Source organism: Chiloscyllium punctatum, chromosome 20 (genome assembly GCF_047496795.1).
Source record: "Chiloscyllium punctatum isolate Juve2018m chromosome 20, sChiPun1.3, whole genome shotgun sequence".
Lineage (NCBI taxonomy): Eukaryota > Metazoa > Chordata > Chondrichthyes > Orectolobiformes > Hemiscylliidae > Chiloscyllium > Chiloscyllium punctatum.
Genome location: NC_092758.1, coordinates 59,882,258 through 60,170,615, shown reverse-complemented (window position 1 = coordinate 60,170,615; position 288,358 = coordinate 59,882,258).

The window sequence follows — 288,358 nt, the reverse complement described above, 5'->3', positions numbered from 1 at the left end:
GCTATTTTCCCCAGAAATACTTGTAGCGTTACTGAGCCTGCAGATAAGCGACACAATCATCTTCAAGGATGAATCTATAAGAGTGATTGGGCTTGTCAAGGAAAGTGAGTCTGGAGGAGACATTTCAATGTTCCAGTTGCATTTGTGAAAGAAAATATGAAAAAGAAATGCAGTGGGATTTTGTGTAGATTCAAAAGGTGATCTCATTTCACAGAAGGAAAAGCGTTTTTTGAAACTGAAGCATTTTTCAATTATATGGAATTGTACATTAAAACATTTCTGCTTCTGATTTATCAAAACTTTTATGAACCATACAAAGAAAACAATTAATAACAAATGAAAATTATTGACAGAGATCTGGAAACATATGCAGTTAAAATATGTCAGGTGAAAAGTTCTATTAAAAGGATGACAGAAGTTCATTTTAACAATTTTAAAGTCTCTCGACAAATGTTCAATGAATACAATAGACTGAGGGGGTTAGTTAGCTGGACAGCAGGTTTGTGATGCAAAGTGACACCAACAGTGTGGGTTCAATACCCACACCACCTGAGGTTCCCATGCAGGATTCTATTTCTCAACCTTTCCCCTTGTCTGGGGCCATTGGATCTGTAACAGGCTCAGCTAACATCAGTTATCTCTCTCTAATGAGCCAGCAGTTCTGTGGTCTGTTTAGACTATGGTGATTTTACTCTTACAATGGAATAAAACTTCAAGTGCTTCATCACATATTGCAAAGCTAAAAGCTTGTGGTTGCGATTATAAACATTCATTGATGTACAACAAATGCGTCAAACATTTCAAAACTGGCATTAATCTGAACCATATTTCATTGACTGTACATACTTGACTGGTAAAGGATAAAGTACAATCATGCATGTGATTCTTAATCCTGTGCTTTCCATTGAAAATTGGAGACAATTCACAAGAGAGTGATGAAGGTGATAGTGTGATTTGTGGTTTACATTTTGAAAACAAGCTCAAAGAGGAGCTTAGGTTTGGAATTCACACAGAAGATACCAAGCTCGTTCAAAAAAAGTCAAATAAAATGCAGGATTGTGTGCATATTAATTAGCAGAAGCAGAAGCAGAATGCTATTGACAGAGCTTAGAGATTCCAGATCCACTATATTGTATCAAAGTTCTGCACTCCTGTCACACCCAGTTATGAATGATGGTGGACCATTATACAGATAACAAGACTCTACAGACATTGATTTCCTCAATGATGGGGGAGTGAACAATGCTGTGCAAAAGACAAGGCTGAATCAATTGTAGCCATCTTCAATCACCCATGCTAACAGAATAATGCATCATGACTTCCCTGATTCCCCACCATCATAGATGCCAGCCTTCTACTCGCTTGATTCACTTCACAGAGAACCAAGAAATGGCTGAGTGCACAGCAACAGCTACGGACCACAATAAACATTCTGTCTGTAGTACTGAAGGTTGTTTTCCAGAACGAACAACATCTTTTGTCAAATTTCTCCAGCATAATTACAAAAATGCTCCAGACAGGAACAATTGTCCATTACATCCTGGCAGTGCAAGCTTGCTGTCTGTGAAAGAACTAGAATTGTATGCGTGGGGAGGTGCTGAAGTGTGGCCTCAGGAATCAAATACAATGCAGTTTTTGGGGATAAGACTGAACTGCAAGCTCGTGATTTTTATTGAGGCACTCTATGCTGGAACAGCTTTTGAGACAGTTTCAGGGCTAGATCTTTGAAAATGAAGAATTGGAATCCCCTGTGAAGGAGACAAAGTTTTAATGAGATTATTTACTCTCATCTGGATGAATTGCTGAGAAATCTGTGAAAAATACCTTGACTGTACATGCTATTCAGTGTGCTCTGTAAGGCATTTAACATCAGTTTGGGTCTCCACCCATATTTACTCCATGCTAATTCTGGATGTTTAAGAATGAATCACATATACAGTAGCTTGTTTTACTTTCCTAACATTGTACAGTAAGTTTATTTTACTTGTTGAAAATTGTGGAACATTGAGGTAATATTAAGCAAAGTAATATTTTGAATTTTCTTAACTGGTCATTGTTGGCAAGACATGACTCAAACAGTTATATAAACAAAATGGCTACAAATTCACGTCACAGGTAAGGAATTCTGTGGCCTGTATCTCACCTTTGCGCTCCGCAAAGTCTGACAACATCAAGTCAAAAAAAGGTCAGAATTACGATAGAACACACCCTGCTTGTTGCAAGAGTTCCACTCCCATTGATAATTGAATGACTTGATACCATCCAGGACAATGCAATTCACTTCATTGGCTTGCCACTCACTACATCTCAAGGTAAGAACCCATCCCATTTTTCAGTATGTGTGTGTGTGTTTGTGTGTGTGTGTGAAAGAGAACAGTGAACAGTGGCCCTCTTGTTTTTATTCTGTTCCTTGTGAAAAGCTGTTTCTGTGTAATATCAGTTATTAAGAATGGTTTTATACCTGAAATGCCGACTAGTTTGTATTTCATGACACATGTAGGTTGACCTAAGTCACATCAGTCCCCGTTATTTTTGTTTAAAATCTACCACTCTGCTGATTCTCATGATTCCTTCCCCCGTCATTTCCTTTAGATATTCACTTCAAAGACAGAATGATCCTGGCAAAACCATTTCCCGTGTTAAATCACCTTCTGCTCCAATAAATTTGTGGAACAAAATTTTTTCCACCCTCTCATTGCATGGTCTGATATTTTAAATTGAACTCATCATTCCTTAACCAGAGGAAATAACCTTTTCATATTCACTTTATCAAAGTTCTTTCTCTCTTCCAGAGGAAGTCCTAGAATCTAAAGTTGTTCCTCATATTTCTGATTTCCTGTCATTATCATTCTCATGAAGAAGGCACAAAGGACCAAATGGCCGATTTCTGCTCCTATTTTCTAAGCACATAACCTCTATTCTTGAATTTTTCTAGGGTTTTTATTTCAATTTATACTAGGGGTCCAAAACTTTAGGTAGCTCTCCAACTAGTGCCTCACTCATCTTTTATAAAGGTATATGACTTCATGATGTCATATGTTAATGGCCTCTCAAGGGTTATTCTACCTGAAAGTACACTTTCAGAAAATTGTAGACCATCTAGCAGTTACTTTTCTTCATTCTCTGTTACGACTGAGATCGGAGGAGTGGATTTCCTTTTCATTCCCACTGCTTCACTTATCTTAACGTAAATTTAAATATTTTGTCCCATTACTGATATGGCCAGTTATCTCTCCAGATTTGCAGATGACACTAAGCTGGGTGGCAGGGTGTGCTGTGAGGAGGATGCTAAGAGGTTATAGGATGACTTGGACAGACTGGCTAAGTGGGCAAATACTTAGCAAATGCAATATAATGTGGATAAATGTGAGGTTATCCACTTTGGTGGAAAAAAAACAGGAAGACAGATTATTCTCTGAATGGTGGCAGTTTAGGAAAAGATGAGGTGCAATGAGAACTGTGTGTTAATTGGAACAGTCATTGAAGCTTGGCATGCAGTTGCAGCAGGCAGTGAGGAAAGTTAATGGCATGCTGGCCTTCATAGCGAGAGGATTTGAGTATTGGAATAATGATGTTGTGCTTCAGTTACACAGGGCCTTGATAAGGCCACACATTAAGCACTGAGTCTCTTAGTCTGTGGAAGGACATTCTTGCTTGAGGGAGTCCAGCGATGGGTCACCAGACTGATTCCCAGAATGGCAGAACTAGCATATGAAGAAAGACTGGATCAATTGGGCTTGTACATGCTGGAATTTAGAAGAATGATGGGGGTCTCATAGAAACATATAAAATCCTGATGGGACTGGACAGGCTAGATATGGGAAGTCCAGAACTAAGGGTCACAGTCTAAGAATAAACAGTAAGCCATTCGGGACTGAGATGAGGAAGAATTTCTTCACTTGTGAACCTGCAGAATTCTCTTGCACAGGAAGTTGTTGGGGTCAGCTCATTAGATATATTCAAGAGGGAGCTGGATGTATCCTTGCAGCTAAAGGGATCGCGGGAATGGAGAAAAGAAGGAATAGGATAGCCATGATCGTATTGAATGGTAGTGCAGGTTCGAAGGGCCAAATGGCCTACTCCTGTTCCTGGTTTCCATATTTCTGTGTACCTTCTCTTTACTAGGTTTAGAATAAAAAAGGTTAATCAATCAGGTTTCTTCAATCAACAACAAAATTATTAATTACTTTTGAAAATAGGCATTAGTAAACAAGGATGCAAAGCTGATAACGCAGTTTAAACAGAGGAAAGTATAAATGTTTACCTTTTTAAGGAATCCCATTCCACACATAAACACATGCCAATATAAACAAAAAAAAAAATTCTCTGCAATGATTTATTTTGAAAAATAACACTGAGCTATTAATTATTCGTTCTCAAAGGAAAAATAAGGTATAGCATTCTCAAGATGGCTTTCAACCTGCATTCTGGAGCACTTGGAGGGGTATCACTAACATAGGCAATTATTACTATGACCATCAAATAATCTTCCTTCAAGAACATCAAAAATTGCTTTTTCTTTGGTTTTTCAGGCTGTTTAGTTAGCTGAAACTCTGTGATTTCCATCAAGAAGTTTTGAACAAAAAATCTGTCCTACTTCCATTTTTAAAGAAACAGCAGACTCAATTATCCAAATTACCACCAGCCACAATTTTTAATGCGAATTCTCAAAGTAAAAGAATGTTTTCATAACACACAGCAGCTCAACATTGAAAAAAATATTTTGTCCCCTCTTAAAATGCAGCACTTCACAATTATCCACAATAAAGTATGTTTTATTTCAGTTGTTCATGGGACATGGACAGCACTGATAGTTCAGCATTTGTTGTCCATGCCTATTGCCCAGAGATTAATTTCTATTCATTATTATTATGTGACAAATCTAACCACTTTACTGTGGATCTGGAGGTGTATGTAGACCAGACAGGTAAGAATGGCGGGTTTCATTTTCAAAAGGATATTACTGAGCAAGCTTTTTTTACCAAGAATCATAAGTGGTTACATGGTCACCATTAAACTAGCTTTTATTTCCAGATTTTTCATTCAATTTAAGTTTTGCCTTCTGCTCTGGTGGTATTCAAACACATATCCTTAGAATATTAGCTTGGGTTCTGTGAAATAACTCCACAATGGCCGGTATACAGTCACGCAGTCACCCTTTATTTGCACAGTATGGATAGCTCAGAGTACGCTCCTCAAGTGTACAAAACCCCTGATATTCCTGTTTATATCGGTCAGCCAGGTTAACAGCCCCAATCAGGGACTCATATTCTATGAGATCCACCTAGTTGACCTCATTCCAATCACTACATTCTGTGTTATGTGTTCGGTAACATTACCATGATACCACCATCACCTCCCCTGTCCTACCTGGCTGCTTATTCCTCTTATGGGTTATCTTGTTGTCAGCCAGAGTTGTGCTGTATGCCCTGAATTTTCAGATAACTCATCGGTTATCTAATTGAAAATGTATATGTAATGAATCTTACTGCATTTACAATTTAACTGATCAATCACATCCTCAAAAAAACTTTAATTTGTTAGAGCAACTTGACTTTAATAAATTAAAACTAGCTGTTCTTGATTATTCTATGCATTTGCAAGCACTCATTAATTTGATTTTAAGAATTTGCTGTACTCACATCTGACATTAGGCTAACTGGTCTACAACTACCAATTTATGTTTTTCTTTGCTGTTTGAATAAAGATGCTACACTGGTCATGTTCCATTTTTGATGAAAAGAAAAGCTTTTGACAAAATCTCTGCTATTTCACTTCTGAAATCTTTCAACAGCTTGGGTGCATACAAAGTGGACAGGCTTGTAAGCAGAAATTTTAGGAGGCTATCATTATGCATGCTTACAGTAATCAATTGGAAGCCCTGGAGTCAGATGCTAATGCAGCAGCAGGATTAAACCACTAGTGATGAATCCACTACTAAAATGTATATGCTTCCCATGAGCAACCCCAGGCTCCCATACACTGGCAGTGACAAACAGTTAAAAATCTGCAAATACTGATTCATATTGCTAAGTACTGGTTAGCAATTCTGACCTTTGCTATTATTTTTCAAAAGCAAATATGTTTATGCAGCTGGATGACAACATTTCTCACATTGGGAATATCAACATTCTTAATTCAAAATGACACCTGAACCGAGATGTTCTAACCCACTGACTAATATCAAGTTATATATGTGAGAAGTTGTAAACAGAATATATTCCACGAGAGTACAAATTATACAACACAGATCATGGTTTTGCTTCTTTGCAGGATGTATAGATTAATATTTGACACATTGTAAGGTAAAGCCACCATAGTCCCAAAGGGCTGTTCTTTCATTTGAGAGAGAGAGAGAGAGAGAGATGACTGGTGGTGTTTTAGCCTGAATGTCACCATGCTTCAGGCAAGCGATGAGTTTAAGAAAGCGGGACCTTCATGGTAATCTCATGCAATGGAAATTTAACCCGTGCTGTTGATACCACTCGGCATTGCAAACCAGCTGTTCTAGCCAACTGAGCTAAACAACCCCCAATATTGATATGTCATGTGCTTGGACGCTGACTAAAGATTCTTTTGCTTTGTCACAACAAACGACCTTGATATTCTGATGGCAAAATATTCATGAGAGAGCACAGATTGACATTACACATCAGGACCGTATGGAATCCCAGATGTAGCTAATTTCATGGGAATTTCCCTGGAAATTGAAGATTCTAATGGTCAATTTCTCTGCATCTGGAACTCCCCGAAAGTACTCTTTAATATCAGAGCATTTGAAAAGATTCCATTCCATTAAGTTAGTAGTTTCCTTGGAAAAGGCAGACAGTTTAATAGTGAGCGTAACTCCTGGAGAACTATTAAACTGACTCATCAAATTATCATCATCTACCTCACACCTCCATTTTACACTTTCTCCTTATGTTCCTTAGACCCTGATGAGACTTTCCCCAAATCAGACATCCTCATGATTCCAGTCCCCCGAGGCCCAACACACAATTACCCAGCTGCCATCCTGATCTGACATAGTCTCATGCCCCAAGACCTGACATGAAGCAATGCCCAATCTTGCTAGCTCCAACACACTCCTATTCAGGCACCAGTAACCACTCGCTTATCCACCAGTCCCAAAGTCCACTCATCCCAGTCTTACTGCCACTGGCCCTTTTTAGCCAGCCCTCGACCAATTCTTAGCACTCCATCACTCAATGAGCATCCTATCCAACTTCAACCCTGCACATCTGGCATCTTATCCATCTGACACCTGGTGTCATTTTTACCAACCTATATGGAACCCTTACACACTGCCCACTGGGCAAGCTGGCCATTTTTTACCCTACCTATCTGGTACCCTATCATCTGGCACCCTATTTATGAAGCACGTTAATACCCTCCCCGTCTGGCACTCTAACCACTTGGCACCCTTGTTACTTGGTCCTGGTACCAATGCATCTGACCAGCCTGGCACCCCAAACCCCTAATGAACAGTCACTCTCACTCCACTTACCTCCCATACTTACCTTTTTGCAACAACTGTTAAAACATCTGACTGTGCTGCTTGACAGTTAAACCTCAGAACATGGCAAATGACAGCTGTGAAAGGGGGCTTGTTTGATATACTGAATATTCTGTAGTACAAAGGATCTGCATTGATTTCAGCTGCATTCTATATTTCTGAAGAAGCAAAAGCTGGAATTCTCAGCTAGCAATGTGGACCTCAGTAGTAATGGATAGCAAATGAGCAGAGTAGAAATCCAACTGTGATAGCCATTCTTCAGAATATCTGGGCAATCCTTTATCATTCTAACCTCAGAAAAATAACTCAGTGAATCAGAACATTTTGCCTTAAATCACTCATAAATCCATACAAATCATATATCTAATGCAGAGGCAATTAGGACAGAATGTGAATAGTTCTGTACTATTAATTAGTACCCAAAACTGTGTCAGTTGTCTAAATTAAGTAAAAATCAAAATCTCTCACATTTGTGAGGAGCCTGGACTAGATTCAATCAGGGTGTCAGAGATGAAAATAATATCCTCACCCATTGTGCTACCTAACACATGCCTTTTATTAAATCTTCTTTAATTATTTTATAGATGATGCTTTGAGTAAGTACCATTATATGAACTTTTGATTTGTGAAAGGAAAATAATTGAATAAACACTGTAATAAACAGATACAACAGTAAATCTAGGTGTATGGCTATACGTTATATTTGTCAATTTCTTGAACACAAACGGTATGCGGTCAATTAGAATCCTGATGTGGCTAATTACAATTCTGATTAGTAAATGCAAAATGAGTAATAGATACCATTATTACAAATGTAATCTCAATGCTCATACTCTGTATATGTGCATTCGAATTTTTCTGTGTATTTAGTGCAAAATTGGAAGACAAGTATTTTTGACAATGGGTCTGCTTTACTTTGTTGGTCACTAAACAATGGTAAGTTCATGTCAGTCAATAATGTTGAGTACAATGTACATGCATTTACGTTATACTTCTCAGAATTGGCTACATTTGTTGACTGTTATCTTTCTGCCAAAATGGTGATTTATGTTGACCTTTGTTTTACATGCCAATGCTTTTTTTCAAAACTCAAACAAGAAAATCCTTTCACTGCAATAAATGTTGTAGATTTGATTTAAATGTCAATCTCTACCAGTGTAATTACCTGGAGTTATCATACTTAGCTCAAGATTTTCAAATTTTTGATAATACCTTTCATTAAGGTTTTTTTTAGCAAATGTTCACGAGCCAATTGAAATGAATCGAAATTCAGAGTAGTATTATGTACTTTGGTGCGTAATGTTTCCTTTGAACCAAACCATTACTTCATACTCTGCTTAATTCATCACTACCCTTTCACTTCTGCATCAACAAGGATTCTCACTTCACATTATTTGGAGATGCCGGTGTTGGACTGGGGTGTACAAAGTTAGAAATCACACACCACCAGGTTATAGTCCAACAGGTTTAATTGGAAGCACACTAACTTTCTGAGTGATGCTCTTTTATCAGGTGGTACTACCACCTGATGAAGGAGCGACGCTCCGAAAGCTAGTGTGCTTCTAATTAAACCTGTTGGACTATAACCTGGCGTTGTGTGATTTTTAACTCACTTCACATTGATAGCTTCACCTCACCCTCATATAAGAGTACTGCTGCAAGCTTGTATCCACCTTTGACAGCATGCACACACTACAACTATTCATTTATGATAGGCATACCATCCAAAGCATGACACTCATTGACAATCATGCCTTTTTTGTGCAGAAAATGTTGATATACAATCACAGGTTCTAATGCATTTATCTGATGAGGGCCAGTTACAATTGCCTGTCCCTGCCAGATAATACAGAGGTGGTGATGCTTTCTACTATTGGAGTGGATGTAACCAAGGCTGTGGTTATCCTCCAATGTGATTTTCATCTCATAGTCCACTTATTCCTCTCATCTGGCAATCTCTTTCCATTTACGTTGCAGATAGTGCAAGTATTCACCTCTTGCTTCTCAGTCCGCCCTGCCCCCAACCATTTCTCCAACTGCAACCCTTCACAGCTGTCATTTGCCATGTTCTGAGGTTTAAATGCCAAACTTGTCTTCATTCACTTATTGGATCTAAACACTACTGGAAAGGCCAAAATGTTCTAACCATCCCTAACTGATCTCAAGGAGGTAATGATGATCAACCCTGTTGAAATATTGTCATCATTTGGTGTAACTATATCTCAAGTATTGTTATGAAGGAATTCCAGGATTTTGATTCAGCAACAGTAAAGAAGCAATCATGTATTTCTAGGTCAGATTAATTGAGAATTAGAAGGAAACTTGCAAATCATGATGTTCCAGTGCCTATGTATCATCGTTCTTCATGGGTTTGTGAAATAAGTGAAATGCTAGATATGGATTATGGGATTAAATGCTATCAAATTATATTACTAAAGTGCATCTTGCAAAACATGTGTACTGCAACCAGTATGCACATGGTCATTGAGGACGTGAAGATGTAAAGTGGTGAATACGTTTCAGATCAAACAGTTTTGTTAAACTTTTCAGTACTGTAGGGACTGCGGTCAACCAGTGAAGCAAGGAACATTCTTCACCCTACCAACTGATTCATGATAGATAGTGAACAGGCTTTGGGCAAGCAATGGTCAAGTTACTTACTGCAGAATATCCAGCTTTTGATCTGCTCTTGTTACTCAAGTAGAAGTGTGGCTGATCCAATAGAGTTACTGGTCAGTATTAATCCCTAGTGTATTGATAGTGAGGAATTCAACAATGATAATACCGTGGAAGGTTAAGGACAAATTGTCCCAGAGGGCCATTGCCAGGCACTTGTTTGGCAGCCATTTTAGATTATATTCCTTCAGTATGGAAACAGACCCTTCAGTCCAACATGTCCACACCGACCCTCCAAAGAGTTACCCACCCAGATTCATTTCCCTCTGAATAATGCACCTAACACTATGGCCAATTTAGTAGGGCCAATTCAACTGACCTACACATCTTTTGGAATGTGGGAGGAAACCCATGCAGACACTGGGAGAACGTGCAAACTCAACACAGGCAGTCACTCAAGGTGGGAATCAAAGCCGGGTCCCTGGAGCTGTGAGGCAGCAGTATTAACTGCTGAGCCACCGTGGCACCCACTTGTTTATCAGCTTAATGTGAATGTACAAAAGGTCTTGCACATATCAACATGGACCTATGAATGGAATTGAACACTGTGCAATCATTACTGTACACTCCTATTTCTAATCTTATGATGGAGATGACTCAGTCTCAAACACTGCCCTGAGGAGCTCCTGAGGTGATAACCTGGGTTTGACATAGTGAGAATTCAACAATTGTAACCATCTTCCTTTATGCTACAAGTCTCAGCCAGCAAAGTGGCTTTCATATAAATACACATTGACATCAATTTTCCCTGGATTCCTTTATCCCACACTTTTCTTATCCTCTCCACTCCTTGTTTGACTGCAAAAAAATTTAAAATTTTACAATAAGATGCTGTATTACTTGTTCAGTATTCTGAGTTAAACATGATGAAAATTAATGTAATTGTTAAAACCCAGTCAGGGAAAAGTATAAAAATTATTAAGAATGTCTAAATACTTCCTACTTGCCACCAGTGCATGCAAATAATCATATTCACTAAAGATGGAAAAATATACTATGTTACAATGTATCAGATAAAAACCTTTGCGAAGCTAAAAATACAGATTTAAAAGGAAAAAGTGAGAACTGTAGATGGTGGAGATCAGAGTTGAGAGTGTGGTGCTGGAAAAGCAGGTCAGGCAGCATCTGAGGAGCAGGAGAATTTTAGGCAAGAGCCCTTCAGAAGGAAAGTCATTGAAAAAGGAAAGACAGCTGAAATTCACTGGTTACATCTACAGGCACTTTTTCTTCCAGCTGAAGTAGTTGGTTTGAAGTAATGGTTGGCATTTCTCTTTCCTGCTGGAAGACACTCTGGTAGTTCTCCAGTGGCTTTCAGTAGAGGCTCTGTCAACCACAATACTTTATTACAGGACCTCTCTTCATGTTGGTTGTACATTCTATAGACCATAAAGGACTAGGACGACATAAAGAGACTCAGCAGCAAGTTGCTGCAGGTGCAGACGCAACTTAAAAAACAGATATGTATTGAGTCAGCAGACTATAGTCAAGCCAAGGGAAAAAGGTGGCTCAGGTACCAACTCCCTGGAAGGCACTTTCAAATTCTTCTGCAGTAGGAATGCTGGCCCAGCCATTCCTGATGAAGGGTTTATGCCCGAAACTTCAATTCTCCTGCTCCTCAAATGCTGCCTGACCTGCTGTGCTTTTCCCGCACCACACTCGTCTCTGATCTCCAGCACCTGAAGTCCTCACATTCTTCCAAGCAGCATTGAACTACCTCTTTCAGTTGTTGACCAAACAAGAAAATTACCCAGGTTGTTATGGTGAATTGAGTGATAGAGGATGCTGCAAATCTTCTTCAGTATTCGAATCCTCAGACAGAGCAGTGCAGAGAATCAATGTAGAAGCCATGCCCCATTTTCATAGCTACTATATTCTGATGACAGTTAAAATATCTTAGAATTTCTCAGTGTGTTCAAGTGAACAGTGTATATGTAATTGGATAGAGTGGATGATGCAAGTGGTTAAGAGTATAGGGTGAATGAAGAAAATGGGTAAGTGGTAGGATGTCAGATAGGTGAGGTGGTAGCTGGGTAGAATGGTACTTGGGTAGGGTGGTTGGCTGGTAAGAAGGTGAGAAGACAACTTGGTAGGATGAGAGGATGGTAGGTAGGTAGGGTGGCACATGGGTATGGTAGGAGGTAAGTGTGACAAAGTCATAGCCATAGAATCATATAACATAGAAGAGGCCCTTTGGCCCATTGAGTCTGTGCTGACTATCTATACCAATTCCACTTTTCATACATAGCATATAGCCTTGAATGTTTTGTCACTTTAAAGGTTTATCCATACTCTTCTTAAAAGCTGTATGGTTTCTTGCCTCTATTCTCTACCTGGCCAGTGCATTCCAGAACCCACCAACCTCTGGATGAGCATATATTTTCTCAAATCCCCTCTAACCATCCTGCCCTTCACCTTATAACTACACCTCCTGGTTTTTGACCATTCAGTTAATGGGAACAGCTGCTTCTTATCCACCCTGTCCATGCCCTTCATAATCTTATACACATCAATCGGGCTTCTCCTCAACCTTTTCTACTCTAATGAAAACAACCCGAGTGCTTCCAGAGTCTCTTCATAGCTAAAATGCTCCAATCCAAGCAACATCCTGATGAATCTTCTCCACACTACCTTTGGTGCAATCACATCCTTCCTATACTGTTGCAACCAGAACTGCATACAGTACTCCAGCTGTGGCCAAACCAAATTTCTGTTCAGCTTCAACATAACCTCCTGGCTCTTATAATCGCTGCCATAACTAATAAGTGCAAGCATCCCATATGCCGTCTTAACTAACCTATTAACCTATCCGATCACCTTCAGGGATCTGTGAACCAGCAACCCAAGATCCCACAGTTCCTTTGAGATTACTAATATCCTGTCATTTATTGAGAACTATCTTCCTACTTCCTCCAAAGTGCATCAACTCACACTTTTCAAGGTCAAATTTCATCAGCCAATGATCAGTCCATCTGACTAATCCATCTACACCATCCTGTAACCTAAGACTTTCTTACTCGCTATTAATCACATGGCCAATTTCTGAGTCAGCTGCAAACTTGCTTATTAGTCCCCCTGTCATTCCCATCTAGATTGTATATCAGAAACAAAAAGGGACCCAGCACTGATACCTGTGGTAGGTCAGTGGATAGGTGTCTCCAGCCACACAATCTTCTATCACCACTCTTTATCTCCGACAAGTAAGCCATTTGGACCTACCTTGCCAAGTTATCTTACACCCCAAGTATTTTTACCATCTTTGTCAGTTTCCCATATTGGACCTTGTCAAAGGCTTTGCTGAAATCCATATGAACTATCTCACCTCGACACCTGATCACTCCCTTCAAAAATTCAATCCAGTGTTTTAGGTAGAATCTCCATCTAGCAAAGTGATGCTGACCATCCCTGAGCAAACCTTGCCCGTCCAAGTGGAAGTTAATTATCTTTTTCAAACTTTTCTCCAATAGCTTCCATACAACTGATGTGAGACTCACGGATCTCTATACTTCCCTGGTCTATTTCTGTCAACCTTCTTACAAAATGGAATTACATTAGTTGTTCTCCAGTCCACCTCCCCTATGGCCAGAGTGGAATTAAAAATTTGGATATGAACTCCTCTAATTTCCTCTATTGTCTGCCACAGTAATCAGGACAGAACTCATCTGGACCTAGAGATTTGTCCTCTTTTAAAACCCAACAAAACACTCAGTCTCAATCTGCTCAAGAGTTTTACTGTCACTCTCCCCAAATTCTGTATCTATCTTCTCCTCCTCCTAAGTGAAGACAGAGGTTTAATATCCCATCAATTTCTCTGGCTCCACACACTGTTTTCCCCTTGGTCCCTACCCCTTACCTTATTGTACTAATACTCTGAGTCCCCTTCTCCACTGAACTAGCTTAAACTCCTCCAAGCACCACATGCAAGCTAACCCACAAGGATGTTGGTCCCCCATTTTGGTTCAGGTTCAGACTGTCCCATGTGTAGAGATTTCAACATCTCCAGAAAACGGTTTCAGCGATCTCAAAATGTGAAACCCTCTCTCCTGAGCCAACCCTTGAGCCGTGCATTCATCTCCCTGGCCTCCTATTTCTGTATTTGCTAGCAATACTAGTAATCCAAAGATTACAATCCTTGAGGTCCTGCTTTTTTCATCTACTGCCTAGCTCCCTGAATTCATGATGCAAACCTCATCCCTCATTCTATCTACCTCATTGATACCAACATGTACCACAACCTCTAACTTATTTCCTTTCCCCTTCGCATTGTCCTGCAAAGAATCAGTGACACCCCTGCCCCTTGCCGGAGAGGGGTGGGGGCATCACACTATCCTGGATTCACCTGACGAAGTTTGTAATTACAAATAAACCTGTTGGGCTATAACCTGGTGTCATGTGACATCTGATTATGTCCACCACAGTCCAATGGCAACACTTCCACATCAGGTTTGGTAGTATTCAGATCAGCTTGGGTAGAAGGAGATAGCATTTCAGGGTGGAAGTGGTATGGTGGAATCTAGTCAGGTCAGGACTGGGGGGAGTGAATGTTTGTGGATGTGAAGCAAATCAAATGTACAGTGTCATCTTTGTTGTTTTTGGAGGCAGGATATATTCTATTACTCTAATGATTTGTGCTTTATAGTTGGTGGACAGGCCTTGGGGAGCTAGGAAGTGAGTTACTCATTGCAGTATTCACAGCTTCTGATCTGCTTTTGTAAATACAGTATTTTTATGGCTAGTTTAGTTCAGTTTCTAATCAATGTCAATCTCTATGATGTTGGGTTTCAGTGATGGTAATGACATTGAATATTGAGGAGCAAAGATTTGGTTGCCACTTTTTGGGACAGTCATTGCCTGCCTTTTTTGATCAAAAAGAGCAATTAGCACTTGTAACACCAAACCTGGATATTGTTCAGGTATTGCTGCATTTGGACATGACCTGCTTCAGTATCTGATAAATCATTAATGGTACGGAACATTTTGCAATCATCAGCAAACATCCTCAATTCTGACTTTTATGATGGCAAGAAGATGGTTGGACATAGGACACTCACTGAGGAACTCCTGCAGAGGTGTCCTGGAGTTGAGATGACTGATCTCCAACAACCATGATCATCTTCCTATGTGCAAGATATGACTACAACCAGCAGAAGTTTTTCACCCTGATTCTCATTGATTTAGAAGAGTCTAGACCACAAGCTTCCTGCAATAGTGTTTGTAGTTGTTGTAGGAAGAAAATTTATAATAAAGCAAGTAGATAAATTGAAAATAATAGTAGCAAAATTGTAGCATTAGAAGTAAAATTGCCGATAATGGAACATAATACATTCACGTTTAGAATGCCATGCCTCTGGTCTCTTGCGTTTATACAACACATGGCCTCAGTAATGATGTTGTAGATGTTTGAGGTGGATTGATAGTCATGGTAGAAGGATTATTTATGATGTAACCATATAATGCATTTCAGAATCCTTTAAAATATTAAGTTTTTTCTGCTAAATGATGTATATTGACCCCAATTATACGCTCTGAAATTACTTATAAATTAATTCGTAAAATACTTCTGCTGTAATTAATTTGAAGCACTTTTTCTAATAAAAACATAAGCAATCCAAATCATTGTAATTGCTTGGAGTTATCCCATTTAGTTCAGGATTTTCTGTAATTTCTGAAATATCTATCCACTTCTGACCTTTGTCAATAATGCAGACAAACCAGCAAATCTACCATGCAAAGTAAGATTACATTCTTTGTAATCAGGCTTAAAGTCATGATCATCCGACTCGACCATGAGACTATTATTACTGAGCTAAAACAGACACAATAAGGGTTTTGGATCCTGTGCAGTGTGACTTTCAAACAATAGTCAGTGTAAGCACGAGTCTGACATATATTGATTGGATGCCCAGTATTGATCTAAAAATAACAGCTCAAGCCATATATAAACTTATGGTTCAACTGACAAGCCTGGACATCAATGTTATTCCAAGAACAAATTGTACCTGTCACTTTGCTGACAAGGTTAGACTGGAAGACACCTTCACCAGGGAGAATATTATTATGAGTTTAGGTTTTGTTTTTGGAGAAAAATAATGGCTTGTATTTATGGTGGGCATTGTCTTGAGCCAATGTGGTCTCCCAGCCTCGAAAACCTCAAGATGATGCCCGGTGTGGACTGGACGTGTGGTCCGGCACAGACTGGTGGCAAGGCTGGGTTGCTCCATCTTCCCAGCATTGAAAGAATTTAATTCTGAACTTTTTAATTCCTTTATTCTTCTAATTTATTCCTAAGGCTTTGAACCCCAATACCTTTTGTACCTAAGATGGCACAAAGGTCTGACATGCTGAACTTTTTATCTCTTTATTTTTCTAATTTATTTCTAAGAATCTGTACCTAGGTACATTTGTTCCCTAGATAGCACCATAAACAGTGACTTTGTAAATTTTTCATTGTACTCATATGAGTACATGTGACAATAACCTAATTCTAACTTTAATTTTAATGACAGTGAATTTGATTGTATGCCAACATTACTTCATTGAAGCTAACAGTGAATTTAAGAATCACCACATTCACAGTAAAACATGGAAATTTCTGTCCAGAGAGTGCACTATTAAGGTGTACCAAAAGTGCATCCTACATGTTAAACCTATTGAAAAATGTAGATCTGGGTTTTTAATCCGGCTCATTCATTCACCAGAAAGTAGATCCTTTGCTTATTCCTGATTAATCTTTCACTTTGAGCCATTTCTCTTGGCAGCTTTTCGTCAGTGCTGGTTTCATATTACCTTCCATTCTCATGGATAGAGCAAGAAAGTAGGACTCAAATCTATCTCACCTAGAAAAGAGATCAATCTCTTATTATTGGTATTGTTCTGGATCATCTGAACTAGTCATCTGAACTAACTTTGATAGTCAATTAATTTCATAATTACTCATAAACTGACCTTGAAAAGCAAGCTTTACACTTGTGGAATGGTATATTTCACCACAATAGTAACATATTTTAGTTTTTACTTGAATCCAGTCATAAACATTAAGATTAAAAGTGAAAAATAAACTGCTTTAAACTTCCTTGTTTGCTGCATGTGAAATATTCCAGTGTTATTGGCTCTTTGCCCTGCTTACTCAAATCACTGTTGTTGGGCTGCAAGAGATAACTTCAGAAAAAAAGGATATCAATAGTACAGAGATCATTAAATACGAATGGGAAGAATGTTTCACATTTAGTTGCATACTTGTTTTGACAATACTACAAATCCAATCCAATGCATCCTTCAGGCAGTATCCACAGCACCTTGTTTCCAGGTACTAAAGGATAATGTATGTTATACATTGAGTTCAAAAGCTTTAATAACTCTTCCTAGAGTAAGAAAAATTAATTATTTTCTGTAATCAACAGAATTGCTTGTCCAGTTGAAATGAAAAGAAAATCACATTCCAGATACTGAGATAAATATTTCCAGTTTTTCCCTTAAAGTTTGATTTGGCTAGATGAGAACCTTGATTAGAGTGGTGCTGGAAAAGCACAGCAGTCAGGCAGCATCCGAGGTGCAGGAAAATCAATGTTTCAGGCAAAAGCCCTTCATCAGGAATGAGGAATCTTGTTCATAGGAGGCAAGGACCTTATTTCCATACATTTGCATCTTATCACAAGCAAATCTCGTTTAATGTATGTGCTGTCCACAATTCTCTCAGAAACTGGGAGAAACCAAATGATGCCAAATTCTGATGAGTAGTTGTCTGGAAGGTGCAACATACCAGCATCATCTCTGAGCCTCCATGTTGGGTATCATTCCCCAGCACCTCACGACATGCTCCATGGACAGCAACCACTTGCAAACTCTGTCCACCAACATCCATAGTAGCAAAACTCCAGCCTCATTTCAACATCACGGCTGACCTCAGGTATACTCAGAAGACCCTTCAATACTTCACGATTGAATGTTGGAGCTCATTAACAACATACATTGCAGTGCTTTTCCCAGATCGCTCTGTGAGCACCTCTGCATCTGCACAAAATCTATCTAAAAGCATTTCGATTGTTTTCTTAGCACTCATTCACTATATGCCTATTTAGGTAGTGACAGAATCTCTGACTTGCCTTGCCTTTTGTGAATTTTCACTTCACTCAGAACCTAAAAGCCCACAGTATTTCTGCCTTGTCCTGTATTTTAAAACAGATAAAAAGACATCTTGTCAGCACCGAACCAAGAGGTGCAGAACAGCAAGCACACTGCATATGTTTCAACCAAATGGCCACCAGAAGGTCGAAAGGAAGTGATCCTTACTTGAGTGAAGGGGATTACAGTTAGTCTGGTGCAGTCACAGTCAGTCAGGGGCATCATTCGATCCCCCTCCAGATGTTGGGCACAGCCAGCTGGGTGCTTGGTGTGATCAGAGTCCCCGTGTCCTTGCACTTTAGGATTTGGGCCAACTTCAATACTGGAGGTCATGTCTGACCAGTACAGATGCATCACTGTGGAGATTTAGAAGGATCAGTTTGGGGACTGGGCTGTGCTCAGACAGGATTGTCCTCACTGGTCAGTCCTGGCCATGGGCCATGGTCAGTCTGTGGATTTGAATAGTAAACATTGAAGGGATTTATCAGAGGGGAAAACCATGGTATGTTGAGGAATTTAAGCATTGTAGGCATTATACTGGGATACACAGTGGATAATGACAGTAAAGGGGGTAACTCCACATGTAGTGGTGGGTTCTCATATAGCAAGGGAGAGCACAGCGGACTTGCAGTGTTTTCACAAGTCACCACCACTCTGAAGGACACTGCCTAATGATAGTGGGCTGGGGGCTGATGGGGAATATGGTGATGTTGACAGGTAAAGATGGTGGTGGAAAAATGAGGAGCCTCAAATCTGATGGGATTGACAGAGATAGCTACACAAATAAGTGCAATAAGAATTAGTGTGAATCATGACTTACAGATGATGAAGGGCTTTTGCCCGAAATGTCGATTTCGAAGCTCCTTGGATGCTGCCTGAACTGCTGTGCTCTTCCAGCACCACTAATCCAGAATCATGACTGACAGGCTGAGTGAAAAACTCATAGTATTAATCATGTTCTGGATACTATTCCATCTGGTACCAAATGTGCAATAAGGATGAATAGTAATTGCTAACACATTCAAAGCAGGTGGAATACCTTTCTCATTTTTGTCGATGGTGACAGGATGGACATGTTTGCATTATGTGTCAGAGAATGAATGCTAATAGGGCATGTGACATCATCCATCCTTAGGTGAATGTATTGTCCACTGAAATTCATAAAGGTAGAATGAACCTTTTCCCACAGAGAAGGTTGCACTCATGAACGATCATGCAAACAAAAGTGGTCGTAAGTGTGGAACACGAGTGGAGGCAAGGCCCTTTGACAAGCTTATCCCCATTTCATTACCACTTTAATAAGAAGATCACTGAGTGAAACTCAGGAATGTAAGCCTTGAAGAATGCCAGAAATCTGTTGTTATCCAGAATGCTTCTCAGAGATGAGCAGCACCTTGCCAACATAACTGCGATCCTCCTTAGGATGTATGAAAACTCTACTTAATATTGACATGGTAGCCATATCACCCAGCCCAAAAGCTAAAATAATGTTTGATCAGACATGCCATGACTTAATGTGCATATATATTTACAGATTTGAGAGCACAGCTACGTGGTGTATCTACCTAAGTCACTTATGTGTCCTTGGAGAATTTTTTGTTCCGTTGCCCTCCCAATATGATTAGGTGCAGTCCAAGGGTCTGTAGCTGGGATGAAAGGAGCCAAAGCCCTAGTGGAACGTGTTGGCCTGGAAAATTTAAGCAAATGATCCCATGGGTATTTGCAGTTAGAGGGGCCTGGCATGCTGGCTGTGTCCTGACCAGATGCAGGCTTAATGCAACTTGCCTGCAACTTTCACAGAGTTGAGGATCGCCAGCAGGGTGGAGGTGGAGGAGCTCAATATCTCTGGAGTGTCCTGAAAGGGAGTCTTTTTCTGCTGTTTCTCCTCCATCTAGGTGCCTACTGGCATCACCATGATCTTTGAGAGGAAAGGGAAGATCTCTTTGGAATGAGGTTGAGGACCATATTACTCTTGTAACAATGCTGCTGATACATTAGCTAAAGCAGTGGAGTGCAGGTCTATGTGCAATTGGGCAACCACTAAGTTTTCCTCTGACCCTGGCAAGCATGGTGGCCAGCAATCTGTCTCAGGAGTCAGGTAATGTAAAAGCAGAAAGAGCTGATTGTAACTAATCAAGGAACAATGCAACCGATTTAAGAGTAACAAAGAGGATTTGCATAATTGCAGTTGTTCTGACAAGGGTGACCTTTTGAGGTTTTGAGGCTTTTGAGGGACATGAATAGGATAAAGAGACAAGGTTTTTTTTCCCTGGGGTGGGGGAGTTCAGAGCTAGAGGACATAAGTTTAGGGTGAAAGGGTTCATATTTAAAAGGGACCTAAGGAGCAACTTTTTGAGGTAGAGGGTGATGCGTGTATGGAATGAGCTGCTAGAGGAAATGGTGAAGGCTGGTACAATTACAACATTTGAAAGACATCTGGATGGGTATATGAATAGGAAGGGTTGAGAAGGATATGGGCCAAGTGCTGGCAAATGGGACCAGATTAGGTTAGGATATGTGGTCGGCATGGACAAGTTGGACCGAAGAGTCTGTTTCCGTGCTGTACATCTCTATGACTCCATGACTCTAACTATGAACATGCAAGATGATATAAAATGTCAGTCATTTGTTGACTCTTTTACCCCTTTTTTAGATATATTGGTTTCTGTGAGCATCGAGAAAAAATTACATTCTACTTCAGAGAAAAGTTTATTATGTGTAAATATTTATATAACAAATCTGATGCAGTCTGAAATCTTACCATCATGTGAAACATTTAGTTTTTGTTTGTATTAATGTGTTAATCTATGCCATTTCTATATATTCCTTGGTGATTGAACAGGGTTTGGATTTATGAGCAACAATAGAAGATAATGTGAGATTTCAGATTGTATGTGTAGAGGGAGCTATTTGATTACATTTTCAAAGTTTAGTTCGCAGCATTTATCATTAAGGCCAGCCTCCACCGAAATACATCATAACATTTTAATGCATTTTTTAACAATAAATTAATAAGGTAGAAGTCAGTTAACTAATCACATTGCTTTGCTTCATATAGTCAAATGGTTTAAGAAACCTGCAATTCTCATTCATTCAATTTTTTAAAAACTTCATTCACAGGATATAGACACTGCTGGCTGGGCCAACATTTGTTGCTCATCCCTAGTTACCCACGAGAAAGCGGTGGTTAGCTACCTTGTCACTTAGAGTTAACCATTGTTTGATATTGTTGTAAGCTGAACTTATATATAATATATATTTTAAGTTTTGTTTTACTCTTTAAAATGTATTTATATAGTTTTTATTTTTAGTTGATATTGATTCATGAACTTTTACAGCAAGAAATGAGGCCAGTTAGTCTCCCATCATATCTACACCAGTCAATAAGGGTCGAGAGTGTGGTGCTGGAAAAGCAAAGCAGGTCAGGCAGCATCAGAGGAGCAGGACAATTGACCGTTTCTGGCATAAGCTCTTCATCAGGTATGATAAATGGCTTATGCATGAAATATCAATTCTCCAGATCCTTGGATACCACCTGACCTGCTGTGCTTTTCCAGCTCCTGCTGTGCCAGTCCACACTTTCTCCATTAGTCAATAAAGTCCTGACTTCACTCATTCCCTGTTCCAGCTCTTCACCCATGGTCCTAGAAGCCATGTAAATTCAAGAGAATACTGACCTGTTGCATAAGGATTCCAAGAGTTTCTGGTTCTGTAACCTTTTCAGGCAGTGGGTTCTGCCAACCTCTGTGTGAACAAAAATTCTCATCAACATTTCTCGCAGACTTCTACCTTTTACCTTAATCCATGACCCCTGGATATCAACCCATCCTTGAGTAGAAAAAGTGCTTCCTATCTACCTTATCAATGCCCCTCAAATTCTTAAACATCTCTATTAGGTCCCCCAACCTTCGCTGCTCCAAGGAAAGTAACCTCAGACTATCTAATTTTTTTTTCACATAGCTCAGACCTCCCAGCCTTGGCAGTATCCTCTCTAATATGACCATCCTCTCCTTATAAAGTGATGACGATAATTGTATGCAGTACTCCATGTGGTCTAATCAGCATTTTATGCAGTTCCAGCACAACTTCCCTGCCGTTGTATTCTTTGCCTCAGCTAAAAAAAAGCCAGGAATCCTGCATGCTTTCTTAACCACTTTACTACCTACCGTGTACCTTTAAGGATCTATTGCACAGCCTGATCACTTTGGTTTTTAGTCCTTTCCATCCATGGAAAGTGCCCTATCAGCTATGGTGTAATCCCATGCCTTATTAGCCCTCCCTATAAAGCTGTTAATATAAAGCTGAATAAATGACATGCTTGGGTAATGTTGCAGTTAAAAGCTCCACATTTTCTACTCAATAAATCTAAACAGAAATTGTACTCGACAGAATTGTAGGTGCACCTCAGTGGGCGGCAGAGGCAATTTTAGCGATTTTTTTTCTGAACAAGAAATTCATGTCGAGATGATGTCAAGAATAATGACATGTAGTTATATATTATTGCAGACAATGCATCTCAAGAGGTAAAAACATGTTTCAGACAAGATCAGCAGTTGCATACTTTTCTCAAATCAAAGTGCAGGGAGGAACATGTATAGACAGGGGACAGTGGTAAAAGTCAATTCCTAAGTAAATGAATATAATAACTGATCCATCAGGAAATGGGTGAAATTAATTTCTCTTTTAGATTTAGGTGTTTAGAATAATGCTATTGATATGATAGTCAAAGAAATAGCATTGTGGTTAAAAGGGGCAGGGCGGAACGTAGCTGGGAAAAATTGGGTAGGGACTGAGGGAGAAAACCAGCCAGAAAGAAAAAGTAAGAAAAATATCAAATATAAGATTTTTTTTAAAAATCTGTAATATTTTAAGATTGAAGTGGTAAAATAATGAAAGTTCACATATATATGTGTTCACTTTTTGGGAACGAGGTTGAGCAGCTGTCATAAAAATTATCCGATGGATTTTTACTTTTGAAGCTGTAACTCGAGTTGAGAAAATTTCCAGTTTCATACATATCTCTCAGGAAACAGTGACCCAAGTGCATGATTCTTACCTTGGGATGGCAGGTGAGTGTTGGAGTTGGGCTGCTGCCACCTGGATAAGACCAGAGGTGGCCACTTGAGACCCATCTTGGTCCTCTGTAACTTTGTTTAAATTGTTTTATTAAATGATCCTCTCCTTTTAAGAGGTTAAGAGGTGAGGAGATGAATATAAGGCACCACACCCCTCTATTGACTGCTTATGCCCTACTGTGAACTGTTCTCCTGCTGGAGAACTGGTCTAGGGATGCAACAGCCTTTTATAGATGGCACGGGTGTGAGGAATGCCAGTTAATTCCAGCACATCTGGCAGGTAGTGAGTTGTTCCAGAATGGTACATGGTGAATGATCTGTTGAGTTTTGTGGTACATGGCATGAAAGCACTTAAGGCCTTGTGGAAATATAAACCTTCCAAAATACAACTCACATCTAGCCAAAACAATCATAAGATTCAGTCCGAAGAAATATTACATTGCTAAAAAAAAAGAGACCACCTTTTGTTCAAGGTGCATTGTTCCTGATATGTATTAACAGCCAGAATTTATACATCAAAATATTCCTTCTGAGACAAGCCACAATTATAAGATAATGATTCTTGCCACAGAAGGAACAATATCAGAAACATCTGAGAACATTGAGAAAAAAAAGATTCTCTTTCTTTGACATTAGTGTGCCTAGTTCAGCAAAAGTGATCAAACCTGAAGAAAAGCTGAATCCAAACTAAAGTCTTTGAAAATGTGGAGGGCAGCTCAAAATAACTGCATCCAGGAAAAACAAAACTGAACCAGCTCAGCTGCAAAACATCACTGAAATCCTAAGATCAACATTGCAAAGTATTATTTCCTCAGCTGAGAAGATACTTGTTTTCAATTTTACCTTCCTTCAATGTATATCTTAATCTGTTTGTTTGTTTGTTAGTGTGTGCGTGAAACACTGAATTCAGCATTTGGCTTTACATTTTAAGTAATCTTTTGCTGAAAGACTTCTTTGTAAAACTAACTTCTTAATTATGATTACAATAAGATGAATGTACACTTTGTTTCTTCATGGTTTTAATGCACATTCAAATATAGATAGAATTGAGGATCAGACAGATCTTTTAAAACCTCAATAGCTCTGCTTAAGCAATCTCATGATGAACAAGAGAATTTATTCACTCCTCCAGACTTGGTTTTAACACATCTGGATAGTGATTGATCAAAAAAATGCATCAGAAAGCCAGGGCATCCTTGCTTCAGTGGCCTTAGCCCTCTGTAAATAAAATAACAACATTATTCACAGAGAAATGTTTGAGTTCAGAACATTTATATTGTATTTCTTCCAGTGTTTCAATAGTTTACATTTCAATCAGAATAAGAAAGAACAACCTTTAAATAAAATCTGATCTTATAACAACTTTTAGATTTTCTTGGAATGTTACTACTGTGTAAATACAAGACAGTTTGAATTTAAAAATAAAATCAAAACTCCTTAATTCTGATTACCTTAAGAGGCTTGCACTTTTTTTCTTCATGGCTTCTTCAGTCACTGTGGTTCCTTTTAACTACTCCACACAAAGAAGTTGATTCTTTAATTTGTATTTCAAACATGGCAATACAATACAATTCCACTGTCTTCTATCAGTGGGAAACCAATGATCATTACTGCCACCACACTCCATGTAACACAAAGCCTTTCTAAGGACACTAGAGTATGTTAATTGTACATCTCAGGGATGACCTGAAGCTCTGCCCTGCTGCAAACCTAGCAAAATGAGGAGAATCCAGCCCCTCCTGCAGGAATAACTAAAAGAAGCATGTCTGTGAATTCAGTACGTCCACAGATAATATGCTTTCTGAAATATGCAGATTGTTACATAAATAAAGAAAATAGATACTATTGTAAAATATCTTAAAGGTTACATATGCAATTTATGATTCTGATATTCAAAGTCCTAACTAAGTGTAATATTATTTGGAAGCAATGACAGTTAAATTCAAACTGTCTTAACATTAATACAGTGATGATATTCTAAGAAAATCTAAAAGCTATTCTAAGAACAGATTCTTTTTAAAGATTCTTCTTCCTTATTCTGATTGAATTGTAAGCTATTGAAATACTGAAAAATGTACAAAATAGATGTTCTGAACTCAGACAGTCCTCTGTGAATAATTCTCGTGAATGCAAGTTCTGAATACTTACTTCAACATTTGCAATGACTGCAGGCTGCCTTTGAACAGTGAATCAAAGTGCAAGCATACTTACATGCCAAGATATCTATAAAGCAATGTAGCAAACTTAACTCAGCTCCAATATTACTCTTTTGAATTGAAGTGGGACTAACTGACATTTAACTTTGAGAATCTTTATTTTGCAGATTTTAACCAACATCAATTGACATTTTTCTGGGGATGAGGTAAGTGAAAGGCTAAGTGTTTGATCAGCTATGATCGTCTTGAATGGCAGCACAGGCTCAATGGTCTAATCCTGTTATGATGCTCCTAAATATTTGCAGTACGCAATTCTCTTGTGGGTCAAATTTAAAGAGTAAGGTCAGGGCTTAATGCCTCGCAGAGGAGCTTGCTGGGGGGAGTGGGGGAAGATGAGAGTAGATTTATTTGCCATGCCGGTGGTGCCACCTTATACCTAATCACCCATGCCCACTGCTGTTGTATTTTAACCAGGAGTTTAGAGATTTCAGGTGACCCCTAGTTCAGACTTCAGGCCTTTTAACAGCTAGTTTAATTGATACTTAAAGACCTGCTTCTGCCACTCTGGTATTTCACCCACAGTGGAGGGGGCGAGGGGTACGGGAGGAACCTGTGCCACCTATTAAGCCCATCAGGGGAAACAAGACAGACTGATTGCTGGTCAAATAGCAGGCGCCTCCTTTCTGGGCACACTGTATACATTGCAACCCCCTCCCCCAGAACCAAAGTATTTCCTCCACCTATCCTAGTCATCCTAACTCCTGCCTTAACAAAATGCAAGTGCTCCCTTACTACAGGCAGGCTCCTCTGAGCTTAACCCCATTTGGCTCCATTGCAGTTTGCCTTCCTCTAGAACTACCTTGTGGTGACCACTGCTGTCAGCTGCATTGCTGGGACAAGAGAGCCTTTGGCCCTTTGTTTGGCCACCAGCTCACAAAGGCAGGACATCTTCCTCAACGGAGGCAGAAGATCTGCCTGAAGCCAATTAATGCTCTGAGCTTATTCCTGATTTTCATGGTAGAGTGATGGTGAGGTGCAAGAGCCCTGTCTTCTGTATACAATTCAGTTCAAAGAAAACCCACCAAACATAGGACACAATCATTTACGGAAATGGCTCCAGGAAAAATTCCATTTTAAATACAAGTGAACCTTCCTAAAATGGTCAATTTCAGTTTCATATACCTCATAGCTCACACACAACTATAATGGTATAATTACAGAGACTGGAAAAGCACAGTGAGCTGAAAACAGTGTGCTTTATTAACTGAGTGCTAAATTTGGACATTGGTGTAGAAAGGAAGGAGGCACTGCCTTTTGTAATTTTTTTTAATCACCAGTAGTTGATGAGTGCTGTCTTATGTCAACAAGCTAGGAGGTTGTGATACAATTAATTTAAGAAGTTTAATTAATTATCCATCGACTGACCGACTATATAAGGCATACATAATAGGGCGGATTGTCATGTTGCTACTGAAACGTCTACAAATCTTTATAATGCATTATGCTTGAGTAAAATTTATACAGAACTGCTGAGCTGGATACTGAGCTGCAGGTATTTCAGGGCAAACGTAAGGCAGAGGGTTACCTAGATATATTGTTCTGAGAGATAAAAACAAGGACTGCAGATGCTGGAAACCAGAGACTAGATGAAGTCAGCCCTCTCTCACAACCCTTCTCAGGTCTGTTAAAATTTTAGAATTGGTCAATACTCAAGAGCAGGAATCTATGACTGTGAATGAGGCTGGTCCAGATATCCAGTATGCAGTGACAGAGAAGCCTCTGCCCTTGACTTTGACCAGCAGCTACAAGCAGACCAGCAGCTCTCCATGTAGATGTTAAGAAAGACCACAATGTGGACAGCATATTGACCCTGGCATCATGGTGCAGGAATCCATTCAAGTGGAGAGAACAAAATGGAATGTGGTGATGATAGAGTACCAGAGGAAATAGATGTTGTACCCCAGCTATGACCAAGAACTCTGAACCTATATCATTCCAGGGTTGACGACAACTAACAACTGAAGACAGCCTTGTACTGGGAAGGGGAAGAAGTTGCCATGGTCCTTTAAGGAACCAATGGCATAGGTACATCTAAGAAATATTTTCTGTTGAGAGAGTTTGAGGAGCTAGGGTCCATATTGAAATATAGAGCATTGAAAGTACTCTCTCTATTTTATTAGCTGAGGAAGAACCGAATCAGCATAAGGTCAGGTAGGTTAGAGAGTTAATTGTGTCGCTCAGAGTGTTATGGGAAGCTGTTTGTATTCCTACAACACTGGCACTATACTCAGGAAAAGAACGTTTTGGTCTGCTGGGACATAAACCAGGCAATGATCTGTGCAATGGTCAGTCGTAACCTAGTTCTGCATATAAGGCATTAAACTCGCAGAAATGAGAGGATAGTTTGAATGAAAGGAGGAATAGAAACTCAAAGAAAAATGTTGAGGCAAGAAAGCTGTGTAAAAATACGGATAAAGGCAGATAACATGGAACAGGAAGGAATCAAGAGTTTAAATATGACAGTGCATCAGTGAATAATGTCCATTTAGGGAATACCAGGAAAAAGAAATGAAAGTCTCATAATCTGAATGCACAAAGCATCTGCAATAATGTAGATGAATCTAAGATTTAATTGTCATTGCAAAGATATGAAACAGGATTATGTGAGGTGCTGAATTTCCTGCATCCCACCAGGTATTAGAAGTAAATGTTCAAAGTTAATGTTTTATGCTATGGCATAGATTCCAGACAGCACAAGCATTGTATGTTTAAAACAGTTGCATGTCATCATGACATGTAATGGTCCAGTATAACAATACCCTCTTTGTCTTTAGTTACCCTCAAAGTGTAATAGTAAGTGTGATCAGTCAGCTATATATGTAAAACATATAGTAACATCAGGAAGCACAAATCCCAGAGTGTGGAAATGTTTTCCTAGCCCTTGAGTGGAATGGATGACAGGAAATGTGGGAAAATATGGCCAGATTGAAGAATCTGAATCTCAATAATAGGAAAAGTAATTTCAACTTTTCCCTTAAGCCTTCAATGATTCTTTCTGAATCTCACGAGTAAACAGCGGCTACCTTATTTCCATACACTTACAACTCATTTTCAGCTATGTGCAGCGGATGAGCTAAATTGATGCTAAGTGGAACTCTTTCCCCTTCCAAGGCGGAAGACCCTCCTTTTGAAATTGTGGGCATTCTGATTATCCAGCAGCAGAAACAATTTCAACAATACCAGAGTCAGTCCAGGAGCTGCTGGAACAGCAGCCAGTTCCAGGATATAGGCCTTGATGGGTTGCAGACAGGTACATTGGGGAATTAGGCAGAGAAGGTTTGAGAACCTTATTAAGGGACCAGTAGGGTAGAGGGTTGAGATATAAAATCCAGACAAGGAGGAAGGAAGGTGGTGTACTATTGTTTGGACAGATGCTCCAAATGCTCCAAAGGTACCCCTGGAAAATAGCACTTGCTTTTCCTTCCTGCCCTTCTAAAAAACCTCTAAAAAAAATCTTCACACTCCTGCCTGCCTACCCAACTGTATTATGGCATAGGAATAACAAACTCAACTGACCCTCATTTATTTATTAAAATATGACTCATAGGTCCACCCACACCCTATACATTATTCTTTTGTCATTCATTCATAAGGTCCTCGTTGCCCATCCCTCATTACCCAGAGGATGGCTAGGTGTCAACCACATGTAGGCCAGGCTGGGTAAAGACGGCAGTTGACTTCCCTAAAGGACATGAGTGAAACAGATGGTTTTTTTCTGACAGTAGACAATGGATTCATGGTCATCATTAGATTCTAAATGCCAGATACTTTTGAATTCAAATTCCACTATTTGCCATGGCAGGATTCAAACCCAGGTCCCCAGAAAATTATGTGGGTCTCTGAGTTAATAGTCCAGCAGTAATACCACCAGGTAATTTCCTTCCCTCCTCTCCCTTATGGAGGAAAGCTCAGAGATGGATGGGAATGTGGTGGGCTACAATCTTTTATCCTTATCCCACCACTGACAACACATCCAGTGGATACATGTAAAATCCAGATCATGGAACAAGATCTGAAAAATATCCAGGCATGGGCTAACAAGTAGCAAGTAACATTCACAACACACAAAAGACAGCCAATGACCATCTCCAATAAGAGACAATCTAACCACCACCCATTGACATTTAATGATGTTCTATCACTGAATCTCCCATTGTCAACATCCTTGGGGTTACCATTAACCAGAAATGTAACTGGACTCGCCACATAAACACAATGGCTACAAGAGCAGATCAAAAGCTAGGAATACTGTGATGACAAACTCACCTCCTAACTCCCCAAAGCCTGTCTACCATCTACAAGACACCAGTCAGGAATGTGTATCTGATTTTGTTATTCCAGCTGTCACATAGAGCCATTCCACATATGAACTACTCCTCTTTTTATAGATGACAATCAGTTGATACGCACACATTCAGCAAGTGATATATCCACACTTCATGCAAAAACTAGAAATATATTATTATCATCCAGCTATCCAGCTGAGTGCTATCAATATAAACAGAGAATCTTCACTCTGTTACTTACATTGTACTACTCAGTCTAAATTGAAGCCTCAGGGCATCAAATAAAAACACCATTAAGTTTTACTTAATCATTTACTAATGAAGGAGGTGAAATAACATAATCACTTTCCAAAGATGTTCAGCGTAAATTGCATTACTATTCTATATGATTAAAATTTTGGGATTCCAAAGCACAAACATATTTCATCTTAAAAAGTCTTTCATTTTATGTTTTCATAGAAATGATCACTATTACAGTTTTCTTGCAGACTAATCATCTAGTAAAATACTTCCTTACATTAAATTTTATACCTTCTTCAGTATTTCTGAAAAATGTGGCTGGTCCCAAATTATTTGTACTCATTTCAGAGTTTCAGATAGATGTTAAAATCTGAGTCACTTCAAAAAGACTATTAAAATATCTTGCTCTCTACTGATTAACTCCTTACTGAAACCAAACGAAGCACTTAATTCAGAACAAGTAGTCACATGCAAACTTTCTGAACAACGCTTGTACTAATGTTCACTCATTAGTCTATGGTCAGCCACACATAATACAATCAAAGAACAATAAACTTTAAATTAATGCTTCATCACACTCAAATCCTACATGGGAATTATTAAACTGAACTGATTCTTTACCTTACATCTAAAATTCAACATCCTTGAAACATATTAAGAAATAAACCTTATGTTCTTGTGCTCTCATTGTGAACCACATGGTTTTTCATGACACTAAACTACTCTCACAGAACCTCAAATAGTATGTTACATTTTCCAACATACCATAAGTTATATCAGTGTTTGAAATCTCAACAACCCATCATATTTGGCTTAGATATGAACACACTCACTTCTGCATTAGAAGGCTGTGGTTAAAAGACACCTTCCAAGAACCAAATACATAATTCCTGATCTTCCAGTCTCTGGATGCTTGAAACTACAACTCTACCCACACTTGCCACCTTCCAAACTATTCAGCAATTGCTATACCAACTACAACCCTCTCCACTTTCCACACAATCCACATATCACTCAGCTGCTACTCCATCCACTAACCATCTTACCAACCTGCCAAGCTACACACTTAGTTCACACAGTATACCTCCTTACCCAATTATTTCATCCATCTACCAATTTATACACCCACTCATATGCTTATATATGTATTCATTAATGCATTAAGAAAATTTGGGTTTGGGAGCTTTAAATATTTACTAGAATACAGTGGCTTGTGCAATTAACACAGAGGTTTGTCTTCCACACAAACAGTCTTCACCGATTTCTCGACTGCTCTCTTCCTGCTGATGTGTGATTTCGTCAGAATCCTTCATTGGAAGCTTGCATAGGAAATAATATGTGGGTAAGTGAATAGTTTTATGACTGATCAATGTCAGAAACAGAGATCCAATGCTGATCAGAAGATCTGGGCCATTATCTTCTCAGCTGGCCTATTCATGAAGTCTTGATGGATTGCAGCATTGTTGGAGATGTGCATTTAGAGTGAAATATGAAATCTGTTCAAGTGCATATGGAAAATTCCATTACCCCATTTTAAGATCTCTTTTACCACTTTGTTGAATTCTTCCTGAACTAACGCCACAACTAATAATTGCACTTCAGAGTTCATTAGTCGTGTTGTACTTATGTGTCTCTTCAGAACATGTGTATGAATTGGATAGCAAGTTATGTGTCCAAACTTGGTGATGACACAAGGTGGCATTGTAAGCAGTGCCAGTTGAAGTTTAAAATTACAAAGAAATGTCAAAAAATTATTGAGTGGGCAAAACAGTGATAAATGGATTTTGCTCTGAGCAGATATGAAGTCATCCACTTTGAAGAGGAAAGAACAAGATCCTTTTGAAATGGTGAAAAGCTAGAAACATTGGAAGGTTTAAATAAACTTGAGATTACAGACACAATGATCATTAAAATATCATGAATTGATTCAGAAGATAATCAAAAAGACTAATCAAGTACTTGCTTTTACATCTAAGAGAATCAAATACCAGGAATAAATTCATGCCTCTATTTTACAAAGCCCTGGTTAGTCCATTGCTGGGATACTGCAACAATTCTTAGCATCAGATCTTAAGAAGGATGTACTTTGGCCTTAGAAGGAGTGTAACATAGATTTAATAAAATCTGAACTGCAAGGGTTAAACCACCTTGAGCGTCTACATGAACAGAGGCTGTATTTTCTAAAATTTAGAAGGTTAAGGGTAAATTGTCTGGAATTATCAAGATATTAAATAGACCAGACAGCTTAATGCATAAAACTTATTATTGCTACTTAGAATCTATGAATGGAGAACATAATTTAAAAATTAAAATGTGAACATTCAGGAATAAAATTCAAAGCGTCTTCATATATAAAAGTGGCTAAAGTCTACAACTCCCTTTTAGAAAATACAATTCATGCCAGGGCAATTGTTAATTTTTAATCTGTGAATGATTGCTTTTTGTTATCTAAAGTTGTTAAGGGATAAACAACAAAGATGGTTTTGTGGAGTTAATTTGCAGATTAGCCATGAACTCATCAAATGGAAAAACAGGCTCAAGGGACAAAATGACCTGCTCTTGCTCTTACACAAGTTAAATAATAAATCAACTTAAATCACATCAGCTTGGATTGAAATAATTTTAAATCAGAGTTTGTTTGTACAATCAATATTAATTATAACGTTATGGATTTTTAAAAAAACTTTTCTCTTAATGGTAACTTGACAAAGTGTTTACTTTTCAAATTCAATGACCTACTGTAATTAAGGCTATTTCAGCTTTCCTCTGCAATGCAGGCAAGGTAACTCAAATCTGATAACCTTGGTAATGATGCCGTGCCAGACATCAGATATTCCTGGATTTTGGGTTAAGCAGTTTTGACTGTGTAAAGTTCAGGTCTAGCTGGGTGGGGTGGTCCCTTACAATGTGTATGAATGTGATAAAAAGTAAAAATGTGTATTTGTAATAAACAATACTTTCTTTAAGGAGAAAGTGAGGACTGCAGATGCTGGAGATCAGAGCTGAAAATGTGTTGCTGGAAAAGCGCAGCAGGTCAGGCAGCATCCAAGGAGCAGGAGAATCGATGTTTCGGGCATGAGCCCTTCTTCAGGAATGAGGAAAGTGTGTCCAGCAGGCTAAGATAAAAGATAGGGAGAAGGGACTTGGGGGAGGGGCGTTGGAAATGCGATAGGTGGAAGGAGGTTAAGGTGAGGGTGATAGGCCAGAGTGGGGGCGGAGAGGTCAGGAAGAAGATTGCAGGTTAGGAAGGCGGTGCTGAGTTCAAGGGTTGGGACTGAGACAAGGTGGGGGGAGGGGAAATGCGGAAACTGGAGAAATCTGAGTTCATCCCTTCTGGTTGGAGGGTTCCTAGGCAGAAGATGAGGCGCTCTTCCTCCAGCCGTTGTGTTGCTATGGTCTGGCGATGGAGGAGTCCAAGGACTTGCATGTCCTTGGTGGAGTGGGAGGGGGAGTTGAAATGTTTAGCCACGGGGTGGTTGGGTTGGTTAGTCCGGGTGTCCCAGAGGTGCTCTCTGAAATGTTCCGCAAGTAGGCGGCCTGTCTCCCCAATATAGAGGAAGCCACATCGGGTGCAGCGGATGCAGTAAATGATGTGTGTGGAGGTGCAGGTGAATTTGTGCCGGATATGGAAGGAAATCCTTGGGGCCTTGGAGGGAAGTAAGGGGGGAGGTGTGGGCTCAAGTTTTGCATTTCTTGCGGTTGCAGGGGAAGGTGCCGGGAGTGGTTGTTGGGTTGGTGAGGTGTATGGACCTGACGAGGGAGTCATGGAGGGAGTGGTCTTTTCAGAACGCTGATAGGGCAGGGGAGGGAAATATATCCCTGGTGGTGGGGTCCGTTTGGAGGTGGCGGAAATAACGGCGGATGATACGATGTATATGAAGGTTGGTGGGGTGGTAGGTGAGGACCTGTGGGGTTCTGTCCTGGTGGCGATTGGAGGGGCGGGGCTCAAGAGCGGAGGAGCGGGAAGTGGAGGAGATGCAGTGGGAAGCATCGTTGATCACGTCTGGGGGGAAATTGCGGTCTTTGAAGAAGGAGGCCATCTGGGTTGTTCGGTATTAGAACTGGTCCTCCTGGGAGCAGATGCGGCGGAGGCGAAGGAATTGAGAATATGGGATGGCATTTTTACAGGGGGCAGGGTGAGTGGAGGTGTAGTCTAGGTAGCTGTGGGAGTCAGTCGGTTTCTTTAACAGCTGCATGCAAACTGCAAACTTTTGTTTTCTTTTTCTATGACTTTCCTTTAATATATCTTCTATGACTTCAGTTAAGTCAGGCTCCTTTAATCCCTCCTTCATACAAGATACTAACTACTCCAAATGCCATCTTTTGATTGACTATTTAAATAGCCCATTTGAAATTGTACCCTATCCATAACACTCCCGCTGCTGCAAATGCAACTTGAGACCCAAATCCAATTCATCAATATGCTTCAAGCTATCAATGATTCAATTAATAGACCAATGTGCTTAAGCTACTTACAGATTTCACAGCTGATATCTGATATGCTCTGAACAGAACTTCACTTATTACTATGGCCAATGTCTCAAAAATGTGACCTGAACCCACATTCCTTGGTTTGCAAAGTGACAAAACTGACAAAACAAGTCTTTCATTATTATGGCCTTGGTGAACGTTCAAATAGGATTAGTTTGCTTTGGTGAACCCGTATTCACCAAGATCTGGAATGATGCTGTCCAAAGTAATTTCAAATTTGAGTTGCAGACAGGTGAGTATGACAACAAAGCTGTAGCTATCACATGAAGTTTCTAAAGGTTATCTGGAACGCTAAGTTTACTTGAATGCATCGACAAAATACAAGCCCAAAACTTATTCTAGCAACTTCAGAAACTTGGGGCAAAAGAAGGGGTTTTAATATCATGTCTGAAGTATGTGGGTTATTTGAATTTTCAGTTGGACATTCTGCATTCTACAGAAATCCAAAGCAATGCGGAGCTAGGTTTCCATTGATTTTAGTGCCTTATCAGTCACACCGTGGGCTCCTTTCTAGAAACGGAAATATTTGATATCATCTATTTTTTTATTCAGTCTCAAGTCATGCCAGGCAAGCCCAAACTTTATTTCAATCAGAAATGGCTGGAAAAGCTCAGCAGGTCAGCAGGGCAGAATTTTTAAAGTGCATTCAGGAGGATTTCTTGAAGCAGTATGTGGAGAATCCAACAAGAGGAGGGGTTATACTGGACCCTGTATTGGGAGAAAGTGAGGATTGCAGATGCTAAAGATCAGAGTCGAGACTGTGGGGTGGCAAAGCACAGCAGGTCAGGCAGCATTCGAGGAGCAGGAGAATCGACGTTTCGGGCATAAGCCCTTCCTGGACCCTGTATTAGCTAACAGGTCTGGCCAGCTGACTTATCTTTCAGTGAGACAGCATTTTGGAAACACTTTTAAGTTTTAAGATAGCTATGAATAAGGATAAGTCAGGACTTTGTAAGAAGGTACTAAATTGGGAGAGAACAAATTCTGTCAGTATTAGGCAAGAGCTAGGGAATGTTAATGGAAGAAGCTGTTATCAGGAAAGTCCACATTTGACATGTGGGAGTTGTTTAAAGACCCATTGATCAAAGTTCAGGACCAGCATGTTCCAGTAAGGAGGAAGGACAAGGATGGCAATGTTGGGGACACTTGAATAACCAGAGACGGTGTGAATTTAGGCAAAAGGAAAAGGGAAGCATATGTAAGGTTTAGGAAGCTAAAATCAGACAGGGAGGAACGTAATGAAACCAGGAAAGAAAACAAGCAGGAAATTAAGAAATGACTTTGGCAAGTAAGGTTAAAGAGAATCCCAAAACATTTTATACATAAATTATTAACAAGAGGATAACTAGGGAGAAGATAGGATCAGTCAAAGATAAAGGAGGGAACTTGTGCTTGGAGATAGAGGATGGGGGCAAGATCCCAAATGAGTACTTTACATCGGTATTCACTCAGGAGAAGAAATGGAGGGTAGTGAGATTAGTGTGGAGCATGCTAATATGCTAGGGCATTTGAAAATCAAAATAAAAATGGTTTAGGGTCTCTTGAAGAACATTAAGATGGATGGTATTTGAGGTAATTGAGAGAAGCAAGTGAGGAGATTGCTGGGACCTTGACCAAGATCTTTGTATCCTCACTAGCCATCAAAGATGTCCCAGAGGACTGGCGAGTGGCTAATGTTGTTTTGCCGTTCAAGAAGGGAAACAAGGATAATCCAGAAACCTATAGACTAGTGAGTCTGACATTGGTGGTTGAGAATCAACTGGAAAGAATTCTTAAAGTTAGGATTTATGCACATTTGGAAAAGCATGGCTCAATTAGGAACAGTCAGCATGAATTTTACGGGACAGGTCATGTCTCATTAACTTGATTGAATTTTTCGAGGGCGTGATGAAGGAGATTGATTGATGAGGGTAGAGCAGTGGATGTTTAGTAAGGCTTTCAACAAGATCTTTATAGTAGGCTTATCCAGGAAATTAAGGTACAGAAGATTCTACGGTGACTTGGCTATGTGGAATCAGAATAGAAGGCAAAGGGTAACGATAGAAGAATGTTTTTATGGTTGGAGGTCCATGACTAGTGGTGTTCCACAGGCATCCCCATACTGGGATCTTGCTGTTTGTAACATGTATATGTTTGCAGACAATACAAAGATCAGTGGAGTTGTGGATAGTGCAGAAGGATATAGGGATATAGATCAGTTGCAGATATGGGCACAGAAATAGTAGATGGAGTTTAATTCAGGTAAGTGTGAGGTGCTGCACTTTGGGAGATCAAATGTTAAGGAAAAATATACAGTTAATGGCAGGAACCTGAACAGCATTGATGTACAAAGGGATCTTGGGGGTCAAGTCTGTAGCTCCCTGAAAGGGGCCATGCAAGGAGATAGGGTGGCAAAGAAGCTGTATATCATTCTTGGCTTTATTGGTTGGGCAATTGATTACCAGTTGCAGATTTATCAGACTTTTGTTAGGCCACACTTAGAATATTGTATTCACTTATGGTTGCCATACTACAGGAACAATGTGGAGGCTTTGGAGAAGGTGCAGAAGAGGTTTACCAGGATACTGCCAGGATTAGAGGGTATGAGCCAAGTGAGAAGCTAGAAAGCCTTGTATTGTTTTCTCTGGAGTGGCAGAGACTGAGTGTAGACTTGATAGAAATCTATAAAATTATGAGATATAAAGATAGGGTTAATGGTCAGAAAGTTTTTCCCAGAGTTGAAAGTCACTGGAGTCAGGGAAAGTGCCGGATGATTGGAAGACCACTGTTGTAACCCCATTGTTCAAGAAAGGATCAAGACAAAAGATGGAAAATTATAGGCCAATTAGCCTAACCTCGGTTGTTGGTAAAATTCTAGAATCCATCGTTAAGGATGAGGTTTCTAAATTCTTGGAAGAGCAGGGTCGGATTAGAATAAGTCAACATGGATTCAGTAAGGGGAGGTCATGCCTGACAAACCTGTTAGAATTCTTTGAAGAGGTGACAAGTAGGTTAGACCAGGGAAACCCAGTGGATGTGGTCTATCTAGACTTCCAAAAGGCCTTTGATAAGGTGCCACACAGGAGACTGCTGAGTAAGGTGAGGGCCCATGGTGTTCGAGATGAGCTACCGGCATGGATGGAGGATTGGCTGTCTGACAGAAGGCAGAAAGTTGGGATAAGAGGTTCTTTTTCGGAATGGTAGCCAGTGATGAGCGGTGTCCCACAGGGTTCAGTGTTGGGGCCGCAGCTGTTCACGTTATATATTAATGACCTGGATGAAGTGACTGGGGGCATTCTAGTGAAGTTTGCCGATGATGCGAAGATAGGTGGACAGGCAGGTAGTACTGAGGAAGTGGGGAGGCTGCAGAAGAATCTAGACAGTTTGGGAGAGTTGTCCAGGAAATGGCTGATGGAATTCAATGTGAGCAAATGCGAGGAATTGCATTTTGGAAAAAAGAATACAAGCATGGACTAATTTCTAAACGGTGAGAAAATTAATAAAGCCAATGTACAGAGGGATCTGGGAGTGCTAATCGAGGATTCTCTAAAGGTAAACATGCAGGTTGATTCCGTGATTAAGAAAGCGAATGCAATGTTGTCATTTATCTCAAGAGGGTTGGAATATAAAAGCAGCGATGTGCTACTGAGACTTTGTAAAGCTCTGGTTAGGCCCCATTTGGAATACTGTGTCCAGTTTTGGGCCCCACACCCCAGGAAGGACATACTGGCACTGGAGAGTGTCCAGCTGAGATTCACATGGATCATCCCTGGAATGGTAGGGCTAACATACGAGGAACAGCTGAAGATTCTGGAGTTTAGAAGGTTAAGGGGAGATCTAATAAGAGCTTATAAGATAATACATGGTTTGGAAAGGGTGGATGCTAAGAAATTGTTTCCGTTAGGCGGGGAGATTAGGACCCGTGAGCACAGCCTTAAAATTAGAGGGGGCCAATTCAGAACAGAAATGCGGAGACATTTCTTCAGCCAGAGGGGTGGGCCTGTGGAATTCATTGCCGTGGAGTGCAGTGGAGGCCGGGACGCTAAATGTCTTCAAGGCAGAGATTGATAGATAAATTCTTGATGTCACAAGGAATTAAGGGCTATGGGGAGAATGCGGGTAAGTGGAGTTGAAATGCCCATCAGCCATGAGTAAATGGTGGAGTGGACTCAATGGGCCAAATGGCCTAACTTCCACTCCTATGTCTTATGGTCTTATAGTCTATTACTAGGGGGCATACATTTAAGGTGAGCTGGGGGAAAGTTCAAAGGAAATGTGAGGGACAAGTTTTTTTATGCAGAGAGTGGTAGGAGCACACTGCCAAGGGTGGTGGAGGAGACAGATAGAATAGGAGCATTTAAGAGACTTTTAGATAAGTGCATGAAAATGTAAGGAATGGAGGGATATGGACCAAGGACAGGCAGAATGGATTAGCCTAATTGGCATTGTGTTCGGCTCAGCATTGTGGTTCGAAAGGCCTATTCCTGTGTTGTGCTGTTCTATGTTCAATGTCTGGCAGAAGTTCAGAGGAAGGGTCACTTGACCCAAACAGTTAACTCTGATTTTTCTCCACAGACGTTGCCAGACCTGCAGAGCTTTTCCAGCAATTTATATTTTTCTTTCTGATTTACCGCATCCTCCGTTATTTCAGTTTTTAATTATTTCAGCTATTCTAATCAATGCAGGCACAGGAACTCAAAGCCATCAACCTTGGGACTGGCCATGCTGGATGTCAAATTTTGCTGGACTTTGGGTTGAGTTGCTTGTGTTGAGGCCAATCCAGGGCAGAGGTTTTTTGGATTGTGGAATAGAGAGTGTGCAAATCTAACAACTAATCAGGAGCTACACTCAATAGGACCGAACCAAATTGTCAAGGTAAATAGTTTCACATTTAGCAAAAACTAAAATTAATGCATGGATCTTTGTAAAGGTATCTGGTCTTTGGACAAATCCAATCTTTGGATAGCCAAATTTGAGACATCGTACCTTATCTCCACTTTCTTAGTCTCCTAAAAATATGGTATTGGCTTTTAAACCAAGATAAAACTGAATAGTTTGGTAAGGAACTTCAGAGGGCAGTTAAAAGTCAGCCACACAGCGCACTTAATAAGCCTTGGCTTTAATCTCTCTATGCTCCAGTTATCACAGTATCATAGAATACAGCAGGCCAGAAACATATTTTCCCTTCACATTTATCCTCATACGAACACTTTAGAAAGAGCTATCTACTATTATTCAATTTGTCTGCCTTTTCTCCAGACACATAAATATTCTGCTTTCTCAAAGACTCACTTTGTTCTTTTTTACATTGTTATAATCTCAGACAGAGTTGTATATCTAGAGGGTGCGATGACCTACCTGTTCTCAAAGAAAACTTAACACAGATTAGGGCCCCTGCCCTAAGAGCACTTCTCAGATTCTTAGCTACTGTGGAGCTTTGACAAAGCGTCAGTTAGACTCGAAACGTCAGCTCTTTTTTCTCCTTACAGATGCTGCCGGACCTGCTGAGATTTTCCAGCATTTTCTATTTTGGTCTTAGCTACTGTGGTTGACTATTATATTGACAGCATTTTTGGAATTACTCAGGTTATAGTACATTCAGGGAGAAAGTGAGGACTGCAGATGCTGGAGATTGGAGTCAAAACGTGTGGTGCTGGAAAAGCAGGACAGTTGACGTTTTGGGCATAAGTACTATTGAAGAGTTATGCCTGAAATGTCAACTCTCCTGCTCCTCGGATGCTGCCTGACCTGCTGTGCTTTTCTAGCACCACACCTTTTGACTCTTGTTGTACAGTAGGATCTCCAGGAAAAAGAAGCCCCCCCTCAGAATAGTGAAAGGATTGAAGTTGCAAAGAATACTTGGAGTGAACAAGAGCTGTGAGATAACACATACCTTTCACTCTTTCACTAGTGGAAACGTTGCAGGTTGAAAGGGAATGGTGAACATAGAGCCATAGGTTTTACATTTGTAGGAGGGTGGATAAAAGAAAGACAATGGATCAGCATTTTATGGTGAGGAGCTTTCCTGACTTTCTGAGAGGGGTCAGAAGCCACGGCTTTAGCTATTTAACAACCTGATGTCTGTGAAGTTAGCTCATGAATTCCTCTCACAGTTTAGACTGGGTCATCCAAGACCTATCAGACTGATAGGTAGGCCTTTTAATCAACAAGATATTTCAGCCTACGTTAGGGGACAATTTGAGGATGTGTACTCTTTTTTATTTCAATGGTTTATATTATGGGCAGTTTCTGGGTAGCAACTTATTTTGAATGTAAGCTTTTCCAAGTACTTGGTTGATACATTTCATCTGCCTTAATAGCCACTTGCCCTATCATGAGACATGTTTTTGTTCTGAAATATGTAAATTAAGTTTTTTTATATAACAATTCGATTGATATGTTTGAAACATACAAGAGCTACAACTGGTGAGCTTAAAACATTCTGATAAATATATTAAGGAAACTAATATTTTTGAAAACTGGCCATTTTCATGATAATGTCCAGCAGCATTGAAAGTGCAATAAACTTCAATACAAGGGGTAAAGGTAAAGTTGGATTATTCCAAGAGAGCAATAAGGCTGCTGTCTTAAGGTTCACCAAGTCTCTGACAACAGGTGATGTTGAGAATGTACAACCTTCATAGTAGCCTCAACCACTGTGGGAATTGAAACCATGTTGTTAGTGTCAGTCAGTATCCCAAACTAGGTAAAAGCAATGACTGCAGATGCTGGAAACCAAATACTGGATTAGTGGTGCTGGAAGAGCACAGCAGTTCAGGCAGCATCCAACAAGCAGCGAAATCGATGTTTCGGGCAAAAGCCCTTCATCAGGATGCCCGAAACGTCGATTTCGCGGCTTGTTGGATGCTGCCTGAACTTCGGTGCTCTTCCAGCACCACTAATCCAGTATCCCAAACTAGCCATCCAGCCAATTGAGGTAATACAAGTTATAACAGTCAAGCTCACTATCAAAGCAAGGAAATAGAGGAAAATCATGTACTTTTTTTAATAAGATGTGCACTCTTAGATAATCAATTTCCATCGTTATACTTAAGACTAACTATTTAAAAGAACAGGATCTCTCATAATTTTATGTTTTTTAAACTGATTGATTGTAGGCTAGACTACGACACTGAGATCAATCAGGTAGATATCTTTCATATACTTTGATACCATTTCATCCTCTCAAGGGGTTCGGAAAAGGAGTACACTCAGAAATGGCGGCACGGGTGGCATGGTGGCACAGTGGTTAGCACTGCTGCCTCACAGCGCCAGAGACCTTGGTTCAATTCCCACCTTGGGCGACTGTCTGTCTGGAGTTTGCATGTTCTCTCCGTGTCTGTGTGGGTTTCCTCCAGGTGCTCTGGTTTCCTCCCACAGTCGAAAGATGTGCAGGTTAGGTGAATTGGCCATGCTAAATTGCCCGTAGTGTTAGGTGTAGGGAAATGGGTCTGGGCGGGTTGTTCTTCGGAGGGTCAATGTGGACTTGTTAGGCCGAAGGGCCTGTTTCCACACTGTAAGTAATCTAATCTAAAAAAAAATGAAATGTTCCTAGATGTGGAATAAATGACTTGGAAACTCTTTGTTTTCATGAGGGGTTTGATTGTGTTGCATTAATTAATGTTTTAAAAGGGTGTTTGCTTTGATCAGTCACAAGGAATTTTATAAAACATTCACCATTTATTGCTCACAAGCATTAGCCTTCAAACAAAATTAATTTGTAAGACATAAAATATAGGAGCAGAAATTAGGTCATTCAACCGATCCAACCTGCTCTTGCATTCAATCATGGCTGAGAAGTTTCTCAATGCCATTCTCCTACTTTCTCCTTGTAACCCTTGATTCCCAAGAACCTATTATATCTCAATATTAAATATATTAAATGACCTAGCATCGACAGCCTTCTGTGGCAGTGAATTCCATACATTCACCACTCTCTGGTTGAAGAAGCTTCTCCTTATCTCTGTTTTAAAAGGTCTTCCCTATACTCTAAGACTATGCCCTCGGATCCTAGTCCCGCCTACCAATGGAAACATCTTCCCAACTTCCACTCTGTCCAGGCCATTCAGTATTCTGTATTCTCAATTAGATCCCCTTCATCCTTCTAGACTCCATTGAGTATAAACACAGAGTCCTCAAATATTTTTCATATGTTAAGCGTTTCATTCCTGGGACCACTCTCACAAACCTCCTCTGGACACGCTCCAGGGTCAGTGCATCCTTCCTGAGATATGGGGCTCAAAACAGCATACAATATTCTAAATGTGGTCTAACCAGAGCCTTACAGAGCCTCAGAGGTACATCCCTGCATTTATATTCAAGTCCTCTCAAAATAAATACCATTATTGCATTTGCCCTTCCTAACTACTGACTCAACCTGCAAGTTTACCTTGAGAGAATCCTCGATGAGAACTCCCAAGTCTCTTTGCACTGCAGATTTCTGAATTTTCTCGCCATTTAGAAAATAGTCCATGCCCCTATTTTTCCTACCAAAGTGCATGGCCTCACACTTTCCCATGCTGTACTCCATCTATCACTTCTTTGCTCATTGTACTAATCTGTCCAAATCCTTCTGCAGCCTCCCTGCCTCCTCAATGCTACCTGTCCCTCAACCTATCTTTGTATCATTTGCAAACTTAGCCTGAATACCCTCAGTTCCTTTATCAAGAACGTTAATGCACAAAGTGAAACATCCCAACACTGAGCCTGGGGAACACCACTTGTCACCGGTTGCCATCCTGAGAAGGACCCTTTTATCCCTACTCTCTGCTTTTTGCCAGACAGCCAAACTTCCATCCATGCTAGCACCTTACCCCTGATACCACGGACCCTTCAATTTACTAATTTCCTTCATCCAGAAAATATTGGAGATTGAAAGCATGCAAATGTATTCCAAAATGCACTTTCTTTTCAGATTCAAAAACTCTGCAGAACTTGATTCTTTTTGTGGCAGGGTGCAAATAGTGTACAATATATTAGACCCACAGGCCTCAACACTATGTTTTCTTCTGTTGTAGTATTCAACTTTGTCCTTGGATACAAAAGAGAAATTCTCTAACAGGTTCCTTTTTGTGCATGTGGATGAAGTTTCAGATTTCTGACACTGCAAGGTTCTCTCCTGCCTGGGGCTGATCAGTTGCCTGGTCTCCAGTAGTCTTCCAGTCCTCCAGAGTTCTAGCAGCCTGGGCCCTCTCTTTCACAGTAAACAGTGGACTGTTTCAATAAGATTGTCACCACCATGTGGTCCCAAATTTTCTAAATGTGATCTTCCCACAGAGGTGTCAGTATCTGGGAATTTAGAAAGCAGATGATATTTCCTCAGAGGGCCCCATCCTCTTACCTTAGTGGGTGAAGAGATAGTTTCCGACAGAGCTGGTTCTTTCTCCACGAGGTGATGTACAACTCACTGTTACCTGCAAGACACAAGAGAGAGCAGGAGTCACAGCCTTAGAGTCATAGAGTCATACAGCCATACAGCATGGAAACAGACCTCTTGGTCCAATCAGTCCATTCTGACCATGTTCCCAAACTAAACTAGCCCCACCTTCCTGTGCTTGGCCCATATCCCTCCAAACATTTCCCATTTATGAACTTATCCAAATGTCTTTTAAACATTATAAATATACCTACATCCACCACTTGTTGTGGCAGTTCATTCCACACATGTTCCACTTTCTGTGTAAAAACATTGCCCCTCATGTCCTTTTAAATCTTTCTCCTCTCTTCTTAAAAATATCCCCCCTAGTTGTGAACTTTTCCACCCAAGGAAAGGACCCTTGTCATTCACTGTATATATCCCCTCATGATTTAATAAACCTCAATAACCTCCTACGTTCCAGTGAAAAATGTCCCAGCCTTATCAGTCTATTTTTATATCTCAAATTCTCTAAGTTTAGCAACATCCTGAATCTTTTCTGAACTGTCAGCAATTTAATAATATCCTTCATTGAACAGGCCGTGGTTACACATGGTGTGCAATGGTAGCGGGTTACTGTCAGACTTGCAGGGGAAAGCTGAAAGGCAGAACAAGAGCAGTCTGGGCCCTTTTTGCTCTATTATGGGCTGTCTTCTCTTTTAATGAAAGAAAGCAAGGGATTGAGTGAGCTCAAAATGAGCGTCATGGCTGTTAATGCTGACACAGATGGGGGGAAAGGGGTGAATTGTTCGGAGGAAGTGAGTACGCAATCCATGGAAGCTGCTGCAAGCAATAGTGAGCGACTGAACATTGCTGGTAGGTGGGTGAGGTAGCAGTGATACGGAGCATTTACCCTGGCAGAGCAGATAACATTATTAACACTCGTATAGCACTTCTGTCAGTCTTCAACACCATTGTGACAGCACTGAGTTGGGCAGTGACCTTGGGTTAGCCCATCAGTGGTGGTGCAGTCTCATCTGTCATTACTACAGAGATATGCCTCTTTCTCACTTTCAGGGACCTGACAGAGAATTGCAGGACCATATTCCACTTTCCTAACATGTTCACACACTGTCCATTGCTGAGTATGGCATCCTCAGAATGCTGGTGCTTGCCCAGGCACAGAGTGGCCTATTAGTTTGATGTGGTGTCCAGGGATGCAGATCCTTCGGAAAATATCAATAGAGTAGCAAGTTGGGATTAGTGTGTGATGAAATTAGGAAATGAATCAGATATGAGGTGATGTCCAAAGTTTTGGGTAGACAGGTAATAAGGTAACACAGGTATTTAGTAAGGTATAATGAGAAATCTCACTATGCCTCTGTTATTGACCAAGCCAGCACCCCTCAAACTATTTTAAGAAAGTAGCCTAGACCCTAACCTTTCCTTATTTTAAAGGCAGAGGTGAAGTGGATATTCCAGGTGTGATACAGCAGGTCAAACCACTTGGCTTTAAGCAAAACAGAATTTATTTAAAGGCTACAGTTAAAATACGAACTGAAGAAAGCAGAATTTAGAATAACTTAACTATTGGAAACCTTAACCAACCTGATTCAGTAACTAATATTAATTAATTGTTCCAGTACACAACTTATCTTAAACACATCCCTTGGCAAAAAGGCAAATTCAAACACAGATCCTTACAGGCAGGAGGGAACAACATCTAAAGAGATTTCAGAAGACATGTAGAGCAGTTCTTTACTGAAGCTTGCAACTCCCTTGGGCTCTCACATCATGTGACTGCGACAGCTAAACAAGCTAAAAAGAACCTGAATTGGGAGAACTGGCCCATCACTTTCATTGATGAGACATGTTTTTGTTCTGAAATATGTAAATTAAGCTTTTTTTTATAACATTTCCTTTTAATATGTTTGAAACATACAAGAGCTACAACTGGTGAGCTTAAAACATTCTGACAAATATATTAAGGAAACTAATATTTTTGAAAACTAGCCATTTTCATGATAATGTACAGCAGCATTGAAAGTGCAATAAACTTCAATACAAGGGGTAAAGGTAAAGTTGGATTATTCCAAGAGAACAACAAGGCTGCTGTCTTAAGGTTCACCAAGTCTCTGACAACAGGTGATGTTGAGAATGTACAACCTTCATAGTAGCCTCAGCCACTGTGGGAATTGAAACCATGCTGTTGGCGTCAGTCAGTATCCCAAACGAGGTAAAAACAATGACTGCAGATGCTGGAAACCAAATACTGGATTAGTGGTGCTGGAAGAGCACAGCAGTTCAGGCAGCATCCAACAAGCAGCGAAATCGATGTTTCGGGCAAAAGCCCTTCATCAGGATGCCCGAAACGTCGATTTCGCGGCTTGTTGGATGCTGCCTGAACTGCGGTGCTCTTCCAGCACCACTAATCCAGTATCCCAAACTAGCCATCCAGCCAATTGAGGTAATACAAGTTATAACAGTCAAGCTCACTATCAAAGCAAGGAAATAGAGGAAAATCATGTACTTTTTTAAAATAAGATGTGCATTCTTAGATAATCAATTTCCATCGTTATACTTAAGACTAACTATTTAAAAGAACAGGATCTCTCATAATTTTATGTTTTTTAAACTGATTGATTGTAGGCTAAACTACGATACTGAGATCAATCAGGTAGATACCTTTCATATACTTTGATACCATTTCATCCTCTCAAGGGGTTCGGAAAAGGAGTACACTCAGAAATGGCGGCACGGGTGGCATGGTGGCACAGTGGTTAGCACTGCTGCCTCACAGCACCAGAGACCTTGGTTCAATTCCCACCTTGGGCGACTGTCTGTCTGGAGTTTGCATGTTCTCCCTGTGTCTGTGTGGGTTTCCTCCAGGTGCTCTGGTTTCCACACACAGTTCAAAAGATGTGCAGGTTAGGTGAATTGGCCATGCTAAATTGCCCGTAGTGTTAGGTGTAGGGAAATGGGTCTGGGTGGGTTGTTCTTCGGAGGGTCAATGTGGACTTGTTAGGCCGAAGGGCCTGTTTCCCTTCTGTAAGTAATCTAATCTAAAAAAAAATGAAATGTACCTAGATGTGGAATAAATGACTTGGAAACTCTTTGTTTTCATGAAGAGATTGATTGTGTTGCATTAATTAATGTTTTAAAATGGTGTTTGTTTTGATCAGTCAAAAGGAATTTTATAAAACATTCACCATTTATTGCTCACAAGCATTAGTCTTCAAACAAAATTAATTTGTAAGACATAAAATATAGGAGCAGAAATTAGGTCATTCAACCGATCCAATCTGCTCTTGCATTCAATCATGGCTGAGAAGTTTCTCAATGCCATTCTCCTACTTTCTCCTTGTAACCCTTGATTCCCAAGAACCTATTATATCTCAATATTAAATATATTAAATGACCTAGCATCGACAGTCTTCTGTGGCAGTGAATTCAATTCATTCACCACTCTCTGGTTGAAGAAGCTACTCCTTATCTCTGTTTTAAAAGGTCTTCCCTATACTCTAAGACTATGCCTTCGGATCCTAGTCCCGCCTACCAATGGAAACATCTTCCCAACTTCCACTCTGTCCAGGCCATTCAGTATTCTGTATTCTCAATTAGATCCCCTTCATCCTTCTAGACTCCATTGAGTATAAAAACAGAGTCCTCAAATATTTTTCATATGTTAAGCTTTTCACTCCTGGGACCACTCTCACAAACCTCCTCTGGACACGCTCCAGGGTCAGTACATCCTTCCTGAGATATGGAGCTCAAAACAGCATACAATATTCTAAATGTGGTCTAACCAGAGCCTTACAGAGCCTCAGAGGTACATCCCTGCATTTATATTCAAGTCCTCTCAAAATAAATACCATTATTGCATTTGCCCTTCCTAACTACTGACTCAACCTGCAAGTTTACCTTGAGAGAATCCTCGATGAGAACTCCCAAGACTCGTTGCACTGCAGATTTCTGAATTTTCTCGCCATTTAGAAAATTGTCCATGCCCCTATTCTTCCCACCAAAGTGCATGGCCTCACACTTTCCCATGCTGTACTCCATCTATCACTTCTTTGCTCACTGTACTAATCTGTCCAAATCCTTCTGCAGCCTCCCTGCCTCCTCAATGCTACCTGTCCCTCAACCTATCTTTGTATCATTTGCAAACTTAGCTGGAATACCCTCAGTTCCTTCATCAAGAACGTTAATGCACAAAGTGAAACATCCCAACACTGAGCCTGGGGAACACCACTTGTCACCGGTTGCCATCCTGAGAAGGACCCTTTTATCCCTACTCTCTGCTTTTTGCCAGACAGCCAAACTTCCATCCATGCTAGCACCTTACCTCTGATACCACGGACCCTTCAATTTACTAATTTCCTTCATCCAGAAAATATTGGAGATTGAAAGCATGCAAATGTATTCCAAAATGCACTTTCTTTTCAGATTCAAAAACTCTGCAGAACATATTTGTTCTTGATTCTTTTTGTGGCAGGGTGCAAATAGTGTACAATATATTAGACCCACAGGCCTCAACACTATGTTTTCTTCTGTTGTAGTATTCAACTTTGTCCTTGGATACAAAAGAGAAATTCTCTAACAGGTTCCTTTTTGTGCATGTGGATGAAGTTTCAGATTTCTGACACTATGAGGTTCTCTCCTGCCTGGGGCTGATCTGTTGCCTGGTCTCCAGTAGTCTTCCAGTCCTCCAGAGTTCTAGCAGCCTGGGCCCTCTCTTTCACAGTAAACAGTGGACTGTTTCAATAAGATTGTCACCACCATGTGGTCCCAAATTTTCTAAATGTGATCTTCCCACAGAGGTGTCAGTATCTGGGAATTTAGGAAGCAGCAGATATTTCCTCAGAGGGCCCCATCCTCTTACCTTAGTGGGTGAAGAGATAGTTTCCGACAGAGCTGGTTCTTTCTCCACGAGGTGATATACAACTCACTGGTACCTGCAAGACACAAGAGAAAGCAGGAGTCACAGCCTTAGAGTCATAGAGTCATACAGCCATACAGCATGGAAACAGACCTCTTGGTCCAATCAGTCCATTCTGACCATGTTCCCAAATTAAACTAGCCCCACCTTCCTGTGCTTGGCCCATATCCCTCCAAACATTTCCTATTTATGAACTTATCCAAATGTCTTTTAAACATTATAAATATATCCACATCCACCAATTGTTGTGGCAGTTCATTCCACACATGATCCACTTTCTGTGTAAAAACATTGCCCCTCATGTCCTTTTTAAATCTTTCTCCTCTCTTCTTAAAAATATCCCCCTTGGTTGTGAACTTTTCCACCCAAGGAAAAGACCCTTGTCATTCATTGTATATATCCCCTCATGATTTAATAAACCTCAATAACCTCCTACGTTCCAGTGAAAAATGTCCCAGCCTTTTCAGTCTATTTTTATATCTCAAATCCTCTATCTTTAGCAACATCCTGAATCTTTTCTGAACCGTCTGCAATTTAATAATATCCTTCATTGAACAGGCCGTGGTTAGACATGGTGTGCAATGGTAGCGGGTTACTGTCAGACTTGCAGGGGTAAGCAGAGAGGCAGAACAAGAGCAGTCTGGGCCCTTTTTGCTCTATTATGGGCTGTCTTCTCTTTTAATGAAAGAAAGCAAGGGATTGAGTGAGCTCAAAATGAGCGTCATGGCTGTTAATGCTGACACAGATGGGGGGAAAGGGGTGAATTGTTTGGAGGAAGTGAGTACACAATGCATGGAAGCTGCTACAAGCAATAGTGAGATCCTGAACATTGCTGGTAGGTGGGGGAGGTAGCAGTGATACGGAGCATTTACCGTGGCAGAGCAGATAACATTATTGACACTCGTATAGCACTTCTGTCAGTCTTCAACACCATTGAGACAGCACTGAGTTGGGCAGTGACCTTGGGTTAGCCCATCAGTGGTGGTGCAGTCTCATCTGTCATTACTACAGAGATATGCCTCTTTCTCACCTTCAGGGACCTGACAGAGAATTGCAGGACCATATTCCACTTTCCTAACATGTTCAGACACTGTCCATTGCTGAGTATGGCATCTTCAGAATGCTTGTGCTTGCCCAGGCACAGAGTGGCCTATTAGTTTGATGTGGTGTCCAGGGATGCAGATCCTTCAGCAAATATCAATAGAGTAGCATGTTGGGATTAGTGTGTGATGAAATTAGGAAATGAATCAGATATGAGGTGATGTCCAATGTTTTGGGTTGACAGGTAATAAGGTAAGACAGGTATTTAGTAAGGTATAATGAGAAATCTCACTATGCCTCTGTTATTGACCAAGCCAGCACCCCTCAAACTATTTTAAGAAAGTAGCCTAGACCCTAACCTTTCCTTATTTTAAAGGCAGAGGTGAAGTGGATATTCCAGGTGTGATACAGCAGGTCAAACCACTTGGCTTTAAGCAAAACAGAATTTATTTAAAGGCTACAGTTAAAATACGAACTGAAGAAAGCAGAATTTAGAATAACTTAACTATTGGAAACCTTAACCAACCTGATTCAGTAACTAATATTAATTAATTGTTCCAGTACACAACTTCCCTTAAACACATCCCTTGGCAAAAAGGCAAATTCAAACACAGATCCTTACAGGCAGGAGGGAACAACATCTAAAGAGATTTCAGAAGACGTTCAGAGGAGATCTTTATTGAAGCTTGCAACTCCCTTGGACTCTCACATCATGTGACTGTGACAGCTAAACAATCTGAAAAGAACCTGAATTGGGAGAACTGGCCACTCACTTTCATTGTTGAACTAGACCCTTCAGCACCTTTACCTTTATGACCTTTCTTATAAAAAACCAAGGACAAAATAACCTTTTAAAGTGACAGCATTGTCACAGCCTAATGGTGGGCAACTCTCCAAAAAACACTGAGCTAATAATGAAGTATGTTTCAGCCCTATGCCTTGACAGAAGCTTTCTCAAATAATTATTTCATTTAAGTGACCCTGACAAGAAATCATTTTATCCATCTAACTTTCCAGAGCTTGTTTAGTTTCTGGTTGCAAATACATGGAGAAGCATTAATAGATTACAATGTCTGGTTGGACAATCAATCTTTGTCCAATGACAGGAGTGAAACTTGCCCCTGAAATAAACTTTCTGAATTATTCAAGCTATGGCCTTATGGCCAAGTTGGTGCATTTTATTATCAAGGTATTTTTAATGTCATGTATTCATGTTATGTTTTCTCTTTTTTACTCTGTGTGATATTATGTTTTCTTTCATCTTGGATTTCTTGTGTTTTTAACTTCTCAAGTTACAATTTCCCACAGACTTTCAAGTTATCCAGTCACAATCCTAGGTAAACAATTAGCTGTTGCTCATTTATCTCTTATCTGTCTGTATTTCTTCATGAAAATTGCAATTAGACATAACAAGAACATTATAAAGTATAATGTGTCACTAAATAGTCATTTATTCAATAAAATTCTTTAAACTGTCACATATTCTGGTTCCTCATAACTAACTATTATTCAGGATATTGATCTACATTGCAGTCCTAGACCATACTAGTTTAATTGTATTCTTCTGTCAGCACATTAATGTCAGGTTTTCTGAATTTATTGTATTACTTTGAGATATGAGACAGTGAAATTTATTTTTCCCTGGAGTCATTATTAGCTTTACAAAAATCTATAGCTACCACATAAAATAGTACAATATCTGACTTATCTTGAGTGATCCAATTGCTTTATGTTTATGATTGTAGTGACATGCTTGTAATCTTCCTTATCAACAGGAACAATAAATCAGTGCTTTTTAAAAATCATCTAGCAATGTTGTTTGACAGCTATCAGATACTTGCTGTTGTCTTTAGCTGCATCTCTATCAGAAAGGTTTCGTGTTACCATGTACCATCTATGAACCACTGGGTGTTGCCAATTTTCTTTCTCCTCATCCATTAAATGTTCCTGTTTTTGTGATAACTTTCCATTATTGTATAAAACATAATTTGAAAATTTTTTTTCTCAATCAGATTTTATTCAAATTTGATTTGATTTGAATTGATTTAGTCTCGTGTATTGAAATACAATGAAAGATGTCGTCTTACGTGCTTTCCAGGCAGATCATACTATATAAATGCAAATGGGTAACAGAATAAAGTGCAGGATATAATGTTACAGCTGCCAAAAAGTGCAGAGAGAGAACATTAATATTAAAGAGGTTCATTCACATGTCTTATAACGGACTTATTCCACTTAATTATGTCTCATTCCTTAAAAACACAAAAATAGAAGTTCTTTATTGCTCCTCATTATTGAAAAGAAATGTTCAAAATATGTCCCACGGGGAAGAAAAGTTCAGAAACCAACTTATTCCATTTTCTAATTGCTGCATTACTCCTGATTACTGTTCTCAACCTCATGAAAGTTCTGATTTTAGTTACAAAACATCCAATACATCACACTGGCATATGTAAAAAGCATCACCTTATAGATGATCTGAATAAACTAACAGATGAAATAAAAAGGCCTCAGGCTCCAGAATGCCTGATACTCTCACATTGCAACTCTAAGTACAAAATGTAGCCACACACAAACTACAGATCTCATTCAATCTGCTTCTTCCCCCATGTATACTCTATTTCAATTATTGCCATCTGCAGGAGTTCCCTCCTCTCTCTGCATGATCTGCTTTATTTTCCACAATGAGCTTCTCCTGCCATTCTCTTGCCATGCTGCCTTGAATCAATGCTATTGCACATCCATAAGCTCCACTCCTCTTCTGTATATTGTGTTACAATTGTGATGTTTGGAAGATTGTTCTGTTTTGGGACTGTGTAGTTCACTTAAGGCAAACTAAAGATGGATGGGTGGTCTTCTGAAGTCTGCATGATCTCATGCTGGTGTGGTTTGATTATTAGGGACTAATAGGGGTGGGAGCAGGTTGAGGGAGGCTGTTTTGCAAGGTATTTATGCTTGCATACAATGGCAGCAGTGGATGGACAAAAGGTCTTCAAAATCACAAGAGAGCATTGTGAATGTCACTCTGTAAACAGTTACACTTTAAACTATCAACTTATGTTCAAGGTAATTATGAATTAGGCTCCAAGACGTTGCTGCCATGGAGATGGGCTTCGAGAGGAGATAAGGATCTAATACATCCCTGAAAATTCACAGACAAGGTTAGTCAGGATTCAGGAGAGAGAATAGTGATAGGTAACAAGATGCTTTGCTTCACTGGGCAAGGATTTTGATGGGAGCTTTTGCTGAAACTGAGATGATAAAATTCATGAGCAATTGAAATGTGGCTGGAAGATTCACATAGCTTGCACTAGAGGAACAACTACTGAGGGGAGAAAAACTGTACTGTGAAAAACAGTTCTGAAAGTAATAGTTCCCAGACTAGGAAAGGAAAAGAATAGAAGTAAACTCTCAGAAGCTAAAATCATATTTAGTTGAATTATTGTCATCCATGGATTTTGATTAAATGTCAATGAAGAAACAGTCAGCATGTGATTAGAAGGGGCAATGGCGGACGGTGGTGATCCCATACATCGGCTGCCCTTGACCTTCTATGTGTTTGAACTCACTGGTTTGGAAGATGCTGTTGAAGGAGTTTTGGTAAGATGTTGCAGTGCAACCTAAAAATGGTAGATGTTGCTGCATTGGTGGTGGAAGTAATGTTATTGGAATTGATGAATAATGTGCCAAATAAGCAAGCTGTTTTGTCCTGGATGGTTTGGACATTCTTCAGTGTTGCTGGAGCTGCAATCATCCAGGCAACTGGAGAGTATTCCATCATATTCCTGACTTAAGCTTTTTGATATTGAACAGATTTTGGGGAGTCAGGAGGTGAGTCACTCACAACAGAATTCCTAGCCTCTGACTGTTCTTGGAACTGTACTTCAATTGCTGGTCCAGTTCAGTTTCTGGTCAATATGGTAGGTTCCAGGATGTTTATAGTGTGGGATTCAGCTAGAGGAATGCCAATAAATGTCAAAGAGAGATGGTATTTTTAGATTAGATTAGATTACTTACAGTGTGGAAACAGGCCCTTCGGGCCAACAAGTCCACACCGCCCTGCCAAAGCGCAACCCACCCATACCCCTACATCTACCCCTTACCTAACACTACAGGCAATTTAGCATGGCCAATCCACCTGACCTGCACACCTTTGGACTGTGGGATGAAACCAGAGCACTAAAGATGGATGGGTGGTCTTCTGAAGTCTGCATGATCTCATGCTGGTGTGGTTTGATTATTAGGGACTAATAGGGGTGGGAGCAGGTTGAGGGAGGCTGTTTTGCAAGGTATTTATGCTTGCATACAATGGCAGCAGTGGATGGACAAAAGGTCTTCAAAATCACAAGAGAGCATTGTGAATGTCACTCTGTAAACAGTTACACTTTGAACTATCAACTTATGTTCAAGGTAATTATGAATTAGGCTCGCAGACATGGGGAGAACATGCAAACTCCACACAGTCAATCGCCTGAGGCGGGAATTGAACCCGGGTCTCTGGCGCTGTGAGGCAGCAGTGCTAACCACTGTGCCACCATGCCGCCCACTAAATATGATTCTCTATTTTTAGAAATGGTGATCACCTGATATTTCGATAACACAAATACTACCTGCCAATAATCAGTCAAGTTAGGATGTTATCCAGGTCTTGCTGAATTTGGGCATAGATTGTTTCAGTGTCTGAGGAGCTACAAATACTGTTGATCATTGTGCAATCATTCTCACTTCTCAGTTTATGATGGAGGAAAGATCATTGAGTAGCTGAAGATGGTATTGCCTAAAATACTACCCTGAAAAACTCCTGTAAATATTTCTTAGAGTTGAGATGGTATACCTCCAACAATTGTTGCCAGCTTATTTTGTGCTTGGCGTGACTCTAATCAATGGAAAGTTTTCTCCCTGATTCCCATTGGTTCAAGTTTTTTGAGGCTTCTTTTTTGCCATTTTTGGTCAAATATTGCCATGATAGCAAGGGCAGTCTTTCTAATGATATCTTTGGAGTTTGGTTATTTTATCCATGGTTGGGACAGGGTCAGGAGCTGAGTCGCCCTGATGGAGCCTGTCAGTTGTTAATCTGCCCACCACCATTAAGAGCTTTGATCTGATCCATTAACACTAAGGCCCATCCTTTATATGCTACAGTTTGACAGGGAAGTACCCCTATGCTGTAGCTTTACTCGGTTGGCATCTCATTTTTTAGGTATGCATCACCTGCTCTTGGAATGCACTCCTACACTCTTCATGGATTCAGTGTTGATCCCGCAGTTTGATAGCAATGAGGATATGCCAGGTCATGAACTTATAAATTGTAGTAAATATAATCCTACAGTGTCTAAGTTGTTAGATCTGTTAAAAATACATCTTATTTATCACACTGCGTCATTACAATGACTAAGTGGTGGTCACTTTGACCAATACTGTCATGGACAGATGCATCTGCTACAGGGAAGTTGAGGATTATGTACAGCAAATTTTTCCCTCACTCGCCACTACAGAGATAGCTATATCCTTCAGGTCTCAGTCAGTTTGTTCAGTAGTGCTAGTGAAATACATTTGGTGATAAACATCAATATCTATCAACCCAAGTACATTCTGTGCCCTTGGCACCCTTCCTCAATGTGGAAGAATATTGGTTCATCAATGATGTGGAGGTGGGAGTGGACGGGAGAGAGTGAGATAATAATCAGCAGGAGGCTTGATTGACCAGATGCAAAGAAACTACATGGAGTGCAAAGGAAATGTTGATGACTTTGAGAGCAACTCCCTAATGACTGAACACTCAGTTGAACCAACTCTAATGGGCCTACCCTGCTAGTAGGACAGGACATACCCAGGGAACATGATGGTGGCATCTAGGCTATAAGGTATGATTCTGCGAGTATGATTATGTTAGGCAGTCACTTCACTAATCTGTATGACAGCTCTTCCAATTTTAGTACATGCTCCAAGATGTCAGTAAGGAGGATGTTTGATTGTTGAAAGTATTGAGTTTGACATTGTCATTTGCAGTGCCTAGTTCAGTAGCAGATGGTCTGTCAAATTTTGTTCTTTAGATTTTGTAGTTGCTTGATATACTGAATAATTTGCTAGGATGTTTCAGAGAGCATTTTAGAATCAAATATATTGCTTGTGGTCAGAAGTCATATGTACGCCAGATCAGGTTAGGATGGCTGATTGTGTTCTGTAGACAACATTCATGAAGGTGATGAGTTTTTATGTTGGTTATTAGTTGAATGGAAATGGATACTTCATAGAATTATAGAAACCCTACATGTAACATATTCCCATGAAGTGAACTTTCATATGATCTAAATGGAAAAGATAAATGTCGTGTTCAGGATTTTAGTGGAAAAGATGCTCCCAAAAGGAATATTAATACAATAATGCTTTTTAGTCTGTCCATTGCAGTACAAGTATCAAAATACATGAAATCTTATCATGCCATCCTTTATGATACCAACTGGAAGTTTAATTTAAAAAAAACATTCTTGGTATCAATGCATATGATGACAGTTGCCATTCACCTTTTCCTTCCCAGCCTTATGCCTCTGCTTCAACTCTTGTTTCTTAAGGGAGAGTAGACAAAGTAGTGAAATGGGAGCACACGTAGTAGGTAAAGTGGAATGCAGAGGAGTATGAAATGATTTAATTTGTCAGTAAGAAGACAAGAGATTAAATAAAGTAAAGAGTACAACTCTAAAAGAGTTTGCAGGAGCTGAAGTGTCAGATGTGCGTAAGTTATTGAAGGTGGCAGAATAGATTGAGAGAGCAGTTAATAACATAAATAATATCCTAGGCTTTATTGACATGGGCATACAACTTAGAGCAAGGAAGTTGTTTCAAACTTGTAACAGACAATATTTCATCCTCAGCAATATTCCCTCCAAATCTGAGCCCTTTTGGAAAGGTCATAGAATCCCTACAGTATGAAAGCAGATCATTCAACCCATTGAGTCCACACTGAACGTCCAAAGAGTATCCCACCTAGGCCCACATCCCTGCCCAGTCCTTGAAACCTTACACTTCCAATGGCAAATCCACCTAATCTTCACATGTTTGGACAGTGGGAAGAAACCAGAGCACCTGGAAGAAACCCACACAGGCACAGGGAGAATGTGCCAACTCCACACAGGCAGTCACCCAAGGGTGGATTCAAAGAGGCTCCCTGGAGCTGTGAGGCCGTAGTCCTAACCACTGAGTCACTATGCCACTCATTATGCGAAGTCATTGGAGAGGATGCAGATAAATTAAAGCAGAATGGTTCCAGGATTGAAGATCTTCGGTTTTGAAGATAGATTGGAGAAGCTGAGAACTCTTCCCAGAAGTGAAGGATAAAAGGACATTAATCGAGGTATTCTAAAATATGTATGAACTGGACAAAGTGGTTATGGAAAAATTGATCCACTTGTGAAAGGATCACAAATATAAGATCACAATTGAAAAAGTAATTGTTAAAAGAAGCAAAAAAGTGTTATGAAGAAAAACACTTTCACACAACGAGTGGTTAAAGTCTGGAATGCAATGTCTGAGAGTGTTGGTTCAATTGAGGGTTTTAGTAAGGAATCAAATTTTATCTGAAAAAGGAAGGTGTACAGACTTACAGGGAGGTAGTGGGGGGAATAGCATTAAACACAGAAATATGGAAAATAAGAGCAGGCATAGGTTAGTGCATCCTTCAAGCCTGCTCCACCATTCAAAATGACCATAGCCAATCATTGGGCCCAAAACCCTAATCCCACTCTTCCCCATATTCCTTGATCTCTTTCATCATAGGAGTTATATCTATCTTGTTATTGAAAGCACCTAATGTTTTAGCCTCAACCAGCTTTTGTGGCAGTGAATTCCAGTTTCATCACTCTCCAGATGAAAGAATTTCTCCTCATCTCAGTCCTAAAAGGTTTATTCCTTATCTTTAAACAATGATCCTGGTTCTGCACTCCCCCATCATCAGGACCATCCATTCTGCAGCTCACCTCTGTAGTGCTTTTAAACTTTTATAGATTTCTATAAGTACCCCTCTTATTCTTCTAAACTCCAGTGAATCTAATCCTAATCATTTCGATCTCTCCACATAAACCAGTCCTGTCATCACAGGAATCAATTTGGTAAACTTTCACTATATTCTCTTGATAGCAAGAATATCCTTCCTCAGATAACGAGACCAAAATTGCACACAATATTTCAGATGTGGCCTCACCAGTGCCCTGTCTAATTCAGTAAGACATCCTAATTACTATATTCAAATCGTCTCGTTAAGAAGGCCAACATACAGTTTCCCTTCTTTATTTCTTACTGCACCTGCATAATTACTTTCAGCGACTGATGCACAAAGACACCCAATCTTCGTTGAACACTCTCATCTCTCAACAAACAGCCATTCAAATAATATTCTGCCTTCCTGTTCTTGTTACTAAAGTAGATCACCTCACATTAATCCACATTATACCACATCCACCATGCAATTGCCCACTTACACAGCCTGTCCAAATCACATTGCAACATTGTTGCATCCTCCTCAGTTTGCCTTTCCACCTAGATTCATGTCATCTGCAGATTTTGAAATATAACTTTTAGTTCCCTTATTTAAATTATTAGCATATATTGCAATCAGCCGGGGTCCTAATACCAATCCCTATTGTACCCCACCAGTCACTGCCTGTCATTCAGAAAAATACCCATTAATTCCCACTATTTATTTCCTGTTTGCTAATGAGTTATTTATGCATCTCAGTACTCTACACACAAGTCCACATTCTGCAATTTTATGCTTTACACATACAAAGTGAGTTGTTCATTTGGACAACCGTGACAGACTCCAAATGGCCTCTTCAGTGCTTTGTTGATTCTGTGATTTGTTACTTTCCCTGTATTAAAGAAAGATAAATGAAATTAATTTATGCTGCCAAGGAATACATGCATAATTGAAGCGTGCATTCACAGTTTGTTAGATGCAAAGATTAGATACATAAATATTTCAAAGTCATGGAAAAAGTTGCAAAAAGGATAATTCATTTGAATGTTCTGAAAATATCTGAGTCTCAAGTATCCTTAGAGTAGGATAGAATAGAATAGTGATTTAGTGTCACTTGTATTTATGAAAAGTGTATAAGTGAAAAAGTGTATAATTCACCATAATCTGGAGACATTTTAATTACATAAATTGTAAAACTAAATAAGTGGGACAAGTTAGGACAAAATTTATTTTTTGTTCCCTCCACAACAGTTTGGGTTTCTGGAGTATCTACAGGATGCTGTTGTTGAAGCTACCCTTGTGGCCACCAAAGCAAGGATTTCCAGGTTGGACCCACCATGCTGCCACTTCAGAAGCTAACACCGAACCGCTGCATTGCCGCCACAGTCTAGAGGAACAGACAACACCCACCAAGTCACCGACGCAAACACAGCTGCACTGCTGTCAGGAGGAATGGACCAGACCCACCAAGTCACCAACAATTAAACCTTCGCACAAGCCATGATCACCATGGCCATGATGAACAGACCCCCAGATCCACCATGCTGCTGCCACCTCAGCAGGCCCTGACAAATACCTTCCTCCACTTATCGCTGTTCTGAAGGTTTTCCTTGATCACCTTACAATCTGTGTTACAGAGGGACTGTTATCCCTCAACATTTCTTTCTAAATGCTATAAGTATGAACATAGCAGTCATCAGCATCTTCAGTTTCACTGCTTCCAGCTAATCTTCTCTCACCACTGCTACCTTGTGACATAACATTCCATTTTCAACTGCTTTCCCAGATACGAGATATGGCTCATGGAACTGAGCTCCTGAATCTTTTTTCTCCTTTCACTCCACATAATATTAAAGCATTTGTTTTGCCTGTTTGACATGAGTACCCACATCCTATGTAAAATGATAGATCAATCAAATGTCAGAAACTGGGATTGCACTATATTGCCTGAATAAGTGAAGTTGTCAACAGTTTGTGCATTTGACATGGATATGTGCATCATAACTGCAATAACAGTCAGTGGCAAAATATAGCAAGGTGAGAGGATTGATTTTAACCCGGCAGGTGCTGTATTGGAGAATGCCCTGGCAGAAAGTTTGCATGAGTTCAAACTTGTGCATCATTATTTGCTTTCACTAGCAAATTAGGGAATCTGTCTGACATAATAACACCTGATTCAGTGCTACCTCCTGATGCAATTTTGTACTCAGGGACTGGAGTTATATTCAAGGATGTGCTACTCCATCATGTAAGTCAGCACCAAGGTCCAGCTGGGGTCCCCATTGTAAATGACCTCACCTGTACCAGTAGATGCATACCTATAGGCCGTTCATTCAGCTGTAAATCCCTGCTTCATTGTGGAATAAGTGGTTAACATTGAATATGCAGAGAATGTCTGCATGACAGTTATGCCAGAGATGGGGAACATTGACTTGCATAATACAGAGATTGTGGTCATATATCATTTGCACATTAAAGCAGTGAAGACCCTTTTGATTTATTAAGACATGACATGACTGCACGATGTCTAAATAGTTACAAATCAATTAAACCATTAATCCTAGGGAACATGCCAGATTGTAAAAGATTAGCTCCTTGTGAGACTAAGGTGCTGATTGATACCAATGATAGTTTCCTAATTTGTAATTAACACCCCAGTGACCTGATGGTCAGAAATATGGACATGGACTAATTACCAGATCATCCAGTGATGTTCCCATTTGGAGTAGTACAAAATGAAAATCATCATAGCGTTGATTCACCATGTATCAGTTGTAGCATTTTCACCTCTGAGTCAGTTAGATCTCCATCAAGATCCATTCCATAAACCTGAGTACAGAATTTAGACTGAGATTTTAGCATACTTTTGTGGGAGTTCTGCATTGTTGGAGGAACCATCTTTTCAATGAAGCATCTTCAGCAAGAGATATATTCGTTATTGGGAGGGTGGGAAAAGAGCTTTCTACTGGGAGTATTTGCTGAACAGAAACAACTTCTACAGTCCTAGAATTTGACAAGATGTGAACTGCGGAAAAGACTTGAGGTGAAAACTTAGTTCATTCTCACTAGCAGGATAGCATGGACACTGATCTATTAGCTTGGTGGGGCAATATCCACATATAAATACACAATGACCACCAGAGTGGATACCATTGCAATCTATTTGACACAAACATCAAATCTCCAAAGACCAAAGAAATTTGATGCCACCTTTTGCAACAATTTTGGGCAAACATGACAGTGGCACGAAAATCATCAGGATGTTGAATCCATACACTTGAATTTGAATTAAGCCGTCTCTGTCAATAATTGAACATGAAAAAGCTGTTGATTCAAATCTTATTTACATGGAATTCTTAAAAGCACTAAGATCCATGATGAACACACAGCTTATCTTCTTCCTTCTTTTAGGCAGAATGAATAAAATTGAACACTGCACTCAAAGGAAATTTGGCAGAAACCTAGTTAAGATATGCATAAATGTTGCACTAGAAAGAACTGACCAAGGATATCTTATTGCTTGTATTTCTGTTGTATGAAAGATGATGTTAAATGCAGAACCTTTGCTCAAGATTACGTAAAGGATCCATTGTCATTATCTGAGAGTGGCAGAGATTTTTCATTGTAATGCATACAATATTGCATGAAGAAGGCTTAATCCTTGGGTTTGCTCCTGTTTAAACAACCACCATGCTCTAATTTCCAGTGGAATCTTAATTATTCTATGTTCTTCCATGGCAATGATATTTTCCAAAAGTAAGGTGCTAAAACTTAGGCACACTATTCTGTTATCTAAACAGCATTTTGTGATAACCTTACTATTTTGCTTTAGCAAATTATCCAATATTCCTAAAGTTAAAGCAATCCCCACCAGCTTGGAAGATTTGTGTAGCTGAACGGTTAAGATTCTCTGCCACTCTAATGCTTTTAACATTATGTTTTTATGGGGTTTTGAGGAGATTTGTAGCTCTCTTCTCCTAACCCACATCTTTAACTTGTCTTTCTCCTATATACCCTCACTCATCTATTCCAATTGATCCTGTCCCACTATTTCCATTAAATGCTGACCACCCAACCTATTTTCCTTGCTCCCATGTCAATTGGTATTTTAGCTGTTTCAACTCCTTTCCCCTTCTTCTGTCATTTAGCTGCACCAATCTTCCACTCAGGTAAAAGCCCTTAAATTTTCTATCCTTGCAAACTGCTGCCCCATCTCCAACCTCCCTTTCTTCTCCAAAGTGTTTGAAGGTTTTGTATCTGAAGTATTTTCCAACTTTTCCTAGATCTCCACATCTGAATGTCTCTAATCATGCTTCCACCCAAGTGTCAATAGTGTAACACTTTTTTTTTGTCAAAGTTACAATGGCATCTTAATGGCATTCTTTGCAACTATGAGATAGGTAAATAATTTATCTTTCTTATAGCTGGCCTCTCTGCAGCTTTTGACATAGTTCCTACTATTCTTTCATGTAGCGTTGGGATCACTGATAAGGCCTGCATTTGTTGCCCTTTCCTAATTGCCCTTAAACTGAATAGCTTGCTAGGTCATTTCTGGGAACAGTTAACAGCTAGTCACATGGGTATGGAGCTGGGGTCATGTGCGGACCAAAATCAGGTAAGGATGAAGATTTTATTCTCTAAAGGACATTAGTGAATCAAATTTTCACAATATTTGATAATAGTTCCATTGTTCTAATTTGATTAATCTAACCTCCCTCAATACTTCTTCATTGTAATAAGTCACCATTGGTGGCTTTTCCTTTGTTGGCCAAGACATTAATCCTTCAAAAGCTCTCTGTAAATCGCCTACCATCATTACTCCAGACTACACTGCTCCCCCCCCCCCCACCAAGAGAAAGTATTTATCTTTATCATTCTCTTATTCTTTATCCACATGTTTCCCTTTGATAACACAATTCAAAAATCAAGGACTAACTTCAACATGTATATCAATGACACTTAGCTCTAACGTATTACTTTTCCCTAGAATGGGGGTGTTCAAAACTGGGGAGGGCGGCATATTTTCAAAGTGAGAAGAGAAAATTTTAAAAAGGACTTGAGGGGAAATGACTTTATATGGGGAACGGTTTGTGAGTGGAATGAACCGTCAGAGGAAATGACAAATCAGATACAGTTGTGATGTTTAAAAGATATTTGGATAAGTAGATGCATAGGAAAGCTTTGGAGGGATATGGGTCAAACATAGGCAAATGAGACTAGTTTTGTTTGGGAACATGGTCGGTGTGGATTGGTTAGACAGAAGGGTCTGTGTCCATGCTGTATGACTCTATGACTCTAACCTGTCTACTCCCGCCAAATTGTCAAACAGCTTGTTAAACATCTAATACTGCATGATCAGATCTTTCCTCTAATCAAATCTTGGAACACTGAAGTCATTGTCTTTAGTCCAAGTCTGAAAATCCATTCCCTAATCATTGTCACCATCTTTCTTTCTAACACCTTTCCAAGGCTGAACCAGACTGTTTGCAATATTGGTGTCTGATTTGACCAATGCTGAGCTACTGACTACTACCTGTGTGATGCCAAGATAAGTAATTTCCATCCTTCACTTACCTCAGTCTGAGCTCATTTACTGCTGCATCTCTCACTCATGCATTTGTTATCTGTTGACTTTACTATCCAATGCAAATTTGATGAGCCCACCTGGTTAAACAAACCCTCAACTTTACAATTGCCATCCTTGTTTTCAACTCTGTCTATGGCCTCACCCTTTAGTCATCACTGTAACCTCCAGAAAGGCACAATCCTCAAGCCCTTTGTGCTCTTCTAATCTTAGCTGCCCCGATTTCATCCATACAGCTATTGATGGCATGCATTCAGCTGGCTATTATCCTAATCAGTAGAATTCTCTCAATAAATGTTTTCAAACATACAGGCAACTATGACAATATGAATTAATAGGAGGAGATGGCTCAGCCCCTTGAATGCGGCACTATTCAGTTACTCCACAATCCCATCTATCCCTGATAGCTTTTCACCTCCTCTTCCTTAAAAATATTCAAAGACTCTGCTTCCAGCTCCTTTTCAAGCCAAGAGTTTCAAAAACTCAAGACCTCTGTGAGAAAACAATTTTCACAAATAGATTAAAATCTAGAGGTGTATTGAAAGAAAAAGTTTTCATCTTGTCAATGCTTTGTTGTTTTCTCAGTAGAGTCATAGAGATGTACAGCATTAGAAACAGACCCTTCGGTCCAACTCATCCATGCCGACCAGATATCTCAACCTAATCTAATCTCATTTGCCAGCACTTGGCCCATATCCCTCTAAACCCTTCATATTCATATAGCTATCCAGATGCCTTTTAAATGTTACAATTATACCAGCTTCCACTACTTCCACCAGCAGCTCATTGCATACGCGTACCACCCTCTACGTGAAAAAGTTGCCCCTTAGCTCCCTTTTATATCTTTCCCTGCTCATCCTAAACCTTTGCCCTTAAATTCTGGACTCCCCCACCTCAGGGAAAAGACTTTGTCTACTTATCTTTTCCATGCCCCTCATGATTTTATAAACCTCTATAAGGTCACCCCTCAGCCTTCGATGATATAAAGAGAACAGCCCCAAGCTATTCAGCCTCTCCATATAATTCAAATCCTCCAACTCTGGCAACATTCTTGTAAATCTTTTCTGAATCCTTTCAAGTTTCACAAATCCTTCCAATAGGAAGGAGACCAGAACTGCACACAATATTGTAAGGTTGGCCTAACTAACATCCTGTGCAGCCGCAACATGACCTCCCAACTACTGTACTCATTGTTCTGACCAATAAAGGAAAGCATACCAAACGCCTTCTTCACTATCCTATCAAACTGCAACTCCACTTTCAAGGAGCTATGGACCTGCACTCCAAGGTCTATTTGATCAGCAAACACTCCCTTGGAGCTTACCAGTAAGTTTAGAAGTCATGCTAAGATTTGCTTTCCTAAAATGCAGCACCTCACATTTATCTAAATTAAACTCCATCTGCCACTCCTCAGCCCATTGGCCCATCTGATCCATTGTAATCTTAGGTAACCTCCTTTGCTGTCCACTACACTTCCAATTTTCGGGTCATCTGCAAACTTACTAACCACACCTCTTATGCTCACATCCAAATCATTTATATAAATGACAAAAAGTAGTGGACCCAGCACCGATCCTTGTGGCACTCCACTGGTCACAGGCCTCCAGTCTGAAAAACAACCCTCCACCACCACCCTCTGCTTCTACCTTCGAGACAGTTCTGTATCCAAATGGCTAGCTCTCCCTGTATTCTATGAGATCTAACCTTGCTAACCAGATTTTCTTATTTACCATGTCTATAATAATTCTTATTAAATGATTGAGCGCAATAAGTTAAGTGGGTAAGGGGTTTAGGCAATACCTGGGTAATTTAGTAGACAGGTGGGTGGTGGGTAGTCAGTGATGACAATGGGATCAGGTTCGGAGGTAGGGCAACAGGTCAAACTCATTAAATATAGCGAAAATTATATTTTTGCATAAGCACCAGATTCAATCTGTGGGGAATCTTCCACCAAAGAAGATGTTGAACAAATCTTCAGGCGTTACATGTGTTTCAAATTCTCTGTAATAATTTGAACGACCAGCATAAGGACTATGGATAGTTGACGGTTCCTCTCCAAATTCATCATATTGTTTTCTTTTTCTGGGTTACTTAGAATAGCATATGTGTTTCCTATTGCTAAGGTGTGACTGAAAGTTATACACTAATATAGCGAGAAAAAGTACACACAAGCATTGCTGATGTACAACTGAATCCTATTATGAGAATCATTACAGTAGTTTAAATTAGACATGGAGAGTTGGTTTCCTGTCCTCACTTATGTCTTACCACCACCTCTCAGACAAAAAGCAATAATAATGAGGGAATACAACCAGGCCCTAGTAAACTCAGGATCTATATGTTAATTGAGATCTTTGGGAGCTTTTGATCTGTAAAATCTAGGACCTGCTATGAAAAATATGAACCCTTGCAAACAGCATTAGAATTACACATGGACAATGCAACCACCATTGACATAAATGGATGATGGAAACTCGACATTGAAGAAGTTATCCAACTCTTAGAGTATCTTGTGAAAACTAATTGCTTACTCATCCTACCCTGGGAAATAGGTTCCATTTACTTCATTTTACATTGCTTTTCTAGCTACTATACTGTAGATGATTTTTGTTAGTACACTACTTATTATTTGAGGGTCGGTTATCTCAGTTAGCTGAATGGCTGGTTTATGTTGCAGAGTAATATCAACAATGTCAATTCAATTCCTGCACCGGCTGAGGTTACCATGGAGGACTGTCCATCTCACCGTCTCCCCTCATATGAGGTGTGGTGACCCTTAGGTTACAACGCCACATTATCTCTCTTCCTCTCCTTTATAAATTAAAAGGAAAAAGCAATGGATTTTGTAGAGTACTGAAAAACACCCCTGGTACAGTTCCCAGAAATAAAGCTTGTACAGTACAAAAACACAATGCTGATACAGTACCCGAAAACACCAATTTGTGTACAGTGCAAAAACATAGCCCCTGGTTGAATACCTTGACAGTCTAGGACAGTTGTGACCTCAATTCATAAACTGGAACTGCAGATAGCTTCTTCGGGTAACAATTATACATCTGAGCTTAAACGTATGCACCTTTAGATAACTTCTTCAGAAGTGTATCCCAACACTTCTGATCTGAGATGAACATAAATTCTTTATTTTAAGGTAATTAAGTTTCATTTTCTCCTTCCCTTCTCAAGACCACTGGTCCATACAGCCATTTTGATCCAATGAGTTCACAGGAGAGTGGCATAATGGATTAGTCATTAGCACTGCTGCCGCAGCACTAGAGATTGATTCTATCCTTGGGAACTGCCTGTGTGGAGTTTGCACATTTTCCCCTGTGAGTTTCCGCAGGCTACTTTAGTTTCTTCCCACAATCCAAAGAAGTACAGGTTAGGTGCATTACCTAGGGTAGTTTCCAGGGTTTCACAGCTTAGTTAGATTAGCCATGGTAAATGTGAGGGTACGAGGATAGAGTAGGGGGCTAGGTTTGGAAGGGATGCTCATCGGAGGGTCAGTGCTGATGTGATGGGCTGAATGGCCTCTTTCTGCCTAATCTTCTAAACTGCAACTTGTTTATCTTGTTCAGTTGTAAAAGCCTACCAGCGTGGATGAAAACCTATTAATCCTAAAGGTAGGTCTTAAAAACTATTTTAAAAGAAATTACCGTACCAGTAGAAATATTTACATGTTATTTGGAATCATAGAACTTTACAGTACAGAACGAGACCATTTGACCTATCGTGTCTGTTCTGACTCACGAAAGAGCTAACAAGCTAGTCCTACTCTCCAGCCCCATCTCCTTAACCTTCTAATTTCAAATATATACCCAGCTGTCTTTTGAATCCTCCAATGGAATCCATCTCCACCACTCTCCCAGGCAATGCATTCCATATCCTAACAACTCTCTGACTATAAATGTTTCTCCTCATCTCGTTCTAGCTCTCTTGCTGACAAGGTTTAAATTGTGACCCCTATTATTTCAGACACGCAGAAACCATGTAATAACTTAGAAAACAAAATTTAAAACTTGCAATAAATGATATTAAAACTACATTTAAATCACACAGTTTACATAATATCATGCAATACTGACCCATATTGATAAAGGCTTCATAAAAATTTCATGTATAGTGCTCAAACTGAACCCATTCCATTAAAAAGCAGTACGGTGGCTCAGTGGTTAGCACTGCTGCCTTACAGTACCAGGGACTTGGTTTGATTCCCGCCTTGGGCAACTGTCTGCGTGGAGTTTGCACATTTCCCCATGTCTGTATGTCTGTGAGGGTTTCCTCCGGGTGCTTTGGTTTTCTCGCACAGTACAAACATGTGCAGGTTAGGTAAATTAACCATGCTGAATTGCCCATAGTATTTAGGGATGTGTAGGTTAGGTGCATTAGTCAGAAGAAAAGTAGAGTAATAGGGTAGGGGACTTGGTCTGGGGATGGGGAGGGGTGTTATTCTTCACAGGGTCAGTGTGAACTTGTTGGGCCAAATGGCTTGTTTCCACACTGTAGGGATTCTATGATACAGCCCAATTTGATTGACCAGCCATACCCCAATTCTCCAGCTGATCATTCACTCCTCCATCCCCGTTCTATCTTCCCATTTAGTACAGGACCCCTCAGATACCAGTCAGCCCTATAATTAATGATGCTTCATTGGCGAGTTGCTTTTACTCTCCACTGTATGCTGTATGATTCATGGCAGTGAGGCACAACATCAGGGGAGCCTGGAGTATCATCATTCAGGTGTAACAATTGTTAAATGGGCATGTCTGAATTTCTAGATCAAAAACCCTTTGTGGAAAAGGGAATAAGAACATTGAAATAAATTAGAAATCAAATAGTAAAACATAAATTCTTATGACGTTAGAATGAAGGCATTGTGGGTTTAATTAGATTAATGAGCAATATTTAACTTGTGACCTGCAAGTAAAATCACAGGAACATATTGCTGTTTTTTCCAAAGATAGGGTTATGTCAATCATTCTCTGTGATGTTGTCACTGGCCTAAATGAGAAATGTTCTATTGGGTACAAACCAGAATGTGATTCTGCTTTAAATATAACGATATCAGTACTGGTATAACATTGATTGTTGCAGTTGGAGCAATACAGATGCTCAAACAATTTTGTTTTGAGTAAAAAGTTGAGACAAATGTCTTATCCTGTGTTCTTAGCCAAGGGGCTCCACCTGTCATTTTTTTTTAAAGTAACAAATTACCCAAAGTCCTTTTGAGCATGTTTGGTATTCACAAAAGTTTTCTCATCTCTCAGTCGCTTCCAAATAAATTCATCAACTGAACCTGCTGTACATAGCAACATTAGCTTTGGGGTAGAATGTAAATAAATGCCAACTTGCATTAAAACACTATTATCATCATTGTTTATTTGTACGTGATGTGGATTATAAGCAATCTGATTTGATCACTATATTGCGACAGGTATTTCAATTTTTAAAATCCCAGATATGGAACCATCTATCATTTAAGATGGACTAGGTCAAGTGACCTAGTACACGAAGTGCTTCCCCCTCCCCCCCCCCCCCCCCCCACCCCCCACCCTCCACCCCCCACCATTTCCTAGCATCTCATCACAATAGCGGAGCAATGGAACTATCCAACTTTTTATCAATATACTTCAACATCCACAGAGCTAGTCTCAATCTGAAGGGTCCTTCCCAAACCTTTTAGATGGAATCAATTTGTATGGTTGAGTATTTTCCTCAAGGACATATTGGAAAACAGTGCCCCAAAATGCTCCTTAATGGCATATTGGTTCCCAGTTGATGCATCTGAGGACCCACTAATTTCTGTAAAGTCAACAGAAAAAGTCTGTGTAGCCTTTATCTCCAATAGCAAACCATTTTGCCTCCACATAATCTAATCGAATTTTAATTTGGTCTTTGTGGGGTTCTTAAGTGGCATCAAGTTCACTGAGGTCATTCAAAGTTTCTATTCGCAGAACAATTGTTTGAATAAATAAGTCCAGGAAAACAACATAAAGGAAATTTGGATTAGCATTTCTGCACTCTCTAGGAATGTTAGGAACTAAATACTCTGTTCCAAGGGATACTCAATGACATTTGGGCTTACATTGGACAATTTGAGGGAATGTAGCCTATGACCTTTTAGTTCTGTTTTGGTTAATATCATAAATTTAACATTTCAGATAAAAGGAACGTAGTAAATTTTAGTCCAGAAAAACAGGTAAGATTTAGATTTAATTTACTGTTATGAAGGTGTAAGAGGTATTGTACCTTTAAGAGAGTTGAAAGCTAGCAAGGACTTAGTGAGGCACACAGAGTACTGGAAAACTTACAATGTAACATCTGGTCTCATAGCTAGCAGTACCTGGGTTGCTATGAGACAAAAACAAATCCAAATTCGGCCAATCAGTTTAAATTATACCCCAAGATACTAAACTCCAATCAAGTTTGAATTTGATGTTTTGACAACACAAAAACCAATGAAATGATCTGATGCTCAAAGTTTGTGAGAAGATTTGCAGCTCAGGTGCTCGTTGTTGTGGTTCTTTTTTTTAGATTCGATTACATTACAGTGTGGAAACAGGCCCTTCGGCCCAACAAGTCCACACCGACCCACCAAAGCGCTACCCACTCATACCCCTACATTTACTCCTTACCTAACACTACGGGCAATTGAGCATAGCCAATTCACCTGACCTGCACATCTTTGGACTGTGGGAGGAAACCGGAGCACCCGGAGGAAACCCATGCAGACACGGGGAGAACGTGCAAACTCCACACAGTCAGTCGCCTGAGGCAGGAATTGAACCTGGGTCTCCGGCGCTGTGAGGCAGCAGTGCTAACCACTGTGCCACCGTGCCGCCCAATTGATGTGCTTCAATCAATCAATAAGCACATCGATCTGGACACAATATACCGACCACTGCAACTGACAGCTGGAACTGACAACCGGAAGCGGCAGATTCAAACCACTACAAATGCCGGAGGAAAGATCACAGAAGCGCTTCACAGAAGGCTCCCAAGCACTGAGGATGTCACCTAGACAGGGGATGAAACATCTGCAACACAAATTCCCAACTCGACGAACAGAACTACAACAATGATCTGATGTTTTGGGGTAAAATATTAAACAAATTGAACAGTTGAGGAAGAACTGCCATGCCACCAACATATGCAGACTGCCCAGAGAATAGGTCTCTTAAAGGTATTTTTATTTATCAATGACCTGTGAAACAGAAACCCTAAGAAGAAGGAAAGAAGACTGAGGAAGATACAAAGAGAAGATTCGACAGCTGGCTAGTTTTGAAATTTGAATTTTTTTCGTAAACTGGGGGTTTTATCAGACCAGTATTATAGAAGGAACGTAAAAAATTAGGTTAGAGAAATGAATTGCAAATTGTAGTTAGCTAATTATTCTCTTTTATATTAAAAAAAAGTTGGTAATTTTTACTTTAAATAGTGACATTTGGAATAGTTTTTGGCCTCTCAAATTCCAACGGATTATAGCACGGGTTAAATCTTTCCTGTGTTGCTGGTTTAAATTAGTGGGGGGGGGGGGGGTAACCCCATGTCGCTTCATTGGTGATTGACATCTATCTGAACCATTTACCCAACATTCACTGCTAACTTGGCAGAAGTTCAACATGAACAATTATTTTGTCAAAATATATGAGAATTTTTGCAGAATTTAAATCATTCAATGATAGTATAAAGCATGACAGTAAAATTAATGACAGTTATCTAAATTGTTTCAACATACCACTCAAGGGCTGAAATGTTCAGATAAACAAGGCCTTCATATTCCATTAACAAGCTTGTCAGTAGACTCTACAGATCCAAAATCGAGCAAGTGAAGCAGCTAAAGTCTTTCACTGAGTACCATTCATCCTCTGAAGGAAGGAGCAGTGGGAGTTTGAGGGAGGGATGATATAAAGCTCAATTTTGAATGAGAACAACCCTCATATTTAAAAACAAAATCCAGCACTGCCTTAATTACTTTTCTATTCACATTGACATACCCAGAGGCTTCACTAGATAAAGAATGATTCTCATATTGGCCATCGACACTCCAGACTATGAATAACACAGACAGATGTCAGAAGCAATTTGTGTAAAATTAAATTAAAAGCAATTAAATTCATGTGCCAGCGAGATATTCTTCTTCATTGTATAACAGTAGATACACTGCAGCGTCTGCACCCAACTATTGTTGACTTTGAACCAATTACTGCCTGTTTCCACAAAGACAAGCTACCATGAAGTATTAGCCACTGTTACTTGGTTAGAAAGGAAGACAAGGAGGATTATTGATGAGCAAAAACTTTAGATATTCTATTACATTATCAACTGACCTGTAGAAGCTACTAAGGTATTATTACCATACTTCCAAGAATGATCGATAGAGATTGGAGTGTGCGCAAAACTGTCCTCTCACTTTTCCATCGGCTGGAATTCAACTGCAGGGCACTGAAGGTTTTGAGGTCCTGAAAGCTTATGCAGGTCTAAAATTTGGCTGGTTCTAAAATCCATAATGCCTCTTAGCTTCAAAGATGAACTGAGGGGTGAAGTCTTATTAGGTCCTGAACATCATGCACAATTGCAAGATATGGGGCAGAATTGGGAGAGATGTTTGGTGAGGGATATCAAGATAATTTTGCCACACCTTGTGTGCTTTTTTTCAAGTGCTTTGGTGAAATTCACAACAGACAGCAGTGAGTTCCTAACTGATGTTCATTACTAATTGTGAAATGTCTTGTTAACAGTCTAATTCACCATGGGTTGCAAACTTGTCATTCTCAAAATCACAGAAACCCAACATAGAAACCAGAGCAGATTCTTGCTCCAACTTGCTCACAACTCGCTCGAAAAGACTCCATGTTGGGCACCAGTTCTCTCATGGCGTATGCCCGATCCACTTACAAGTTCACACCTGTATTTCAATGTTGCATCTTAGACTGCACCAGCAACGGTCACTGTAATGCTGCAGCAAGAACACTGTGCACTCAGGATTGAACAAGGTTGCCTCTCCAGGCTCTTTGTTTACTCTCATCATGCTCACTCACTATGAGCCCAACTGGATGCTTACAGCATCCTGCCCTGTCTTGCCTTTTTGCTCATTGCTCTCTCAGCGTTCAGATTACTACTATCTTGGCCATGCCACTGAATGCAGACACAAAGCCAGGCAACTTGTGACAATCGTCAACAGTTCTCATCTAGTAAGGGGAATAGCATTCCTTCAGAACATTCAAAAACAGTAAGGCAAGGGGCAGCCTCGAATACCACACTAAGCCCTGATCAGGATGGTCGGAGTCAGGGTCCTCTCTTCACAAGGGGTGAGGAGCTGCATCAAAGGCAGCCCACTGCCTGTCTTTACTACTTTTGCCATTATGTGGGCTGTTTTCTGCCTGAAATGAGAAGAAAGGTTGGTATACACCTCCACTAACATCCCATAGCCACTCATACCCTCCCACCTAACCTATAGCCATTCACATATATCAAGCCTCACTGACAGGTTCCTATTGACACTGTTGACATGTCTCCTGACAGACCCCCTTCACAATCTTTACATGTGCCTTTGATGGCTGATTCTTTAGTGGTGACAGCTGAATTTGGCAGATACTTTAATAGTTCCAAAGAATGTTGTTTTAATGAAGTCATGCACTTTTTGCACATAGTTTTGTCTCCTTTTATCGATTCCAAAAGGCATCTGACCTTTCCTAAGGGGTATCTGAGCTCTACCAAAGAACAGTTTACCTTTCTCAAAGTGCCTTGATGGCAAATCTAAAGAAATCCTTTACTTCTCCAAGAGGTTATATCTGTAACCCAAAGAAATGCACAAGAAATTCTAGGCTCATCCAGCATATCAGCCTGTGGTGAAAATCCAGGCCTGAAACACTACTTGTCTACTTTTCAGTGCTGCAGAGGAATGCTGACAACCCAGTGATCCAAATGTTAATTGTAAATTACTTGTCCACATCCATCCACCTTGATGAAGGCATCCAGTTTCTTCCTCTCCTGCCATCTTTAACAGTATCCTTCCACTGACACACTCATTCGATTGGCTGAATTGGTCCTTACCCTCAACAATTTCTCCACTTCCTCTAGACGAAAGAGATAGCCATGTGCACCCATACGGGTGGCAGCTATGCCTGCCTCTTCGTCGGGTACATGGAATAGTCCAACTTTTGCAGCTACACCAGCATTATTCCCCACCTTTTCCTCTGCTACATCGATGACTGTATCGGTGCCACCTCATGCTCCCATGAGGTGATTGAACAGTTCATCAAATTCATGAACACCTCCCACCCTGACCTCAAGTTCATTTGGACCATCTTGGGCACCACCCTCCCCTTCCTGGACTGCTCCATCTCCATTTCCATTCCAGCTCTCCACTCAATACGGACATCTACTTGAAACCCATCGCCTCCCACAGCTACCTACACTACACCTCCTCCCACTCTGCCTCCTATAAAAATGCTATCCTTTATTCCTAATTCTTCTGCCTCCACTGCATCTGCTCTAAGGAGAACCAATTCCACCACAGAACATCCCAGATGACCTACTTCTTCAAAGACCACAATTTCCCCTCCCACATGGTCAATGTTGCCCTCCAGCACATCTCCTCCACTTCCCACACCTCTGCCCCGAAACCCACCCCTCCAAGCGCAACAAGGACAGAACCCCCCTGGTCCTCATTTTCCACCCCACAACCTTCGGATACATCATATCATCCTCCACCATTTTCTGCCACCTACAAACAGACCCCACCACCAGGGATATATTCCTCTCCCACCCTTATTTGCTTTCCGGACAGATCATTCCCTACATGACTCTCTTGTCAGGTTCACACCCCCACCACCCACCCTCCACTCCCAGCACCTTCCTCTGCCGCCATAAGAAGTGCAAAATTTGCTGCCACACCTCTTGACTCACCTCTGTCCTAGGCCCCGAAGGATTCTTCCACATCCGCGAGAGATTTACATGTCCTTGCACACACGTCATCTACTGTGTCCATTGCTCTTGATGTGGTCACCTCTACATTGGAGAGACAGGACGCCAACTTGTGGAACATTTCGGAGAACATATCTGGGACACGCACACGAAACAACACCATTGCCCTGTCTCCGAACACATTAACTCCCCCTCCCACTCTGTCAAGGATATGCAGTTCCTAGGTCTCCTCCACCACCAAACACTAATCAACAAACTCCTGGAGGAAGAGCGCCTCATCTTCTGCCTGGGACCCTCCAACCACATGGGATCAATGTGGATTTTACCAGTTTCCTCATTTTCCCTCCCCCTACCTTATGCCAGATCCAACTTTCCAACTCGACATGGCCCTCTTGAACTGTCCTACATGTTCAACTTCCTTCCCATCTATCCTCTCCACCCTCTCTTCCAGCCTGTCACTTCCACCCCCACTTTCGTCCACCTATCGCATTCCCAGTTACCTTCTCCCTAACCCTACCCCCTCTCATTTATCCTCAGCTCCCTTGAGTCAGCCTCTCATTCCTGATATAGAGCTTATACTCGAACATCAACTCTTCTGCTCTTCGGATGTTACCTGACCGGCTGTGTTTTCCAGCATCATTCTCTTTGACTGTAAATTACTTCCTTTTGAATTTCAATGGATTTGACCATGTGACTGAAATTGGTTCTCTGATGAAGTAAAACAGCAATGCACTTTGCACTGTATATCAATAGCAGTTAATGATGAGATTAAAACTGGTTTGTTGATACAGAAAGCTGCAACACTTCTCTTTCCAGTACAAAGGTGCTAGTCTAGACATCAATAACGCACAGGGTAGGACTCAAATCCAGACCTTCTGGAAAAACAACTTGGATACTGTTCCATCACATGGAATAGTAATTTGATTAAAGTACTAAGCAATGGCATGTATGCACACTGACACTGGCTGATAAAACCTGTACTTTCTCTGGGCTCCAGGTCCATGGCTATTATGGAGCAAAGTTGAAAAATGTAGTGCTGGAAAAACACAGCAGGCCAGGCAGTATCCGAGGAGCAGGAGAATCGACATTTCAGGCATAAGCCCTTCTTCAGGAATGAGGCTGGTGTGCCAAGCAGGCTGAGATAAAAGGTAGGGAGGAGGGACTTGGGGGAGGGGTGCTGGGAATACGATAGGTGGAAAGAGGTGAGGGTGAGGGTGATAGGCCGGAGAGGTCGGGAAGAAGATTGCAGGTCAAGAGGGCGGTGCTGAATCCAGGGGTTGGGACTGAGATAAGGTGGAGGGAGGTGAGGGGGGAGGTGTGGGTGCAAGTTTTGCACTTCTTGCAGTTGCAGAGGAAGGTGCCGGAAGTGGAGGTTAGGTTGGTGGGGGGTGTAGACCTGACGAGGGAGTTATGGAGGGAATGGTCTCTCTGGAAGGCTGATAGGATGGGGGGGAAAATATATCCCTGGTGGTGGGGTCTGTTTGGAGGTGGCAGAAATGACGGAGGATAATATGATGTTTCCGAAGGTTGGTGGGGTGGAAGGTGAGGACCAGTCGGGTTCTGTCCTGGTGGCGATTGGAGGGGCGGGGTTCAAGGGCAGAGGTGCAGGAAGTGGAGGGGATGCAGTGGAGAGCATCTGTCATTTCCACCCACCAACCTCTGGATACATAGTATCATCCTCTGTCATTTCCGCCACCTCCAAACAGACACCACCCCCAGGGATATATTTCCCTCCCCACCCCTATCAGCGTTCCAGAGAGACCACTCCTTCCGCAACTCCCTCGTCAGGTCCACACCCCCCACCAACCCAATCTTCACTCCCGGCCACATCTCCCCCATCACTTCCCTCCAAGGCCCCAATGGATCCTTCTATATCCATCGCAAATTCACCTGCACCTCCACACACATCATTTAGTTTATCCGTTGCACCTACATTGGGGAGACAGGCGGCCTACTTGTGGAACATTTCAGGGAACACCTCTGGGACACCCGCACCAACCAACTTAACCGTCCCGTGGCTGAACACTTTAACTCGCCCTCCCACTCCGACAAAGACATGCAGGTCCTTGGCCTTCTCCATCGCCAGACCCTGACCACACGACGCCTAGCGGAAGAGTGCCTCATCTTCCACCTGGGAACCCTCCAACCGCACGGGATGAATGTAGATTTCTCCAGCTTCCTCATTTCCCCTCCCCCCACCTCATCTCAGTCCCAACCCCCAGATTCAGTACCGCCCTCTTGACCTGCAATCTTCTTCCCGACCTCTCCGTCTCCCCCGCCATCTGGCCTATCAACATCACCCTCACCTCCTTCCACCTATCGTATTCCCAGCGCCCCTCCCTCAAATTCCCTCCCCACTACCTTTTATCTCTGCCTGCTTGGCACACCAGCCTTATTCCTAAGAAGGGCTTATGCTCGAAACGTCGATTCTCCTGCTCCTTGGATGCTGCCCTCCCGCCGATCTCTGCCCCCACACCTAACCCTGCCCCCACTCCCAGCTCCAGCCCCACACCAGGTCCTAGCTCCCAGCCCTGCCGGATTTTCACCATCCCTCCAGACCTCCCCCTCTCTAAGGATGAAAGATCAGTCCTCAGAAGAGGCCTCACCTTCATCCACCTACGCTCCTGGATTAACGAGTTCAACATGTGGCAAGACATCGAACAATTCTTCCACCGCATTCGCCTCTGCGCCTACTTCTTCAATCAGGATTCTCGCCCATCCTCTGACGACCCCTTCTCCCGCCTCCAATACACAGCATCCACCTGGACACCCCGTGATGGCCTCTTACACGCCCTCGATCTCTTCATAGCCAACTGCTGCCGCGATATTAACTGCCTCAACCTGTCCACCCCTCTTACCCACTCCAACCTCTCACCCTCGCAATGTACAGCCCTCCACCCCCTCCACTCCAACCCCAACCTCACTATCAAACCGGCAGACAAGGGAGGCGCGGTGGTAGTTATACACACCGATCTTTATATTGCTGAGGCAAAATGCTAGCTCGCGGACACCTCCTCCTACTGCCCCCTTGACCATGACCCCACCTCCCACCACCAAACCATCATCTCCCAGACCATCCATGACCTCATCACCTCAGGGGATCTCCCATCCACCACCTCCAACCTCATCGTCCCACAACCCCGCACCGCCTGTTTCTACTTCATGCCCAAAATCCACAAACATGACTGCCCCAGCCGACCCATTGTCTCAGCCTGCTCCTGCCCCACCGAACTCATCTCTGCATGCCTCGACACGGTCCTGTCTCCCTTAGTCCAAGAACTCCCCACCTACGTTCAGGACACCACCCATGCCCTCCACCTCCTCCATGATTTTCGCTTCCCCGGCCCCCAACGCCTTATCTTCACCATGGACATCCAGTCCCTGTACACCTCCATCCCCCATCACGAAGGCCTCAAAGCCCTCCGCTTCTTCCTTTCCCGCCAAACCAACCAGTACCCTTCCACTGACACCCTCCTTTGACTGACTGAACTGGTCCTCACTCTGAACAACTTCTCTTTCCAATCCTCCCACTTCCTCCAAACCAAAGGAGTAGCCATGGGCACCCGCATGGGGCCCAGCTATGCCTGTCTCTTCATCGGATATGTGGAACAGTCCATCTTCCGCAGCTACACTGGCACCACGCCCCACCTTTTCCTCCGCTACATCGATGACTGTATTGGCATTACCCCGTGCTTGCATGAGGAGGTTGAACAGTTCATCCACTTTACTAACACCTTCCACCCCGACCTTGAATTTACCTGGACCGTCTCAGACTCCTCCCTCCCCTTCCTAGACCTCTCCATTTCTATCTCAGGCGACCGACTCAACAGGGGCATTAACTATAAACCGACCGACTACCACAGCTACCTAGATTACACGTCCTCCCACCCTGCCCCCTGTAAAAATGCCATCCCGTATTCCCAATTCCTTTGCCTCTGCCACATCTGCTCTTAGGAGGACCAATTCCAATATCGAACAACCCAGATAGCCTCCTTCTTCAAAGACCGCAATTTCACCTCAAACATGGTTGACAATGCTCTCCACCACATCTCCTCCACTTCCCGCTCCTCCGCCCTTGAACCCTGCCCCTCCAATCGTCACCAGGACAGAACCCCACTGGTCCTCACCTTCCACCCCACCAACCTCCAGATACATCGTATCATCCTTCGTCATTTCCGCCACCTCCAAACAGACCCCACCACCAAGGATATATTTTCCTCCCCACCCCGATCAATGTTCCGGAAAGACGACTCCCTCCACGACTCCCTTGTCAGGTCCACACTACCCACCAACCCAACCTCCACTCCCGGCACCTTCCCCTGCAACCGCAAGAAATACAAAACTTGCGCACACACCTCCCCCCTCACTTCCCTCCAAGGCCCCAAGGGATCCTTCCATATCCGGCACAAATTCACTTGCACCTCCACACACATCATTTACTGCATCCGCTGCACCCGATGCGGCCTCCTCTACATTGGAGAGACAGGCCACCTACTTGCGGAACATTTCAGAGAACACCTCTGGGACACCCGCACCAACCAACCCAACCACCATGTGGCTGAACACTTTAACTCCCCCTCCCACTCCGCCAAGGACATGCAGGTCCTTGGCCTCCTCCAACGCCAGACCATGGCAACACAACGCCTGGAGGAAGAGCGCCTCATCTTCCGTCTATGAACCCTCCAACCACAAGGAATGAATGCAGATTTCTCCAGCTTCCTCATGTCCCCTCCCCCCACCTTATCTCAGTCCCAACCCTCGGACTCAGCACCGCCTTCTTGACCTGCAATCTTCTTCCCGAACTCTCCGCCCCCACCCCCTCTCCAGCCTATCACCCTCACTTTAACCTCCTTCCACTTATCGCATTCCCAACGCCCCTCCCCAAGTCCCTCCTCCCTACCTTTTATCTTAGCCTGCTTGGCACACCCTCCTCATTACTGAAGAAGGGCTTATGCCCGAAACGTCAATTCTCCTTCTCCTTGGATGCTGCCTGACCTGCTGCGCTTTTCCAGCAACACATTTTTCAGCTCCTTTAGTCTCTGGAAATGTATCATGTCTTTCTTCAACATATTCAGCGACTTGACCTCCATAGCTTTCCGAGGTAAATGGTTCCACAGTTTCACCACCCTCTGAGAGAAGACATTTTTCCTCATCTCAATCCAAGATGGTCTATCTTGTGTTGTGATGTGCCATCACCCCCACTCTTTCCTCCAGCTTAATTGTCCTTCATCTTGTCAAGAACAAGCTTGCCAGTGGTGTGGACATTATCACAGGATGGACAGAAAACGGTTCAACCTCAGCAGTTGAAATCTGAGGAGAAACTGACACTGACATCACTCATGGAACTTCATTATGTTAGTGACAACATCAACTCCATTCTCTCAGAAAAAAACATCTTATAAGACTAAGAACTCTTGTTTTGAACTTTGCAGGCAGAGGAAACATTACCCCAGCATCCAATCTTTCTAGCTCTGTCAGAATTTTATATGTTTCAATGAAATCTTATTCTTCCAAACTCCAGGCAATAGAGGCCTAGTCAACTCAATCACTCATACAACAAATCCTGGTCATCAATCCAGTGAATCATTACTGCACTCTCTCTATGGTAAACATATTTTTTTGTTGTGTTAAGTAGATCACAACTGCACACACTACTCTAGGCTCTGTATGGTTGAAGTAAGACATCCATCCTCCTGTACTCAAATCCACTTTCAATAAAAGCCAACTTACCATGTTGTGTGAACTAAGAACTATTCATCTAAAAGAATATTACCTCCTTTCATGGTAACTTCCTTGAAAGTCTGGTTTGTGAATGATGGAGCATTTAGATCTTTTGAGGTAAGTGCTTGATTAATTAATTCTTTTCTCGAAGCCATGGAAGTCTGCTGTTGATAATCTTAAATTTTCAAAACCTTAACTGGCATTTTAAAAAGATATGTATTTAATTTTTCAAACTAAACAGTCCTGATTGTAGACCAAAGAGATAGGAATCTCTCTTTCCCTATTTATAACACATTATTTCAAAACTATTGCTGTGCTTGGAAGACAAGTTGACATATAGAAGTAGTAGAAGCAGATGCATAAGGTGAAAGCCCAAAGCAATTCAAGCCCTTGACCGCATTTGAAAAGACTACCCTGACTTTACTGGGCAGAAGAGAGAGAGTAGAGAACAGTGAAGCCACAGTTGTCCCTATGTTTAACACGAATAGAATATTCCTGTCATGTAACTGTCCTACTGAGTGATTATCAAGGAGGCATGCATTCAATCTGATTAATGTCATGGAGAGTATCATGCCATGAGAATTGTCCTTGGAGGACAATATTCCAGGAGTATTTTGACATTTTGCATTCTTTGGTTTCCTCAGCAATAGAAAAAAAGACTTAAGATCCTTTAGGTCTCCCTAAGCAAGCTCGTAATCTACATCAAAAATATCACTTCAGTCAAACAGCTTCCTCTTACATACCCTAGCTTGATATGAGATTTAAAAAGGCCATGAGACAGCTGATACCCACCAAGGACACTGGTACAGATGGAGTACCTGTTGAATTAGGAAGACACATTAGAGAATCACACTTGGTTTATGTACATGACCTCGTTTTTAAGATGCAGAGCTTGCCAGCTATGTTCCGTCTATATTCATGGCATTGTGCTGTTTCCCAAGGTCTGTGTATGGCAGCAGCATCCCGAACCAGAAATCAAAGTGCCCACCCAGTGATTAACGTAAATGGATTCTCCAAGCAACAGCGCAGTTTGCACATTCTCCCCATGTCTGTCTGGGTTTCCTCCGGGTGCTCCGGTTTCCTCCCACAGTCCAAAGATGTGCAGGTTAGGTGAATTTGCCATGCTAAATTGCCCGTAGTGTTAGGTGAAGGGGTAAATGTAGGGGAATGGGTGTGGGTGGGATGGTCTTCGGAGGGTCAGTGTGGACTTGTTGGGCCGAAGGACCTGTTTCCACACTGTAAATAATCTAATCTAATCTAATGAGTTAAAGGAAACACTGATTGCCAGGTAATCTCTGAAAAGCTATAATGGTAACCATCTTTCAGAAAGGAGATAAGATAGGTCACAATAACCAAACACTACCAGAAAAAACACACAACAGAGAATCTAGGTAAGAAGACTGAAGAAAGTACACAATATAAATGATAACTAGTGGGAGAAGATGAAAATATGGCATTGGCTGGTCAAGGTTAGATATCTGCTGCCAGCAAATTCTACATATGGCCATAACTCTATTGATGAAGACACATTCAACTGACATTACTTAGTGTGCTAAAATATTTGGTTGTGAGGTATAGAAAACATACCTCAAATAAGTCCTCAGTGGATTTCCTCCTATATGTGCAATTCACTGGAGTTTGTGTTGTAGTGATTAGGAGCAGGAACAGTATTTGATTTTCCCTATTTAATCCAGAGACTTGAGGACGTTTAAATTTTCCTCACAGTCAATTTGTATAAGGTTACTAAACTCAGTTTGACAATTGAAGTTGTCAGCTTCTTCATCTTCACTAACTGAATCAGATGATTAATCAATTCTAATTAGTAGAGGTTTTAGCATGGAGAATACACCAGGTATATGATGACTGACAACTAATTGCCAATCTTTACTTAAATTTTACTCAAGGCAGTTTGACCATGATTAGTCCAGACATTGCACTGAAAAACTGAGCCAGGGAATGATTATTACCTATTTCATTGAATTAAAGAGACACAATATATATATAGATGTTCTTTCTGTCTGCCATGAACAAGGTTTTATGTATTAATATATTTTGCTTTTTGTACTTGCCACAATGCATACCTGACTGACCATCCTAAATTGATTATCTGCATAATTCTTTGCATATTCAAGATTATTTTGTCAAAGCTGCCCAGTTAATGAATCACATCTAATGTTGGATACTGTGTATTGAGCTTTACAGAGTGCAGTGGTTGGTACAATCTGCGCCTTCTTTATTGTGAACAGCTGAAGGATATGCTGTTATATACCTTACAGCTTACATTCCCAGCATCATGTCAGTAGTGACGTCCATATTCCACATGGATTCTGTTTTAATTTATATTTCATGCACCACATCATTGATGTCTGTGATAGGCAGAATGCATTTCTGGGCAGGAGCAGCATCCTGCTCATGGAGGACACCACTCATGTTGCTATTGCATTGGAGCAATGCAAAACAGGAGCTTCATCTGCTTTTTCACTTTTGACATGCATAGCTGTTCCAGAGTAATCTGAGGTAGCCTGAGTACTCGTCAAGTTCAAAAGAACAAAGTGGGCAAAATTGTGCTTCTTTGCAATGTGTCAGTATTGGACCAATTGGGACAAATTAGAGTATTCTTCAAATCCTAGAGTCAGAGTCATAGGGATGTACAGCATGGAAACAGACACTTCGATCCAACTCGATCTTGCTGACCAGATATAATGAATATGAATTATGGAGATCCAAAGAGATTTAAAAGTATTTATGAACAAATCACTTTGTGTATTGATCAGATAAAAAAAATTTTAAAACCTCATACAGTAACAGCAGTAGCCTTTATATCTAACAGATTAGAATATAAAAAGAAGGAAGTTTACCTATCCATGTACAAAGGCCTCATTAGACCATACTTGGACAATGGGCTCTGTGCAAAACACCTTAGAAAGGATATACTGATTTTGGTTTTCTGGAAACTCTTGGAGCATTTATCAATAGAAAGATGAAATTGACTCTGAGATACCTGTCTCTAGTTCTAGCACTTTAACTCCCCCTCCCACTCCGCCAAGGACATGCAGGTCCTTGGCCTCCTCCATCGCCAGACCATGGCAACACGATGCCTGGAGGAAGAGTGACTCATCTTCCGCCTAGGAACCCTCCAGCCACAAGGGATGAATGCAGATTTCTCCAGCTTCCTCATTTGCCCACCCCCCCGACCTTTTCTCAGTCCCAGCCCTCAGACTCAGCACCGCCTTCTTGACCTGCAATCTTCTTCCCGACCTCTCCGCCCCCCCACCCCCTCTCCGGCCTATCACCCTCACCTTAACCTCCTTCCACCTATCGCATTCCCAACGCCCCTCCCCCAAGTCCCTCCTCCCTACCTTTTATCTTAGCCTGCTTGGCACACCCTCCTCATTCCTGAAGAAGGGCTTATGCTCGAAACGTCAATTGTCCTTCTCCTTGGATGCTGCCTGACCTGCTGTGCTTTTCCAGCAACACATTTTTAAGCTCTGATCTCCAGCATCTGCAGTCCCAATTGCACTCCCAATTTTCAATGATGTAGGATACGGATTCGATTAGGTAGCCCAATACTTATACTCCCATCCAGACTGACTCCATTATTGGGGTAACCATCTCCAAGTCTCAGCAGGTTCGTGGGATCAGGTTGCTTCTGGAAAACTTGTGGTTAATGGCCTCACAGAGGAGTCATGAGTCAAAAGTGTGGTGGTGAAAAAGCACAGCAGGTCAGGTGGCATCCGAGGAGCTGGAGAATCGACATTTTGGGCATAAGTCCTTCATCAGGACACATCCACAGTCCTCACTTTCTCTTCTGCAGAGGAGTCATGAACCACAGTTTGAATTTGAGAATCTTTGAAAGCTAGGTCAAGAGGTCTTAGATGCCCACTCCATTCCAATTCATGGTAGCATACATTTTTCCATTCCAAATGCATGGACCCTCAAACCATCCATGTCCATTCCTGACATTTCCACATTCACCCAATTTACACTCTTTACTGAATCAGGAAGCCTATATTATCAAAAACATGTATGTAACTGCTTAATAATTACAAAGACTTTGCCACCAAATGTTGTGCCAATTAACTGGATATTTTAAGTGCCAATACCAGAAATATGCCTTCATGTTTTCTTGTATAAATTAACATTGAACCACTGACAAAAGCGATCATCAAAAATTGCTTATAATTCTCATAGGCTCAATTTGTTCATTCTGCTCTGAGAACTTATCACCCATAATATAACTGTTTCAGGAAATATCTTCCAACCATCAGGTAGAAATCTATTATTTATGAACTTCCTGAATTATTAATGAAGCTTCATTTATTTCTATTATTTCCTTGAGAATTTTAAGGTATTTCATTTGATCTAGGCTCCTTGCAGCCATTAAGGGGCATAGAGTTCATTTATGAACTATGCACACTAACATAATTAGTATAATGATTATTAATATAGTTATGATTTTTCTGCAGAATGACTTTCTACTGAAAATTTCATATTCAGGCTTTGAGATTTATCATAATGTGATACTCACCTAAGTCATTAACACTAAAACTAAAATGATCAGTTCTATCATTTGCCTCGTCTTTAACTGTGTGAAGAACTGAATTGATTCATCTGTGAGTTCATTTCACCATTACCTTTTTTTTTATTCAATTCAGTATTTAATCAAAAGGTGAAATCATGTTAGACTTGTCACCTGCATCTCAAAGTTAAAATCTCCAGCTGCAGTCGGCAGAATATGTTTTTGTTGTTTGATTATCTGTAATAACATTAGACTTACATTCTTAAGATCATAAGATGTAAGTGCAGAGATAGATCACTCAGCCATAAAATCTGCTACTCCATATAGTGGGGTCATGGCTGATGTGATATTCCTCAACTCCACTTTCTTTCCTTTCTGATACCCCTTTATTCCCTCACTAATTAAAAATTTATCAAACTCGTTCTGAAATATTCTTAATGATCCAAACTCTGCAGCTTTCTGCAGTATAGAACTCCACAGATTCACTACTGTCTGAGAGAAAAAAAATCCTCCTTATCTCTGTCTTAAATGGGGAACCATTTACTCTGAGATTATTTCCCCGATCCGTGATATACATTGTGCAATTAATGTATATAAACGAAGGGAATGAAGGCTTATGCCTGAAATGTCAATTGTCCTGTTCCCCCGATGCTGCTTGACCTGCTGTGCTTTTTCAGCATCACACTCTCAACTCTGATCTCCAGTATCTGCAGTCCTCACTTTCTCCTAGGGCATTGGTTGCAGCCGAATTCAAGTGAAGGCTGTCTGCAATCACAGTTTCCTTCTTGAAAGGCCAGAGCCATGTGAACACATTCCATCCATAACCAAGCTTTCTGCCATGCATTTAATGCCTTGACTTTATTTGGCCTTTGTCAGTTTGCTCATGCTTCAGGTAGTAATCCAGAGATTATTATCGTGATTATTATCGTAGTAGTTTTGCTCCTAAATACACTCTCTTTTAGCAGAACTTCCTTTCTAGTCCGAGCAATGTCATTAGCTACCATATGGATGATGACAACTGGATTCCTCCCCTCCTGCACCAGATTCATTTCCAGCCCAGAGGAGCTGTCCTTCATTAATAAAAACAGAAAGTACAAGAAAAACTTAGCAAAATGTTTGGTAGCATTTATGGACGGAGAAAAAATTAATATTTTGAGTCCAATATGATCTTAGTGATTCAGGTTGAAATCTGTTTCCTTATGTACTTGGCATTGGTGCATTTTCTGATTTTTTAATTTCTTGTGCCTATAAGTATTTTTGATGTCTATCATCATTCACGTACTGTGACTAATTGATTTTTTCCTGTTGTTAACCATATACTTTGCCATGGGCCTTCTCCCATGCTTTCTCCAGCTTCTGAATCATAAAATAATCCCTTAAATGCAGAAAGAGGCTATTCAGCCCATCAAGTCAACACTAACATTCTGAAGAACACTCCACACAGAACACACAGAGGAAACGAAGAGAGGACATTTTACATACAGCCCATTAGATCTCGCTGCAGTCCCATGCAATCTGAATTCACTATGATGCAACTACCTTTGCACAGGCTGAGTAGCTGCGCTTAGAGTAAAGGTTCGATTCCCTTTGCTCTACATTATCTTTTCTAAGCATCACTAGATGTTGCCTTGATTTCATTCGCTGACTGTTCTATTTCTTTCAAATTGCTGTCTAGCAAAGTATTGTCTTTTTATCCTCCCACCTCAATTACAGCATAACATTTAAATCTTTGGATATCTATTAAAAATGTTAATTCTATAGATTGACATTATTACCTGATTCTTACACCTCAATTGCACTGATGTTAACTAGCATCTGTATTCCATTAACAGTTTATTGTATTATACATATAGTTCACAATGTGGGTGTCATGAGATAATCTATTTTTCTTGTTTTTCAGTAGATCTGTTGCTTGAAATCTGAACTCCTGTCTCCTTAGATTTGAATGTTCAGAATCTTGTTTTATAAACTGCAGTTGAAATGGCATCCTGCTAATCCTCATTGTGTCCACTGATATTAATTGGTTGGAAAACATGAAAATCATATGGTAATAAAGTGGCTGAGTTAGAAAGGCTTCATAGTGCCCTTGTGGTGCAGAGATGGAATCTCTACCTCTGGGTTGAGTAGGCCTGGGATCAAGACCTACTTGCTGCAGAGGTATGTACTAATATCTTTAAACAGGTTAATTAGGAAAAATAGGTTAAATTTTTAAAAGGGCTTCATGTGTTACCTTATATTGCCAGCCTCTCCCCTTTACCCATCATCCTTTATCACCCTATCCTAATTATAATCACATTTGGATGGTCTTCACCTAAACCATTTTGGGACCAGTGTACCGGTGAATTATGTAACAAATCTGCAGAGAGAGTTTTAAAACTTCATAGTGAAAGGCATAGGATTCACGTGAGGGATATTTGGAAATTGAGAGAGGGATGACACGCTGATAGTGCAATGCAATGACACAGGAGGTATGATTACATTACAGGGAAGTGCCAGAGTGCAGACAAAAATCAATGTACCAGCTAAAAAGGGCGGAGTAGGGTAAAATGGTTAAAAATCAGTCAGGAATTGATAGTATAAACAGAAATAAATGGATATGATCTATTCTCTGTTACAGATACATGGTTGCAAAGGTTTCTTTTTAATTTGAAGTCAAACAGACTAGTGAAATAATCAGTAATCAAGTAATCTTTCATATTTTGAACTCCAGAGAGTCCTTAGTTCTATCTACTACCTAATTAAATACCTTACATTAAAATATAAAATCATCTAGGCAACTTATTTATCCTTTTTTAAAGATGGTACATCACCAAAGTACTATTGGTGTTCTATTTGATTTTATGTGGATAAAAAGAAATATCAAAACTCAAAGTATGTAAGGTAGGTGTGATTGGATTTCTATCAAGCATAATTTGTTTGGAAAAGGAACTGTTAATGTGGGGAAGTCATGTAACATGGGAACCATTTTATTTTCGGCCATTAAATCAATAAAAGTTGCTTGCAAAAAAGGAATTCTGTCAAATCCATCACTCTATCTACAAGTCATCCAGCAGTCAAGTTAAGAAATAGTAACACCACAGAAGAGATTCCTAACAGAGAATCACTTTTTTCCCCAAGTTCAGATTCATTTCAGAATCAAACTCCTATAAATGTGATTACCAACAATCTTGCAGTTTACCAGGAAAATTTTATTCTACCAAACTTTTACTCAGATATAAAACACCACCTCATCTCAGAATACAGACCTGCTGCAAAAGAGACTGAGAATTATAAACTATAACTATTTTTTTCTTCTACATTTAATCTTGTGTGTGAGTGTATGTGAGATGAGTGAGAGAGATCCAAGGCAAATATTTGGTTATAAATGAGCATATTTTAAAACTCACAAAATTCTTGGTCATGGAATTTTTTTAAATTGGGACATTCACTTACTCTCAAAGGATGGACAAAAAGTTGTCAGATAGAGTATAATACGACTTTGACGAGAAAAACTGAAAAGCAGAGTGTTATTTAGATGAAGACATACTGCAAAATAATGCAGTACAAATGGATCTGTGTATCTCCTGATATATATTTGCATAATATGATATATATATCCTGATATATATATACACCAGTCTCTTGATATATATTTGCATAATATGATGCAAAGTATTATTCAATCAAACAATATCTGTCTAGATAGCATAGCAACAATGGATTTCCAATAGCTACACTGAGAGTTTAGGGTATCTGTTAACTCCAGAAATTCCATTATCATTACACAAATAAAGGAAGATTATAAGCAGATCATAGAATCAACCTCCTATCCAAACATGACAAGTTTGCAATATCTACCCATCTCCCAGATGCAGAATTTTCCCAACCTCTGAATTTGTGGGCTTTGGTGAATCCATTTATTCACCCAAAGTTTTAACAGTGAGATATAATCCTGCTAATGACTGGCAAGAGGCTTGATTTTATCTCTGTTTTTGCTACTGTTGTCTTAAAGTGAATAATTACAAGCATTTGAAGGCCTTATAATATGTGTTGGTTCCATTTTGAACAACAAGAAGTCAGGCCATACTGAATGTTGGAGAAAGAGTCGCACTGCCTTAGAGAAGGTTCTAAATGGGATGATGATCTTGTTAGAGTGCAATAGTTATTTTATTCTGTAACAATAATCAAATGCCCAGGTGAACCTTGTACAAAATAAGAGCTGGTGTCAATAGATCTTCAAGTGAACCTGATACAAGTAGTGCTCATATCAACAAAACATTCTAAATACACCCTGAAGTAAGAAGGGATTAAGACAGATAGTGAGAATGGAGCAAGCAGTACAAGGTTAGGATAAGAGTAAGGAATCCATGACCAAATGAATAACTGAATGCAAATCTGTGGTCCATTATTTGAAGTTACATCAACATATTTCATAGTCAGTAGGCTATTTATCTCACACCATTGGATCACACTGCAATACAAGTGAGTATTGCTTATTTACCACTTATTGTTAGTGCAGTAAACCATCCAACAGTTGTTTTGGTCAAGTATAAAAAAAAGATCTACAGGAATATAGAGTACAGGAAGCACTGAAAAACAGGAATGTTGCTCGAGAGAGCTCTGTGTTGATAGAATTCACATAAAAAATAGTATTGAGTCAGAAACTCTTTGTTGGGAGACTTCACAGGGTAAAACAAAGGAAAACCCACATTGATAGAATTTCTGTGGGAGGATGAAAACATTTGATCGTGGAATATTTACAGATGCTGTAGTTGAATGACACTCCACGTTGGTAGAATTCACATATGGGGGAGAAGGCTTCACATGGGTAGAATTATGCAGGATTTTTAATCAAACTGAGCCCCATGTTGTAGAATTCATGAATTCTGTGTGTCTACATGAGTTTCCTCCAGGTGCTTTGGTTTCCTCCCACAGTCCAAAGATGTTAAGGTTAGGTGAATTGGCCATGCTAAAATTACCGATAATGTTCAGGGATGTGTAGATTTGGTGCATTAGTCAGGGGAAATGTAGAGTAATAGGGTAGGGGATTGGATCTGGATGGGTTACTCTTTGGGGGGTTGGTGTGAAATTATTGGGCCAAATAGCCTGTTTTCACATTGTAGGGATTCTATGATTCTATGAATTAGGAAGTAGAAAAACATGCTGGCAAATAATTAGCAATAATTTCTGTAGAAGAGTATTATTTTGTGAGTAACCCTGTATTGTGGACAGTCACCGATAGATAGTCACCATAAAAAAACATTATTGGGACAAAAAAAGTAGAATCTTGAAAACAAATTGTCACATCGGGTACAAATTACTACACTCAAGCACTCTGCACTCAGGGTTTCATTTATACAGTCAATAGGTGTGCCTTTGAGGTAGGATATTATTATCTGGTAGCATGGAGTTGAAAGTGAAATGTTAAACCTACAAAATGAAGGCATCGTTAAGGAGATAGTAGAAGCTGTTAGATTACCATTAGAGACATTAGTGACAAAGGTTGAAGCACATCATAATCGAACTGACTTCATTCAATTATGGGTGATTAGGCAGCTAAGAAGGTCCTGAGAATCAGGTGGCAGTTGGGTTGGAGGAAGTAAAGATGTTAGATTTATCCACGGATATAGAGGAGCGAATAAAAAAACAATCAATGAGACTGCCAGGAGATGTTGTGACTGGTAATGAGGAAGATGGATCCACAAATGAAAGTATTAAATGACTTGTGGGAAAGTTGTGCAAGCAGCTTCATAGACTGAGACAAGGCTTTAGGGCTCAGGAAATCATTCAGAACAGGGAAGTGGAGGCAGGAGCAGAACAGACTGAGGCACCCAGAATAGGAGATAAGTTTATGGTCAAGTTTTGTACATAACTGGCTGGGATGACACAAAGGAGTTATGATCATTGACACAATTATTGTGTAGACATTAGAGGAAGGAGCATGGGAAACATTGGCTACATCTGAAACATTTTACTACTTAATTTTCAATTTTGTCTTACAAATTTAATCTTGACTGATCAGTGACAACCAGGATGGTTATTCGTTTAATTTACAAAATATTATCTTCCACTAGGATTGGTAATCTTAACTGCAGGAACACAGTATACCATTCAACAAGTGTCACAAGGGGGATTACAGTACACTACAAATGATGTAAAGTGCAACATTCAAATTGGGACACTGAACATATCGATAGGAGAGCAAGCAATGAAAACAAAAAATACTAGAGATCACAATGGGTCAGGCAGCATCCATGGTGAGAACGCGAGTCAACATTTCGAATCCAGATGACTCAGCATCAGAACTGAAGTGAAGTGTGGAGGGGACAGCATTTATGCTATTGGGTGGGTGGGAGATATTGGAGTGCTGCAGGAGAAAGGGTGTTGATAACTCAGATTAAGTGTAACAATGCATTGCAGTATGGGTCTACTTAAATTCAGACACAGAAGCAATAAGGACTTGACACATATGTATGGTCAGTGAGGGGTCGTCGGAGTGATAAAGTTGTTTGCTAATTTCCAAACTTAACTAGTCTATGTTTTAAGCATAAGGAATGGGAAGATTTTGCTTGTGTGAAGAAAAGTCATATACAGATGGGTTGCACTAATTCTAATCTTGAGAATCACTGATGGAACACTTGTGGCCCAAATGACGATGAGGGACAAATCTGGACACAGCACGATAGCACGTGAATGTGGAATATATAACCCAAGGAAATGATGGTGATAACCAACTCACCACCCTCTATATCAAAAAAAAAATGACCCCTACATTTAAAACCTTGCAAATAAAACCTCATTACAAACAACCCACTTTGTCCAACATTAAGTCTAAGGCCAAAACATCCTGTGCTAGTTAACAATAAGACATTGTCTGATGATATACACCATGAGCAGAGATCTGTTGTCCTAAGCATTTCTAACATAATTTGTAGGGACAGCACTTAAGGAATGCCAACAGGCTGTTAAAGCTATTATTTGTCCCTATCCCATGTACACAACTGGACAAGCCAAATGCAGTTTTGAGTCTAGCATTAATGAAACACTTAACTGTACTTTTGAAATTTCAAATATAATCAAAGTTGGATATGTGGGTGAAGAATACTCTATCTGAACATTTTTAAAAGAATGTCATTATCATAACCTGTCTTGTCTCATCACGAATTGGAAAAGCGTGGACGTAGTAGGGTTATTGTAATGGGTGACTTTAACTTTCCCAATATTGATTGGAACCTCCTTCAAGCAGAAGATTTGAATGGAGCTATTTTTGTAAGGTGTGTTCAGGAGGGTTTCCTAACTCAGTATGTTGACAGGCCGATGAGGGGAGAGGCCATTCTAGACTTGGTGCTCGGAAATGAGCCAGGGCAGGTATCAGATCTTGGGGTGGGAGAGCATTTTGGTGATAGTGACCACAACTGCCTCACATTCCACATAGCTATGGAGAAGGAGAGGATTAGGCAAAATGGGAGGATATTTAATTGGGGAAAAGGAAACTATCATGCAATTAGACATGAGTTAGGAAGCATGGACTGGGAGCAATTGTGCCATGGTAAAGGCACTATAGACATGTGGAGACTGTTTAAGGATCAGTTGTTGCGAGTGATGAATAAATATGTCCCTCTGAGACAGGCAAGACGGGTTAAGATAAAGGAACCTTGGATGACGAGAGCGGTGAAGCTTCTCGTCAAAAGGAAGAAGGTAGCCTACATAAGGTGGAGGAAGCTAGGGTCAAGCTCAGCTCTAGAGGATTACAGGCAGGCGAGGAAGGAGCTCAAAAAGGTCTGAGGAGAGCCAGGAGGGGGCACAAGAAAGGCTTGGCAGAACGGATTAGGGAGAACACAAAGGCATTTTACACTTATGTGAGGAATAAGAGAATGGTCAAAGAAAGAGTAGGGCCGATCAGGGGTAGCATAAGGAACTTGTGTGTGGAATCTGAGGAGGTAGGGGAATCCCTAAATGAGTTTTTTGCTTCTGTCTTTATGAAAGAAACAAACTTTGTAGTGAATGAAACCTTTGAAGAGCAGGTGTGCATGCTGGAATGGATAGAGACAGAGGAAGCTGATGTGCTGAAAATTTTGTCAAACATTAAGATTGACAAGTCGCCAGGCCCGGACCAGATTTGTCCTCGGCTGCTTTGGGGAATGAGAAATGTGATTGCTTCATCACTTGCGAAGATCTTTGCATCCTCGCTCTCCACTGGAGTCATACCTGAGGATTGGAGAGAGGCAAATGTAATCCCTCTCTTCAAGAAAGGAAATAGGGAAATCCCCGGCAATTACAGACCAGTAAGTCTCACGTCTGTTGTCTGCAAGGTGTTAGAAAGAATTCTGATGGATAGGATTTATGACCATCTGGAAGAGCATGGCTTGATTAAATGCTGTCAATATGGCTTTGTGAGGGGCAGGTCATGCCTCACAAACCTTATCGAGTTCTTTGAGGATGTGACTAGAAAAGTTGATGAGGGTTGAGCTGTGTATGTGGTGTATATGGACTTCAGCAAGGCATTTGATAAGGTTCCCCATGGTAGGCTCATTCAGGAGGTCAGGATGAATGGGATACAGGGGAACTTAGCTGTCTGGATACAGAATTGGCTGGCCAACAGAAGACAGCGAGTGGTAGTAGAAGGAAAATATTCTGCCTGGAAGTCAGTGGTGAGTGGTGTTCCACAGGGCTCTGTCCTTGGGCCTCCACTGTTTGTAATTTTTATTAATAACTTGGATGAGGGGATTGGAGGATGGGTCAGCAAGTTTGCAGATGACACAAAGATTGGAGGTGTCATTGACAGTATAGAGGGCTGTTGTAGGCTGCAGCGGGACATTGACAGGATGCAGAGATGGGCTGAGAGGTGGCAGATGGAGTTCAACCTGGATAAATGTGAGGTGATGCATTTTGGAAGGTCGAATTTGAAAGCTGAGTACAGGATTAAGGATAGGATTCTTGGCAGTGTGGAGGAACAGAGGGATCTTGGTGTGCAGGTACATAGATCCCTTAAAATGGCCACCCAAGTGGACAGGGTTGTTAAGAAAGCATATGATGTTTTGGCTTTCATTAACAGGGGTATTGAGTTTAAGAGTCGTGAGATCTTGTTGCAGCTCTATAAAACTTTGGTTAGACTGCACTTGGAATACTGCGTCCAGTTCTGGTCACCCTATTATAGGAAAGATGTGGATGCTTTGGAGAGGGTTCAGAGGAGGTTTACCAGCATGCTGCCTGGACTGGAGGGCTTATCTTATGAAGAGAGGCTGACTGAGCTCGGACTTTTTTCATTGGGGAAAAGGAGGAGGAGAGGGGACCTAATTGAGTTGATAGCCAGAGACTATTTCCCAGGGCAGAAATGGCTAAAACGAGGAGTCATAGTTTTAAGCTGGTTGGAGGAAAGTATAGAGGGGATGTCAGAGGTGGGTTCTTTACACAGAGAGTTGTGAGAGCATGTAATGCGTTGCCAGCAGCAGTTGTGGAAGCAAGGTCATTGGGGACATTTAAGAGACTGCTGGACATGCATATGATCACAGAAATTTGAGGGTGCATACATGAGGATCAATGGTCGGCACAACACTGTGGGCTGAAGGGCCTGTTCTGTGCTGTACTGTTCTATGTTCTATGTTCTAGGTTCTATGAATTCAACATTTTGCATTTACCCATAAATGCCCATGCGCATAGGAACAATGGAGAAAGTCTGTTAATGTTGACCTGATTCAGCTAGAAAAATGGTGATATCTTATTGAAAAAGGGATTTTGAGAAAGGCACACAGGTTACATGTTAAGGTTCAATGGAATAGTCAGAGAATCAAGACAGATATTAAAAACATCAAGGAATATTATTGGTGGGATGATATCTAGAATTGGGGAAGCAATATACATATAGTCATCTGAGTTCATATTATTTCATATGTTGTTGCAGTTCTGTTAAGATATGATAATCTTAAAGCTCCAGTGTGAAGAATAATACATGTTTATCACTCTATTTTTGTTTTGTGCATGTTTATTACACCATTTGCAACAGCGGGAGTGGTGAGAGCGCGGACCAGGGGGCTGCCGAGAAGTTAAACTTTCCTCCTTAATACTGAGCTCACGAATAGGTGGGGCAAAGGCTCAACAGGCATGCTTGAGGACATGGAGATTGCTGGGCACGTGAATTAATATATTCGGGCTGTGTGTGGACGGTTGATAAGGTAAGGCTCTTTTTTTCATTTATTCAATCTGTCTTGGCAATTTACAGCAGAGGATTGGAGGCTAGGGCAGTTGCAGGATATGGGAGGTAAGGGTCACCACCAGTGTCCCTGTTGAGTTCACCTTCGAGAAGTGCACCCAACTCTAGCTCCTCATAGATCACATTAGGGAACTGGAGCTGGAGCTGGATGAACTTCAGATCATTCGGGAGGCTGAGGGGGTGATAGAGAGGTGTTATAGGGAGGCAGTCACACCTAAAGGTAGCTGGGTGACTGTCAGAAGAGGGAAAGGGAACAGGCAGACAGTGTAGGGACCCCCTGTGTCCATTTCCCCTCAATAATAAGTATACTATTTTGGATATTACTGGAGGGGGGATCCTACCAGACGAAAGCCATAGAGACCAGGTCTCTGGCACTGAGTCTAGCTCTGTGGCTTAGAAGGGAAGGGAAGAGAGGAACAGAAAGGAGATTCTGTGGTTGCGAGCGAGACTCCCAGATGGTATGTTGTCTACGCGGTGTCAGGGTCAGGGATGTCTCGGATCGAGAATGCAGGATTCTTAAAAGGGAGGGAGAGCAGCCAGAAGTCGTGGTACACATCGTTACCAATGGCATAGCTCGGAAAAGGGAGGAGAAACTGAAAAGAGAATATTGGGAGTTAGGTTGGAAGCTAAAAGGCAGGATGAAAAGAGTAGTAATCTCAGCATTGCTACCGGTGCGATATGCTAGTGAGGCTAGGAATAGAGAGGGAGTGAAGATGAACACATGGCTGCAGGGTTGGTGTGGGAGGAAGGGCTTCAGATATCTGGATCATTGGGATACCTTCTGGGGTAGATGGGACCTTTACAAGAAGGATGGGTTGCACCTGAACTGGAGGGGCACTAATATCCTGGGTGTAAGGTTTGCTAGAGCTCTTTGGGAGGGTTTAAACTGGATTGGCAGGAGGGTGGGAGCCTGTGCTAGGGATCACATGATGGAGTAGGTAGTGAACAGTCAGATATAGCATGCAGAAAGACTGTGAGGAAAGGTAGGCACTTGATAGGGCAAAGGTACAACAGTGTGATAGGTTGAAGTGTGTCTATTTTAATGCAAGATGCATCAGGAATGAGGGTGACAAACTCAGAGCATGGATCAGTACTTGGAACTATGTTCTTGTTGCCATTACAGAGACTTGGATATTACAGGGGCAGGAATGGTTATTGGATGATCCAGAGTTTAGAGGTTTCAAAAGGAATGGGTGGGGAGGTAAAAAAGGTGGAGGAGTGGCATTGCTAATCAGGGATAGTATTACAGCCGCAGAAAAGGAGATTGCTGAGAAGGGTTTGTCTACAGAGCCACTATGGGTAGAAGTCAGAAACAGGAAAGGAGCAGTCACTTTATTGGGAGTTTTCTACAGGGCCCTCAATAGGAACAGAGGCACGGAGGAGCAGACTGGGAGGCAGATTTTGGAAAGATGCAAAAGTAACAGGGTTTTTGTCATGGGTGACTTTAGCTTCCCTAATATTGATTGGAACCTCCTTAGTTCAAATAGTTTGGATGGAGGAATTTTTGTCAGGTACATATTCCTGATGCAATATGTAATTAGCCTGACTAGAGGGGAGGCCATATTGGATTTGGTGCTTGGCAATCAACCATGCCAGGTGTCTGAACTCTTGGTGCGAGAGCATTTTGGTGATAGTGATTACAACTTCCTGACCTTTACTATAGTAATGGAGAGGGATAGGACCAGATGGTATGGGAAGGTATTTAACTGGGGAGGGGGAGTTACAATGCTATAAGGCAGGAACTGTGGTGCCTAAATTGAGAACAGATGTTCTCAAGAAAATGCACAACAGAAAAGTGGAGGTTGTTCAGGAAGCACTTGCTGATTGTGCTGAACAGGTTTGTCCCCCTGAGGCAAGGAATGGATGATAGGGTGAAAGAACCTTGGGTGACAAGGGATGTGGAACATCTAGTCAAGAGGAAGAAGCAAGTTACTTAAGGTTGAGGAGGCAAGGATCAGACAGGGTTTTAGAGGGAATAAGGTAGCCAGGAAGGAACTGAAGAATGGACTTAGGAGAGCTAGACAGGGGCATAAAAAAGCTTTAACAGGTATGATTAAGGAAAACCCTAAAGCGTTTTACACTTATGTGAGGAACAAAAGGATGGCCAGCATGAGGGTAGGGCCAATCAGGGTTAGTGTAGGGCACTTGTGCCTGGAGTCGGAAGAAATAAGGGAGGTCCTTAATGGATAGTTTTCTTCAGTATTCACCACTGAGAGGGACCTTGACATTTCTGAGAACAGCATGAAACAGTCTGACATGCTAGAACAGGTTGATGTTAGGAAGGAGAATGTGTTGAAAATTTTGAAAACATAAGGATAGATAAATCCCCTGGGCCAGACAGGATATACACTAAGATACTACAAGAAGCAAGGGAAGAGATTCCTGCAGACTTGGCGATGATCTTTGCACCCTCACTGTCCACCGGAGTAGTGCAAGATGATTGGAGGGTGGCAAATGCAATTCCCTTGTTCAAGAAAGGGAATCGGGATAATCATGGGAATGACAGACCAATTAATCTTACGTCAGTGGTGGGCAAAGTATTGGACAGGATTCTGACAGACAGGATTTATGATTACTTGGAAAACCATAGTTTGATGAGAAAGAGTCAGCATGGCTTTGTGAGGGGCAGGTCATGCCTCACAAACTTTATTGAATTCTTTGAGAAAGTGACAGAACACATTGATGAAGGTAGAGCAGTGGATGTAGTGTATTTGGATTTTAGCAAGGTATTCCTCATGGTAGGCTCATTTAGAAAGTAAGGAGGCATGGGATACTGAGAAATTTGGCTGTCTGGGTATTGAATTGGCTGGCCCACTGAAGACAGAGGGTGGTAGCAGATGGAAAATATTCAGTCTGGAGTTCGGTGACCAGTGGTGTTCTGCAGGAATTGGTTCTGAGATCTCTGCCCATTTTTATAAATGACTTGGATGTGGAAGTGGAAGGGTGCGTTAGTAAGTTTGGTGATGACATAAAGTTTGGTGGAGTGGTCGATAGTGTGGAAGGCTGTTGTAGATTGCAACAGGACATTGACAAGATGCAGAGCTGGACTGTGAATGGCAGATGGAGTTCAATCTGGAAAAGTGTGAAGTGATTCAGTTTGGAAGGTTGAATTTGAATGCAAATTACAGAGTTAAAGGCAGGATCCTGGCAGTGTGGAGGGACAAAAAGAATCTTGGGGTCCACGTTCATAGATCCCTCAAAGTTGCTACGTGGGTTGATAGGGTTGTTAAGAAGGTGAAGGGTGTTGGCCTTCATTAGCAGGGAGATTGAATTTAAGAGCTGTGAGGTTATGCTGCAGCTCTGTAGTGCCCCGGTTATACCACACTTGGAATATTGTGTTCAGTTCTGGTCACCTTATAATAGGAAAGTTGTGGAAGATTCAGAGAGGGTACAGAGGAGATTTATCAAGATGGTACCTGCACTGGGGGGGGGCATGTCTTATGAAGAAAGTTTCAGGGAGCTAGGGTTTTTCTCATTGGAGCGAAGAAGGATGAGAGATGACTTGATAGAGATGTACAAGATGTTGGCGGGCATAGATAGCGTTGGATAGACAGAGACTTTTTCCCATGGCAGAAATGGCTTTCATGAGGGGGCATAATGTTAAGGTAATTGGAGGAAGGTTTAGGGGAGATGTCAGAGGTAGGTTCTTTTCACAGAGTGGTGGGTGGGTGGAATGCTCTGCCAGCAGTGGTAGTAGATTCAGAGACATTAGGGAGATTTAAGTGACTCTGAGATAGGCACACAGAAGATAGTAAAATGAAGGGTATGTAGGTTATACTGATCTTAGAATAGGATGAAAGGCCTGCAAAATATCAAGAGCTGAAGGACTGTACTGTGCAGTACTGTTCTATGTTCTATGATCTATTTTGATGTATTTACTGATCATTATTCTGCACTTCATTTATTCATTATTAGTTAGCATGTATCTGAACCACACAATGAAATGGTACATTTTTAAATAATGTGTAATGTAACAACTTAGCTTGGATATGAACTGATATGGCGGGAAATGGCCAATTACCAGTACTTGAACATTAGAATCAGAGGGTCACAGAGATGTACAGCACAGAAACAGACCTGTCGGTCCAACACATCCATGCTGACAATATATCTTAAATTAATCCAATCCCATTTGCCAGCACTTGACCCATATCCCTCTAAACCCTTCCTATTCACATGCCCATCCAGATGCCTTTTAAATGTTGTAATTGTACTATCCTCCACCACTTCCTCTGGCAGCTCATTCCATACACCACCCTTTGTGTGAATAAGTTGTCCCTTAGATCCCTTTTAAATCTTTCCCCTCTCACCCTAAACCTTTGACCTCTAGTTCTGGACTCCCCTAACCCAGGAAAACAACTTGTCTATTTACCCTATCCATGCCTTTTGTGATTTTATAAATGTCTATAAGGTCACCCCTCAGCCTCTAATGCTCCAGGGAAAACAGCCCTAGCCTATTCAACCTCTTCTTATAGCTTAAACTCTCCAACCTTGCAATACCCTTGTAAGTCTTTTCTGAACCCTTTCAAGTTTCATAGCTAAAAATCACACAACACCAGGTTATAGTTTAACAGGTTTAATTGGAAGCCCTAGCTTTTGGAGCGCTGCCTCTTCATCAAGACCCGATGAAGGAGCAGCACTCCGAAAGCTGGTGCTTCCATATAAACCTATTGGACTACAACCTGTGTGATTTTTAACTTTGTACACCCTAGTCCAACACTGGCATCTCCAAATCATGAAGTTTCACAGCATCCTTCCTGTAGGAGACAGACTAGAATTGCACGCAATATTCCAACAGTGGCCTAACTAATGTCCTGCACAGCTGCAACATGACCTCCCAACTCCAACACTCAATGCTCTGACCAATAAAGGAAAGCATACCAAACACCTTCTTCACTATCCTGTCTATCTGTAACTCTACTTTTAAGGAAATATGAACCTGCAACACTCCCAAAGACTTTACCATTAAGTATATAAGTCCTGCTAAGATTTGCTTTCCCAAAATGCAGTACCTCAAATTTATCTAAATTAAATTCCATCTGCCATTCCTTGGCCCATTGGCCCTTCTGATCAAGATCCTGTTATACTCTGAGGTAACCTTCTTCGCTGTCCACCATACCTCCAATTTTGGTGTCATTTGCAAACTTACTAACTATAGCTCCTATGTTCACATCCAAATCATTTATATAAATGATGAAAAGCAGAGGACCCAGCACCGATCCTTGTGGCAATCCACTGGTCACAGGCCTCCAATCTGAAAAACAACCTTCCACTACCACTCTCTGTCTTCTACCTTCAACCCATTTCTGAATCCAAACGGCTAGTTCTCCCTAGATTTCCCACACGTAAAGCCATAATGACTATCCACAATGAGTCCTTGCCTATCCAAATACATGTCAATCCTTTCTCTCAGGATTCCCTTGAACAACCTGCCCACCAATGTCAGGCTCACCCTGTCTATAGTACAATCCCAATAAGGATCCCTTTCTTATTTCTCAGTTCCACCCAAATAACTTCCCTGGACGTATTCCCAGGAATATCCTCCCTAAGCACAGCCATAATTTTAACCCTTTTCAAAAATGTCACTCCCCCTCATCTCTTGCCCCCCTTTCTATCTTTCCTACAGAACTGCCACAAACACTACATAGGACAAACAGGAAGAAAGTTAGCCAACAGGATACACGAACACCAGCTAGCCACAAAAAGACATGACCCTCTCTCCCTCGTAGCCCTACACACGGAGGAAAGAAAACACCATTTCGACTGGGACAACACATCTACCCTGGGACAGGCTAAGCAAAGACATGCCAGAGAATTCCTAGAGGCCTGGCACTCCAACCACAACGCCATAAACAAACACATAGATCGAGATACCATCGATCAACCCCTCAGAAAACGAACAGGAAATGACATCACCACAAACCCCAGGAATCCCATCCAGGACAAACATATAAATAGAAAGCAGGAGACAACAGCTTCGCTTCACTTAGAGGTCGCCACTGATGATGTTACCTAGCCAGGTAATGAAACGTCTGGATATCAAACTGACAGCTCAGTGAGCAAACCTACACCCTAAACCCCTCAGGTACAATGTATCCTTCTCGTACAGGTCACTTCTACTCCAGAAGACATGTTAATTATCCAAAAATGTGAACCCTTCTCCCCTGCACCAGCTCCTCCACCATGCATTTATCTGCTCTACCCCCTATTCCTACCCTCACCAGCTCGTAGCACCGGCATTAATCCAAATATTATTACCTTCAAGGACCTCCTTTTTAAATCCTGCCTAACTTTCTATATTCTCCTTTCAGAACCTCATCCTTTTTCCTTTCTATATCATTACTTCCAATGTGTACAATGACCTCCTACTAGTCCCACCTCTTTTGAGAATATTCTGCACTCTCTCTGCGATATCCTTGATCCTGGCACCAGGAAGGCAACACACTATTCTGATTTCTCGCTGTCAGCTGCAGAAACATCTGTCTGTGTCTCGGACCAGAGAGTCCCCTATCACAATCAATCGCTTGGAACCTGACATACCCCTCATAACATTAGAGCCAGTTTTGGTACCAGAAACTTGGCTGTTTGTGCTACATTCTCCTGAGAGTCAATCACCCCCTATATTTTCCAAAACAGCATACTTGTTCAAAATATACCCTGCACTACCTGCCTCCATCTCTTACCTTCCCTGGTGATACCCTATCTAAGTGACTGTACTAGATTAAAATAATGAAAAAAGAGGTGGTCTGTGATATTGTAGACTTCAGACCTTTAAGAATTGTTCATTTACTGAATGAGTCAACCAAAAATAAGCTATTGTACAACAATAACTGTCTGAAATAAACTATTTGGGAACAAAGACAATCTGTTACACAGGGACTCAAGCAATTAACAATATCTTGGCAAGATTACATAAACAAAATTACTTTGAAACCTGCTTGATAAACTGGATGCTTTATTGCCACAAAGGACAAGAACTGCCCTGCAGATGAACTTAGGGACTCAGTCACAGGAAAGCTATGTCTTCAAACAGCCAGTCAAATGTAACAAGGAACAAAGAAATTACTTTTGATAAGGAAGCCAGCTGCAGACTTGCAGTAACTCAGATGAAGGATATCAATATATCGCCTCAAAGAAGGAAGGACAAAAAAAATGTATAAGTTTAGAACCACCAAAATTCCCTTTAGGAAACCTTTGCGAATATACACTGCAAAAGGATTGAACCCTGGAGACTCCCTCCAGAGATAGACCACCATCGGTTGAAGACCTGGCCATATTTCACCATTGATCCGGTAACAGTTAAGTTGGGTAGCAGGCTTAAAGTTTCTTACATGGGTGGTCTAATGCTTGGTTGTTACAGACGACAAAGTTTGAATTGTTGGTTCAGTACTTGATTGAACCGTGAGATTTCTTGACCAGTAGCTGAATTACATGTAACTTGTCATGATCTACCCACAACATTGTCCTAATAGCATTCAAATCAAACGCAAGCATTTAAATAGGTTAGCTAATGAAACAAGCAGCCCAGTTCAACTGTGGAACACAGCCAGTTCACCCAAATAGAATAAGCTGAAGCAATGTCTGATAAATGAAGCCACTATAGTATTCTATACAGGAACTGTGATTGTCAGTTCTATTGACTTAGCTAATGTGGAACAAAGATCCCAACCCTGGGTTCACAGCTGAAGAGAATATTAGAAAAGGAGTAAGGGATTCAAGATGTTCAATTAGATATATATGACATGAATGGTTCAGAGCTTGGGCACTGTGCTGGAGTATTAACAAATTGGTTGGAATAGGTAAAATCATTTCAGATGATGCAATTAGCAGTAATATTTGCAGTAATTACAGATCATGAATAGAGTTATAGAGTCATACAGCACCGAACCGACCCCTTGGTCCACCTTATCTGTGCTGAAAATGTGCCTGAAGAAGGGCTGATGCCCGAAACGTCGATTCTCCTGTTCCTTGGATGCTGCCTGACCTACTGCGCTTTTCCAGCAACACATTTTCAGCTCTGATCTCCAGCATCTGCAGTCCTCACTTTCTTCTTCACCTTATCTGTGGCAATCAGATATCCCAATCTGACTTAGTCCCATTGCCAGGATTTGGCCCATATAGCATCACAGCTTCATCACAGCATGTCCTATAGACTTTTTGTGCCTCATCTCAGATTTAGCATGAAATGTTTGGGCTAAGATGGTATAGAGTAGGAGAACTGGTATTCATGCTATATGCAGTATTGTTTACTGCAGGCTTGGGTTCTTCCAATTATAAATTAATAAAATGCATTTACTTGGGTGATTGGATTTAACAGCTGCTGTTTAAAAACTACAATGTTAATAATTCCAAATGAGAGGAAGCTACCCAGAATTCATTAGCAACTACCCCAAGAGCTTAAGTGGAGGAAGTATTCTGTCACTTTTTTTTTGTCTGTGCTGAGAAATAGTTCAAATGCATTTATTAAGCTGTTATGTGCAGAGTAACATGGACTAAACAGCGTTCCGAAAAGGAGTTTAAAGTAATGAAATTATCATCGAATAAGATGTTCTTATTAACCAAACATCAGTGGGTTGGGTTACAGTTAATGGAAAAGAAGTGAAATAAAATTTTTTGATGTTTTATTTTAAAATGTAGTAACAGGATTAAACCTGCATCGGGGATTGTATAGCATTGGAGGGAAGCTAATGTAAAAGGATGAGTTGAAATCTACTTCAAGACCATCAAATCATTAAGAAGAAGAAGAATATTTCTTGGAAGTGAGCTGAATGGGGTCTTGCTATAAGTGCAGCGCTAGATGTTCTTAGATTTGCATCAATGTTTGTAAACTGTACCAGCGTGTGCTGACTCTGATATAGTGCTGTTTCTGTTCAAACTATAAAGAGTGCTCGACTTATTTCTACTGTATGTTTAAAAATTCTAATGCTTTTGTCATAAGGCAATTGTATTATTTTTCTTGTTTATTTTCATTTCTGTTGTTTAAAAAAAGACTTCTGTATTTGTTAAAATGCAAATTGAAATGATGTATGCTCATGTTTTAATAAAAGATCACCTCCTGTTAAAAAAAATGTTCAATCCAGCCAGGCCTCTGTCTGGGATCTGACTTTGCTCATACATTCACCAGCTGGACATTAGGCCATGACCAAGCAGACCACTAGATCTTAATAATATTATACGTGTCAGCAACAAACTTAAGCCTTAGCAATGAAATTAAATGTATAGGCTCGAACATCTGGTAGGAGGAACTGCAGAATCAGGGAAAATGTACAGGTATACTCATAGATTTGAATAATCTCCCATTCTCTTGTTATTGTCCAATTTAATTATTATTTTTTTAAATTCTAAAATGCCTAATTTTTCACACAAGGAGGTCACCTTGAAATTGACAAATGGGGATTTAGAAATTAGAGCAACAGACAGTTAGATCAAGGGCCTAAAATTAAAGGATTCAATTGTACAGATGGCCTGATGCAGCGTCTTTACAATCCTAAAATGGATAGCTGGCCAGAATCACTAGATAGTAGTGTGAAAGAAAATAACACCACTGTATTGGCTGCACTGAGCTTTGGCCAAGGGCCAAAGGTAGTTGGGGATGAGGATGGCTTTTAGAGGTGATTACACATAAGGGTTAATTGGGTATTTTTCTGCAACAGAAAACAATTCCCCAGCTGAATTTTGCATCAGAAAAACCATGTACATTATAAGGGCTGGTGTCAGCAAATCTCCAGGCTAATCTGGAACAACAGCTGTTTGTTTTAATAGAATGTTCTAGAAAGGACTTGGAGTCAAAAGGGATTAGGACTAGATAGACACTGATAAAGAATGATGAAAACATTGCAAGGCAAGCATAAGATTATGCAAGAATCCAGATTAGAGTGGTACTGGAAAAACACAGCAGGTCAGGCAGCATCAGAGGAGCAGGAAAATTGACGTTTCAGGCAAAAGCCCTTCATCAGTAGTAGAGGTAGGGTGCTCTGCAGGCACCCTGCCTCTATTCCTGATGAAGGGCTTTTGCCCAAAACATCGATTTTCCTGCTCCTCCGATGCTGCCTGACCTGCTGTGTTTTTCCAGTACCACTCTAATCTGGATTCTGGTTTCCAGCATCTGCAGTCCTTGTTTTTACCTATAAGATTATGCAATCCTTGATGATATGAATAATATATATACATATGACTATGGATTTTCATCTGTTTCATCTGTTTGTACAAAACAAGATTAGTATTTGGAAATTAATATGTTTAAGTGTTGGAAATGGTATAAAGATACTGAATTTTTCTTTATTCTTCAGAGATATTCTAGCTAATCTAGAGCATAGTCTTCCTGTGTTCTCTTGAATAAACAAGCATAAACCTGTGTTCAGACTCCTGTAGTCAATAATTGAAGGTGACCGCAACTCTCAGAGCAATAACCCGTGACGCTTGGTCCTTAACTGGCAATATATTTATGAATGTGCACTTGTATATGCAGTGAAGCATCAGCTGTGCCCCCAGTGTACCCCGAGAAACATTGATTTTTATTTCCCCTCCTACTACATACACACTGAAACACACCTCCAAGTTGACATTGTTTGACCTGGTGCACAGCTTTAAAAATGGCATGAGTGCTAATAATCCAGAGATGTCTCAGTACCTCCACTTCTGATAAGAGGACAAATAGGATAATGATATGTGGTGTATAGTTAATAAAGTGAGTAACATGGAACAGCATAAAAACATTCACCAGGGCTCACAAAGAGAAGCATTGCAAGAAATTTAGCAAAATTGATACTGAGGTAATTTTTTTGCAGAATTCAATCCATTGTTTTGTACGTATCAGTTAGCTTCACTTGTTTTTCCAAACTGCAAATAATTCCTTATGCATTCACCTTTTTTTTAAAAAGCAGTGTTCATTTTCTCATTTTAAAACATGTTGTAATCAAATATGTTGCAAGAAACTAGAGTAGCTCATATAAATCATCTCATCATGCAATTTCCTACTTCTATAATTGGAGATGTCCTCAATTTCCATGCACTTAACCACCTATTTCCTAAGGAACAGCAGTGCATCCATTCATGCAGTAATAATCAAGAATTATAGTGAATTAAATACCTGATTTTCATTTTTTGCTTGTTTCATTCTTAGTTATTTGAGCTTTCATGTTTTTTCTCCATTTTCACCACTCTTGCTGATTCTAAGACAAAAGTGGTTGCAAATTATTACAGAGTATGCCATTTTCTTGTCTCTTACACCACTATATTCTATCCACACCTGTAAAGTTAAAAATGATTAATACAGTGGATGTAATGCTCCATGACTATTAATAATTAATAGCCAGGTATTTAGTTGACAATTTTCCTCTTTATCAGTCTGACCATTTCTCTTCCCACTCGTGTAGGTGACTTCAGCTGAGGCTCAAAGTGACACTGGACTAGTTGATAAAGTGGTGAGTCAAAATTAGATTGTTTCTCTGGGAAGCAAGGGAGGAGATTGCAGAGCCATTGGCCTTGATTTTTGTGTCCTCTTTGTCGACAGGAGTAGTGCCAGAGGACTGGAGGCTAGCAAACGTGGTTCCCTTGTCCAAGAAGGGGAGTAGGGATAATCCTAGTAACTATAGGCCAGTGAGTCTCACTTCTGTTGTGGGCAAAGTCTTAGAGAGAATTGTAAGGGATAGGATTTATGCACATCTGGATAAGAATGATGTGATCAAGGATAGTCAGCATGGTTTTGTGAAGGGCAGGTCGTGCCTCACAAACCTTATTGAATTCTTTGAGAAGGTGACTAAGGAGGTAGATGAGGGGAAAGCGGTAGATGTGGTATATATGGATTTTAGTAAGGCGTTTGATAAGGTCCCCCATGGTAGGCTACTGCAGAAAATACAGAGATATGGCATTGAGGGTGAGTTGGAGGTTTGGATTAGGAATTGGCTCTCTGGAAGAAGACAGAGGGTAGTAGTTGATGGCAAAGGTTCATCTTGGAGTGCCGTCACTAGCGGTGTTCCGCAAGGATCTGTTTTGGGACCATTGCTGTTTGTCATTTTTATAAATGACCTGGAGGAAGGGTTAGAAGGTTGGGTGAGCAAGTTTGCGGATGATACGAAAGTCGGAGGAGTTGTAGACAGTGAGGAAGGATATGGCAGGTTACAGCGGGATATAGAGAAGCTGCAGAGCTGGGCAGAAAGGTGGCAAATGGAGTTCAATGTAGCTAAGTGTGAAGTGATTCACTTTGGTAAGAGTAATAAAAAGATGGATTACTGGGCTAATGGTAGACTACTTGGTAGTGTGGAAGAGCAGAGGGATCTTGGTGTCCATGTACACAGATCTCTGAAAGTTGCCACCCAGGTAAATAGTGCAGTGAAGAAGGCATATGGCGTACTGGCTTTTATTGGTAGAGGAATTGAGTTCCGGAGTCCTGAGGTCATGCTGCAGTTGTATAAGACTCTGGTGCGGCCGCATCTGGAATATTGTGTGCAGTTTTGGTCGCCATACTATAGGAAGGATGTGGAGGCACTGGAACGGGTGCAGAGGAAGTTTACCAGGATGTTGCCTGGTATGGTAGGAAAATCCTATGAGGAAAGGCTGAGGCACTTGGGGTTGTTTTCATTGGAGAAAAGAAGGTTTAGGGGTGATTTGATAGAGGTGTACAAGATGATTAGGGGGTTAGATAGGGTTGACAGTGAGAACCTTTTTCCACGTATGGAGTCAGCTATTACAAGGGGGCATAGCTTTAAATTAAGGGGGGGTAGATATAGGACTGATGTTAGGGGTAGGTTCTTCACTCAGCGAGTCGTAAGTTCATGGAATGCCCTGCCAGTAGCAGTAGTGGACTCTCCCTCTTTATGGGTATTTAAGCGGGCATTGGATAGGTATATGGAGGATAGTGGGTTAGTGTAGGTTAGGTGGGCTTTGATCGGCGCAACATCGAGGGCCAAAGGGCCTGTACTGCGCTGTATTCTTCTATGTTCTATGTTCTATGTTCTATATTCCAATTGTTTCCAGCCTTTGCTTGATGAAGTCAGGAAAATAGCTGATTTGGATGATAAATTCAACTTATCATTCAGCATAAGTAGTTTATTATGTCCAAGGGGAAGATTAGTTCCAATCAATTCCCATGAGCTGAAAAGTGTGCAACAGAGTTTGATAAAAATATTTTCCAAATGAGCTGTTTTCTTCATACAAATGGGGATGGAAACATTGTCAACGCAAAATCATTTGGCAATTATATAACACTGCTTCTCACTGATTTTTTTTTGTGCACAGGACTAATGGGGTCTTGACTGACTAATGCGACAATCAAGTGCCAGTTCTGATCAATTGATTGCAGTCAGGGAACGTTAGTCGTATTTCCTGCCTGATGCTATTTTGCTCAAACCAGATTTTGAGTATAGATTACAATTGTGTACAGCCTTAAATACAGAGCTAAACTTACAGTAAAATTGAGGCAAATCATCAGCTCTTGATGTGATTTTTACTAAGAATGTCCTGCCTGAAATTACCAGAACCTTATTTCAAATAATGCTGGAACAAAAACTATCTTGTTGAGTTCAACTTATGGTGAGCACCACTGGTAAATTCAGAAGTTATTAGATTACTTACAGTGTGGAAAGGGGCCCATCGGCCCAACAAGTCCTTTAAGCGGCATTTGGATAGGTACATGGATGGGTGCTTAATCTAGGATAGAAGTTCGGCACAACATCGTGGGCCGAAGGGCCTGTTCTGTGCTGTATTGTTCTATGTTCTATGTTCTATGTTCTAAGTTATCTTTCCTGCAATATTTAGTTTTATGCTTGTTTCATATTTTAAGTTACAATGCTAATATAGTTTCAGGCTTCTTAAAATAATTTTGAGCATATACAGGATGCATCAAAGTCTGTAGGCCTTGATAATATCAGCACTATAATACTGAAGATGTTCTCCATATCTGCTTATGTCTCCAACTAAGCTGCTCCATTATAACTATGACACCAACATTAAACCAACATTGTAGAAAATTGCCCATATATGTCTTAAGTAATAAAACCACTATACGTACATTGTGGTCAATTACTGCACTATCAGACTACTCTCAATTATTAGCAAAATCATAGAAAATGTGATCAACAGCGTATCTTTGCCAAAAAACGTCTTACCCAGTTTATGTTTTGCAAAGATAAACCAGCTCCAAATCTAATTACAGTTTGGACAAAAGAGCTGAATTTCAGCGGTGAGAAAAAGAGTCCTTGCCCTAAGGATCAAGGCAGCAGTTGACTGAGTGTGACATCAAGGAGACCGAATAGATCAGAAGTCAATGAAAAATCAGTATAAACTCTATACTGGCTGGATTCACAGTTAGCACAAAGGAGAACTGTAGCAGTTATTGGAGACCAACACTCTCAGCTCCAGGACATATTTTCAGGAACTCCTCAGGGACATGACTGAGACCAAATCATTTTCAACTGCTTTATCAATTATTCTCACTCCAATCTAAGCGGAGGATCTTTGCTGATAATTACATAATGTTCAGTACAAGTCACAACATCTGCATGTGCTCATTTTAAGCAAGACCTGGACAACTTTCAGGTTGGCTACTAAATGGCTAGGCAAGTGCCAAGCAATAGCCACCTCCAAAATTAGAGTTTAAATCCCCTTGATTATCAACAACATTACACAAAATTCCAATATCAGTATCCTAAAAATCATCATTAACCAGAAACTTACTGGAAACAGCAACATAAAAGATCGTAATTTAGCTATTCTTCATTGAATGTTCAGTAATAGGTGAAAGATTTTATTTAATGTCTGCCTGTGTCTTGCAGTCTGCCCTGGTGGACACTGGAGGAGGTGATATGATCAGAGTAGAGGAAAGGGGTGATGGATTCAGGACATCAGCTGGCATGAAAGGACATTAATTTGGAGTAAAGAGTATAAAGGTCCATGTAGAATGATTGAAAGGGACAGATTGGCATGGAGGGTATAAGAGGCAACAGATGTATGTGGGAGCATGAGGTGACAAGGATCGGAATGACGAGGCATGAGGAGAGTGTGGAGGGTAAGAGGTTGTAAAGGATGAGGATTGGTGGGAATTATTTTTGTTCTATTCATTTTGTCATTGTATCAATAAAGTTGCAGAGCACCAAGTCCAGTATTTTACTCAGCCTGCTTCCACATGCAGCAACCTCTGAACTGCTTCCAAAGTCACTTGCTCCCGGAATGCAAAATTCAAACTTACGGGCACATTTCTGCAGATCAGGTTTGTAGAACTAAGAATTATTCAGGCCTTCCAGGTTTTATTTTAACCGACATCAAATTTCACAGCATCAAAGCAGTCATTTCAAAAACCTAACCACAGCACATTGTTGCTCCTGCAGTTGCCTCTAAACTAGCTGGCCCAGCTCCAAATGCAGCTCCATTCCACTCCTGCAAAATCCCCATTTTCCAAGCACCTTCTCCTGAGGTGAATAAGCCAAGGTGGGAACTTTGCCTGATTCCTGCTAATAACCTCACTGATGAAAATCTGCTATGCAGTGTTTCGGAAAGCTATCTTTTCTCCTTTTGCCATTTTATGTTATGCAATGTTAATTATACGTATCCAATATAACTCCATAGTTATTGTATTAACACCTCAGTATTAGAACAAAATTGTATTTTAAAAACATTCAGATCATTTGTTTCATTTGATTCTATTAGTAACAAATGTACAAAGAACAAATCTAAGTAAATACAAAATAATGATTTCTATTTGCAGTGACAGATTACTATGGTAAAGAGGTTAAATATCTAAATCTTCATATTTGAGAAGAATATTTTTATGTAATATTCATTTCTCTGTCACTGTTTGCACTGTTTGTTGTAGCTGAAGCCCTATCCTAGAGCTAAAATAGGATGTGACCCCAATGTACTATGTCATAATGTGGTGAAATCAAATCTTCACTGAAGTTGAACAGGCGAGTGGTTATAGCCTAGAATAAGTTTCTGTATGCGGTTTTGCCCTGAGCATTGAACCTGCCCTTACACTAAATACATGTGCGTGTACGTGTGTGTTTGTGTAATATTTATTTTACACATAAGAAATTTGTTGAAGTGCAAGTCTCAATGGAAAGTTGCCCGAGGACAAATTTAATCCATAGTTTTCTTACTCAGGTTGATTTAGTCTTGGGTTTAACTAGTACAGTTTTATCATCAAATGCTGTGCAGTAGTTTCTATTTTAAAAGCATCCTCTTTACAGCAACTGCACTACAATAATAGTAACCGTTCCTCGAGGCTTAAATGTATGGGTATAAACTGTCCTTGCTTGCTGAAACAAATGAATGGACAATGCTTTTCCCGAACAGCTTGTGCTAACAAGTGATGTATTGCTAATGCATGGTGAGCTCCCAACTTAAGAAAAAAATCAGGAAACTGGGGGTGATAAGTTATGTAACAATGCCCCACAGATGTTATGAATCAGCTGTCATTCTTGATAGAAGTAGTCAAAGATAACATGTTGGGATTGGACCGGAATCATGATCAAAAAAATGTTATTATAGAGGAATATTCCTTTGTAAGAACACAAGGAAAAAGTATAGCATGTGAAATTAATAGAGGCAACGAGGAAAGATACCTAGTGTCACCTTTTATAGTGAAGGTCTGCCTTATTAAGAGTTATGTAACTGGACAGGAGTGGCCTTTCCCTAGGATTAAGGCTTCTGGGGGTAAAAGTTGTGCCTCTTGGTTAATCAGAGGCTGGCAGCTCTATAGAATCACATTGCCTCTGAGGAAACAGTGGCTGCTGCCAGTACAACACCCACTCAAGGCCTAGTCCTGTAGCTTGTACCCACCTATAGGTGAGCACACTCACAGTTGGAACGCAGATATAGGTATGGGGTGGGTGGGGGACAGAGGTGGGCAGTATTGAGGGTTTGGTATTTTGTTGTTTGTCTCTCCCCCTCTTTGAATACAAGAAACATTTATTTCTAGCTTAATCCACTTACACACTCTCCAAAGACCCTGGTAAAGCTTTTGTTTCCTACTAATTCTCTCTGTATAATCATGTGACAATGACATCATCATTCCATCACTGAAATAATCATCATCCTACGCTCTTCTGATATTTATCCCATTACTCTACACCTCCTGTGAAATCTCTCACACCTCTTTCGGTGGCTCAGTGGTTAGCACTGTTGCTGCACAGTACCAGGGACCTGGGTTCAATTCCCGCCTTGGGCGACTGTCTGTGTGGAGTTTGCACATTCTCCCCGTGTCTGCATGGGTTTCTTCCGGGTCCTCCAGTTTCCTTCCACAGTCAAAAGATGTGTAGGTTAGGTGAATTGGCCATGCTAAATTGCCTGTAGTGTTAGGTGCATTAGTCAGGGGGGAATGGGTCTGGGTGGGTTGCTGTTTGGAGGGTCGGTGTGGACTTGTTGGGCCAAAGGGCCTGTTTCCACACTGTAGGGAATCTAATCTAATCTTTTGAATACCTTTTCTCAGTGTCTCAGATTTCACAGTATTACTCTTTGCAATGCTTTGACCAATTTCCCTGATTTAGTATGGATGTCATTCTGAATTTTACGATGCTCTGCTCTTTTTGTCTCTTCAATCTGAGAGTCCACTTTCTTAATTACTCCAACTGCAAAATCCATTCTTAGATGTGATGATCTGGTGCTTAATAGTGCAAGAAGTATCTCTTTATTTTTCTTCAATAACTTCTTGCTGTATAAACTCCTCTCTCAACTTTTCAACATGAAGAAGATTGTATTCACATGCACATCTCTTAAACTGCTCATTTGTAAACTGTAAACCATTACCTAAGACTTCATGTCTGGAATGTCATGCATTTAACTGATCTTCTTGTGTGACATAGTGAGGATGTTGTACCTCAATCCAGATAATTGAGGTGACAAAACTATGCAAAATGGTAATGAAGATCTTGTCTTTGAACATGAAAAATCAATTTTTGGTTATCCCATACCCTTTACAGAAAAAATGATTTTAGTCATGATTCTTTCTTCTGTAGGCTGTTCACCACACATGAAGCATAATTATTATCACTTCTTGCATGAAGTGGCCACTGGTCACTGTCTATTGCACTAACCTTTGCGTTCCCACACAACATTTTTTCAGAGTTCAGAGCAAGAAGACAGCACGGAAACAGACCCTTCAGTCCAACTCATTCATGTCTACCAGATATCCGAAAATAATCTAATTCCATTTGCCAGCACTTGGTCCATATCCCTCTCAACCCTTCCTATTCATGTACCCAACCAGATGGCTTTTAAATGTGGTAAATGTCTTTTGTAAATGTAAATTTTCACATTTATCTATATCTGTCATTAGAAGAGCTTTATTTTGCAATCCTCCTAATCATGAGGATGAAATGTTGGAGCAATCAATTGATAATCACCTTGCTTTCTTTGATCACTAGTGAGCATGATAATGGTAGGATGAAAGGTCAGCTTCCCTCATTAATTAATTAAAAAGTACCTAATCCCAAAACAAAATCACTCAAATATTAAGGAAACCCTTGTTAAGCAGGGTATTGTCAGTCAAGATACTTCATGACAAATTCACAAATTAAGCCCATTCAGAACCCTGATTGCAACCGGATACTAACCATTGATTATTGAAAACTTAATTCTGAGATGCCGGCTTGTTGCACAGTCATATCCTTACTCTTACTGTCAAACATCCAGTTCATGCAGAGCATTTTCCATTATAAACATTTTAAATGGAATATCTCGATTAGTTTCAAGGACCAATGCAAATTTGCTATAACATTTGAATGTCAGACGGTTTCACAGTGCTGACACCACATTCCCCAAATGACTGGCAGCTTAAAGTAATAGAGATGTACTTCATGATAGTTAGGTGAGCTTGATGAATTTTCTGAAGATTTCATGTGTAGTGGTCTGAGTATTACTAATTGCTCAGTCAAGGTTAACAACTCATTGATGACAGTGAGATGTCTGATTTTGCTTACAATACTGATGTTGTACTGGATTATTTGGCCCATTGTTTGAGACAACACTTCTTTATCTGGATATATTCTGCAATTCATTCTTGTGCCTCTCTAAGTTCTTGCAGTTTTTATTCTGTAGACAGCAAATATATAGTAACTTCTGATGCTGTTCGTTCAATGTCTTCAATTAAATCTAAATCTGTTCCCTCTGTTCCATATGCAAGTATCCTTGCCAGAGTATCTGCTGCCTTTTGCTATTTCCCATGTAAGTATTCATTAGCCCCAATTGGAACAGCTGAATTCTGGGTTGCAACTTAGATATTGCTTTTCTTTTCAGAAGCTGACTAATAGTTTCAGACTGTATTCTATCTTAAAATGTGAGCTGACGACACAATGTTAAAATTTGTATATGACCATGTAATTCTTAAAGCCTCTTCTTCATTTGGGGCTTTCAGGTATTTAGTTTCAGAAAGTGACCAAGAAGCATAATATACTTGGCTGCACATTTCATTTTATTGCACATGAAAGGAGTACTTTCCCCAATTCTGTTATTATTCATTGTCTGACAATCAATCTACTTCTTCTTTAATGTTATCAATGAGTAGGTGAGGCATTTTTCAAGGACTCATCTGATACACTGACCACGATGAACTTATTCTGCCTCTTGATAGAGATTGTTTATGAATGAATTTATATTTTTAACCTGGGTTGTGTGTTCTATCGAACTTTGCTCACTTTATTAGTATGTTCCTTCACACAATGAAATGAGTATCAAATTCCTGTAATATTTTATCATGTAATGCCACATTTCATTCAGGCCCTGAATGAATAGCTGCTAATGGGGACCATTAGTGACTAAGATAGGCAGCTTGTGGTAGTAGCCCACATGATGTCAAGGCCTGGTGTGTGGGGGTTTGGACATAGGCATGGAAGAAGGCTCTCAAGCTCTAAAACTGTTGAATACGTTATTGAGACGGGAAGGCTGCAGGGTTCCCATGTGGAAAATGAAATGCTGTCCTTCCAGCCTGTGCTGAGCTTTGATGACAGAGATGTTGGCCAGGGAAGACAATGTTGTGTGGAAGTGGCAGGCAACTGGAAGCTGAGGGTCATTTCTGCAAACAGAATGTTCTCACACACCCATTGTTAGCTAATAATGGTCCCTATTATCCATTCTCCCAGGCAGACTTTACACCATTTCTTTTTCTGTCCCATTGTTTTTCTCTGTCTCTAGGCTCCATCTTGACCTATTTTTTAATCCTCCCCACTCCTTTCACCCCATCTTTATCATATCTTTTCCTCGCCACAATCCATTCTGAAACAAGGTCATTGGATCCAAAATGTTAACTCTGCACAGCTCCACAGCTGCTGCCAAACCTGTTGAATTTTCCGGGCAATATCTGTTTTTGTTTCTAAATCTTGTCTCTGGCATGCTAAGCCACATTTGAGCAAATAGCAGCACATGAACCTTCTACCTTTCAAATGTAGCAATTTGAATATGATGATTTCTGGAAGAGATTTTGACTATCTAATTCCACTTCTCCATCAAGTTATTATAAGGTATTTGGAAAAGCAAGGACTGATTAGGGATAAGCAACATGATTTTATGCATGGGAAATCATGTCTCACAAACTTGATTGAGTTTTTTGAAGAAGTAAAAAAAAGATTGATGAGGGCAGAGCGGTAGATGTGATCTACATGGACTTCAGTAAGGCGTTTGACAAGGTTCCCCATGGGAGACTGATTAGCAAGGTTAGATCACATGGAATACAGGGAGATCTTGCCATTTGGATACAGAACTGGCTCAAAGGTAGAAGACAGAGGGTGGTGGTGGAGGGTTGTTTTTCAGACTGGAGACCTGTGACCAGTGGAGTGCCGCAAGGATCGGTGCTGGGTTCACTGCTTTTTGTCATTTACATAAATGATTTGGATGCGAGCATAAGAGGTACAGTTGATAAGTTTGCTGATGACACCAAAATTGAAGGTGTAGTGGACAGCGAAGAAGGTTACCTCAGATTACAACAGGATCTTGATCAGATAGGCCTATGGCTGAAAAGTGGCAGATGGAGTTCAATTCAGATAAATGCGAGGTGCTGCATTTTGGGAAAACAAATCTTAGCAGGACTTACACACTAAATGGGAAGGTCCTAGGGAATGTTGCTGAACAAAGAGACCTTGGAGTGCAGGTTCATAGCTCCTTGAAAGTGGAGTCGCAGGTAGATAGGATAGTGAAGAAGGTGTTTAGTACGCTTTCCTTTATTGGTCAGAGTATTGAGTGCAGGAGTTGGGAGGTCATATTGCGGCTGTACACAACATTGGGTAGGCCACTGTTGGAATATTGCATGCAATTCTGGTGTCCTTCCTATCGGTAATATGTTGTGAAACTTGAAATAGTTCAGAAAAGATTTTCAAGCATGTTGCCAGGGTTGGAGGATTTGAGCTATAGGGAGAGGCAGAACAGGCTGGGGCTATTTTCCCTGAAGCTTTGGAGGCTAAGGAGTGACCTTATAAAGGTTTATAAAATTATGAGGGGCATGGATAGGATAAATAGACAAAGTCTTTTCCCTGGGGTCGGGGAGTCCAGAACTAGAGGGCATCGGTTTAGGGTGAGAGGGGAAAGATATAAAAGAGACCTAAAGGGCGACGTTTTCACTCAGAGGATGGTATGTGTATGGAATAAGCTGCCAGAGGAAGTGGTGGAGGCTGGTACAATTGCAACAATTAAAAGGCATCTGGATGGGTACATGAATAGGAAGGATTTTGAGATATATGGGCCAGGTGCTGGCAGGTGGGACTAAATTGGCTTGGGATATCTAGTTAGCATGGACGAGTTAGACCGAAGAGTCTGTTTCTATGCTGTACATCTCTATGACTCTATGACTCTATGACAATCATTTTTGAGTTTTAGGATACAGTTTTGTCTTTGCAGTGTATGATGTTGATAGTTCTTTACAAATAATGTGTTTAATTCTGCTGAAGATTTCCTCCTTGTTGCTCCAGTGCATCTGCCTTCCTAAATTGAATGGCATAAGATTGTTACAATCTTACCATGGAAACACTACTGGAACAAAATCATATTTTCCTTTTTAAGATTTTGAATATCAGCCAAGCTCACAGGAGCAATATAATTTTCCATCTCAATGTCATAAAAATTATTGACTGAGTCATTTAAGATATTCTTTCACACTTTGTGGACCTTATAGTCCTCAATTTTACAAGATCCTGGAATCAGTTTTACCTTTCTGATTCAAGAATATTTATATTTTAAGAGAAAGAAATGAAAGCTATAAAGATTGGGCAAACTTTAAAAAATAAAGTTTCTTTTTAAACATCAAACTTAGAATGAAGAAATAGAATTTGCATTTATATAATACGTTTAATTTAAAGAAACGGTTCAGGATGTTTTCATAATGTCAAATGATGATGCTTCAGGTAACTTGTAATGCAATATTAAAATTTTTATTCTGACAGAAGAATTACCAAAAATATTCCCAAAAGTAGGAAAGGTTAGGGAGGTAATGAAATCAGTCTTCCTCAATCTGAATGTCAGATATACCAAACATAAAAGTACCATTTGTTCTACAATCTTATTAGCAATGAGGCTCACTGAGGTACCCTGAAGACCTGGATTTGCACTTTCTTTTCTTTCTGAAACTATTTTGCTCAACTGGACAAAAGGGAACTATTCTCCAATTGACTATATGTTAGATTTGGTTAATTAAAGTTTTGCGGGAACCCAGAAATAGAAATATTAAGCAAATCTTAACTCAACAAGGGTAACCATCTCTGTGACTTTCAAAACATAATGGATTATTAAACTTGATATTGAATGATAACATCTCACCCAGTTGTATGAAGGAAATCTTTAAAGAAAGAAACAATCACTTGAAATACAGATTTTACTTCCGTGAAAATGTTGTTACTATTTATTGTTTCAGAAAGTAGAAGTAGTCTGGAGAACTGTAGAGTTATTGACCAACAGGAATCCAACTGCATGCAATAAGATCAAAAGACTATAAGATAAAGGTGCAGAAGTAGACTATTCAGTCGATCAAGTCTGCTCCACCATTTGCTCATGGCTGCTGTGTTTCTCATTCCCATTCTTTTACCTTGTCCATTTAACCCTGATCTCCTTACTAATCAAGAACCCATCTATCTCTGTCTTAATTGCGTTCAATAACTTGGCCTCCACAGCCTTCTGTGGCAATGAGTTCCACAGATTCAACATCCTCTGGCTGAAGAAATTCCTGCTTATCACAGTTCTAATGAGTCAAGCATTTACTCTGAAACTGTGTCCTCAGAACTTCATCTCTTGTACTTGTGGAAACATCTTCTCTATGTCCACAATATCCAGGTTGCTCAGTATTCTGTAAGTTTCAATGAGATCTCCCCTGGACCTTTCTAAACTCCATTAAGTACAGACCCAGCGACCTCAACTGCTCCCTATATGAAAAGCCCTTCCCTCCTGGGATCTTTCTTGTTAACCTCCTCTGGATTTCTTCCAAAGCCAGCCATCTTCCCCTAGATATGGGGCCCATTTCAAATGTGGGCTGACCAGTCTTTTACAGCCTCAGCAGTACATCTCGTTATTATAGCCCTGTCAAAATCAATGCTAACTTTGCGTCTGCCTTTGTAATTTCCAAATGTACGTGTATGTTAACCTTACTGATGTAACGAAGGATGCTGTGCAAGAAAATTTGAAAAACATGAGAATAGATAAGTCCTCTTGACCAGACGGGATATACCCAAGGTTACTGCAGGAAGCAAGGGAAGAGATTGCTGCATCTTTGGCAATGATATTTGCATCATCACTGTCCACTGGAGTAGTACCAGATGATTGGAGGGTGGCAAATGTTGTTCTGTTGTTCAAGAAAGGGAATAGGTGCAACCCTGGGAATTATAGACCAGTCAATTTTACGTAAGTGATGGGTGAGTTATTCCAGAGTGTGAGAGACAGGATCTATCATTTCTTGGAAAACCGTAGTTTGATTAGAGATAGTCAGCATTGCTTTGTAAGGGGCGGGTCATGCCTGACAAACCTTATTTTTGAGAATGTGATAAAACACATTGGCGAAGGTAAAGCAGTGGATGTGGTGCATATGGATTTTAGCAAGGTATTTGATAAGGTTCTCCATGGTTGGCTCATTCAAAAAGTAAGGATGCATGGGGTACAGGGACCTGTCTGTCTGGATATACAGTTGGTTAGCCAATGAAGACAAAGGGTGATAGTCGCTGGAAAGTATTCAGCATGGAGCTCAGTGACCAGTGGTATTCTGCAGCGATCTGTTCTGGGACCTCTGCTTTTTGTGATTTTTATAAATGACTTGGAAGAGGAAGTGGAAGAGTGGATTAGTAAATTTGCTGATGACACAAAGGTTGGTGGAGTAGTGGATAATGTGGAGAACTGTTATAGGTTGTGTCACAAAGCTAGTCCTTTTTTTTCTTAAATCTTTTCCGAGGTGCAAGGAGACTCTATCCTTGATTTCTTTTTCAGAGAGACAATAGACCAGGTCGGGCTCCAGTCAGTCTGATTTGGTGCAGTGATGAATAGGATTTTGAAAGCCTTTTGTTTATATGTAAACAAATGAGACTTCAGACCAAAGTGGTCATGCTTTAGAAATGACCTGTATAAAGAGAGGGGAGTGGTCAGCTCTCTAGCTGAGCAGAGCTGTTTTAGTTCAGTCTTGAACTGGGAAGTTCAACAAGGAGCTGTGTGGAAATTTTCTCTCTTTTCTGCCCTTCAACCTCAACTTGTAAGCATGTGTTCCATTTATACTGGGTTTTAAAGGGGAGTTTGCTTATTGGGACTGTTGCGTATATTCGGAACAGCATAAGTAAGTCTAGTTGGATAGGTTGAGTTCTGTGGAGGTTCTTTATTCAGTTCTCTGTGTTTCATTGTGTAATTTTGTGAATACATTTTTGTCTGTTTTAAAACTTAGCCTTCTTACTCAGGGTAATTTTCACTGTACACTTACTGAAACAAATTGCAAAGTTATGGTCTGGGGCTGCTGGCTTAAGAATGTTTTGAGTGCTCTGGCCTAGCCCATAATAGTTGAAACAGGACATTGACAAGATGCAGAGCTGGGCTGAGAATGGCAGATGGTGTTTAACCTGGAAAAGTGTGAAGTGATTTACTTTAGAAGGTTGAATTTGAATGCAGATTACAGGGTTAAAGACAGGATTCTTGGCAGTGTGGTGGAACAAAAGAAACTTCGGGTCCACATCCATAGACCCCTCAAAGTTTCCACCCAAGTTGATAGGGTTGTTAAGAAGATGTATGGTGTGTTGGCTTTCATTAGCCAGGGGACAGAGTCTCATAGCCTCGAGGTTATGCTGCAGCTGTATAAAGCCCTGAAAAAGTCACCTTTATAACCACTCTCTGCCTTCTACCAATTCTCTATCCATGCCAGTGCCTTGCTCTTAACACCACAGGCTCTTATCACACATAGCAGCCTCCTCTGCAGCTTCTTGTCAAATACCATTTAGAAATCCAAATAGATCACATCTATTCGCTTTCCATTGTTTAACTTACCTGTTACCTTCTCAAAACATTCCAACAGATTTGTCACGTATGACCGCCTCTTGATGTGCTGACTAAGCCTTATTTTACTGTGCACTCCCAAATACTCTGCAATCTCATCCTTAATGAGCTCTAAAATCTTGACATTATAAACAAAGTGCAATTCAAAGCTGTAAATCCAACTGCACATGCAGTAATTGTTTTATATCCATGCAACCAAAGAAGTCACTAAGTGACAGTAGTGAAATAGGACAAGAGAACTTGTTATGCCTCACAGCCAAAAATCCTCTGAAAAATTCAATTGTTTGGCTATCTTACCATGGCATCTTTCATGTTTAATTTCCACCCTACCTTGCCACGTGCCTTCCCATAACAACTCGCCACTCTGAGATTACTTTCTCTGGTCTGAGACTGTCCCACATGGAAACAACCTCTTCTTATCTAACCTGTCAAGTCTCCTCATAATCTTGTTTGTTTTAATAAGGTCACCTTTCAGTCTTCTAAATTCCAATGAGTATAAACCCAATCTACATTCAACTCCAGATAAGACAGTCCCTCCACACCCAGTATCAGCCTAATTAACTCTTTCTGTGTGGCCTGTAATGCTGTAATTCTTTAGATAAGTGATCCTCAGGGTGGCATGATGGTGCAGTGGTTGGCACTGCTGCCTCATAGTGCCAGGGACCAGAGTTCAGTTCCTGCCTTGAGTGACTGCATGGAGTTTGCACATTCTCCCCGTGTCTGTGTGGGCTTCCTCCAGCTGCTCTGGTTTCCTCCCACAATCCAAAGATGTGCAGGTTAAATGTATTGCAGGCGAGGTGGGTTAGCTATAATAAATGCAGGGTTACAGGGATAGGATGGGGGTGGGATGCTCTTCAGACTGTCAGTGTAGATTTGATGGGCCAAATGGCCTCGATTTGCACTGTAGGGATTCAAAACTATCCACATTGTTCTAGTCGTGCCTTATGCAGTTTTCGCAAAACTGTTCTACTTTCAAATTTTTCTCCCTTTGAAATAAAAGCAACACTCCATTTGCCTTCCCTGTTACACACCAAACTGGATGCAAGCATTTTCTGTCATCTTTTTCCATTTAAATAATACACATTTAAATAATATCCAGGCACAGAAGAGTGATCAAGACTTTATGAATCATGGCAACTGCCAAGGTAGCAGGTACACACCTTCAGGAAGTAGTGAACACAGGTCACCTGGACATTGATCCACTGGAACTGTATCCTATTAACAAATGCCACAGCATTGTGAAAAAGCTACCTTAATGCCATGTGTGTACTCTAAGTGACACTCTACATTTGAGCAACCCGGCTACATTTCTGATTCTGACCGCATAAGCTGCAGCACTGACCTCCTTGTGTGAAATCAAAATGGACTGGTGTGACTTTGCACAGATGGCAATGATCACCATCCAGATATATTTGTGGGTGCAGAACAGTGATCCCATCACTCCCTGGAAGGAGCGAGTGACATGTAAGTTGAACACTGCGGTCACCTTCACAGCCACCAGGAGAGAATGGCCTTCCACTCCTGTAGCCATCAGGGCTTTATCTAATATCCAGCAGAATTCTGTCACAATGTCACACTCAGTGCACACAAATGTGACACATGACATGTTTGGGTTGAGCAAATATATCAATCATTTTGAGAAGATTTCCTACCATCTAAAATTACTGAATTCCTACCAGAATCTTGGAGGTCTTTTTTTCAAAATTAAATTTAATAAAGAAAACACCAGCAGCTGAGCTATGCTGGTATATACAGTCACATGGACAGTTTGACTGGAAACCTGGGAAACCTATTCACACCTCAGCCCTACAAGAACAATGAATTCAGATAACATGGAGTCAGCACAAATTCCAAGACTAGATTAGAGTGGTGCTGGAAAAGCACAGCAGGTCCGGCAGCATCCAAGGAGCAGGAAAATCGACATTTCGGGCAAAAGGCCTTCATCAGGAATGAAGGCAGGGAGCCTCCGGGGTGGAGAGATAAATGGGAGGGGGGTGGGGCTGCGGAGAAGGTAGCACAGAGTACATTAGGTGGATGGGGGTAGGGATGAAGGTGATAGGTCAGAGAGGAGGGTGGAGCGGATAGGTGGGGGGAGAGATTGGTGGGTAGGAAAGGCCTGCCTGACAAATTTCAAGACCTCCAATTTCAATGGATATTTAATCACAGAAACACAGGACATTCTAAACAATCAGGAAGCCTATTTACCCCTGATGGAAAAGGACATTTTGCACCTACTCTAGTAATCAGGAAGACCAATTCTCTATTCACTCCTGATGGAAAAGACATTTGCATCTTCTCTAATAATCAGGAAGACCAATTAATCTCAACAGAAACAACAAAGAGACTATAGTAGGAAACCAGACTTGGCAAGGAAATAAGAGGACTGCAGTTTTGTACAGTTGCAGGCCCTCATTTGACCTGGGAGAGTTATTCCCCACAGCCACCATTCAGAAAAGGATCCCAGCTTGCTAGCTCCTCAAGAGCTATCCCTGCAGCTACTACTCGAAGAAGGATCCCAGATAGCTACCGCTTAGAGAGCAATTTCTAAAGCCATCTCCAAAAGGGAGATCCTGAGACCAGGTCCAAGACGTACTGACACAGGCCTGTTCATTACCAGGGAAACCAACGGCGATTGACCACAACCTGCAAACCTGAGATCGACAACCTCTGAAAACAAATGACCCAACTGACACCACAAGGCCAAAAGATGTGGTGCTGGAAAAGCTTAGCTGGTCAGGCAGTATCGAAGGAGCAGGAGAGTCAACGTTTCGAGCATAAGCTGTTCATCAAGAATGTTGAGAAGGTCTAAAGGGGCTGAAAGATAAATGGGAAGGGATGAGGCTGGGCGAAGGTGGCTGGGAATGTTATAACTGGATGAAGCTGGGGGCGTGATAGTGATAGGTCAGAGGAGAGAGCGGAATGGATAGGTGGGAAGGAAGATGAAGAGGTAGGAGAGTTCAAGAGAGTGGTGCCAAATTGGAGGATTGGATCTGGGATAAAGTGGGGGTAGGCGAGATTAGAAAACTGGTGAAATTGGCATTGATCCAGTGTGGTTGGAGGGGCACAAGGTGAAACATGAGGTGTTCTTCCTCCAGTTGTCAGGTGGCTAGAATTTGGCAGTGGAGGAGGCCCAGGACTTGCATGTCCTTGGCAGATGGGAGGGGGAGTTAAAGTGTTCAGTTACAGAGCGGTGAGGTTTACACTTTCTCCTAGCTGACACCACAAGGCCTCTGGCATGTCCTGAGGTGAAAACTGGCTCACAAAAGAAGTAAGAAGAAGCAAGTGGGCAGCACGGTGGCACAGCGCCAGAGACCCGGGTTCAATTCCCGCCTCAGGCAACTCTCTGTGTGAAGTTTGCACATTCTCCCCGTGTCTGCATGGGTTTCCTCCGGGTGCTCTGGTTTCCTCCCACAATCCAAAAATGTGCAGGTTAGGTGAATTGAGCATGCTAAGTTGTCCGTAGTGTTAGGTGAAGGGGTAAATGTAGGAGTATGGGTCTGGGTGGTATACGCTTCAGTGGGTCGGTGTGGACTTGTTGGGCCCAAGGGCCTGTTTCCACACTGTAAGTAATCTAATCTAAAGTATTCACCCAATAAATCCAATCCACATTCTACCACAGGAATGGACTCAACCCAGACTGAAGGCCTATACCAACTAAGTCTTTGTCGAAGCACCAGGTACGGCGAGGGGGAACAATCAGCTGTACTTCAAAATCGCAAATTCTCTGCCGTGATGAGCTTAATTTCCAAGATCCCTAAGTTTCCAAACGTTGCTAGCAGAGAGAGAGGGTGGTTACAATGCAGGAAGAAAGCCTAGTAATAGTTTTTGTGATTAAAAACCTGCTGTTTAGTTCTAATAGTGTTTAACCTGTATTCAATTTAATAGTGCATCTAATTACTGTTCTCTGTGTCATTGTGTCAATTTCACTGTTTTATTGAATTTGCCTTTTATCTCTTGTATTATACTTATCTTTTTGTAGCTAAATAAACACGGAGATACTTTTGCCCTGAAACACCAGTCCACTGCCCTCTTCATTTCACATCCCTAAATAAGTCCAGTGTCAGAAGCAGGGTTCTGGGGTGATTTAAACCACCTAAAATCAGGAAATTACTGATTACAAGCCATAAATTTCACACAGGGGAGAGCTCAAACTTGTTGGGCTCATACAGGACCTTTTGATTTGACACTAATATTGTTTTGCCTTCATCACGCTCTAGCCTATTATACCATCATTGTTAATGACATCAACATTATTGAAATACCTAAGTTCAATTTGTAAGCACCTTGATATCTTTGTGTGCTGTTCGGCACAGCACTATAACTATCCTCTAAGGACCACTGTAGCACAAGAAGCAGTACATCATCACATTCACAAGTGAATTAAGCATGGGAGATCGCTCCAAAGATGTTAAATATCAATGGTCAAAGATATTCTATGGCTTGGGCCCATATGATTGCTGCTACAGTGGTTTCACAAAGTACCGTGAACCAAATTTATAAGCTTTTGAATTGGCATTGTGGTGGAATGACTAAATGAATAACTCAACACCCAAGTCCACTTCCAGTATGAAAGAGTTTATTGATGTTACACCAGTGGAAAGAAAACATCTTTTGAATGAGCAGAGGAACAACATAAACTTTTATAAATTTATTTTCAGCCCACCATAGCATTGATAAATCAATTGCAAACCGATCTTGTTATTGATATATTAAATACACATCCAATCAGGTCAATCACATGATGTGTGATCAGTTGATGAACAGTTATAGGTTTTGCCATGATCTCATGATATTTAGCAAACACCCTTATCTCTATTCTTGGGCTTTCACAATTCATCTTATTCCACTACGTTCTAATATTGCTGGTTTCTGCACCTGTTATTCAATCCTTGCTGCTAATAGGCCGGGGCTTCTCCTTACTGTCTAAGGCTATATGTCCACAGGAATTCAGTTAAATCCCTTTATGTCTGTTCCATTAAAAACACTGTGCTTTGCTTGCTCGCCTCTTACCAGAACTGTCTCTGTTCAAGTGATGGTTATATTTTTGCTTCTTCTTAATAAGATCCCATTGAGTGATTATTACAAAATGCTTTATATCTTATCTGGTTGCTATGAGTACAAAGGGTATGATTCTAACTGCATAAACAACTGTTTCACTGCTTCATCTTCTTTGGCCATTTTTATTTCAGCTAAAATTCACTGGCAGCCGTTTTATGTTAACTAAGAACCACAGGCAGTCCTAATACTTATAAAGGGAAGGGAAGAATAAGAGAGTCAATAATAAGGAAAATGTTTACGTCTAGGGAGAAATGTAAAGTGGTTGTTATAAACTTTCAATATGACAATGTCTCCTTATTCAAATTTATTCCTCGCCGTTTTTATTTCATTTTAGCCGGAATAATTGACAAAGACAGACTTAAACCTAGATAAACCTGATGCTGACAGTGACATTCATTCAATATTTTTCCAGCTTCTATTTTAGCAATGATTGTCACACCTCACTGGGATATTTTAAAATGAATAATCAACATTCCCCAAATTAGTGATTTTCACACCAAGATTGATAGAAAGTGTGTCCAGTTTTCTGTACTGACCAAGAATTATGACTTAAATCAATTAATTAGACTGTAGTTGCAAGATCAATTAATGAGACTTTAGCTACAAGTAAAAATTATAAATTGTCAACACATAACACAGCAAATTAAAATTCTAACACTGTATGAACTTCTGCTTGCACACATGCGCACGCACAGAGTCAGGGAAAAAAAGGTTATGGGTAGTGGAAACCTAGGAGGCAGTTCTAGTGGTTCCTATTGACAGGCTGAGATAATTTGTATATTTTGATGCTGGTCAGAACATTGTTTTTCAGTCTTCTTTCTCTGGAATGTTTTTACTGTTTTACAAGATACTCAAGGTGGTTGTTTCACCTCGAAAAGGTCTGACTTATGTATCAAAAGTCATAGCTTAAACAACTGCCGGGGGAAAGATTAACTCTTTTTCTTCATGTTTTAAAATAGATTTTGACTGCAGGAAGCAAAGCAACAGCTCCAGTGATGTCAGACATCAAATCACTTCTCTCTATCCTGCTCACGGCCCCAAGCTGTTCAGTTACCCGAGAATCAATCTCATGGCTGTTAGCAAATAAAAGGCTCTTGTTATCGATAACTGGTCACTACTCCCATCAGCTTCTTGTTATACCCAGCCTTATCTGTACACAGAAGCCGTTAACTCCAGGTCTTCTCCAGACCAAAAATTAAATTATTGCTTGTTCAAACAGCAATTTTTGATGCTTTCCATGATTGGCTGGTTATTTGTTTTTCAAGACATGCAGCAATCCTTGCATGAAATAAAAAGACCCAGTCTTTTCATGGTGTCGACACGGTTCAAACTAAATAATTAACTCAGCCACTAAAATGGTGGAAATATGGCACAGTATAACATGACAAGCAGATGTATTAGTATTCAGCTCATCTTATCATCAACAATACTTGACAACTTTTAAAGGATAAATCTTACATTCCAGAAGTATTAATAGTGCTTAACGGTGCCCAATCAAACTGCTAGCTAGTGCAAGAAGTATGATAGTTCACCTTATGCAAGCTTAGCTAAAATTAGGCATCATTAAATATGTGAAAACCAACTTTGTCCACCTTCAAGTTGAGCCCAATAACATTAATGCCTCTATGTGCAATTTATATGTCCCTGCTGCATCTCAAATTTAATGTCAGATTTTATCTTTTAAGAATGTACAATTTTAAATATGTAAGTCAACTTGAATCAAGCTACTGTGAAAACATTGGATTGAGAATGGATACATTTAACCATATTGCTGCTGGATATGTTTTATTTTCATATTATAGAGAGCCTTGATTTTGGTCTTAGCAGTTAAAGTTTTGAGCAAAAAAAGCATTTAGAATGAATCATTGAAATCATTAGAAGTGAATCATGAGAGTCTGATGACACAATTGTGAGAGGTTGTTGTGGTTCTGTTCGCCGAGCTGGGAATTTGTTGCAGACATTTCGTCCCCTGTAAAGGTGACATCCTCAGTGCTTGGGAGCCTCCTGTAAAAGCGCTTCTGTGATGTTTCATCCTGCATTTATAGTGGTTTGTATCTGCCGCTTCCGGTTGTCAGTTCCAGCTGTCCGCTGCAGTGGTCGGCATATTGGGTCCAGGTCGATGTATTTGTTGATAGAATCTGTGGATGAGTGCCATGCCTCTAGGAATTCCCTGGCTGTTCTCTGTTCGGCTTATCCTATAATAGTTGTGTTGTCCCAGTCGAACTCATGTGGCTTGTCATCTGTGTGTGTGGCTACTAAAGATAGCTGGTCGTGTCGTTTCGTGGCTAGTTGGTGTTCATGGATACGGATCGTTAGCTGTCTTCCTGTTTGTCCTATGTAGTGTTTGTGCAGTCCTTGCATGGGATTTTGTACACTACATTGGTTTTACGTGATGGTACAGAGTACACCGAACGGAGAATTCACCACAAAGGTATACAGGAAAGCCACACACACAGACCAAGTCCTGAACTACGAACGCAACCACCCCAACACACACAAAAGAAGTTGCATCAAGACACTGTTCAAAAGGGCCACAACACACTGCAGCACACCAGAACTGCAAAAAGAGGAAGAAGAACATCTCCACAATGTATTCGCCAAAAACGGATATGCGTGCAATTTCATCAGCAGATACCTAAGAGAAAGACAACAGAATGAGGACATGCCACAACCCAAAGGACTAGCCACGTTACCATACATCAAGAACATTTCTGAACTGATAGCCAGACTACTACGACCACTAGGACTCATAACAGCACATAAACCAACAGCCACTCTCAGACAACAACTCACCAGGACAAAGGACCCGATACCCAGCATAGCAAAACCAACATAGTGTACAAAGTCCCATGCACAAAACACTACATAGGACAAACAGAAAGACAGCTAACGATACGTATCCATGAACACCAATTAGTCACGAAACGACACGACCAGCTATCCTTAGTAGCCACACATGCAGATGACAAGCAATATGAGTTCGACTGGGACAACACAACTATTATAGGACAAGCCAAACAGAGAACAGCCAGGGAATTCCTAGAGGCATGGCACTCATCCACAGATTCTATCAACAAACACATCGACCTGGACCCAATATACCGGTCACTGCAACGGACAGCTGGAACTGACAACCGGAAGCGACAGAGACAAACCACTATAAATGCAGGATGAAACATCACAGAAGCGCTTTTACAGGAGGCTTCCAAGCACTGAGGATGTCACCTAGACAGGGGAGGAAACGTCTGCAACAGAAATTCCCAGCTCGGCGAACAGAACCACAACAACGAGCACCCGAGCTACAAATCTTCTCACAAACTTTGAATTGTGAGAGGTTTTCGAATTATTTACAATGGCTATATAACAACAGCTAGTGTGTGTTATGTAGTCATGACACCTCAAATATTGAAAATACTTATTGCTGTTTCACCTGCAGGACTAACAGGTTTTGCAGATTAGCGAGTTTTGAGAAGATTTGTAACTTAAATTGAAATTTTGGAGGTAGGTTCGCTCACTGAGCTGAAAGGTTCATTTCCAGGTGTTTCGTTACCTTACTAGGTAACATCTTCAGTGGACCTCATTGAGTCAAAGAGATGTACAGCATGGAAACAGACCCTTCGGTCCAACCCGTTCATGCCGACCAGATATCCCAACACAATCTAATCCCACCTACCAGCACCCGGTCCATATCCCTCCAAACCCTTCCTATTCATATACCCATCCAAATGCCTCTTAAATGTTGCAATTGTATCAGCCTCCACCACTTCCTCTGGTAGCTCATTCCATACATGTACCACCCTCTGAGTGAAAAAGTTGCCCCATAGGTCTATTTTATATCTTTCCCCTCTCACCCTAAACCTCTGCCCTCCAATTCTGAACTCCCCGACCCCAGAGAAAAGACTTTGCCTATTTACCCTATCCATGCCCCTCATAATTTTGTAAATCTCTATAAGGTCACCCTTCAACCTCCAACGCTCCAGAGAAAACAGCCCCAGCCAGTTCAGCCTCTCCCTATAGCTCAAATCCTGGCAACATCCTTGTAAATCTTTTCTGAACCATTTCAAGTTTCACATCTTTCCAAGAGGAAGGAGACCAGAATTGCATGCAATATTCCAATAGTGGCCTAACCAATGTCTTGTACAGCTGCAACATGACCTTCCAACTCTTGTACTCAATACTCTGACCAATAAAGGAAAGCGTATTAAACACCTTCTTCACTATCCTATCTACCTGCGACTCCACTTTCAAGGAGCTATGAACCTGCACTCCAAGGTCTCTTTATTCAGCAACACTCCCTCAGACTTTACCATTAAGTGTATAAGTCCTGCTAAGATTTGCTTTCCCAAAATGCAGCACCTCACATTTATCTGAATTGAACTCCATCTTCCACTTCTCAGCCCATTGGCCAATCTGGTCAAGGTCCTGTTGTAATCTGAAGTAGCCCTCTTCACTGTCCACTACACCTCCAATTTTGGTGTCATTTGCAAACTTACTAACTGTACCTCTTATGCTTGCATCCAAATCATTTATGTAAATGACAAAAAGTAGAGGACACAGCACCGATTCTTGTGGCACTCCACTGGTCACATGCCTCCAGTCCGAAAAACAACCCTCCAACACTACCCTCTGTCTTCTACCTTTGAGCCAGTTCTGTATCCAAATGGCTAGTTCTCCCTGTATTCCATGAGATCTAACTTTGCTAATCAGTCTCCCATGGGGAACCTTGTCGAACGCCTTACTGAAGTACATATAGATAACATCTACCACTCTGCCCTCATCAATCCCCTTTGTTACTTCCTCAAAAAACTCAATCAAGTTTGTGAGACATGATTTCCCACGCACAAAGCCACGTTGACCATCCCTAATCAGCCCTTGCCTTTCCAAATGCATATATATCCTGTCCCTCAGGATTCCCTCCAACAACTTGCCCACCACAGACGTCAGGCTCACTGGTCTATAGTTCCCTGGCTTATCCTTACCACCCTTCTTAAACAATGGCAACATGTTAGCCAACCTCCAGTCTTCCGGCACCTCACCTGTGACTATTGATGATGCAAATATCTCAGCAAGATGCCCAGCAATCACTTCTCTAGCTTCTTACAGAGTTGTCAGGTACACCTGATCAGGTCCTGCGGATTTATCCACCTTTACCCGTTTCAAGACATCCAGCCAGTTAGACACATCGAGTTAGACGGCATTTACCACCCCCTGAGAAAAGGAACAGGAAGTGACTTCACCACAGGAAATAATATCACCACAGGAAATGACATCACCAACCCAAAGAAACCCAAACATATAAATAGAAAGCAGGAATTTTCAGCATTGCTTCGCATGAGGTCCACTGAAGATGTCACCTGGTAAGGTAATGAAACGTCTGGAAATGAACCTTTCAGTTCAGCGAGCAAACCTACATCCAAAGGTTTTGCAGATATTGTCATGAATTGGGAGAGAAGTATATAGTCAACATGTGAAAAATGTAGATAAGTTCGATATGCAGCAAGTTAACTTTGTATACATTAAACTTCATTCTAATGACTGGCGGTTTAATCAATTGCATATTCTGAACATCTTCCAAGTTTCTTAATTTAGCAAATTTAAATGCACATTGCAGGTAATTGTGTCTACCTGTCCAATTCTGCATATCTACAAAGGACCAGTGCCTGAGTGTAATACTGGTGGATAGGCTCTTAAAATGGCCTTTATATTTGCACAGCCGAATAATAATGGGACTTGTGAATTAGGTCACTGAAAGTCACTTAAAGTGATCACATTCAAGCAACTAACTCTTCAATAACGGAGTGAATTATACATCACCTTTAATATTGTATCTATCATTCAGATGCAATGAACAGCCAATATAGCAGTGTTTCTGACATTGGCAGACTACCCTGTGGTGCCACCAGTCAGGTGTTTAAAATAAGTCAGATAGACTGCCATGTGGGTATCCAGCAAATCCAGATGAAACTTCCTAATACATACAAACTGTAAGATGTATACCCTTGATCCAAATATTCACTCTTAAAGATGTTATGATGGATTGCCAGTTTTGGAATGTGGGTCAGTGAACTGTCAAATTTGAACCTGTCATATATAATTACCAGGAGAGAGTGAGGACTGCAGATGCTGGAGATCAGAGCTGAAAATGTGGTGCTGGAAAAGTGCAGCAGGTCAGGCAGCATCCAAGGAACAGGAGAATCGACGTTTCGGGCATAAGAAGTGATTTCCTGAAGAAGGGCTTATGCCCGAAACGTCGATTCTCCTGTTCCTTGGATGCTGCCTGACCTGCTGCGCTTTTCCAGCAACACATTTTCAGCATATATAATTACCAGGACACTCTGAGCTAACTAATAAAGAACTAACAAAACTAATAAAGCAACAAGCCCTCCACTCCCTCTGCTCCAACCCCAACATCACCATCAAACCTGCAGACAAGGTTGGAGCGGGAGGCGGGGGTGGCACTGTGGTAGTTTGGCGCACCAACCTCTACATTGCTGAAGCCAGGCAGACACCTCCTCCTACTGCCCCCTTTACCATAGCCTCATCTCCCATCACCAAACCATCATTCACCAGACCATCCACAATCTCATCACCTCTGGGGATCTCCCATCCACAGCCTCGAAGCTCATAGAGCGTGAACCCCGCACCACCCGATTCTGCCTCGACCCAAGATTCACAAATCTGACTTCCCCAATCGACCCATTGTCTCAGCCTGCTCCTGACCCACTCAACTCATTTCTGCACACCTTGACATTGTCCTGTCGCCCTGAGTCCAGGAACTCACCACCAATGTTCAGGACACCACCCACACCCTTCGCCTCCTCCAAGACTTTTGTTTCCTCAGCCCCCTACTCCTTGTCTTTATCATGGACATCCAGTCCCTCTACACAACTATCTGCCATGATGAAGGCCTCCAAGCCCTCCAATTCTTCCTGTCATGCCATCCTAACCAGTACCTTTCCACTGACACCCTCATCTGTCCGGCTGAACTGGTCCTCATTTTTAACAACTTCTTCCAATCCTCCCACTTCCTCCAACCCAAAGGGGTAGTCATGGGCACCCACATGGGACCCAAGTCTGCCTGCCTCATCGTCGGGTATGTGGAACAGTCCATTTTCCGCAGCTACACCAGCACCAACCACCACCTTTTCCTCTGCTACATCGATGACTGCATCGGCGCTACCTTGTGTTCCAACGAGGAGGTTACACAGTTCATCAACTTCACTAACATATTTGACCCCGACCTCAAATTTACCTGGACCATCTCAGACACCTCCCTCCCCTTCCTGGACATCTCCGTTTCCATCTCTGGTGACCTATTAACCACGGATATCTACTACAAACCCTGACTTCCACACCTACCTAGACTTCACATCCTCCCAACCTACCTCCTCTAAAAACACCATCCCTTATTCCCAATTCCTTTGCCTCCACTGCATCTGTTCCCAGGTTGACCAATTCCACCATAGAAAATCCCAGAAGGCCTCTGTCTTCAAAGACCGTAAGTTCTCTTCCCATGTGATTGATGATGCCCTCCAGCACATCTCCTCCACTTCCCGTACCTCCACCCTTGAATCCCACCCCTTGCAATGCAACAAGGACAGACCCACCCCAGTCCTCACCTTCCACCCCACCAACCTCCGTATACATGACACATCATCCTCTACCATTCCCACCACCTACAAACAGACCCCACCATATTTCCCTCCCCACCCCTATTAATGTTCCAAAGAGACCATTCCCTCTCCTACTCCCTTGTCAGATCCATGCCCCATCAGCCCCCACCCCACTCCTGGCACCTTCCCCTGCCACCGCAGGAAGGGCAAAACCTGTGCCCATACCTCCCTCCTTAACTCCAAGGCACCAAAGGAGCCTTCCATGTCCAACAGAAATTTACCTGTATCTCCACAAATGTCATCTACTGTATCATTGCACCCAATGTGGTTTCCTCTACATCGGGGAGACATGATGCCAACTTGTAGATCATTTCAGAGAACATCTCTGGGGCAACTGCACCAACTGACCCCACGACCCCACCGTCTCATAACTGAACACTTAACTACCCCTCCCACTCCACCAAAGACATGCATCTCCTGGTCCTTCTCCATCGCCAAACCCGTACCACCTGACACGTGGAGAAAGAACGCCTCATCTTCCGCCTTGGGACCTTGCAACCACACAGGATTAATGTGGATTTCACCAGTTTCCTCATTTCCCCTCCCCCCACCTTAACCCAATCCAAAGCCTCCAACTCGGCACTGCCCTCTTGACCTGTCCATCACCTTTCCCTTCTATCCGCTCCACCCTCCTCTCCGAGTTATCACCTTCTCCCTCACCTTGATCTACCTATTGCATTCTCAGCTACCTTTCCCCCAGCCCCACTCCCCTCCCATTTACCTCTCAGCCCCCCAGCCCGTAAGCCTCATTCCTAATGAAGGGCTTAGGCCTGAAGCGTTGATTCTCCTGCTCCTCAGGATGCTGCCTGACATACTGTGCTTTTCTAGCACCACATGCTCGAATCAAGATTGTTAAATCTATCTCCCTATGTATTAGCAAGAGTATAGTAAATATAAAAATCAAGAAATGCTGCATTTTATAGACAATTTCTTATGTGGAAAACACCAGCCTGTTTACTTCATATGGGAACCTTGTTAAATGGACATGTGCAGATACAAACAAAAATGTAATCTTATTTTCCTGCAATATTTTATATGCTGGTCAAACTTTGGAAAGTATGTCATTGAGCAGAGAAGATTTTAAAATGTCCACAGATGTTCAATATATTTTATCAGGAATTTTGTTTGAAAACATATATTTTTATGCCTATTATTCACATTATTTGTGTTATCGTGCTGGGGGGATGGTGGCTGAGAATGCAATAGGTAGATGAAGGTGAGGGAGAAGGTGATAACTTGGAGAGGAGGGTGGAGCAGATAAATGGGAAAGGTGATGGACAGGTCAAGAAGGCAGTGCCGAGTTGGAGGCTTGGGACTGGGATAAGATGAGGGGGAGGGGAAATGAGGAAACTGGTGAAATCCACATTAATCCCATGTGGTTGCAAGATTCCAAGGTGGAAGATGAGGCATTCTTCCTCAACATGTTAGGTGGTAAGGGTTTGATGATGGAAGAGGCCCAGGACCTGCATGTTCTTGGTGGAGTCGGAGGGGGAGTAAGGTGGGGACGGCATCTTGCTCTGTAGCTCAGATGTTAGGGAGCTTTTCTTTTGGTCTTCCATCTCTCCTTCTGCTCTGTCTTCCATCTGCCTGGTGAGGGCTGCTCGAGGAGAACTCTTGAAAGAGAGCAGTGTTCCCTGATAGAACTCCTCTCTGCTCTGAACACTTATTGTTATATCACATTTCCAAGGGCAGGTTATTTTCTCTTTTCACTTGTCTGAACCCTTTTGGTCAATGGCCGTGGGATAACCATGATGTTGGATGACCATTCTCCCCTTGCTAGTTTTTATCTGTCGCTGAGTTTTCCATTCTTTCTAAGAACAAATATTTCTCCTTTGCAAACCAACACTCTGAAAAAAGGGCATGTTTAGCACCAGATATATTTTTGATGCTAGTTCCTTGGGCATTATGGTCTCTGTGTTTTTCATAATTTCTTTTGTTTTCATATGCTGGAATTTTTGAAAGTTATTGCTGTAATAGTTTTACAATGAATCTCATGCTACACAATAAATACGAGCAAAAATTCAGGTTTAAGGGACCCCAATATTCAACAGAAACCATAGCAACCTGGACTTGCTATATAGGTACAGTGGCTAAAAGAGCAAGTCAGAAGTAAGGAATACTACAACGAGTATCTCACTTCCTGACTTTCCAAAGCCTATCCACTATCTCCAAAGCACAAGTCAGGAGTATGATGGAATACTCACCACTTGTCTGGATGAGTGCAGCCCCAACAACATTCAAGAAGCTTGACACCACTACATGTGCTTGACACAAAGCGGACTGTTTGATTAGCACTACATCATAAGTATTCAGTCCCTCAACCACCAATGCTCAGTAGCAGCAACGTGTACCAACTACAAGATGCACTGCAGAAATTCACCAAGGATCCTCAGACAGTACCTTCCAACCCATGACCACTTCCATCCAGAATGACCAGGGCAGCAGATATATGGGAACACCACCATCTTCAATCACTCACCATCTTGACTTGGAAATTTATCACCGGTCCTTCACTGTCACTGGTTCAAAATCCTGCAAGTCCCTCCCTAATGGCATTGTGGGTCAACCCACAGCATGTGGACTGCAGCGGTTCAAGAAGGCAGCTCATCACCAACTTCTCAAGGGCAACTAGGGACGAGCAATAAAAATGCTGGTCAGCCAGTGATTTCCACATCTCACAAATGAATAAATTTTTAAAATTGTTATGCTGCAGAAAAGGCATTCCATTCAGTCCATTATGCCTGCCCTGTGTTTGGAAGAACTTCCAAATGCAATTGGAGGCACAAATGCCAAACAAGAAGATGGCCTCTGAAATCCTTGCTCCTGACTCTAATGCCCACCCTGCAAGAAAGAAAGGAAAACACACATATTTTCACAACTGGATTCCAATGAAGGATGGGCCTCACTTAGACATCTTTGGTCCCTGAAGCTGCTGGCTTCTGATTCATTCATGCCAAAACATTGACAGGGCAAGATACTTCCTCTCACAAACCTATCCATTCTTAATGAGTTCATGGTGGACAAATGGGTGAATTAACTCATTAGTGGGGTGGTGTATTAATCACCACCAAACATGCCTGTCCTACATTGAGAAGAATTATGGAAAAACTCTGTCTTCTATGTCCAGTTAGCCTGAATTTCCACTTAAATTTCATAAATATTTCAAAAAGACAGGGAATAGTATTAAGTAGAAAGCTTTTTATAATGCTCCAAAAGCATGATTGGCCTCCTGCTCCAAACGCTGTAAAATGATATTATTCTCAAAAGTCTGGCAATTTAAGAGAAAAGCAAATTGCAAGAATGACCAGCAAGTCCACCAGCACCTGTTACAGAAAAGAACAAAAAACTTCTTCAGTATAGATGCCATTCATCATAACCAAACTCTTAAAATGATTCAGGCTAAGATTCTGCACCCAAAATGTTAAACAGTCCTTTAAAGCTCGATCGACAATGTACTCTTAATGTTTTCCAGTAAAATATCAGAAAATCTATAAATAATTAGAATAAACACTGGGACTATTCTGACAATTACTTTGAAATTGATGATCAAAAATAATAGGTCAATTCCTGTGAAGAAGGTTCATGTTTAAATAGGTTAGGAGTAATCTTGATTTTAATGTCATTCTAAAATTGGGACTAATAAATCAACAGCCTGTGACTTTCCTGACATGTATGTTTTGTTTTAAGTCAATGAAACTAGAAATCTACATAAATGTGACATGGCTTCTGATTTATTAACATCACTTTTTTCTTCACAAAACAAAATCTAACCATCCCTGCTCAATATTCAACAGCATTACCATTATTAAATCCCCTTCCCTCAACATCACAGGAATATCATGCATTCTTGACTGAGAGCACAGATAACCATTAGATTGTTGAAACTGCTGCACCCCAGATGTAGATGTCTGCACTCTATCAATTCCATAGTGTTTGTTTATAGAACTTCAAGTTGTTTAAAGTGCCAAGTGGTTTTGGGTATTTAAGCTTCACAGGATCTGAATGATAGTTATTTTTTATTGCTCTACATTAAAAATGAGCCTTTTTTTAACATTGTGAAAAGCTATGAATGAATCACTGTTTCAACTTTATTTTAAACATTCACTATAGGATTACTTGCTTTACACAGAGTACAGTGGGAAGGAGGGAATGGAACTGACATACCTTGATATGTAGGCCATGAGGGGCAGTGGGGAGCTGCTTGACTGTATGAGGTGGCATGAATGGAGCATGGAGATTATGTGTAGGATGCGGGAGAGGGTAATGGCTGCAGGGACTTTCTGTTTTCTGTTGCAGTCTGGACAATATTCCACAGCACCCAGTGCCTTTTAAACAGCCTACCTCCTCAGCTGGCAACACCTGGCAATGTGTTTTTAAAAATCCAGTCTTGGAGCTACATCACGGTTGTATCATCTTCAATGACTCAAAACCCTGGAATTTTCTCCCTAATAGCACTGTAGATGTACCTATAATACAATGGTTTAAGAAAGTGGTTCACTAGCATCATGTCAATTAAGGATCGACAGTAAATGTATGCATTGGCAAGGATGCCCAAATCCAGTGAGTTCTCTTTGGAAACCATAGTCACACAAATTGCCATTGTTGAAGCAGAAGTCAAATACACTCTATTTTATGCAGTGTTAACTTTTTTGGTGACGTCATAGACAGGTAGAATTAGAATGTATTGTGAGTCATTTATTTGTTAAAGCATTTTCAGGTTATCTTATTTCTCTTGAGACATTTCTGCAATTAAGTATCCAAGAGAGTTTGGTTTTCTTGGAACTGCATTGGTTAGAACACTGCTATCTAAATTTCCTCCACTATTTGTGTCATTAGACCTTTATCATTCTCCAAAGTTGGAAGACGCAATGCAAATTTCTCATATTGTTTGGAAACAGCAAAACTGACAGTGCTCCCACGAACAGAGCAGCATTCTCTTGCTGTCGTATTGTGCCAGTCTATAAGCTCAAACCCATCAGGAGGGAGATGACATGCTGCACTAATTTTGACATTATATTTTTCACAATATGTCATATATTGTTGTTTGACTATGCTCTACTCGGATTCATAATTCCTGGCACTGGCTTTAAACCAAATGCTCTTAACTCCCAGTAAATACCCCAGGTCTGCAGATTCCTGGAAGACCAAGTTCCAGGCATAAAGCCAAGAGGTTCCTTTTAATTCTGACTTTACTGATTTCCATATTCCTAGAAGTTGATAAAAAAAAATTTAAAATTTTGCTAGGCAAAGAAAAATAGATTAATTTGTCTGTAAAAATGCAGAATCTGTTTTTATTTATTTGTGAAAGAGTGCAACATCTTTGAAGAGCATAAATAAATGCAGTTAAAACAAAGAAAATTCCAGCAAGATTGAAAACCTTTCATTAAGTGATGTCAGAAGAGATTTTCTTTTTAAAATAACATTATTGTCATATTGTCTGGTTCATGTAAGTTAGAAATAATCACATTAGATTTCTTCAACAGTATTTCTTACAGTTCTGTGTGTGGCTAGTGAATTTATAGACTGTTATATTGTTGTCACAACATAACTACACTGTCACAACAAATGTGGCATCCAAAATATATATTTATATAATAACTAGTTCTTAGTTCTTTACAAATAACATTTAAATTGCATTTAAATAGTCATTGGATAGGCATGTGGACGAGAATGGAATAGTGTAGCTTAGATGGGCTTCAGAATTGTTTCACAGGTCGGCGCAACATCAAGGGTGGAAAGGCTTGTACTGCACTGTCATGTTCTATGTTCTATAAGGGCATAACAATATAACAACAATAAAACTACTTTGTTTCTTTTTGCACGTTGTCTGGCAGAAATTTATTGTTATTCCACATGACAGATCAGAAGTGCCCTTCAAAATTAAATTCAACTTTTTTGTTCTTATGAAAGAGAACAGAGCTTGAGTCATCTTAAATAGTGAGAAATCCAAAACTTACAATTATGCCATGCTTTAGCAGATCTCTCAAAACTGAAAAATGCTTCAATTACAAGAAATTATGTTCAAGTTGCGGTTGCATAGGCATATTTGCCAGCTATTTTACACGTAGCAGGCTCCCACAAACAGCAATGGGATAAGTGAACAGTTTTGCATCTTGTATTTTGATTAGATTAGATTAGATTCCTTACAGTGTGCAAACAGGCCCTTCGGCCCAACAAGTCCACACCAACCCTCCGAAGAGTAACCCACCCAGACCCATTTCCCTCTGACTAATGCACCTAACACTATGGGCAATTTAGCATGGCCAATTCACCTGACCTGCACATCTTTGGACAGTTGCCCAAGGCTGGAATCCTGGTGCTGTGAGGCAACAGTGCTAACCACTGAGTCACCGAGCTGCCCCTGGTAGTGTTGATTGAGAGAATGTTTTATTTAAACTTGAACAGACAATTAATATTTCAGATTCAGGAATTATTCAAGGAATAGAACCACTGACAAAAAAAAACTTTTAGAATTATAGTGGAATATGAGTTTCATTTATGTATATATGTCCTGGAGTAGGTTTCAAATTCATACCACCTCAATCTACTTTTAGTTTGCAAAGTGCTACATACCACACAAATCAAGCTAATAGATCAGCTTGATGTGCATTTGAGCGGAGTGTGCTTGGAAAAGCAGCAGTCATAGCAAACTAGACTGTTGCTTCTTGTGAGAAGGGAGACGCAGCAGTGAACATCACTGGAATTTATTGGTCATCCCTAATTATCCTTAAAAGTGGGTAGTGAGTTGCTATTTTGAACCACTGCAAGCTGTGTATTGAAGATATCCCTTAGGGCTATTGGGTATCAATTTAAATGCATGCCAGTCAGTGAGAGACAAACCAAGAACCATTCTTTGTAGATAGAATTTGCGCAGCTTCTTTCATCCATCATCGTAACCTGTTCCCCATTTTTATTTCTGCAAATAATCAATTAACCAAAAAGCCTGCTCATTGACTCATTATATTAACACGGTGGGGGAGGGGGAGTTGCAGGATCTTGACCCATTGACTATGAAAGATGATGATAGGTCCATGTCAAGATGGTATGTGATTCGAAGGAAAACTGCAGGTGGTGGCATTCTCATGCATTCACTGCCTTTACTCTGCTGGGTTGCAGAAATTTTGCATTTGTAAAGTACTGTCAAAGAGAATTGGTGAATTTTAGTAATGCATCTGTAGCTGATATGCATTGCAGCCATGATGCACTCATGGCTGAGAGAATGAGTGCTTGAGATGGTGGGTGGGTTGTTTTTCAAGTGAGCTGCTTTGACCTGGATGGTGTTAAGTTTCTGAGGTGATGTTGGCGCTGCACCCATCATCCAGACAAGTGCAGCATGTTTCATCACATTCTTGGACTCGTAGATGGTGGGCAAGTTTTGAGGAGTCAGGACATGAATGGTAGGATTCCCAGCCTCTAACCTACTCTTGGTTGATTCATTTCAGCTCCTGGTCAATACAAATCCCTGGATGGGGATGTCGGTGAGGATTCGATAATGTCAATGGAGTTGAATGTCTAAGGGGGATGTTTAGATTCCCTCCTACTGGCAATGCTCATTTCCTGATATGCATGTGGTGCTGTCTCCCTGAAGCTGTTTCTCTCCTCTCTCCAGCTGTTGTTTTTTTTTAAGGTCTGGAAAACCAGGTTATATTGTAAGGCAGATTACTTCAGAGACGCTCAGCCTCAGTGAAATGTTTCAGAAGTCAACTATGCTCCTGACTTGAATTAATTATGAAGCAATTAATTGTGTAGATTTATTCTATTCCTATTAAACTAGGAGGTGGGTGGGTTGGAGGAAGGTTGGAGTCAAGTTTAAGAGTTTTAAACTTTTTATATTCAATCAGAGCCCCCCAGCCAGTGAGTTTCTGGAGTAAGATTGAGCTCTGATTCAGTCCAGTGCCTGGACTCTACAAGGTGACATTCTCAGCAATGGAGTTATTTGACAAGGTATATCTTCAAGACTATTTAACAAAATATCTTATTTTCAGCTTAAGGAAATCCAAACATTGTTAGAAACCTCAAGAATGTAATGAAAGCTTGAAGCTGTTTTACTGAAAGTTGACCCTTGATAATACGATGCATTCTGATCCCACAAAGACTAGTGCAAATATTTGTGGTAGGAATCCTGTGCAAAATCGTCACAGTCCTGAAAGGGAGATAAAGCTCATTTTAAATGTCAATATTAAAAAGGCTTTAAATGAGAAAGGTACTTCTTCATGGAGTTTACAGGGAATCAGTATAGCTCAGCATGTTTAATAATGGAATGTCAATTGCCTGGAAAGGAGGGAACCGCAGATAGGGTGTGCTCTCTATCTTCAGACTGATCAGTTATAGCAGCTGCTTAAGACACCAAAATATTCCACAAAACAAGAGACACTTGTCAAATGAGGTGCTAAAATCCAACCAAGAACTGTTTGCTCACCTGCAGCTTTGCCAGGCAGGTCTGCACACTCTCTGCCTTTATTACATAACACACTCTTTTGGAATGTGTCAGCTTACGCACTCTTAAGATAGAAAATTGGTGTGTGATGAGGAAGTGTGTGGCAAGTGTACATGAAGAGCAAAAGGGAATAAAATGGGAGGAGTAAAATGACAACTATTTACTGACTTACAAAACCTCTGATTAACGTATCACAAGTGCTGCTCACAGATTTCACTGACAGGTTACTCTGAAGAACGAAGACTCCCACAGGCAAAACATAAGGCAGTGTTTTAGAATTCAAAATGATTTTTGACTGCCTCATTTTGAAATCATGCAATTGTAAATACTTACCTGAGAATGTAGATGTTTGGCTAAACATAGCTTTCATTGTTTTCTCTTCCATGTTTTGAAACTAAAAGGCAGTACAGTCACTTCTTGACCAATGCCGATGTGTAAAAATAGTATACGTAGCACTTCTAGCCACTTTTTGTGTAGTTTACACAGAATCTACTGGGGGTAAGGCCCAAGAGAAGGAGATACACTGGAGGTTACCACAGTAGCTACACTGTGATGTTGGTTAGGAACAGATTTCAGAACAGTTTTGTCCAATAACACATTGAATTATTGTCGTTCCTCGGTATCCATAAGGGTTTCATGAATTATGAAATTCACAAGTGCGGAGTTTGTTAAAAATAGGTTAAAAATTGTGGATACTCAATTCTTGCCTGCGGATGTTAAATTTTGTTGTGACTTATTTTTTGGCTCGGATAAACAGATTTGCAATTTGTGATTTTGCAGATACAGAATATTTACTGGTATTCAAAAAAGAAAGGAACTCATCCTTCTGTAATTCATAAATATACATCTTGCAAGTCTCTTTCTTTGGTCAAGCACGTCTACATCATGTTACATAGAATCATGGAATCCCTACTGTGTGGAAACAAGCCATTTGACCCAACAAGTCCACACCGATCCTCCGAAGAGTATCCCACCCAGACCCGTTCCCCTACTCTGTAACTTTACATTTCCCCTTACTGATGCACCTAGCCTACACATCCCTGAACACCATGGGCAATTTTGGATGGACAATTTACCTAACCTGCACATCTTTGGACTAATGGGAGGAAATCGCAGCAGCTGGAGGAAACCACGCAGAGAGAATGTGCAACTCCACACAGACAGGTGCCAGAGCCTGGAATCAAACCCAGGTTCCTGGTACGGTGAGGCAGCAGTGCTAGCCACTGAGCCACCATGCTACCCTGAGTGGTTACTGCACAGTTAGTAGTACTTAGTAGACTTTCACTTGGAGACACAACCAATTTTCTTACCGGATCATGAAGATTTGGATCTTAAGGGTCCAGGCTATTGATTCCACCACTATGGTATATAACAGCTTGTGCTAGCTTCTGAAAAATACCGATCATGGCACTGGTAGAGAGGTCATAGTGGGTAAACAAGCATCACTGCTCCACCCCAAAAGCATTGTTTTAGCAATCCTGGTAACTTGTCGGAGGGCTGGACCAGAGTGAGAATATGTTTGTCCCTCTGAGTCGACAAAGTGGCAAACATGAATTTTATGAGCACAGTCCAAGCTTTCACTTCAGTATGAAGATGTGTGACATCTGACTGTGTTGCAGTGGAAGTTGAGACTGCAAAGGTTGGGCTGCAAGCTTTGTGTACAGGCCACAGGCAACCTCCCCTATTCTTCTCGACAGTGACAAGATTTCGTTTCACCTGACGAATGAGCAGCCCTCCAAAAGCTCATGATTTCAAATAAATCTGTTGGACTATAACCTGGTATCGTGTGACCTTGGTCCACCCCAGTCCAACACTGGCACCTCCACATCAAGATTTTGTTTGGCAGACCAGCCAAATATTTTGGTGCTTATGTTCATTGGAGTCCCCGCAGATGCTGCCTGACCTGCTGTGCTTTTCCAGCACCACTCTAATCTAATCCCTCCTCTCTCCTCATGTAACCTGGTTCATCCCACAGCAGAACTCATGCCAGATTGTCCTCTGTTGAGCTGGACCACTAGCTATCCTTGTCCTTAGACCTGGCCACAACCAACTTGTGCCTGATGACTTTTCACCTGAACATCATGACAATTATAGTTTTGACTAATACCAGTAATTTTGGCTACTAATGTCAAAATACATGACAATGCTTTTTTTTAGCAGGCGGAGGATGAAATGGGAGTTTAGACAGGCTTGAGGCAGAAGCACACCATTGTCTTCAATGAATTCAGTGATTCCTGATGCAACAGGTTCTGTTGCAGTGGCTGTGCATTGGTTTGGACTTCATCACCTCAGCATGAGTAGTACCAATCTGGATTGACTACTGGAACCGTAGTGGCAGCAGTATGAATGCTATCCTCAGGGAGGTTAGCATGTCTCTAGTGCAGGACCCAGGAGATGTGGGCAATGCTCTGCTCACTGTAGTTATGTGCCACCTTGTCCCCAGGAGAAAGGAAGACTATCACTGATTGAGGTGATCTATCCGCCACAGCTGAATAGCTACACTTACGTATTGGCAGCAAGTTGTTTGTGCATGAGCCTTGTATTGGCAGTGGGTGTGTGGTCTTGGTCAAGTGTCAACTCTGACTTTGTTGGTAACACTTTCACCTCTGACTGTGTGTTCGGGCTTGAGCACCAGAAAAAGCACTTCTCCCGATGATGTGCTGCACTATGGAAGATGCTGTCTGCTTGGTGAGATATTAAGACAAGGTCCAATTTGCTCTCCCAAGTAGGCATAAAGGATTCCATGAGGTTATTTTTTTTCAAAAAAAACTAGAGCAGGTTTTTCCCCAGTGTCCTGGAAATATTTATCAACATTATCAACACCACAAAAACATTATCTTGGTGACTGTTACATTGTTGTTTGTGGGAGCTCACTGTCTGGAGATTGGCTGCCTTGTTTCCTACATTACAACAGTGACTATATTTCAAGAGTGCTTCATTTGGTTCTTCAGAATGCACTGTAGTTTTGAAAGGTGCTAAATAGGTGTTGTCTTTCTTTTTACATTCTTCTTGTGAGATCTAAATAAATCATTTCTTTGAAATGCACAGAAACTTGATGACTATAATTTCAGTCTTTAGCTGTTAAGTTTTTATTTGATTAATACTGTTTTAAGATTCACAAGCATCTCAAATGCTCTATTACATTTCCAATTTTTGCCTTTTCTGAATAATATTTCACAATCCAGATTCCACTGGAAAATAAAAGAAAGTGATGTTGGTTGAATGCATTTAAGGAGGTAGAAACATCCGTTAGCAAGTGTCAATGTTTCAGAGAACATTAAAAGGCACCACAACTCCACAACTAACTTTGCAAGGTTGAAGGAGTGAGAAATTAGAAAGTAAGGCCAGCAGAATGGAAAAAAGACCTTTATGTGAGTTGAGTGCAAGGAGAAATAATAACGTAGCTCAGCATCTGGCTTTCTAGTTAATGGCAGCTGAGGGTGAGTTGGTCGTTTATGAGTTACATTTGAGGAATTTTTCCTGTGGTGACAATTCAAAACACTCTCATATTCACTAAGCCTCAGGCCACAGTTCACCATTACTGCTTCTGAACAGTTGCAAGTCTATAATTCACAGTGGGAATTGTTGTCCTTGCTGCTAAAGGCAAAGATTACTATCTTTGCTTCTATCAATTGCAAGTGTTATGGACCAGATAAAACCTCCTCAAAATATGTTAAGAAAATAGCCTAGATCCTAAATTTTCCAAACTCAGGATCACAAGGAATCCTTTAAAACTCAATGTAAATTTCACCAGGTCTTTTTCTTTGATTCTGTATTCTTCTGATATTAGCTTATATGCACTAAAAATGTTTCTTTTCATTTCCCCAGATACCTTTGTTTATAAGGGTGCAAATGCATTAGCACTATCTACCAATTTTGCTTGGATTAGCAATATCCAGTTGGTCACCAGCTATTTCAGTTGTTTAGCTATTTTCTGAAGAGAAATGAAAAAGGCTTCTTAATCCTTCTTGCCTAATTTTGGCAATGCTTGGGCATATTTAACTAGATCCCTATCAGGCATTTAGCTATGATGGGATTGCTCTCCATCACTGTCCTCATCACTACTCCTATCTTTCATCTCTACCTCAACCATTTAATGTTGACTTTGAGTTTTCAGTTCCAACATCGAAAATTTCAAAACTCTCTCTTTCTTCCTTTCTTTTCACTCTTGTTCTGTAAGGACCATCCTTTCCTTTTCTTTTTGATCTGCCAAGGCTATTCTTTCTTTCTTTCCTTTTCCCTCTGTTTTTAATAATAATTCAAACTGTTTTATTTCCTTTTCATGTTCAAACTGTTTCATTTGCAATTGAACTCTAGCCATTTCTAAAGATTCTGATGGCATTTCCAGCAATTGTAAACGTCAAGCTATTGCTGCAATTACTTCCCCTTTTCGCAAGGACAAAGGCAATCCTAGTGCGTCTGCCAATTTCAAAAAGCTTTGTCTTGCTCACTTTCTGCAAAACTCCAAAAGTGATTTCTTCCACCCTCAAGAAACTCTTAGTGTCCAAAACAGCGATTACTGTACAAGCCACACTCTATTCAACCAATTCAACACCTGAAAAAGGTCACAAACATTCACCACTCACTGCCTTTCAGTCCAATCATCCTAAACCGAACATAAAATTAGAGATATTGATTCTGACAAGACACCCTATTTGTTATGGAACAGAATAAACCCCCTCAAAATATGTAAAACAGATAGCTTAGACCCGAACATTTTCTTACTTTAAAGATAAGTAAATGTGTTGCTTGCCAGATACAATTTGATTGGTCAAACTATTCAGCTTTAAGCAAAACATACTTTGTTTTCACACCACAGTCAAAATACAACAAATCAAAAAAACGAAAAGAATTGGCGTAACTGTAACTCTATCAAAATGCTTAACAAAATATACATATATTAACTACTCCTAATTAACTGTTCCAGTATAGTAACATCCCATAAATACACCCTTTGCAAAGATAAATTTAGTCAAATAGATTGTCTCATATGCAATTCTAGCAGCAGGAAGAGGACCCCAGCTTTTAGCTGTAACAGAGAGAGGAATAAAAGCTTCCACATCCAGCTTCACAACAGCAACTGCTAAAAGTTAAATACTAACACTCCTGATTCTGAGGGAGCTTCATCTCACCTGTTCAGGCTGCTTCTATTGTTCCAACGTTAAAAAAAACCCAAAGCCTCACAAACTGTTTACTTTATTAGCTTTGAGCAGACTGCTCTACACTATTGTCTCAATCTTACTCTATAAATAAACCAGGACAAAATATATCTCTTAAAGTCATTGTATCTTCACGCAAGCCTGGAAAGGCAGGACACTGTTATATGATGTGCTAATTTAAGCCTTCCCAGGTTAGACCATAAGATCTAGGAGCAGTGAAGAACATTTTGCCCATTGAGTTTATTTCACTATTCAGGGCACCATGGCTGATCTGATCATCTTTAGCTACATTTTCCTGACTTTTCCCCATAACCCTTGATTTCCTTACTAATTAAAAATCTACCTGTCTCGGGTTTGAATATTTTAATGTTCCAGCCTTTACTGCCCTCAGTGATAATGGATTCCACATATATTAATTACCTTCTAAGAGAAGAAATTCCTCCCATCACTACCCTAACTTGCTGTCTCTTTATTCTGAGATTATTCCTTCTGGTCCTACTCTCTTACAAGGGTAAACAACCTTTCCAGATTGACATTATGCCTAATAAAGGTCACCTCTCATTCTTCTAAACTCAATTGCATACAGGCCCAACTTACTCAACTTCTCCTGATAAGAAAATCCCTTCATACCTGGGATCAACTTTCTGAAGCTTCTCTGGAACTACCACCCAATGCTTAGATAAGAGACCAACATTGCTCACAGTAGTCAAGGTGTAATCCATCTAGTTTAGTCATGATAAAGACTTCCCTATTTTTATACTTCATTCCCTTTGAAATAAATGCCAACATTCTGTTTGTCTTCCTTATTACCTGTGGAACTTGAGTGTAAGATGTTTGCGAGTTATGCACATGGATCCCCAAATCTCTCTATACTGCAGTTTAATGCAGTCTTTCTCCATTTCAATAATGTTCAGCTCCTTCCTGCAAAAATCTTTTATCTTGCATTTTCCAACATTATATTCCACCTGTCATTTTTTTCCGTCCACTTTCAATCTGTGTATCCCTCTCAATGTTAATAGTTTTCAAGATGCAAATGAACCCTTCAAAGATAATGTCAATATGGGACTTTTACAAGTTTCACAACATATCTGTTGCCTCTCCCAGTATGCAAGAAATAAAGTTGTTGAGTTGCAATTAAAAAAAAATGACTCTGAGGTGTTATTTCTTATGAAGAAAAGAAATGGAGGCTTTCAGCTTGTCACAGGACTCACTGCTATTAAACACAATCTCAAGTCACTTCTCTCAAGTCAGATAATGAATCATCTTGACACAAAATTGCTCAGTGGAAACATATAATTGAAACTGATCGAGCCAATGCCTTTTCATAGATTCCATTAGCATAATTTTCCATGAAGTACTGAGGAAATCATTCTCTACAAATATGTTTGTACAAAAAATCAATACATGGTTGCATCTGAAGCTGCCATTGAGAAATTGTCATGCTGGGTGATCTTCTGTAGATGGGCATAGTGGTCAAGTCTGAAGAAAACATCTGTTCCCAGCCTCAAAACTCACAGCCTTGGAACTCTCAGCCTCAGTGTAGAACCGACAAGGGGTCTTTGCAGCCTGGCATAGTGGTCTCTTGGGCTGGTGTGGCGGTATCTGGGCCTGGCATTGAGTCTTCCCAGCACAGCATGCTGGTCTCTCGTGCTGGTGTGATGGTCTCTCAGCCTGGCGTCGAGTCCTCTCAACCGAGCATGGTGGTCTCTCGATGCAGCATGGAGTCCATTCAGCCCAGCATGGTGATCTTTTGGCCTAGTCTGGTGATCTCCCATGGCCCAGCGTGGCAGGCTTTCAAACCAGCCTGGTGCTGTTCTGATGGTATGTGGTGGTCACTCAGCCTGGAATGGTCTTAACATGGACTTCCAGTCTTGAAGTGATTCCAGAGAGATCTCCTAGCCTCATGAATCATGAGGTGAAGCCTGATTTGGCCTGGAGGCTTAGTGTCAGCATAGATTGAGTTGGAAGTCCATAGTTCTGAACTTTATATTCTCCATTTTATAATTTATTCCTATAATCTGCAAAGTTGGACTTCTTACTCCTCTATTTTTCTAAGAGTTGTAACTGAAGGAGCTATATCTAAGGACCTTTGTACCTAAGATGACACTGTAAGCAGCAACTTGTATACTTTTCACTGTGCTCATTTGAGTACAAGTGACAATAAAAGCTAATTCCTATTCTAATTCTGCTGTGGCGGTAACAGTCCTGAATAACATCTGCAGATTTTAGTACTAACGCATTCTACATTTGTTGTCTTGATGTGGTCTGAGCCTCTCTCCCACCAAGACTATGATTCAAGATGGATTTATTCCAAGGGCACCTTGGCAGGGATGCCATTTTAATTGGCCACTCTAAACCTGCTTTCCACTCGAGAAGGTTTCTTGACATGAGATTTTCCATCAGAACCTACAAGATACTTTCAAGAATCTTTCCTCGTTGTGCCTCCTACACATCCTCCGTAGACACTATGCTGAACACTGCATGTCTGGGCCAAAAGAAGGATCCTCTGATGAATCATCAGAAAGGTGGATGGAAAATCAGTTTCAGCATCCACTTAACTGTTACAATGTCAATCAATGTTTGGTTTTCAGGGGTTCCTTTTCAGTCTTACTAACTCCTTTATTAGGCCATTTTCATTGCTTAGTAAAAATACCCTATGTATTTTTTGTTGAAATATCATGGATATGGACTTGCAGAGAAACAGATTTAGAAGAATTCTTTTTTTCTTAATATCAGAAGAACTAATCAATTTACCTCGTAATCACCACCATTTCCAAGTTCCTGTTCAAGCCATAATGACTTGCTGTATTTAAAAAAAACTTCTTCTGACATCTTTGGTTCTTTTGTCAATTACCTTGGCTGGAATTTTATGATCAATCACATTGTACGTTTGAAGGTGGGAAGGGCATTTAATGAGGTGGGCAGATAGTATGCACAAACCTTACCATCTTCCAGCTACTTTAAACCTTAAGTTCTGGAATGCAAGGCTGTGCTTGGATTCCCTGTCCTGCTAATTGACTGGGCAATTAATGACAATTTAGCTACTTCATATGGCCACCACTGGTATTTACCTGGAGTACACAACAAGTAAAGCTTCTAATTGTTGGCCTGCTTGGGGTTTCCTTGTTGAGGAATAGGGGTGCTCAGTGTTGACAAAGGGGTACAAAGTTAAAAAGAAGGGACCATGCAGGTATCCAATCCTTGGTGCCAACTTCCCATACCTGTCTCAATCTGTAGCTCTTCTAAATTAGTCGTTGAGGATGAAAGCCATTCCTGACAGGAACTGCCAGGCAATCAGAGGCTATAAGCACCTTTGTCCATCTATGCCATACAGAGCATTGTGTCTATTGTCAAGAACACAACTACAGAGACCAAGGACCCAGGTCAATGATAGGTGATTTGGGGCTTAGGGTTCCAAGGTGCGGCATGTGGGGAAAATAGGAGATGGGACTCGGAAGCAATGGCCAAAGGCTAATCCTTTCAGTAGCACATCCCTGCCCTATCCCAGGACTACATGTCTTTGATCAAGCTGTCCCCCACCAACCTGTGCTCACAACAAACATGAAGCTGATAAAAGCAGACTGCAACTTTTTTTATTCACTCAGGGATGGCGCTTGTTGGCAGGTGTGCTGAACTGCACTATTCCCAGCAGGAGAGGGTTGAAGCCCTTAAGTCCTCAATAATTGGGCCCAATGGCCCAAATAAACAGTGCGATGGGAAAGTCTGTCACTGAACTTAGCACCCAGAGGTAAATTTCAGCCAAGGTGGGAAAGTGTTGTGAATCTCCTCCCCACCTATTCAAACATTTTTCCCACTACCTCAACCCCTCCTTAATCACACCTCAGTTGAGGTTGTAACAGTGTTTCAAAAGTTTCATCAGAACTTTCTTGCTTGGATATGATATACCTCCATCACAAAAGTCTAAGATCCCATATACCCCTTTAATTCCTTTTCAACCTTCCCAACCACCTAATCTGATTTGTATAGATATATGTTTCCATATACTAAGAATATGCAGTCAGCAAGAATGCATAGTGCAACTTCTCTACACCATTGCCAATAGAGAATATCTTTTACTTGAGTATTATATTATTGTCACACTATTCATGGGCCAATAAGGCATAGGGAAGAAATGTTTAATATTATGAACAGATGGGATAGCTTAGATTATTGCAGAAAGTTTCAATAATTGAGGTCTCAACATTGACACCAGCTTTAAAAGAGATGCAAGAGATTATTGAAATGTCATTAGAGCACACAATTTGCTTAAATGGAAGCTTTTAACCATACTGGAACTACTTGCTGGGGTGAATGCCGATTTGGACAAGTTGAAAGTGTTCCCATTTTAGAACTTTGTTTTATAGGTCAAGATTTTTTGGCCTGAAATATGCAGAATGACAAATACATTAAGTTAAACAATTCGGTTCTGATTTCAACCTAAAACTATACTGTATGTACAGAAATACAAAAATGTCCAACACAATTGCAAATTGATTATTTCTCATATATGGAATAAGCAATAATTTCATGATGACTCATCAATCAAATGTTGCATCGAGATGAAGTGTGAATGAGTGTACAACAGCTATCTGGAGTGAATGAATTGCCTTATGAGGAAAGGCTCGGCCTGTACCTTCTGGAGTTTACAAAGAATGAGAGTTGACTTAATTGAAACATGTTAAGCCCCTGAGGAAATTTGACTGGGTGGATGTTGAAAAGATGCTTCCTCTTGTGAGAGAATCTAGAACTAAGGATCAAAATTTAAAGCAAAGGGGTCAACCATCTAATTGAAAGGTGAGAAAACATTGCTTTTGTCTATCAGAGGGTTGTGAATCTTTGGAATTCCATTTGTCAAAAGGCAGTGGATGCAGGATCATTAAATATTTTAACACAGATGTGGATAGAGTCTTGGTAATGAAAGGATAAGAAATTTTCAGGAGTATGCAGGAGTATAGAAATGAGGTTAAAATCAATTCAGATATGATCTTCCTGAGTTTGAACATGTTTGAAGAGTAGATTGAAAATGTGTTGCTGGAAAAGCGCAGCAGATCAGGCAGCATCCAAGATCCTTGGATGCTGCCTGACCTGCTGCGCTTTTCCAGCAACACGTTTTCAGCTCTGATCTCCAGCATCTGCAGTCCTCACTTTCTCCTTGAAGGGTAGATTGGCCTACTTTTGTTCCTTTCCCATGTGCTTGTACAAAATGCAACATGAAGGGGCAAAGAAAGAAACAAGCCAACAAATCCAATGTGAATCTTGTTTTGCTGAAGTATTCGAGCAAAATTAAGGTGACAGTCAAACAAATTGCTCTTTCTGCATTTACATTTCTCTTGAATTTCCCTTTGGAAAATGCCCAAACAAAATCACTGGCCCTGTTAAGTTATGTTCCTCAGTATGTAAGAACCATTGATGATTCTTGTGGTGTAGTCGTAGTGTCCCTACGTCCAAGCCAGGAGACATGAGTTCAAGTCTCACCTGTGCTACAAGTGAATTATGACATCTCTCAACTGGTAAATTTAAAAAAAATCCAGGAGGAAATACTGACATGTACTCATTAAATGAAGGGGAAAATTAGCAGGCATTGAAATAATTTTGAAGGCACTTTTGTAACTAAATATTGAACACAAAGTTTAGAATAAGTTGGAGGGCTTTACATTTAGACCATCAGACTGTAAGACCATAAGACATAGGAGCAGAAGTAGGGCCATTTAGCCCATTGAGTCCACTCCACCATTTAACCATGGCTGATGGGCATTTCAACTCCATTTACCCCACTCTCCATGTAGCGAGATCTTCCTTGCGAGATCAAAAATTTATCAATCTCGGCATTTAAGACACTTAATGTCCCGGCCTCCACTGCACTCAGTGGCAATGAACTCCACAGGCCCACTACTCTCTAGCTGGAGAAATGTCTCCTCATTTCTATTCTAAATTGACCCCCTCTACTTCTAAGGCTGTGCCCATGGGTCCTAGTTTCCCCATCTAACAGAAAAAACATCCCAGCTTTCACCCTTTCTAAGCCATGCATTATCTTGTAAGTTTCTATTAGATCGCCTCTCAACGTTCTAAACTCTAATGAATACTATCCCAGGATCCTCAGCCATTCATTAAATGTTAGGCCTACACTGCAACGTTAATTGAAGTGTGAAAAGGTATCATCACAGAGGTTAAATAATTTTTGAGTGCTTCTGCTGAGACAGATGCTAACGTTTCTACATTACAAATCTTTTGGTAGTATATGTTGTTATTTTTAATTAATAAATAAGCAATGCTATCTCTGGAATAAAACACTTGAATAGTAACCATTTTCAGACAGTAGTTCTATAATATTCTTTTGATTTGAAATATTTATTGCATTAATTCAGTTTGAGAGTATAATATTACATACATCATAAATCTGCAATAAAACATATGCATAGATTAATGGAATTAACTAAGAGAATATTCTTCCTTCCGAAACATGTTTTGAAGGTGGAAACGATATTTTTCAGGGAAATCAGTGCTGATCAGTCCTCCCCATTCTCCATACAAACTTTTGGAAAGTAGATTGTCCGTTTGAGAGGCTGTTTGATGCCAGTCCTTTGGTGATCAGATGAAGGAATTCTGCTGGGTCCTTTGTAATTCTGGAGACACCCTTACTTTAGCCAGGTCAGGTAGGCACCTAAATGCAGCTTGCCACAAATTGGACACACAGACCTGTGAAATCTTCAAATCTGAACAACCATGGTGCAGTCATCAGTGTTCCAGGGAACATCTGGCAATTGTAGCTACATTTTTTTAGATGAACTTTTAGCCTGTTCAGAGGGTACCTATTACAACTAAGGGGGAGAAATGATATGGAACTTTTAAAAAAATTGTTTTTACCAAGGTGGTTGATAAAGTTTTTTTTTTCCCCTTTTAAAATGAACCTTTGCCATTACGCACTCCCACAAGCCTTCTATTTGTGAAGTCCAAATTTCAAACTCCGCTCGAAGTATGGTTTATGCATTCATTCAAGCGAGGGAGATTATTGTTTCAATATGCACATGCACGAGTATACAAGGAACAGAAAATGATGAAGACTTTTCAATTAAAAATCATTTTAAACTCAATGCTATTGATCAATGATTGAAACTTTGACTTTTTATCTGATCTAGAAAGTACAAAAAGTAAGTGCCCAGTGAAAACTTGCTTTAGTTTGCATTCAAGTTCAGGTGGGTGCAGTTAACTGAAGTTGCAAAATTCCTTAAAAAGTTGACAAAGGCACAGTTAATTTCAGATGGTGATTATGTTTCGGTGAATGTAAGGTTTCAAGGTTGACTGAAATAACTGGATAGAGGCTGGTATCCTATCACCAAGTAACAATTTATTTACATGCGCACAGTACACTGGCTATGGCCAGCTAGCTTGGCATCTGTCCCTGAAATGAGGAGATTCTGAATCCCCTGTGTATTTTTTTCAGACACAGTGAAAAACAAATCTGTCATCTGGAATCTGATTGGCGCAAGTTAACAATCCCAATCAAGGAGCTCATAGTCAATAAGATCCACCTGGTTCCAATCACTACAGAAATTTAGACTAAAGGCTAGCTTCACTAAAACTGGAGTCTGCCTGTGGTGTCACCAGTTAAGTTCCTAGCATCCTGACTCAATGTTAACAGTGAAGTGCTTCTTACTAACTGAACAGAGTTGAACATGTGCAATTAAAAAAAAAATTTTTAAGATCAAGTGTTTTTTTCTCAGGTAATGATGTACCCACATGAGTCAGTTTCAAATTAATGAGGCAGTTTTGAGACAATTGGTTTTAATATCTTCGGCTTAGCATTGATCATTTATGGATGTAAGTTTGCTCGCTGAGCTGGAGGGTTTGTTTATGTACCACACCCTGAGAAAAAGAACAAGAAATGTCATCACCACAGGAAATGATGTCACCAATCCAAGGAAGCCTAAACACTTAAATTGATCATTTATACATGATCAATAATATAACTCTGGCATAATGAGTTTGAATCTGTCTTTTTTTTGTTGGGAACCATTTATGTAGCCTTCTCATTTGCTTGCCTTTTTGTTTTGTAGACTGCGAGGTTTACGTAATATAAGGGTGTGATATTTCTGGGGATAATGTCTAAATGTTGTGGCAGTAAGTATTGATTGCTTAGTGAACGCCTTCCAAAATTGTGTTAAATTTGCATTGTGTAATTGGTGGTGACTATGCTTTAGTCAGTAAAGTTTGTTTCAAATTACAGAAATTCCAATAAATGATAGTTTCAAAAATAATTTATGATCTAGATGTAGGCTTGCTCACTGAGCTGTAAGGTTCATTTTCAGACAATTCATCACCATACTAGGTAACATCTTCAGTGAGCCTCTGGATGAAGCATTGGTGATGTAGCCCACTTTCTATTTATGTGTTTGGGTTTCCTTGGGTCAGTGATGTCATTTCCTATGGTGATGTCATTTCCTATGGTGATGTAGTTTCAATAACTATGATCTCTCTTCTTGTTCATGTGCATCATAGCACCTCAAGGTAACCGCAAACTTGCAACACCCCTCTGTACGACTGCTTTATAAAGCACCTCTAATTTGTTTGAAGCATGACACTGAACCTGTCATTTGAATTTTCATGGATTTACTCTGACCTTCTACCATTGGCCTCTTGCAGTGTTCCAGTTAGGCTCAATGCAAGCTCAAGGAGCATTATTAGCTTTAAATATTGAGTTCAATAAATCTTGTCTGTAACCATCACTGTTTTGTCTAAATCTCCTTCAAAACCTTACATCCACTAGAAAACTAGACACCATCCTCAATTAACTGTGCCTTTGTCAACTTTTTAAGGAACCTGCAATTTCAGCTAACTGTACCCACCTAAAGATGACTGCCATTGGAAATAAATTTTCACTGGACACTTTTTGAACTTTCTGAATTAGGTAAAAGAGTACAAAGGTATTAATGTCAGTAACACTTCTGTTTTTCTGTTTTTTCATTGTTTTTTTTCTTATTCTATTCACTTTGCTATCAGACAGCAGCTAATCATGCTGTTGCAATTCACAGCTCCTCTAGATACATCTATGATTTGTCCCACTAGCACTCACATTGCATTGAACAATGAAGCTTTTTTGTTGTTTCATTTATCCTGTTTACCACCCTATCACATATCTCTTCTGTCCTTCATCTCATATTCCTTCTTTCACTCACTCAAAATTTATTGCATTTCTTACTTTTTCCAACTCAGTTAAAATATCAGAAAGCTGAAATGTCTGCTCAAGTTCTTTCTTCACAGTTGCTGTCTGACCTGTTAAGCACCCTCAGGATTTTCTGTATTAATTCAATTTTAAAATCTAGCTAATCATAACCGTGTATTATTTATGTTTATGTGCTCACAGGTACTTCATATTGCGAAGTGATGTAAGAAGTATAGTAAGGTCTAATCAATTAGTGCCATTCTTTTTTGTTTTCATACTGGAATATTTCTATGCATCAGCAATTGTACCCATTATCTTTGACTTTGAAAACCAAAAGAACTGCGGATTAAATCAGAACCAAAATCAGGAATTACTTTTCCAGGAGTTTCTGTTTCTGGTTATCATTACCTCTGACTTTTACATCATAATAAATCTTTTATTCGTGTGATGACTGAGACTGGAGGAGTGCACTGTTTCTCCAGTCCCATTACTCCACAGTAAAATATTTACTTTTTCCAGTGCGAAAATGACCAATTAAATGCCTCATGCCGGAGGATTTTTCAAGATCCCTATCTCATCTACATCCAGCACATCCTTCTCTGTCCCAGATTACAAGTTTTAAGGGAGGAGCATGATTCAATGACAATATTCAGCAAGGCATTGCCAAAGTTATCCAAGCATCAAAATCTATCTTAAGGAGGCCTACTGTCAGTTCCACTGTGTTGCATCTACATTCTGCTTTAGTCTGAAGGTTTCATAAAGGTGTGTGTGCTCTCCAGTATGTACTTAGCTTGGCAACTCCTGGGCTATCTGGTGCTAAAAACCTCCAAAATCTGGATCTGATAGACACAAGTAAGCTGAGCACTGATGGAGTGGAAGCCTCTTTTGTTAATAAACTTTGGAGCATGGTGGTTGCGAGTTCTTAAAACAACATGGGTGCAATTCATGGCACCCTGCACCAGGGGCAAGCCAGCAATGGTGGAGAACCAAATCACAGGCAAAGGATATAAGCTAGTGTGATGTGGAGAAAATTAAATCAGTGACATTTTGGAGGGGCTGAGGATTGGAAGATGTTGCATAATGTCTCAATTGTTCCTTGGAATGAGGTGCTGGGGTAAAAATTCAGGACTGATGTAAGCTTGTTGAACACCAAGATGGGATAGCCATACATTCCTTCTGATGCATGTCATGATCCAGCAGATGGCACAGAGCAATGACATTGGTCTGGGACATCCTTAATCTCTGCTTGCACTATGTTTCTAAAACTTATGGAAAAGACAGTAAGACCAGTCAATTCAGGCTCTAGTTATTCTTTTGTGGCTCCTTTAGAGTTATTCACCTGCTGCCTTTCCCTCTGGAGGATGTGCAGTAACTGTGGGAGATTTCTACTCTCGCTAGGTTTGGTGATGACATTGCAATTGCTGTTTTCTTTTGGTCCTGATGGCTGATTGCAAACAAGACACAATGAATCCTCCAATTCTGAGATCTATCTCAAATGCATGATCTGATAATCTGTGTTGGAATGTTGGAATCAACAGCATATCAATAAGGGGACACCTAAGCCCAAACCTTACTCACTGCCCTGAAGCCTTGTGCTATGAACACTTTTCAAGGAGACCAAAATCATGCCTCATTATGTGGCACTGAGCTCGGTAACCTTATTGAGATGTAAACTGCAGCTCCAAAGTGCCAATGCAACATTGGCTGAGTAAACTTCAGCGCTTCTCCACAATGATAGCACCCCTTCCTTAAAATCTCCACCCTTGAACATCACGGATCATGTTTTTGCATCATTATATATCAGTGTGAGAAGATGGCAGCTTCGAAGCATCATCTTCCAGTATCAGAAATGGAAAGTGATGGAAAAATGACAAAGCCAGATAAGGCTTTTAACATCTGCATAACATTATGGATCTGGCATGTCAAGGGGCCAATTGTATGGTCCTGATTGTTTGAGGCCATCCATATTAATAATGTTCATTCCTGCAAAGAACAACTTTTCACTAATATGAAATTTGATGATGAATGGGTACTACAGGTATACAATCCTTTATCGGAAATCCTTTGGGCCAGTTGTTTTTTTTAGAATTTGGAATTTTTCAGTTTTGGAATAAATGACATTTTCACAGTGAAATAAAAAAAATTACCTAACAGCAGATGCACGTGTGAATAGTATGAGCACTGAGAGACATTTGATGCCTGCCAGTGCTGGGCTATGCCACCACTTCACATCTGAGTGACATGGTTCGAGTGGATGGGGAGTTGGGTTGCATGTTCGCATGCCAAAATGATGCTCCACACAAAAAAAAATCCGCTTTTGGAGCTTTTCAGATTTCAGATAAAGGATTGTGTACTGCTATTTGTGAAACATTGGATGCATATTTTAGATTACATTACAGTGTGGAAACAGGCCCTTCGGCCCAACAAGTCCACACCGACCCGCTGAAGTGCAACCCACCCATACCCCTACATTTACCCCTTACCTAACACTACGGCCAATTTAGCATGGCCAATTTACCTGACCTGCACATCTTTGGATGGTGGGAGGAAACCGGAGGAAACCCACTTAGACACGGGGAGAACGTGCAAACTCCACACAGTCATTCGCCTGAGGCGGGAAATGAATCCGGGTCTCAGGCACTGTGAGGCAGCAGTGCTAACCACTGTGCCACTGTGCCGTGCATTTGTCCAAGCAGGACCTCACTTTCAAAAAATTGTATTCCACTCCAGAAGAGAAAGACAGAAACTTATTCTGCCATCTCTGCATGCAGTGGCAGACATTTTGCTTTTCTTCTTTCAAGTTGAGTTTGGTGGAATGATGGCAGGGATCATCATTCACCCGAGATGAATGATGATCCCTCATCATATTACATTTTGTTTAATTGTTCCTGTGACTCAGGTGTCCTTTTCGACTCCCATTGCTTTCACTAAGTCTCATTGTATGATGGTTAATATTCCCAAACTATGCCCTTTGCCCATGGGTTTGCAAAATGTAATATCCTTGTTGACCAAATACTCTACCCATGTTTAAGCAATATAGATCGGGACTTGTGAGAACTCTCAGCACCGAGCTCACCCTCCCTCCTCTGCTCTGTGAGATTCCACATTTTTAATGCTTTCTTTCACAATGATCCCTCTTTCAGTGAACAATACAGAGCTTCCTACTTCACCTTGAACTGCTCCTGTTGTGATACCCTGACCATTAATGCTTAAATCCCATGGGCAGGATGGTGGCTCAGTGGTTAGGACTGCTGCCTCACAGTGCCAGGAATCCAATTCCACTCTCAGGCAACTGTCTGTGTGGGGTTTGCACATTCTTCCCGTATTTGCATAGGTTTCCTCCAAGTGGTCCAGTTTCCTAACAGGCTAAATGGATTGACCATCTGATTTGCCCATAATGTCCAGGGACAGACACATTTGGTGGGCCAGCCGTGGGAAATGCGAGATTACAGGGATAGGGTCAGGGTTGTGGTGGGGGGGTGGTGGTGGTGGGGGGGAAGGGCAGGGTTGATCTGGGTGGGATGCTGTGCAGAGGGTAGGTGTGGAGTCATTGGGCCGAATAGCCTGGTTCTACACTGTAAGGATTCTATGATTCTATGACCAACCATGGCCAAGACCCAAACCAACCTGATAAGATAGTCTGGACTGACAATGACCCAGCCTCCAGGCTAATGTCTTCACAGCACTCTGACAGATATACCAGAAATTTCTGTTCTTCAGGATGGACAATGGTTTAATTTCTGAATTGGATGAACATCAATCCCTAGATTCATGTTAGACCAAATGCCTGACTGACAGTAACCAACCAACTCAAATGGAATCGGAGGGTCCCTCTTTTTCGTGCAGTGGGTGGTGCATGTATGGAATGAGCTGCCAGAGGAAGTGGTGGAGGCTTGTACAATTTCTGCATTTAAAAGGAATCTGGATGGGTATATGAATAGGAAGGATATGTCAAGTGCTGGCAAATGGGACTAGATTAGATTAGGATATCTGGTCGGTGTGGACGAGTTGGACCGACGGGTCTGTTTCCATGCTGTACATCTCTAAGATTCTCGGACTGAATGTGGCAGCACCCTCTAATTAACTGCAGATTGCCTTCACTCCAATAAAGACCAGAGCCCTTGTGCAATGAGACATGACCATTTGGTTGAAGCATGTTTGTTGCATTTGCTGCAGAAGCTGTTGGCACATGCTGCAAGTATGAAAATGATTGACTGTTCAGTACTCTGAGCCATAACAAGCTGCCCATGTCTCCCTCTGTGCTCAAGGGCAATACAAGCCAGCGAGCTTAGAGCTTCCAAGTCAGTGCAAAGTGACTAGGAAAAAGAGGGCTAAGAAAATAAACTAAGAGCCATACAATACATCATGTGTCGTTGCATGAGATACTGTACATCTCATGGCAGAAGCATATCATAAATGTCCCTACGTTCCAAAGTGAAGTTCTAAAATGATGTGTTAGTTGGCCCACAAGCAGCCATGATGATGCGATGGTGGTTGTGTTTGGTGATGCCCTTTTGTGTGAAAGAGGACAGTGTTAGTGGAACATGCAGGATAATGCTGGTGACAGTGAAACTGCATGAAGGTCCTGAGATGCTGCTCCAAGATAAACATGTTGACTTTTATGACAGCAACTGGTTCAGTCTTAAGGCGAAATCTTAAGGGGAAAATCAGAAATCTTTTATTCATGTCATGGTACTAACTTTTCCATTCTTACTGTATTTTCCCAACTTTCTCCCCATTGCCCACACCATTCAAGGCATCGTAAACGTTATTTCCTGTTTCTCCCTCCACAGATGTTAACTGATCTGCTGTGTATTTCCAGCATTTCTGGGTTTTATTTTTCATAATATGTATCATGATATCCTAAGCATGTCTATTTGCCTCCAACGTGCATCAGTGTTTCAGTAAGTAACATGTCCTTCCCAGAAATTAAATGTCATTAAAAGCGTGAACTCTATCACATAGACACAAATGAAGTGAATAGAGTTGAATTTCATCAAAGGTTGGCTTTTCTGTCAATTTTGGCTAATTTAATGAAAAGTTTTTCACCATGAGCTCTAGCAAATTAGCCCATGTAATTCTTCACTGCTCACCTCATTATGTGTGCACCATGTCCTTTTGGTGCCGTTCTCATGCTATCTTGTTGTTGTCAATGGTGGAAGTAATCTCCACTGCCAGCATCCTCTGGGGTTTCCACCACTAAAGTCAAACCAAATGTCCTGCTGCGCACCAGTTTAATCACTGACAGCCACTAATAATGCATCAAATACATGCATTGGGAGGGAAACGATAAAGAAAAGCTTACAAGGCTACATGAGTGGCACTGGGTCACCCCACTGTGAACAGAAGTTCATATTTGTGAATACATTCTTCTTTAGTTTAGGTGGATTGGCCATACTAAATTTCCCATTTTGTTCAGGGATGTAAAGGCTACGTCGATTAGCAATGGAAATGCAGTGTTGCAAGGATAGAATGGGGAGGGGTTGGAATGCTCTTTAGAGGGGCGATGTGGAATTGATAGGCCAGTTGGTTTATCTCCACATTGTTTGATCAAACACCATTGTAACTGTACCTATAAGCATCAAGCTACACAGGAGACCTGCCCTAGATACCATATCACCTTAGAACCCTGTCTAAGGTAGTATTACTCTTTCCTTATCACCCAGTTTGTCATAGTATGGAATCATTATTCAGGACTAACTTTGGCCCAACTCACTGACCAACATGGAGGGACCACCATGACTGATGAGTGACTAGAATACTAACTGATTTACATGAGGCTCCAAACTGACTTACATGCAATTCCCTTTCTAGTTGCAGTGGACCTATAGGACTGACTGTGGTCCATCCCTGGATGATAATGGAATTCCCTGTTTCTGAGCATTTCCTGGACCCAAATGACAATGTCCAAAGCCCTGAACTGGTATCAGACCATGATCTTGCTCTACTGCCTATGTTCTGGCACCACCTCACTGATGACAATCTCTGTTGATCTAAGTGAGCGCTATTCATCTTAGACTTTAAGACATGTTCATTTGGTTGAAACACATGTAGTGTGTTGGTCAGGTAAGCTGCTGGTACATGCTGCAGGTGTGACATTAATGTAGTATAGTGCCATAAAGCCCTCTTGAATTGGCAGTGGTGGCAAATACAACAGTCTGCCTGGCCTTGTGTCTGTACTAAGGAGTAAGGCAAGCCAAAAAGATGGTAAGCCTGCACATTTTGAATGGTTAGTAGGTGCAGAGTGAGCAAGCTAAGAGCCCTGAGATGCACCCTATTCCAATGTATAAGATAGGTGCCTGCTCCTGAATGCTAAACAGCTTGGTCGAAGCATTTTGACATAATACATTGATGCACTCTAAAGTGCATCATTTAAGCACTGAATTGAATTCCAAGTTCATTCAAAATATATCACGATGACACTGTACAGCTCGTACATGTATGGCTAAGGGTAGGTACAGATAGTCATTGCCCACAGAGTGCAACCTGAGATATGGGGGCTGTTGGCCAGGATAGAGGGCTGGGGGAGCAAGCTAGAGCCACCAGCTGCCTGCTCTAACTTTCTAGTCAGAGATTGCTGCTGTCGAGCTTCTCTCCAACACATGGGAGAGTAGGAAATTGCAAATACATGAGATGAAATCAGGTCCTTATAAGATGTAAATGCAAGCAATAGGACCCTCCGCACTTGCTTGGGAGAGTCTCATCTCACTGATAAAAATATTGACTGAAAATTAGACTTTTTATTTAAAAGTCTCAATATTCTAATCATATCTTATTTTTCCAACTGATTTACCATTGCCAACATCATTCAGGGCCGGGATGGTTCAACCCACAATGGCATGCATTTTCTGTTGATTTATTAGATATATTAAAATTACTCTAATCATCCTCTCCACAACAATTATAAGTACATTAACTTTGAATTATTAAAAGTGTTTATCAACTAAAACATAAAAATTAATGATAAATAATGCTAATAAGTAACAATAATGCACTTTAATGGTTCTGCAATATTTTGGTTCATTTCCTTTTGGAATTTCTATCTTTCCCTCCATATTTAGTTTCTGAATTCACACATTAATGTCTTCTGCAGGTTGGTGGATATGTGGCTGGAAACTACTTGAAAGCCTGTTATAATTAAAAAGCTCCAGGGATCAGCAAGAAGAATGCATGTGAAATAAAACACATTGCTGGCGTCTTGTCTTCAAGACATAATCTCCTGAACGGAAATGAGTGGATTTTAAAAAATAATTAACACCATCAGCAAGACCAGACATGGTAGCGGCAAGGCTGAAAGATGATTTCTTTCATGTTTAGCAACACCTGCCTGTTTCATTATCAAAACTTAACTGTCTGCATCTCAGATCTTCAATTACATGTTCCCACAACCTCACCTTCCTGTACGCTACATTTTTGATATCCAAGCAGTGAGATATTGCATTGAAGCATTTTACATATTTCAGTCTTCTATTTACAGAGAAAAACATTATAAATGCACTCATTCAAAGACAAGAACAGTTTCTGTCAGCTTCTATAGGGAAGAGCATAAGTGATTCCCCAACTAATGCTCAGTATCTGAATGCAATTAAATTCTCAATTAATAAATATTTAGCACAACATTCCACAGCCTCAATGACATATATCTCACAGTTTAGACTGTTTACATCACAGAACCTGCACTGCCTGCATATCATAATCCTCCTACCTGTATCACACAGGATCAACGCTGCACCTAGCTTTCACTGTATTCCAAAACCATTCCTTTTTCTAACCTGGATTTTATCATTTAGATCTGCATATAAGCATTAATCATGGTATCAGTTATATTTACACAAATCAATAATAGTCAGAAAGCAGTTTAAAGTTTTAACATAGTCGGAGCAAGAACAAAATAAATCTGGTTGTGGCTCTTCCTGCAGCAGCGAGCAGACTCTCTATCCAGTGTCGTCCTGGTCCAGCTCCTGCAGAGCAGTCCTCAGACATTGTTAAAAGGAATACACAGGCTTGTAGACCTGAGTGGTGAGATAGTATTGTTTAAGATGTATTAAATAAAAAAAGTGCCGGAGACACTCAGCAGGGTCCAGCAGAAGCTGTGTGAGGGAGAAACAGAGTTAATGCTTTGAGTCGGAGATGACTTTTTTTTGTTTCTGTTTTTATTTCAATTTTCTGGTGTTCTCACTACTTAGTTTTTATGTGCATGAAGCATAGCTCTGGTGATTGCTGAGCCTTCTGGATGCCTTCTACTGATTCCACATCTTTATGTTAAAAAAGCTGTATTTTCACTTAAAAATTATTTCGATCATTAGTGTTAAGTTAATTTGGCAAGTGTGAACTTTGCAGCTTACACTTTGATATCTTGAAATCTTTTAGTTCTCATCAGTAGTTTTCTTGTATGAGGTCCTTTATACATTGTTATGTTTAACTCCCTTTGTTCTGATGATTTATTATGGGGAGGTGGTGGTTCAGTGATGCAGGGACCCAGTCACTAATGGAACAAGGAACAAGGTACGATGACCCCTAATTTTAGGTCAACTTCCATGTTCTAGGGATATAGGTTCCAATCTGACCATAATTGATAGTGAAACATAGAATTAATAAAAATCTGGAAGTAAAAGCTAGCCTCATGGTGACCATGCAAGAATAATAATAATTAAAACCTAGTTTGTTCACTAATGTTTTTAGGAAAGAAAATCCTAAATCCTTAACTGGTTTGGCCTATATGTGACTGCAGACCCAAAAATGATGTGATTGACTTAACTGTCCTCTGAAATGGCACAGCAAGCCACTCTGTTCCAGAACAAGTAGGGATGAGCAGTAAATACTGGTTGGCCAGTGATGCCCTCAAACATGAATAAAAATTTTAAAATTACTTCAATCACAGCTTTGCCAATTTTGAATACTTTTGCATATTTTAGTTTCAACTTAAATATTCCCTGTACATTTAGGAAAGAAAATGCCAGAAATAAAAAAGAAAACAAATTAAAGCAATTCTGAGGAAAAAAATCAGAGATAAATATTAGCACATTCCAGTACTAAGCCACTGCTGGTAAAGCAAAAAGTAAAAAAAAAGACGAGAAAAGCATTAGCACCTTTAGAAACATCAACTGAATATTAAACTTCCCTGACCATTCCAGAAAGGCACAACATGAGCCTATTCTGAATGGGTGGAGGGCATGGATTTTAGATTGTTTTAAGATGACGCATAAAATCAGATAAGACCACTCTAATGATATGACATTCTGCATAATTTCCTAATGTCAGTGCTCATGGTCAATAATCAAAAAAATTACTTTCTTGTTGGATATTTCAGGGTGTTTTGAAATGCAAAAACAAACAAAAGTCATCTTCTTTCCTCTTGCAATACTTACATGTTTTTGCCAAGGGAATATTTGACAGTCCTAACAAATTCTTGCTACCGTTAGGACAATCAGATATCATACTGGAAGCCCTGAAATTTGTACCTTCATTTTCAATAAATGACACAACAATTCAAAATTCTTTCTGTTTTTGTTAAGAGATTAGTATTTGTTTGGGGTATAATTCACAGCACGCAGCTTGATGCTAACACTGAATCATTCTAATCAACAACTACAGAGATATTACATTTAACCTCAGGAACATAGCCTGTTATTGGAAAAGGTTGCGAGAACTTGGCTCTAAATTCATGCCAAATTTAATTTCATCAATTTGAATAATGGATACAGCTATGATTATTTATAGCCATGCAAATGAAAAACTGAAGATTAAAATACTCATCCTTTTCGAAAGGTTCTGTAGTACATTGCCCAGGGACAGCTAGACTTTATAGCCTTCAATGTTAAAAACAAACTTCTGTTAACCCTGAAAGGACTAACAGACTTTTATATAACTTACAAATGGTGTTTAACTTCGCTATCAGTACTTATATTGATGTATTGGCAATTAATATTATTTAGATTTAAAATGTTGCTGAGTACCATCCAATTATTTGTGGTATTATAAGGTAAATTAAAACATGCGCCAAGGTGCAATTTACAAAAGCTATATGACAAAATTACTCTTCATACTAAAATGAGTAATTATGTGGTTTTCAAGTTGCTATGTATCCTCCAACTGAATGTTTAAATAATAGTCTCTTAGTAATGGAGAACTTAAATATTGCTGAAAAAAGAACATGCTGTCAAAACATTTGGTCCTGAACTCATCATGACAGATTCAAGAATAGAAAACTTAGCAGCAAGCAATAATTTTTACTACATGCAAAACAGACTGGTGATAAATAACAAATGGAATGCACCAGAGAACAGTGTTATCAAAACTTTTGTGTAATTCAAGATCCTAATGCCCATGAATATAAATAAACTCTACTTTAGCAAGTATATGTGAACCATATTGCAAACATAGCCGACAATCATATATAGTATCATTCTTAGTACACTCTGTATTACTATGTAAATGATGCCCAATTTCAGATTTACATTGAACATTAGGCACTAGGTTCTGAGTTTTGCAAGTACAGACAAATTTGATACAGCTACTGTTCTGCCAGTTGTGAACTGCCAAAGGGCTGGCCAGACATTAGGATGTATCTAGCGTCAGACTGGCATTGAAATTCACCACTATACTCATTTGTGTGGTGGATAGAATGTTAGCATCTTATTAGTGCAGAATACTTTGTATTTGGCAAAATAATAAAACTTATCAAGACAACCTGTACTGATTACAGCTTGCTAAAATAAAGAATATATTGTTATTGATGCAATTTCAGAGCCAATGGGAAATATTAAAATATAATTGAAGCAAAATAAATATTTGTTGCTAGATTCTGCTAGTGACAATTTCAATCAAGGCAACGCAATTTTATAAGGAAGGACTCAAATTGACTCTGCAACAGAAGCAGACCAGACACATAGAGGCAGCTTCAGAATTAATCGGACTTGGAATTTTTGAGATTTTAGAAATAAGAAGACAACTTGACATGTTCCTACTTCTGAATGTTCTTGCTGGAAATAGAATCAAACCCATTACCTGTCCACCAGCCAATTAGAAGCAGTCAAGTGCCCACTTAGCTATGCTGCCAGGAAATTCCCAACAGTTGATAAGCACTTGACTGAGGTCAAAGTCTGTGAGGTATTGGAGGTGGCTTCCATCAACAGGCTGCAGCAATCGCTGAGGTCTTCGTAAATTGCAACCCCAGAGCCAAGAGTGCCAAAGGGTCCATACATTGGTTATGACTGTAGGTCATTCTGTGATGGAGTCCCTCATTCATCCACAATGATGACCTGGAATTGACCTCAAGTATTTTTACCACAATGTTAAATGTCGCACAGGTTGCCCACATCAAGCGGTGCCTGCATAGTGTCCTTCCCATATCCGTAACATACTACCTCTCCCAGTGTGGCTAGCATCCACCTCATCCTGTGGTGCTGCAAGTCACCACCACCACAAGTACTCTAATTTTTCAGCCCTCCTTTGCAGCCCTTGCACCATCACAAGGTATCTTAATTGACTGCTTTTGGAAGGATAATGCATGGCGGAGGACTCAGACACTATCCAGTTTATGATGTGTGAATGGTTTCAGTATGATTAACGTTCCAGGTTGACATTACACTCAAGACATCCAAACCTTTGGAATTAGAATAATTATGTAATTTCAGGTTGTTTTTCATCCTTCCACTGATGAAGGCATTGTTGGCCAGGATATCATTTGCCACCCATTGCTACTTGTTCTTGAGACTGTTGTGACGAACCTCTTTCTGGAACTACTGCAATCCAGATATTGTAGGTGTACAGAATGCTGTTAGGAGGGCAGTTCTTGGATTTGACAGGAATTATAATGCAGTTCCATATTCGGATAGTGAGTAATTTGAAGGGGAACCTGCAGGTGGTAGTATTCTCATGGGAGTTCTGCTGTTGCCATTCCGGGTTGTAGAGATATTGTGTTTGGAAGATGCTGTTAAAGGAAATTTGGCAAGTTGCTACAATGGTTCTTTTACATTGTAACCATTGCTGGCACTGTGAGTTGGCTGTGGAGGGAGTGAATGCTGACACTGGTGAATGTGCAGCAGATCAAATGGTTGACTTTGCATTGGAGACTCTTGAGTATTAGTTGGAGCTGTAAACATCGAGGGAAGGCGGGATTATTCCATCACACCCTGATTTGTGCTTGTTGGTGGTGAACAGACTTTAGGCAGATTGGTGATGAGTTACTCACTGCAGAATTCTCAGCAGCTGACCTACACTTGTAGCCACAATGTTTATATGGCTGATCCAGTTCAGTTTTTTTTTATCAATGATAACAATGGGCGGCACGGTGGTACAGTGGTTAGCACTGCTGCCTCACAGCGCCAGAGATCTGGGTTCAATTCCCGCCTCAGGCGACTAACTATGTGGAGTTTGCACGTTCTCCCCGTGTCTGCGTGGGTTTCCTCCGGGTGCTCCCGGTTTCCTCCCACAGTCCAAAGATGTGCAGGCCAGGTGAATTGGCCATGCTAAATTGCCCGTAGTGTTAGGTGAGGGGTATGGGTGGGTTGCGCTTTGGCGGGGCGGTGTGGACTTGTTGGGCCGAAGGGCCTGTTTCCACACTGTATGTAATCTAATCTAAAACTCTTAGGACATTGATAGTATAGGAATTTAGCAATTGTAGTGCCATTGAATGCCATGTGCAATTGTTTAGATTCTCTCATTTTGGAGATAATCAATGCTCAGCACTTGTGTGTGCAAACTACACAACTATTGAGATTTAACTTCTATTATACTGGCATTTTCTCAGGTCACCCAAACTTAATGTTAATGGGAGGCCAGTTGTTTAGTAGAGCTAACAGCCTTTAAATAGAGCAATAAATTCTAAAAATGGTTTCTAACCTGTAAATCTTTCTTTGTGAATTATAATTGTGAATTTGATGTTCACTAATCTCATTTATCACAATAGCTGCACTGGGCTGTTGTAGCTTATAATAACCTATTTTAACTGTTATTGACAGCACAGCAACTTAGATGGTAACACCATTTTATATCAACAGTTGGAAAGGACAGTAAAGAGTTACAAATCAAATTAAAGGATAAAACTGGAGCTGCTTATGAAGCTGCTTATGAGGCTGCTGAGGGTTAACAGCTATTTGTCCATGACAAAGGGGTACTGAGTTATATTTTGCTCTTGATTCCAGCATATTATTAATTTTTATTTTTGTTTTCTTCATTCATGCAGTGTGAATGCCACTGATTAGGCCAGCATTTCTTCTTCATTCTTATTTGACCTTCAGCCACTTTCTTAAACCATCTTATGCACACCCAATCACAGTGCTTTAAGAGAGACTTCCACAGTTCTACCTCATCAGTCCAAGCTTAAATATTTGAATGCGTGGTGACATTTTTCAGATTTCTTTCAGTCCCAACAATGTTACCAAAGCCTTCCAGTCTGTCTCGATTTGGAATGTAATTCCATGAGGTAGCCTGTGGATATTTCACGTCCTTACGTAACTTCCTTCTCAATAGTCGTGTACCTCTGTTCAGTTTCAAGCAAAGCTCCAAGCAAACAAACTAATTTTCATGTTCCATCAGATTGCATTTGACTAAGGATTGTTTCTCGTTCTATGCATGATGCATTTTCAACTATTATAAGGAAGGAATTTGGAGTTGAATCTTAAGTTTTTTTGTCTTAAGTTGCCATTCCAATGTGAGGCCTAGGAAGTTTTTACCAAATGCAGTATTAACCCTGTATGCTGTCTGCACTGTCTAATCACTCACTCGAGGCATCTGCACCAAAAGTAACAACTATGTCACCCACTTTAGTCTCCCTTAATATCTGTTTCTCCTTCATTCCAGGAGGAAAACAGGAGGAAAGAAAGAGACAAAATGGGTGGTGGATTTCCCAACATTCAGCTCCTCACCCCTAATGCAGAGAACATCCTGACTCTGACTGCCCTGACTATTTCCAAGGCTTTGGATTGGATATCAGAGACAGTCCTTGACTTAGTGCACTGCAACTCTCTTGCCAAAGATTATCACCCTTGATTTGACAGTTATGACAAGTTTCTTTCCTTTGTGTCTGCACTAAATGGTAAGGTAAGACAAAAGTAATATACACCCAGTATTGCTGGTTGAGAGGGTGAAATACAAGAAGGGAAAGCAAGGCTGTGAACATCTAGGTAGGTTCAGAGAGACTCTACATTATGACAGCAAACAAAAAAAGCAATGCCGCAGCCTGATTTAGCCCATGACCTGTTTCCTGGCCCCAAGACTACGTCTACATTGCACATTACCATGAGAGGTGCTGGTGCACTCCAAAGTGCAAACCTAAAACATAAGTATATTGGAGATGTACTATGCATTGAAGCTGACAAATGTCCACAGACATGAGATGCATTTGGCCTGCGTCCATGGAATGTGTCCTGAGATGTTGGTGCTGGTGTCCAACATGGATGTCTTTGGATCCAGTGGCAAGCTGGTTTTGTTCAGTTCTTGTGTCATGTTTTCTCAACATCTACTTTTTTTTTGGTAAGATGCGTGAGTGGCACAGTGGCACAGTGGTTAGCACTGCTGTCTCACAGCGCCAGAGACCTGGGTTCAATTCCCGCCTCGGGCAACTGTCTGTGTGGAGTTTGCACATTCTCCCTGTGTCTGCGTGGGTTTCCTCCGGGTGCTCCAGTTTCCTCCCACAGTCCAAAGATGTGCAGGTTAGGTGAATTGGCCATGCTAAATTACCTGTAGTGTTAGGTGAAGGGGTAAATGTAGGGGAATGGGTCTGGGTGGGTTGCTCTTTGGAGGGTCGGTGTGGACTTGTTGGGCCGAAGGGCCTGTTTCCACACTGTAAGCAATCTAAGAATCTAAGAAAGCTAAATATTAGTGAGGCAATTAGTGCCACTAACATGGCACAAACTTTGCATTGGGAAGACTGGACGCCTCCTCTCAGAGCGCTTCAGGGAACATCTCTGGGACATCCACACCAATCAACCCCACCGCCCCGTGGCCCAACATTTCAACTCCCCCTCCCACTCTGCCAAGGACATGTGGGTCCTGGACCTCCTCCACCCGACGCCTGGAAAAAGAACGCCTCATCTTCTGTCTCGGAACACTTCAACCCCAGGGCTTCAATGTCCACCTCACCAGTTTCCTCATTTCCCCACCCCCCACCTTACCCCAGTTCCAACCTTCCAGCTCAGCACAGTCATCATGACCTGTCCTACCTGCCAATCTCCCTTCCCACCTATCCGCTTCACCCTCCCCTCTGACCTATCACCTCCATTCCAAACCCTTTCACCTATTGTACTCTTTGCTACCTTCCCCCACCCTTCTCTCTGACCTATCACCTTCATCCCCACCCCCAATTATCTATTGTACTTTTTGCTACCTTCTCCCCAGCCCCACCCCCCTCCCATTTATCTCTCCACCCTGGAGGCCTCCTGCTTCTATTCCTGATGAAGGACTTTTGCCCGAAACATAAATTTTCCTGCTCCTCGGATGCTGCCTGACCTGCTGTGCTTTTCCAGCACCACCCTGATCTAAACTCTGGTTTCCTATATCTGCAGTCCTCACATTTGCAAACTTTAGTTAAAGTCAATCGTCAAATCGCTGCTGTTGAGCAAGAACCTCACCACTTGTGAAAAGCATAAAATTTGGAGCAGGATGGTCCCAAGTTTGAAATGGACCTCACTAAAATTCCCATCCCATTCTGTCAAAAATTTCACCATTCCCTGTGTCATTCAGACTCTTCTAAGATTTCACCCTATGATTGTAATGTATTTTAAAAATTATTAGGAAATAACTTCTCTCTAATCCTTTCAAAAGCTGCATTCTGTTCCTTAATCTAAAACTAATGCTGGTCTTTTATCAAAAAAACAATTCTTGGAGGATGAGTACAAATTGTTGAGAATAAAATTTCCCACATTGTTCACCATGCTAAAAAAGTGTTGTAAATTATTAACATATTTCAGTGTTAGAAATTCACCAATATTTCTTGATTTGGAGGTGCCAGTGTTGGACTGGGGTGGACAAAATTCAAAATCATACATCACCAGGTTATAGTCCAAAAGGTTTTTTTTTGGAGACACTAACTTTTGGACCGTTGCTTCTTCATCAAATACCTGATGAATAAGCAGCACTTCGAAAGCTAGTGCCCCCAAATAAACCTGTTGGATGATAACTTGTTATAGTGATTTTCAACTTTGTCCAGTATTTCTTGTCTTCCTTGGATCTACTGTGATACTTTGTTAGAGTCGTAGGGTCATACAGCGAGGAACAGACTCTTCGGTCCAACCAGTCCATGCCAAACATAATCCCAAATTAAACTAGTCCCAGCTGCCTGTTCCTGGCCCATCTCTCACCAAATCTTTCCTATCCATGTGGTTATCCAAATATCTTTTAAACATTGTAATTGTACCCACATCCACCACTTCATCAGGAAGTTCATTCTACACATAAACCAACCTCTGTATATAGAAAAAAATGCGGGGACAAGAGGTAGAGTGGCACTGGAAAAGTACAGCAGGTCAGGCATCATCCGAAGAGCAGGAAAATTGGTGTTTTGGGCAAAAGCCCTTCCTAATAAAGGACTTTTGCCCGAAATATTGATTTTCCTGCTCCTCGGATACTACCTGACCTGCTGTGCTTTTTCAGCACTACTCTAATCTTGATTCTATAATCTCCAGCATCTGCAGTACCTACTTTCACCTAGTAAAAAAAATGCTCCTTGTCTTTTTTAAATCTCTTTCCTCTTACCTTAAAAAAGTGCCCCCTTATCTTGAAATCTCCCAACCTATGGAAAAGATAATTACCATTAACTCTATCTGTACTTCTCATTATTTTCTAAACTTCTACAAGGTCACCTCTCAACTGCTACACTCCAGTTAAACAAGTCCCAGTCTTTCTTTATAACTCAAACCTGCCAACATCCTGGTAAATCACTTTTGAATCTTCTCTAGCTTTATAATATCTTTCCTACAACTGAACACAGTATTCCAAAAGCAGCCTCACTGATATCTTGTATAGTGTCCTATAAATGCGATCATTGGTCAAGGGAATTGGCATTTCTCAGTGAGTGTAATGTGCTCATTCATTAGTGCCTTTGACATGTTTCTGACGCTGGTTACTCACCTTCTTTGTTTTATCATGCAATAAAATTTCATCCGTATGATAAATTATTTCCTGTTTCCCTTGCAGCGTTCTGGACATTGCTCTTTGGAAACTCTTTGACACAGAGGAGATCCCAAATGTCAAATAGTTGAAGCAATGTTGCCCAAATGTAGAATAAATATGGTCAGCAAACTTAACTCTTAGTTTAAGGGCATTTGCCAGAACCTGTTGTTTGCATCTAGTTTTGTGAAATACGTACTTGACAATTTTTGTCAAACTATTGTCGTCAGGCAAAATAGGATGGACTTAGAGTCATAGAATCATAGAAATGGACATCACGGAAACAAACCCTTCGATCCAACTTGTCCATGCCGACCAGGTATCCCAATCCAATCTAGTCCTGCCTGCCAGCACCTGACCTATAGACTTCGCCTGAAGTTCATTTATTTAATTGAGTGAGATCCTTGCACAGTCTTGGTTCATCATGAATTGGGAGTATCTACAAACCCTGAGTACCATTGTGCCAACTCTAGCAGTGGCAAATGGTCCCAATTTTATTTGCATTCAAAACTCAGGTTTTACTTTGCGTATAAAAGGATAAGAAATTTTCCTGGAAGCCTACAAACAGACAAGTTTTGCTTTTTTTTTTGCAGAACAATGTGATACACCTGCATAAATTTGCCTAAACCTTTTGAATAGCTTTGGAAACGGTCTCTCCATTCTGAAGAATTCCATCTTCAGTGGGCGGCACGGTGGCACAGTGGTTAGCACTGCTGCCTCACAGTGCCAGAGACCCGGGTTCAATTCCCGCCTCAGGCGATTGACTGTGTGGAGTTTGCACGTTCTCCCCGTGTCTGCGTGGGTTTCCTCCGGGTGCTCCGGTTTCCTCCCACACTCCAAAGATGTGCAGGGTCAGGTGAATTGGCCATGCTAAATTGCCCGTAGTATTAGGTAAGGGGTAGATGTAGGGGTATGGATGGGTTGCGCTTCGGCGGGGCGGTGTGGACTTGTTGGGCCGAAGGGCCTGTTTCCACACTGTAAGTAATCTAATTTAATCTAATCTAATCTAATCTCTAAAAGACATAGATAAATGTTTGCATTTCTATTTAAGATATTCTTATTCATCAGTATACATAATGTTTCACTGACATTTTGGCCACCATGAACTGTCAAGTTTCATGGAGATTTGCCCACACACTGAAACAGACTTTGGAGTTTTAAATTTGCTGATCTGACTCAAAACCTGTGTGCCAGTAGTGAAACTGTTGTTTCTTGGTCAAATTTAAATGTTTGAATCTTTGCACCTTTAAATCGATGATCCAGAATCTGTTTTGATTCTTTTTGACCTCCTCTCGGGAATATTGTCTTCACTCTTGTTCTCATCCTTTAACTTGCTGTATTTTTTTCCTTCATCATACTTTTTCAATTCCCTTGGAAATTTTCCTTTAATTTTCTTTTTTGAATTGAAAAAGGTGCTGTTAACTTAACAGCATTTTCTAAAGTGTTTTAATTGGCCACGCTTAAAGCACTCAGCTCCCCCTGCCAGACCACTTCATATGGTGACATTGATTCCCGCTCTTTTGGTGGGGTTTTGGGAAAATGTTAATGTCATCCATGTCATTATGTTAGAAGCATCTGTGATGCTTCCTTGCAGCACTAACCAGTTTGGATCAGGATTTCAGCCTCAAACACACTTAGATTGCCTGTACCAATATTAAATACTCCTTGAGTGGAAAAGATTTTGATAACATCTCACCCCTCACATTAACCCCTATACAGTGTCATGGGAGTTCATCCTTCAAAGCTCTGCACCTGTAAAATCCTGCTGGACAAAATAAAGAACTCAAACAAAAACAGACGTTGTTGAAAAAGCTCAGCAGCTCTGGCAGCATCAGTGAAGAGAAATCAGAATTAATGTTCTCTTCTCTTCACAGATGCTGCCAGACCTGCTGAACTTTTTCAACAACGTCTGTTTTTGTTTCTGATTTATGGCATCCAAAGTTCTCTGGACCAGTATTGATTTCCCCAAATGATGAGAACATTGACTAAATTTCACTTGTTCTATCACTAAATTTCTTCTGGGTCTAAAGTATACAATGAATGGTCTAGTCAAAGTGCCATTTTCCAGTGCATGTGCTTCCCATGTGTGTGCTTCCATGCATTGTCTTAGGAGAACATGGTCAGCTATTGGACTGACAGCATTTGAAAAAACATGCAGTCTTGGTGGCACTGTTATTTTACACATGAGCCTGAAACCATTATATTGTGCTGACATTACCATTTCCAGAAGTCCCATTTCTGATCTCATAGTGGGCCTCATGCATTATCAAATGGTCGAGGTAATGGCAAGGTCTTTACCAGAGTTGTCATGCATGTGAATTAGGAATACTCATTAGTCTGCATGTGTACTTGGATTTTGCCTTCTTCTTATTAACAGCAATCTTGAATTTTCCTCTCCAAAGTTATGTTGGTTTATTGCTTAGTTTCAAAGTCTTCCAAGGTTCTTTCTTGTGTCCTCTGGGGTTTTCCCACTCTGCAACCCTGTTAATCAAAGTCTTCAAAGTTCTTTCATTGATTTCCAAGTCATATTCTTTTCTACCTTTTTTATTCTAGTATCGTCTGAGGTCGTGGACTGCCTTCAGATTCCAGAGTGTGCTGCTGGAAAAGCACAGCCAGTCATGCAGCATCCGAGGAGCAGGAGAATTGATGTTTCAGGCATATGCCCTTGATCAGGAATGAGACTTGTGGGCTGGGGCTGAGACATAACTGGGAGGAGAGTGGGACTGGGGGCAAGGTAGCTGGGAATGTGATAGGTAGATGAAGGTGGTGGGGTGGGGAGGGTGTAGGTGATAGATCAGAGAGGAGGGTGGAGCAGCTAGATGGGAAGGAAGATGGACAGGTCAGAAAGGTGGTCTCGAGTTTCTTTGGGACTGAGGTACAGTGGGTGGAGGAGAAATGAGAAAACTGGTGAAATCTACATTGATCCCATGTGGTTGCAGGGTCCCAAGGTGGAAGATGAGATGTTTTTCCTGCAGGCGTCGGATAGTTAGAGCTTGTTTGTGGAGCAGGCCCAGGACCTGTATGACCTTGGCGGAGTGAGAGGGGGAGTTGAAGTGTTCAGCCACAGGGCGTTGGGGTTGGTTGGTGCGGGAGTCCTAGAGATGTTCTCTGAAACGATCCACAAGTTGGCATCCTGTCCCACACTTGTTGAGGAGGCACATTAGGTGCAACGGATACATTAGATGACGTGTGTGGAAGTGCAGGTAAATTTCTGCTGGATGTGGAAGGATCCTTTGGGGCCTTGAAAGGAGGTGAAGGGGAGGTGTGAGCGCATTGGCAAGGGAAGTTGCCGGTAGTGGGGTTTGGGCTATGGGGGGCATGGATCTGACAAAGGAGTCACGGAGGGAATGGTCTCTCCAAAACAGAGATAGAGGTGGGGAGGGAAATATATTTCTAGTGGTGGGGTCTGTTTGTTGCTGGCAGAAATGGCAGAGGATAATGCAATGTATCCGAAGGTTGGTGGGTGGAAGGTGAGGACCAGGGGGATTCTGTCCTTGTCACCTCTGTCCAAGGCTCCAAAGGACCCTTCCACAGCTGACAGAAATTCCACACACGTCATCTACTGTATCTGTTGCACTGGATGTGGTCTCCTCTACATCGGGGAGACAGGACGCTAACTTCCGGATAGAGAACATCTCTGGGACACCTGCACCAACCAACCCCACTGCCCCGTGCTGAATACTTCAACTCTCCCTCCCACTCTACCAAAGACATGCAGGTCTTGGGCCTCCTCTATTGCTAAACCCTAACCACACAACACCTGGAGGAAGAACGCCTCATCTTCTGCCTTGTGACCCTGCAGCCTTCAGCATCAATGTGGATTTCACAAGTTTCTGCATTTCCCCTCCCCCCAGCTTATCCCAGTCCCAAGCCTCCAACTCAGCACCACCCTCTTGATCTGTCCATCTTCCTTCCCAGCTATACGCTCCACCCTTCTTTCCGACCCATCACCTTCCCCACCCCACCCCACACCTATCACATTGCCAGGTGCCTTACCACACCCCCCCAACTCTACCCCCCTCCCATTTATTTCTCAGGCCCCCAGCCCACAAGCCTCATTCAAGAGCTTATTTCCAAAACATAGATTCTCCTGCTCCTCAGATGCTGCCTGACCTGCTGTGCTTTTCCAGCACTACACTTTCAACTTTGATCTATGGCATCTGCAGTCCTCACTTTCTCCTGCCCTCAGACTCCTCCTGTTTTTTACTTAGTTGCATCTTTGAAGTGTTTTACCATTCTACTTGTCATTGGAGTCTCCCATTTCAAACAGCACATTTTAAATTCACTTTTAATTTCTGATCCTGTGGAGGTTTTTATCTAATCTTCCACCACTTTAAGCTAGAATACCACCTGCACACTGAGATACCAGACTGAAATAACTTGGGCTATGGCTGCCCCTGATGTTGCTTGGTCTGCATCTTTAAGTAATGCTGCTCAACCTCTTTTGTATTGTGATAGTGTACACAGTCGGATATCAAATACAACTGTCAAGTGTTTTGTCTGAGTCTTCTCCCTTCACACACTCATTTTAGATTGGTTCCTTCTTGCTTAATGATGTCAGAGTCATGTGATTACTTGTATCATCATGATTTATGTGAATTTCATGCCACAAACTGACTAAACCTGGTGTTGTCATGATGTAGTGAAGATAAAGGAGAGCTACCAGCTGCTCATCTTCATGGATTGCCAAGGAGATGAGAGATGTGTAGTGATAACACTCTGTTATAAGGTAGCAGTCAGAACATTATATCATGATTACCATCGTATCTGTAATGCAATACCTTCTTCCACTGGAATGCGATACCTTTCTTCACCAGGCTCTATGCACACCATGTCTGAGCTTCCATTGCAGCACTGAGCAGAGAGAGGATGCTGCTTAATCTGGGATTCTTTGCTCCAGATAGTTGGAGGAAACACAGAGTCTCTGTGGTAGCTGGTGAGGATCCCTGACAGTAGCAGCATTGTGCAGAATGTGAACATGGTGTTCTTAAGAAGGGACAGCACCTTCAGCATCCTCCAGTGCAGCAGTGTTAGCCAAATAGTGCAGGAAACACTATTTGTGAATATTATCTGCAGAGCCCACTGTGTGATTGTGCAGCTGAGCTACAAGCAGCTGCAGCATGATGGAGTCTTTTGGCCTTGTAACTGGGACCTGTTGCAGCTGGATGATGTTCTTTTTGGATGATATGTGAATATACTGGGGAACCTCTACAGTTGCTGCGAGTGAATAGCGAGTGAAACCAGTTGGTCAGGCTAAGTTCAAAGGCTTTCAGCACACTTAAGGTCTCCTGTGCACACACCCTTTCTAGAATGTGATGAAAGGCAGGCTATGCTGGGAATAGCTGCAAGTGCAGCATACTTCACTCAAAAAAAACAATTGTGCCCCCATATACTTAATCTTTCTACTCCTTACCACTACATTTAATTTTTTTCAACTTTGTACACAATCTGTTTTAATTTATCAGAACCTGACTGATAACAATTATAAATTATCGCAGAAATATTTTTGAGAAATCATTGAAGTACATGCCTTTTATTACTTGAGTGCACTGCAACAGATAAGAAATTGCAAAGTTTCTAATTAGTTGCATATAAAACTGAAAATATATAACACAACAGAAGATTGCAGAAAATGTCATTGCGGTCAGCTGTTACTGAAAATAAGACTTTTAGATTTCGCACTGCGATTGAGTTAATTACCAAAATTGTAAATATCCATATGGACTGGGAGTCAGAAGAAAACCTTAAAATTCATGTAGAATCACCTCAAAGTTTATGTCAATGGAGCCTCAAGAGCTTTTTGTGCAAATAACCTTCTCCTTCATGAATTCCTCAAAATTTCTTATGACAATCCTATCATTACTGTAATTTGATTGGAATTGGAGGTAACATCTTGTCAATAAAATGGTAACAAATTATTTAAAATGTATTTTACATTTAAGTTCATTGTATCTCAATAGTCTCCTCATAAATACACATGAATGTTAACTATGCACACATTTATTTTTAGCTCAGTCTGAGCTCCACTCTGGTAAAGCTGGCTTTACAATTTGATGTTAGATGGTTACTGATTTTTTTTGAGGTTTTTGGCAGCATTGGAAATCTATTTGAATCTGTAATTTCTGGGATCTGAAAAAAGAATCAGTTAAAAAGCAGTGATAATGACAGATATATGCATTGCAAGTTAAAAGTTATTCAACTCAACTTGACCCACCAATTTACAAAGACCTACATTTGTCTCATCATTGCATAGTTCCTAAGTTAGGATCAAGAGTAAGGTGATAAGCCAAAATCCCAATAAGTGCCAATCATAAAGACAGAAATAATGCTAAAACATCGAAACGTAGCAAATAGGAACAAAAGTAGGCAATCAGCTTATTAGTTAAGAAGGGTGGTACTGCAAAAGCATTGCTAGTCAGGCAGCATCCAAGGAGCAGGACAGTCAATGTTTTGAGGATGAGCTGTTCATCAGGAACACTCGAAACGTTGACTTTCCAGCTCCTCGGATGCTGCCTGACCGGCTGTGCTTTTCCAGCGCCACACCTTTTGACTCTGATTTGCAGCATCTGCAGTCCTTACTTTCTCCTAATCTGCCTAATTAGCTTGCTCTGCCACTCAGGCTTAACCTTTATCTCAGCATCATACTGCAGTTCAGTCCTCTTTCTTGACATTTGTAGTACAGAGAAATTTACCTATTTTTTCTTCAATATATTCAGTGACTTTCCTTCCTCTTATGTCCTAAGTAATTTTACAAGATCACCATCCTCTGATTGAAGAAAACTCTTCTCATCTTAATTCTAAATAGTCTACACTGCATCCTTATTTTTGACCTCAAGCCAGGGAGAACCTTATCCCTGTCTCCAATCTGTGCTCATATGTTTCAAAGAGATCATTCCTCATTCTTCTAAACTTCAGTGAACTCAGGTCTAGAGAACCCAAAGATAAAATTTGATTGGACAAATCTTCTGATCTTGCTATGTGGGACTTATACATTGAAAATTGAATATCATCAAACTAAATGTATCATAGTTTTAATAAAATCAAAAAAAAACTGGAAATTCAGTCGTTCAATTAGTATCTGTGTGGACCATTTGTCTGAACTGGACGAAGTGAGACATTTAACAGATGTTGATGAATTGAAGCGGAGTGGTTGAGAGCAGGAGGAAGAGAGGAAGAACGTTATTGTTTTCCATAACTTCTAATCAATTTTAGTAACAGTTTACTGGGGAGTTCTCCCTTCTGTATTCAGTACTTTGCAGAAATCATTTGTTGAGTTGGTACTAGCCAGATGGCCTACTCTTGCTCCTAGTTCTTATTAGATTAAATTACTTACAGTGTGGAAACAGGCCCTTCGGCCCAACCAACCCGTCGAAGCGTTACCCACCCAGACCCATTCCCCTAACACTACGGGCAATTTAGCATGGCCAATTCATCTAACTCACACATTTTTGGATTGTGGGAGGTAACCGGAGCACCCGGAGGAAACCCACGCAGACACGTGGAGAATGTGCAAACTCCACACAGAGAGTCACCTGAGGCGGGAATTGAGCCCAGGTCTCTGGCGCTGTGAGGCAGCAGTGCTAACCACTGTGCCACCGTGCCACCGTTCTTATAAATGTGAAGTTATCCATTTTGGTAGGATTAACAGTAAAAAGAATTATTACTTGAATAGTAAAAGTTGCAGCATGCTGATTTGCTGGGGGACCTAAGTGTCCCTGCGCTTGAATCACAGATGGTTGGTTTACAGGTATAACAAATAATCAGGAAGGCAAATGGAGTTTTGTCCTTCACTACTAAAGGGAATGAGTTTAAAGGCATGGAGCTTATGCTGCAGCTGTATATGGTGCTGGTGAGGCCACACCTGGTGTACTGTGTGCAGTTTTGTTCTCCTTGAGAAAGGATATACTAACAATAGAGGGAGTGCAGAGGAGGTTCACTAGGTTGACTCCAGAGTTGAGGGGGTTGGTTTATGAGAAGAGATTGAGTAGACTAGGATTATATTCATTGGAATTTAGAAGTATGGGAGGAATCTTATAGAAACATATAGAATTATGAAGGAAATAGATAAGGTAGAATTAGAGAGGATGTTTCCACTGGCAGGTGAAACTAAGAGAAGAGGGCATAGCCTCAAAATTAGGGGGAGCAGATTTAGGACTGAATTGAAAAGGAACCTCTTCACCCAGAGGGTTGTGAATCTATGGAATTTCTTGTCAAGTGAAGTAGTTAATGCTAAGATGAATTTTTTTTGAACATTAAAGGAATTAAGGGATATGGTGAGAGTACGGTAAGTGGAGCTGAAAAGATCAGCCATGATCTTATTGAATGGTGGAGCAGGCTTGAAGGGCCAGATGGCCTAGTCCTGCTCCTAGTTCTTATGTTTCTTATGTTCTTATGAAATCTATGAAAATTATCCACTCATCAAATAAATCATACAGTACCAATACAGCTAATAGCAGCTGTAGAAGAGAAAACTCTTTCCCAAAGTTAAGAGCATGACAATTGGACTCTATATGACACTGACATTTGAAGAAATAATTATAACCTGTGTAGTGGTCTATTTCAGTTGTAAATAGCCATACAACAATTCATGGACAGCAGAATATCTAACTGCTTTGGTTCACAGAATTAGCACAAGAAGGTAATGTACACAACTTCAATATTCTCCAGGAGCTTTAAAGTTTGAGAATACTTGGCAATCTTAAACTTTGTAACATTTATTAGAGCAAGTAACAGCAAGATTATTTTATATTACCAGTGAATATAGAAAGAAACAATGATTAAACATAGTGTTCATATTTCAAAAACAGAAAATGCTACAAGTATACAGTAAGCCATTCGAGAGCTAGAAGGAAAAAGACAAGTTAATGCTTGTACATATAGGAACATAGAAAGTAGAAGCAAGCGTAGCCCATTCTGTCCTTTGAGCCTACACTGCTATTCATTATGGTGATGCCTATCCATCCAATCAGTACTCTGTTCCTACTCTCCTTTAGCGCAAAAAAACTAACCATAACCTTTAGCGCAAAAAAACTATACTTAATTCCTTCTTGAAAACATTCAATGTTTTTGCCTCAATGGTTTTCTGTGGCAAAAAAATTCTACAAGCTTACCATTCTCTGGGTGAAAATGTTTCACCTAATCTCAGTCCTAAACAACCTACCCACATCCTTTAATTGTGACCTCTGGTTCCAGACTGCTGGGTCATCCTGGGTATAGCCTGTCCAGTCCTGTTGGGATTTTATAGGTTTCTATGAGATGCTCCCTCATTCTTCTAAACTCACATGAATACAGTCATAACTAATCCAGTCTGCCTTCATACATCAGTCCTGACTTCCCAGGATTCATCCTGGTAAACTGTCAATGGACTCCGTCACTCAGATAAGAATATCAGAAATGCAGACCATACGCCAGCTATAGTCTCACAAGAGCAAAACATCTCTGTTCCTGTCTTCAGATCCTCTTGTTATTAAGGCCAACTTCCCATTTGCTTTCTTCATCGACTATTGCACCATAGTCACTGGTGTATATGGGCATTCGGGTTTCACTGCGGCACAGTGGCTCAGTGGTTAGCACTGCTGCCTCACAGCCCCAGGGACCAGGTTTGATTCCAGCCTTGGGCAACTGTCTGTGTGGAGTTTGCACATTCTTCCCATGTCCGCATGGGTTTCCTCCAGGTGCTCCAGTTTCCTCCCACAATACAACGATGTGCCGGTTAGGTGAATTGGCCATGCTAAATTGCCCATAATGTTCAGGGATGTGTAGGTTAGATGCATTGGTTAAGGGGTAAATCTCGAGTAATGGATCTGAGTGGGTTATTCTTTGGAGAATCGGTGTGGACTTGTTGGACCAAAGGACCTGTTTCCAAACCGTACGGATGCTATTCAAAAAAATTGTGCCTCCCCCTTTCCAAATCTATTGTTATTCGGAAAGCAATCTACCTTCTTGTTTTTGCTACCAAAGTGTAATGCTACAATATCATACTTCATAGACTTATATTTGGCCTCTCACTCAACTCATCCAAATCCCACTGAAGCACCTCTACATCGTCCTCACAGTACACCCTCTCACTCAGTTCTGTGTCTTCTACAAAAAATGTAGCAAATGTTTCTTCTGGATTTGAAAACTGAAAAGTGAGGAATATTTTGATAAGATCAAAACGAAAAAGGATAAGGATGTGTTTAAGTAAACTAGATTATCCCATCTAAACTAGAACATAAATGGCTGAACAAAATAGGATTTTTTCTCATAACGCTACAGTGTGCGGTTTGCTTATTCAGATTAAAACTACTCAGGATTCAATTCAATTGTTGACACTTGTCATGATTATGCAAAGTAGGCATTTCTTACTCATATTATCTGCATAAATCTGATCACTTATAATACATGATGATACACAAACTTGAATTACAACAAGCACAAAGTTGGTTTGGCAAGAAATATTGTGCTTGGATCAATGCTTTTCCAAAGCATTGTTGAAGCCCTTTTGTAATTTTGCCCGTTCAATCAATCAAATCAATCGAATGAGAGCATGTAATTAAATTAAACTAACAGAAGCTCAGTGGAATTCAATCCAAAGTCTTGAGCACACTTGGGAACATATTACTGTTCTTTCATTATTGCTGGGCCAAAATCCTGGAAAACCCTGCCCAACAGCACTATTTACCGTAGTGTCAGAGACTGCAGCTGTTCAAGAAGGTAGCTCACCAGCTCCATCTCAAGGACGATTAATGATGGCCAATAAAGTCTGATGCCCACATCCTGTGAATTGAAAACAAAGTACTAATTAATTGTTTTGTAATAAAGCTGGCAAGACCATTGCTTGAAATATAAATTTGAAGGTCAAACATATCAAGCAGCAATTACAACCTCGAGGTATTCTTCTTCGCTAAACACAAGCTGTGCGAAGTGAAGCTGTTGGGGGAAATCTAACCACTAAGCTCTATTGCATCCTAAAGTCAAAGTAGGATCTGAATCCATAATTTACTTCTTTCACCTCAATGTGTAAAAGTCAATTTAATGTGAAGTAAAGAAAACCTTTGTAAGTAGTGAACATTAGGAACTAGAAGGCGATGCCTTGAGAGTGTGGCACAGACAGATTTAATCATGACTTTAAAATACTGATGGATTATTATCTGAAGAAAAAAAATCATAGGGATACAGGGAAGACAGGCAACTGGAACTAGTTAAATTGGTCTTTCAGAGAAGACAAGGATATGATGTGTCAATCGGTCAACGGTGCTGTTCCATACTGTGTCTATACTGTGGTTTGATAAGACCAAAAAAGTGGTAGTGTTTATTTCAGCCTCTCTAGTATCTTACTCACTATTCTCCCTTTGAACTTAGTAGCTTTTTCTTCAGTTTGTTAAATTTTGTCTTTGTGCTGTACTTGTCTCTTTTTATTTCCTTTACAGCTTTTGAACTCTAATTGAAATTAGTCCAGCTGAAATGTAATAGACTGCTGTCATTCTGTTCATTCTTAAGTTTCAATGACTTTCAATTGTTTTTCTTGCTTTATGTCAATTGCTTTTCTCCAAATTATTATTTGCAATTTCCTTCCTTCTGGCTGCACTGTTTTCATTCACTTTGTGGTCTTTAAGTTTTTTAGCAATGTTATCAATTGCATCATTAAGGGATTAGAAACACTGAACAGTTTGTTATGCTCCAGGAAATCCTGTATTCTTGATTAGAGAATGATTACACATGAACAATTATTCAACAACATCTTGAAAGAAAAGCAAAGCATACAATTGGGGTTTTAGGAAAGAGGGCTAATGTCGCGAAGATAGTGTAAGTCTGTCATTTGTACGAACTGTAGAGGAAATACATCAAAGGATCCTGGAAGGAGGAAGATCAATAGCCTGGAGTCTCTAAAATGAGAAAAGACAGAGAATATTAAAAGGATAAATTAGAAAATGGAAACTACTTTTGGAAGAAGATTGTAGAATTTAATTTTAAACTTTGCATAACATGGTTATATCCCAACCTAACTGCCCATCATACATGTCACTCAGTTTTCCTTGCTATCAAAAAGATGATTGATTCACATATCTCAGATGCCTGATGTAATGTATCCCACCAGAGGAGACATTGTCTTCTTCATTGGCAATAGTCATTCGTAAATGTTTGGCTAAATGGCAAACACATGTTTGAAATTTGAACAGTAAGCAAACAAACACAATGAAGCTTCTCCAAAGTAACATTGTGAACAGCAGAACTCACCATGAAATGAGAAACTGCATTGCTAGCGTCATCTTGACTACACCAAAGAGATGCATTGTAGCCAAGCTACTACTATTTTTGCTCCCAGATTGTGGGAGGCACTGAAATCTGGATGCATAAGTTCAAATTTTGCAGACAGTGGGCAAGTAATAATGATGCCACCTGCTAACATTAAACAAAGATCGAACAAGATCTGATTTGAAATTTGTCATTTCCAACATTAATTTCATTTTAACACTAGCCATAATGAATATTTGGCATCAAGCATTAGTGAACCATTTAAGATTATGCTAATAGTCATATTGAAGAATTCTGTTAAACTTCAAAACAGGTAACAACTAATTCTCAATTTAGAATTTTACATACAAAATAAAGGTCGGTCAGTCATACAATGAAATTAATATAGAAGTTATAAATGATTTAAAATATGGCATTGAATAATTTACAAGTTTCTTTGATTTATGCTGGTCAGTTCATTATTTAAATGGTTGAACAGGCATCATCAAAATATAAAATACAGTCACTTCCAAGCAAATGCTTTTAGATCTTCAGTCTAGGACAGATTTGTGATTAAACTGGGAAGTCAGGAAATTTCTCTAGCAGATGTGCTGGACTGCCATTAATTTGGCAGAGAACTTGTAAGTTGCTGGCTGACTCACTTTTGAAATGAGTGCGGAGACTCTGTATTTGCAAGGTAGAAATGAAAATAATCTTACCTTAAAAAGATAATGGAAATAATTTCAAGTTTTAAGCATTCTTTTATTTACATAATCAGTGTTAATTTCTGCCAAAATATTATCTCTCACCAGAAGACTGAAGTACATCTTCACTTAATTTTTTTTAAGATAATCCTCAGGACTAAAATTCTTGTTTGCTATTTTTGAGCCCCAGTGATTAATGATTTTGTTAAAACCTCTCCAAAAATGACAACTAAGTCTCTTAAGAATAGTGCATACTTTGTGTCTATATCCATGAACTTTGCAGCACAGATGATGACAAAGATTCTCAGCTGTTTTTTTGTTCCCCTTTATAAAGCCAGGTTAATGAGGAATATTGCAATACCTCAGTTGGTGGAATAACTGAATTAAATCATTAAGATCAAAGCAAGAACTGGCAACTTTCCTGGTTAGTACAGTTCATTACCTGGTGGACACATTTGCCCACTGAGGTACTAAGGCCATTTACCCAGCTTGTTGAAGGCAAAATTCAAATGTAAAACTTCAAGTAAAAGATGCTGACACAAAGTGAAATTGAGCATTACTATGAACAACTGGAAGTCAAATTTTCCAAATTCATATGGTGAAAGGGAGCCTCTCCTGCTAAAATGTATGTCAAGAAAATACAATATTGCATACCTTGCTTCATCACAAATTACAAGCAACACCTCCTCCATTTCCCAGTATGTGCACCTGGAGGATGAGACATCCTGCCAGCAATGAAAACTCAGAAAATAGCTCCTGTTGTTCCTTCTCTGTTAAATTGTTGTCTAATGATCATATATAATTGTAAAACAAAAATATAGTAAGTATTCATCTTTTCGTAAAAATACTTTATACTTGTAAGAAAAAAATGGTATTCTTTTCTCTCTGGAAAACCATTAAGCCGCAGTCCATGGTTGGATATTTTTATGGACACAAGCTAGTAGCATATTTCCATATGCAGGTATATGCAAGTGAAAAGTCACCTGTTTTCTTTTTCAATTTCATACCATATCAAGGACTCTAATATCACAAATACAGGATATTAACTGTTCAAGTTCCCAAAATTATCTAGCTAAACATAAAATAGATATTGAGTATACATTCAAAGTATAAGCCTGTCAACTCTAATACGAAGAGCGAAGGATTTTGAGATTGAAGATCAAGTGCAGTTTTATTATTTGAAATGTGCTCTGTATGATAAGAGAGGAAGCCTGCAAAAAATAGCCAAAATGTTTCTATTGGATGATTTGTTCACTACTTAATCAATTAATAAAAAAAAGACAGAGGAGAATGAATGATAAATTTGGATAGAGCTCGTTGTATGTCCAATTATTTTCTTTTCCTATAAAATATTCATATTCATAAAAGAAACCCTGGGGACATAATCTGCTTGGTGAAACAGTGGGAAGATTTGTACAGAACCGCTGATGTATAATATATTCCTCCACTGAATAATTTGTTTCATCTTTGACACTGGGTTGAAATTTTCCAATGAGGATCAAATATCTTCGCTGAGTTAAAAGCAGAAGCAGCCCCATGCCAGCAGACTGCAGAAACAAGGCAGCTACACTTTACCAATGGTGCCCAGTTAACAGCACACCACAGGAGTTGCTGGTCAATTACAGACTGGGGCCTGTTCCCAACAGCTGAATCAGAGGGCTGCTACCTCACCAGCTTTGGCAAAACATCAGCAAGCTGGGATTAGTGCTGTGGTTGTAGGATGAAGGAGAGGATGCAACTATGACATGGAACCCTCAAAAGCAAAGTAACTTAATTTTGTAAAGATGGGATCAAACAGACAGGCTCCAGCAATCAGGGGTAGAGTAGACATTGCTGCTGAGGGAGGCACCTCCATTGGCCTTCAAGCAGATGCAAAAGAGATCATCTCTCCCTGGGAACCTGCTGAGAGGCCACTAATGGAAACAGTCAGTGGCCTTTAAGCTGGCCCTTCAGTGACTCAATTGGCTGTCCAGTGACAAGCCGCACTGAGGACTGTCCCACAGTTGGGCTCCCCACGTGATGGTTTCCCTGGCACATTACCAGCCTCCCAACTCATCACCAACAAGTTGGTAAGATTTAGCCTTCAGCTTCTCTCATAGTTGCAACATTAAAAGACAATTAGATTTATTGCACTAGGCAAAAAACTTATTAAACCGTTACATGGGAATACTTGAATCCAAATTTAGAGCAAGATGATAATCGAAGATGACACCAATTAAAAAATAATGAATGCATTTTAAAGTCTGAACCTCATACTTTTTGTTAACATTCAACAGTAATTTGTAGAAACTAAGCATCCCAACTTGAAGTTTAAAAAAATCTTAATGAGAGCAATGTCTTTGTGGGCATTGAACATTTATCTTTGGTTTAAGCTCTGTGTTCTTGACTGAATTTTGCCTGGTGCTGAATTCAAAATGATTCCCTTTGCAGTTTCTCTTCGAGCAATCAAGGCTTCTTCCACAGATGCTGAGACTGCTGCCATAGTACCCTGCATGATGGAGGAAAAGAGCAAAGAATGTAATCCCTGGCATTGCAGGTTTGTCTTATGAGGAAAAATTGAGAACACTGGACCTGTATTCTCTAGAGATTTGAAGAGTAAGAGGTGATCTCATTCAAACTTCCAAAATTCTTACAAGGTAAGACAATGTCAATGGCAAGAAGATGTTTGCCCTGACTGGTTAGATTAGATTAAACATTTTATTGTCACATGTACCCAAGTATGGGAATACAATAGTACACTGAAAAAAGTGCAAAGAGTCGCCACTCTCCTAAGCCATCTCAGAATACAGAAATTAAAAGCAGAAATTTAGGAAAGAGAAACATAATCAAAAGAAGTGTCCAGGCAGCTCCTGGCTCTCCCTCCTGATGCAGGAAATTGCCCAGGCCATGGAATCTCCACCAACTCTGCAGGACCCAGCTTCACACTGTTGCAGAATAATGTGCAGGTGACTTAAGATTGAGATAGGGAGGAATTTCTTCACTCAAAGTGGTGAATCTTTGGAATTCTCCAACCTAGAAGGCTGTGGAAGCTCAGTCATTGAGCAGGTTCATGACAGATTTCTGCATCTTAATCAAATCAAGGGATATTGGGAGAAAGTAGCATTGAACATTGATCTAAATTAATTGTGGAGTGGGTTTCAGTTCTGCTGGATGTGCTCCTGCTTCTACAATCTTACATTTCCAACCATATTGCAGGCTTTTACAATCAAATTGGACGCAAGTGAAGTAGTGTCCAATAAAAGCAACAAAGGGTCAGATATTGCTGTTTTCTCAGGCTGGAAACACACTTCTGACTTTCATCCAATGAGCTCAGTTGCTTGCATTGATATCAAAAAGTTTGTAAGCTCAAACTCTCCATGCATACAGCAAAGTCTCATTCTGCAAAAGCTCATTTAGGATTCAGTGTGATTACATTGGCCACCTAATATACAAAGATATCAATTATACAAAATCAACATTACACTTCAGGTGTTCCTGATATGGTTTGGAGAAAGCTTTCATTGGTGATTATAACAATGTACTGATGAGTTATATGGAAATTGTCCATTGGAAACAGTGTGCGAAAAAAAAATAGATATTACCATTGAAATACTGCATTCAATACAGGTTAGGAAACATGCTCTAATATGATAACTGTGTTATTTGACCTTCTATAGTAAAAGGTTCCTCCATGTCACTCTTCTTGTTTCATCTGGAGTACTTGCTGTTATGTGGGTCTCATGACAATACGTAATTGTTCAGCATGCAGCAAAGAGCATCAAAACAGGTAGTTCTCACAAAGTTGCACCAAGTACTTGAAACATGCTTCAGCATGCCTGAGCTGTGCTTGATCATAATTCTGACGAGAAATGTTCATTCTAATATATGTGCACTCTATCAGTGACCTAGAATACTGTACAGCAAATCGTAATTCATACCTGTAAATGATGGCTTTGATACTAAAAAACAATGCTAAGGCCCTGGAGATCACATATCCATGATATGATAGATTATCTTACAATAATTATAACAGCTACTATTATATTGGGCTCTAGAAATCAATGATTGGTGACTTGTGCTTGGAGTAGTTTGCTGCTATCAATTCCATTTCTAGATCATTTTAATTAACCTAATGAGATGTATTATGACACAGCTCTGGAATAGGTTTGAATTGAACCTTGGCTATATGGCTCAAAGGTCCCTATCTAAGCTGAGTCAAAGCAATTATCCAATTATCAGTGATATGGGATAAATTCTGTACATTCTTAACAAGAAGTAGTCTTATATAATAAGCTGTGGTCTATAACATGATAATAATAATCCTAACATTAAATAGCTAGGATAATTATAACTATCAGGATCCAGAGAGGACATGTCTGTCTTATTCAGGACCTTGTGCAAAATTGTCCAATTCTCTACCCAAAGACTTTGTTACATCACCAAATTGAGCAGAGCTAATAAAATTCTTTCAGCACCATCAAATCTTTCAGCCATCAGGAAGGCAAACATTAACTTGTACCACTTAGGGTCGAAGAAAAGTTGCCTCGAAAAGAACAGCTTATTTCTCATTTCACGACGGTGTAACATGGCAAGCAATTCCTACGGCAGAAGACAGAGCTGAGAACCTCAATGTAGTACCATACAGGGCAACACTGATGAACAAACGGAAATGTTAGATGAATTGTCTGGCCTGCAGCCAGCTCCCAAGACTGTCCCAGAACACGGAGGAGCCTGACACCAAGCTGGCAATGAGCAGCACGTAGAACTCTTGACAGCCTTTGCTCCATCTCGATTATGATTCACACCCAGAAACACCAGCAAATTGTTTCCACATTTATTGCAACCTTTATGCAGACATGTCATCTACTCTTCTTCTTCTCCTTACCTCCTTCTCCTAACCATAAAGATGTGGTGTCATTCATCAGGAACTCACCAAAACATGTTGAAAAAACTGTCCACACACCCTACAAAACTGTCTTCCTAATCAATGATCTTACCTGCAATCATACTGTCTGACCTTTTAAATAACCAAATAGCTTGCAATTCTAGACTTGTATTTCCTTGAACCAACAATAAAAATGCTGCATGACATTAATTGCTCACACTGGGGATCCTGATTTCACATCAGCTATTTGCACTGTGTGACATCAGGCTAACATCAAGCCTCCTAAGCAAAAAGGGGACACACCTCACCCTCAAAGAATGTTGCATGAGCGACGTGGGAAGTATCTTTATAGCAGGGGGAGACACACATATTTGCACAGAGGTCACTGTCTTCCTCCTTCTCAGTGAGGAATTTTCAACTCTTTTTACAAAAGGCTTTTTAATTGATACATTGGGCTGAATTTTATATTTCTTGGTTACAGGCTAGTTTAATGGGACATGATGATCTCTTGGTATTATCAGGGGACTGTAAATCCAGAGACCTAGGGAACCTGTGTTCAAATCCTGCCTCGGCGGATAGTGGAAAATGAATTCAATAAAAGTCTGGAACTAAGAGTCTAATGATGACCATGAAACCATTGCCAATTGTTATAAAAGCTCATCCGATTCATTAATGTCCTTGGGAAGGAAACTGCCATCCTTACCTGGTCTGGCTTGCATGTGACTCCAGACCCATAGCAATATGGTTGACTCTTTACTGCCCTCTGAGCAATTCGGAATGGGAAATAAATGCTGGCTTAGCCAGTGATGCCTTCATCCTGTGAATGAATTCTTAAAAATTTGTACTGAGATTTCTGCTCAGATTATTACCGGGGGCTCAATGAGATTTCTTGCTTTATCTTCCCAAATGTTAAGGTGGCTCACGTGGAAGTTCATCCTTATCTTACCATATGCTCTTCCCAGAACAATTTGCCACTCAGAGGATATTTGGCAAAAGACCAGCATCCATTTTTCTCACACCAAATTGGAGGCCATTGTGCACCCTGACAAGCATGAGCAATCTGTGTTACCTCTCATTGACAGCATAATAGCACAGCAGCCATTAAGCCATGCTACCCACAGTACATTAGTTTGTTTTCACCATTTAACCACGAGGCTGCACACTTTACCTGTCCTTGGATACATCTTGTCTGTACTTCCTCTCTGAGTTTCAGATACACCTTTCCCAATGCCCAATATTCACCTACATCTTATCACAATCCATGAGGGGACCATCACATGCAGGCAAGAATTCAAACACATCCAACATGGGCTTTTATTGACACCAAGAAAAGGTTGAATACAGAGGAAATGAAGATAGACTGCAGTTCAGAATCACAATATGAATCAGATGTTGGCATTTTAACCTTACAAGGCAGACCATCCATGATAGCCTTCTGCTCACATCTAGTGGAACTGGGTAACAATTGAGTCCTGTCACGCTGAGAGGGCTCAATGCAGCTGAGCTCTGTCACCACAAGGAAAGCTTCTTTCAGCTCAATGTCTTCATTAAACCACTGTTCCCACTGCCCCTGCTCCTCAGCGTCTGTCACATCAGCATGTCATGTGGCCCAATTCTGCAGAATACAGCATGCCAGGGTGGTGCAGCAAACACTGCCCAGACCATACTCAAGGACCCCCACCTCCCACCCAAGAGACCAATGCATTCAAAGACTTGCTGGACTCTAAACCCATTCCTATCCCAGATCCATCTCAACCATTCCACTTTCCAGTGTTTCCACTAAAATTCATCATCGTTCTTATCTGACAGATGTTATGGACCAGGCCAGATCCCTTCAAAACATTTCAAGAAGGTAGCCCAGACCCTAACTTTTCTAGTTATTTTAAGCACTTGTGAGTGGATATTCCAGTAGTGATGCAGTTGACCTAACCATTCAGTTTTAAACAAAACAAATTTATTTATAGACTACTGAATGAAACATGAACAAAAGACAACTGAATTCAGAATAACTTTATCTATCTGAAAACCTAGTCGACTCTACTGCAACTCAATGATGCTGTTCCAAATACCTGCAACACCCCATAAACACCTCCTTGGCAAAAAAAGGTAAAATTAAACACGGGTAGTTACAGGAGAGATGTCAGAGACAGAGAGAGCCAGAAAACCTCTGTTGAATCAGGGAGACCTTCCCGCCTAGCTTTCCTTGACCAGCAGCTTCAAACAGACTGCTGGCTAAAAGTAAACCAAACCAAACCAGAAAAAAAACTATGAACTGGAAGAACTGGCCACTCTCCTTTGATTGTACGAGTGTTTAAAAAAAACTTAAATACCTTTTCAAGTATATATTTCCAGACATATCAGAACCTCTGCCTTTACCATCCCACCGAAAATAAAGACCAAGAGCAAAATAACCTTGTTAAAGGGATAGCATCGTTATACTTATGTGAAAGCAATGTTCCTCTCCTCACAGAGCACCCTTGGAAGTTCCATAAGTAATGGGGCAATTTTGCCCAGCACTCATTTTAAGTTGTTGCCACTAATTCCTGTATCATTCAGACGATAATATTAGTTTGGCTAGCAGCAATAATATTGTGTAATCTGATTTTGACCAATATTTGATACAAAAGCACGTTCACTCCACATGCATTTTATGTGTGTGAGGAAATGATTGCAAATGAAATGTAAATGGAGTTTGCAAATGCTTGTTTCACACATTTATCCCTTCAATGCCCTTGTGTTGAGCAGACATAGATTATGCACTTTCAAAGTAACACTGACTCTGCTCACCCTGGGTATTGTCCCAAACATTTCTCAGTTGCATTGTGCATCTAGAGAATAACATGTGACACACTTTGCAACTGACAGCACTGGGCTCTGTCTGGTTATCAGGTATCTTCCACTCTTACCAAGCTTCCATGTCCCCTTTTATTTTGCATTATTCTGTCAGCTCATTTTCACCAAACATCCCCCCGTCTGGAGACCCATCACACTGAACTTTGCCTGCAATTGTACTCCTTGCCTCTTGAACCTCAACATTACACCTTAGTGATGCCCACCTCACTTATCTATGCCCTGCACGTGGAGATCATTCTGGTGGTCACTGCCAATAGACAACCTCTGATAACCTACCATGTCTTCCAATGCTGTTCCACATACTTACCATTCACCTTGAGATTCTACCAATCACCCTCATTTTCCCAACTCCACAAATGCCTTTGCTTCTCCACCCTTGGCCTTTTGGCATTGACCTCCCTGCTTCCTCAACAGTAACCCCTTTGCTCCTTCCTTAACAATTAACAGATGGACACCCAAAATTGTATTCAAACCTCTAACGAACTTTGTCTCGTAGCCTGAGACATGGCTGACCAGATTCTTGCAGCTCCTCAACTGCCATTTTTCTGACTGCTGGTGCTGCTCCTACAAGATGGACCCTTGCCCACTCTCTAATGCAATCAAACAGAACCCCTGATGTGAGTGTCCCAAGCTGATGACTGACTGTAGCCAAACAAATGCTGGATGCTAATGTCCATGACGGGTTTATGCATCCCATACCAATAGATTGTGCACTGAGAAGATGTTTAGTGCTGAGCAACGTGGATGCGCTTCAGAGCCAGCAGTTCCTTTAGTGTTTATTGTTAGAAGGAAAGCTGTATATTAATGAGGCAAGCTGTGCCATTAATTAGGCGTTTCACAAGCTATAAATCCCTTAATTGTAAACTTTCTGCTTCCCAACAAGAAAATTGTCTTGCTGCTTATCAAAAAAGACAAAAGGTGGTGCAAGATGTTTCCAACATTGAGTTCAGGCTCACCCAGACTTCTCATCTGATTCTGCCTCAAATATTGCCATAACCTACATCACTCAAATGCCTATTAAAGTCCACCCAACAGCTTTGGTTTTTTTCACCATGGATGCTGTCTGACTGATCTAGTGAAACCTAATCAAAATCCAAATACATTAATGTCACTATTAGCTTATCATTTTACTATTTAATCACCCTTTTACATCAAATTATACAGGATCATTAAAATCAACTAGGAGAAAGACAGGATTTGGTAACAAATATACAGTGATGACCCCGGAATCCAAACGGCCTATTGTTCGAACAAATTGGAATCCGAACAATTATTTCAAGAAAATTTTGCCCTAAAATCTGAACACATTTTCAGAATCCGAGCACCACGTACCGTTCAGGTCATACATTGTTTGTTCAGTTCGTCCTGGGAAGTAGTCGTGAAAACATCGCTCATGTGTCCATCACTAGTTTACCTCGTCTTTCCACCTTGATTTGTGTTTTTTTTTAAAATTATCACTCCTGTGCATTCACCATGGTGCCCAAGAAGAACAGTGAAGCAAATAAGTGCATTCACCATTAGCACTCCTTACTAAGGTAAATGAAGTTATTCTCATGTTAGTACATTTATTTCTTGCTTTTATTATTATTATTTGATATTTAAGTCATTTACTCATCTTATTTTACTTTAACCATGTGTATTTGCAGTTAAAAGTGTCTTGAAAATGTTCTTTTTTGGGTCCAGAAACGGATGAATTCACTTTCCATTATTTCTTATGGGGATAATAGTTTCGGAATTCGAACTTTTCGCAATCCAAACAGCCTCCTGGAACGAATTAAAGTCGGATTCCGAGGCACTACTGTAAATGCTGTTCATTCTCATTCATTAGGCAATCAGGATCTTAATAATTCCTATTCTGTACATAAGAACATCATGTTAAATTGCTTTGCTCTGGAATTCCTGTTGACCAGATAAACTGTTCTTAAACTGGAGAAGGGTGTAGTTTAATAGGAAGTGGTGTATGGTTAGAGGGCAGGTGCAGAAGTAAAAATCTGAAACTGACAACGTGCTGGGAACCAGCATCAACCTTCTTTAGTCTGCATATGCACAACGCCCTAAGGAGATATACCAAGTGACATATGGTAATCATTCAAATACAGCAATACTCATGAAAATCCATAAGTTCCCTAGGTTTCCTCCAACACATTAGTGAAAGTAAGGAGAGAACTTAGTGACATTTGATAAGGTCAATCCATCTCAGAAATTTGATTGTAAATTTTCCATAACCTCAGTTGCAGTTTTACCCAGCTGGTCACCATCTGTAATTGCACATGAGCAAAAGCACCAGCAAAGAGGGCAATAGCAGAAGGGAGCAGTTTGAAGCAGACACTGCCTATGAAATTAGGTTTAAAAGCAGTCTACATTTCCTTGCCATTTGTGAATATCAATGCTTTGGGAGGATCAAGTTGTTACATCATTTGTTGTCAGACCTCCACAATCTCCAAGAATGACACTTGCCCCTCTATTGAACTGGAGCCCGTGTATTATAAGTGTCAAATTTGCCAATGCCTGCTACATGTGTACCCTGTCTTCAGGCCAGTTCACCGTTAAGAATTCAATGTGCCGTGTGCATACAATGTCTGGCAGTTAGTCAGCAAGTTCACACACAGTAATGAGTTGGTTTGCTGTAATATCTGCTTTATAATTTATATTTTGTTTTATTGTATTAAATACACTTGTTCCCAATGAGTGATTGATTATTTAGCTATTATTGTTAACATATACTCAGTTGGCTGGATATCTGCTTTTTCAATGCAGAGTGATGCCAATAGTATAGCTTCAATTCCTGCTCTGGCTGAAGTTACTATGAAGGTTCCTCCTTTTCAACCTTGCCTGAGGAATTGTGACCCTTAGATTAAGTCATCACCATTTTTTTCACTCTATTGAGAGAGTGAGACAATGGTGACTTAATCAATATAACACTACTTTACATTATTTTTACCTCTGCATCCTTGCTAGGATCTTCCAGGGATATATATGGATTTTGTAGTCGATAGTCCTCAGAAAAGCACAAATCAAAAGGTTGATCAGTGCCTATGATGACGCAGACAGAAAGAGTGGGCAATTAGGAGAAAGTGAGGAGTTCAGATGCTGGAGAGTCAGAGTCAAAAAGTATGGCGCTGGAAAAAGCATAGCAGGTCAGGCACATCTGAGGAGCAGGCCAGTCGACATTTCGGGCATAAGCCCTTCACCAGGAATGTAAAAGGGAAGGGGTGGGGCTGGGGGCAAGGTAGGTGGAATGGAGATAGCTGGATGCAGATAGGAGGTGATTTTGGTAGATCGGTCGGGAGGGTGGAGTAGATGGGTGGGAAGGAAGGTGGATAGGTAGGTCAGGTCAAGAGGGCGGTGCACACAACCTCAGACCAGCAAGAATACTTGGCTGCCGGAAGATAAAAAAGTTCAGATTGAAACACATGACATACATCAAAACGCAATCAATGTCAACCAAAAGTACTGATTTGGAGATGCCAGTGTTGGACTGGGGTGTACAAAGTTAAAAATCACACAACACCATGTTATAGTCCAACAAGTTTAATTGGAAGCACACTAGCTTTCGGAGCGAAGGAGTGATGGTCTGAAAGCTAGTGTGCTGCCAATTAAACCTGTTGGACTATAACCTGGTGAATGATGAATGATCAACAAGTCAGTAGCATACTGAAAATTCATTTCAGGTGTCTGGGCAGATCTGAAGAACTGTTTTACTACTCGGGCCGACATCCCCAGAATGGTCATGGTTTGTTGTGCATTGCACAGAGTTGCACGATAATGATTTTCAGACCTACAGGCAAGGAGATCAGGTTCTCATCAGACAACGTACACATAAAGGGTGAGGAGAAGGAATATGGCTCAGTTGCCTACTACATCTATGTCATAAGCACATGTAGCAGTAACATTTTCTGCCTTCTGCATACCCAATAGCCCTGGCATAATCTAAGTTTGCAACCAACTAACCACCCTCATAACATCCCCCTCACCTTTCAATTATTTCTTTCATTATGGAACAAGTTGAAAAGGGACTTCCTGCTCGTACCTAAGAATGAACAAGACAGGAGAGTGGTGTAAGGGGATGCAAACTGAAAATCAAATGTTAACAAATCAACATTTTCTCATTCACCCAAGGGCATAGCTGTGTACAAATCCTTACCTTTTATACAATTTCTACTCCAGACTGGCTGCTTCCTTTGTTCTTCCTTATCCTTTTAATCTTCTTGCTGTTGGCCACAGTGGAGAAGTTGACATCACGGAGGAGGGTGACCAGAGTGACACTCTTGGTAAGGTGGTGAAGGCCTAGCCTGGCAACACAGCCAGGGACTCCTGGTTGCAGTCGCAGTAGGCCTGGAGCTGGGGACTTGTGGTTACTGGCGAGCCAGCGGCGGCAGTGGAGCCTGGTTACAGGGAGAGTGTGTGTCCAATACAGAATGTGGCATTGGCATCAGCAGCGGCATCAGTGAGGTGAGCCAAGTAATGGAGTGATGGTGCCTGAAGAGTGGTGAACTTGACATTGATGAGTCCGATGCTGGTCGTGGCAAGGCAATGGTGGACGAACATCAACTGCAGCATCGATGAGGTGGGCCCAGTAGCAAAGACGTGGTATCAGAAGAGTGACTACTTTTATGTCAGTGGATCTAGTGCTGTTGATGACAACAAGGTGATGGCAGAAAAGCATTAGTGGGTTCAACAAAGTGGGCCCAATGGCGAAGTGTTGCCATTGTAAAGTGGCAACCTCAATGCTGGTAGGTTCAGCGCATGTGTCAGCAAGGCAGTGGGGTAGGGATGGTAGATGCAGGCATCATTGGTTAGCTAGTTCAGGGCTCATGGTGAATGTGATGGAATGAAGTTGGTTAAAAATCACACAACACCAAGTCACAACCACCTGATGAAGGAACAGCGCTCCGGAAGCTAGTGCTTCCAAATAAACCTATTGGACTATAACTTGATGTTGTGTGATCTTTTACTTTGTACATCGCAGTCCAACACCAGCACCTCCCACAGTTAAATCTTTTTATTGTTAAACTGTTCACAATGGTGCCAGATTGTGGTGATCGTGGAAGCTTTTCACTGTATTATTCGATGTAAAATACAAGTGACAGTAAATCACCAATTTAATTCATAACAGGATGAAATCACCGTGGCTTGACTTGAGGTTGCAACAGCGAACCTGATCCCTGTTCCAAATACAAGGATGTTCTGATGTTCACTTGTTTTTGAAGTTTGTGAGAGCCCTGATGGAAGCATTCCAGCTTCATTCAGCTTTTGGAAGGCAGAGTACATTGTGAGGTCAGACTGGGAGAGGCAAGGGCTGATAAGTGAAAAGTCTTCAAGTGGAGTTCTCACTTTCAATTCCCCTCTGGCCATCATTTCTTGGATAAGTCAGCCATGTGACTGTTGCTATTGGTGAAGACAGGAAGTAGCTATTTATCAGCACAAGTGGAGTAAGAGCAACATTCTGACTCTGCCGAGAATCTTACGAGTGGTGAATGGGTACCTGGCAGGTGCTGAAAATGTGTTGCTGGAAAAGCGCAGCAGGTCAGGCAGCATCCAAGGAGCAGGAGAATCGACGTTTCGGGCATGAGCCCTTCTTCTCGATTCTCCTGCTCCTTAGATGCTGTCTGACCTGCTACGCTTTTCCAGCAACACATTTTCAGCTCTGATCTCCAACATCTGCAGTCCTCACTTTCTTCTAGTTAACAGGTGCCTCAAACAAGTCTCCCTAAAGCAGGCATGGAAGGGAAGGCTAATGTGTTTTCCTTTAATTGTGCCAGCAAGAGACACTAGGGTCTATGATTTCTGTCCCAGACCCTATTGTTGAAAACAAGTCAACATGATGAAATATCATTTGACATGTGGGTGGGGGATATTTAAATCTGTCACCAAATAGTTTGGACCTCCCTGACCCTAAATCTCTGATGCCCAGGGTTGTTGAACCTTCAATGCTCTCTTCCACTGTTGCTATTAGCTATGATATTGCTGGACAGCCTGAACCTCTCCCTCTTCTAGCCCAACAATCCTCTTAGAGATCTACACTCATCTAATTCTATTCTCTAAAGCAACGTTTATTTTAATTGGTCCGCCATTGGTGACCATGCCTTCAACTGATTAAGCCCTACCTTAGAATTTATTCATTGTCTTCCTGCCACTGCTTCTTTCCTTAAGATGATCCCTTAACCTAACTTTTAACAAAATATTTGGTATCTACCTTAATATTGCTTTAAATGGCTTGGTTTTTGATGCTCCTATGAGGGGTCTTTCACTGTTTTACCAAATTGAAGGTCTTAAACCAATAAAGAAACCAAGATGGCGATGGTATAGCCAGATATACCGCAAGATCTTGGTATATTTAGCGATATACCAAGATCAGCCAGATCTTGTTCTCTCAGTCCATTTCTTTTCCTATTTTTTCTCTTTATGTTTCGTTTCTTCTTTCTTCTCCCAGACTCAACCCAGACCAATGAGGCATCCTTCTGGCCCAACATGGGAGTCTTTCGGTGGGCAATGACTGTGCCTCGGCCTGGTGTTCAAGGTGGCTGCTGTTGCCCATCACGTACACTACATGGCGATCGGAGACTGCAAGCGGGATCTGCCTGGGCATGTTCCAGAGGCAGCAGGAGGAGATAAGAGGTGGCAGCTTCAGCAGCAGTGGTGTCATAGCATGGAGCAAGAAAAGTCAGCAGTGAGGGAGTTTCCCCAGTATTTGCAGCATCAGTAAGAACAGTCAGCTGAGGTCTCCCAGAGAGCAAGCGAAGTGAAGGAGATTGGTACTCCAGCAAGCATTCATCAAGGACAGTTGAATCTCTAACTTTATTCCTTTATTTTCTAGTTTATATAAAGAAGGACTTTAATACCAACTATTACCCTATTTCTTTATTTTTCTACTTATTCTAGCAAGGTCTGTAAGGTTAAACATTTTAACTTTTCTTCTTTTCCTACTTTGTATCTGAGTTTTTTTGTACTTAGGTACTTTTGCACCTAAGGTGCCACCATGTGTAGCAACATTAATCACATTTCATTGTACTTTTGTACATTTGGACTTGAGTACATGTGATAATAAAATCTAAAATCTTCCATAAATCTAATAAAGGGTTGGTGTTAATATTAGTTGGATTGATGATAATGTAAGGAATTGCACTGACAGGCAATTGGTGCTTTGGCAAGTTTAAGTGGGTGTGACAAGTAATGTGATGGAGGAGCTTGAAAAGACAAAGTGAAGAGATTGGAATGATGTGACAATGAAAGATAGGCGAAAGTGAAACCACATTCATCTTTCCTGAATGAATTAGTTCATTTGGCTGCTGCCAACAGCTCCAATTATGCCTCCTCTCTCCTCATATTCTTTCCCTTTCCACAACCTTCAGCAGCACATTCAGTAATGCATCAATGAATCGTGGTACAGTCTTCAACTAATTCAAGTTAATTCTTTGACTTCCTCTTCTCTTCTTCCAACTTCAAATTCTCAAACTGGATCTTTAGATTAGTTAATTGCCAAAGGTATTGCAGCGAGATGATGATTTGACTTTCACATATTCTCTACTCATACAGTGCCATAATTGACCTTCTCTCCTAATCTGGAACATAGGAACATGTAAACCATTTAACTCTTTGAGTCTGCTTCAGCATTCATTAGATCATAGCTGAACTAAGATCTATCTTTGCCCTACATGTCTTGAAACATGGCATTAAAAAATATTTCTCAACTTCAGATTTAAAATGATCAACTATTCCAAATTTAACTGCCATCTACAGAAGACAGTTGCAAACATCTGAATTCTTTTGCTGGAAATGTGTTTCTTAACTTCACTACTGAAAGGCTTGGGAATAACCTTCAGGCTTTGGCCCCAGACTAAAATTCCCCACCCACATAGACTCTCTTTGTCTGCCTTTCATCATTGCCTTTAATATCTTGAAAACTTCAATTACATCATCTAAAGGTTCTTCTGACTTGCAGGGAACGCGACCCTAGTTTGGCCAGCTTTGATATCACGGGGAGAGCCAGCTTGTGGAGACTAGAACTGGACAAAAGCGAGGACTTCAGACACTTCCTGACGAATGGCTTTTTCCCAAAACATCAACTCCCCTGCTCCTCGAATGTTTCCTGACCTGCTGTGCTTTTCCAGCACCACACACTCGAGACTAGAATTGCAGCCAATCAAATTTATTTACAGAGTGACACAGTACAAGCATATATCTTCTCGTGTAACAATTACAGTTTCAGTCTATGTTTAAATGAAGTCACATCACTTGCTTCTTCCATCTTTACAGGAAGAGAGTTCCAAAGACTTATGATCCTCCAAAAAGATTTTTTTTTAAATTAATATCTATGCTAAGTGGGCAATTCTAACTTTTTAAACATTTCTGTATTCTCCTATAACAGAAAGCATCCTCTCCAATCTACTATCCGATAGGATCTTCTATGTTTCAACTGAGTTACCTGCTATATAATCTGCCAGGTTAGTCTTTGCAAAGCATGCAATTTTCAAAATTGAATGTTACAATTATTCTACCTTGAATGGAATCCAACTAAGGGAGTGAATTGTTGAACTGAGATATTGTTGATTACATTTTTCTTTGATAATGTTATACTTTCTAACTAACCTCTGAAGCATTTCATGAATCACGTGCTTACTTTGATGTGTACAATAACCCTTTTCCTTTTCATATTCATAATTTCACTTTCAGTCAGCTAAACAATTTACAAATATTCCATTGTACTTATAACATCCTCCCGAAGTGGTTACTTTTGATCTAACGATTGTATATTTGGGATTTAAATGCTCATTAATATATTATGCAGAATTTATATTGTTATTTAAATGCTGCAGAGTTTTAGTAACTGTCATTTACAGCCACTATTTATTAGTGATGGGTGGCACTTTTCAGTTGGCAATAGCTGATAACTATTATCATTAGTAACACCAGCTAACAGCACAGCAATTTTGTATAATTTGAATGTCAAATTTCTAAAAAACCTGTCAGTTTTTCTCTTTGTACAATGCATGGCCAGTAGAGTGAAATTGCATTACTGGAGTAATGACTAACACTTACATTCTGAGGTAATGAAATATAGATCAAAAAACAACTTTTAGAAGGAGGCACTAAATTTTCCAAAGTTTATACCTGACTTAGTTTTTAGCAGTGAATCACTGTTAGATTTGTTTATGTCTGAACCAAGTGAGAAGTCACACAGATGGATGTTAGAAACATTTTTAAAGTTTATTGTCAGTTAATTTAGTTGCGCCAAGGTGGCACAGTGGTTAGTGCTGCTTCACAGCGCCAGGGGCCCAGGTTCATTTCCCGCTTCAGGTGACTCTCTGTGTGGAGTTTGCAAGTTCTCCCCGTGTCTGCGTGGGTTTCCTCCAGGTGCTCCGGTTTCCTCCCACAATCCAAAAATGTGCAGGTTAGGTGAATTGGCTATGCTAAGTTGCCTGTAGTGTTAGGTGACAGGGTAAATGTAGGGGAATGGGTCTGGGTGGGTGTGCTTCGGCGGGTCGGTGTGGACTTGTTGGGCCAAAGGGCCTGTTTCCACACTGTAAGTAATCTAAAATCATTCACAGTTTTTTTTTATATGCGAGACAATATTTTGCTTTCTAAAGAATAATTATGTTATGTTTTTAACTGATTTTTTATTATTGTTTCAATTTTTATCCTTTGAAACGTTATTTGTGTTGAATAACCTGCATTTAAATATAGGTCTGACTTTAACTCTACTCATCAGATAGGAAGCAATTGTGTAGGCAGCTGGAGGAACATTGGTTTATCAGCCAACAGTCAGCCTTTATTGTGACATCTAACATGCTAATTTGCTCTTTGGGCAGAGGCAACAATGCCTTGAATCAGAAGATAGTTGGAAGCAGAAGAGAGCTTTCAGGGTAAATGTTTTACTTTTGTTTGTAAAGCCAGGTGAGGATTGAAATTTAACCCTGTACCATTTCCCATCCACTTTCTGATGCCTCCCACTGAACCATACCTGCTTGATTGCAAAAGAGCAATTTCCACAGCCTTACTGATTCCAAGCTGAAGGCTATCGTGGCATGTTAACAAGCACTCAGCATTTGAAATCAACATGGTCCCATTCTGATATCTGGAAATCTAACACCAGCAGGTTCCTACCAAAAACCAACTGCTGGTTAAAAGCCACAAACACAACCACCATTATTTCTGGACAGCTCATAAAATATACCTGGGTTTCGGAATCATATCCAGGGCTAGTCATCCCTGCTCTTCTGTGAGTTGTCCCAGCTCCAGTTGGGCATGTTCTCAGACAGTGAAACCAACAAATTTTCAATCTTGATGACAGAGAATTCTTCAGGAAGAGGATATGTATTTTTAGATTAGATTAGATTAGATTAGATTAGATTTGTGGGCGGCACGGTGGCACAGTGGTTAGCACTGCTGCCTCACAGCGCCAGAGACCCGGGTTCAATTTCCGCCTCAGGCGACTGACTGTGTGAAGTTTGCACGTTCTCCCCATGTCTGCGTGGGTTTCCTCCAGGTACTCCGGTTTCCTCCCACAGTCTAAAGATGTGCAGGTCAGGTGAATTGGCCATGGTAAATTGCCCGTAGTGTTAGGTAAGGGGTAGATGTAGGGGTATGGGTGGGTTGTGCTTCGGCGGGGCGGTGTGGACTTGTTGGGCCGAAGGGCCTGTTTCCACACTGTAAGTAATCTAATCTAATGTATTTCTTTTGAGCACACATATGAGAAAGGCAATGACAAACTAACACATGTACTCTTCTCCTTACTTACATTAGTTATTTAACTTTGAAAATAGCAGTCTTCTGTAAGCAACTGAAGAGGAAATGGAGGCATGGCGATGTGAGCAGATAATGTAACCTTGGACAGGTCACTGCTACATGAAGAAACAGTTTAATAGGACAAAGGAAGATGCTGACTTCCGTGCAAATTTTAATTTTTTAATCATTGTTTTCTACATGTTAGTAACATAGTCGCTGTCCTAACACTTCTAGCCAAACGTGAAGCAGATTCAGTATTTCCATGAGTCTCCAGATTTCCAGTGCATCTGTGGAGCTGCTGTTAGAAGAAGACAAAAATAGTATAGGATTTCTGGGAAAGGATAGCAGTAACATTCTGTGTCAGTGTCAGCACTGCCATACAATGCAGGATGATGACCCAGGGAGCCTATGGAAAAGAGCAAGATTAGTGTGAGCTGGAAAGAGAATGCTGGATAAAACTCATCATTGACACTTTCAAGTATTTTCATTAAATATGACTTAGCCTTTACATTGTTCAGCTTTTTTAACAAATGTAAATCTCATTGGGTGCAGGGTTAAATAAGCTCTATTTACTTAACACCATAGCCTTGGAGGAAGAAGGCAACCGTGCTAATCACTTTCTCAGGATTTTCAACTCAATTTCAACTGGCATCTTATTAGTGTATGCATCAGCATGTAGACAGCTTCCATGAGAAATTAGGCCATCAGTGACTTTAGCACTGGATATGAAATTCACCTTCGATATTTAATGGAGGAAATTTCTCCTCATCCAAACTGGATTTGACATTAGCTATTTGATCAGTTAACAATAGTGGAGAAGTTACAAGAGGTGAGGTGCAGTACCCTTTGGTGCTGTCAGCTTACATGTGGAAACTAATGCTCTGCTTACGGATGATGTTGCCAAGCAACAGCATGTTGTTGTGAAATAAAAGGGAGCAAAAGACCCTTCAGAGGCATGAGAGATTACTATACGGGATTGGGAAAATAAACCATTCCAAGTGATGCCTTGGCTAGAAATAGGTAAGAATAGATTCATTATAGAACACCTCACTACGTTGGACAATAGCTGATGCCATTGGAGTACGATAATGCAGTCAAGCGCAAGAAAACTGAAGAAAGGTCAATAAGGATGAAGGGAGACGGTTTAGATTAGATTAGATTACTTACAGTGTGGAAACAGGCCCTTCGGCCCAACACGTCCATACCGCCCCGCCGAAGCGCAACCCACCTATACCCCTACATCTACCCCTTACCTAACACTACAGGCAATTTAGCATGGCCAATTCACCTGACCTGCACATCTTTGGACTGTGGGAGGAAACCGGAGCACCCGGAGGAAACCCACGCAGACACGGGGAGAATGTGCAAACTCCACACAGTCAGTCGCCTGAGGCAGGAATTGAACCCAGGTCTCTGGCGCTGTGAGGCAGCAGTGCTAACCACTGTGCCACCGTGCCGCCCTTTTTTATTGTCACATATGATGTCATTGTGAATTTAATATGAGTTATTCTAGTTCTAAGGCAATCAAAAACCTAATTGAAAGAATTCAAGCATGGAGGTTCAGGAGAGATAGGCTAATACGGGAACCAGAAGGCAAGTTAACTAGTTAGCAGTTTAGTTGGAATTATGTTGTGGAAGACCAAAGATGTGCAGGTTAGGTGGATTGGCCATGCTAAATTGCCTCTTCCATGTGTTTATCCTCCTGGTTTTCATAACAGTAAAATTAAGACCTTCACACAAAGCATGAGAATGGAATTACAGAGAAAAGCTAAATGAAAGTAGCAACTAAATTTCTGAGTCCATTGTTAAAGTGCTGATAATCTTACTGCAGGTATGGAAACAATGATCTTCAAAAGTAATTCATAAAATATCCTTCTCAACATGAAAGTTGTTTTGAGGCTATTTTGCTGCTTTTACCACCATTAATTTAATGGATCAGTTTGTCAGTGTTGCAGAACATAATTGAAAATATCATCAGAGTGCTTTGGTACTTCCAGTAAAATTCTAAGTACGTGAATTTACTTTGGTTAAATTAGCCAAAATGCCTTTACTCGACTTGCTTTTTCCAAACACTTTCAATTCCACAAGTGCTGTGTTAGGAATGCTCAAGAAGGATAGCTAATGCTTTCTCACCAGGTAAAAAAGACATAGTAATAGCCTTAATGAGGGTCCATTTGGCGCACGGTAAGAGACTAGCATATTGAAATTCATGGGGAGACAAACCTTAGAGGATGTTCAAAATGTAGCTGTTTGCTGAGAATGTAACATGAAAATGGAGACACCTACATTTCATAAATATTTAACTTTAATTTATAAATGGTCGCTTCAAAATAATGAATCTTAAATTACAATGTAACTACAATGTAGTGGCTCCAGCTGATATGATATAATAAACCGCATAAAGAATGTCATCGCTAGCAAAACATGATTTGCAAAATGTGCATTATGTGATAATTAAGATTATTATTTTGGGATCATCATTTCTTTCTATGTTGAATGAATTTAAATTAATATTAATAAATTAATATTAAATAAACATTCGTGGACAAATTACTTATTTCCAATTTACAAATCCAAATAACATTCCACATATTTTGCATTAAATTAGATGTTGTTTACCAGATCAAAGTATTGATCTGTACAAGTCATTCTGATTTAATACACATTTCATCAGCGCGAATTGGCTATAACACAATTGATGAATTGTGGACGTTGTTTGGATATAGTGAACTTTTTGCTAAATGTGTATAGCAATTTTCTCTTAGCGACCTTCTGCAGCACAATTTTCCACAGCTGTTTTCCATAACGTGAGGTTGCAACTATCACATTATAGCAGAACGACCTGTATAAAGACAAAGTTTTAGAAAATTGTTTAGAATATTATTATTTCATGGTCTCCTGCTTGCACTTATGACTCATTTTATTACATGGATAAGGATATAAATTCGAGTGGTGATTTTTCATTATTAAAAAACAAATTTGTACCTTTACTTTTTTAAAATGTCTAAAACGACTATACTTTCTGTTAAATCTTTGTAAAAATAGTTAAAGTATATTTTAAAATTGCTTTTATTCACCATATGGTGCATCCCTAAACCCTTGAGTACAAAAGCTTTGTACATAGCCTTAACTACTCCACAGGCTGAATTTTCATAGGTTCTGTACAATTGGTGAAGGATGAGTCAGTGAGAAAAATAAATGAAATTGACAAACGGTCACTGAATTTGAAAGATTAACTCTGTTTTTCTCTCTCTTTTGATGATGCCAGGCCTGCTGATTTTCTCCAGCACTTTTTGTTTTTGGGCCATATACCAGAAGACAAAGGAGCAGAATTGACCCATTTGACCCATTGAGTCTGTTCTATCATTCGATCTTATTGACATTTGATCTTATTGACTTGTGGGTAATAACAACAACACAAATACGTTTGATAATAGAGTGTAAATCAATTGTATGTCAACTTTTATTTTCTTTATTCATAGGATGAAGACTTCATTGGACAGGGCAGCATTTACTACTCATCCCAGACAGCCATTAACAATCAATGACATTCCTGCTTGTCTGAAGTCATGTAAGGATGGCAGTTTCCTTCCCTAAAAGCCATTAGTGGGCCAGATTTATTTTCCCCAGCCACCAATTCACAGTCATCATTAGACTTTTAATTCCAAATTTTTATTGAATTCAAATTCTACAATTGGCTGTAGCAGAATTTGAACATAGGTCCCCAGGATAGTATCCGGATAATTGGATAACAAGTTCAGTAATAATCTCACTCGGCCATCACCTCTCTTTAAGGAGTTGCTGCTTAAAGGTTTCATGAGTACATCAGGTATTCCTGCAGTGGTTCAATCCATCACTGCAAGAGGGGAACTGGCCTGTCTATTTTTTCATGGCACTATTATTATCTGATATATATTGAGTTTTCTGAATAACAACCAAAGTCAGTTTAAGGTTATTATTATTGTTAATGTGCACTGGCTAATTGCAATTTCATCATGCCCAATGAATGAATTTTATATAAATTCATGCATATGATTAGCAATAAAATTATTAAATTGAGACATATGCTGTCAAGGAGCAAACTGCAATAGCTTAAAAAAAAGCAACAAAGGGATGCAAAGGAAGAAATACAAAGTGCTTAATGAACATACCGCACAAAGAACATCAAAGCTAACAGAAGTTTTAAAGTTTTTGTGTGTATGTTACACAAAAAGATAATGATCAGATGTTTGATAAGTCTTTTGGAGAAATAGGTGATACAATGATGGAGTTAAGGAAATAGCAGATTTAAAACATGACTATTTTGCATTGCTCTTGCAGTAAAGGAAGGGAATGAGATACCAGTGAAGCAAGGTCATTCTGCTGAACTGACAGAAGTAATGCAATTAAGGAAATGGTAATGAAGGAATTATGAAGATAATTCCTGATCAGACTAATCATAGCCACTGCTCTGAAGAATTCATGTTGGATTCAATGTTAACTCTTGATTCTTTCCCACAGAAGCTGCCACACCTGCTGAATTTCTACACCAATTTCTGTTTTTATTTTAGATTTCTAGCATCTTGCTATAGAGTTTTGCTGTTTTTTTTAACCAAATATTATTAAATTTATTCAGACATTAACTACCTGAAAGCAGTATAATAAATACAACAGAAAATGCAATTCATCTTATGTGTCCATGAAAATAGCATGACAACGTTTTTCTTCAACTTCAACTGAAGTCAGCAAATTGGATGTTGCATTTGCATCATTTAAAGGTTTCTGAGATTTTAGGTCAAAAAGGCATGAAAAATGAAAATGATAATATTTCTATGGGCCATTCTAAACTCAGCAACTATGTGGTGTAACTTGTCAATAAGTGTGCAAGAGTCATTTATGCTTCAGAGAAGTCCTCTGAGCAGTTGAATAATTATTTCAGCCAATAGGAGATTTTCATTGTGCCTTTGGTCCAAACACCCAGATGGTAACTATTGATGGTAACTAGTTGTGTAACTATTACTGACCCCCCCAAACTTACTGCCTATACCCTAGCTGTACCTGTGCAAACCCCTTAAACTCCTAACCCCTTGAGAACCATCCTCCACTTTTCATAACCACAGCCTTCCAATTACCATGATTCCACATCCCCACCCCTTGGCATTGGAGTCTCTCTTACCCTCCACTGGACACTCATTCAACCTCCATCTCCCAATTTCTCAGCAGCAACTACCTTGCCCATCAGCCCTACATTCCCTACCCCCTAATCCCAAGAATATCATCCTTAGCCTTTCCTCTAAGTGCTCCATCACTTACCTAGTACCTTACTCACTTGGTACTCTAGTATCCTACTTACCTGGCACCCAATTTACCAAGCACCCTGATACACTATCCTCCTGGCACTCTAATGTCTTAATTAGCTGCCACTCTAACCCCATACTTAGCTTACTTATTCAGCCCTTAACAACAACTGTCAAAGTGTTGTCTGTGCTGCTAGATATTTAAATCTCAGAATTAGGCACACTGACTTCTGCAAAAGGAGCCATGATTTTACTTTCCCTGATCATTTCCTGATGAAGGGCTTTTGCCCGAAACGTTGATTTCGCTGCTCGTTGGATGCTGCCTCAACTGCTGTGCTCTTCCAACACCACTAAATCCAGTATTTGATTTTCAGCATCTGCAGTCATTGTTTTTACCATCCTGCACCACAGGTAAACTGTGTTATTTTCAGCTGTGCCCACATTTCTGAAGGTGTCCGGATCAAATTCCAGAGCTAGAAATGTGAAGCTCAGTACTAATAGAGAAAATAAAAGCAAAGTGACAATCTGACTATGATTACTATTTCTAAAAATGTCTGGGTCAAGATTTGTCCCATCATTTTCATGATTGTCAATACACTCAATATATTTATTTTCTCAATTGCTTAAATTGATGCATGGTTTAGTGTGGTGCAATGGTAATGTCCCTCACTTTGAGCTTGGAGGCCTGGATTCAAGTCCCACCTGCTCCAGAGATTTTAATAACAACTTTGAATGAGTTGATTTGAAAGTATCGGCATGGCTTAGTGTCACTCCAGAAGCAATACTTATTGTTTAGTGCAGGCCTATCTTGTACTGCATAAAGGTCAATGGAGAAAGTGTTGGGAGTTCAAATGACAAATATGTTCTGGTACAGCCATGTAAAATAATGTAACGTATCAGCCACGAAGAGAGACTAGGTAGCCTGGGGTTGTTTCAGTTGGAGCAGCAAAGGCTAACGTGGAATCTGAGGAGCATTGGTAGTGTAGATAGGGAAGATTTCCCCTTTGTAGAGGTTTAATATCTATTGAGGATTCAATAAGTGGAGGGGGTTAGTTTTAAGCTAAGAAGCTGGTGGTTTAGAGAAGGTTTGAGGAAAAGATTTTTCACCCAAAGGGTTGTGGTTATCTGGAACGTACTGCTTAAAAAGGCAGCAGAATTGGGAACTTTTAAGATATTTAAATTTGATAAACACTTGAAATACCATAACAAGCTAGGGCCAAGTGCTGGAAAATGGGTTTACAATATTGGTAGTATCCCTATCTATCGACCAGGATGCCTGGGTTCAAATTCCACCTGCTCCAAAATTGTGTAATAACACCCCTAAACACATCGATTACAAACTAAAATAAAGAACTGTGGATGCTGTAAATTTGGGATTAGAATAGAAGTATGTTTAGTGACCAGCATGATCAGAGTGGGCTGAAGAGCCCCTTTTCATGATGTAAAAACTCTATGACTCCATAACTCCAACAGTCAGTGAAGGTGACAGAATTCTTCTAATTAACTGAGAAGGAAGGAAAATGATTATTTTCACAGTGCATTGGAAGTTTTTGTGGTCTCAAATGCCACTTTACTGAGTTAAAACCATCAATATAATTCAATAAATCTAATTTTTTTCTCCATTGACATGAACCTGAACATGTTGCTCAGCACAGCACTACTGTCTTATATTCTGCCGAACATTTATGCTGTGCTGAGGCTATTCAACATTTTTAGGCTGAATATGTACAACTCATTTTCTGAGGCAAAATATTGCTGGTAGTAATAATTTAGGATCAACTGCTTGGAGGATAAAATCCCCTTGACTGTTTATGAATGCGCACAATGTAATCACTGTGACAACTGAAGACCAAGGTTTGACAGGATAGCCAAATCTGCACTGTACTTGTCAACGTAGATGATTTCTATATCTTATAATTGAATTGTGTCCTTGTCATCTGCAGTGACAAACTAATTCTGGTAGGCCCATATATTATTTGTTGATTATGATTAAAATGTGAAAGACTTCACACAGCTGTACAACGTAGCACTTGAAATAGAAACTGTGCTGTTCTTGAAATGAGATATATTTTCAAGCTTCTTCAAAATTATGTTAAATATTCTATTGAGGTATGGAAAGAATGAGAACCTAATTATCCCAATTAATAACAGGTACGTTGAAACAAACATAAGCAGTATTAACTAATTGGACACAGTGCAGTGTCCCGACATCTAAGGTGAAGTCCCACTTGCCATGCTAGATTGTGATTAAATGTTTATTTAAAACAGCCTAATAAATAAGCAAAGCTCAAATTAAGCGTGTATAGAATCCTTCATGCAGCCAGAGAGATAACTAATTAGTTTGAAATGTGTTCACAGTTGTTAAACACACAAACATTCAACCAATTTATATATTTTTGTTGCTTTTTTTTGAGAGAGTGGTGAGAAGTAGAGCTAGCCCAATAACCGGTCCCAGCAGTAACATTGTGGAACAGTGAATTCTCATCACTTACTTCCCAAAATGAGTCGGAAGTTGGCCACAAGATTTGTATGAAACCAAGGAGTTAAACTGGTTGTGTCCCACTTTTTATGCAATAATGGAATGCTGAACTTATGCCAAAACTGACTGACTTAAAAACTGGCCCACAATTTAAATCTGGTATTTCCCCTAGATTTCTATTCTTGTGCTTAGTTCGAAGTCAAAAATTCCCATGGGCCTAATTGAAGAGCAGAGTATTTATCTTCTTGATGTTAGAAACAGCATTTCTGTCTTCAACAATATGACCAAAAGCAAATGATCTGCTTATTGACTCAGTTGTTGGGAAGGAACATTTTGTGGCTGGAGAGCTGGCAAGACATATTTGTTGCCTCTTTTCAGGAAGGCCAGTCAAACTACAAGCCAGTCATTGAGCAGAAAGACCAGTGATGGGCTTTCGCTTGATATTCAGGTCCTGGGGGCAGGTCCCACTGAACCAGAGCTGCCAACCAATCAAATGCTTTGCACACCACAAAGGAGACATTGGATACTGGTGGAAGGACACTCATGCAGAGTCACAGGATCACCGAGGACTCAAAACACAAGGAAGTAACAAAAGTATAGGTTGCACAGAGAAAGGGGCAGAGATGTAGAAGAAAAGTTGGGGTGGGTTTTCATTGAGTCCCATGTTTCAACATCCAGTCATTTAATTGGGCACTGATTGCAAGGCCTCCAATCCCCCAATGACAAACAACCTGCACAGTTTAAGTTGCTGTTCATGCTGTGTGGCCTGCCAGCTGCTGGGTTAATCTCAGTATTGGCAGGATGAGGCCTTTACAAGGTTCTTAATTGGCCACTTAAGAGCATTATTTGGCAGGAAAGTTGGCCATGGTTCTTTCTGCCAGGACGTAAGTCTGTTGAAAGCAAAAATAAAGATCACATCAAATGCTCTTCTCGTCTCCCAGAAAGCTCAAACTTCTGGCCTTTTTTTTTGAGAGGCTTGCTGTAAATTGGCTGAACAACTGATCACATTTCAAATTAATTAGTAATTTCTCTGGGCTGCATGGAGGATTCTATACAGTGCCTAATGAGATCAGTTATCTCAGCTGGTTTGTGATGCAGAGTGATGGAAATAGGAGGAGTTCACTTCCTGTACTAGCAGAGGTTACTGTGAAGATCCCGCCTTCTCAACCTTACCCCTTTGCCTGTGATGTGGTGGCACTCAGAATAACTTTATCACTAGGTAAAAACTTTATCACTGTCTAATGAAGCACCAGCCTTTAGCACTATAGTGACTATATGGAAATAAAAGCAAGCTTTTTCTCAAATGCAACTATAAATTCCAAATACATTCCTTACATTAGCTTGAATATCCAGGAGCCTCCAAAGTTAGAGAAAAAAAGTCAATGGGTAAAGTAATCCAAAAAAAAAATTGGTGTTTAGCTTGTTGCAGCATTAATAAACTGGAACTAATAGACTATCCAATGTTGATTTGAAATTACGGATGTATCTTCCCTGAATAATGTGGATGTTGGAAAGTCAGTTGGGAAAATAGGGTGAGATCAGCAGAAATGAGGTGCTTCATGTCAAGCAAAAAAATGTTCAGTCCTCCAAACAAGTTTTGAACAGCAAGACAAGAATTTTGCTAGTTAGCAGTGGGAGGCCCATTTGCATCAATTGCACACTTTCATACCTAATCTCGTCTCATTGATACATAGCTTCCCATTCTTCCATCCATTGGATAGAAACTGGGTAACAACAGTTTCCATCATGAAAGTCAGAGCAGGTATCAGTTCACCACTTGCACCTCCAGGCCTCTATTATAGACACCAGCATCAACATCTTTGTGCATGCTTGATGGGCAGTGACTGCACAGACCCATGGAGGGTGGTATCAGGCACGTACTCTAATTGTGTCTTCATGATTAATCTTTGACCCACTTATTATACTGTTCTTGCATTTCAATGTTGCACCTTGGAGTGCAAGAGCAGTGTCATTGTAATGTTTCTGCCAGGACACTTTGCACACAAGGACAGGCATTGCATTCATGGATTGAACCATGGAGCACCTCAGGGCTCCGTGTTTGGCTCTTAACATTTACTCATTTTGTGCATAATTTAGATATTCACAGTATCTCTGCCTTGCTTTTTAGTGCTTTCTGTTCTCAACCAGAGATTAAGGGCTCACAGTACTTCTTTCTTGGCTTGCTGTTTAGTCCAGATATAAAGCCAGACAGCTAGTCAGTAGTCACCAGTTAATGGGCAGAGTAGGTTGGTGATGTTACCGTGTGGTACAAGGCTACATCATTCTCTCCTTCAGACTGCATCAGCAACATATGTGGCAAACAAACTGCATGTACTTCAAACAAATTACCATGTCTCCAAATTTAAGGGGTGTAGTCCTCAGTAAAGCCAAGAGAGTCAGAAATCAGACAAGGGACTCCAGCACTAAAAGGGAAAGGCATTTCCTAATATCAACCCAGGGGCTTTGTCATGGTGAGTTGGACTGGGGCAATCAGGGTTGGGGGGGTCAAAACCTCTATAGTCCAGGAATTTGGACACAGCCAGTCCTTGAAGTCCAATGCAATCAGTCCAAGATAAGACAGTTGGGAAACTGCGCAGGTATCACTTAGGGGTCTAGTTAGCTATCAGTTATAGATTCTCAATCTAATTCATGGTGAGTCCTGGATGTCAGCTCAATGAGAGTCAAACAGGCTAACCAGGGGCCACTGATCTGGTAGGGAAGTTGGGGACATCACTTCAGGTGATTGGAGGCATCATGCTGAGTTACAGAGTGTCCAATATATTGAGTAGGTGGGGAAAACCTAATATATAGGATGTAGAACATAATGCATTGGTGAACATGGGTTATAACAGAAGGGGATGTCATCAGTGATCATATCACTCTGGCCTTTCTGCAGATCAGTGCAGCATGACGGTGTTGAACGAATAGTTAATGGAGAACTTCAAACCAGCATCTACAGAAAAACAACAAACACAGACTAAATACTTAACTTCAGAAGCAATCATCCCAACACCCACAAACAGAACTGCATCAAGATAGTATTTCAACAAGGTACATCATACTGCAACACCCAAGAACTGCAAAATGCAGAAGAAAAATATCTATACAAGGTTTTCAAGAAAAATGGATAGCCAATAAACACAGTTCGGAGAAAGTGAGGACTGCAGATGCTGGAGACCAGAGTTGATAAATGTGATGCTGGAAAAACACAGCAGGCCAGGCAGCATCTGAGGAGCAGGAGAATCAACGTTTTGGGCATAAGCCCTTCTTCAGGAATGAGGCTGGTGTGCCAGATGGGCTGAGATAAAAGGTAGGGGGGAGGGGATTTGGGGGAGGGGCGCTGGGAATACGACAGGTGGAAGGAGGTGAAGGTGAGGGTGATAGGCCGGAGAGGGGATGGGGGCAGAGAGGTCGGGAAGAAGATTGCAGGTCAAGAGGGCGGTGCTGAATCCGGAGGTTGGGACTGAGATAAGGTGGGGGGAGGGGAAATGAGAAGCTAGAGAAATCTACATTCATCTCGTGTGGTTGGAGGGTTCCTAGGCGGAAGGTGCTCTTCCTCCAGGCATCGTGTGGTCAGGGTCTGGCGATGGAGGAGGCCAAGGACCTGCATGTCCTTGGCGGAGTGGGAGAAGAAGTTAAAGTTTTCAGCCACGGGACAGTTGGGTTGGTTGGTGCGGGTGTCCCAGAGGTGTTCCCTGAAACGTTCCCCAAGTAGGTGGCCTGTCTCCCCAATCTGAAGGAGACCACATCACGTACAACGGATACAGTAAATGATGTGTGTGGAGGTGCAGGTGAATTTGCGACGGGTATGGAAGCATCCATTGGAGCCTTGGAGGGAGGTGAGGGGGGAGGTGTGGGTGCAAGTTTTGCACGTCTTACGGTTGCAGGGGAAGGTGCCGGGAGTGGAGGTTGGGTTGGTGAGAGGTGTGGACCTGATGAGGGAGTCGCGGAGGGAGTGGTCTGCGAGTAGCCATGGGCACCCGCATGGGCCCCAGCTATGCCTGCCTCTTCGTCGGATATGTGGAACAGTCCATCTTCTGCAGCTACACTGGCACCACCCCCCACATTTTCCTCCGCTACATCGATGACTGTATCGGCGCTACCTCGTGCTCCCACGAGGAGGTTGAACAGTTCATCCACTTTACTAACACCTTCCACCCCGACCTCAAATTTATCTGGACTGTCTCAGACTCCTCCGTCCCCTTCCTGACCTCTCCATTTCTATCTCAGGCGACCGACTCAACACAGATATTTACTACAAACCGACCGACTCCCACAGCTACCTAGATTACACCTCCTCCCACCCTGCCCTCTGTAAAAATGCCAACCCATATTCCCAATTCCTTCACCTCCACCGCATCTGCTCCCAGGAGGACCAATTCCACCACCGAACAACCCAAATAGTCTCCTTCTTCAAAGACCGCAATTTCCCCTCCGACATGGTCGGTGATGCTCTCCACCACATCTCCTCCCCTTCCCGCACCTCCGCCCTTGAACCCCGCCCCTCCAATCACCACCAGGACAGAACCCCACTGGTCCTCACCTTCCACCCCACCAACCTCCGGATACATCGTATCATCCTCCGTCATTTCCGCCACCTCCAAACAGACCCCACCACCAGGGATATATTTCTCTCCCCACCCTTATCAGCGTTCCGGAGAGACCACTCCCTTCGCGACTCCCTTGTCAGGTCCGCACCCCCACCAACCCAACCTCCACTCCTGGCACCTTCCCCTGCAACTGCAAGAAGTGTAAAACTTGCAACGACACCTCTCCCCTCACCTCCCTCCAAGGCCCCAATGGATCCTTTCATATCCATCGCAAATCCACCTGCACCTCCACACACATCATTTACTGTATCCGTTGCACGCGATGTGGTCTCCTCCAGATTGGGGAGACAGGCCACCTACTTGGGGAACGTTTCAGGGAACACCTCTGGGACACCCGCACCAACCAACCTAACCGTCCCATGGCTGAACACTTTAATTCCCCCTCCCACTCCGCCAAGGACATGCAGGTACTTGGCCTCCTCCATCACCAGAGGAAGAGCGCCTCATTTTCCGCCTAGGAACCCTCCAACTACACAGGATGAATGTAGATTTCTCCAGCTTCCTCATTTCCCCTCCCCCCACCTTATCTCAGTCCCAACCCCCGGATTCAGCACCACCCTCTTGACCTGCAATCTTCTTCCCGACCTCTCCGCCCCCCCCCCCCCCCCCCCCCACTCCCTGTCCGGCCTATCACCCTCACCCTCACCTTCTTCCACTTATCGTATTCCTAGCATCCCTCCCCCAAATTCCCTCTCCCCTACCTTTTATCTCAGCCCGCCTGGCACACCAGCCTCATTCCTGAAGAAGTGCTTATGCCCGAAACGTTGATTCTCCTGCTCCTCGGATGCTGCCTGACCTGCTGTGTTTTTCTAATATCACAGTTTTCAACAATAAACACAATTCGCCAATTTCTCAGAATCAAACCCAAACAAGCAGATACAATACAACCAAAAACTATAGCAACATTATCTTACATCAAAGACATATCAGAAAGGACTTCCAGACTATAAACTCCTTGGCATCATAGTAGCCCATAAACCTATCAACACAGTTAAATAGTGACTAATCAAACCAAAGGATCCATTAGATACTACCAGCAAACCTAACGTCATTTACAAGACACCATGCAAGAACTATAAAAAATACTACAATGGACAAAAAAAGCAGGAAACTTGCCACCAGGATACGCAAACACCAACTAGCCACCAAAAGACATGACGCACTATCACTAGTTTCCACACATACAGACAAAGAAGGACACCACTTGACTGGGACAATACACACATCCTAGGCCAGGCGAAACAAAGGCATGCACGAGAATTCTTAGAGGCATGGCATTCTAACCAGAACTCCATCAATAAACACATTGACTTAGATCCTATCTTAAAAAAATGAATCGGAAATGTACATCACCCACCTTAAGAAGCCAAGGCCTATAAATAGAGAGACGGGACATACAACCAGAGCCTCTCACTGATGTTACCTAGTATGGTGACAAAATATTTGAAAACAGATCTTCCAGCTCAGCAAGCTAACTTCCATACTTATCATCAACCTGAGCTGCAAATCTTTGCAAAAATCGATAACTAAGTTATAGTGTTGGAACTGAGAGTAATCCAAGGAATGTGTGGGAACATGTAGAAGCCCTAGACAAAAAGCAAACTCCAGCAGCTGCTGAACAGCATCTACATAAAGTCATTAAAGTTTAAGATCCCCTCAGGACATGAAGGAGGTACAGGAAGATCAGTGTCCGGTAACACCAATGCCATTTCCTCGAGATGAGGTGCAGTGCCAACCCAGACTGAGGGTGTTCCACGACACTGTCACAGGACTGTACCAACTGCTGGAGCAGGACCTGCAACATCAAGGGGCACATAGACATCCTTTCTTGGTGGCGATCAGGGTTATAAGCTGCTCTAATCCTTTATGTGACTGCACATCCAAATATCCATTGGATGGATATCTGCAGCCTCCCACAGCTGTCAACCCATAAATATATCAAGTTTGATGCAACTTACTGATGCATTTTGTGTAAAATCACACAACGTCCTCTAATTTTTCCATGAAGAGGTCATTATTACAGTCTAGGCTGTCGGTTTTACAAACATAGCTGACTTCTCCAGGTGCAGGAAGCCATAGACTGGATACACATTGCATTGTGAGCATCTTGTCATAACACAGCCGATGACAGCAGTAGAAAATGGTTCAATTCCATTAATGTACAAGCCGTGTGAGATCATCGGTACCATTGCTGCCTGACATCCTAGACGTTGCCCTTGATGCCTTGAGAACTTGCATGTTCCTGCTTCCTTTCATGGGCCAGATACCTTACAAGAATGGTTACTGGGAGACAAGGACTGATAGCTGTTACACAACCTCCTTCCTATGGCTGAGATGAGGTAAATTGCAGTCCATTCTTTGACCAGGGACATCATGGAGCAACTGATAGGCCACCTGAAGAGGAGATTGATATGCCTGGATCAATGTAGGGTGTTGCAGTACATAGCTTACAGTGTTATACATATTGCTAGCATAATCTGCTGTACACAGCTAGAATAGGCAAAGAGGATGCTAAAGAACAGGGGAGGGGCAGCTAGTCTTCCAAGGAGGAAGAAAAGGACTTTGAGCAGTAGGAAAATCACCTTCAGCATGATAGACTGATACAGCATCAATTGCAATAAACCAGAAAGGGCTTGTTGACATACAGTTTCAATGGGGATATGAGCAGGGCACTGTGATCATTCATTGACTGTAAATATGTTGCTGTTGCTGCTCGAAAGGTGAGAAGTCTGCTCTCAGAAGCAAGTGCAATTTTGTTTGTTTTTCTTTACTTTTGTTGTTGTTGAATAAAAGTGATTGTTTTCAACTGTTTGAAGATTTTCCAGCACATTGAGCAATGACAATATGATATTCTACGCCTTGCATTGGGAGGAAGTAGCACTCCCTTAACTGGGTTCTAAGCTGGGATAATGTTAAGGATGGATAACCTGTACATAGCTTTGTAAACACTATTACAATTGAAAATATGTACCTTTATTTGTCATGAAGTGTCAGCCATGCTGCTTAAGTGTCCTGAGAGGAGTTTGTTTTTGTTTTCCCTCCCACTATGTGTGCTGTAACAGACAGTGCTTGAGCTAGTGCAGAGCATGGCCTTTAAAAATGGCACAAGTGTCTGGATCTGAGGAGATTGTGACAAAGAGATCTTGGAGTGCAGGTTGATAGGTCCTTGATAGCAGATCCCATGTAGACAGAACAACGAAGAAGGTGTTTGGTACGCTTGTCCTTATTGTTCAGTGCATTGAGTATCAGAGTTGGGAGGTCATGTTGTGACTGTACAGGACTGTACAGGACTGTACAGCCTGTGGAATTCATTGCCACGGAGTGCAGTGGAAGCCGGGACGCTAAATGTCTTCAAGGCCGAGATTGATAGGTTCTTGTTGTCTAGAGGAATTAAGGGCTACGGGGAGAACGCTGGCAAGTGGAGCTGAAATGCGCATCAGCCATGATTGAATGGCGGAGTGGACTCGATGGGCCGAATGGCCTTACTTCCACTCCTATGTCTTATGGTCTTATAGTCTTATGGACATTGGTTATGCCAATTTTGGAATATTGTGTTCAGTTCTGGCCTCCCTGCTACAGGAAAAATGTTGTGAAGCTTAAAAGGATTCGGAAAAGATTTACAGGAATGTTGCCAGGGTTGGAGAGCTTGAGCTATAGGGAGAGGCTGAATAGGTTTGGGTGTCTTTCCCTGAAGTAATGGAGGCTGAGGGGTGATCTTCTAAAAGTTTATAAAATCATGAGGGGCACGGATAGGGTGATTAGTCGAGGTCTTTTAACCAGAGTAGGTCAGTCGAAAACTAGAGTGCATAAATTGAAGATGAAAGGGGAAAGATTTAAAAGGTACCTTAGGTGCAACATTTTCACACAGAGAGTGGTGCGTGTATGAAATGAGCTATCAGAGGAGGCTGGTACAATTACAATATTTAAAAGGTATCTAGATTAATATATGAATGAGAAGCTTTTGGAGGGATATGGGCAAAATGTTGGCAAGTGGGACTAGATTAATGTAAAATATCTGGTCAGCATGGACAAGTTGGGCTGAAGGGTCTGTTTCTGTCCTGTATGCCTCTATGACTCTATGACAGTAGCAAGTATTTTTGCCTCTGTCAAGAGGGAGCTTAGGACAAGTGGACTACCACAGAGGCACTCAATAGCTCTCTCAATGAGAAACATCCCATGAAAGTTGGCAAAATTTTCTGGCACAATTCAGCCCAATGTATAGGACATTAGATATAAATAATGAGCAGATATTTGGAACAAGATGTGAATGGAAACATCAAATCAATACAACACTCATAGCATGTAATAATTTATAAATGATACAATTTACCAAGCAAATTGGGATTAGTAACTAGTTTTAATCAAGGTTATCTCAAAAATATTCCATTATCATGTGATGGTTCAGTACTAGATAAATAACTTGTGTGCACTTGCAATTAAATTAATGATGATTAGATAGTTAAGGAGCTAAAAATGGTAGGAATACAGTAGGGCTCCTGAAATTGGAATTGACACCTAATGTTCCACAGGCTATAAAGTGCAAAACATATTTCCATCTTTCTCATTTTTGTGTAAAGAGATGAAAGGTCTGATTTGAAAAAGGAGTGAAAGATTGTTACAGAAATTTGGAAAAATATTTGAATGACCATAGGTTGTGGCTGAACATCTGTGCAAATATTAGATAAATACATCTCAAAACCTGGATGAGATGTATGTGGAAATCCTTGAGGATCTGTAAGGAATAGATTGCAGAAATTCCAACAAAGGTCCTCCTGAGGTTACTGAATGGGTACTTCAGAAAACTTGATGTTATTTCCATTGACAAAAGCAGAAGTGACCCAGTTTAATAATAATACAATGAAACGTCTAAATTGAAATAAAATCATAAACGATAGCCAGCATAAGTTTACAAAGGAGAGGTCTTGTCAATCAAATATATTGCTTTTCTCTGAGAATGTGACAAAGGAATTTGTTAGGAATAATATAGTGGTTAGTGACTCGACTGGGATTTCAGTAAGCTCTTTGATATAGTTCTTTTGAAAGCAATAATTAACTAAATGTTTAACAATGGATAGATAAGTAGTTGACTGATAAGAAACTTAGACATGGTTATACAGGAGTTATTATCAGGAGAATGTTACCTGTACTTTTGCTTAATATCATCATCACTGATCTTGAACTAGCAGTCGCAAGCACAATGTTGACATTTGCAAATTATGCAAAACTAGTGAAGTTGACAGATTGCAAAGCTGAACAAGGTAAACTACATGAGAATTTGAATATACTTGGCAACCAAGTAGACAGGTGAGAAATGAAATTCAATGAAAAAAAATGTTTTATCTGAAACAAACGATCCTTGAACGAGCTCCTAGCTATATGAGAAAATAAGAACGTGTATTGAAAATACAACTGGATGGTTTTTGTTGCAGTTGATATGCCTGAGACTGGACAAGCCCTCTTTCACCCTAGTCCCACTATGCCATAGGTCACAACATAAAATGAAACTTTTTTTTAAAATTACCAAGATGACTGATTAAATACCTGATCTTCATCGGGTTTCAAGCAAGATCTAGCAAACGTTTTTTTAACAACAGAATTATTGATTTACTATCAAAACAAGATTTAGTCAAGTACATTGCAATAATTTGATAAATCATACAGTCAGAAATATACAAAAGTAATTGCATATCCTCTCAATTACTTATCCTCTAAATAATTCTTATCCTTTAAATTCAGGTATCCCCCACTTTTCAAACATTCGCTTTATGCCACTTCGCCTTTATGAAAGACTTAGTACCTGTTTTCACAAATCTGATGAGGATTTTCACTTTTACAAAAAACAGAGAAAGTTTTCCTTTATAAATCATGCACCTTCGCTTTAAGGCTGGCAAAAGGTTTCCTGGGAATGCTCTACTTTCAGATAGTGGGGGATACCTGTAGTTTTTTTCTTGCAGAAAAGAGAAACAGATAAATGTCTTAGTGGAGGTTGGTTTTCTGACAAGAAAAACATACAGTTTGGCAAATGGGTTTTTTTAAAGGCACAACTCTAAAGAGCAGATATTCCAAAGTTTGTCACTCTGATGTTCTGGCACATGTGGGCAAAGTCACGAATCGTCCACAGTTGTTTCTGAAGTTTTACAGACGCAGACTGTTCAGAAAGTATGATCTTGAGATGTTTTTCAATGACTCTTTCAAAAGAACAAATAGACTTCACCTCGAACTCAGCAAGAGGGTTTACTTTCCAGAAATGAAAATGATCTTCTGGGCAGCTTGTCCTTAGCAGCCTCTCCTATAACTCAACTTGTTCTTAACAGGCTTTCTTCCAACTGAACCAGATGAAACAAGAACATTGCAAAGCCAATCGCTACTCACAAACAACCACAGCAGGAGTCAACAGGAAAACAAGCCGTTATCACGATTCATGTCAGTTCTAGGAAACCTTGTTAAAAAAAGTTGAATGTTCACAATGACTTTCCAAAATGTCTTTTAAAGAAACTACTCCAGTCAAGTTGAAATAAATAAGTTCTTCTACAATCCATAGAAATTTGGATTCTATGAATAATCCACAACACGCATAACATCAATTACATAAATTGTCTTGTAAACTCCAACCTTGAAGAAGTCAGTACCATTTGGAAAATGACAACTGTTGTTAATTATAAATTCTGGAATAAATTCTGGAAATTCAGCAACATTAAACCCAATTCTAATTTCCAGTTTAAAAACCCTGTTTGTTTGTCCAGGTAATCTTAATGTAAATAAAAAATAAACGACTTTTGTTCAGTAAAAAAGATGGAAAAGGACCCAAGTAATTTCAATGAAAAAACACTTAATCTAAAAAAACACAGATATTAAAAATGGACTTAAAGAACAATCAAGAGTTACTTACAACGCTCACAGACATGATTTTCATAGGCTTACAATTAGATTCTTACATCATTCCTAACTAGAATTTTTAAACATTTTGTGGCTAAATTTCCTAGTTGTTCCATCATTCCAACTATCCAACAGAATCCCTGATGTAAAATGTTCAAGTTGTAGAGTAATAGAGATATACAGCACAGAAACAGAACTTCGGTCCAACTCGTCCATGCAGACCAGATAACCTAAATTAATCTAGTCCCATTTGCCAGCATGTGGTCCATATCCCTATAAACTCCTCTTATTCATTTACCCATCAAAATGCATTTGAAATGTTGTAATTGTACCAGCCTCTACCACCTCCTCTGATAGTTCATTCCACACATGCACCACCCTCTGTCTGAAAAAGGAGCCTCTTACGTCCCTTTTAAATCTATCCTCTCTCAACTGGAGAAAAGACCTTGCCTATTCACCCTATCCATGCCCTTGATGATTTTATAAATATCTGTATGGTCATCCAGATGCTCAGAGAATACAACTTCAGCCTATTCAGCCTCTCCCTATAGCTCAAACCCTCCAACTCTGGCAATATCCTTGTGAATATTTTCTGAACTCTTGCAATAAACGTTGCAATAAACGTTGGCCTGAAACACTTTATTTTTAACAAGATTCTCAATCAACCACAATAGAAGTCTAAACAGAGGAAATAATAACTTGTTTTATTTTGGCTATGTCATTTATTAACTGATAAATACCATTAAAATACATTTTAGTCTTCATTGAGAAACAATTATTGGGATTATTAATCATACAGTAGAACCTTTGTCAATTTGTATTTGATCATCATCAGCAAAAACTAATTGGAATTTTATAGCAACTAAAGCATACTGAAACATCTTACATTACATCATGGGGACAATATCAACAAAATATAGTGCTAAGGCACACAAAAAAAAACATTGATGCTGATGCCCAAAATTTTGGTCAATGTAGTAGTTTTTAAATAGTGCTTTAAAAGTGGAATGAGAAGTAAATAGGCAAGAGGTTTAGCAGGGGAATTCTAGAGCTTCGGATCTAACAGCTGAAGGCGCAGCATTCGATAGCAAAACAATTAAAATTGAAAATGTTCAAGAGGCCAAAATTACATGAATGAAGATATTTCAGAAGGTTTTGAGGGTAGATGAGATTTAAGATGTAGGAAGGGAAAAGGCCAGAAAAAGATTGAAAAACAAAGATTGGAATGTTAATATTGAGATATGCTTAATTCAGAGACAATTTAGGTCAAACACAGAGATGATAAGTACATTTAAGTATATAGAGTACAGATACTGATAGTGAGGTTATGGATCTTAAAATATGCAGGGCCAAGCAAGACAGTGTTAGAATAGTCAAGTCAAGAGGTAAAATCTGCCTATAAGAGGTTTTCAGCATGAGTAGACTTGAGGCAGGGGTATTGTTATGGAAGTGGAGCTACATTATCAGAAAGTTCACATAAGTATAGGAATTGGGAGATCATTTGCAGATATACAGGACATTGGTGAGGTCACTTTTGGAATACTGCATTCAATTCTGGTCTCCCTGCTATAGAAAAGATGTTGTGAAACTTGAAAGGATCAGAAAAGATTTAAAAAGATGTTGCCAGGGTTGGAGGGTTTGAGCTACAGGGAGAGGCTGAATAGGCTGGGGCTGTTTTCCCTGGAGCATCGGAGGCTGATGAGTGACCTTATAGAGGTTTTTTAAATCACGAGGGGCATGGAGAGGGTGAATAGTCAATATCTTTTAACCAGGGTAGGTCAATCCAAAATTAGAGGGCATAGGTTTAAAGTGAGAGGGGAAAGATTTAAAAGGGACCTAAGGGGCACTTTTTCACACAGAGGGTGGCGAATGTATGGAATGAGCTGCCAGAGCAAGTGGTAGAGGTTGGTACAATTACAACATTTCAAAGGCATCTGGATATGTACATGAATGGGAAGAGTTTAGAAGGATATGGACCAAATGCTGGCAAATGGGACTAGATTAATTTAGGATATTTGATTGGCATGGACGATTTGGACCGTTACTATGCCGTGCATCTCTATAACTCTATGACTCTAAAACTTGGATGTTATATGTTGTTTTAGCTCTATGACTCTATAACGCTATGTCCCAGGGAGTTCATCTTGGAGTCAAATATGTTATCAATATTACAAACAGTCTGTTTCCTCATCAGGTATTTGCCCGACAAAGCAATGAAGTTGAGTGTGACTTTGTGCAGAACACTCAACACATAAGGTGAGTCAGGAAAATCTTACCTTCTATCTGAAGCCCTAATTTTGTTTGCATTATACATTTAGTTTTAATTTACTGTTTCAGTTCTAAATTTTGAAGGCCCTGTGCAAGTCATCTAAAAAGTTCAAAAACATTATAAGGCTGAGTAAATAACTAGAAATGGCAAAGATCTGAGTGTTTTTTCAGAAGTGGGCATAATATGAATTAAGGTATTGGAAAGGAATTGGGGAAAGCTATGCAGTCAAAACTGTGATGAGCAGAGGGACAGGTGCCTTGATGATTATAATTGTATTTGTGAAACCTAAAGATGAAATCTGTTGTTGGATAGCACCTGTGACCTACTATGTGTGAATAATGAACTGCATATTGTGGATTTTTGCAGTTATGAACTGTCATATGTCCATGGGGAGTAATGCAGGTGTTTGTTTTTGTGCAAGATGCACTTTTGCTGTTTCCACTATTTAAAGTGAAATTCACTTTCATGTTGGCGATACTGTTTGCTAGTTTATTTAGCTTTAATTTATCCAGTTTTTGATTTAAATTATTTTCCTCACTTGGGGGATATCCAGTACACTTGATTACGTTGATTTAGCTTCCGTAAAAAGATCATAGCAATATTAACATAATTTTCTGTCAAAGTGACATTGATGCTAATGACCACCACCGTTGTTTCTGAGTAAATGGTACAACAGTCATGGCAAGAATCGAATACATGATTCTATGTCAATATCCAAAAATTGTTACCAGATTGCAATACTCCTCCGTTAACTTCATTAAGCCAATATTTTGTCATTCACTTCCCTGTTCTTCTCAAGGTCTTACTGTACTGCCTATTAATTAATATGCTACAGAGTGTTAAATATAGTCATTCAGTGTAAGTGCCTCTTTGACATTATAGAAATGATAAGTAAAATGCAAACTCCAAACTGGCAAAGTGTCATTGTGAATGGCTTGTAGACTTGAAATATGTCAGGCCAAAGGGGATCTTATCCACTTTTGGATAATTAACAAAAATAATTCTTAAATTTGTTGGGGGAAATCAATGCCTTTAAATACTTCACTGGCCCGTATTGGGTCTTCCTCAAAAATGTTTGCTGGCTGAGATTCACCAATCAGATGCCAGTAGTCCACATGCAACCATGTGCCACCACTCCCACTGTCTGTAGAAGCTGAATACTCATCAGAGGTCCAGGATCTTTGTGGGGTCAAAGCCACTCTGAAGTGGGATGGAGGTCATCAGGTGGGTGTTGCAGAAGTAAGGGTTTTGAAGACAAGGCACAGTGTGGTTTTCAGTAGCCCCACCTTATTGATACCAGGTCCCTTATTTGCACACAACGTGTCCGATGTTTTGGAAGCTTACAGAAGGCTGCTGACAAACCTGGTGAAAGGGAGGACTGCAGACGCTGGAGATCAAGGTCAAGATTAGAGTGGTGCTAGAAAAGTACAGCAGGTCAGGCAGCAGTCAAGGAGCAGGAAAATCAACGTTTCGGGCAAAAGCCCTTCATCAGGAATGAGGCAGGGAGCCTCCAGGTTGGAGAGATAAATGGGAGGGCTGTGGGGCTGGGGAGAAGGTAGCTAAGAGTGCAATAGGTGGATGGAAGGTGCTAGGTCGGAGAGGAGGGTGGAGTGAATAGGTGGAAAGGAAAATTAGCAGGTAGGGCATGAGGATGGTGCTGAGCTGGCAGGTTGGAACTGAGATAAGGTGGGGGGAGGGGAAATAAGGAAATCGATGAAGTCCACATTGATGCCCGGGGTTGAAGTGTTCTGAGGCGGAAGATGAGGTGCTCAAACCAAACAAGTATGCTGGATAGTCTTCTAACATTGTGGGATAGTTATGTGGCCAGTACTAATTTACAGTTTGCTCCTGAATAATGCAAGTCAATTTAATAAATTTGTGATTCAGTAGAAGCATTAGTATGCTGGTAAGTATGGGAATAAATTGAATACAGTGAGATCATACACATAGCTCTTGTGTGCTCCTGGTTTAGGCAAGAAAGTTAGCCAGAACAGCTCACATATGGCCACAGGATCTTGTACATCTACATAAATGAGGATGAGTTATAGAGTCATAGAGTCATAGAGATGTACAGCATGGAAACAGACCCTTTGGTGCAATCCATCCATGCCAACCAGATATTCCAACCCAATCTAGTCACACCTGCCAGCACCTGGCCCATATCCCTCCAAACTCTTCCTATTCATATACCCATCCAAATGTCTTTTAAATGTTGCAATTGTACCAGCCTCCATGACTTCCTCTGGCAGCTCATTCCATACATACCACCCTCTGTGTGAAAAAGTTGTCTCTTTTATATCTTTCCATTCTCACCCTAAACCTATGGCCTCTAGTTCTGGGATCCCCGACCCCAGGACTTTGTCTATTTATGCTATCCATGCCCCTCATAATTTTGTAAACCTCTATAAGATCAACCCTCAGCCTCCAATGCTACAGTGAAAACAGTCCTAGCCTGTTCAGTCTCTCCCTGTAGCTCAAATACTCCAACCCTGGCAACATTCCTGTAAATCTTTTCTGAACCCTTTCAAGTTTCACAACATCTTTCCAATAGGAAGGAGACCAGAACTGCACACAATATTCCAATAGTGGCCTAACCAATGACCTGTACAGCCGCAACATGACCTCCCAATTCCTGTACTCAGTACTCTGACCAATAAAGGAAAGCATACCAAACACCTTCCTCACTATCCTATCTACCTGTGACTCCACTTTCAAGGAGCTATGAACCTGCACTCCAAGGTCTCTTTGTTCAGCAACAATCCCTAGGACCTTACCATTAAGTGTATAAGTCCTGCTAAGATTTGTTTTCCCAAAATGCAGCACCTCACATTTATCTGAATTAAACTCCATCTGCCACCCATCAGCCCATAGGCCAATCTGGTCAATATCCTGTTGTAACCTTCTTTGCTGTCCACTACACCTCCAATTTTGGTGTCACCTGCAAACTTACTAACTGTACCGCTTGTGCTCACATCCAAATCATTTATGTAAATGACAAAAAGTAGAGGACCCGTCACCAATCCTTGTGGCACTCCACTGGTCACAGGCCTCCTGTTTGAAAAACAACCCTCCACCACACCCTCTGTCTTCTACATTTGGGCCTGTTCTGTATCCAAATGGCTAGTTGTCCCTATATTCCGTGAGATCTAACCTCACTAATCAGTCTCCCATGGGGAACCTTGTCGAACGCCCTAGTGAAGTCCATATTGATCACATTTACCTCACTGTCCTCAGCAATCCTCTTTGTTACTTCCTTAAAAAACTCAATCAAGTTTGTGAGACATGATTTCTCATGCACAATGCCATGTTGACCTCTTGCTGGCTCCCCCTTGCGAACATTCTGCACCCTCTCTGAGACATCCTTGATCCTGGCACCAAGGAAGCAACACACCATTCTGATTTTTCACTGCTGCCCACAGAAACATCTGTCTGTACCTCAGACTAGAGAATCCCCTGAAACAATTGATCTCTTGGAACCCGATGTACGCCTCATTTAAGCTAGAGCTGGAATCTTTTCCTCCAGTGAAAATGTTGGAAGTGAAAATACTACCTTACCCAGAGCCTGGTAATGCCTAATTGGCCACTAATAGATTGGATACATGATTCTTGCTTTAGAGAGCTGCTGATCAGAATCTGGTATCTATCTAGAGCTTCAGTTCAACATGCAGTATTGGATTAAGGAGTTACGTGTTGCAGGATCTTGTCAAGTGTCAAGCTGGCAGAGCTTGTCAAGTTGAACACAGTTTTAGAGCCCATGGGGATGAGGGAAAGCCTTGATGGGTATAAAGCCTTGGTGAAGGGACTTCCAGTGTATATGGAGTACCTTTTAAGATTGAATCCCACTGACTGCCATCTACATAGACAGGCAACCCTTTTATTACATTGGTTACATTCTGGTGTGGGTCAACGTGAAGTGCTACATTGGGCAGTAATTAATATAGTTGTGGTACAGGCAGGAGCAGATGGCAAGTCACCTATTTCATTTCATGAATACTATCCACCTTCTGTGCTGGTGCTAGGGAATGATAAAATTGATTGAACGTAGCAATCCCTTGGTGATGCGCTTTGAAATCAGCTGTGAAATGTACTCAAACTCTGGAGACAAACCTAAATCCACCACCTTTTGACTCACACACAAGTGAAATGTGTAAAGTTTATTACAAATCTGCTCAAAATCGATCAAGCAAATTGCATTTTACTTTGTGAGTTAGACTTTCCTTGTTAGTCTTCATCACCATTGCACGTCAATTGAAATTAAATAAAAGTTTTTTCTTCCCCTCAGTAATGTCATCTCCACCTTCTGTCTTTGCATTCAATTCAGTTGCCTCTCCTGGATTATAATTCTCTAATTTCTGATAGAGTGAATTATGCAATGGGAAGTTTCTGATCCATGTTTTCTCAGCCTGCTTCAGTGATCTGAAACTTCAGTGGACACCCTAAGTGTCAGACACTTTATTTCAAAGTGGAGCATGATGTGTCAACTTGTGTCTGATTGTGGTCAAAAGTTGTGGTGCTAGAAAAGCAGAACTGGTCGGGCAGCATCTGAGGAGCAGGAGAGTTGACATTTTAAGCATAAGCTCTTCATCAGGAATGTTGGTGGGGGAGATGCAGGAGTGTCCAAGGGAGCTGAGAGGTAAATGGAAGGAAGGGTGGGGCTGTGCGCAAGGTAGCTATAGGTAAATAGGTAGATGAAAATGACACAGGTCGGATGGGGGGAAGGAAGATGGACAGTTAGGATAGCAGGTAGGATAGTGCAAGAGGGTGGTGCCGAGTTGGAGGGTTGGTACTTGGATAAGGTTAGGTGAGGAGGTATTAGGAAACTGGTGAAATCAACATTGATCACGTGTGGTTGGAAAGTTCCAAGGTGGAAGATGAGGTGCTCTTCCTCCAGGCCTCGGGTGGCTAGGATTTGGAGGTGGAGGTGGCCCAGGACTTGTATGTCCTTGGTGGAGTGGGAGGGGGAGTCAAAGTGTTCAGCAACAAGGCGGTGGGGCTGTTTGGTGGGTGTGTCCCGGAGATGCTCTCTGAAACATCTGCAAGTTGGCATCCTGTCTCCCCAATGTAGACGAGATCACATCAAGAGCAATGAACACAGTAGATGAGGTGCTTGGATGTACAGGAAAATCTCTGCTGGGTGTGGAAGGATCCTTTGGGGCCTTGGATGGAGGTGAGGCAGGGGGTTTTACTACCTCTTGCGGTGGCACCCCAACTTCCACATATTATCAAATGTGTTGTTCTGTTTCTTAAAGGCTATGGAACGTTTAAATTAATGTTCTTTTAGTTTTTGCCATCATAGAGTCTGTGACACCTCCTTTCCTATTCTGAACTTGCACCAAACACATCGTCATCTCTTCAAAATCTTGTTTCCTTGTTCTTTTTCTTCCCCTACTTCCTGTTTTTATCTCTGGATACTCCCCACACAAATACAGGAAAAATAATACTTGTCCATTCATCTTCACTCAAAGTTGTCCAGTGTATCAAACATTGCTGCATTATTTATGAAGAGCTTCTCTATGTAACTGACTGCAATCATAGGTCATGGTGTGTAACCCTTCTCCTTCTGTCGGAGATGCAGATTAGGTGACTACTTGCAATGCCTCTCTGTTCAATACACAGTTCCATCACTATGTTTCCTGTACTTTATCAATAGTCAACTAAGAAAACAAAGAATTGCAGAAGCTGGAAATCAGAAACAAAATAAGAAATTGATCAGAAATAAAATCAGTTCTGAAGAAAGGTCACTATGATCTGAAAAATTTATTCTGCTTTCTCTTCACAGACACTGATAGACTTGCTGAGTTTTTCCAACAATTTCTGGTTTTGCTTCTGTTAACTTCAATATTATCTTATATACTGTTGCAAAACAACTTAGTTTGGAAAGTATCTTAGCTTTCTCCTCGGCAGTCTGCAACTTTCTAACTGAAATATCCTTTTGTTTTGTTTTACATCTCACATCTCATTCACAAGTTCTCTATCTCTCCAAAATTTTCCAACTTCCTTTGCTCTTTTTGATTTTCTAAATGTCTTTATGCTTCTGTGCCTTTCATAACAGAGATCATTTATCACATAATTTTGCCCAAGTTTCCCTCTTGGATGGTCGAATTAGTTTCTTCTAATTGATTGAAAAATAAGAGGCAGATGGGCATATTAATCCAATGGTGAAAGGGAACCACACTTAGCTGATTAATCTGTCTATACTCTCAACACATGCTAAATGCCCTGCTGTGTATTTTCAAATATTTTTCAGATTTCTAACATCTGCAGTAACACTTTGTATTAGATGCAAACAGCAGGTGATCCTGAGAGATCTTCCAGCTGTTCTGATGCTTCTGTCAATTGTAACTTATTACTAATATCCAGCAACACAAACAGAAGAGGAAAATTAGAATTGAGGTAGAATTGAAATTTCTGCAGTAAAGGTTTCATCCTAAAATACAGCCTAAATTACACTGTAAAAGTATGAAAGTTAATTGAGGTTGCACAATTGTCTTTGAAGGGTTTTTTATTTGCAATTGTGCAAATTGCAGTAATTAAATTTACCAGAAATTATAATATACATTTAAATAAATTATAAATGCTGGAAATTGAGAACTGCTGTGATTACACATATCCCAAATGTTAGTCAAATATTAACATATCTGCTGTCCACTTCTAGATGTTTCTGCTTGACCACATTTGAATTACACTGTGAGCTGAAACTTGTCTATTGTTTGTAGTTTGTGTTGAAGAAATCCATAAGGGTCATGAACTACTTTAGTCTTGTGTTCAAAACATAAATATTGCACAAGTTGTTACTTACCAAAGCTCAAACAGCTGTTACATGTTGAACAGAGCAGCATGTTCTGAATAAAGCCAGATGTTAATATAGTTCTTTTAAATGAGAAATCAAACTCAGCCCTTTTCAAATGGAAGCAAAGGATGTGACAAAAGGTGCTATTTGGAGGGATACAATCCAAAATGATAAAAATACCTAGAAGCAAAAAGGAAATGAAAATTTGTGTAGAAATACCTAAGCTACCCCAGGTAGGATCATTAATTCCCTTCTAGTTGAAACAAATATATTTCAAACTGTTTTGAAGCTTGAGGAGACAAATTCTATGCTCGCAATTCACTCATACTGAAGATTTACACATTGGGGTTGTGAGCTTTCACATATTATGACATGGAGACAGCCAAACTGAATCAACATTTCTACCTCTGTGTTCACAACACAGTAATTTAAAACCCTCAAGGATCCTCAAAATTGACCCAATAGTTCCTTCACCGAGTTTTGAATAAGTAATCCAAGACGCTGCAACTAATCAATTCCAGGTGCTGGTTTGCATCATGAACAACAAAAAAGCAATTAAAGAACAATAGAGTGAACTTTGTAGTGTGAATGTAAACAAAAAAGCTTTGTTTCCATCCCCATTCACACAAAAGAAATACAAACAGTCAAGGGAGAAATAATTAAAAATAACAAGACTAGTCAGTTAAGTGGTATTCACAATGCACTGTTCAATGCACATAAATCATAGTTTCTTGGCTGATTTTACGAAAATGTCCATCAAGATCCCCTTTACAGTTCACCTAGATAAAGACAGTAATACTTATAACTTAATTTTATATTCTCTGAGCTTTGAAGAGCTTGTTATGAGAGGTTAGGCAGGGAGCTTTCAAATCTTCTTGCTGTAGTATCAACAGCTAGTCTCATTTTTCACAAAAAACAGTGCCCAAAACCCAATTTAAAAACTCAGCAGTCCCTATTGGTCCGATCATCTCCTCCATGAGGTCCAAATTGCCATTCAAAATCTTCCATCTAATTGAGCATAAGCTATGTTCCAGACTTGCTGGAACCCGTTCCCAGGTATTGACACAATGACTAGCCAACTTCAACTTTCTGTTTAACATTATACTCTTCCTCAGTGATGAAGCATCTACAAAACCTTGATCAGGAACTAACCTGCAATTAGCTACTAGATGTGGCCTCACAACTAAGTAAAAGCTTGTTTGGTCTGTTTTCCTTTTAACACAAGCTGATACAGATGGTCTAAAAGTCATTTATAACTCACAGTTCCCAGTTCCCAGCTCCACACCAAAATTGATAAAATAATAAAATAAAAATAATGAAAAATCAGTGAGGGCTATAATAAATATGAGTGCTTCCATAAGCTTCAAGGAGTTCACAATTTGCCCATTGGAATCAGTAGTTTAATGTTTCATTGGCAGGCCCAATGATATTCTATTAGGGACATCTTCTAATTGGAAAGAGGTGGAAAATTCGGCTTTTTGATCATGAAAACTATTTGCCCAGCTAAGGGATATGATATGATCCTGGGTAGGATGATGGGGAATCATTAATTGCTTACAGCGTAGAAGAAAACTATTAGTTACCCAATGAGTTATATCTGACAATCTGAAGGGACATGAATGGCAGATTGATATTTCTCTCACACCACAAAAAACATTTAACACCTTTTTTTTGTTTTTAGTAGCTTTCAGAGGTCCATTTAAAGATATTCCATGAATTAATATTAGTTTTTTAAAGAGCCTTTTTTTCCTGAGGAGAGTTCAACCAGCACTTTTTTTTGCTTTTACTGAGGAGACTCTAAATCTCCTAGTTATTTTGAAAATTAATATTATTTTCCCCCACACTACCGCCTAACAGCAGTAGTGCTTATATTTCCCCCAGCACCCATGTCGCACGTGTGCAGGTGAAGGACACAGTGAACAACAACAAGTGCATAAACCTTTATTTATATTCCAACACCAGGAAGAAAGGAAACACCCGAGTGGCCAGTGACAAGCAGTGCCCTTCTTGACAAAAGCAATGCTGTGTGGTCAGAAGGTGAAGGGATGGGCAGGAATTAAATCAAAATAGAGTTGGAAGGGGAAATAAAACACTCCCCTCCCTGCGGCACCCACCTCTCCTTGAACAACTCAAGGGTGTTGGTGGACACTGCATGCTCCTTCTCCAGGGATACCCGGGAGGAGCTTTTTTTTATAAGCTTTCCCATAAATCTGCCAGTAATCAGGTTGTGAATTCAATAAACTGCTGAAATTGTAATTGATTGACAGTCAATGCAAGCCCATATGCAAATTGTAATTGTCAATAGTCACTAACAACAAGTTAATGAGTTCAATTAAGTAGAAATGACTTATTGATTTTCATTGAGAAGCTCACTATAGTGCTTTTTGATCATAGTAGCAGCAAATAAAGGGACTGTTGTAACACAGTGGTAGTATCCCTATCCCTGGACCGCAAGGCCAGAGTTCAAGTCCCACTTGCTCCAGAGGTGTATATTAACATCGCCAAGCAGGTTGATTTGAAAAATAGGATAATGAAAATTTTTTAAAAGTGAAAGCAGCAAAGAGTGAAATTGCTAGAATTCAGGATCCAGTGAATTTGAAATTCCTTTCTTCATTCAGCAAATGTGATTGATGATTCAGGAATTTGGATTGTTTGTTTCTGATATTTGTCTGCTGCAGGTGGGCTTTAATCCTCTTCAAGTTGAATTTCATGGGTGGATGATAATTAATTGTGGCTGGATATCCCACCACTTTCCTACCCCTGTCCTGATTAAGTCTGTGGCAAGAGGGACCATGGATAGCCTTCTCACTCTCTGCCACTTGAGTAAATAGTGCCAAATCAAGATCCTCATCCCGCTGACGCTGGTATTTATCCGATGGTATGTGAGGGATTGCTATGCAGGAAGCCTGAAAAGCGAATACTTGTGGACTTCTGGGAAGTCCTCTGAATTTAATGCATTTTTAAGTGCCTCACTGAGGGATCAAGCCTGTAAGGAGTAGAGTTAATCCTTGCTCTGACTACTGTCTCACTTCCTCATGAACACAACCCCACAACTCCCTTCTCTCTCTACCTCCAAATCATCATACTCATGTGCTTTAGCCCATCAGTAATCTTGGACTTCATTAGGGTGTAGCACTGGAAGCAGCCACTGGCTGTTGGACAATAAAGTGCTGCTGACCTCTGTTTGGTTGATAGCTCTTAGAATGCACGACTTCCATTCCTGGGGTCCTTGACTGGTGAGAAAGTTAATGGTGCCCAGTTAAGTGTTGGATGGTATTTAATATGATAAGCCTTCCCATAAAGGGGAGAAACCGGCCTCTCGCTAATCTCCAACTTAGAATATAAAGACAAACAGTTGTGAAGCAAATCACTCTAGATTCTATATTGGTTAGGGTATTTGTTCAAGCACAATCATTGTGTGCCAAAAGTGTGCAGAGGAGGCAGATCACAAGGTAAATCACAAGCACTTTTGTTGGTCATCTATATAAATGATTTGAATGAGAATATACGAGGCATGTATCGTAAGTTTGCGGATGACACCAAACTAATGGTAAGGTGGAGAGTGAAGAAGGTTATCTGAGATAAGAAAGAGATTTTGATCAATCAGGTCATTAGGCTGAAGAGTAGCAGATGAAGTTTAATTTGGATAAATGTGAAGTATTGCATTTTGGTAAAACAACCAAGGGCAGGACTTATATAATTAATGGTAGGACCCTGGTTGTAGAACAGAGAGACCGAGGGGTTCAGGTACATAATTATTTGAAATTTGCATCGCAGGTAGACAGGGTGGTTGAGAAGGCTTTTAGCATTCTTGCCTTCATTACTCTGACCTTTGTGCATAGGAGTTGGGAAGTCATATCGAAGTTGTACAGAATGTTGAAGTCTAGTCTGGAGTATTCTATGCAGTTCTGGTTGCCCTGTAACAGGATTCTGAAAGACTTGAACAGGACATTGCTGGGAATGAAGGGCTTGAGATATAAAAATAGACTGGATAGACTGGGATGCTTTTCATTGGAACGCAGACGTTTGAGGGGTGACCTTATAGAGGTTTATAAAATCATGAGGGGCATAGATAAGGTGAATAGCAAAGGTCTTTCTCTAAGGTGGGGAAAAGACTTGGGGGAATATTTTTAAGGTGAGAGAAGAAAGGTTCATAAAGGACATGAGGAGTTACTTTATTACACGAACTTGATTGAGTTTTTTGAAGAAGTAACAAAGAGGATTGATGAGGGCAGAGCGGTAGATGTGATCTGTATGGGCATCAGTAAGGCGTTCGACAAGGTTCCACATGGGAAACTGGTTATCAGGGTTAGATCACATGGAATACAAAGAGAACTAGCCATTTGGATATGGAACCGGCTCGAAGATAGAAGACAGAGGGTGGTGGTGGAAGGTTGTTTTTCAGGCGGCCTGTGAGTAGTGGAGTGCCACAAGGATCGGTGCAGGGTCGACTTCTTTTCATCATTTATATAAATGATTTGGATGTGAGCATAAGAAATACAGTTAGTAAGTTTGCAGATTAAACCAAAATTGGAGGTGTAGTGGACAGCGAAGAAGGTTACCTCAGATTACAACAGGATCTTGATCAGATGGGCCAATGGGCTGAGAAGTGGCAGATGGAGTTTAATTTAGAGGTAAAAACAATAACTGCAGATGCTGGAAACCAAATACTGGATTAGTGGTGCTGGAAGAGCACAGCAGTTCAGGCAGCATCCAACGAGCAGCGAAATCGACGTTTCGGGCAAAAGCCCTTCATCAGGAATAAAGGCAGTGAGCCTGAAGAGTGGAGAGATAAGCTAGAGGAAGGTGGGGTTGGGGAGAGAGTCGCATAGGTGAGTGGGGGAGGAGATGAAGGTGATAGGTCAAGGAGGAGAGGGTGGAGTGGATAGGTGGAAAAGGAGATAAGCAGGTCGGACAAGTCTGGACAAGTCAAGGAGACAGTGCTGAACTGGAAGTTTGAAACTCGGATGAGGTGGGGGAAGGGGAAATGAGGAAGCTGTTGAAGTCCACATTGATGCCCTGGGGTTGAAGTGTTCCGAGGCGAAAGATGAGGCGTTCTTCCTCCAGGCGTCTGGTGGTGAGGGAGCGGTGGTGAAGGAGGCCCAGGACCTCCATGTCCTCGGCAGAGTGGGAGGGGGAGTTGAAATGTTGGGCCACGGGGTGGTTTGGTTGATTGGTGCAGGTGTCTCGGAGATGTTCCCTAAAGCGCTCTGCTAGGAGGCGCCCAGTCTCCCCAATGTAGAGGACACCACATCGGGAGCAACGGATACAATAAATGATATTAGTGGATGTGCAGGTAAAACTTTGATGGATGTGGAAAGCTCCTTTAGGGCCTTGGATAGAGGTGAGGGAAGAGGTGTGGGCACAGGTTTTACAGTTCCTGCGGTGGCAGGGGAAAGTGCTAGAATGGGAGGGTGGGTCGTAGGGGGGTGTGGACCTAACCAGGTAGTCACAGAGGGAACGGTCTTTGCAGAAGGCGGAAAGAGGTGGGGAGGGAAATATATCCCTGGTGGTGGGGTATTTTTGGAGGTGGCGGAAATGTCGGCGGATGATTTGGTTTATGCGAAGGTTTGTAGGGTGGAAGGTGTGCACCAGGGGCGTTCTGTCCTTGTTACGGTTGGAGGGGTGGGGTCTGAGGGTGGAGGTGCGGGATGTGGACGAGATGCGTTGGAGGGCATCTTTAACCACGTGGGAAGGGAAATTGCGGTCTCTAAAGAAGGAGGCCATCTGGTGTGTTCTATTGTGGAACTGGTCCTCCTGGGAGCAGATACGGCGGAGGCAGAGAAATTGGGAATACGGGATGGCATTTTTGCAAGAGGTAGGGTGGGAAGAGGTGTAATCCAGGTAGCTGTGGGAGTCGGTGGGTTTATAAAAAATGTCAGTGTCAAGTCGGTCGTCACTAATGGAGATGGAGAGGTCCAGGAAGGGGAGCGAGGTGTCAGAGATGGTCCAGGTAAATTTAAGGTCAGGGTGGAATGTGTTGGTGAAGTTGATGAATTGCTCAACCTCCTCGCGGGAGCACGAGGTGGTGCCAATGCAGTCATCAATGTAGCGGAGACTAGTACAATTGCAACATTTAAAACTCATCTGGATGGGTATATGAATAGGAAGGGTTTGGAGGGATATGGGCTGGGTACTTGTAGGTGGGACTAGATTAGTTTGGGATATCTGTTCGGCATGGACGAGTTGGACCGTGCTGTACATCTCTATGGCTCTATGAGTCTATGAGTGGTCAGTGTGTGGAATTAACTGCCAGAGGAAGTGGTGTATGCAGGTACAGTTACAACATTTAAAAGACATTTGGATAATTAAATGAATAGGAAAGGTTTGGAGGAATATGGGTCAAATGCAGGCAGGTGGTCTGGTTTAGTTTGGGAACATAATAGTGTCGACGAGTTGGATTGAAGGGTCTGTTTCCATGTTACGTGATTCTATGAGTCTATGAATCAACACCACATTTGGAAACAACACCTTTGTAACCTTAACTACGTGAATACGTGTTCACCAACCTCTCAGATCTCCACTATTTAAAGGGATCATCAACTATTTACAAAAAGGAAAAGAACTGCAGATGCAGTAAATCAGAAACAAAAGAGAAGTTGCTGAAAAATCTCAGCAGGTCTGGCAGCATCTGTGAACAGAAATCAGAGTTAACATTTCAGATCCAGTGAGGAAGGGTCACCGGACCCAAAACATTAACTCTGATTTCACTTCAGACCTACTGAACTTTTCCAACAGCTTCTGTTTTGATTGATTGACTTATATGTTAGCCCCTGGTTGATTTCCTCTGGCTGTTATGATTCTATGAGTGTTTGGGCTTTTACTAATTTGTTTGGAATTGCAAGCTTCTGCAGGGAGTACAGTGGCAAGTGCTGAAAATGTTTTTGCTGACTCCAAGACATGTTTGCAACTGTGTTCCCTTTGGAATATAGCATAATCTAAAGACTGAATAGAAGCCATGTTGAGCAGGCCAGACTACTGGAAGTGGGAGAAGACAGGGAAGAGCACTCAACATGAAGCCATATCTGCAAAAGCATTCAGGTAGAAATTCTGAAACCTTACGGCAAGAATCTATGAGACATCTGCACCTCGGAAAACCATCTTTACTAAAATATGCCACTTTTGAAGCCACAACTGTAATATTATAGCATAACAAAAACCACATTGCCAAAACCATTCAGTTACAGTGGTAATGAAATTGTATATTCTTAGTTCCTTAATTCTGGAGTTGGATATATTTGAAACATCGCACAGTTTGCTGTTCACTGTTGTCTTAGCAGGGTCACTGAGATTGGCTCAATGAGAGGTACTTGTATTTCTTGACCTCCTCCAGAATCTATTTCATATGTTTGCTTGCAATTGTTCTAGTCAGGAAAAGGCAGACAAAGGTACTAGAATTACAGATTCCATGTTCGTCAAAGTGCTATTGACTGCACACACATCACTTTCTTGGCACTGTATGTCAACTCTGCTATACATCGGGACAAAAGTGATTTCACTCCCTCAGCATTCAGCCCTTGTGTGACCATAGGCAATGAATCATGCAGAATGCCCCTTATCTTGCCAAAAGTTATGATACATTCATTCCGTAACAGTCCAATGTACCAGTTACATCGTGCTGCGATGTGAAACCAAAGTGTTGTTATTAAGTGATAAAGGCTATCTGTTGACAACAGGCTTCATGGCTCCAGTATACAGCCAACATGCACAAAACAAACTTACACTGAGAATCATATTTCCAGACCAAATATAAAGGAGAAGACAGCTGCTGTATTGGAACAATAGTTTTCAACTCTGGAGGGATGGTTCCTAGGGATTAGATACAGGAATAGGTTAAATTATTAAATTAGCATGAACTCAATCCAAGAACCCAGTCCCTTTCTTTGGATTACCATACTTCTTGATCTCTATAATTGTCCATATCAGAGGAAAGTTCCTTTATTGTCTTCAGTGCTGTAGCACACTTTTTCCATTTTTTTTTTACAAGTTATTGGATGCAGCTCTCTAGTGTTATGTTCAGATTTTTACATTTTATATGCGACACTCTTCTACTCTATTCACATAAGCTCTGCTGTCTTCAGAATAACATCATCAGTTGCATCACCATTAGTTACATCTTCCATTAAATCAACTCTCCCCTAAGTTTCTTTCTTACTTGGTTTACAATATTGTATTTATTTTCTCTGTCCCTCATCCTGTGGTAATCATACTTGGCTTTAGTCAGCTCATTGCCTTCCTGTTTCTCCTGAACATTCCTTCAGCTGTACTGGCTAGATACGAACTCATTATTTCCTGTTCCGTTGCTTCTACATCCCTCATTCAGACTTTCTGACCTGGTCTCAAAGTGGACAGTTATATAGCCCTAGGTCTTGAATTATACCATTTCTGATGCCTTTTCCTGTGTCATTTTTCCATCTCCTTGCCATTTTTGTAGTCTGAGATTTTGTGCTTTGCCTGCACTTTAACAATGGTAAATCTGTTTTCAATCTTTTCATGAGTATTTCTCTGTGAATATCCATTATTTAACATTCTATAGTTGAGTATTGCTAGTCGGCATTCTTGGGTATGAGTGACATTATTATTTTGACCACCCTCTCAGCTTCATTATTTTACTGAAGATAAATTGGAAAACTAATCTATTAGTAGGGACTTGCCACTGCAGTGAAATGTCTGAATTCTTCATTCACATATTAAGATCTGTGATTTGAAATTATTTGCGCAAGGAAGCTATGTGTTGCTACATTTCAGTGCTTTAATTACTGATGCCATTGTAAATTTTGTAAACCTGACAAAAAGCTAGAAACTAAGTTTGCCAAATAATAGGAAAGGCAAATGGAATATTGGTCTTTATTTCAAAGAGAATGCAAGTAAGGAGATTTTACTAAAACTATACAAGGCACTAATCAGACCACAGCTGGAATAGTGTAAATAGTTTTGGACACCTTGTGTAATGAAAGGTTAACTAATATTGGAGGCAGTCCAGAGAAGGATCACTAGGCTCATCCAGGTATGGAGGTATTTTCTTTAAATGAGGGGTTGAATAGGTTGGATTGTATCATTGGAGTTTAGGAGAATGAGATGAGATCTTATTGAAATGCATAATATTCTGGAAGGTTTTACAGTTGTAGGAAAATCTAGGGCCAGAGTCAGGAATCACCAATTTAAGACAAAGTTGACCTTTTCTTCTCAGAGGGCAGTGATTCTGTGAAATTATTTACCCCAGAGGGATTTGAAGGCTGAGTTAAGAAGTATATTCACAGCCTGAAATAAACAGATTTCTAATTGTTAAGGAAATCATTGATAATGAGGATAAGGCAGGGAAGTGGAATTGAGGATTGTCAGATCAGCCATGATCTCATTGAATGGTGGAATTAGCTTGTTGGGCCAAAAGGCTTACTTTTCCTCCTAATAGTCTTATGGTTTTTTTGATTCCTAACCTCCTTGTTTAGGGCCATGGCCAATATTTAGACATTTCTCATACTTCATTTTAGAGGGGTGAAGCCCCAGCTACAAAGTGAAAACTAATGAAAATAAGTCCCAAATTTATTACACAAGAGTAACATTTAACTAGTCACTTGTGGATGGAAACTGCTGTTGATAAAACATCCAACTCATCAGTGGAAACATATTTTGATTCAGTTTGGTTTCGGGAATCTTTGCATCGCATTACTCCTCTCTTCAATTTTTATTTGATCATTGCTTTATTATTAGGTTTCTATTTCCAAATCGTTTGAATACAGTCTCTATAACCATGTACCCCTACACAAATTTTGGTCTTATCTATGATTACTTCTGGAAGGATCATCTGAACAACCAGTCTAGATGGATGAAGGCACAACCACCACATATCAAAAGGAATGGGGTGCACCAGAGGGTATAGTCAGAGGAACAGTGATTCCTGAGGGAAGATAACTCATTTAAAAATGGTACATTAATAGGGAGAGGCAAAGTTGTCAAAGAATTTAAGAAGAAAATACAAATAGTAGGAAGCTTGAAAATTTGTGGGCTATCAATGGATTATCAGACGTGCAGGAGAGAATACGGCAGCAGAGATTTAAATGAGCTGAGGTTTATCGAGGATAGGATACTGATTAAGATGGATGTGAAATAGTTAAATCCAGCAAAGACTACAACATAACTGTGTTTTCATTGAAAAGTAAGCTGACGTGCAAAAAGCCAGGTAAGGGTGTAAGAATCTTCATCCTAGGAAGCACATTGGTTCAAGTCATTTTATGGTTTTATCAGATTGCAAGCAGTCTGACTTTGTCTTAGGAAGTGTGATTGAAAATGATGGAATAGTTGACAAAGGATAACATTTATGGCAGGCCCTGAAGATATAGCTTTGTTCTTTCCCAAGTTTATCTGATAGAAATTTCAGCAAATCAAAGTTTGGATGGCAGACATTTTGACAACACAAAGACAATGGAGGAATCAAGGCAGGGGATGGATTTTACTGCATAAAGAAAGTGAAATGTTAGCAATAGTTTTCACTGTCAGTGACTTGTACTTCCACTTGAATGACAAGACATAATGGTTATGTCCTAGGACCAATAATTTGGACTCCATTAAAATATTTCATTGAAGCTCATCAATCCCAGATCAATTCAAACAGTGGTATGAGCAGGTGAGAGTGAAACGACTTCCCAATCTTAACCCTCTAATTCAAATGGAAAAGGAGTGTTTAAAATTTGAAAATATGGACTTACCAACCTATTGCATGGATTGAACTGTTTATATGCTGGTTGAAAAGAATTAGCCAGACACAGTTTCCTGAGATTTTAATGAAGCAAGAGGCTAAGATTATTGTTCTTGAAAATGACCTGAGTAAAATGATCTAAAAATTAATATTGGCCCCAAGGAAGCAACTCAAAATCACTACACGCAAATATCAGATTAATGTAAAGGTAAGCAAATGTTACCAAAGCGATGTTATGTAAAATAAACGAGTCAGTCCACAGTTTATGGCTGGTTTTGTGGTCAGGCAATAATTCGCAGGCTTTTGGTTCACAACTGTGATAATGTCCCTTATTTTTTTCCTCAGTGGAGAATATATCTGTGCTGATGAAAATGCCAGCAGGAGTTAGGAATCAGGAATCCTAAGTCTCACAGCTGGACCTATCATGAACTATTTTCACAGGGGGTGAGATCATGAGCAGTCTGTAGTCCATACATGAGCAAATCCCTGAGGCAGCGAGCTAGTTTAATAATCTGGATTCCCAGAAGTCTGCTGTCCTTGACGTTGTGGTGATACAATACACAGGTTTGCAAGGCCCGGTTGAAGGAGCCTGGTGGGTAAGTTGGACAAACTGCTGCTACTGTGCAATAGTGATGAATCGAGGGAATGTAAAGGTGATGATCAAGTGAGCTGTTTTACCCTGCATGGGATCAAGATCCTTCGGTGTTGTTGGAGCTGTACTCATCCAGGAAAGTGTACAGTATTCCACCATACTTCTGGCTAAACATAGAAAATAGATGAAGGAGTAAGTCAGTTGGCCATTCAATCCTGTTCTGCCATTCAATATGGTATTGGCTGATGATCAATCTAAATAGTCAACAGGCACCGTGGATAGTTACTCTTCACAGAACTCCTACCCTCTGACCTGCTGTTTTAGATTTAATGTATCTGTGGTGGTCCAGTTCAGTTTCTGGTTGTTGGTAACCCCCAGAATGTTGATAACAGAGAATTCAGTAATGGTAAAAAAAATTTTTTAAATTAAATTACATTACAGTGTGGAAACAGGCCCTTTGGCCCAACAAGTCCACACCGACCCGCCGAAGTGCAACCCACCCATATCCCTACATTTACCCCTTACCTAAAACTACGGGCAATTTAGCATGGCCAATTCACCTGACCTGCATATCTTTGGACTGTGGGAGGAAACCGGAGCACCCGGAGGAAACCCACGCACACACGGGGAGAATGTGCAAACTCCACACAGTCAGTCGCCTGAGATGGGAATTGAACCCAGGTCTCTGGTGCTGTGAGGCAGCAGTGCTAACCACTGTGCCACCGTAATGCCACTGAATGTCAAAGATGATGGTTAGATACTCTCTTGTTGGTGATGACTATTGCATAGCTCTTGTATTTAGGAACATTACTTGCCACTTGGCAGCTCAAGCCTAAATGTTATCCAGTTCTTGCCTCATATGAACACAGATTGCTACAGTATCTGAGGATTCACAATTGTTGCTGAGCTTTGTACAATCATCGGTGAACCTCTCCATTTCTGACCTTACAATGGAGAGAATATCATTGATGAAGCAACTACCGGTTGTTGGTTCTGTGACACTGCTCTGAGGAACTCATGAGCTGATGCCCTGAGGATGTGATATTTGACTCCATCCACTCCCCCAACAATCACAACCACTTTTCTTTCTGCAAAGTTTAATTTTAAGACGTGAAAAGTTTCTTCATGTCTGCCATTGACTCCAGTTTTGCTGGGGGCTCCTTGATATAACACCCAGTCCAATTTTAACCTGACATTAAGCACAGTCATTCTCACCTCGCCTCTGGAGTCCAGCTTTTTTGTTCATATTTGGACTAAGACTGTAACAAGGTCAAGTGCTTATTGGCCCTGACAGAACGCCATCTGACACCAATGTGCAGGTTATTGCTGAACAAATGTCACTTGATAACACTGTTATTGGTCTATTTCATCATCTTGCTGATGACTGGAATGATGATTGAGACTGCCAAAGCTTTCAACACTGTGAAGGAACTGTTTAGAATAATGTGTGAATTTAAAGATAAAGTACTAAGTAACTAGATATTTCATGTGCCTATTGACATACGCTATAACAGGATTTATGCTGCAGACTAATTTCCCAAATGATCATCTTCACAATGGGGTGCCTATTAAGTGAGCATTTTGATAGAGAGCTCCAACTGCTTACTGAAGAGAAATGTTTGTTTACATGAGAATTAAGCAATTAGATCAAACATTTGCTCTCATAAGGATTCACTGAAAGAATTTCAATGTGTTGAGATATTTTTCCAATGGAAACAATATCAGTACATAATTTATTTTCTGTCAGCTTGTCTGTGACAGTTTACCTAATATAGATTCTAGGTGAGTTGGCATGGGAAAGGAAAAGCAAAGACTGAGGATGGACATTGCCTTGAGTTTGCACTAGATAGTTTTAGGGGTTCAAAAAGGCTAACGGGGTAGAAGTGTGGGGGCTGATTGATGGCATTGATTATGAGGACCAAAAGAGATGGGTAGGTGGGCATAGGATGGCATTAGGTGCAGAAGAGGGTACAGTGAATGGATACTTTGGCACAACCTCGAATAGAGTGACATATATGATAGGCCATTGGTGATTGTAAATTGGCACAGGATGGAAGGGAGACTATGAGGGACTATGGGGAATAGGTGCTGAAGTACATTAGCATGGAAGTTGTGGATGCGTTGGGAATGTGTATAGGGCAACAGGCGAAGGGGCATGAAGGACAGTCGGAGACAAAGTTCAGTGTGGTGAGTAATGGTGGGAGTGTGGACTGCCAGGGTACAGTAAGGTGAAAGGGGCCATGAACACGGGAGAGCACCTGGCAACAATACCTACCCCAATGCTGATGGTGTCCACTGTGACTGCATTCCTTGCCACGACTTATCTTTCTCTAAATGATAAATGTAGCTAGAAAATATCTGGGACAATGCCCAGGGTGGGCAGAACTAGTGTAACTTTGATGAACAAAAATAATCATGTTGCCAGCATTTGCTTTGCATTGTGGGCCAATGCGAAGCACCTATTCTTTTTGTTTGTGTCAGGTTTTGCAGGCTGGAGCAGAAATTAGTTTGATTGCTTGAGTGTATGCGATGTTCCCCTATGTGACAATGCCAAGATCCAGGTCTGCAGTAGACATTAGGGAAAGAGCATCAGAGACGTTTAGATGGGGTATAATTAAAGACAGGTAAACTGTGTGACCTGTTCGTTAAACTGCAACTAGAGTGAGGAAGTGGAGTTGTGTGTACAAGGGAGTGCCAGCTACGCCAGCTATATGCTGTGAGCAGTGAGCAGTGAGCAGTGAGCAGTGAACAAAGCCAGTCTACAAATGCATGTCCGGGTTTAGAGCAGCCATGTAAAATGGCATGGGTAAAAGGTTTCTATCTTTGTTAGATATTCATTAAGTAGCAAATTGATCTGGAAACAGAAAATGTGAGCTAGGATTGGATGACAGTGATGCCATGGGACAGGGTAGGGGGTTAATGAGACAGGTTTGGTAAGATTCACGAGGCTGCATGGCAAAAATCCTCTAAAAAAACTCAACACAATTGATACTTAGTCAGACAAACATAAAATGCAGTCCAACATATCTGAAGCTTCAAACACTGTTCCTTATAAAAATAGTTAATACTTCTCGAAAACATTACAGATTAAAAATAGTGCATGATGTAAGTGACAGAACTATCCAACCCTCACTTCCAAAAGAGACAAGTTCCAATACTGAGGAGCAATGTCAGCCTATGGATCTCCTTGATCAAACATCAAACAGAAATAACAGACAGATGAGCAGAACAAGGATGAAGGGCTTTTACCCGAAATGTCGATTCTCCTGCTCCTCAGATGCTGCCTGACCTGCTGTGCATTTCCAGCCCACACTCTCAACTCTAATCTCCAGCATCTGCAGTCCTCGCTTTCACTTAGATGAGCAGAACACTTCAGCAACTTGCTGAACAGGCTGCTTACTGTCAACCCTAAGACCATCAACCAGGTTCTTCAACAATCACTCCTTGGTATGTTTACTGTGTCTCCTTCTGTTGGTGAGATCCAGAAAAGCTTTTAGCAGATTAACTCCAGGCAAAGCTTTAGGAAAATAACTGGAATCCTGATGGAAATTATTAAAGTAGCAGACCTTGGCACACTGGAGGTCTTCCATGATATTAATCTTGTTTCTTGAAGAAAATATGCCATATTACTTACATAATGCCATTGTTGTTGCTCTGTACAAAAAACAAATACAGCAAAGCAGAATGTGGCAATGATAGAGATATTTCAATAGACAATAGACAATAGGTGCAGGGGTAGGCTATTCTGCCCTTCGAGCCTGCACCAGCATTCAATCTGATCATGGCTGATCATCCTTAGTCAGTATCCTGTTCCTGCCTTATCTCCATAACCCTTGATTCCACTTTTCTTCAGAGCTTTATCCAACTCTTTCTGAAATGAATCCAGAGACTGGGCCTCCACTGCCCTCTGGAGCAGAGCATTCCACACAGCCACCACTCTCTGGGTGAAGAAGTTTCTCCTCATCTCTGTCTTAAATGGTCTACCCTGTATTTTTAAGCTGTGTCCTCTGGTTCGGCACTCACCCATCAGCGGAAACATGTTTCCTGCCCCCAGAGTGTCCAATCCTTTAATAATCTTATATGTCTCAATCAGATCCCCCCTCAGTCTTCTAAACTCAAGGGTATACAAGCCCAGTCGCTCCAGTCTTTCAGTGTAAGGTAGTCCCGCCATTCCAGGAATTGACCTCGTGAACCTACGCTGCACTCCCTCAATAGCCAGAATGTCCTTCCAAAAATTTGGAGACCAGAACTACACACAATACTCCAGGTGTGGTCTCACCAGGGCCCTGTACAGCTGCAGAAGAACCTCTTTGCTTCTATACTCAATCCCTCTTGTTATGAAGGCCAGCATGCTATTAGCCTTCTTCACTACCTACTGTACCTGCATGCTTACCTTCATTGACTGGTGTGCAAGAATACCCAGAGCTCTTTGTACTGCCCCTTTACCTAAATTGATTCCATTTAGGTAGTAATCTGCCTTCCTGTTCTTGCCACCAAAGTGGATAACCATACATTTATCCACATTAAACTGCATCTGCCATGCATCTGACCACTCACCTAACCTGTCCAGGTCACCCTGTAATCTCCTAACATCCTCCTCTAATTTCACCCTGCCACCCAGCTTAGTATCATCAGCAAATTTGCTAATGTTATTACTAATACCAGCTTCTATATCATTAATATGTATTGTAAAAAGCTGCGGTCCCAGCACTGATCCCTGCGGTACCCCACTGGTCACTGCCTGCCATTCTGAAATGGAGCCGTTTATCACTACTCTTTGTTTCCTGTCAGCCAACCAATTTTCAATCCAAGTCAGTACTTTGCCCCCAATACCATGCGCCCTAATTTTGCTCACTAACTTCCTATGTGGGACTTTATCAAAAGCTTTCTGAAAGTCCAAGTACACTACATCTACTGGATCTCCCTCATCCATCTTCAGAGTTACATCCTCAAAAAATTCCAGAAGATTAGTCAAGCATGATTTCCCCTTCATAAATCCATGCTGACTCTGACCTACCTGTTACTACTATCCAGATGTGTCGTAATTTCATCCTTTATAACAGACTCCAGCATCTTTCCCACCACTGAGGTCAGACTAACTGATCTATAATTTCCTGCTTTCTCTCTCCCACCTTTCTTAAAAAGTGGTACAACATTAGCCACCCTCCAATCCGCAGGAACCAATCCCGAATCTATCAAACTCTGGAAAATAATCACCAACGCTTCCACGATTTCTTGAGCCACCTCCTTCAGTACCCTGGGATGTAGACCATCAGGCCCCAGGGACTTATCAACCTTCAGACCTAACAGTCTCTCCAACACCAATTCCTGGCAAATATAAATTCCCTTCAGTTCAGGTCCTTCAGCCACTGTTACCTCAGGGAGATTGCTTGTCTCTTCCCCAGTGAACACAGATCTGAAGTACCAATTCAATTCTTCTGCCATTTCTTTGTTCCCCGTAATATATTCCCCTGTTTCTGTCTTCAAGGGCCCAATTTTAGTCTTAACCATTTTTTTGCCTTTCACATACCTAAAAAAGCTTTTACTATCCTCCTTTATATTTTTGGCCAGTTTACCTTCGTACCTCATTTTTCCTCTGCATATTTCCTTCTTAGTAATCCTCTGTTGCTCTTTAAAAGCTTCCCAGTCCTCCGTTTTCCCACTTATCTTTGCTATGTTATACTTTTTCTCGTTTAACTTTGTATGTTTCTTAACTTCCCTCGTCAGCCACGGCCACCCATGCCTCCTCCTAGGATCTTTCTTCATTTTTGGAATGAACTGATCCTGCATCTTCTGCATTATACACAGAAATATCTGCCATTGTTCCTGCACTGTCATCCCTGCTAAGGTATTGCACCATTGAACTTTGGCCAGCTCCTCCCTCATAGCTCCATAGTTCCCTTTATTCAACTGAAAAATTGTCACTTCTGATTGTACCCTCTCCCTCTCAAATTGCAGATTGTAGCTTATTGTATTATGGTCACTACTTCATAATGGCTCCTTCATTTCGAGGTTCCTGATCAAGTCTGGTTCATTGCACAATACCAGATCCAGAATTGCCTTCTCCCTGGTAGGCTCCAGCACCAGCTGTTCTAAGAATCTATCTCTGAGGCACTCCACAAAGTCTCTTTCTTGAGGTCCAATACCATCCTGATTCTCCCAGTCTACCTGCATGTTGAAATCCCCCATAATAACTGTAGTAACATCTTTGTGACATGCCAATTTCAGCTCCTGATTCGACTTACATCTGACATCCAGACTACTGTTTGGGAGCCTGTAGGTAACTCCCAAGAGGGTCTTTTTACCCTTAGAATTTCTCAGCTCTATCCATACTGACTCTACATCCCCTGATTCTAGGTCTCCCCACGCAAGGGACTGAATATCATCCCTTACCAACATGGCCACCCCACCCCCTCTACCCGTCAGTCTGTCCTTATGATCATTTCCCAGGCCCTGTCCACTTGAAGCCATGTCTCAGTTATCCCCACAATATCGTATCTGACAATTTCCAAAAGAGCCTCAAGCTCATCCATCTTATTTCTAATGCTTCGTGCATTCATATATCGTATTTTTAATTTGTTACTGCCCTCACCCTTCCCATCAACTCCTATTTCACTCAACCTTACAGCATGATCCCTTTTCGAGTTTTCTGCTTCATTGATATAGTTGTCTTTCTTGACTTCCTTTGTTCTAACTTTCCCTCCAATTTCCTTCTTAAACATTCAGGTTGTCCCCTTCCCCGCTACTTAGTTTAAACGCATATGTGTTACAGTAGCAAACCTGCCTGCCAGAATGCTGGTCCCCAACCTATTAAGGTACAAACTGTCTCTCTCGTATAATTTATGCTTACCACAAAACATGCCCCAGTGATCCAAGAATTTAAATCCTTGCTTCCTGCACCAGTTCCCCAGCCACATGTTCAAGTCCATTATCTCCCTGTTTCTGGCCTCACCAACCCGAGGAACTGGAAGCAAACTGGAGATAACCACCTTGGACATCCTGCTTTTCAGCCTTCTTCCTAGTTCTCCGAAGTCCCGCTGTAGTATGTTCCTCCTCTTCTTCCCGACATCATTTGTGCCGACATGTACCACCACCTCTGGTTCTTCACCTTCGTCCTTGAGGATTTCCTGCACTCTGTCTGTGATGTCTTTCACCCTGGCACCAGGAAGGCAACACACCATCCTTAAGTCCCGCCTGCTGCCATAAAATCCCCGGTCAGTTCCTCTCACTGTGGAGTCCCCTATTACCACGGCTCTGTGCAATGTCCGACTCTTCCGCTCTGCCTCCGCGCCAACTTTTGATTGACAGACCTGGCCCCTTCGCGGACTGGCAGTGTCATCTGTCTTGACTGTTTCCAAAAGATTCAACTTGTACCTAACAGGTACTTCCCCCCGGGGTCTCTTGCACCTGTCTCCTCTCTGCCTTCCTCATCCTCTAGAACACACCCACTCAATTAACAATCACTTACCTTCCTGACCGGCTCTGCACTCCAACTTCACTTCCGCCCAGCACCCACCGTTCTCTGCTGCAAAAAGACCGTTGGCGTCGAGGCAAATTCTTGCTTACTTACTTCCTGAACAAACATATCACTGTGGCTGAAACAAATCCTCCTGAGTTTCGGTGTAACTTTTACCCAAGTCACAGCACTGGTGATAAGATATCAACAGTGAGACAAAACCTGGAAAAATGCCTCCAGCAGAACATGGTCCTTTACTTCAATGTTTTTGATCTTGCAAATCCCTTTAACGCAGTCAATGAGTGTATTTCTGGATAATCGAGTAACAGTGTGGTTGCCCAAAAACATTTGTCAACATAATACAGCTGTTCCACCATAGAATGGCAGGCCAGATCATTTTAAATAGCAAATCATCAGCTCCCTTTGACATCTTGAACTCAGTGAAGCAGGGCTGCTTGTGAGCATCAGTCCTCGGTAACTTGTTCTTCACCTCTATCCTTAGCAATGCTATCAAGTAACTCTAAAAAGGAGTGTGCCTCTGATATTGTCCTGATTTCTCAGTCTTTGCCCTATTATATCTCTTTTCTAAAAACATAAAGCTTCTGCAAAACTATCCAGGGAATCCTCTTCTGCTAATGCTTGTATTCCAACAGCTCTGAAATGAAAGATTTGTAGATATTGATTGATATGATGTGATGGTGCCGGTGTTGGCCTTTATGGATATGAGTCCTGGCCTCTATGTTATAAGCATACAAGGTAGTTGGAATAATTCTACTTGAATGCTTTTCACCATATTCTCAGCATCAGCTGGCAAGATCAGATTACAAATGTCAAAATCTTATATTGATCCCTGTCAACAAATTTCCTGAATGCACAGCTGCACTGGACAAGGCATGGAATTAAAATGGAGATCTGGAATTCCGCGATTAGTTCTGTATGGAAAGCTAGTGTGTGGCCAAAGACACAGCAGCACATGCACCACAAAGACTTGCTTTAGACAAACCTAAAACAAAGTGGCATCAAGCTTAAGATGCTGGAAAGTTCAGCAAAAGAATGTAATTGCTGGAGAGCCCTGAGTCATGGAAATTTTATGACTTGTCAAAAGGAACAATGCCATTACTTCATACCTGCCCTGAACAAATGACAAAGCAGCATCTGTGTACATCACAACTTATGACATCCAATGTCCCATGACTTCCAATCTGTGCACCCAGACGGACGCTACATCACCATTGCCATGTTCATCATTGAGTCTACACCTTTATCGTCTTCTTTGATCTTGAAAGTCAGCTATCACCATTTAGCATGAAAATTAATTATCTATTGTTTTGATGTGGAGGTGTCAGTTGTAGGCCACGTGTGTACCCAAATGGTTTATCTCTACCTCATGCTTCTACTGTCTTATGGGAACAGTGTCTAGGAATAAAAGGAAGAACAGCTTTCATCTTTCATCACCATCTCAGCCTGCACCACCACCATTTTCCCAGCTTACTTAGGTTATTAGAGTGTTGTGACATTCAAAAATTTGACCTCAAATAGTTTCCCAAATTCAAAATCAATTTAGTTTTTGTAACTTAGCCAGTACAAAAGTATGCAGTAAAAGCATTAGGAGTCTCTGGAAGAACTGAACCAAAAATTCAAAAGTACAGGATATTGTTTAACTTATGTACAGGGTATTTTCACTTTATATATAAAGTGCCAACATTTTCTACAAGTTAACTGTCTGAAAGTTGTAACTACAATCTAAACTAAGTTTAATTAAAGTACACATTAATTAGTTGCAATTCATAAACTGAATGCAATATATGAAGAACTATTGAATAATGCATCTGCTTCTGAAACAAATCTGTAAATATAATAAAAGTTACAATAGCCTTTTATATTCAAAGGTCATTCCATCAAAATTTTTAAGTATGGGCATTGGAGACATTAGTTACTAACTAAACTCATTGTAAGCTCTTTTTTTATCAGAAGTCTTTCTCAGTTGCACATTTTGCTATGAAAATTTAACTTATATCATATTATAAAGAAAACATTTGTCCAACATACAAAGCATTTCACAGTCAGCAACAAGGAGATTCAAGTCATAGAGTCATAGAAATGTACGGCACAGAAACAGACCCTTCAGTCCAACCCGTCCATGCCGACCAGATATCCCAACCCAATCTAGTCCCACCTGCCAGCACCCAGCCCATAACCCAACAAACCCTTCCTATTCATATACCCATCCAGATGCCTTTTAAATGTTGTAATTATACTAGCCTCCATCACTTCCTCTGACAGCTCATTCCATACACGTACCACCCTCTGCGTGAAGATGTTGTCCCTCAGGTCTCTTTTATATCTTTCCCCTCTCAAACTAAACCTTTGCCCTCTAGTCCTGGACTCCCATATCCCAGGGAAAAAAACCATTTCTATTTATCCTATACACACCCCTCATGGTGACCTTAGATTAGTTCACAGGTTGCTTCAACATTGGTTTATTCTACAAAGAGACGTTTAACATAATGCAAATGTTATGAATGAGTAATTTGGCATGTGAGTGCCTGAAAATATCAATGCAATCTTCAAAATTGTCTTTGTTTAGTCACAATAAATCCTATAAATGTCAACAGTGAATTACCCCCAGTTAGATACTAATATAAATCACTGATGAGTCAGTTCACCCAAAAGTTATTACTTTCCAGTTCCACACCATCTCATCAAAAAGAACATTTTTTTGTCTTATTCCATCAAATTTGAAAAAATGAGGTTGATAAAGATATCAAAGTCCTATTCTGATTGATTAATATGGGCTCATAACGGTATACAACTAATATTAACCTGCTTACTATTTGGCACATACTTTGAGCAGATGCAATGCAAGTTTAAAAATGTTTATATTCGAAATTCAATAAAGTAATGATTCAATTGCCACTCCTTGAGTGAATTGAATGATTATTGTATCTACTGAGCAGACAACTTGATCTTACCTTTCAACACTTGAACTGCATGTGTCCACATATTGGGATGAAAATGTTTGCATCTGTTGTGGATGATGTGAAGGGGCTAGTGTTGCACTGGGTGTGGACAAGTCAGGAGTCACATGACACCAGATTACAGTTCAACAGGTTTATTTGAAATCACAAGCTCTCAGAGCACTGTTCCATCATTAGGTGATGTCTTTCTATTGGACTATAGCCTGGTGTCATGTGACTTCTGACTCTTTTGCAGAGATTGTTGATGCTTTTCCTGCATACTTTTGCGCAGGCTTTTAAGTTACAAAAACTCACAAAAACTAAATTGGTTGGTACTATTTAGAAAACTATTTGAGGTCAAATTTTTGAATGTCACAACACTCTAATAACCTAAGTAAGCTGGGAAAATGGTGGTGGTGCAGGCTGAGATGGTGATGAAAGATGAAAGCTGTTCTTTCTTGTATTCCTAGACACTGTCCCCACAAATCTGTATAGAAGCAAGAAGCAGAGATAAACCATTTTGGTACACACGTGGCCAGTAACTGACAATGGTGGAGACTTCATTGTGTGTCGGTGGCACTGGACAAGTTACACTTCGGAATTTGGGAGGCATCTGTCCCAAAGATGATACAGTTAACCTTGGAATTAAACATATATGGGAATTAAAGTCCTGCAAGTCCTTCATCATTGCTGGCTGTGCAGGGATGCAGTTCTGGAGCAGCAGCCTACGTGAGGAGCAACTCACGGGTGAAAGCTGGCACGGGGAAACCAGTCCTGGAGCAGTGGGCATATTGGGTAGTAGTGAGTAGCCAGTTTCTGGGGAAGCAGTCCCGGAGCAGCAACCAGTGCCAGGGTAAGCAGTCCCAGAGCAGAGGTCAGTGTCAGGGGAAGCAGTCCCAGAGCAGCAGCCAGTGTCAGGGGACGCAGTCACGGAGCAGCAGCCAGTGTCAGGGGAAGTAGTCCCAGAGCAGTGGCTGGTGTCAGGAAGCAGTCCCAGAGCAGTGGCCGGTGTCAGAGGGAGCAGTCCCAGAGCAGCAGATGGTGTCAGGAAGCAGTCTAGGAACAGCAGCTGGCACAGGTGAAGCAGTCACTGGCGGTGGGTCATGTGGGGAGTGAGTCCCAGGTGGAGGCCGGCGTGGGTGACTGAGTCCCAAAAGAAACATACCTTAGGGCAGCTAAGAGCCAGTGTGCAGCGGACTGGAGGCTTGGAACAGTTCTTGGTCTGGGTCTGGCTCGGGCCATTAGACCTCATGTGGAAACCCCTGCACTGAGAAACTGCAATGTAATTTTTATATGTAATTTGTTTATCTGACTGTAATGTCAATCCTTCACCTATGTCTTATTTCTAATTTGTTCTTTAAACACTGTAAAGTAATTTAACTAATTTTCTTTTTATGCTTCTTTTGAGTTTAAGGTTTGTACTGGGGTACTTGTACCTAAGATGACACCATAAGAGGTAACATTGTAAAACATTTCACTGTACTCCAGTACACCTGACAATAAAGGATATTTTATTCTCTTCCGTTCTATTCATTGCTAGGGCAAAATTCTGAAATTTCTTATCTACCAATGGTTATATTTACATCATATTATCAGCAATGGTTTAAAGCAATGGCTATCTGACACTCCAACAGTAATAAGGGTGGGCAAAAAATGCCAACCTCACTATTGGTATCCACACCCTTGTTTAAAATTCTGGAAATGTGAAGCAAAGTCAATGAAAACTTGAGAAATAAGCATCTTATCAAAGGATCTTTGTTCATTTTCCAAATGAGCACTCCATGTCTATTTACAAGATGTGCAGTAACTGGAGAACATAGAGTAAGTCTTTCATTCTTCTTGCCTTCTTAGCTGAAAGATGGTGTTGGGAAGTGGCACAGTTGGAGGTCAAGGGGTATAATTTTGGTGGATGGTCATGATTCCGTGATCCAGTTTAGAAGTCTTCCAGTATTCATTGCTACTAACGTCAAAATTTTATTACTCAAGATAAAATTAACATATTTAATAAGATATGATAGAAAAGTCTTCAGACAAATTATCTATACAAACCCCTTAATTCACAACCTTGCTTTCCCAGCATATGAACACTCACTCACATTGTCCACTAGTTATATCTTCTTATATAATAATAGGAAACAAAGAACTTCAGATGCTGCAGATCAGAACCAAACAAAATTAGAAATTGCTGGAGAAACTCAGCAGGTCTAACAGCGTTTGTCAAGAGAAAATAGATTTAACATTTTGAGTCTTGCAACCATTCTTCAGTTATATCTTCCTTGCTTTTTCCATTGGACCAAAATTTAATCAAATACAGCCCATTGGATTATTTTAGCAAACTAATTAAAAATAATATATTACATGAAATCATTTTCAAGAATTATTTTCATTTTCCAATTAGATGGTTTTATATATTTCCTAAACTACAATTTCACAGGTTTTTTTTATTTATTTGAGGAAATATGTTCCAATTGCAGAGGCTTTCTGTTTAAGCTTTTTCAGCCAAAAACCAATGTGAAGTTTCTCCAGCAATTTCCATGTACGATAATTGATATTCTCGTTCTGCTGGCCTAGAAACCTCCTGGGAGCTTTTATTTCAATTCATTTTTCATTTCAGCTCTGCAAACTTTGCTGATTCAATAAACAAGCATTAGAGCATAACCAGACAAACTTATTCCCTGAGAAACACCAAACATTGAAAGAAATATTCCAGAATAACCATAACTATTATCTTTAGCTTGTTTATATGAAAGCTTCTCATCATGTTACTTACAATATGGGGAGCCAAAATAAAATTGTTAATTCAGTCTTCAGCTGCTCCTTTGTTCCTGCGAAATCAATATAATTTGTTTAATTAACAAAATGAAGTGCATCTATTCTGTAAATCCTATCGAAGAATTTTTCATCACACCTTGGTTTTACAACTCAATTAGAATAATGAATAATGTCAATTTCTGATGTTTGTCTCATTGACATACTGTGCACTATCTAGCCTCTGCTGGTAGAGAGAAATGATTAGAGTTGTACATGAATCTGAGCCAATGAATTAAGCAAATAGCTGATGAATTTTATTAAATCAAGCCAGAACTGGCTTTCCAAGTTCTGTTCTGTTGCTTACAAGGTCATAACTCTACTACAGTGCAGTGATGAAAGTGGAATGCATGCTTTCATCACCAGTGGAGTAGATGAGTTTAAGAGTTGCATTATGTAATGCTATAATATTCCACATTGTTATTTAAATATTCTAAAATGTGTATTAGTGAACAACAGTGTAACATCAGTTTGAGCTGTTTTGGTGAGATTGAGCTTGCTGGTTAACAGTGCAATCAGAACATATTTAAAATGAACAATTCCAGTAGCTTAGAGTTAAGTATAAGCAAAACTAACAAACAAAAATAAAATTATGCATCAATCTTCACATCTAAAATTGATAAGATGATTTAGATATTGGCACTTTATATCAATGTCAAACATTTAACAGCTGTAACAATGAGGCTGGCATTAAATGCGTATTTATATAGAACATGTAATTTCTTTCCCAGGATGACCATGACATACTTTCATTATTTACATTATACATACCAAGCTCCCTTGAAAAATAAGTGATTGATCTTATCTTTACTCCTTTAGCATTTTTTGTTTTATTTTTATCTCCATCTATGCCAGGAACATTCTGTCATCAATGTTGTTATGAAGTCAAAAGAGTGTATGGTCACTTTAAGAGAGAAGTGTCCCTTCTGAGCTGAGAGGTTGTGACAGCACATGTGTCTGTGACTAGCTGAAAGGTGCAGAGAGCACTGAGAATTGGTGATATGTATCAATCAGCTTGGGATTGTGTTTTGAAATTAAGGCAACCAGATCTAAATGTAATTTAGTTTAAATTATGCCCAAGAGAGAAAAGAAAGGAGAATTTTTTTTTTGACTATTACAACAAATACAAAACCAATGTAAAAAAACCCTACTGATTACATAGATAAATACATAATAACTAATAACTAACTAAAAACAAGGAAAATCATAACAATAATAATAACAATGACAATGATAACACAGCTCAACAGAACAAGGCAATAGTCCTCGACCATCTAGTGCATACATTTATGTATATTCATACATTCGTAGTTCCTTCTCTCTGGATACCAGATTCATTAAACAGAATTGCTGTGGCTATATAAAGGCTCTTATTCACTTGACGGACAAATCTGTGCCCAGGTAGTCCAAAAAGGCCCACCACACCCTTTAGAAATGCTCAGTTTTATGGTGCACCATACTCGTCAGAAAGCCCAAGGGGATGTGCTCCATGACTAGCTTACACCAGCCCACCAGCCCGGGGGATTTTCCAACACCCACCCTAATAGAATGTTCTTTCTTGCACAAAAGTGAGGATACTGAAAAGCCTTTTTTTATGTGCATCTAATGGAAGTGAATTAATAAGGCCAAGAAGAAGAGATACCAGTCCATCTCCACCTCTGCCTCCAAGACCTTTTCTATTTTGAATACCACAATGCTCCAATATGCCTGCAATCTATAGCAGGACCAGAGACAATGAGTGAGCGTACCCAAACTCACCTTGCATTTAGGACACATTGGATATACTACCACTTTAAATTTTGCGAGGTGATCTGGAGCCAAGTGGACTCTGTGGAGAAGCTTCAATTGCAAGGCGTGGGTCCTGTTGCAAATCGAGAACCTTCTTGTATTTTCCCAGATATCCTCGCATACTTCAGAAGAAATCTCAATGTCCAGCTCCCTCTCCCATACCTTAGAGAGCCATTCGGACTGTCCAAGGGACCTTCTCCCAAAAGGTGATAAACATTGCTAACAGAATGCTCAGCACTCAATACCCTCTTCTCCATGTCAGACCTATAAGAATCAGTTAGAAGTGTGGTCTGTTTTTGTATGAAATTTCTAATTTGAGAAAAATGGAAGAGGTCCCTACTGGGCAAATCATATTTCTGAGCCAATTGGTCAAAGGACATCAATATGTCCCCTTGGAATAAATCACCCAAGCAAGACACACCCCTAGCTACCCATTGTTTAAACCCCGAGTCCATCGTCCCTGGCTGAAAACCCAGCATACTAACAATGGGTGTAAAAAATTATGTTTTAGCAATATTGCCCTCACTCTGACGTATTGCCCTCCACGCCTTGGCAGTTCTACTAACTATTGGTCTTTGGCAATATTCCTTAACTGCCCCTCATTTTGTCCAAAAACAGCAGCTAATATGGGGGAATCTTGCCTGAGATGCTTCGATATCCAACCAAAGTAAGTGAAGGTCCCCTGGGCCCAGTCATTCACGTAGGACCGCAACAAGCGTAATTGATAGTTTTTGATAATTGGGAGGCCCACTCCTCCCTGTCTGTAAGGTAACTGCAGTTTAGTCAGTTTAATTAGGGGTCGTTTGCGATACCAGATAAGAGGAACTGAACCAGCCATTCTGTCTTCTAATATTTGCTTAGTAAAAAGCAGAGGAAGCATTCGCATCGGATACAACAGGTGGGGCAGAATGTTCATTTTAATGAAGGCTGTCCAACCTAACCAAGAGATCGGAAGCACCTCCCATCTATGAAGGTCCTGCTTGACTCTGTTGAATAAATGGACAAAATTGATTTTAAATAGCCAATCAAAGACAGGAGTAAGAAAGCCCTCCTGAAACCATCTAAAGGGAACGGCTATCCAGCCTCAGGATCAGGCACTCTCAAGAGACCAACCATGGACATGGCCTCTGATTTTGCAAAGTCGATCTTTAATCCAAAAAGTTACCAAATAAATTAACGCATTGTATCAGATGCAGCACTGAAACTGCTGGGTTCGACAAAAAGACAAGGACGTCATCCGCATACAGTGCGATCTTATGTGACTTTGTCCCCACTTCTGGAGCGGATATGTTGGGATCCCTACATATTGCTTCCATCAGCAGTTCAATCACCAATGTGAAAAGCAACAGTGATAAGGGACAGCCTTGCTGACTGCCCCTATAAAAATTGAAATTGCTTGACCAGACACCATTGGTGAGGACCGCAGCAAAAGGGTCACTATACAAAGCCTTGACCCATCTGATGAAGGCCTCATTCAAGCCAAACTGCTTTAAAGTATTAAAAAAAAGTATGGCTACTCGATCTGGTCAAATGCCTTTTTCACGTCTAAAGAGATCACCAATCCCTGTACCGATCGCTGTTGACATACTTGGATCATACTAAGTAATCTCCTGATATTATTCGGCGATCTGCAATCTTTTATTTAAAACTACATCGGGTTCCTTAATGATGAAGGGGAGTACAGTTTCTAGCCTTAGTGCCAAAGTCTTAGATAGGATTTTGAAATCGACATTCAGGAGGGAAATGGGCCTACAGGAAGCACAATCCTCCGGATCTTCTCTTTTCTTAAGGATGAGAGAGATGTTCACCTCTCTTGGAGATGGTGGGAGGAGGCCATGACTGTGTGAGCCGTCGAATATACTAAGCATCGGCCCTGACAATATACTTATAAATTCCTTATGGAACTCACTGAGGAGCCCATCAGGACCAGATGCCTTTCCATTCTGGAGCTGCCTCACAGCCTGCTGCACCTCTTGCTCTTATGATAGGGCATTGAGGAGAGACTCTTGTTCAGGGGTCACTCCTGGAAGGTCCATATTCTTAAAAAGAGACTCCATCCTAACCTACCCATCCTCGCAACTTTCAGTTTGGAGGAATATTTCCGAAATATTGCACTAATCCTTTCAGAATCATGGATTAAATTTCCAGTATCCTCCCTGATTGAAGTAATGGCTTGGGGAGCACTCGCATTCCTAGCAAGGTACGCTAGGTACTTGCCCAGCTTATCCCCATGCTCAAACAGCCTTTGACTTGCAAATGTAAGACCCCTCTTGGCTGTCCATGTGAGCATGGAGCTTAGTGTAGACAGAAACGTTGTGATCCTCTGCAGTTTAGCCAGTGAGGGCCTGTCAAAGTATACCTTTTCATCTGCTTTCAGATGCGTCTCGAGCAAGTATTGCTGCTCACCCATTTTCCGCTTCTTACTGGCTGAGTTGGAAATAATTAATCCACTAGCACAGGCTTTAGCTGTTTCCCAGAGAATGGATGGATTACTGGCTGGGCCTGAATTGATATCTAAAAAAGCCCTGAATTCAGTAAACTTGCTATCCTTGAGGATGAAGAGGTCCAGTCATCACTGCCTCAAACCTACGTAATATCCTTACTCTTAACCATTAAATACACTGGGCATGACCAGGAATAGTGATATTGCCAATTGTACATGACGTCACTGAGCCCAGATGCACTGTGGGAGTCAAAAAAAAATCAATCCTGGTATGGCATTTACGCGGATTTGAGAAGAAAGTGAAATCCCTACCAGTAGGGTGAAGGTGCCTCCAAACATATATCAATCCCAGTTCAGGACACAAATTCCTTAATTGCTTAGATCACAAAGAAGATATCAGAGGGCCTTTGGGCAATCTGTCCACTGTAGGAACTATTAAACAATTGAAATCCATTCCCCCAAGATAATATGCTGACATGCGAGGTGAACAAATCTAGGAAGTGCATCTGTCAAGAACTTAAGAGGGTGGGCTGGGAGAGAATAAAAATTTAAGATCCCGTATTCTTCCCCATATTTCAGAGCTTTAAGGATTACAAATCTCATGTGTGTCTTTAATACACTCTAAGAACTTAAATGAGAGATTCTTTCTAATTAGAATGGCCACCCCTCTACTCCTTGTATTGAAAGATGAGAAATAAACCGGGTCGTACCCAATCTGTTGCAGTTTCAGATGCTCTGCATCATCGAGGTGTGTTTCTCACAATAATGCAACATCCACCCTCTCACTTTTAAGACTGGAAAGTACCTTCTTCCTCTTGACCGGCAAAAGACTCCCCTTAATGTTCCAAGTGCACCACTTGAACACATCCTTAGCCATAACCTTCTACAGCACCATTTAGACTCCAGAGAGGAAGAACTTGAACTTCAGATCACTGAAATTCAATGCAGGAAAATCCACAAAACCCAAAAACCATACCAACTAAAATAATTATAGCCAACAAATCTACAAAACGTACAAAAGCTATATACACCAAATAAAAAACAAAAAATTGTTAAAGGCATTGATTAGAGGAATTTACCCTGCATTCAGAGGGGCCACCTACACATCCCACAATCTTACTAATCATCCCAACTGTCCTCTCAACCCCTACCAGCTAGGGTTGTGCCACGTACTCTGGCAGCACGGTTGGAAAAAAAGACAAAAACAAGGTTAGTACTATAAACAAGTGAGTTAAAAATAAATATATCACTCATCCCTTGGTATAATTTAGCTTAGAGATTAAAGGTAAATACTCTATCCATCCCAAGCACAATTCAACGCAACTTATTACCAACAGAAAAGAGACTCCATTAAGTCCTCTTAGAGTCTGAACAGCTCTGTCCTCTATGCCTATTTGGTCATCCAATTTAAATCAGCATGTCCACAAGGTTCCTCACTTTCTGTGGTAAGTTAAATAAATGTATAGATCCATTATGATTGACCGAAGCCATCGCTGGATACCTTAAAGAATACTGGATCCCAAGTTCTCTCAGTCTCTTCTTGATGCTGTCAGTAGACTTCCTTTTCTGGATCACCGCCGCTGAGAAGTCTTGAAAGAACATGACCCTGGAGTCCCCACACACCAATGCCCTTGGATCCCTCCCCCAGGTTCTGGAAGCTTCCATGACTCTCCACTTGTCTTTATAATGATGTAACCTTACCAGGACAGGGCAGGGGTGCTGGTCTGTACCTGGCTTTCATGCCATGACCCGGTGGGCTCTCTCAATCTTTATCCTTTCCTTCTCAGCCTCCAAACTAACGACTTCTGGGAACCACTTCTCAAAGAACTACACCGGTCGCTCACTTCTGTCACTGTTTTCAAGATCATCCACCAGATCCAACAGACCATGGACCTGTGTTTCCAGGCTTCAATCTGGCTCTTGGAAGAGTAGGTCTCTGCCTCTACCCCTGCAGCCCGGCGTTCGAGTTCATCAGTCCTTTTTCCCAAGTCTTCCCTAACAGATACAGGAGCCAGCTTCTCTTCAGTTTTTTCTTCGATTTGCTTCTCCAAGACCTCAACTAGGGTCTGATGAGTAAGCAAGCCCACTGCTTCAGTGGGCTGGGCCGTGGCCCTGGACCAGGGCCAGCTTCCTCCTTTCTTCGGCATTCTCCCTCAGTAAAAGCAAAGATAAAGTAACTTTTTCAGGTTCCCTAGCTCTCTTACTATGCTTTTACTCACAGTAACATGGATGGGATGAGTTCCAGCTCTGTCCTGTCGATGTTGTGGTGTGGAGCCCAGCAAATGTGATCTTAGCAGGACTCCACCATCTTGGATCCTCTGAATTTGATTGTATTGATAAGGCTACGGGTCTTGGGAGTTTAAAAAGGAAGGGCATTTTGAAAATTAGTCAGAGCCAACTGCCATCTGAAGAAAGAAACATCTCAACACTCTTAAAAAAATCTCTAGAAGGCATCATCTATTAACTATGCCAAGGAGTTTTATACAAAGACACTCTCACGAAAATAAACATAAAAGATGGCACAGGGAGAAGACAGCAGAATCGAAAGGATGGGAGGAAACAGCAGATTTGGAAGACTAGAAGGAAAACAGCATAAGAGACTTGATTAGATTACCAACAGTGTGGAAACAGGCCCTTCGGCCTAACAAGCCCACATCAATCCTCCAAAGAGTAATCCACCCAGGCCCATTTCCCTCTGACTAATGTACCAATCACTATGGGCAATTTAGAATGGCCAATTCACCTGACTGGCACATCTTTGGACTGTGAGAGGAAACCCACGCAGACATGGGGAGAATGTGCAAACTCCACACAGACAGTCACCCAAGGCTGGAATTAAACCTGGGTCCCTGGTGCTGTGAGACAGCAGTGCTAACCACTGAACCACCATGCCACCCCATGTGCTGCTATGTACTTTGAGAGATTAAGTTAATATAGTGTTTAGAAATTGTGTTATTGGAATGGCATTTTAGAGTTAGACAATAGACAATAGACAATAGACAATAGATGCAGGAGTAGGCCATTCTGCCCTTCGAGCCTGCACCGCCATTCAATATGATCATGGCTGATCATTCCTAATTAGTATCCTGTTCCAGCCTTATCTCCATACCCCTTGACTCCACTATCTTTAAGAGCTCTATCCAATTCTTTCTTAAAAGAATCCAGAGACTGGGCCTCCACTGCCCTCTGGGGCAGAGCATTCCACACAGCCACCACTCTCTGTGTGAAGTAGTTTCTCCTCATCTCTGTCCTAAATGGTCTACCCCGTATTTTTAAGTTGTGTCCTCTGGTTCGGCACTCCCCCATCAACGGAAATATGTTCCCTCCTGCCAGAGTGTCCAGTCCTTTCATAAGCCTATACGTTTCAATCAGATCCCCTCTCAGTCTTCTAAACTCAAGGGTATACAAGCCCAGTCGCTTCAGTCTTTCCGTGTAAGGCAATCCTGCCATTCCAGGAATTGACCTCGTGAACCTACGCTGCACTCCCTCAATAGCCAGAATGTCTTTCCTCAAATTTGGAGACCAGAACTGTACACAGTACTCCAGGTGTGGTCTCACCAGGGCCCTGTACAGCTGCAGAAGCACCTCTTTGCTTCTATACTCAATCCCTCTTGTTATGAAGGCCAGCATGCTATTAGCCTTCTTCACGACCTGCTGTACCTGCATGCTTGCCTTCATTGACTGGTGGACAAGAACACCCAGATCTCTCTGAACAGCCCCTTTACCTAATTTGATACCATTGAGGTAGTAATCTGCCTTCCTGTTCTTGCCACCAAAGTGGATAACCAGACATTTATCCACATTAAACTGCATCTGCCATGCATCTGCCCACTCACCTAACTTGTCCAGGTCACCCTGTAATCCCCTAACATCCTCATCACATTTCACCCTACCACCTAGCTTTGTGTCATCAGCAAATTTGCTAATGTTATTGCTGATACCATCTTCTATATCATTTACATATATTGTAAAAAGCTGCGGTCCCAGCACGGATCCCTGCGGTACCCCACTGGTCACTGCCTGCCATTTCGAAATGGAGCCGTTAATCACTACCCTTTGTTTCCTGTTAGCCAACCAATTCTCTATCCAATCTAGTACTTTGCCCCCAATCCCGTGCGCCCTAATTTTACTCACTAACCTCTTGTGTGGGACTTTATCAAAAGCTTTCTGAAAGTCCAGGTACACTACATCCACTGGATCTCCCTCGTCCATCTTCCGAGTTACATCCTCAAAAAATTCAAGAAGATTAGTCAAGCATGATTTCCCCTTCATAAATCCATGCTGACTCTGTCCTATCCTGTTACTATTATCCAGATGTGCCGTAATTTCATCCTTTATAATAGACTCCAGCATCTTTCCCACCACTGAGGTCAGACTAACTGGTCTATAATTTCCTGCTTTCTCCCGCCCACCCTTCTTAAAAAGTGGCACAACATTAGCCGCCCTCCAATTCTCAGGAACCAACCCCGATTCTATTGAACTCTGGAAAATAATCACCAGCGCATCCACGATTTCCCGAGCCACCTCCTTCAGTACCCTGGGATGCAGGCCATCAGGTCCCGGAGACTTATCAACCTTCAGACCTAACAGTCTCTCCAACACCAAATCCTGGCAAATAGAAATTCCCTTAAGTTCAGGTTTGGGGGGTGATTAGTTAAGAAAAGGGGACTCGGATTTGTAATAGTTTTAGTTTAGTGTTCACTGTTAGGAAAAATATTTGTTTTCTCTTTAAACAGTGAAAATCAGGGCTTTTCTTTTACTCACATGTTTTTAACAGTTTACAAGGTGAGGTGAGCCTTTTCTGTGTGTTTTAGCTTTAATTAGCAGAGAGGTTCGACCTTCATGTCATAACAAAACTTCACAAAGAAAGTGCTCACTTAATTCTATTGCCTTTTGAAATCCAACTTACAGACTCAGAGCTGGACAAGGACAATATTTCTAGAGGCTGTGATTCTGACTGACCAAGCTAATGCTGGTTATATCTGTAGTATCCCCCAGTTCACCATCCATTGATAGAGGAGAGGAGGCAGATACTCTTTAGATCTGGAGAGGGAAGCTCACTAAGTTTTCTATAACCAGAGATAATCAGATGGAATGTGCATGACATTGCCAGAACAGTGACTTGCCCATGGTGGAGAGTAGCATTGATTGCACACACTTAGCTTTGCAGCTCAATTCTGAGAAATTACCAAACCACACACGTGCTGAATGTGCAACTGGCGTGCAACCATGTTGATGGTCCACTAATCAGGCAACAGTAATGATCCCTTTGTTCTGTGTCAGTTGCCTCATTATTTAAGCTACTGCATCGAAACAGAAAGTATCTGCTGGATAACAAGGGTATTCACTTAACTTTTGACTCATGACATTATTCTGCATTCCAATTACACATGGACAGCATGCATATCAAGGAGAGCCATGCTGCCACATGAAGCATGATAGAGAAAACCACTCACATGCTGAAGCAATAATTCTGATGCTTGGATTATCCTGGAGGAGCCCAATGGTACATGCAAGAGGGTGTTCATGGTGATGATGACTGTATCCTCCACAAGCCAGCCAGCATGAGGGCAGAACCCTGACTAAGAGAATCATTTTGCTTCCCCCATGAAGATGAGGGGCAAAAGAAGAAATAAGGGTTAGAGAACCCAATGCATCCCATTATTCGGGAGGCAGAGGCTGTGATAGATAGGAGTTACAAGGAAGCAGTTACTCCTAGGCAGGAAGAAAGCTGGTAACTGTTTGAAGGGGTAAAGACATTCAGTGCAGGGATGCCCTGTGGTTGTTCTCCTAAAAAACAAGTATACCATTTTGGATACTGTTGGGAGGGATGACTTACCAGGGGCATTTAGTGGGGACAGGTCTCTGGCACAGAGTCTGTCCCTGCTGCACAGAGGGAAGGAGGGAAAGGAGGAGACATTTAGTCACTGGGGTCTCAATAGTTAGAGGGTCAGATAGAAGGTTTGTTGGGAACGAAAGAGTCTTACAGTTGGTGTGTTGCCTCCCAGGTGCCCGGGTCCGTGATGTCTCGGATCATGTCTTTAGGGTCCTGAAGGGAGAGGGTAACCAGTCCCAAGTTGGGGTCCTCATGGGTACCAATGACATAGGTAGAAAGAGGGATCGAGATATAAGGCAGGATTTCAGGGAGTGTCGCGGAAATTAAATTGACTCGACTCGACTGCTGGCAAGAGCAAAGGAAAAGCTTTATTTTTAACAACCCCTGCATGCAGGGGGTCAATACACTTGGCAAAGGTGCCTTGTGTAAGGACAATGAGCATAATTCACATACTCGTTTTATACCATTCTTATCACGCTCTCAAGGGCAAGGACTGGGAAGACTTGAGTTGTTATTTTCTCATTCCCTTGCCCTTATGTTTTCCCTTAGCTTTTCGCTGAATTCGACTGTCGCAAGGTCAGGTTGAATGTTTATAAAGTTCAACAAGACAAGTTGTCTCCTCGACTGCAGAACTCAGCAAAGTATTAAATTTCGCAAGAGGGTGTTCTTGCTCTCTTCTCCTCTCCCTTCAGGACCCTAAAGACATGATCCGAGACATCACGGACCCGGGCACCTGGGAGGCAACAGACCAACTGTGAGACTCTTTTGTTCCCAACAAACCTTCTATCTGACCCTCTAACTATTGAGACCCCAGTGACTAAATGTCTCTTTCAGGTTTCACAGTAAATGTTAAATTTGTTAATTTTCCATTCACAGAGAGCTAGGGTGGAAGCTGAGAGCTAGAACAAACAGAGTTGTTATCTCTGGTTTGTTGCCTGTGTCACATGATAGCAAGGTAAGGAATAGGGAGAGATATCAGCTGAACACGTGGCTGCAGGCATAGTGCAGGATGAAGGCTTTCAGGTACATGGATAACTGGGACCCTTCTGGGGAAGGTAGGACCTCTACAATCAGGACGGTCTTCACTTGAACCAGAGAGGTACTAATACCCTGGGTGGGAAACTTGCTAGTGCTATTTGGGTTTAAATTAGCTCAGCAGGGAAATGGGAACCTGAGGTATAGTTCCAGTGCATAGGAGGATGTGAATAGGGAGGGTATGGACAGGATTTCACGGTCACAGGAATATGCTGGCAGACAGCAAGCTGGTTTGAAGTTTATTTACTTCAACACCAGAAGTATTCAAAATAAAGTAGGTGAGCTTGCAGCATGGATAGGTCACTGGGACTTCGATGTTATGGCCATTTTGAGACTGGATAGAGCAGGGTCAGGAATGGATATTACAGGTTCCAAGGTTTAGATCTTTCATCAAGAACAGGAAAGGCAGTAAAAAAGGGAGAGGTGTGGCCTTGTTAGTCAAGGATAGTATAGCGCTGGCTGAAAGAACTTTTGACAACTGAGGTGGTATGGGCTGAGGTTAGAAACAGGAGAGGAGGGGTCACACTGCTAGGATTTTTTAATAGGGCTCCACAGAGTTCCAGGGAAGTGGAGGAGAGGCAAAATGATTCTGGATAGGAGTGAAAGGAACAGGGTGGTCATTATGGAGGACTTTAACTTCCCCAACATTGACTGTAAATGCCATACCTCTAGTACATCGGATGGACCAGTTTTTGTCCAATGTGTGCAGGAGGGTTTCCTGACACATATGTCTAAGGGCCAACAAGAGGGGAGGCCACACTGGATCTGGTGCTTGGTAATGAATCAGGCAGGTGTTAGATTTAGTGGTAGGTGAGCACTTTGGAGAGAGTGACCATAATTCAGTTACATTTAGTTTAGCAATAGATACAGATGGGAGAAGGGCAGTTATAATGCGATTAGGCAAGACTTAGGATGCATAGAATGGGGTAGCAAAGTGCAGGAGATGGGGACAATCAAAATGTGGAGCTGGTTTAAGGAACAGATGTTGCATATCCTTGATAGGTATATCCCTGTCAGGCAGGGAGGAAGTGATAAGGTAAGGGAACCATGGTTTACTAAAGAAATTTCATCTCTTGTTAAGCAGAAGAAGGAAGCTTATGTGACAATGTGACAAGATGGTTCAGATGAGGTGATGGAGAGTTACATATTAGCTAGGAAGGATTTAAAGAGAGAGTTAAGAAGACCCATTTGAGTGGGAGCAGCGGCTGAGGAAAAACGAACCCGGGAGACTACAGCTAAGGTAAGACAGTTTGTTTCAAAATTACTTACCTGTAGCGGGCAGCAGAAGTGAGGTTGGAGCGCATAGCTGGGCGGGAAGGCAAGTGATTAGTATTTGAGTGGGTGTGTTCTAGACCCCAGGTCCTACTTCCGTAGGGCCTCCTCTAACCTAACTTTAAAGTCCACAGGTTATTGACTCAGTGTTCTTGTTTTTGGAGACAGTGTACAGTCATGGCAGCGCAGGCGGTGGAATGTTCCTCCTGCAGGATGTTTGAGGTAGGGGTGACCACCGATACTCCTGCCGACTTCGTGTGCAGGAAATGCAGTCAGATCCTGATCCTCACCGAACGAGTTAGGGAACTGGAACTGGAACTGGAGCTGGATGAGCTGAGGATTATTCGAGAGGCTGAGAGGGTGATCGATAGAAGCTACAGGGACATAGTTACGCCGGAGAACAGAGGTAGCTGGGTAACAGTTAGAGGTGGGAAGGGGAAGAAACAGGCAGTGCAGGGTTCCCCTGTGGTCGTTCCCCTAAAAAATAAGTATGCAGCTTTGGAAACTGTTGGGGGGGACAGCCTTGCAGGTGTAAGCTGCAGTGAAGGGGTCTGTGGCTCTGAGATTCAGAAGGGAAAGAGGGAGAAGAGGAGAGCGCTAGTTATAGGGGACTCTCTAGTTAGAGGGAGGGACAGGCGGTTCTGTGGACATGGGCGAGACTCTCGGATGGTTTGTTGCCTCCCGGGTGCTAGGGTCCGAGACGTCTCGGACCGTGTCTTCAGAATCCTTAAGGGGGAGGGTGTGCAGCCAGAAGTCGTGGTACACATTGGCACCAACGACATAGGTAGGAAGAGGGGTGGGGAGGTCATTCAAGAGCTCAAGGAGTTAGGCTGGAAGCTAAAAGCTAGGACAGACAGAGTCGTCATCTCTGGGTTGTTGCCGATGCCACGTGACAAAGAGGCAAAGAATAGGGAGAGAGTGCAGTGGCTGCAAGGATGGTGTAGGAGGGAGGGCTTCAGATATTTGGACAATTGGACTGCATTCTGGGGAAGGTGGGACCTGTATAAACAGGACGGGTTGCACCTGAACCAGAAGGGCACCAATATCCTGGGGGGTAGGTTTGCTAGCACTCTTCGGGGGGGTTTAAACTAATTTGGCAGGGGGATGGGATCCGGACTTGTAGTTCAGCAAGTAAGCTAGCTGTGTGTCAGGATGCCCAAGACTGTAGGGAGGCTGTGGAGAAGGTCGCACTGACAGGGACTACTTGCGGACACAGAGATGGGCTCAAGTGCGTATACTTCAACGCAAGGAGTATCAGAAATAAGGTGGGTGAACTTAAGGCGTGGATCGGTACCTGGGACTACGATGTTGTGGCCATCACGGAAACATGGATAGATGAGGGACAGGAATGGCTGTTGGAGGTTCCTGGTTACAGATGTTTCAGTAAGATTAGGGAGGGTGGTAAAAAAGGAGGGGGGGGTGGCATTGCTAATTAGAAATGGTATAACGGCTGCAGAAAGGAAGTTTGAGGGGGATCTGCCTCTGGAGGTAGTATGGGCTGAAGTCAGAAATAGGAAAGGTGCAGTCACCTTGTTGGGTATTTATTATAGGCCCCCCAATAGCAGCAGAGATGTGGAGAAACAGATTGGGAAACAGATTTTGGAAAGGTGCAGAAGCCACAGGGTCGTAGTCATGGGCGACTTCAACTTCCCAAATATTGATTGGAAGCTCTTTAGATCAAGTAGATTGGATGGGGCGGTGTTTGTGCAGTGTGTCCAGGAAGCTTTTCTAACGCAGTATGTAGATTGTCCAACCAGAGGGGAGGCCATATTGGATTTGGTACTCGGTAATGAACCGGGACAAGTGGCAGGCTTGTTAGTGGGTGAACATTTTGGTGATGGTGACCACAATTCTGTGACTTTCACCTTGGTTATGGAGAGAGATAGGTGCGCACAACAAGGAAGTTTTTACAATTGGGGGAAGGGAAATTACGATGCTGTAAGACAGGATTTGAGGAGCATACGTTGGGAGCATAGGCTGTCAGGGAAGGATGTGGTGGAAATGTGGAACTTTTTCAAGGAGCAGATACGACGTGTCCTTGATATGTATGTACCTATCAGGCAGGAAAGAAATGGTCGTGTGAGGGAGCCTTGGTTGACGAGGGAGGTTGAATGTCTAGTAAAGAGGAAGAAGGAGGCTTACATAAGGTTGAGGAAACAAGGTTCAGACAGAGCAGTGGAGGGATACAGGATAGCCAGAAGGGACCTGAAGAAAGGGATTAGGAGAGCTAAGAGAGGGCATGAAAAATCCCTGGCGGATAGGATCAAGGATAACCCCAAGGCATTCTATGCGTATGTGAGAAACCTGAGAATGACGAGAACGAGGGTAGGTCCGATCAAGGACAGTGGTGGGAGACTGTGTATTGAGTCGGAAGAGATAGGAGAGGTCTTGAACAAGTACTTCTCTTCAGTATTTACGAACGAGAGGGACCGTATTGTTGAGAGGAGAGTGTGAAACGGACTGATAAGCTAGAAGAGATACCTGTTAGGAAGGAAGATGTGTTGGACATTTTGAACAACTTGAGGATAGACAAGTCCCCCGGGCCTGACGGGATATATCCTAGGATTATGTGGGAAGCAAGAGAGGAAATTGCAGTACCGTTGGCAATGATCTTCTTGTCTTCACTGGCAACTGGGGTGGTACCAGGGGACTGGAGAGTAGTGAATGTTGTGCCCCTGTTCAAAAAAGGGAATAGGGATAACCCCGGGAATTACAGGCCAGTTAGTCTTACTTCTGTGGTAGGCAAAGTAATGGAAAGGGTACTGAGGGATAGGATTTACGAGTATCTGGAAAGACACTGCTTGATTAGGGACAGCCAGCACGGATTTGTGAAGGGTAGGTCTTGCCTTACAAGTCTTATTGAATTCTTCGAGGAGGTGACCAAGCATGTGGATGAGGGTAGAGCAGTGGATGTAGTGTACATGGATTTTAGTAAGGCATTTGATAAGGTTCCCCATGGTAGGCTTATGCGGAAAGTCAGGAGGCATGGGATAGAGGGAAATTTGGCCAATTGGATAGAAAACTGGCTAACCGGTCGAAGTCAGAGAGTGGTGGTAGATGGTAAATATTCAGCATGGAGTCCAGTTACAAGTGGAGTTCCGCAGGGATCAGTTCTGGGTCCTCTGCTGTTTGTAATTTTTATTAATGACTTAGATGAGGGAGTCGAAGGGTGGGTCAGTAAATTTGCAGATGATACAAAGATAGGTGGAGTTGTGGACAGCGAGGAGGGCTGTTGTCGGCTGCAGAGGGACTTAGATATGATGCAGAGCTGGGCTGAGGAGTGGCAGATGGAGTTCAACCCTGCCAAGTGTGCGGTTGTCCATTTTGGAAGAACAAATAAGAATGCGGAATACAGGGTTAATGGTAGGGTTCTTGGTCAGGTGGAGGAACAGAGGGATCTTGGGGTCTATGTACATAGATCTTTGAAGGTTGCCACTCAGGTGGATAGAGTTTGTAAGAAGGCCTATGGAGTATTATCGTTCATTAGCAGAGGGATTGAATTCAAGAGTCGTGAGGTGATGTTGCAGCTGTACAGGACTTTGGTTAGGCCACATTTGGAGTACTGTGTGCAGTTCTGGTCGCCTCACTTTAGGAAAGATGTGGAAGCTTTGGAGAGGGTGCAGAGAAGATTTACCAGGATGTTGCCTGGAATGGGGAGTAGGTCGTACGAGGATAGGTTGAGAGTTCTCAGCCTTTTCTCGCTGGAACAGCGAAGGATGAGGGGTGACTTGATAGAGGTTTATAAGATGATCAGAGGAATAGATAGAGTAGACAGTCAGAAACTTTTTCCCCGGGTACAACAGAGTGTTACAAGGGGACATAAATTTAAGGTGAAGGGTGGAAGGTATAGGGGAGATGTCAGGGGTGGGTTCTTTACCCAGAGAGTGGTGGGGGCATGGAATGCGCTGCCCGTGGGAGTGGTAGAGTCAGATTCATTGGCGACCTTTAAGCGGCATTTGGATAGGTACATGGATGGGTGCTTAATCTAGGATAGAAGTTCGGCACAACATCGTGGGCCGAAGGGCCTGTTCTGTGCTGTATTGTTCTATGTTCTATGTTCAAAGAGAGGACATGAGCAATCTTTAGCAGGTAGAATAAAGAAAAACTCTAAAGCTTTCTGTAGGTATGTGAGGAATAAAAGGATGACTAGGGTAAGAATAGGGCCACTCAAAGACAGAAATGGGAGGTTGTGTATGGACCCTACGGAGATTGGAGAGGTGCTAAATGAAAATTTATCATTTGTTTTCACTAAGCAAAAGGCAAATATTGTATAGGAGGAGAATGAGATATGGGATATTAGACTAGAAAGGATCAAGGTTAGTAAGGAAGAGGTGTTATCAATTCTAGAAGGAGTGAAAGTAGACAAGTCCCCTGGACTGGATGGGATTTATCCGAGGATTCTCTGGGAAGCTAGGGGGGAGATGTTGGACCCTTCGGCCTTGATCATTGAGTCTTCATTGTCTACAGGTTTAGTACCAGAGAACTGGAGGATTGCAAATGCTGTGCCCTTGTTCAAGAAGTGCAGTAGAGATGACCCAGGTAATTATAGACCAGTGAGCCCTATGTCTGTGGTAGGAATAGTTTTGGAAAGGATTATAAAAGATAGGATTTATAATCATCTAGCAAGCAACAATTTGATTGCTGATCGTCAACATAGTTTCATCAAGGGCAGGTCATGTCTCACAAATCTTAATGAGTTTTTTTGAGAAGGTGACCAAGCATGTAGATGAGGGTAGGGCAGTTGACATGGTATACATGGACTTCAGTAAAGCCTTTGATAAGGTTCCACATGGTAGGCTGTTGGAGAAAATGCAGAGGCATGGGATTGAGGGTGATTTAGCAATTTGGATTAGAAACTAGCTTTCTGAAAGAAGGCAATGAGTGGTGGTTGATGGAAAACAATCAGCCTGGAGTCCGGTTACCAGTGATGTGACACAAGGGTCTGTTTTGGGACCCCTCCTGTTTATCATTTTTATAAGTGGCTTAGACACAGGCATGGGTGCATGGGTTAGTAAGTTTGCAGGTGACACTAAAGTCGGTGGAGTAGTGGACAGTGTAGAAGAATGTTGCAGGTTGCAGGGAACTTGGATAAACTGCAGAATTGGGCTGAGAGGTGGCAAATGGAGTTCAATGCAGATAAATGTGAGGTGATTCACTTTGGTAAGAATAACAGAATACTGGTTCAATGGAAAGATTCTTGGTAGTGTGGATGTATAGAGGGATTTTGGAGTCCATATACATAGATCCCTGAAAGTGCCACCCAGTTTGATAGTGCTGTTAAGAAGGCGTACGGTGTGTTAGGTTTTATTGGTAGAACGATTGAGTTCCAGAGCCGTTAATGTCATGCTGCAATTATACAAAATGCTAGTGGGGCCACACTTGAAATATTGTGTACAGTTCTGGTCACCCCATTCCAGGAAGGATATGGAAGCATTGGAAAAGGTGCAGAGGAGATTTACCAGAATGTTGCCGAGTCTGGAGGAAAGGTCTTATGAGGAAAAACTGAGAGACTTAAGTCTGTTCTCATTGGAGAGAAGAAGGATAAGAGGGGATTTGATAGAGACATATAAGATTATCAGAGTATTAGATATGGTAGACAGTGAAAGTCATTTTCCTAGGATGATGACGTCAGCTTGTACAAGAGGGCATAGCTACAAAATGAGTGATAGATTTAAGACAGATGTCAGAGAAAAGTTCGTTACTCATAGAGTGGTAAGGGCGTGGAATGTCCTGCCTGGCAATGTCGTTAACTCAGCCACATGAGGGACATTTAAGCAATCCTTGGATAAGCATATGGATGATGATGGGATAGTGTAGGGGAGTGAGCTTAGATTAGTTCACAGGTCAGTGCAACATTGAGGGCCGAATGACCTGTTCTGCACTGTATTGTTCTATATCCTATGTTCTGATTGAGGCATTCTGTGATGGTTAAATTGGACTATCGTTCCATTGAGCAAAACCCACTTATACAACATTCCCACACATTTTCATCCATCTCTTTTGACCTGTGCAACTATAATCCAAATGACCACAATCCTGGAACAAAATCCATTACAAAGTAACAATTTCAAGCAAACTTTATCAAACAATCATCCAATAATCTATAGAAAAGCCAATTCAACACCCTTGTGCATTTCCTTGGTACCAGATACATTTGCTTGGTCTGAAGCTGCCCCAATCACTGCAGCATAAATGTGGAAAGCTGACTTTCACCGGGAGAGGAGAGACTGTAGATAACCTTGAAAATCAGACTTCAGGCTGCATCAACTCATTTTGGGCAGCAGCAATCTGGTAGAGCTGGCTGACAAGAAAAACAAAGGCATTGGTAGAGTGACAGTGACGGGAGAACAAATGGTGTCCTCCTGATAATCAGTCTCTATGGCAATGCTGTTACTCTCTCAGGGCAGCACATCAGTCATTCTAGCCATCTGCTGAAACCTATATTGCTGCAGGACTGTTGTGAGATCCTCAATGCTGTTTGAACACTAACCTGCACAGCCATAATGGTAGGCATCTGAGCCTGTATGGCACCAATTGAGATTGCACAAGTTCTGAGCTTTCTCTGCATTATTCAGATGTTAGGTGGCTACATCTCCCGTTGCAATGAAAGCCATTACATCATGAACCAGACCTTTCATCATGGTCTAATTTCCAATTGTTCTCATGGAGTTGGGTACCATGCTGGTTAGGCTTGCCACTTTATCAAACATTGCTCTATGTGCATCAGCCTTTTGCTGTAAATTGTCCTCATCTTAGTTCTTTGCATGCTCGGACCAAGTGGCACTGTGGCTCAATGGTAAGTACTGCTGCCTCACAGCACAGTGACCCAGGTTCAATTCTAGTCTTGGGCAGCTGTGTGGAATTTGCACATTCTCCCTACATCTGTCCAGGTGCTCTGGTTCCATCTCACAGTCCAACAATATATTGGATTGGTGGAGTGGCCATGCCAAATTGCCATAATGTCCATGGATGTGTAGGATTAGCTGTGGGAAATGCAGGGATAGGTTAGAGTGGTGACTCTGGGTGGGATGCTGTTCAGACGATTGGTGTGGCCTTGGGCCAACTAGCTTGTTTTCAGACTCTATGAAAGGGTTACTGGGCTCAAAATGCTAACTGTTATTTTCTCTCCTCAGAAACTGACAGGCTTGCTGACTTTCTCCAGCACTTCCTGTCTGTGGGTCCTCTGCATAGAACATGAGTACAAACCCACCACGCAGAAAGGTAGCTGCTGTGCAATCCTTTCTCCCTGCTTGTTGGCCCAGTGAATCATGTACTGCAGATACTGCCTGTATTATTCTTTACACAAATTGAAGTGAAATTATCTGAGCCTAGTGGCTGTTTGTAAAACAGTTGGGGAGCCTGAAAGTTATAGAGATAGTTACACAAAAGGTACACTGTGTGGGTGTGGGTTTCTTTATTTCTTTATGCAGGAAGAAAGAAATATATGTGTTTGTACTATGAGAACAAGGTGCTGTCTTCTTAATCACATAGGTACCTTTGTCTCCATTGATGGGTGCACTTATGAATAATCACATTGCCATATATGCAAGGTGACCAGAAGTGTGGAATGTGAGTGCAAGCAAAAAGCTATTACAAAATGTTCACATTACCTTTGGACTCAATGATTTCTTCATTGAAGTGCAGAGTCTCGGCTGCTCTCATGCATATAAGAGATGAAGAATATCAGATATCCCAGTTGTTGTGCAGGTTACTTCTCAAAGATGAGAAATGCCGAGAAGAGGCTACTTAACACTGAACCAGGTCCAACAGCTAAAATGAGTTAAGGTGAGTTGACAAATGTAGATTGAAAGTGCATATATATTAAGATGTGAAAATGTACTTATAATATCTTAACCTTGCCAACTATGAGCCTGAAGACCATTTTCTTCCCTTGCCCTTGTGATATATTTAAGCACAATCTTGATGTCTGCTGCCACAGTGGGAAGAACCTACTCTGCAGTGGACCCTGCTAGCGTGGAGAATTTGGACAGATGACCGTAGGGGATCGATGTCCTTGACTGCAACTTTTGCAGAGTTGGGGATCACAGGCAGAGTGAAGGTGAAGGTGGAGGTGGAGGTGGAGGATCCTGGCAGCCTTGTGTTTCTTGACAGAAAACCTCTGGCTGGCTCTGTCCATAGTTCCTCCTCCATCTGCAATCCTGCTAACATCATCCTGTCCCCTTGTGAGGAATCACCACCTGGCATGACGTCAAGGCCCCTTATCACTCTGCCTTCGATGCCCAGTCACAACAATTAAAATGATGAAGTGCTGGTCTGCATTCATTTCAGGCAGCCACTGGGCATTCTGTTGGACCTGGATCTCCATTGCACTGCCAATCTGTCCATGAACAGTAATGGACTCCTCCAATCTTTGATCCAGTTTACTGAGTGTCTCTGACAAACTGAGGATCTCTTGCCTGTTGCTGTGAGATCTCTCAGTTCATTTGTACAAAATCATTAATCACCACTGAGTCATCTTTTGCCGGGGGCTGAGCAGAGGCCTGGTCTCCAGCAGTCCCCTGAATGCCAGGTAGCTGGGAATTTCTTCCTTCGCTGCAGCGTTGTACTTGTGATACGCTCACCACACTATGCTCCAGAATCTAATACAGATAGAGAACACACCAAGGTGAAAGTGTCTATGTTGGTGGAGAATACTGGTGAAAACCTTGATAGTGCATCCTCAGAGGGATCAGTGGTTTCTCCCTCAGAACTGCAGGAGGAGATGATGGTTATAGGAGTCTTTGGGGTATGAGGAGAAACCTTTTCAGGCAAAAAATGGTGAGTCTGTGAATCTCATTGCCACAGAAGGCTGCGAAGGACAAGTTATTGAGTGCATTTAAGACAGGGATAAATAAGTTGTTGATTAGAAAGGAGATCAAGGGTTACGGGGGAAAGCAAGTGAATGCGGCTGAGAAACATAATGGCTGTGAACAAATGGCAGAGCTGACTGAATGGGCTGAATAGTCTAATTCTGCTCCTAGGCCTTGTGGTCTATGGTAGCAACTATATGGCTGAATCTGGGGCCTGCATAAGACCAGAGAGGTTTTTAAGACTGCGATAGAGTAAAAGCTTAATAATCTTATGAATAATCGCACATTGGCTGTGGTGGAATTTATTAGATTGCCTCAATAATGAGATTTCAGTGTCCCCACGAATGTGTTCTGATCTTCTTCAGTCATCTTGAGAATCATCTTCTCATTGTCGGTGAGGAACTGAACATTGACTGCTCCACTGTCTGTCTCAGCTCCTCTGCCCAGTTAGGAGCTATTTTCTCCTCCTATAAATCAAAGGATGGATTAAATGAGATGAAAATTGAATGAAAGACCTGTTAGCACTGACACAGAAGTGGCATAGGTGGCCCGAGTGAGTGAGTAGCAAATGTAAAGGACTGGAAAGATTAGCTGTTTGCAAAGATGAGTTGGATCAGAGCCATTCAGTAGAGATGCTGCACAAAATGATGGGAATTATAGAATATTAGCCTTGTCAATTCTATTGCACAATAGCTACGCTAGAGTGAGTGTGAGGAAGCAGAGAGAGGATAATGATACTTATCCTTCTTTGTCAACTGCAGGGCACGTCCTTTGCTTTGTGAAATAGCTCAGACTGGGGTTACCATCTTCTTCCATGCTGTCTAAGCTTGGTGTCACCACCAATACTTTTCGATCCATGTTGCTTTTTTGGGGGGAGGGTGCATTGTTGGGGGTGGGGGTTGGTATCAGCTTCTCTCATTGAGAAATGTCTTTTCTCAAAGTGGTCCAGCAGCAGAATGTGATGGCCAGTCCCTGGCTTGCAAAGTTTGAAAAGATTTATATTTGGCCACAGCATGAGCTCTGGAATGACCTGGCAATGGCAAGCGCTTCCACCCCTGCTTCCACATGATTACATGAGAAGGTCTTCATGTAGCCCCAGTGGATACTTAATGACGTGTGAAGTGGAACATTGCATGAGGAAAATGGTTGTGAGCCATGTTGGGTTAACCTTTCCTGAAAATATCACTCAGCCAAAAAAAAACAGGAAAATACAATCCATAGTGTCAAGACTAGCTGCTGTATAAAAGGTGCCCATCATCCCTTCACGTCATTGCCAATTCTGTTCAACAGCAAAATAGCTCCTATTTCCTTACCTTTTTCCCCATGGCCCTGAAAGTTACTAATATTCAGGTACTTAGTCAAATGCTTTTTTAAAAGTCACAAATGAATCTGCATCCAATACATTCCAGGCTGTGCATTCTGGACCTTACCAATTTATCATGTAAAAAAACATGTTTTGCCTCATAACAACATCGTTCCTTTTACCAATCATCTTTAGTGTGTCTCCTCCAATTCTCTCCACTTTCACCATCAGGAACCATTTCTCCATATCGACTTGCTTAATCTGCTCTTCTGCAAGGAAATCAACCCTCCTTCAGGCTTCTCTAATTTATTCAAATGTTCAAAGGTGATTATCCTTAATACAATTCTCATGAAACTTTGCCTCACCCTCTTGGAAGCTTTCCTGTCTGGAAGGCATTTGATAAGGTGCCACATCAAAGGTAATGGGAGAAAATAAAATCTTGTGGCCGTGGGTGTTAAACATATGAACACGAATAGAAGATTCGCTGGCTGGCAAATAAAAGAGTACACAGTAAATGGTTGGCAGAATGTGAAGAGTAATGTTTTTCAGGAATCTGTGACCTCAACTTGTGTTAATTTACATCAGTGATCTAATGAGGAAGCAATGTCATGGTAGTTAAATTCACAGACAACATCTAGATGAGTCCAAAATTGCATTGTAAAGAGGCCATAAGAAAGTTATAGATGATTTCGATAGATTTTTGGCCACTCACTTAACCTGTCAGGTGAACTAAAACATGGGAAATGTGAAATCATTTACTTAGGCAGGAAGAATGAAAAAGCAGATTTTATTTAAATGAGGAATAACTGCAGAAATTTAGGGTGCAGAGGGATGAGATATTTGCTGCATGATTGCAAAATGTTAGTAAGGTATAGCAAGTAATCAAGAAGGCTAATTGAATATCATCCTTTATTAGGAGAAGAATTGTACACAAAAGCTGCAGTTGTACAGGACATTGGTAAAACCTCATCTCAAACACAGTGTGCAGCTTAGGCCTCCTTCTTTGAAAAAAGATGCAAATTGTTACAAAAATGGAACAGAACCCCAAAATATTTATAGGCATTTTGACTTTTAATTCTAAAATGAAGGAGCACTGCCACAGAAAAACATATTCAAAACCTGTGACTCTCTGATAAGGTGAAGCCAATGAAATATTGTACATATCAATTGTCAGGGAAACATCAAACAGAGAGATACTTAACCAGACAATAAAGGGGTTCACTGTCTCTTTTCTCTCAGCAGAAAGCTATCTCTTCTAGGCATGTCCTTACCTTACAGGAATACTCAAGAACTGTGGTTAAAAAGCCAGTTTCAATTCGAGAGAAGTGGACTAGTGGAACTTAAAGTTCCCATGTGTACTGGCCTCTGTTCCAGTGTTAGTCTATTGTGAAAGTCATAGTCAAAGTTCTAACTCGTGTAAAATTCCATCTCGTGCATCTCAAAAATCATCTGCTCGACTGCTAGCATCCATATTATTGGTATAAGTTAATAACAAACACAATGTTCTCTTACCTGCTCTTCATGAACATTTCAGACACTGATCCATTTAAACTTTTGTCTTTTGGAACTCACCTCTTACCTCAGCCAATTCATTCCTCCTGATGAAGAGCTTAACAGTTTGTGGTCTCGTGAAACAAAAACAGAAATTGACAGAGAAACTCAACAGGTCTGACAGTATTTGTGGGGAGAAGGCAGAGCAAACATTTTGACTCAAGTGACTCAGTTCTGATGCAGAGTATTTGATCATCAGAACTGAGTCATCTGAGTCACCAAACTCAAAATGGGAGAAAGTGAGGACTGCAGATGCTGGAGATCAGAGCTTAAAAATGTGTTGCTGGAAAAGCGCAGCAGGTCAGGCAGCATCCAAGGAACAGGAGAATCGACGTTTCGGGCATGAGCCCTTCCTTCAGGAATGACTGAAGAAAGCTCATTCCTGAAGAAGGTCTTATGCCCAAAACGTCGATTCTCCTGTTCCTTGGATGCTGCCTGACCTGCTGCGCTTTTCCAGCAACACATTTTTAAGATCAAACTCAAAATGCCAAGCTTACCTTCTCTTCACAGATGTTGCCAGAGTTTGGCCAGCAACGTTTGTTTTTCTTTCAGATCCTGAACACCCATAGTTCTTTGTTCTATTTCAGTTGAGGTACATTGTTTGAACTATGCTGAATTGGGGAACCTCACCCACTGTCTGGCAGTAGCAAAATGTGCTTAAGGTGGTTCACAGGAGGTTACAAAAGTGATATCTGGAACGAGTAGATTGTCTTATGAAAAGAGGTTGTACAAGCTGGTCTTGTTTTCACTGGAGTTTAGAAGAGTGCGGAGAGAATTAACTTAGGTATTTAAGATCATGACAAGGGAATGGTGCAAAAGATGTTTCCTCTTGTGGGTGCATATAGTGATAGGGGTATCTTGATTTAAAATTAGGGACAGGACAGAAATGAGGAGAAATATTTTACTTCAAAAAGTTGTGCAATATTAGAACTGTCTACCCCAGAAGGCAGTGGAGACGGCCATTGAACACTTTTAAGACAAAGAGGGGAAATTCTTGTAAGGAAGAGAATCATGGGTTCTCTCGGTAGATGGGAATATGGAATTTGAAACACAATCAGATCAGCTATGATCTCATTGAATAACCGAACAGGCTCAAGGGGGCAAATCATCTACCTCTGTTCCCATTTCATGTGCTCATATATTCATCCTTCTTAAACTGCACTGCTCAGAAGCTGATACAATACTCCAGATGAGACTGCAACGGAATTTTACAAAGTTCATCATAATTTTTACTCTATGATACCATTTACAATGTTTAATGCAGAGCTGTACTGCACTTTTTTTAATTGCATGTAGGCAACATGCGGTTATAGCTATGCATGAGTTACTCAATCATACTAATTCCTGTGACCATTTGACGGCTTCATTTTTCAGATGTCATATGGATGGAGTGTCTGTCAAATATGGTAACAAATTTGATAGATTTTTTTAAAAAGTTTATTTATGATATTTCAGTTCTATCTGAATCCCTTAAGTATGTCCAAACTTTGTTTCAATTATCATCTCTAATCCAAAGAAATTGTGTCAGTGCTCCTTTCTTCAAAAAAAAGTTTTTGTGTGAAATTCCCCATAAATGAAACTCAAATAATACATCTCTCTGATCCTAACAAATGCATCCACTTGGTAGTTTACAAATGTCACTTATGCAAAGGTTCTCTCACACACATTCATTCAAGATAGCACTGGAACATGGTGACACTTAAAGAGCTGTCTACAGCAGATTATATTCTTACATATCTTATAATTGTTCTGTACTTGTAAACCTCAATTCTACTCAATTCTAAGTCTATCAAAATTATGAACACACAGTCTTAAATCTACGTTCAGGTTTAAAGATTCTACATTCGATAAGGCTCTGTCACTAGAATCGCAAGCCCTGAGGAATCAAGGGCCTACCAACTTCCTGCAAGCTCAATCTTCTCATAAAAACCTGGAACTGAGGTCCAACAAGAGGGGAACAAGTCCTGACCCTATGGTGACCCAACATTGAGGTGGTTAGGCTAGACCAAATCAAGACCCCTCAGAGCACTGCTGAATGAGAGTAGTGCCCCAGGACACCATAGGATACATCTACTTACTTTGTTGACTCTGGAACCACATGCTCAGAGGTCTTCCAGTCTCTCACAGGCCTGACCTCCTCAACCTCATGAAAACCTGGAACCAAGATCTGACCAGTATGGGAACAAGACATAGCCTCATGATAGCCTGACATTGAGGTGGCCTGACCAAACTGGCAACAAGACATCCCCAAAAAGCTCAAGACCACAGCTGGTGCCCAGGACCCCATCAGGAGCCAAGAGGTGCCAAGAGGCAATACCAAACTAGGATTGAGACCCAGACCAACCACACGAACACCCAACATTTGTGTCAAGGCTTACATGACATAACAGACTACAGAGCAAAGTTGAACAGAATCATGGGCAACAGTACATTCTTACCCGACAAGCTCAATGCATTCTATGCTAACTTTGAACGGAAGATCAGTGAAATGATGTCAACTGTTCCAAAAACCTCAGATGCAACTGTACCTACCATCACTACTGCTGATGTTAGATCAGTCTTCTTAAGAGTGAACCCATGGAAGGTGACTGGCCTGGATGAAGTCCCGGTCATGCACTCAGATCCTGTGTGGACCAGTTGGCAGGAGTACAGTATATTCAGTCATCTTTAATGTCTCCTTACTACATCTGAAGTCTTCACCTGCTTCAAGAAGACCACCATCATCCCGGGGTGCCAAAGAAAAATCATGCAGTGTGCCTCAATGACTACCACCCAGTGGCTCTGACCCTCATCATTATGAAGTGCTTCCAGAGGTTACTCGTGGCTCACACCAACTCCAGCCTAGCAAATGGCCTTGATCCTTTGCAATTCGGAAACCGGTGCAACAGGTCTAGAGCAGATGCCACCTCCTTAGCCCTACACTCATTCCTGGAACATCTGAATAACAAGGATACCTACATCAGGGTCCTACTTATTGACTGCAGCCCTACCTTCAACACGATAAGTCCAAATCAACTCATCTCTAAACACCAAGACCTAGGTCTAGGCTTCTCTCTCTCTAAGTGGATCTTCAACTTCCTGACCCATGGACCGCAATCAGGAAGAATAGTTGACAAAACACCTCTTCCATCATAATCCTCAACACCAGTGTGCCATAAAGCTGCATACTTAGCCCCTTTTACACTCCTTTTACACTCACAACTGTGTGGCTAAATTCCACCCCAACTTCATTTACAAGTTTGCTGACAATACCACCATTGTGGGTCAAATCTTAAACAGTGATGAGACAGAATACAGGAAAGAGGTTGAGCACTTAGCAGCATGGTGTAAAGACAACAACCTTTCCAACATCAGTAAAGTGAAGGAGCTGTCATAGACTTCATGCCCCTGTCTATATCAATGGTGCTGAGATGGAAGTGGTCCATCTAGGCTAATGTGATGGTCAAGAAGGCACAACAATGTCTCTACTTCCTCAGGAGACAAAATAAATTCAGCATGTCCACAAGTATTGTGAGAGAAAATCCACTTTGCTGCCCACCTACAGCATGGCCTGAGTGTTTTAAAGGTAACAGACCTCAGGGGAATGCCTCCATGGGAATGGATGGGGATCTGAGTGCAAACCCAGCAGTGGGTCTGATTAACACTCTGGGCATAGACATGCATCACGTGTAGGAATGTGTTGATCCACAACTCACAACCTGGTAGACACCTCGCTGCATGTGCCCTGAACCTATCCATTCCCACGGAGTCATTCCCCGAGGTGCATTCCCTTTAACACCTCAGACATGGCCAAATGGTGGCTGGAACAAGACAGGTCACCTGAGGTCATCACACCCAGCATACCACCGCACATGGCCAGCTACAGGGATAATGGCCCAGCCCGCTGGAGGTCTGCGAGGTACCAGTTAGATAAATTTAAAGGGTGGTTCTACTTGGCATACAACCTCTCCCACGAACCCTCAGCCATGCTCCTTACTGACATTACCGGACAGGGGACACACACTGAATTTATCTACCTCAGAAGCAGCCAGCCATCTGGATGGGAGGCTGGCTTGAGCCAATGCATTGACTCCTTACTCCTCACCTCTTTGGCATGCCAATTGCAGCAGGGGCAGCATACTAAACCTCAGCATCCTCAACAGGACCACCTCAAACACCACGTTTACTACCTTCTGGGCAGGAACCTAGACCCGCCATCTGTTTACCTAGAACAGCACTTATTTCATCTGTGGCCACAAGGCCTACCCTTAGCTGCCATTGTCCTGGTCTGGAAGCTGCTATGTTGGGTATGTGGTGCCACTCATCTATTACTCCCAGTCCTCCCCCTTCATAAAGCCCATAACTCACAGCAAATGAGCCATCATCAGCACTGACTGCTGTACATACACTAACCCCAGTGACAACATCACTGACCTGGCCCAGCTTATCCTTCAGGCTGCAACTGTCCTGCACAGGCAGGATCACACTGGACCTGTGGTGCTCGGCAACTTCCTGGCTGGGTTCATGGGGCATAGCCCTGCTGCAGGGACTGATATCCCTCATTGCTGTCATTGCAGCGCTGATCATGGCCATCAGAATGTGCTGTTTGCACCAGTGTTCGATGCTGCTACCATCTACCCTGCCCGCCCCCCTCCCTTACCACTCAACTGGTCCAGGTGCACTGGCAGAATATCCCTGCCCCCCCCGGGCGCACTCTGCCTCTTCAGAGTCAGACTCCGATGGATAATCCCTCCGATTCCGAACCCCCTCCACCTGACAATACCCCCAGCTCCAGTTACATTGCCCCCTTCTCATCACTCCCTTAAAACAAAAAAGGGGGAATTGTGGGAGAAAATCCGCTTCCCTGTCCACCCGCAGCATGGCCACAAAGAGCACAAGGAACCACGTCCACCTAACCCACAACAGAAAGTCCCCAGAGTGCCTCAGTGTTGACCAAACAGGCCAACTGAGACACTAGATAGCAAACAGGAGATGACTCAAGACACTTCCAGACTGGAGAATACACTTCCCGACACAGCCTGACAATAGACTTCCTAGCCCTCAGTAAGCACAACCCTCCCAAAACCCTAAGGGCAGCCTCGCTTTTCATGTCTACTGGAACTCCACAAAGGGTGCTCAGACTGAAAGTCATCAAGGTACCTTACTTGCGGACTATCCACAATGGAAACCCATTGATGCCAGGATGAGAAACATTAGCACCTATTCTCACAGAGGATCGGAATCTCCTGACTCAATCATGGACTGATTCCTGTTACCAGACAGCCGATTATGTTTTACTCTTGATCGTATTGTAAACCACACCACAATACTGTACACCTATAAAACAGCTTGTGCCTTCTGCTCATGGAAGAGAACCCTTGATCTACCTGTTCAGACTGTCAGTTCTGTGTCAGGCTAGTCAATTTCTCTTCCAGTGATATTGCTTGTAATAAACAGCTAGTCAATTCCACCCGATCCGCGCTTGTGTGGTCTTTGTTCAACTGAGTAATTTCTCCAACAAGTACTCTTACTATTTTGATGAGTGCACCACAGAAAGCATCCTACCTGGATGTGTCACAGTGTGGTATGGCAACTGTTCTTCCCAAGATTGCAAGAAACTTCAAAGAACACAGCCCAGTCCATTGCATAAACCAGTCTTCCATCCATTGACTCCATCTATACTTCCTGCTGCCTTTGAAAAGCACTGTTATGACACGAGGTAAACTTTCCTGCTTAATTTAAAACCAGCAACATAGAAAAGATTTATCCCGTGCAGTAATCTGTGAAAATTCACTAAGCCAAGAACTAGTTAACGTAAAAGTTAACAACTTTGTTTCTTAAACTATAATAAAGAATAATTAACGAACAACAATTTAAAAGTTCTTCCTCTCACCTATCTTTTACCTTCCCTTCCATAATACTAGTCCGATAAATCTCCCAATTAAGATTTACAAAAAAACACTTCTTATCGCAACATCAGGCAGCTTTCAGCTTTCTCTGAATTCCTGTCTTCTTTTCTTCTTCTTGGGGAGTCTGCTTCACAGATTACTGATCGATAAAGGTAACTTTTAAGAGAGCTATTTTCTGGGCTGTGTGCAGTTCTCCTCCCAACTGTTCAATTTTCCCCGTTCTTATACCCCAAAGCATCGAATTGTGTCATTGGCTTTTAAGATCGTCAATTTACTCAATTCAAACTTGATTGGAATTTGGTATTTTTCAGAGTATATTTTAAATTGATTGGCCTAATTTGAATCTGTTTTGTCGTTTGCAGGCAACAGCTACCCCAGTAGCTGGAGCACATGTTACATTGTGTCTTATTGAGAGCACCTAGTGCTGTCACTGCTAGCTTTTTACTATCTTAAAAGCACAGTACACCCACATCTTCATAACTGAAGCAATGTAATCAAAGACCACCCCCCAACTTGGTTCTACTCTCTTCCACCCTCTTCCATCAGGCAAAAGATATAAACGTTTGAATATATGTACGCACAGATTCAAGAGCAGCTTCTTCCCCACTGTTAACAGACTTTTGAACAGACCTCTCCAACATTAATGCTGAACTCTCTCTCTCTCTTTCTCTCTCTCTCTCTCTCTCTCTCTCTCTGCACCTTCTCTGTGGCTGCACTCTGTTCTGCTATACTGATGCACCTTACAAGACATGATCTGCCGGTAAAGCACACAAAACAACAGTTTTCACTGTATCTTGGCATGTGACAACAGTAAATCAAACTCAAATTCAAATATCAATTCAAAGGTACAAAAGCTTAGATTTTCATGTTCAGCTTAGAAAATGAATGTCTGATACAACAAAAAATATTTTTGTTTTATTATATGGCAGTTAATTGTTGAATAAATAGAGAGATGGTGCCTAATACAATACATTAACATGTCAGAAATCAAGCACAAGTGCTCTGGAAATTCAAACTTACATCTGTGCTTTCTTAGTGACCTCGAATGATTTGTTTTCCTGCATTTAGACATTACACTGTCAGGGGTTAGTCTCCCTGTCTGCAGAAATCACAGATTTTCTGTGCTTCACAAACAAAATAATTTGGTAGTAATGATTACAAAATGAATGATTGTCACACACAGCATTACCAGAGGCTTGATGCCTCAGGCTCAGTCAAAATTAGATCACAGACCTCACAGTATGCCAGCACATCTACTAGTTCCAGAGGTATATTGTCAATTTGTTCTGCTTCAACTGGCCAGCAATTCCCCTCAGGAGAGTCCTGACCTGGGGCAATCAGGATAGTAACAGTGGTGGAGGTAATTGCAAGGTAAGTGGGAGAGTAAAGGGAAG